The sequence below is a fragment of the Curcuma longa genome, chromosome 1, assembly GCF_044706935.1.
Source record: "Curcuma longa cultivar G26 ecotype Majalengka, Jawa Barat chromosome 1, ITB_CL_G26_1.1, whole genome shotgun sequence".
NCBI lineage: Eukaryota > Viridiplantae > Streptophyta > Magnoliopsida > Zingiberales > Zingiberaceae > Curcuma > Curcuma longa.
The window spans coordinates 19,041,275-19,316,154 of NC_133861.1; the positions used below are offsets into that span (position 1 = coordinate 19,041,275).

The window sequence follows — 274,880 nt, forward strand, 5'->3', positions numbered from 1 at the left end:
CTCTTCCCGGCCGCTCCGCCGCCTTCCCAACTCCTCCAGCTAGCTCTCCCAATCCCCGAACGACCGCTGTCCTCCCCCTCCGGAACATCACCCCTCCGCCCACGGCGGCTGCCCAGCCGCCCGCCGTCCGGAGCAGCGCGCGGTCATAGTCCCGCCGGAGCTCCGGGTCTGAGAGCACCTCGTAGGCTTCCCGCGTCCGCATGAACTTCTCCACGAAGTAACCCCGCCCGCTGTCGGCGCCGTGGCACGCGTCCGGGTGCCACCGCCGCGCCTGCTGCCGGTACGCCGCCTTATCTCCTCCGGCTCCGGCCCAGCCGTCTCCGCAACCGACAGCAGCGTCATATTGGGGGGTCATATAATGAAAACGATATACCATTTGAAAAAAAGCGGACATATATATCAAGGACCACAAGACCTCGGGAAGGAATCAAATCATAATCCGAAAAAAGAGATGGTGCGATGAAAGTAATGGAACAAGGCAATGTCGAGATCATTTCCTGTTGCGGTTCTCCAATCCACCCTTCACTCACCGGCGTCTGCCGGTACGCCGCCTTGATCTCCTCCGGCCCAGCCGTCTCCGCAACCGACAGCAGCTCATACATGTAGCCCCGGCGCTAGATTCGCGACTCGGGAAGGAATCTAAAAGAGGTGGTGCGATAATAATGGAACAAGGCAAAGAGATCATTTCCTTAGGTTTCCTGTTAATCTGTGGTTAACGGATTTATATATCGGAGCTGGAGCAGAGATGAGTCAACTCGGCGAGCCCAAGGCAAAGAGGAAGACTGGACGAGTCGTCCACAGATGCTGGACATCGCGACCTCGGGAAGGAATCCAAAAGAGATGGTGCGATAGTAATGGAACAAGGGTTGAGATTCAAATCCTTTGCGTTCTTCTTTTCTCTGTTAATCTCTGTGGTTAATATGTAGCCGAAAAAAAAGAGAAACAGATGACGGATTTATATATCGGAGCTGGAACAGAGTGAGTCAACTCGGCGAGCCCAAGGCAAAGAGGAAGACTTGACGATTCTGTGTTCAGTTTGTTAAGGGAAGTTCCAGTCTCATAATTTTGTATTCATTTACTTCAAGTATTATTATATTTCTCTGCGAGAAAGATATTTTTTAACCTTTTATTTTGTCCAATATTTTAATAACATAAGTTTGAGTGTTCAAGGGCCCAAATGTAAAATCTTTATGTAATCATTTTGTTCAGGTATAAAAGCAAAGTTTCGTCACATTTTACTAAGCATTTATTGATTTCTTTGGAGATTTTTTTTTTTTTGCGCTAACTCATTTATTTATTTTTAATTATTCCTTTTAAAGGTTTGTTGAGGAAAAGTAAACAAAAAGGATAAATGTATTACTTCTCAATTTGATTTTAAATGGATGAATTTAACTTATTTCCCACAATTTTTTATATAAAAAATAGATTAAATATAAAAGGAGCCGTATAAAATATTTCCAAAATAACTGAACTAAATCAGAAATGAATACATAAACTTCATTAAGTAACTAAATTAAAAACAAAGTATGAATAATAAGATTCTGTGGGCTGCAATTTATTTCTATACACAATGACTTTTTTGAATGAGACCCGAAGTGAGAGTTATCATCTTTCGCTACAATATGCAAGACAGAGCAAAGATCATGCACGTTATGATCAATTGTAACGATTTACCTCCTCACAAATGATCAGGACCGAGACCGCATGACGGCTTTAAAAATGCAGAAGAGCAGAGATCATGCACGACCCGCGAGTTCCTGAAATGGACATCTTGCTGCTTCCTGCGCCCTTAGCAAAAGGCAGGCGGTTGCTTCAGCATAGTTTGAACTTTGAATCAGACTTCTTTCTTTGCAAAAAGAAAATTACAAAAAAAAAACAACATAAAAGAGAAGAGCATCAGATTCCACTTCCACAGGCAAATTATCCACCAGCTTAGAAAAATGTCCAGAAGGAAGGAATAAAGTTCTCTAGCTCAAATCTTGCAGTCGTTTCTTCACCTTTGATTATTCTAAAAGCAAAAGGGAAAAGATAGGAGGAAAAGCATAAAAAGAGCTCTTCCATGCATGGTTTTTAGCCAAGGCCGAGTTCATGCTTACATGCTCTGGAAGCTTTATAGGATCCTTCCTATTTGTTCATTGCTTGTGTAAAATCTCAGATAAACCACAAGGAAATTGATGGCCGATGGCCATTGCTTAACACGATGGGGCACATCATATTCCTTTGTCGATTTCATTCGTCGATAAGAGGAAGAGATATATTATTCTTGTTTATCCTTTTCATGCAAAAGAAGGATTCGATCAACCTTGTCGACCATTTTCGACGTCCTTTTCTCTTGCAAACAATGGGCATATGCTTTACTGACTGTTTTAGAGAACAATGAAGAAAAACAGCATCACTCATAAGCAAACGAAAACAAAGTTCATGAGTTGTTAAGCAAGAAATAACCTATGCTTACCACAAACTATTGTGAAGGACATGGCCAACCCCTATGAATATGATAAAGTCTAGGAGAGATGGAAATCCATTTCATAAGTCTTTGAGATCAAACATATCAACTATGAGTGCACTGTTTACTTTCAGAAAAAAGAAGTGCACCATTTTGTAATTCTTTGTGCTCTTTTTTTGTTTTTTTTTAATGCCAAATCAACAATTGGCTTCATGCAAAAGGATAATCTCTCAATTCCCTATCTCTTTTAATTTGTTGATAACGATGCAAAATATATGCAGCACGGAGACAAAAGGGAAACATGTGCTGGTTCCATATTCCTTTATTATGTACATGAAGGATCTATCAGATTTTGCTGTTGGATTTAACCAGTCAAAGAGAAGTTTCAAGCTTCTCTAACTAAATAACCTGAGATCACCAATTTGAATCAATTACACATCAGACTGCAAGTACCTAAAAATTGCTTCATAGATAATTAAAGACATCTATGATTTCTTTCATCAACCAAATTTTCCTATCAAACTCTGCTCTGCCTCTACTCATGTAGATCCCTAATATTTATCTTCTTACAGTTCAGGGATCTCGAAACTCTGCCGAAACTATGGAAAGATTAGAAACATAGCATCAAGTTTAAAAATTCTCTTCACAAGTATATGCTTCTTTTTTCTTTAGTAGGCCTTTCATGAAAGCAAATGGATATTTATGGATCTATTCTCCTGCACATGCGACAAGTTAAAGTTGTTCCATGAAAAAGTCTCTTCTGCAGAATGAGTGCAAACTTTAACCTCATGAATTGAAAACTAAAGTTCCAGGACATGGCCCATATTGAAAGAAGAAGGGCAAGATCGGATCGACTTAACTGCTTTATTCAAATAATTCCAAATTCTCTTTTGCAGTTGGCTTTTAAAGAGTCTTGTACCACCATCCTTCAGCTGCAAGAGAAGCAGATGAGCCTTTGGGAAAATGATAGATGTGCATGTCCTGGCATTCCAGAAATACGAAGCAGATGAATCTGAAGCGACAAGTTTCAGCTACTCAAAGATCTGATGTGTATAGTACTGCCTCGATCAAAAGCAACAATAGATAAGGTAAGAAAAAGGAAAAGGGAAATCTTTGCTTATATTTGATGACTGATGACCTTACTATTTCTTTACCAAGCAGAAGATGTATCATCAAGGCCACAACAACGTCGTTTCTTCTAAGGCAGCATTTCCTCCAGAGAGGCATTTGTTATTGCAACAAGGAGGAAGCATTCCAGACGAATCGGGACTAGTGTTATCAACTGATGCAAAGCCAAGGTTGAAGTGGACACCTGAACTCCATGATAGATTCATAGAAGCAGTTAATCAACTTGGTGGAGCAGACAGTAAGTATACAAGAAAAATATAGCGCCAAGACAACATACTTTGCATGATAGCAAACTACCTTACATCAGTATCATGCAGAGGCAACACCAAAAGCAGTCATGAGACTCATGGGCATTCCTGGACTGACACTGTATCACCTAAAAAGTCATCTTCAGGTCCTGACTAACTAATTACTTAATTCTTCTTCCTTTTCATTATTCATTTTTATATTTGAAGATTAAGCTTCTCTTGTTGGATTGCAGAAGTACAGGCTCAGCAAAAATCTTCAACCTCAAGCAAACATGGGAAGTACTAAGAGTGGTAAGAGCAAATCCAAATGTATAAAACATAATGAGCTTGCAAACTAATACATGATGCTGCAGTTGTAGGTTGTAAGTTAATAGCAGAAATGACAGATGGAGGTAATAATATATCAGTCGTGACCAATAGAAATATTGTTCCCCAGCCCAAGTAAGAGATCGAACATCAACACTCGTTTAATCTGCTGATTAAAAAATAAATAAATCTACAACTAACAGAACGCCATTTCAGGCCTATTCAGATAAATGAAGCACTTCAAATGCAAATTGAGGTACAAAGACAACTACAAGAACAACTAGAGGTAAATTTTAGTCAACACGTAGTGTTCATCAACTGTTATTTCCTTTCCTTATACGTTAGATTAGTTGCATGATACCTTATTTGAGTTAATAAGAATTTAACAGTTCTTATTTGTATTATATTCTAAAATTTCTGCGTATAGTTACTGAAAAGTACCTACTGACTAGCTGGTTTTGTAGAATGAAAATTGGATCAAGCCCCACTTATAACAATAAATCGTCTTAGTTATTTAGATGAACTTTAGTTAAATGATATAGCCACGGGAAACAGTTCGAGGGAATGGTTAAAACCATAAATCAAGAAAGAGCAAATATGCCCATATCCTCCATGTCAAGATTGAACAGCAACAAGACAGCAGATATGAAACAGTTTAAATGTAGAGTCGCAGACACCCAATGGCCTTAGTATTGTAGAAGAAACATTGGGGGAAAACAAATCGATGCAGCAAACCACCAATTAGATGGACTGAATCTTATTTTCTAACAGAATGAAGATTTTTATAGAAAAGTATGGCGCAACTTCATTAAAGAATGGTACACCTTCAAGATAGCCGTAGCCAAGTCAATTGGATTAAACTTCAGGTTTTCTTCATACTGAGGAAAACAGCATCAGTAAATAGATAACTTTGCTCAAAAAAAAAAACTAAAAGATAAATGAAACACTTCAATTCATTAAGGTGAAAAGCTAAGCAAAATCATCCTGAACTAGAAAAAAATATGGAATAAGCCTTCAAGTCTTTTCTTTTACTTTCATCTCTCCTAGTTTGCTTTATATATTATGATATTGACACGTCATGAAAAATGGATTTGTAAAAGGTTCAGAGGCATTTACAACTCCGAATAGAGGCGCAGGGTAAATACTTGCAGTCTGTGCTGGAGAACGCTCAAGAGACACTTGGGAAGCAGAATTTGGGTTCTCCAGGATCGGAAGCTGCTAAAGTTCAACTCTCTGAACTAATATCCAAAGTCTCAAATGAATGCTTCAGCAATGCCTTTCCAGGTTTGGAAGTTAATACCCGCCTGAATAATAATTTACAAGTGCATCAAGCTGAACTTGCTGACTCTTCAGTGGATAGTTGCCTTACATCATCTGAAGGATCACAAAAGAATCAAGACATAAATAATCTCCACCAAGGCTTAAGAAAGCATAATGGCAGCTTACTGCTTCGTAGACAAAACGTGCATGACTACAAGCCTTTTTCCTCATCCATTTTAGAAGATTACGAAAGGGCATCTGTCTCAGACAGTAAATTTGAGGCGCATCCTTTAACTTCTAAAGCTCAAAGAGGAGGGGCCATTTCAGAGGCATGGCATAAGGAAAGAAGAGCTGAGGCCATATTTCTTGAGCATCCACACAACAAGAAACATGCAGAACAACAGAATAGAGGAAAGGAATCAACTAGTTTGGGTAAGGGGACTAGTTTTGGAATAGCTAGTCATACAGCGCAACTAGACCTCAATGCCGATGATGACAATGAAGATGGAACAGAGAGCAAATTTGACTTGAATGGTTTCAGTTGGGCCTAGTTTGTGACACTGACATTCAAACTAGTTACAAAAAAGAGAAATATTCTAGTGTTTGGGGTCAAATATCATAAGTTGAGACTCCCCCCAGTTGAACTCTTCCGGTTCACCTCCTCCAAAACTAACCGCCGATCCTGAGTCTCTGAGACGTCGGCACTGGCCGCTTGGGGTGTCGGCACCGTCAACGGCCAGGCCACAGTCTCCATGAGCAACCACAGTATCCATTTTTCTTGTTTTTAGAGTTGTATCGATGGTTTAGCCACTATTTGCTCTAAATCTCGATCGATTCTCGACTTAGCTTTCCAAAATATATGATCGGATCGAAAGGTGGCCACGGACACGAGCCCGGAGCAACTCTGCGTCGGCCCCGCACTCGCCATCGTCCACTACCGCCACACCCCTTCCGTCATGTCCCTCGGTGACCTCCACCGCCGCGTGGCGCCTCCGTCGACCGTGGACCCCATCACGGCGGCCCAGGTTCTCCACTTGCTCGACCTCACCGCGTTCAATCAACTCAGTATTTGTCAAACGGCGATGGACGCCTTGTTCCAGCGGCTCTGCGCCGAGTCGGGCCTATTCTGAGCCCCGGAGCGGTTTTAGGCCACGCCGAACCATGCAATGGTGGTAGAACATAATCCATTTGGTATCTTCAATTTTCAGTGCGTCGTCTTCAACAATATATCAATAAAGGTATTTATTTGATCGACAAATATGTAAGAGCTAACTCTGGTGAAAAACGAAATCCTTTGCTAAAGAATAAAACAACACACCCAGCAAAAGTAGCTAAGAAAAAACAAAAGAAGGAATTTTAAGAGGAATAAATAATCTATTTACTGCCATCAGGGTTGCGAGAATCTGCTTATCGACGTGGAGACTCCATTTACATTCCGAAACTTCTCCAACTCTCTAGCAATTTGTATGTCATTAGGCATGAAATGCTGGATCAGTGCCTTCATTACGAAACGGGGAAGCATCCCAGCCGCAAGGACGCCAAGTATGCATAGCCAAAATAATCCAGTCCCCATTACGTTAAAGATAGCCCTGAATGCAAATGCAAGGTGCAATAAAAAATTTCAGACTTTGTCAAACAAGTTTCAGTTCTTAATTAGTTTCAGCCATACAAATATACAATATAATCTTGCGATGAGTTTGTGGAAAAAGACGTACCAGTTACCCGGTAGGAACCACATGGAATCGATGATAATCTCACATATTAGTGTTGCAGCAATGCAGCCCCATATAGATGCATGCGTGATCCAGTTCCATTGAAATACATCCATAGCCAAATGAATGTTAACTAGAACGACCACAACAAAGGTCCATAAGTCTCCTAGACTGGAATCATCGATAGTACTGTGTGCATATGCAACACAGGGAATGAAGAAGATAACCACGCTTTGCCAAACTGTATCAATCATAGTGATGTTGAACAGCTTCAAATTGTATCTTTGATTCATCTGCCCTGATCTATATAGCTGTGGGTACTTTAACAATGTTTTCCTGCTAAGGTCTTTGTCGAAGATTCCGACAACTATGGTTGGTAGAGCTGTGTAAATAATAGAATAGAAAACACTGCTCCACTCAGTTACCGCGGTCGTCAAGCTATAAGCAGCATAAAGCACATACCTATCATCCAAAAACTTCATAGTTAGCACTATTGTCAGAAGATAAGAAGGGAAGGGTAGATTAACATGTTAAAGAGAAAATTAGTGACATAATGCATATCCATTCTTGAAGATAGTCAACAAAGACACATTGCAACATTTGGCAATTTTTCCACAATCTACCCATACTTTTATATTGCACTACAAAGAAAAGATAGAAAGAACAAGAATTTCCACAAAAAATTGCAGTATGTATATGTAATAACAAGCCTCAATGGCAATTGTGAAATCCAATTAAAGTTGTAGAAAAATTGCAAATATCCAGCTAAGAGAACAACCATTAAGAAAGGTAAATTGAAAATTTGCTAATTCCATGCAACATTGTTCTTAAACACATACCAGAATAGGATGAAGACAAAAACGGCATTACGATAAAAGTTGTACAAGATCATGTAGGCCATCCTCTGGTAATTCCAATGCCCGTGAACTAATAAGAGGGGCACCAAGAATCGGAACTGTCCCATAGCAAAATCTGATGCCAGAACAGCTTGCCTTCCCTCTTGGCCACTGAGGCCAATCCCAACATCAGCCATTTGGATCATTGAGACATCATTTGCACCTGGTATTAAAAATATGTTAAAAGAGAACCTACACCAAGGAAATGACTTCATCTGTGGTTTAGTGAATATGCAAATTTGAAGCTTACCATCTCCGATCGCAAGGGTCAAATCATCTGTTCTATCCTTTATAAGAGCAACTATTCCAGCCTTTTGCAATGGAGCAACACGGCAGCACAACACAACATCACATATGGTAGCCACCTTATAAAGCTGCACTTTCAAAGTAAAAGAGTACAATAACATAAATGCTAGGAAAAAAGAAGCCTGAAGAACTCGTTTAACATCTATATTCAAGTCGGCATGTACCTCTTCTTGCAATTCTGTCTCCAACATGTAGACAAGGCTAGAACCATCTACAATCAGAGCCATAGGAACCCTAGAAGATACTGAGGAAGACAATCTACTTTCAGTCGACATCTCCGCAAGATTGCAGGACATGGCAACTGCATCATGTAGACTCTTTTTACAGGTTTCTCTGGAATTGCTGTTTATCACAATCTGAGTCATTTCACTGGTTAGAAGCTTACAAGAATAGCCAATAGAAATAGCAGTTTCTTGCTTATCCCCAGTCAAGACCCAAACCCTGATGCCAGCTTTCCTCATGGATTCTATGGCTTCTGGTACACCCTGTTGTAGCTTATCTTCAATTGCTGAGGCTCCCAATATGTCAAAATTTCTTTCAAAATCAATTGCTACAGCTCGAAGTAATCTACCCCTTCCGATCAAAGCAGTACTAGCATTCTCATAGGCAGAGTGCCATGCTTTGAATTCATTTCTACTCAATTTACGTACACCAATAACCAAAGTCCTCAGACCCAAAGATGAGTAGGCCTGGAGATTTATCTTGGTTGCATCGATAACTTGCAAGTTCATGGATTTCTGTGCAACACTAAACATCGAAGTGTCAGCGCCTTTCACAAATAGCTTTACTGTGTTATCAGGGCACCTGATTATAACTGACATCCTCTTCCGGTCACTATCAAATTCATGAAGACCTAAAACATCAAATCTGCAATTGTATTTTTAGGAGTTAAAAATTGGAGAGGACTGATATTCAAAAGCTTAGTAGCATGAAGCAAAAGTGAAATAGAACTAGTTACAGATTGAATCACTTTGGAACATATTGGTTCGAAATCTTTAGAACTGTCTGATTATTTATGGTTAATGTGCAGATGAATTTACAAAATTAATAGAAATAATATTCAAAAGGCTAATAGCATGAAGAAAACGAGAAAAATTACTTTGGATTTGAATCATTTGGAAATGAGTTGGCCTGTGTTTCTGAATTCAATAATATGATTAATTTGCAGATGAACTCCTAAAATTGGGATAAATATACTTCAGGCACTACATACTTTTATAATACTAGAGTAGAGATCCTAGCACAATAAACAGAAAATTTTCTTTAGTTACGATCCTTTCTCACACACCCATATACAATGTCTATTTGTAGGTCACATCTCCAGCAACGTCTTATTTAGGTCTTATCTCCAACAGCAGTCATTTATACTCTTTCTAGCTTTCTCTTTACATATTCGCCATTCTATTTTCATCTTATTATCAATCAAATTTTTTTCACTCTTTTTTCCCATTACTTAGAACTACTGTGGCTGATTTTATTAGGTGGATCTATTAAGAAGATACCAAAAATTTTAACTCTAAAATTGACTAGCGCAACAGTATTAAAAACACCAACAAAAAATACTGAATGATCATCCACCAGATTTGAAAGCACAAAATTCCATTAAAAACACCAACAAAAAATATTGAATGATCATCCACCAGATTTGAAAGCACAAAATCCCATTCGCTATAGATTGAGCCATAAATGCTACAGATAGTACAGTATAACAGTCTTTAGGCAAATACTTTGTAGAATGATATCAGTGCTCACAAGACTGCTATAACCAACAATTCTGATGAAACCTACAATTCTGATGAAACATTCTTGTCAAGATTCAATATGCATATAATACACACTTCCATTGGTAACATATATTGTCTTAACAGTTCAAAAATTGAAAATTGCAATGATTAATCATGTTGCCTCTATCAATCAAAACCATGATAAAGGAAGAGAGTCAGCGGCTAACTTAATTGAGCAGCAATAAGGTAGGAAAAAAAAGTTAAACCTCACTAAAAATATTATATAACAATAATTACCAACACCTTATGTTTCACAAAAATTACATGTCATGTGGAATTGTGGATCGTATCAATTATATAATCATAGAAAAAACAATTTTATCTTGAAAACAAAAACTGGAAGGTTACCTTTGTTTCTCCCCAAGGACATCGACAATAATGTGGCCTGGTGTGCGCTCCACAAGTACAAAACCATAGGAAGCAGCTGCATAAACGAGTGCCTGCTCATCTGGAGACTCACCCTGATAATCTATCAATCTCTCATTGGGATCTGAAGTCTCAACAACTTGAGGAATCATGGTATTGCAGCATGCCAAAGCAAGGAAAAACTCATGAGCTTGCCTTCCATGTTCGGTATCACTTTCATTTCTCAGTAATTTGACTAGATCAGGGTCTGTTTTAACTGGCGCCTTTGGCTTCCAAATCTGATCATTGCAAACTATCAAAAAATGAACAAAATGTGGCAGCCGTGTTAAGCAAACTACACCTTAAACTACAGGCTACAAGTTGCAGAAAGTTGCAAAGAAGAACATGCTACCTACGGTATAATGTAATTCGTTATTGTCCTCTGAAGAAGCATTTCCACCACTATAGTCTATCCCCCAAATACTTGTACAACGGAACTCCATCTTGTTCTCCGTCAAAGTCCCTGTCTTGTCCGAAAAAACATATTTAATCTGCCCAAGATCCTCGTTTATGTTTAGAGCCCTACATTGAAACCTTGAATTTGAGCTCTCATCGAACAAATTGCTATCCCAAGTCATGAAATAGGACTGCCCAAGCCTGACCATCTCCATCGAGATGTAGAGTGAAATGGGAATCATGATCTGAAACACGATCGCAGACATGAGGAAAGTAAAAAAGACCTGCAGCCCAATCCCGTAGTAGTTAAAGTTCTTGTCGACTCTCCCGGAGTAGTCTCTTTTCCTAAAGAATTGAGCGAGCTCCAAACCGTCAACATGGTTACCCAACCAAATTCCACTACAAATGGACACGACAGAGCAGAGGGCCATCAGAATTGCAGAAAGAAGAAGAGTCTCCCTGTTCATTTGGGTCTCCAAGCGGCTACGCTTTGAGGGAGCATCAGAGCTATTGAGCATGACCTTAGTTTCATTCGCGGTGTACACTGCAACCCCCATAACCCAAGCAGTGTTCTTGAGCTCGCACCCGCGAAGGATGATGTTGGAGGGACCTAGTGAGACCCGCTTCCCATCGACCTCCATGTTAGCTAGGAAGCCGTATATATTGCGGTTGGGTTCTTCGCAGCGGATGACGCATTTATCCGAGGCGAGGCGAGACATCGTCTCCTGCTTGGCATAACGTATCTTGAGGTTGGACTCGCCGTCGAGGTTGATGGTTTGGACGTAGGCGACGCCGGAAGGGTCGCTAGTGGAGAGAATGACCATGTCACAAGGAATGGTCTCATCCTCGGACACCTTAAGGACATCCCCGACGCGAACATCCTTCCAACGTTTGGAGCAGAACTGGGCGGTGCAGGGGTCCTGGACAGACACTGGGCGGTTGTTCTCGATGCGATCAGATCGGTGGCGTCTCCAATCCTCGTAGGCGTCCTTGGCGGCGGTGACGACGAGGACGAAGGCGAGGGGGAGGATGGAGGCGCCGCGGCCGAAGACGGCGAGCTGGGGCAGCTGGTTGAGGACCGCAATCGCAAGGAAGTAAATGTAGGAGACACGGTGGAATTGCTCGAATAGGTTGCGGGGGAGAAAGGTGAGGAGGGAGTACTTGGCGGTGCGGACGGCGTTGCCAGGAAACTCGAGGTGGGGGTCGCTGCCGTCGGTATCGCCGACGATGACATGCCTGCAATCGGAATCGAGCTCGCGCTGCGAGCCGGCGAAGCGCTCCGATTCGGCGTGGGAGCCGTGGCGGAGGAACGGAATTGGAAAGTTGAAGTTGATGCTGTCGAGCGAGAACTGGTAGCGGGAGGAACGGTGGCGGCGGTGGGAGGAGGAGGGGACGGAGGGAGGTTCTTCTTGCTGCGGCAATGTGGGCGACCCTTGGAGGGCCATTGTCGCTTTCTTCCTCTGCCTTGTTTTTCTTGGACGAGGAAGAAGAGACTGGTGGCAAGGGAGCAAGACATCAAATCGATCCTTGAAGTGTTTCAAAAAATAGCGTTGCTGCCATAAATAGGCACCGCCCTAGATTTGGCATATTCCTCGAATTAACGATGGCTTTTGAATTTCAATTTTGAAAATATAAAAACAAAATTAAATTTGATATAAAAATTATCATCGATTTTTAATTCTTCATCAGATTTTTGTAGCATGTTTACTCCCCATTTGCTATTTTTTAATGATCATTTGATTTAAAAAAAGTAAAATATAATAAATAGTTAATTTGTCATAGACAATCAATTAAGAGAATTCAGATACTCATTAATTCGTAGGATTCTGCATAACAATTTATTTGATCATGACTCTGTGAAACTGTAACGATGCATGGGAATTGCAGAGAAAAATGTTCAGTTCTTCACTTTTCCAATCCTGAGGAAAATTGGGTAGCGAACGGCCTTCACCAGCTTCCCATCCCCGCCCCACGCCCTCTCCAACTCCGCCACCGTCTCCTCCGTCAAAAGCTCCACTCCCCTCTCCTTCGCTGTCTGATAAGCCGACCACGACCGGACGTACGTCAGGTACGCCTCCAAATCCATGGACCGCTCCGACGCGAACTCGAACGGGCCGGTGGTCTCCTCCCCCTCCACCGGGTCGTACGGGAACCGAATCGTCCTGTACTCGTCGTCCACCGTCCGCCGCTCCGGGGCCCAGAACGGGTCCGACTGGGCGTAGAGCCGCCAGAGCACGGCGTCCACCGACGGGTCTACTCGGGGCAGGGTGTAGCACCACGCGGCCAGGACGCCGCCGGGTTTGGCGAGGACCGAGTCGACCTGGTCGTAGAACGCAGCGAGGTCGAACCAGTGGAGGGCCTGGGCCACCGTGACGAGATCCACGGTCGACGGAGGCGCCACATGGCGGTGGAGGTCCGCAAGGGACATGGCGCTCGGCGTGTGGCGGTAGTCAACGTTGGCGAGTTTGGGGGCGAAGCAGAGTTGCTCCGGGCTCGTGTCCGTGGCCACCACTCGTTCATACAATTTGGCCAGCTGAGTCGAGAATCGTTCGAGATTTAGAGAAAATGCTGACTAAGCAATTAATTAAATTCCAAACGCAAAATGAATACTGTCGGTGCTCACGGAGACTGCGGCCTGGCCGCTGCCGGTGCCGACGTCCCAGACTCGGGTTCGGTTGGTAGTTTTGGAGGAGATGAATCGGAAGAGTTCGTCGGGGTAACTCGGGCGAGCCACGACGTAAAACTCGGCCTGCTTGTGGAACAGATCAGCCATAGTTGATTTCTTGTCTCTCTTTATGAGAATAATAATAATGCAGGACGCTAGAGTGCCTTTTATTATAGAAGAGTTGCATTCGAATCTGTCTTCCTATGCGACTGTCTTGATTTACGCAGAAGAAACGTGCTTCCCAAGTATTCATTTGATCGCATGAACGACTGACATGTGGAAGTGTTTTCAATTGTTGATTCTGACCAAATTACTTTAAAAGGCGACTCAATCGAAACATGAGCGCAAAAATCTACCTAATTCATATAGATATCGAACGGCAGCCAAGTTATGAAGTCCCAGAAGATTCGCATCTGAGGCAACAGCAAGTACCGGCTTAACTTGGGAGGTGGTGAGTTGATAGCAGTAAGTAGCAAAGTTGCTTTGTTACTAATTCTATTAGGAACTGCAGACTTTTGAGTCCATCATATTCATGCATTTACGATCCACGTAACTGTATTGAGACTATTGAAGACGTGTTCTATTTGCTTGCAGTTCCCGTTCGATCTCTGATAAAGCAAATCTTAGTTTTCATTTCCCTTGTGATGGACCTGGAAGAGGGGGGGCATGTCAAGTATCCGCCTGTGTTTCATAAGTCTGCAAGTTGATCCATGGCTTGAGCAGCGGCCCATATCGCATCCAGAAATAATTTTACAAATGGATCATGCAACTGGACAAGCCATGGCCTGGGACAGCCAACTTGAAGTAGAGGTTTTTGGTCATTGAAGTCTGAGGTTGGGTGCCTACTTTCATCTTGTAATATATCTTTAGCAATTAATTACCATTCATTTGGGCAGATATACGTCTCTAAACTTTCCTCGTTCAAATGACTACTCTTACCATCTCTACATTAGGGCATAACTCGAAAGGTACTTGCAAACACAAAAATTATTATTAGTATATCACAAGTCATAAGAACTAAAATATAATAAATGTAAGCTATCTTTTCTGCCAATATAACATATTTAACTCATTAGTTTCATCATGAAAATCTCTGACTGAATTTCTACTTCGTCGGCTTAAACATGCATTATGTATTAAGGAGCTGTCTTTACTCTGCCAGATCTTCCATGATTTACCGTCTCAACAACCTAAAAATTAGACCATAGGCAAAAGTTCTGTGAACAGAGATTGTGATTCGATTGAAATCACACAAATAATTGGACGCACAAGGTCCCCCACATGAAAATGGCATTGACACCAAGACGGACAAGAACAACAGTTGTTGCCAGCCGAGCCACGTTTCTTTTATGATCTTGTTGGTTAGTAAGAGGAGACGCGGCTAAAATGCCAAGTGCGAGCTCTCACACTTCCCCACTCCATCGCAATCTTATCCAGTCCATGATTGCGTGGTCCTGACTGCTGACTCATGGATAGCAACTGCTCACACTTTTGTGTCGTGCTCACGTTTACCTTCAAAATCCAATCGCCTCCCAGTTGCATCTAACTCACATGAAGAGAGAAGAAGATAAAAGATGGATAAAGATTTTAAGAAAAAAAATGAGATGAAGCCATAAAGATAGATAGCTCACAGATCACAATCCGACAGCAAACTTCAGGAGTTAACAGAGAATGTTATTAACCATAGCCAAATATCTTTAGAACAGATTGAATTCCTCATGCAGGAACCACAACTACTTAGCAGACCCGAACAGGAAAAAAACATGAGCCTGCGTTGCTCTTGCTCAATCTCTATTATAATCATCATAGAGATTAACAAGAGGATAGTGCTTCAAGTAACAGTTCAGAACACTAAATTAGTACAATCACTTCCATTTCTTCATCGCTGAGCAGTTACTAGGCTCTTCTCATCAATGTCCTGAAAGAACCATGGATTTAGATGAAGAGGGAGTATTGGATTTGTAAGAGTTTTCTCAGAAGAAGCATCATGAAGATATGGAACAGGAACTGGTGCTTTGGGAGTAGAATTGAAGGAGAGGTCTCCGTTCGCAGCCAATGCCGTAAGTTCTGACTCCTCCAAGCCTTTTGCAGGACCCAGGCTGCACCTATCGGTATTGTGCTTGGCCAGTGCATCTTTGAATTTCTTAATCTGCATTTTTTTTAAGAAAAAATGTCAAAATCAGAAGTACAAAAAGGCAAAATGCTTAAGGAAAAACAATTCAAGTACTATGATCTAGTATTAATGCTTTATTGTGATGACCAATGGAGCAAAAGAATGGAACGCAGAGAAGGAAAGATGGATAAGGATTATGGATATTACAGTTGCATTTGTGCAGCTGAAGCTGCAGAGGCGGCCTTCTGCTCCTCGATAAAACTTAAAAAAGGGGAGGACATGAACGTTTAAGCTGTAACACATGGACTTATGTTGCTCATGGTTTATTGGTAGAAACAGGACATTAGGGTTCATTTCTGCAAACTGGCAAATCTGCACATGAAAAGATGATCAATTTACTGAAACCCCTAATTAAGATTTACACAGCAAGATCATCACCACTCTATTATACCTTTGGGTGGAGGGCCCGGCAGCCTCCACATCCAGGGGAGAAGAAATCTACAATGACAAGTTTGTCGCCAGCTTCCAATAAAGTGTCGACTAGATCCTGTGCTGAATCGATCACCTTCATGTTGGGATGGAGAAGCCTTTCCCACCATTTCACAGATTTTCTAACAGAAAGAGACATCTACAATCGCATGGAGAAAAAAAAAATCTAATATCTTAATAGGGAAAAGAAGATTCAGAATTAACGTCATAACTAGGGTTTCAGCAAACAAATCGATAAACATATTAGAATCACAAAAGGAAAAAATGTATGTTTTTAAAATTGTACGAAACACTGACTACAAAATGTGAAGCTGTAAATTTTCCAGATCAAGATTAGGTAAGTAAACAGGAAGTAATAATATAGAAAGAAAAAAAAAGAACCATCCCGACTCGAAAGATTTGAACGTTTGCTCGTGGAGAAGAAACATCAGATTTTCGAGCATCTACGGACCTGCGCAGAGATGGAACCGAGGTTTCCGCTCCCTAAGGTCTTGCCTCTCGGCGACCCAACAACCAACCTTCTTCCAAGGAAGCCACTGCAAAACCGCCCAAGCTCAATAGCACTAGAGGAACCACGGCGAAGCTCCGAGGAAGTGTCCCACCTCGTATTGCAGGAAAGACACATGCCCTTGCCCAAAGCTTCCACTGCCATTGACTACAGTCGACAGAGCAGATGAACAGAGATCTGGGAGTCAAATCAAGCGACGACGGGAGGAGACGAACGGAAGAGGGTCGAAGAATAAAAAGGCCGCAGCAAATAGAAACCGGTCATATGCGGCGACAACACTCCTTTTTGATACTTCTTTCTTCCGTTTTATTTTTCTCCTCGTGAATCGTAGCCGTTAATCAAGACCATCGGATCCGCGCTGGGCTAAACGGACGGTGGGTAACAAATACAGTGCGTTAAATACAACCTGATGCAATTGCGGATGAGGCGCCGAATAATACAGATAAAACCGACCCGAGACTTCACCCACCGTGGGGCCCGTGAGCAGTGTCGCGATCCTGAAACCGAGTTGTAACGTCGAGTCGTCATGAATATTTTTGGTAGAACGACGAGCGAACTTTTTGACGTGTGGTTAAAGTGGGAATTGGGACGGCAGTAAGGGGAGAGAGAGAGAGAGATACTTTCCACGGTGAGGCTCCCGACTTGCTAACCTACAAGGATACCCGGGACAAGGCCACGGACGATATTTGGACTAGTCAATTGTGAATTGGGTACGCTTTGGGTCTCGGTTATATGAACGGCATCATTATTTATTCATAATTAGGTTGTCTATTTTTTGGTTGAAACCAGGAAAATGCGTGGACTTTTTCGGAAACGAGGGAGACACCCAAAACAGAAAGAAAAAAAAATGATGCTAGTTAGAGCAGAATCACGTAGAGAAGATAAACAAAGAAATTTCCAACTCTTTAAAAAAAAAAATCGGATGGATTAATTGCATTAATTTAACATAAGCCAACGAGCAAACGGATATTATAGGTATCAATAGCTATATTTTAAGCCGCATTTAAAAATTATTGCCTTTCCCGAAAGAATTCATGGGGCCACATAGGAAGGAGAAAACTGGGCCGAGTCCATTAAGGAAACTGGGCCTCCAACTCTCATTGGAACCACGGCCACGGTGACAAATTGCTAAAAACACCTTCTTTTTTTCATTAATTTTTAATTTCTTGAAAAACCATTGATTTGCTTTAACAACATGAGTCAAAATCTGCCTTGCGCTAAATCAAAATTGTCATCATCATCAATTCATGAGATATTTCCTTCCCCCGAACCCTTTGAAACTTGAAAGGGAGTTCAAGTTCAAAGGCAAACATTGAATTTGTCCATGACATGCCAAATAATTCCAGTCCAAAATCCAACAAGAAGATGAATGGAGACATGACCACTTCCAAGGACACAAAGGCCTGACCTGTTCCTTTCTTGTGCGACGTCAAATTCATATGAAAAGATAAACTATTCCTATCAAATTGAAAAAATATACATGTAATTATCACAGAAAACTACTTCCATTAGCTTCTTCTTTTTCTAAAAGAAAAGGACAAGCAAGTAGCAGTAGTGCTTCAGGTGGATTGGGAGCATCACCACCTGTCGCTTGGACGATGCCCCCCCTCCTACTTATTGGCGTAACTTAGAGTTTCTATAAGTTTTGAGGTGTTAATTGAAAATATTGGTATACTATAATACTAACAGGCTTGTTAATTGTAAGTGAATACATTTTAGAAGCAATTTATTTATTGAGAATTTGCTAATTAAACGCACCTCTATTTTCCCCATATAATAGTTGTATATTAAATTTTTTAACCGAGCTAAATACTATAACTAACAATGTTGTAGAAATGGATACATTTTTTTAAAATATATATATTTAAAAAAAAAAGAAAAGTAAAAAGGAGAGATTGGGTAGGTGGGTCCAAATCTTGTTTAGTCTTTAGGGACTTCATTTTACCAAACCTTATCTTTTTATCTCTTTGGAGTGGGCAAGATATTAGATATACTAGACAACAAAGAATGACGTCATGCCACCATAGTAATCCATGAATGGTCCAATTAATCCCCATTCATCCATCTAATCATTTTGTCCTTTTAAACCTAATTGCACTTGTGATTCGAAGATGATAAGGGAGGTGGGCAACACATCAACCAAGTCTTTAATTAAGACTTTATTAAATTGTCAAAGGTGGGAATTAATTATTAATCAAGTAGAAGAATGACAAACTAAAGTGAAGCATATGATGAGGTTATTTATTTTTAAAATGGGAATCAAGGATATCTCTCTTTTGGACCCATTCCATCCACAACACTTAGTTTAATCCTCGATATATATATAAATGCTTGCCCAATAAAATGAGTTTCCTGTTTTATTTGAGAACGATTTGGTTAGAAGAAAATTTTGATCACTAGAAGATATAGAAAAATGGATTGATTAGTTATTGGATTCTCCACGCATCCGTGATCTACATTGCAATAAGAGATAAGAAGGAAATCAATGGAGTTTTGACAAGAAATTGTGATTGATTCTAACTATACTAAATTTGATGTTTTGTTTTATAAAAATTTCCTTCTTTTTTTTTCCCGGCAAATTACCTAGGAATATATATCCACATGTTTAAATAAATTTCGAGAGAGAATTAAAACTATGTGCCACTGATATTATTCTTTGAAATGTAATATAAATCTAATTGTTCAGTATTATATTGTGAAATATTGTCACTTGTCACTTGAATTTAATCCCTTGTTTGGTGCATGAAATGGTGGTGGAAAGAAGAGGACAACCTCGCTAGGTCCTTGAAATATATGAAGACAAACACTTAGCTTGTAAACCAAAACAATTAATGTATCATTAGAGGAAACACTTAAAATATTGCACTCAATTATTCTTCGTATTTGAATCTATCTATCTCCTCATCTTTAACCAAACTTTAAAACACTTTTTTTTTCAAAATTTAAAATAATGCATCTTCTCACTCGAACCCTTTTGGTGGCTATCAATTCAGTTTTCCTATAAAAATCAACTCCTTCATCATGAAGGGAAAAAACTGATGTTTCATGTTAATTGACAAGATATATAGATCAAGTTATAGTTATTAATTAGCTGTTGACTTCATGCATGATGCTTGTCTGAGTCATATTCAAAAAAATTAAAGAAATAATGAAAATCACTGCGCAAGGCCATTACTTTCATTAATTAAAACAGCAATCACAGCAATTACAAAAGAATAACTAAAACTCCATCAATTAGTCTTCACAGCTTCTGATCAAGTACAGTAATTAGACTTAAATCTGTTTAGAAATCCAAAATGAAAATGAAAAGAGCAATTTATATACACAACTGAGAGTATATAAATCCTATCCAGAATGCATGTATAATACTCATGCACAAGGCCAAGTCTCAGACAAAGACACGAGAGGCTCTGGCAATAAGATCAATGAGGCTACCATACGAATCAAGAACCAAATCTTAAGCTCAACTGTAGAATCCATAGCTCGTCCAGTCGTCGAAATCATCGAAATGCCGCGACACGACAGAGGAGATCTCGGTGGTGTTGTGATCAGTGCTAAGGCCAGTATCCTGCGAAGGGCAGCCCAAGGATTGGTTCGAGCACTGCTCTACCTTGCAGTGCTTCTTAATCATGGCACTGGATGTTGCAGCTTCCTCATCGTAATTACTCCCAGCAGCCAAAGCCCTGAGCATTGCCTCGTCATGGTGAAAGCAGCTCAACTGTTCACGAGGAGGAAGGGGATTTGAGATCGCCATCTGTTGCTGCTGCTGGTTCTGATCAAAACCTTTGAAGTCAAAAAGTGCTGCTGCCTGATCTTGATCGAGGAAGCTTGAGCTAGGCATGCCGATCATGTTGGAGTACTCAAGGTAGTTGGGGAGATCCATTAAGGGAGGCAAAGTGGTAGACTGCACGATCTCATCCGGCGTAGAGTTTTTCTTAAGAACTGCCCCTAAATTCTTGTGGATCACCCTGCACACAACCCACTCATCCTGCAATTAATTAATCACGACATAATTCAGAAACTTTCAAGTTGAGATCAAAGGATATATAGGATTAGGATTATTGATTAATTAATTTACAAGTAGATTATACTGTACCCTTGCAGATTTGGGGAGACTGGGGAGGGAATTCTTGCCTTCAAGCCTGAACTCATGCATGACCCAATCCGTCTTCCCACCCTTGGGAGCTCTTCCTTTGTAGAAAACAAGGGTCTTCTTCATGCCAACGAGGACCCCCTTCCCTCTGTAAATCTCCTTATCCTTTCCTGTGGCTTTCCAGTAGCCAGCTTTGGTAGCCCGGTTGGTTCTCATCCCGGTAGGGTATTTCCTATCCCTGTGACAGAAGAAGTACATCTCCTTCTCCCCCATCTTCGCCTTGCCTGAGTGCACTCATCAAATTAATCAGGATTAAATTAAATAATCAATCGACAAGTTAAACTAAAACTGAAATAAAATTCAGATTTCCCCTTACTCGGAAGATCCCAAGGCTCGCACTTGTTGAGGTCCACCTCTCCCATGGCTCTCGCAGTGAAGCCATGGTCGAGGATCTTTGGTGTGAGGTAGTGGGTGAGGATCTCTTCGTCCGTGGGGTGGAATCTGAAGCCAGGGGGCAAATCCATGCACTCATCCTCCATTGCAGTTGCACCTCAACAAGATTTCAGGAGCTTGGGGGAGCCAAGGAGCTAGAATTAATCAAGGAAAAGGATGTATGGTGTGAATCCAAGGAGGATCGGATTATTAAGAAAGAAGAGAAGAGAGGGAAGAGGAAGAGTTAAATAGAATCAGGAAGCTAGCAGTGACAATACAGATATCCTTGTTGCCCAAGCCACTTGCAAGAGAAGCCTCCATGGAGATGGTGTCCCACAACTAGATAGATAGATAGCCAGCCATTTCTTTAATGTTGCTGTCATCGCCCATAATATTCTTCTTCCTCCACCTTATTTAATAAAAAATCACTGTGCTTAATTTGTTTTCATCCTCCAAAGTTAAATTAAACCCAAACCTCTCGATTAACCTTTCATTTTTGCCTCATCACCATAAACTGGCTTCGAGGAATATGCACTGCTAGTTGACAAGGAGGTCGCCAGAAAAGATGCTGTGGACCATGGCTTCCCAACACCTTTCTTGTGAAGGTAATTCTGTGTACTGTTTCAGAAATTTACTTCTTCGCGATAAGGTGGAAAGAGACTCATGCACGGCTGGTTACATGCAGCTGAACCTAATTAATAGTTGGCCATTCTATTTATTAATGGAAACTGAACAAGTCTTCTGAGGCTTTTGCATGCCGAAACGTTAGGCTTTTCAAATCTGGACATGAATAGTAGAGTTCAAAGCAAAGATGAGGATGAGCTTCTTTGTATTTATTAATACTGTTCTTTTTAATCGATAGAAAGCATAATTTTTTTTCCAAGTAATGAAAAAGAGGGAATAAAAAGGGCCTGGAAATGGGTCCACGCGCTGAGGTAGAGGATATTGTAGGGCTGATATCAGCCTTTTTTCTAAGTTAATTATTTTTTATATATATATATATATATTATAAATAAAAAGCAAGTAGAATTTCGTTGGATCCACCCTATTCTATTCTATGGCTACCAACTAGCCACGTGCCTTTATAAATCATTTTCGAATCAACAATTAATTAACTATTGAGGAAGAGGAGGAGGAAGAGAGTGATTTTACTTAAAAGGCAATGGACCAGGTCTGGCTTCAATCACACCTCTGATTAATCGGCAAGCCGTGTGGGGACCACCTACCGATTCCATTCACTGATTAAATATATAATTAATTAGCTTTAAGATAATTTACTAAAAAGCTCCGTCCAGAATTTGTCAATATAATTAACAAAGCAGGCTCCTACCCGTGACTATGACTATTTATAAATTAATTTATAGTAAAAAATTTATTTTTTGAAAATAAATTTGGAATAATGAATTTATATAGGGTTAAATGTGAGAGGATATTTTGGTTAAATGCTTTTAAATAAATTAATTAGTGGTGAGGTGGAGATGACGAGGATGGAGCTAGACCAAGTTGCCTGACAATACTCATGGCCAACGTTGACTTCGATTTCCATGCTGACTCATCCTGGCGTCATCCGCTCCGCCGTGGGTCCGGTTCACTGCCTTTCCCCACCGACCTTTTTTTTATTTTTTATTTTAAATATATATTTAATATTCAATGTTTCCTCACTTCGAAGAACAAATTTCACTGCAAGTTGTGAGCAAAACCAAACAATTAATTGATTAATTATGGAGCGGGATTGCTTTGCTTGCAATCGAGTGACGCAAATTACAGGAGCAAATGGCGGCGCGACAGTTGCCGTGGCGTCGAGCGCAAGGCGGTGCGGTGCGCGGCGGGACTGTTGTGAGATGCCCGGCACGCGCGCCGCCGTCCTCGCTGGCGACGATGAGCTCGCACATGGCTGGAAGTGAGAGATTAATTCATTTCACTAATCAACCAATTTATAGTTTAATCGAGTGATTTGGGCAATTAATTAGGATTAGAATTGACTCGAAAAAACGTTGGCATTTTAGCAAAAGGCACTTTTCGGAATAACCAAAGGAAACAAAGCAAATATCACACAAAAATCTAAGATTTTAAAATATATATATATAAAATTGCAAGGATCATCAAATAATATTGGCTAAAAATGCTTATGAACAGTTTGTTGTTCGGTGTTTTGATTCAAACAATAGAAAGTAGAAGGGTATTTGATAAATATAAAAAAATATAGGAATTCAGTAATGTTGGGTCCATCATTCTTTAATAAAATGTTGAAAAAACGCTGAAAAAAAAAAGAGAGAAGAGGTTTCGATGAAACTAGGGATCATAGTACGTTTCAATCATGATGCTGCTAATTTCAGACAAGACGATAGTTTAATTAATTACAACGTCAATTCTAAACTAGATTAATTAGTAGGGCGTATTAAATCTTAATTAATTGGTGGGATCAGGGAATGACACGTGGCGACCGTGTGTTGCGGGATTAATTGACAGCTAAACGCTTGTCGGCCAAGTCTGGGGCATGTGTTTGGTGATTTAAGTATAAGTTTTCTGAGGCTTTAAATTAATTAATCAAATGTGTTTTTAATTAATATTTGATTTGATTAAATTATTGGGTGGAGTTGGAACGATTCGCTGAATTCAGGGCCAAGGGAATCTAGCTCACGCGTCGAGAGTATATGCCTAATTGTTTTTTTAATGTTTTCAAAAGAGAGAGGGTTCATTTTACTCCTCAAATTTTATATAATTTTCAGCATGAAATTTATTCTTGTCGAATTTTCCCTAGAGTTTTAGCATACAATTTCTTGTAAATGTGGTTGCTCGATTGCCGATCACATGTATATATATACCTGAATATTATGGCGATCCATGGATGCCGGATCACATGCAAATGTTAAGCAAGTTGGCATGTAATAAGTGTAGGCTGCTGCATCAATGATTGATGTCTGATTCAGGCAGTCTTATCTTCATCAAGTCACCCAGAAACCTGTAACCATTTTCATGGAACACACCATGGATAAGAGTAGCTGCTCGATCACGCATCATTTAAATATGAACATGATGTTGAATATAATTGTTGCCTCCATGCACATTAAATTAAGCTGCATTGCAGTCAGTAATTGTTAGGTTGAGTTAGATCAGTAACTGCTGCACTAGGTTGAATTATATCCTTGAATTGTTCATATATTTATCAGGGACTCCAATTATAGAGAAAAGAAAGTTGGTACCTCTTTAATACACGCATGCAGTGGGATGAGCCGAAAGAAGAAGAAGAATAGTTCAACTGTTCATCTTCAAATCAGGCAGTGCATTGCACTTGGAAACAAGGACCAGCATCGGGCAGGATATACACGTGCTCAAATATTCATGCATGAATGAGAATAATGATCGGATAAATATCAAGGATCCGCGTGATAGACGGAGAGTAAACAAACATGTGATCTGCAAATTCACTGGTATTCACATGAATGATAGTTTGTGTGAAAAAATAGCGTCATCAAAAGTGAAATAAATAGCATGCTACGTTGTCACTAACACAATTAACTTGTAAAAAATATTTTTAAAACAGAATTTTATTTTGCCCTCTAGAATTTGGTCATTTCTTCAATACTGCTGCATTTCAAATTATCACCATTTTATACTGCCCTAGACTCTCCTGTTCATTACATTCCCCAAATGATGGTGGATAGATGCTCCACAAAATCCTTTCAGACAGCATGTAGAGATATCATTGCCTGTAAGTTACAACTAATGAAGTTAGTTAACACATTCTAGGAGATGCCAATTGTTCTGGTTTAGATACCTTTCTTGATCAGAGAGTTTTATTGGGTAGATAAAATTTACAAAAAATAAAGGAAAATAAGTAATAAAAACATTGACACATGGGCTGCATTTAAATCAATATCCTTTTGAGAATTGGAAAATGGCCTCAATGCACATAGAACTTTGGACAACAGTCATGCTTCTGTTGCATTCAATCCTCACACAGCTAGCTAGTGAAAATATGTTACATTCTAGAAAAACAAAAACCTTATGTTGGTGCATTAACTCATACCAGAAAACAGAAAAAATTAATGATGGTCATGCTAAGGATTTCAGTATATATTTAAACTTGAGTCCATGCATGTCGACACACCTCTGTATCAAGTTGAGAGGACTATTTATATAACAATATTAAGTTCAACTTGACCAACTCATGTAGGACTAGACTTTTATATTCTAACACTTGCAGGTGGGCTCCTGATGGGTTTCAACTCAGTCATATTGAAGTTAAAAGACTAGTTTTTTTTTGTCAGGAAACATGATAAATCAAAACTAACATCACACATGAATATGGCCGAACATTGGACAACCAACAAGAAGACGTTTTCAATGAAGTAGAGATGATTAATTTCATTACTATACATCCTAGGGGAAGATTGAAATGTAACACTTGAACCTGGTGAAAGACTCAACTGCATAGGAAGCCTTACGGCATCAAGGGTCAACAATGTGATGCCTCAAGAGACAAGATAGGTAAGGTATCTCTACAAAATACAAATGGAGCAATCACCAACATCCATCAGCAACCTCATTTTACCAACTAGACTATCAGGAGCATACGAGCAGTTTCCTATCTCATATTTGTGTTGTCAATTGCGAAATCACAGGCCAAAGAAAAAAATATTAGAGAAACATAGTAGATAAAGTGACAAGGCAACTATAACAGTGGGAAAAAATCCTTAAAATTGGAGGAAGGTAGACACTAGTTAATAGTGTTATAATCATTTCATGGTATATCCTGCATGAGTACCTAGTGCTAACATGGGTCCAGAACGAGATAGATAAGTACAGAAGAAGCTCTTTTGTTGTATAAACTTCACAATGAAAACAACAAAGATTCAAAGTCTGGCTTCCTGTTCAATTTGTGCCAAAACAAAAAATATCCCAGTGTTAAGTGTGAAAATTCACCCTAATAAGCTCAGTCAAAGATTTATAGAATACAGGCTATGAATACAATGCCATAACAGCTTGTCTTAGACCCTCAATCCACACAATGATTAAGCACTGGACATTTGGCATTGCAAACAATTTTTTTTTTTTTACCTTCCCTGAGTTGAATCATAGTCTCATAGTAAAATAGTCAATTCAACTCAATATATTATAACATTTATGCGATTCACAACCAAAGTAGATCAGACTCAACTGAAGGATAAACCAATCAAAGACATGACAGGTATTAAATTCGCTCAAAGTACCTGCCCACTCAAAACTCAATTAAGATGCTTTAAATCTCACAAGAATATATCTTAAAAATCCAACTAACCTTTATGCCCGGAAAGGCTTCCCATATAGATCAGTTTATGTTCAAAAACTGTAAAGGAACAAAGTTGAGCTGGAAACAACAACACCCCGTGATTTCCCTAATCCGCGCTGTCGAAACAAGGGAACAGAATGCCTGAACGACTGAACAAGCGAATGGTAGCCGACGAAGAGACGAAGTCAAGAACGAAAATGAAGGGACCCATCTCACTGGTGAAACATTTATTGACATTAGGAGGGAGAGCATGAGCTTCCGATCAAACCGGCTTCGAGAGTACGGAGGCAGCAGTGTCACTCGTGGTACTGGCACTGCTGCCGTTGACGACGTAGTCCATCTCGGATTTGTTTATAGTGTAGCCATTCGCCGGTCGCCGTACCGGGAGGCGCTCCCAGAGCCAGGCTCACGTCCGACACCAAGGAGCCGCTGAAGAACTGTCATCGCCGGCGATCTTGCTCCCGATCTTGCTCCGCCGAAGCGTGAGATCCAGACTAGCAGCAGCATAAATGGGCCGGGCCTAGTTAACTGGCTATTGATCGAAGGAGAGTAATGGGCCCATTTTCCGGTAGGCATGATTAACTAATATCCTTGAATTCATTTTCCAATATATTTGCTGGCATTTTAAAATGAAACATATTTAATAAATCATAAATCAATTTAATTAATTAGAAGTATTTAAGTTCAAAACTTTGATAATAAAATAGATATAACAAAAACGAAGCCAAGGCGGTTCCTATGCTCAAGAATGAAAGGTAACAATTTGTCACGTGATGCAATAATGGTCAACATGTTTGACAATTCTCAGTTGAAGCTATTGACCGCATAATTTCTTGATTTTTCTCTATGGAATTCTACCAATTTTTAGAACCGATATTTTGACTACTATCTTCAATTTATTAGATTGGTAGGTAGAGAAACAATTATCATAGACTAAAATGCTACACAACAAAATTAAATTTTATTAAATCTTAAAAATAATTCAACAGAAAATTTAAACGTATATATATATATATAACATAAATTATATTACGATACATAAATCATGAAAATTTCAACCAATGAGAAAATGAAACATGAGAGGAGTAATTTGTGGAATTGAATAGTCAAGTCGGCTTCATGTGATTTAATTAATTATTTACTTAGTCAACTAATTAATTACGGTCTAATTAGTTGGAAATGACTCATGAATATTTTAAACAGAAGTACATGTGGAAGAACATCGTCCACTCTAGAGTACACGTGGAAGTGAGCCGTACGAAACAAAAAAAAGTGAATCCTAGGTTACTATAATCAACTGTAAATAAAACTTGAAATGAAATTTTGGAAAACAGAGAAATTCAGCGGAGACGAATGCTTTGATGAATTCACAGGAAAGCTCGTGGGAAGGCCGGAGTCGGCGGCCGCCCGCCATTCTCCGCCAAAATCTAGTAGGTGCATACCTATCTACTTTCAATTCAGCACGTGCAGAATAGACAATCAAATACCTAGGGAGTGACGTCACCCCGACAGCGACAAACTCTAGCCGTAGCCCGCCACTTTTATATCCGCGGCAGATGCCATTCTCCTCTTCCACCTCCCAGCGTCTGCGTCAAACCTCGTCTGGAAATATTGCCTGCGGAGCCGGAACGAACTGGGAAAGTATCCATGCACGTGTCGCAAGTGCCGGCCACCCACACAGCGACGCCCACCGCCTTAAATCCAGCAGCTTCCACCGATCGGAACCCTGGAGATCAGCTCAAATCGATGAGGAGGAGAAGCGACGACGCCGAGGCCGGGCTGCAGCTGCCGCCGGGGTTCCGCTTCCACCCCACCGACCACGAGCTCGTGGTGCACTACCTCTGCCGGAAGATCGCCGGCCACCGCATCCCTGCACCCATTATCGCCGAGATCGACCTCTACAAGCACGATCCGTGGGACCTTCCAGGTGAGCAATTTCGATCGAACGCCTAAATTGTCATCCTTTTTCCTTCTGTCTTTCTTTCTGCCTAATTTAATTTCTTGATCGTGTTTGTGCGAGCAGAGTTGGCTTTGTATGGGAGCAGAGAGTGGTATTTCTACACGCCGAGGGATCGGAAGTACCCCAACGGTTCCCGACCGAACAGGGCCACCGGTAGAGGGTACTGGAAGGCCACTGGGGCCGATAAACCGGTGTCGGTTCCGGGGAGTGGCGGCCGGATTTTTGGGATAAAGAAAGCTCTGGTCTTCTACGAAGGCAAGGCACCTAAAGGGGTCAAGACTGATTGGATCATGCACGAATACCGCCTGATTGATTCCGATCAATCAGCGAACAAGAACGGCAGCCAAAGAGTATGTCTCCTATTCAATCGTTTCATCTTTATGATCGAATACTTTAGCAAGCCATGAAACCAACAAGAGTTTGCGTTGTGCAGCTGGATGAGTGGGTCTTGTGCCGCTTGTACCATAAGAAGAACAGCTGGGACAAGATGCAGAAAAAGCGAGAGGTTGCAGCAGAAGCAGCAACAGCAGCATCATCCTCTGGAACAGCAATGGAGTTCTCGTTGAACTCTACTGAAGAAGCAAGGTCAGAGAGTCTCTGGACTCCCGAATCTGATGTCGAATTTGGAGATCGAATTCAGCCTGCAAGGATCAACCCATATCACGACGTTTCTAAAGTAATTCATCATCAGGGAAGAGCTGCCGATCCCATGACAAGCAACCTACAAATGGTGGAAAGAATGAAAGAAGAGACGGATTGGTTCACGGACTTGAACCTTGAAGGGTTTCAGGGTTCTATGGCAACACTTGGATCGATATCGGAAGCTGATGTCTCAAATCAGGCTTACTATTCCACCTCAAGCATGCTGCCATTGTGGAATTAGAGAGGGGGCAGATTCATTTGTTGTGTACATTGGCCAGTGATCCGTGCACCCTCATGAAGGAAAACATGCGAATTAGAAGAGTCGGAGAGGGAATTATTTCAGATTCCGACGTCCATTACCATACAATTCATGTGTTTATTTGTATTCTCACTTCACAGACATTGTTGTAAAGCATTTTGTTGGCATACTGAGTATGATTTTATTTTGATGTAATATAATGATAGATGCAAGTACTTCAAAATGTTTCAAGCCTGGAACTAGCACAATTTAACAATTGTGGCAAAGGATTTGTTAGCATTCCAAGTATGATTCTTATTTTTTTATGAATATAACGATAAAAGCAATTGAAAATGTTTGAAGCCTAGAACTAGAGCAATTTAACTACAATCACTGGAAACACGGATGAATATCAAATGTTCGTGCCAATCTCACCTCAGCGTTACACCGATAATAAAATGAGTGGTTAGCATGTTTAAATTCATCTCCCAATGCTGACTAAAGATAAACTAAATCCAAAATAAAGGAAAAAAATTGTGCTTCTTTAAAAATGGCCATTGCATCCTCAGATAAATCTAAATCCTCCCGAAGCAGCAGGAGTGGCAATGAATCAGAGCAAAAACAGACTCGGTCAGTGATCAATATTGAAGCTGAATACCCATCAAGCATATGATAGAATCAATTAGGCAGTTGCGACACAGCATCACATGTGATGCTCCAAGGACTGTTAACTATAGCGTCGACGCGACTTCAATGGCACTACCGAGTGGCCATGCTGCCTCAACAAAGGCATCGCCGTACTTCACCTGTTTTACCAAAGTGATCTTTTGATGCGGATCCAGAGCTGTTGGATCATACAAGAAAATTAGTAATTGCAAGAGTTCATGACTATAGAGATCAGTCTCGGTAGGTTTAACATACCAAACCCATCTACAAGCAACGTGAACTGGTACACTAGATCCATGCACAGATAAGGGAGATTCTCATAGTGGACTCGAGGAAATGTTATTTTTGCATCATTAAAATTCAGCTTGCAAGCATGCTTTGCAGCGTCCTTGAAATGTTTCGGTTTAACTATCGCAGCTAGTACGTGGTGATCAACAAAGCCAGCCTGAGAATGACAAAAAGAGCATTTGATAAAAAGAACAAATTGATAATCTTAAATAGAAAGGATCTGTCAAAGATGATACCTCGATAGCCCTATCAAAGAAAAAGGATGCAACAAATAGATTTTTCTGCCCGTCTCCACCTCCACCATTCCAAACGCCACCAAATGTACACTTCATGTGGAGACATTTTGGTTCATCGATGTTGAGAGCTTTAATAACATCATTCCTGCATTTTGGAAAACTAGCACCAGAAGCTGAAGAAGCTGCTTTGTATTTTTCATTGCCATATTCATATGATCCTTTAAGAAAACAAAACAATGAATTAGAAAACTACCAAAATCCAAAAGCTTGCTTAAATTTTGGCAAACAAAGATTTTAGTCACAAACCATCTATTTTCAAAATATAAGGCTGTTAATGCTGACTAGCCCAGGAGCTTGAGCAACACCCTCATATCTTAGGTTGACATCTAAACAGTATAGATTGAGCAAAGTGGGTAATCATGAACTAAACACTATTCTATAGAAAAGAAGGCAATACGCTCAGTTTCTCAAAACAAGTACATAGTGAACAGAAAATGAACAAGATCTCACTCTAGCCCTCTGAATCATCTATTTTAGGACCCCCAAAGATTCAGATTTGTCACCATAAAAGACAGAACTCAAATTGTAAAACTGAAACCCACCACCAATACCTATTGAATATTAGTTTGTTTTAATATGCAGGAACACAAATAAAAGATGGCACAAACAAAGCAGAGTATCACACTTAATAAAACATATTGTAAGCAATAGACTAGGATATGCACAAAAGTTTCTGATATGAAGGCATGTCTCTAAAGAAAATGTGTGAAGAAATGACTAACAGACAACCCCAAAAACAATGTGAACTTTGGATATAATATGGAAGGTGAAGTGCAGGGTGAGTGACCTCAACTTACCATTATAACCTTCCAAAATGCAGTTACTGTACCCATGACCAGCCTTAAGAATCTCTGCACGAGCAGCCAATAAACCATAGTGCAAGTAACTACAGAGGCAGGAAATCACATCAACTCTAAATTTATAGAATGAAGAAAGTAGTCCAATTATGATTATATTTTAAACTTGTCCAAACAAACTGCTACCATGAAATCTGGAAAATTGATACCAGAAAAAAAAAGAAAGAGCTAAGATGGCTCTTGTAAAACAATACTAAAATGAGAACCATCAAATGACTAGATTTGGTTGTATAAGAAAATCTTAATTTTAAAAATCATTCTCATATATCTTCTGACAAAGATGTCAGACCTGTGAACATAAAGGTAATAAGTCGTTCCCTTCAAGAAGAGTTGTTGCACATACGAATCTTCTCCATTTGAAACTTTTGGAGCAGTTGCAGCATCATTTTCTGAAATAGCATATGCCATTTGAACAGATCCACCTCCTAGATCAATTACTCCAACAGTGTCCTGGTATGAATTTCCTAATTTCCCCAACAGATAATTGACAGTGACCTACATAAATAAACTTTTTCATCATGAAAAGAAGGCATAGTCTATTCAAATAAGAAACACTCCACTAAATTCATATCTCAATAGTTAAATTGCGGGAAACAGTCAAGTGCATAGGGAAAAAAATCTCAGGAAAAAGTTGAACATAAGTCAAGGTCATATGTTAACTGAGGTATTTCTTGTTCAAGATTATAGAACCATCACTAGCTTCATAATGGATAACTTTCCATAATTTGGGATGACCATCACAAGCCCAAATTAGAATACAATCAAATCAATATGAGCAAAACAAAGGAAGTATACTAACTTGAACCACTGTCTCAGCAGTCAGTATGCAAATTATACTTTTAAACTTTTGAAGTATGTCCAAGGGTTCCTTTTCTAATGTTGGATGTCTGATCTATATACTTTTTCTTCACCGGTATTCATAGTTGAATTAGTAAAATTAAACCTCTATTTCCTTGCTCATGGTGGTCTATATCAAACACGTAGGATGATAGTATTGCCAAAGATAAGAATCAGGTCCAACACAAATGCAGCATTGTTGAATCGAATTAAGAGATCTGATAGATCAGCTAAAACTATAGTCAAGGTAGGCCATATTAAAGGATCAAAATTATAAACTAATCCAGTTATATATCAACATTATTCAATCTCATTTCCCTTAGTTATGTTTTATTCTTACACTAATGACCAATGATATATTATCATTTATCAGCCTATAAGGATATTTACACAAAGCAAAACTATAGCATCATATTAACTAGTTGCACAGTTCACGAATAAGTCATAACAAGGTCAAAGTTTAGATATTGGATCATCAAACTTACTTTATTTAAGAAGTTAAACTATTATAAATTCAAGCTTGAGTCAATTGAGATTCTATCAGAAAATTACAGCCAGCTCACCTGCAGCAATATCAGTAAAGATGTATCACTGTGGTTGGTTTAGGAGGTAAAATAACTCAATTTGATCTGATATGATGGTTACCATCTGGCAATCAGTGGGAAATGGTTGTGCCAGATAATGATGGCTGGAAAACACAAAAACCTCTTTTCTTGCTTTACAGGAGATAAAGGAAAAGTTTGGAATCAATCATTGAATAGAGATTTGGAACAGACTACATAATAAAAGAACAGAAGGGAAATTTAAGGGGCCTGGCTTATATAAATTCTTGTTGACAATAAGTCAAGTGTGAACAATCTATCTGCAACATGCAAATGTCCAATTCCTTGAAGAGATCTCTTAAGCAATTTTTTCAAATTTCTACTTTATCCTCAGTGGATCAGCCATTATCAAGAATGCAAGGACCCATTGTGACAAAATTGTTATAACAAAAAAGTCACTTATTGGATAAATTCCAGGAATTAATCTACCTTGACTATGCACGAAGCTCCCGCCATGCGGGGTCCGGAGAAAGGATCCATTGTATATATTTGTATCAGATATCAGTTATATATTTATTTGTTCAGATATCAGATTTGTTGGACTGGATCTACGAATCATTCTACCTTTTATGTTACATATCCATATCAGAAATTATTTAATTTTTAACAGGTTGAATGATCTGTAAATAGGTGATGTACCAATTAGTCAAATTAACAAGTATATCTCCCAATCCAAGTTGAAAAATTATTTATTTGTTGTATTAATTCTAAAAATCGAAGGGGAGTCTTGGTGCAATGATAAAATTACTGCAGTGTGACTTAGTGGTCACGGGTTCAAGATGCGGAAACAACCTCTTGAAATGCAAAGTAAAGCTATGTACAATAGAACCCTTCCCCGGCACCCCGAATTGATGGGAGCTTCGTGCACCGAACTGCCCTTTATTAATTCTAAAAATCAGTATATCTTATATGTAAAAGTAGTGCAAAATAGTCAACATATTTTATAGGTAAAAGAAGTACAATTAAACAAATAGCGAAAAGACAATTGACTTGACAAAGCATATGACATCTCTAGATTGAGAATATATGTTATACGATCATTAAACTAGCAAATACAAATTAGTTCATTAGTTGACAATTTAATCGACTTAGTGAATAATATCACAATTATGGAAACTATACATTGGTGGTTAATGAATAATTTTACATGGATTACATAAAGGACTTATTGGAGTAATTGCCAATAATACACAAGGACTATAAAAAATAGACAACAAGTATCAGTTATCTATGTTAAAGATGGAAAACTGCTCTTCCTTCTTTCAAGAAGTAGATTACCCAACATATAGTTGGGTCTACTTTCAAGAAGGTTCAACAGACTCAGAAAGGTTGCAAGGCACGTCTACTGTTACAATCTATTCTAGTTTATCAGGAACATGATATTATTCATCAACTTCTAAGATTAGGTTTATCTTTGTGGTAAAAAAGTTACTGTGTTATTCGCAATGGCAAAAAGTGCAAGACCTACAACAGTTTTAAACTATGCCTGATATATCATCTACCTCATATATCAACAGGTAGCTAACCCATATAAGAAAAATACAATAGGCTTGCCCTGGTTTTCTAGGAACTTTTGCTGAGAGGATAAACAGAGTTATTCTGATAAAAACAAGATATTAGCATCTATCAAGCAAATAATGAATAAAAGAAAGAAAATATATGTTTTTTTAAGATGGGAGGATTACTCAAAAGCACTCCTCATGAAGCACAATAAAACTGAGGAAGTGCAAATAAAACTTCACAAAAACAATCATAGAAAAAGCAAATCCTCACATCAACTGCTACAACTGCATGTTCCAAGTATTTGGGATCAATATCTATATGAAAGGTTATATAACTGGTCATTTTTATCTCTTTCAATATCATATGGAATTTTATGATATTTCCTTCACCAACTCTAACTGACTTTACTTTTCTAATTATACATTCATCCTTTTAGCATTCCCATAACAACTCTAATCTTTTCCTCATGTTATATTATAAGAAACAGCCTAACTACTAGCAAATACAGAAGGATACAGCTGAAAGATACAAAGTTCTATAGAAATACATAGACAATAAAGTATATTTAAATTATATACCCACTGAAAGGCACCTTCCTGAGTTCCATCTAGAACAGTCACCCAATCTGACTGGAACTTAAGTGAGCTCTTTTGTTGCAGGAGATCTCTGACCTGGATGAGAAGGTTGAGAATGAAACCATACCAAAAAAGTTAAAAAAAAAAAAGGAACAAAAACAAAAATGAAAAGATGAAGCAAGAATCACACGATGTGGCATAAGAAACTCACTGCTTGCAGAATATGTTCTGATGTTACTTCTCCTAATGCTCTCAGACCTGCTGTGGCCTGCATAAGGATCATATGTAGACAGCCATGAACAACAGCAAGTGTGCAGTTCATACTACAATGTTCTTTAAGCTCCAATAGCCTCAATATGGTTTACCCCAACTCTGACAGGTGTTGCTGGTCTCAATTCAACAGGAATAGCGCTTTCGGCTTTCTTTAGCAATGGAGCAAGTGACTTAGCAGCCTCCTGAGGATCCTTAGCATAAAAACTCAAGCCTGGTTTTACCTGCATGTGCAACAAACAGAAAATTCATTTTTTGAAGAAACAAAAGGCAACATGTACTTTCCAGAATGCATAACTAATTCTTTAGATAATGAGAGTAACAAGAAGGCATGTATCTCAACTAGTTGAGTTCGGGCACATTGATCTGTCAATCCCATTAAGCTCTATGTAATATTATCACTTACAATACCACTTTCTAGCCTCACGACGGAAGCGGTTAAACTTAACTGTGTTTTGGAAGTTGACAAGGGCTATTGCAGCAATCCATCAGATGGATATAAGATAGACTACCTTCTTTTGTGTGTGTGTGTGTGTGTGTGTGTGTGTTGTGTGTGTGTGTGTGTGAGCGGTTAATCTAGGCGCATGACAAGTACTCATTGTTCACCAGAACGAGAAAAAAAGGCATCATTTTCATGCATACCTTATCGAAGAGCTCAATTTCGTTGCCAATGTGAAGTAGATCAAGATTCTCGTCGAAGCAGTAAACATGAACCCTACTTCCCGAACTTCCTGCATCGAAGATAACAGCATAACTCTTCGATCCGACGACGCGTACGCCGCCTCCAGGCACTTCTTTCCTCCCGGGGTAGGCAATGGGAGAAGGAACACGGGGCATGAGGTAGAGAACGAAGGAGACGAGAAGAAGGGGAACGGAGAAGGTGAGTATGACGCCACGGAATCGATGGATCCGGTCCCGGAGGGACTCCTGGCGAGCGCGTTTCGCTCTGGAATCATGACCGTCTTGGGAAGGGGAGGGGTGTAGGAGATCCGCCGCCGACGGCGACCGGCACCGTATCTGGCCGTTGGATGGCGCCGGGGGCGGCGGCTTCAGCGATGCCTCCAGCCGCGGCTCCAGCTTTGGCCACCGAAACAATTCACAGAGAAGGAAAACAAAGGATGAGCTCTACCAAAGGAGAAGAATTTTCGATGGCGACGAGGTCGATCGCTCTCCGACTCCACCCTCTCGATGGACACGAAACGGAAGAAGAGAGGTTAGAGTTGGGGTTCAAGGAAAATTGTAATACTAAAAGGGTTTCGATGCAAAGAAAACATACGATCACGCGTGCGGGTGCCCATCTGGTTTAACGTCACGAGAGAGAGTGGTGTGGAACCGTCGGATGGGAACAAAAGTAGAAAAATTGTGATGATTGACGCCGTCGGATCGACCAAATCTGCTAAAGTATACACGAAGTCGAAGGCCTAAGATCGCTTTTTCCAATCACGAGGCAGGTAGAAAGCTGGGCCAAGTTCTTAAATTTCGTCGGTAAATTCGATTTTACAGTTCAAAAGTTATCATTTTCAGGATAAATCCTTTTCTTTTTGTCATTATGAAAAGACCGCGTCAAACATTTTTTTGAAATAAAAGTTCAAACAATGTTCATTTAAAAAAAATAAAGCACTATTTAAAAAAAAGACAAAAAAGTGTGTGTCCTCCTCGTCGGATATGAAATTATTTTATATTCAAATTTAAAAAAGTGAAAAATTTAATTGATACATCTGTACGTATATTTAAAATTATTATAGGTACAATATATAACTTTTTAAAATAAATCATTTGAAATGTTTTACTGATTCGTGACTTGATTAGTTCAACTCCATTCAAACACAATTTAAAACTTTTTGAATTATTTTGATAATTCAGGGGGAGCGAAAAAATCTGTGAGACTGTTTGATCTTTCACTTTTGGAGCTGAAGCATATCCAAAGTATTGTTTTTAGTTTTTTATTAAGATTTTAAATTTAAAAATAAAAATATAGAACAAATTTGACCTCTTTAAACTATCAATAATTTCAACGTGTCCAAAAGGTTATAAAATTTTTAAAAACATATGAATAAATTTGAAAGGTCACGTGTAACAATTTTTAAATGAAATGATTTAATTCGATTTAAATAAGAAAATAATAATTTTTATTTTAATATGGGGGCTTCAATGGACTGAAGTATTTTAGGAAAGAAATAGGATCTTTGGTAATTATTAAAGTATAGTACGTAGAATTTTTTGAAATCTGGATGCTGGCAAATTGCATTTTATTTATTTCATTTTCTTTTGGGCCCTCACACAATCTCCAATTATAAGAGTCCACGTGGAAACCAATTTCACTGCAGCGTCACCCAGCTCCTCCGCCATGAAACGCCCCGCTTTTAATTGCGATTTGTCGGTTTCAGTTTCAGTTTGAGCGAGAAGGAAGCCGGGGAGTGAGCGAGCGCGAGAGAAGGCAACCAAGCAGAGGGGAAGGAGAATCCCTAGCACAAGATTGGAGGCCTGTTTTTTAATCATTCTTCATATTTCGGTATCGTGCGATCGATTTCTCCTCATTTTGTTATACTGGATCTTCTTTTTTTTTTTCTTTTCGAATTTGATTGCATTACAAAAATTTGGCGTGTCTTTGAATTTTCCTATTTCAAAGAGGAACGACACCTCTTGCTGGGGATCGAAGTTCAATGAACTACGAACGTTGGTATTGTGGAACACTTGTCTTCTCATAGTTGGCTCTAGATCATTTCGTTTCGTTGTCATTGATGTGTTAATCTATTCCCGAGTTACAATTTGATCGTTGACTGATGGATCGGATTTATTCTTTAATGCTTTTTTCTATTAGTTCTAAAGAAAATTATTGCTTTGGATTTATTTTCATTTTCCAAGAGGAGTTTTAGATGATGATGTCTGAAACGGGTGAACACATGGCTGATCGGATGAATGAGATGGTTCATGAGTACAAGGGTTCGTCGTCTTCAGATTCAGACAACGAGGATCCTTCTTTTCATGATTCTAGGAAGAAACATTTATTTGGGAGGAAAAAACCACTACATGCCGTCCTTGGAGGAGGAAAATGTATGTTTCAATCTACAATACTAAATTTATTTCCATTTTGTATCAGTCGACGTTGGAATAGAGTCTTCCTTGCCATTTCATGTGCGTGTAAAAGTTAGGTGGTAAAGATCCAAGTAATGGAATCATGAATATTGTATGTAGATGGTGTGGATGTACAATTTCCTTTCTTTGATTGAATGAAGACCGATTGGATTAGGATCAATATTGGTTAAAAAGGAAATTGCAAAATATTTAGTAGTAGTATCTGTGGATAAACACCAATTGAAGTTGAAGATTCGAGGTTAAGAATAAACTTTGAAGATAGTTGGTAACTTTTACCATGATGGAAATGTAAGTTCAGGCTAAATAGCTAATTTTAGGAGCTTGAATTTTTTTTCTCTCTCAGTTTGTAAGTTTCACTTTAGGTGGAAATTTTTTTTTTGTTATGCACAATCAGAGGGTTGTTCCATGTTGTGGAAATTTCTGTTGTTATTTGAGATTTCTTTGCACAGTTGGTATTTTTCCGGTGAGCATTGATTGATACACTTGTTTGATGATTTTTAGAGTTTACCTTTCAACTTTCAAGTAAAAAAAAAAGAAGTTCATCTCGTGTGAAAACTAAATTACTAAAAGGAAGAAAGGAAAGGCGGAGAGATTATTAAATTCCTACTAGGAAATCAACCAATCCCATTGTCAAGTACACAATATTTGTTGCTAAGAAAAATTTGAACTGAAGTCCATACTCCTTGCTGTTTGAATAAAATACCATATTTTACTAAATCCATATGGACAAATTCCATCTGGTTGCATGACCTTGAGCATATTTGAATTTTATATATGGCCATGCTTGAGGGTGTTAACTTGTCATACTGACAGGCCACTTACATTATGTGATGCCATGTTAGAAAAACATGTACAGTAATGCATTGAGCATCCATGAGTCAGATTGCAGGATGGAGAGGCCACAATGGTTTGATCCTCATTTGATGACCTGATGGTAGGCAAGAAGATGCTCCTCTTGGATATGAATAAATCAATCGGCCTCTTTAACCACACCTTGTGACCAATATGAGGTTCTCGTGTATTTTCAAATATTTGGAGAACCTTTATCAACACCGCTTATCTCTCGATTTTATAATATCAAATATCTGTTACAGTAGTTCTGTCCATTGTTGCTAGTTGGGGCCTACGAGATAGGTCTAGTATTCAAATCAAACAAATGTCAAAACAAGTACTTGGTCTATGTTGTCAGGTCACATGTGTCTGATCTCATTAGTGATCTTCAGTATTTGGTACTAATAAAGATGTCGGAGTAGTCATTTCACAATATCACACCATGCTTCATGCCACAAACGCGTTCGTCAAATAATGTCCTGTAAAATGTGATATCATTTTAGTTATTCAATGTAAGCATGTTGATCTATTTTAGACTTTTTTTTTTTGTAGAAACTTTTGGCTTTTCAGACTATATTGACAATTTGTCTTGTCTGCAAACTCAGGTCAAAGTTAGTATTGACTTTTTACTCTGGCTTCTTTTTGTCAGAATGTATTCCCTTCTGTTTAACAAACATCAACCAATTCTATTGTGATCAATGTGATATACTTTTATTATTCACTTATACTACATTAATTAATACATCCTGATTGATAAATTTATTTTGCATTCAGCTGCTGATGTAATACTATGGAGAAACAAACAGTTGTCTGGCAGCATACTCGCTGGAGTTACCATCATATGGCTACTTTTTGAATGGATTGGCTATCATCTATTGACTTTTATTTGCCACTTTCTTATACTATTACTGGCTGTGTGTTTTCTCTGGTCTAAGGCAGCATCTTTTTTCAATAGGTAAGAGCCCCTCTCTTCCTTTCCCTAGTTGAATGAGGATATTTTAACTAAGACAAAATATTGAAAGTAACTTTATATATGTTGGATATGGATTTATAATTGCTCATGCATTTTTCTTGAACTGCCTCGTGATATTTTCCAATTCATGGCTTTCAGGTCTCCAACAAAATTTCCTGAAGTTATTTTACCTGAAGAAATATTCTTAAGCATAGCTCATGTGGTACGACATGAACTAAATGAAGCTTTTGCAACTTTTCATTATGTTGCCTCTGGAAAGGATTTGAGGACCCTTTTGCAGGTATGATTTGTTTATTTTAACTTATTTTACATGATTAACTTCAAAATTTTCACAACCAAATGTGTTTTGCAGGTGATTGGAGGTCTGTGGATCCTTTCAATAGTGGGTGGTTGGTTCAATTTCTTGACACTTCTCTATATGGGTCAGTTTATTCTGTTTTATGTTAAATTATCTAACTAAATTCAAATATTTAGGAGACATGTCTACTATATTTCTTTTCATCTCCAAAATTTTAGGTGAGCATTTTAATAGAATTATACATTTCTGTTTTACCGAATAAAATATCGTGAAAATTGATTTTGCAAAAATACTGACCCATGATTGAAAGGAAGATGCATTATGGTATATGTAGGCATGTAATATGTATTTAGGTGTTGTTCTGTTTCCTTGTTTTCAGACGATTGGCAGAAAGATATACCCACACGGCAAATATCTACTCATTTATGAATTAGGATTTATATTCCTGCTTGTGGGCTGACACCAAATTTAGGTCAAAACCATGTATCATTTACTACAATCGATAAGTGGTTTGATTTTGGACTTTTCAGTTCAAAGATATAAAATGCATTTCACTTTAACTTGATATTACAGGATTCAATTTTTAACTCTAAATATCAATTCCCACATGTAGTGCCTATTTTTTTTCTTTCATTTCCATTACTTAAATGTGCTTATGCTTTGCATATTATGAGCGTGGTTAAGCCCCCTAAATGAGCTGATTGAGGTTGGGATAATAGTATCTACAGGGGGTTAATCGTGGAAGCTTCTTTTCTTTCATAAGAAAAGTTAACTGGGAGTCAATTTAGTTTCTTCAATTACCCTTTTTTTTCTTCTGAGCATTGTATCATCTCCCAATTACATCTCTGTTCATATTTTGGCATCTCTCAGAGGCATTTATTTTTTCAGGCTGATTAACGCAACTAGCTTTCTTTGCAGCTATTATATTTGCGTACACTGCTCCTGTTCTATATGAGAAGTATGAAGACCATGTTGACGCTGCAGCTGAAATGGCAATGATTGAACTTAACAAACACTATGCGGTGCTTGACGCAAAGGTCCTTCAGAAAATTCCAGGGACACCTTTTTCTGTCAAAAAACAGCAGTGATTGAGGTCTAATTATGCTTGAATCTTCATGCCCTACAATTTCCTGCCTATTGCATTTCTGATTAATTCGTAGAGAAGTTATGTTTGAACAACAATTTTGATCCTGTAGATGATAATAATAGATCACTCTACAAACTATTCAGATAACAGAAGTGAGACTGCCAATGAATGCTTGATCTTGAGCATGCATTCTTGCAACTCTCAACCAGTGTTTTGTTTTCCTCACAGCTTAAGACATTATTCAGTACTTTTTCACTTTTGAAGAAAGGCATTGTTCTTTACATATTTACTTTTTCTTCATCATTTCAACATCAACCCAACTACTTCTACCAGAAAAAAATCGCATGGTTGTTTGTCCCGGTAACAAGCAGATGATTTTATTTTAGTTTTCTGCGATCATTGCATGAGAACCCAGAAGATACAATCATAACAGATGAAGATGCAGACGCCAAATGTTTACCAAAAGTTGAGTCCATCACTTTCAGGGTTCTTAAGATACCTTTCCTGATTCTTGACTGCAAGCACAAACCTAGCAGAATTGTTCTGCTTCCAGCTAGAGAAATGAAAACAAAGCTCATGTTGCAGCTAAAGTAACACAATGATCATGTTTCTGAGTCCTCTTCCAAAACTTCCATGAGTTTCGTGGCATGAAATTTTGCAAAGAACAACATTTTGATAACATACATGAAAAGCGCATCAACTCTGCGTTGAAAACTTTATTTTGTTCAAAAGTTCTGTATTGAGTACATGGGAGTTTGAGTATCATAACTAGATCATTAGCAGAAAAATTATTCCATCCGTAACAACCTGCAGCTTAATCGAAATCCCATCGAACATTCATCTTGTTCCCAAAAATTTGCTTTTGCGTTTTCCCATTCAATCGCAGTCAAAGAGTTCGTGAACAAATTAGGGTTCTTCGTATCGACAAAAGAACCCTTTTTGTTTGGAGTGAAAATTTTCACAAAAAGCTCAGAATTTTGTCCTGTACCTACAATTGGAGTTCTCCACTGACCGATTACGAACACCGACGACGAGATCGCACATGGTGTACGATACCATATGATGCTTGAAGATGCCAAGAATTGCCACCGTCCCCGGAATCCTCGTCGTGGTGGAGAAGGGCACCGACCCCAACATCACGTCTGCGTACAGCGCCGAGTCCCCGATGAGCTTCCCGGCCATCACGGACAGCGATACGTTGGTCCTCACCGACCCCTCGGCCGCAACCTTGCCTGGTGGAACGGCCGCCTCACCGACGACGTTCCCCCGATAGTAGAGCATGGCGTCGCCGGCGTCGTAGCGGAAGCTGGCGTGGTTGGGGTTGGTGGCGATGATGTCAAGGATGAGGGTGACGTTGAGGTCGACGGCTAGGTTGGGTACGTCAAGACCGACGGTTAGCCAGCTGAGATGCACGGAGTTTATGTTAGTGACGGCGTGTCGGGGGCGGAAGACGGTGAGGCCGAGGACGAGGAGGAGGAGGGAGACGCCGATGATCGCAGCGACGGTGAAGGCCACGCAGCGGCGAGGCCGCCACCGGTCGCGGCGTTCCTGCTTCGATTCCATTACCTTGAATGAAGCAGAGTGAGCGAGCGACGGGAAGGGACGGGCCGTATAAAAGTTGACGCGGCCGTCGAAGACGAGCTGATCGTTCGCAATCAGATACAAATTGGTTTACCCGACTGCTCTCTGATTAGTGAATACGGAGCGGGTCCCGTGGGGTCCGAGGATATGTCGTTTGGCGTTACGATTTTGCAATGCGGGTAGGATTTTCTATGTTGGCGAGAAAAAACGTTCAGATGTTTATTTGGTTGGTGTTTCTGTTGGGGATTGGGTGAGCTGTCCAGTAACTGCATGGGCAGGTGAAAGTTGAACGCAAATAAAGATGAAAAGGTTAAGATGAACAAGATTTCGTAAATGGGCCGGAATTCAAATTCATTCGGCCCAACAAGATTTCGTAAATAATAATTCATCTTTAATAAAGGATTACATCAAAATTTATTTTTCAAGAAATAAAATCCGGATACTCTACTCTAAAATATAACATGAATATAAATAAAAACAATTGTCGTGCAATTGACGAACAATAATTTGAATAGAAAGATTAAGATGAAGATCAGCCTCAAAAAATGTTGCAGAAACAGTTGGTACAACAAAACAGTAGAGCAGTCGGCCCTCTCCATACAGCTCTTAATCGTTCTTATTTAAGAGGTTCAATTTGCTACCTCTAGAGCGTTATTTTATGCAGTAATTAATTAACAGAGATCGATTCTCACCCCAATTAACGGACACTCTCATCTCTTTAATCCCCATCTTAATTTGGTTAATTTTGATCAAATTAAGACGGATAATTAACCATTACTACTATCTCCGGCCGTACGTTATTAATTGACTGGTTAATTGATGCACCGATCGATTAATTAAACGTAGGGCGGCGGTTTCGGCAGGCCGACGACGTCGCCGCAAAGCAGTGCGTTGTCGGGGATGTTGGACTCGTCCCTCAGCGATCTCGCTGGAGACTGCACTGTGAAGTAGAGCTGCTGCCCCAAGTAGCGCCGCTCCCACAGCTCCGACCGCAGGTTCCACATCCCGGCGTTGTCGAAAGTCATCAGCACCGCCGACCACGATTTCTGGTACACTTGGATTGTGTGCCGGCTCACCGCGTCTAAGTTGTTGTACAGCTTCCTGCTCTCCGGCGTCCACTTCCCGTGCCCCATCCTTTTAAAAAAATGTATATACATATATATTAATGGCGGAGTTCAAGGAATAGAGTATTGGTTAGACCAGAGTACCCGACGGGGAAGAAGGCGTAGCCGTCGATATGGAAGGCCTGCGTGGTCCTCTCCGGGTTCTCGAACACCACCTCGACGAAGTTGCGGAAGGTCATGTTTAGCACGTTGGGCGCGATCTGGATCGGAGTGTTCGTCGGCGGCGGATCGTCGCTGATGACGTCGTATTTGAACACCTTGCCAGCGATGCCGAAGTACTCTACCAGCTTCAGCGGCGTGGCGGTGTCTTGGTGCGACACCGCGTTGAGGGCGTACCGCCGCTTTCCGTTGACCTTCCCGGTGGAGCTGACGAGCTTGACTGTGCGGGTGATGTTGATGCTGCCGTAGTGGTAGGAGCCCTGCGGGTTGGGGCGAGCGGCGCTGGCAGTGAGATTCCACCGGAAGGAGCGCCACTGGTTGAACGACCAGGCCCACCCGACGGGCGCCGGCGGCACGTCTTTGGATGCCGGCGTGTTGGAGCCGTTATAGCGGATGAGGCCGGTGGCGGAGATGGTGTACTTGGTGAACCGCGAGGAGGCCGCGATGTAGTAGTCTCCGGGGGCTTGGTCAGCGGTGACGAGTACGGAGAGGCACTGGCCGACGTGAACGTCGAGGGACTGGTAGTTGTTCTGCATCGTGTGGGATCCGTCCATCTCCACCAGCAGCATCGAGTGTGATTGGAACCGGAAGTTGAGGGTCACCTTCGTGCCCACGTTGCAGATGCGGTACCGGTAGGTCTTGCCGGCTTCCATGAAGAAGAGCGGCGGCTCGTCGTTGCCGTAAGCGTCCTTGCCGGTGTGTCCGTTTATGAGGACGCCGGCAGGGCGGCCGATGTTGTTGCCGGAGTCCAAGGTCTTCTCCAGGACCTTGTGGCTCTTGGTGTACCAGTCGCCGATGAGGACGGTGTAATCGTCGGCAGGATCGTCGAAGGGGACGGGGATGAGCAGGCGGCTGTTGACGCGTAGGCCGCCGAATGCACCGCTGGCCTTTTGCATGCCGAGCGACGGGAAATACATGAAGCTACCAATTTGGTCCTTCACCTGGAAATGGTAGGTGAAATTTTTGCCCGGTTGGATGGGGCAATTGGTGCCGGCGACGCCGTCCTGCCACGACATCTTCCGATGCTGGATCCCATTCCTGAACAGGAAAAAAGAAAAGCAAAGGAACTAAGAAGAAGAAGAATGGGTGGCTCGCCGGAAATTGAAAAAAGAGAAAAAAAAAACAGAGGAATTGACCATGTGAAGAGGAGGGGCTCATCAAGCTGGTTGAAGACGCTGACGATGACGTTGTTGTTGGTGGTGGAGTTGATGTTGGGGCCAGGGAACTCTCCGTTGATGAGAATGACTTGTTGAGGGACCCCGAGGGGGGCGAGGGTGCCGTAGGTGACTTTCCAGGTGAAGTAGATGTAAGGGTCCTCGGCGAGCACACCGCCGACGACTAGCGACAAAAAGATCAGAAACAGCGAGATGCGCGTCATTTCTTATTCTGCAACTCCTCCTCCTCCTCCTTCGATCGATCGATCGCTAGTTACGAAAATTCGAGCGTTTTTGCTATCATCAAAGGGGGAGATAGGTTCAGGACTTGATGACAAGTGTTAAATTCGCGTCTCTTGGAACGAAGGGGGAGGAATTGAGATTATAAAGGGCGAAGGGTGAAATGTGGAACGCGAACAGCGGAGCAAAGCACGCTCTGCTTCGCTTGTTCGCCGGACTTATCGTGGTCGCTGCGATATCTTAATTTGGTCCACTGGAAGAGGAAGACGCGGGCAACTTCAGCGGGAACAGAGAAATTAATTAATTAACAAATGGATTGTTGATTTTAAAACATAATTTATACCCTTTATTAAGAAAATTTCAAGAAATCGATTTTAAAAGCTGAAAAGAAAGATAAAATAAATATTGATTATTAAAAATTACCACTAGTTAATTATTTTGTTTTTGTTTTTAAATTCTGAAAAAATAAAATTAAAATTAAAAATAGATTACTTTCATTTTTAACAAATAATAACGACTGTCTAAATCCCATAAAATAATATTTATTCTACTTATTTTTTTATGATTTATATAAAATATAGATTCCACAAATATCTTGAAATTTATATTGTGTAGAATAAGTTTACTGAAAAACTATCGATACAATTTCTAAAGCATTCCCCATAAAAGAACCAAAAGTACAGATCAACATAATTATGAAAATCCAAGATCGACTAAGTAAACAAATGATACATATATCACAGGACCTTTCCAATCTCCGAAAATATTACACAAGACACAGAATTCTGACGCTTTTAGTTAGGAATCCAAGTCAAGCGGCTAGGTTATATATCAGAAGCCAACATCATCATCATCATCTAACGAGATTTGTCCACTACTTAATGTACCAAGCATACTGTACAAATATAGAAAGAACTTTAGCACCGGCAACTTTCAGGTTATCTTCATCATCTCGCCACAAGTTACATGTCCATGCCGATCAAGAAATCCTCTTCCTCGTCTTCAATCATTTCGTTGACCCCAAAGTCTTCTGGGGTGAGGTTGCTGCACATGAGATGCAAAAGTTCAAAACAGCCGCAAATTGCATTGTATTGTTTCTCTTAATAATCTGCAGTAGACGACCCACCTGACACAACAGCATCGGAAGCTGACAATGCATTTTAGCTTCCTGTTATAGAAAAAGAAGTTGAAGGACCATCTGCATTTGTCAAGAGCTAGTTAGTTATGCTAAATTTCACAATTAATTCAAGGGGTCATAAGGAAATTTACATGGATCCTTTCTCCGAAAAGGGGTTACCGTCGAAGTCAGGGTTGTAGCTGTAGATTTCACACTCATTTAATTTCACAACCTGCAATGAGAAAATGTTAGCCATGGCCGGACTATGAAGTGAATTCCAACAAATGAATCATTTGTCACCTCATCAATGACATTTGTCATGCTATCAAAAAGAGAAGAACCTGCATTTTCAGTAGCCCATTCCTGTGCCCACAAAATCAAGTGGAAACATAATCAGAATAAGCTTTACAACTAAAGAAATGCAATCAATATTACATATTTAACAAAGAAATGTACATCATAAAAAAGTGAATCACAAGATTTTTTGCAAATTTAGATGAACTGATGACCCAACGCTGGCATCTTTACTTCCCTCAAAGTCACGACTAAAATCAAAAGCTCAGATCACAATTTCACAATTTTCAACGGTCACTGTCACAACCAATGACACTACCGCTCCATTCATCTCCACTGCTGTTCTAGCCACCAGCCCACCCATCGACAATTACATCCAATTGTGGCAGCATCTCAAACCCACCATAAATTAATTTGTTGCCTTCACAACCTCCACCACTATCACCACCAGTATTGTTCAAGTACCATCGAGACTTCAGGTGTCACATTATTCTATACCACTGCAATCACCATCATTTTAGTATCATCAACTCAGCAACCACAATTACCATTATGAACACAACCTCATAAATTCAAACACCATATAAAGACTCCTACAAAATTTTATGGGATGTCTCTGAGGAGACAACAACCCCTATAAATTGAAGATCATATTAATCATGGGCAAATGATTGAGAATATAACAAATGATAAGGATATGCAAAAAAGGATTTTTCAAAAAAAAAAATCTCATCCATTATTCTTCCAAAAGAACGATATGCACAAGTTCAGTAAGAAACACTCACTTTTGCCACCACCACAACAATTTAGGAACATACAACCACTGTATCACAAAATTGTACCAAAAGAACAAATTTGAAATTTTCAGCCAGATAACAAAAACATACAGAATGCAGAATGGATCATGAACAAGCTAACTTGGATTCAATTTCTGGATTGTTAATTACTATAAGCTCATATTAATGATTTAGGTTAATGATAATACTGCAGGGGAAAAACATATCATGTTCTAGAAAGGTACCCTCATGCTACCATGGCCTGTAAAATACCATTCAGACAAGGCACGATACTAAGTTACCAAGTTATTCTGGTATTAAGATATGCATGAATGTAGAATTGTCGGGTGTCATATAAGAACAACCTTTAGAAACGAAACATAATTCCCATTAATTGACAAGTGCTGACAAGGAGAGGAACATACTCTAGCAGCTTCAAAGAGATAGTTGTCAAATATTTGCCTGAAACTATCCCAGTCTTCCTCTCTGAAATACAGATGAGATCGCACTGCACTGCTAGGTTGACAAATTTTCACAGAAATGTTAAATTTGATACACTCCCATGAACCCAACATGCATTCGGCAAAATTAGGACCATGAGACTCCAAATGAAAAATAATTGTATGCAACCACAAGTCTAGGGAAATGGAGAGACTTGAACTCTCAGCTCACAGAGCAACGGATTAAACCGTCTGTCAAACCACTTGACAACACTCCCAATTCTGGATAGAAAAGATTCTCAGCGGGTTGCCATGTTGCTTCCACATGGGGCAAGCTGACAGTGACATTACCCAAGATCCTTTCTTCCAGTTATGAAGTTAATGAAGTATGGTATAGAAATAGAAGTACCTGAAGTCATAATCAGGATAGATGTGGCTGAGTGTTAGAACTAGATATATAAGTGTCTTCCGACTGCATTTTCCAGAAAAAAAAAATAAGATTGGCAAACTTCATAAGCTTGCTGGGCAAACTTTCTAACAAATATATTAATACCTTGATCTACTAGTCAAATACTCCACAGACGAAGGTGAATCATTATCCGAAGATTGCTCAAGATAATCAAGAATCTGAACCAGAAAACATAGAGAAGAATTAAATTCTCATATAGGGGACTATAAACATCAATAAGGCACAATAACTATTACCCTATGCAAGACTTAGACAATATAATTTAACAAATTGAAATCAGCCAAAGGAAACATCATAAATATCCCAAGTTAAATAACTAATATTTCTACAATAAATTTTTAGTCAAAGTCTTCTTTAATCACGTAAATATGAATGACATGTGCAAATTATTACTGAGCATGATAGATAAATCGATTCAGAATATCTCTGGCAAAGGAAAATCATTGTATACTTGTACCTCTTGCTCTAAGCTAAAAGAAAGCTTTCTATCTGTCCCAGTTTGTTTACCTGAACAACCAAAAAGAACAAAAGATGTGCAATTAAATTTTAACCATATCATTCCAAAAATCACATAAGTCGCACTAAATCTTACATGAGAAGGCTTCAAGGTGCCCTTTGATGGTACTCTCTCCCAGGTTTAGATGATTTAAGAAAAGATTTATGCTGGGAACGCATCAAAGTTTAATGTGTCATCTGTTAGTGAAGATGCTTATAATCCCTAACACATGCAGCATTTTAAAATCACCTGTCCAAAGGAGTGTATTCCAGAAACTTCATCTTCCTGAACCTTACAAACAGGTCAAATGGCTTGGCCACAGAAACGAGGAAAGGGAGAAAAAATTCAATGTAAATCCTTTCTGCAATGAAGTGAAAGAAAATTACCATTATAACGGTTCCAATTTCAAACGGGAGCAGCACAGAAAATAATAAGAAAGGATAACTACTATGCAGCATGAAACACTGCCTGTTGATATGATCCAATGCACCTCATGAGCCAATGGATCCAAACAGGATGATGTAAGACTTAATTGAAAATCAAGAAATAATTGCCATGTAGCTGTTGCCAAAAAATCAAGGTGAGACACAAGTAGGAGATTAATGAAGACTAGTAGCAAATAAATTACAAGGACAAATTTAACGGGAACAAGTAACCTACATCACATGAAATATCAAGAAAATCACAGACATACAACAAACTACCTCAGCGTAATATTCCTTCAAAGAAATGAGAATTAATCAGCAAAGTATCCTAATTCCTAGTTACTGAAATGGCATTATAATTGTCTACCCTCATGGCTGGGGCCATACTTCACAAGGAAACCAACAAACACAAACGTAACATAAAGTTACATGACGAAAACTATTTCAATCATATGCACTATGGAAATCGTATCCCTCCCTCCACAAGTGTTCAAATATGCAATATCTAAGTTTACAATTACAAGTCGCCAGTCTGTATTTTGTAAAACCTCTAAAACAAATTAAGACGTTCACACTAGCACCTTTTTTCAGTTAATTGCAAAGGTATTCATTTGAATACGAAGTTGCAGTCCAAACAAGTTATTTATCTAATTTTTTTTAAAAAAAAAAGATACACAAATTTCCCAGAAAACAAAAGGCAAAAATGATATCATACCACTTCTTGACATATTCACCTCGTCCAAAATCCTAACACATGCTCTCTTTTGAAAGTAACGAGACATGATAACAGAAGCATCATCAATATTTAAAAAAACCTTTTTTTTCTTACATAGAAAAGGGGGAAAAACGAAGGCAATGATCATACAGGCAATAGTTAAGAAACCGAAAAAGAAGCCCATTTAGAACAGGGATCCGAGAAGATCCCACACCACATCTCCAACAAAAAAACAAACTGCAAGTTTGCAACCCTAGCTCGAGGTATGTTCCTACAGATACCGCAACAATCAAAAGATATCAAATTTAGCACCAAAATAGAACAAAAAGACCCCGAGAAGAGAGAGAGAAGAATCAAGAAATACGAACCTGGCGACAGCAGAAAAGATCGAGAGGAGGTTGCTGCCGACGTGAGAAGATGAAAATGTGGAATTTGAACCGCCTTCATTTCATTCGTGTAGATAAGAATCGACGAAATGGGGTTGGTAAGGAACCTAAGGATCGTCCGTTGTCCCACAAGGAGGCAACAGCACAACTAACGTATGATTTCTCCAACCTTATCCGGCCTCGTCTATATTTGCTCACTCACGAGCCAATCAAGGAAATGCTTATCCTGTTTCGTGTTTTACACCCACGTTGAATCTTCGCTTTCAAACAGCGCCAGAAGGTGGACGGAGTTAGCGTGAAACGGAGGAAAGAACAAACATATCAGCCGTGCAAATAGAGACATCCGCGTGGTTTCATAACCAATGAGAACGCAAGCAGGGAGCAGTTTATTTTTTAAGGCGTAACTATTTGTAGTACTGTATTTTAGGCAAAACAGCTGATACTTACATTCCAGTAACGCCGGTCAACACAATGGCGCACGTTATTTACAGAAAAGCCATCGACTAAATCACTGGTCTATCATTAATTACTCTCTTTATTAAAGCCTATTGCAACATTTTGATTCAAATAAAATCTAATTAATTTAAAAATTTATTTTACACATTATAATTTTTTAAAAATATATATAATATTTTATATTATTTGATATAAATTTGTATTTGTTAGTGTAATTAATTGATCTGAGGATATCCATTTTAATGTGCCTGAGTTTCTTTTTTTATAAGAAGATGTTCGTGAATAAAATAGTTGATTACTTCTTTATTGAAGTCTTATTTATCTTAAACTTTTACCAAGTTCAGACAAATATTAATTGTACTTAAATTTATCTTAAACTTCTTAATTAAAAATATTATTTATCTTAAACTTTCACTAAAATATTATTTAATAAATAGGATTTATATATTCTTCATTTTAAACTTATTAAGAGATAACATAAAATTATAAATTTATAAAATATGCATTGCATTTTTATATAATAAATATAAATTTAAAATCATAATTAAATATTAAGTAAATAAATAAATAATGGCAAACTCCCACTAATGTGAGATCTTAAAGGAAGGATTTCATTAAAAAGTTATTTTCGTAACTAGAACATATGATTATAAGTTAATTTTATTATTGCACAGCTCTCCTTTATCAATTAAACAAATTCATTTATAAATTATTCAAGGTTTGTTATAAACATTAATTAACGATATCTTACAAAGGGCGTATCAACTTTCATTTCTAACAAAATACAATTTGAAATGACCAATAGCATCATTGGCAAAAACCACAAGGGCGAAGTTTACATAGCAGTAATTAAAAACAAAAGCAGCGAAGAAGTAGCAATAGCAAATCCTGACCTTCACAATTCATGGGACCATGAAAATGGACAAAAATAGGACACAATATGAAATGGCACATGATCCCTACAATAAATTATAAACCTTTGTGAAAAGAGAATCATTGTAAAAGCAGAAGGGCGGGCGCAGAAATTTATCATTGTATCTAGTCTGGTTTAAATCAAATCAGATAAGCTCTTGTTTCGAGCTTAGGATAGAAAGGGGTTTTAGGGCTGGCAGCAGGGTTGCGAACGTCCACTCGCCGGGCATAGATTGGAATAGCAGGCGTCGATCGACGGATTGAATAAGTAGTGATTTTGTGGTTCAGCAGTGTATTATTTCAGATCCGCAATGAGCTCGTTTGAAGCGGCCAGGGGAGGGGAGGCAAGCAACGGAGAGGACGATTGATCCGCAGTGACTGCTCTACTGGTAGTGCAATGAGTCAGAAGAACGCAATGGCGATCGCACTCGAGGGAGGGTGAGACGAGTGCAACCGATTGAAGAGAGGAAGGTAAGCGGAAGAACGAAACGATAAGGGAGACCTGGAGAATGGTTTCCGGCTTTGAAAGGAAAATGTTGTCCTCTCATCGAGAAAATTTCGTTTTACCCCGTCTTTTTATTGGTTTTTCAACATGTCACCTATAGTTTCACTATAGTCATTTTACTCCTATTTTTATAACCGCACATGCGCACCAAGATCTATTGAATAGCATTAATTAAACAAATAGCCATGAGGCAAGAGAGCCCTGCTCTCTCAAACATTGTGATTACCCGTCTGACCTCTAATAATTGGGGTACCTGATCAACAACCAACAGCCTCCTAATTAAATTTTTAAGATTACTATGTTTAAAGCATGCAAGTCGGCATTACAGAACTGGATACACTTTGCAGAAGGCTAATTCGTACTACAACATACATCATTCTCACTGTATAAAATATGAATATCTCTCTTATATATATTGAGGCCTCCGGTTCTCTCAATCAGCGGGCGCTAATTTAATTCAAGCAACCTCAGCTTCTAACTGTTTAAGTATCATATCTCTGAACCGCGAGGGAAATTATTTAGAGCCTAGAATTGGCCGCCTTCGAAGGCCTGGCCGAACTGCCAACCCGCCGGCGCGACGTTGTAGCTGGTGAGGGTCCGGCCATCGCTGGTGGTGACCTGGAAGGATAGGCTCTGGCCGTCGAGGAAGGAATTGCTCTGCCAGTTCTGTCCCCAGTTGCGCGACATCACCTGCCACCCGCCCTTGGACCCCTTGATCGACACCGAGTGCACGTCGCCGGCGCCGCCCACGTTGCTGACCAGCACCAGGTTGAAGTAGGAGTGGCCGTTGATGGTGAAGCGGATGCCACCTTTCCTGACGCACGCCACCCTGCGGAAGGAGATGGGGACGATGCCGGCGCGGTACTGCGCGATCTGAAGGAAAGCGGGCTGCGCGAGGTCGAAGTGCTGCCGCGGGGGGTCGCACCAGCCGCCGGGCGGGCAGAAGTTGGTGGCGGTGACGACGATGGAGCCCGGCAGGCACGACCCGCTGTCCGCGCAACGCAACTCGTAGCACGATCCGCAACTCAGCCCGCCATTGAACAGCGCCGTGCTTAGCGCCGCCGTGTTCGTGCCGTATCCCTGGCTGTACAGATTCCCGTACCCACAAGCACCTCCTGTATTTATTTCAGTCATTTCAGTAACGAGCCATCAACGACAATCTCTGCTATACTTAGATAATCACGTACCCATTGTGCCGGAAGCGTCGCCGCCGCCGTAGAAAGTGGCATGGGCGTTCCCCCACCCGGAGGAGGAGTATCCGAAAGCTCCTGAAAGCAAGAAGCTGAAGGAAGGCATAAGCAAAAGCAGAGCATTGCTGAGGGAGAACTTGGTCGCCATTGATGATGTATTAAGAGGGAACAGAGCTATAATGAGGAAACAGAGCAGAGGAAAGGAGATGCTTGAAGAGCGGGGGATGGAGGAGTACTTATAGTAGTAACTCGCGAGCCTATTCCATCTCCATTTCCATTTCCTAAGAAAGTGGCCGGCATTGGTTTTGTCTAATACGTATCTAATTAACTCTTCTCTGAAAAAAGAGAGACAAAGTTGGTTGAGGAAACCGATTTGCATGCATGTCGAGGATCGTCGTCCAAATCAGGAGCACATGGGATTGTTTGTAGTTTGTTCTAACCACACAAACTTTTTTTAATAAACAAATAAATTTTATGATATGAGATGGGATTGTTTGTAGTTTGTACTAACCACACAAACTTTTTTTTTAATAAACAAATAAGATTTATGATATGAGACTTCCACTTTTTCTTTAGTTTATTTTGTTAATTCCGATTAGTGGTCCCTAAATTCGTGGGCTCTTTGTCTACAACTACAAGTTAGGTTTGGAGATGCCTTGTAATTAATCTACTCTGAAAACAGAGGATTAACTTTGTCGAACAAAAACTGTTCCTGACGGTGCCAAACAACAATAGAACTATTCATGGCCACGATAAGGCGCTGTCTGAAACTGTATGCAGTAAATCAAGCGATAGATCTCTTCACTTATTGCGTAACTAAACTAGATTACGACAGACTGAAACTAGAAGAGGGTGCTAGTTACACCTAAAAGGTGGGTGGCCAATCAATTCAGTTAAGAACGTATATCATCACTTTAATATTAATGCTTGTCATTTGCGTCTTTGTATTTATGTTGCAACATCCTTCTAATCATTTTTGTATCCTATGCCCAATGACCTAATTAATCTCTACACCATGTGCATGGTTGCTATGACTTTTTGTTTCTATATGTCTAAAATATATATGAATTAAAATGGTCATTTTTACAAATAATAAATAAATAAAATCCTTGGTGCTTTTCTTTTTTACTGTTTCTTACATGGTTTTTTTTTTTTTAATTTTACCAGTCCACAAGACATGTGCGATTGATCCGTAGGAATTTAATCCGTGGGCATTAGAGATCAAACATAAAAAATTTTTTTGCTGTGGATCGGGAAGACAAAGGACTTTCGGTTGATGTTTTGTGATGAACACATATACAGTAAGGTTGCGGAACATGGACATTGATTAACCATTGAATGGTTAGGGACAAGGATTGTATGGTTTTCTTTCCTCCTTGGGGCACCTCGAATTCGATGAATGGGAAAGGTTTCAATGAGTTTCGGACACGGCAAGTGCTTGGGGACAAGCACATGTGGCTAGATATTGGCTTGGTGTTGCACTAGGAAATTGACTTAAACGAGTCAATGCATGCATGCCCCATGTGGTGGGTGTTCGAAGTGATAATGATGTAGCAAATGATTTGAGAGGGGGCTATCATGGTTGATTTGGCACCTTTTATTTATTTATTTTTATAATTTAAATATTTAATTTTTAGGATCTGATTAATCTTGAAAATAACTGATCCAATCCCATGAAAAATTTTCATTTGTCATCAGAGTAAATCATGAAATTTGAACTTTCATTTTCTAACCGTTCATTCCACCTCTTACTGTTGTACCATAACACTTAGGTTGCACCTTCCTTGTGGCTAGAAGAGCTTGTGCCATTAATATGCTTGAACTTTACCTTTTGATCGTGAATCGTCAGTACTTTGGTTGAGCGAGGACATAAGAGATCGACAATAGTAAGGATAGTTAAACTACTAGAAGTGAACACTTGCAGCTTTGATTGTGGTGCCAGGGAAGCTATACGTTTCCACGTCCCTTAAAGACTTAGAAATTAACCTAGGCTAGAAAGATATAGGTGTCATTAGAATATGCTCCACGCATCCATGTTGCATGAGGCTTGACAAGTATTTTTGCCAAGCACCAACCCTCTGTTGTATCCTCAAAACATGTCATCAGAAGTTTTCCACTTTTTTTGTACATTGGGACTACTGAACAAGTGAATGATGTTTTTGTTGAGACCTAAAAGTATCTTTAGGATTCGAGAAGCCAAAGTTTCCGGCATTATCTCTGTTACTGATTCATGGCCCAAAGTGACATCTAGCTTGGGAAAAATAAGAGTTACCTATCTTGTCGATCGGGTCCAAGGTTAAAAATTTCAAAGGAGTTGTCGTACTGATGAGGAAAGGTACTTAAAAATGTTTGGTGCTGAAGCGTATGGCCTAGGCTTGAAATTTGTTACCAATGCAAACTTGAATAGCGACGTGCCAGCAATCACCGTGCGAATCACATTACTTTGAACAAATTGTGCAGTCGCATTTCATTAGTCTTCTGGCTCACATGTCGCCAGTCTTTTCTTGTTGGTGGTTAAAGACAGGGATTGGATCGTTGAAAAAGGTAGATTTGCAATTCAAGCACGTGGTTAGGATGACCCACACTGCAGTTGGAACTCGTAGCCCAACAAAGCATGTGCCGATGCGCACTTGATTAGGACAATCGCTGCAATCTATTCCAAGAGATTGAAGCAAAAAACCAAGAAATTCAATTGGACAGTTCAACCTCCGCCCTCTCCTCTCCTCTCTACTTCCAAATCACATCCCTGCATTCTCCATCAATCTATCTAAGAGCTAAGCTCGTGAATGACAGTTTCCATTGTGATAATGGGTTGATGGTGTGTGTTTAAGTTATTGACAAATTTAATTGCTAAGAGATCGTTGCATGTGCACGAATGCTCTATGCCCACTTATTAGTTTTTGAAGGTTATGACTATGAGAAGTTTGATTTACAGATGATGACCAAATGAGTAGTGAAATCAGTTTGTGAGAAGTTTATTGTGGATATCATAGATATATTCTAAGTTTTGAGATTATTTATGCTATCAAATTAGAGTCCAAAATTGAAGAGTAGTGCATTAGATATGTGCATTTCAATGTCATATCGAAAATGTATATTATTGTTGTTAGTTTGACTTTTGTATTTAAATTGCTACACAATTAACACGGTTAGAGTGGCTGCTTCGAAGTAAGGTCTACAGCTACAGCTCTAATTCTGTGTTAAGATTGATGGTTTTGAGAGGAAAAAGAAGGAAGGCGTAGAGAGTTTCCTTCGTTTAGTTTCATCAAAATTTTCAAAGAAAAGGAACCAGGCTGAACTTGAATCAATAGAAATGAGTTCCATGCAAAATGGGTGTGGAAGCGACGGACTCAGCAGAGAGATGATAAAATGATTCTTCTGCCTTCCCGAACAAGGTCGGCAGTGCGTGAAGGGGCGGATGAAGCCCCGAGTGCGGCTGGCGGAGCTCTACGAAGCTGCAACAAGGGCCAGATGAGGTTAGAGGTGCTACCAGCTGGTTCGGTGGGTTGCGCGAGCTATGTGAAGAGATGAAAGGACAAGGCTCGAGGTGCGTTGAGCTGGAGCGCTTGAATCAATAGAAATTGAGTTTCATGCAAGAGCTTTAAAATTTTAGGAGTATTTTAAAAATTATGTAATCATTAAAGAAAGATAAACTTTGGGATTGAAATGAAAGTTTCTTTTTCAAATACGGAATTTACAAAAATAAACGCAAGGGACCGTGGACGCTACCCATCCGCGACACTCCCACTCGAAAGTTGGCTTCTGCTGATCGAGAGCCCTCTCCGGACCTAACGCACTATACCGGTGTTCCTAATCTCCTCCCCTCCACCGGCAGCATGGAACAGGTGGCGTCTGACTCGGCCGCGTCTAGAGTAGGGTTTTCGGCCTCATCCGCTGGTGGATCTGTCATAACCTTCCAGTTCTCTCCGTTGAGCGTTCTTAAGATCCAGAAAGGGGATATCACCGAGTGGTCCGTGGACGGGTCGACCGATGCGATCGTGAGTATCGCGAAATCCTCAACCTTCTATTTGAATTCGTTTCTTTTTTTTTTATCGCAGTGATATCAATTGTTCTTGTCCTCTTTTATATGATTTTTTTCCGCTAGGCTAGTCTCGTTAAGGAAGAGTTTTTTTGAGATTCAGACCTGGTAGCGAGAAGTGAGTTGTTTTCAGTATTGACTTCTATATTTGTTTAGTTGCATATGGTTGCATGATACAAGCCCAAAGGTTTAGTGCCCTTCATGGGAAGGCATTGCCATTCCCCGAGTAATAAGATCATGCTTAGGAGGCACGGCTTTCCCCTATGACGTCTGAGATATTGCAACAATGAGACAAACTAGAGATCATATTTGGCAACATAGAACTGTTGATATCAAGTGCAAATCACATTGAAGGAGTAAGAGATTTCTTTCAGTTTGAGCAGTTCAACTTTCCGAGGTTGGCGGTTCCAACCTTTTGCAGCTGATATCACATTGAAGGATTAAGAGAGAATATAAGAAAACAAATATTGATAAATCTTATTCATCTTAAAATACCCATTGTTATATGTGATGGTGTAGACCCATCACTTTGTTTTGTGGAAGATGATGTTTCTAGCACAACCAAAAGCTGCGGCTTTGGTAGTTTGGCATGTGGTTGCTGCACTTGAGATTTTTAGATCTTTGTGCAGTCCAGTCAGGTGATGTTTGCTATCCAAACAGATTCAAGGAAGAAAATGAAGAGATAAAGGAAACATATAAAATAGGAAACCACTAATAAGATTATGAAATATGATTCTTATCATTCTACTTTGAAGCTGACATTTTTCTCCATTGAGTAGCAATAAGCTCTAATTACTCTTTTGTTCTATTTTCTATAGAAATTTGGCCTAATCAACATAATTCATCCATAATCCAACTATATTGCTTTAGTGGCACCTTTCAGTAAATGGCTTAAAGTTGAAAATTTTCTTGTGGACACACCATAGGCATACTCACAACTAAGAGATTGCTTCTCTTCTCATTGTGTCTGTTTTTTTTTTTAATTAAGATAATTATTAACTAGATTATTCACCTTCTCCATCTGAATAACTCCTATAAAAACAATTTTTGGTTGAACAAAATAAATTATCTTGGTTTCAATGAGCCAATTTAAATATTTGTAGGGCTGGAAACAAGGTAAACCAAGGTAAATCAGGGTCAATGTCTTCATTAAAAAGATAAACAAGCTTGAGCCAAACTCAAACTCAACCAAGCCAAAAAAATTGTATTCAAAACTGTTTATTATAATGTTTATCTAGCTCCAGCATTGCTTCTCCTTTTATTGAGCAACAAGCTTAACTGGAGCCAATAACCTTATAATTAAGCGTTGTAAAGATAAAACTTAGCTTCTCTATAAATTTGTTCAACGTCTTGTTAACAATTGTAGCAGATAGACTTGGTTTTTTTAGCTTATTTATTTGTTTGAATTTTATGAACCAATGCTACAACTTTGTGACACGCTTGATCAAAGATTATTTAGAATATTTTGGTTAATATAGTGCATGAGGATAGTATCTATTCAAGTTTGGCATCTGATTCATAAATAAGATTTGAATATGTACTTTATTAATATGATACATTTTAAATTGATAATTAGAAAAAATATTGTGTATGTAAAATAATGATACAATTTTCATATAAAAGTAAAAATATACATGCTAGATTGTATTAAATACTTCATTAAAAAATAACTAAACTTGTAATGATTCTTGTTTGTTAATTTTGTTTATTAACTACTCAAGCAATTTTCACAATAAGCATTGAATACTTTACATGTTTATTCCTTAACTTTAGCATTCCTAGCTTAATCACATTATTTCAGATTGTTTAAACCTAGGCTAACATATGTTCTGTTTGCTCACAAGTGGAAATACTTGTACATGCGGTCAACATAATCTTGAATGTCATTATTTATAGTGTCAAAGATGAACGCGATATGGTGAAGAAATCATATTCATATGAAGCTGAAGTGGACCGCTTTTAATTTATTGGTTTCTCATTTCTTAATGCATACTGATTTCCCTGTCTCTTAGCTATTCCAAGAAACTTGGGCTGTTGACACGGTCAATTATATGAAATATAGTTGAAAATGCAACCCACCTGGTTCTTGTTGGGTCACCTAATGCTCCAGGGAAAACTTATGCCCGTATAATTTTTTTTGAACCATGCTTCACTATCATTAATATTTTTTAATTGGGCTTCTCCGTGGTCAAGTTTATAAAGTATTATCGAAACATTAAAGTGTACCAGCCTGTTTATTGGGAGTTCATCGAACTTTATATAGAATATTTATGCTTGTATGATATTTTTCATCTTTACTTCACTATCATTGAGGTTGTAATTTGTTCTGATTGGAGTAACTTTTTTGCACCATCAAGTGCACACATAGTATGGAGGAGAAAATACTGCCTTGGTCATGGTTTGCTTTGTAGATGCCTTTGCAGATTGTTTTCAAATAGGGGAACTGGTGGCTTCAAGTCATGTTGATGAATTGACTCCTCCACAATTTGTTGTGTTTGGTTAAGATTTGACTTATCGGAAGCCTTTTGTTGTAGATTGCTTGTGTATAGGATAACTAGTGGCCCATCGATGCATTGATTCCATGATATCATGGAGGTTGTTTGATACAATTAGAGAGACAAACTTTTGACTCTATTAGAGTTAAGTCCTAGCTGCTTTTTTGGAAGTAGTTAAATTCTGTTTTTTACTTTTCTGTTGTAGATTTATAACCAACATCTGATGCATTTTTGACAGATTTAATAAGTTTCCTCTAATGCTATAGAAGGTAGCATTAGATATAAGTCTTACCTTTTAGTTTTTACTGTTTGAGTTGCAACTTGCAAATCAGTGATGGGAAAATTTCAGGTAATGCAGCTAACGAACGAATGCTTGGAGGTGGTGGTGTGGATGGAGGTAAGCGTATAAATTCTGTCAAGGATGTTGGTTCATTGTTTCTCCTTTTTTTTTCCTTTAATTGTTTTCCTTTTTTGAAAACTGGATCTTTTTTTATCAGCTATACATAGAGCTGCTGGCCCAGAACTTCTTGATGCATGTCACAAGGTACCAGAGGTCCGCAGTGGAGTACGCTGCCCCACAGGAGAAGCCAGAATCACTCCGTAGGTTTTGTTTCTGTTAAATGCAATAGTTTGTTGCACTAACCCTACCCTATTAATTACCACAAAATGACTTAAATGGTGTACAGAGCTTTCCAGTTGCCAGTTTCGCATGTGATACACACTGTTGGTCCCATCTATGATGAAGATGAGCACCCTGAGGTTTCCCTTAGTAATGCATATAGGTGAAGACAGCTTCCCTCTAGCTATTGATGTCTGTTCTAACTTAAAACATGCTTGTCTATCAGTTTGATGATCACTTTAAAACTCAATTATCTTCATTCTCTATTGCAGAAATAGCTTGAAACTTGCTAAGGAGAATAATATTCAATACATTGCTTTTCCAGCCATATCTTGTGGTGTTTACAGGTATCTATTTTAGCCATTTAGTGTAAGTTTAACTGCTTATGTTTCCTTTTGATTTTTCATTCTCTTGTTGAAGATATCCTTCCAAAGAGGCTTCCAGAATTGCTATATCAGTGTTGAAAGAGTTCCCTGATGCCTTTAAAGAGGTAGATGTGCAGTTACATACTCTTTGAAATGGATTACACTTTCTTTTTTTATAAAAAAAGATATGCTCATTTTGTAAAAGTTGTTTTAGTTCATTAATCATAAGTCTTTTCCAGTTTTGTACTTTGATATTTATTTTCTGGTTTCACTTTGTTCTCTTTAATTATATAGATGCCTTGAAATTGTTAACGATGGGATGGAATCTGAATGTTAGCATTTTGATATTGTACTTAGTGCTAACTGACGATATTGTGCTAATAGCTAGGTAGAATAAATTTGAACCTTGAGTTGTGGACTCTGAAAAGTTAAAACCAAAGGTTTCAAACAAAGCACGACTGACATTGAATGCATTAAATACAACATCACTTTAAAAAAAAATTGAAAAGATATCCAAGTTTTATGGATGGAAATATTTGGAAGTGATGTGGCGGAGGTATCAGGGGACACTTGGCAGGCTCAAGACTTGATCAACATGGATTTGGATCACTCAAGTCCAGTTCGGACCAGCTCTTCCGAGTTCAACTTCAGTTAACTAGGCTTAGGACTTGGTCAACGCACTCGGGTTGAGTCAGCCAACTCATGACTGAACTCGGGTAAAGTCAGCTGACTCAAAGCCGAGCCCAACCTGAGTCATTTAAATTAAGTCCAACAATCCCAGCTCAGGTGCAACATGACAGTTGTTATAGCGCAAAGGGATATGATAGTTACAATAGTGCCTATTATAGAAAGGCCAGACCCTTTAGTGAAAAAGAAAGATGTACAACCTTTGAGAATCTTGACCATCTCTTCGCTCCCTATATAAGGTAATGGTGGCAGTAGCAAAAGGTACAATGTGTAATATTGAGCATTGCTATTTCTTATTTCGTTATCTCCTCCTTCCAACTTTCCTCTAGAATTTGACTTGAGTATCGGAGGGTCTCGTCAAGATTCATCTTGGCCTCCCTTCTAACTTCTTTTTTAGTCCTTTTAGTTGCTCGCCTAGAACCCAGTCATTTCATACACTTGTCAGGAGCCCTCACCAGAGTCCTTGCATAGCTCGGTCTGACAGTAGCCGATCCGATTGAAGCCAACCCGACAAAAGCCGACCTGACATGCATCCAACCTACCGATAGAGCTCAACCGCGGAAACATCAAGGAGCCAACTCATCCCCTGATCTCGAACCGGATCAGCAAGTAGGGGTATTTTACAGCTTGGATTTATTGTCTACTAGGAGATATTTGCAAAAATATTATTGAGAGAATGAAAACAGAATTTGGAGGGGGGGGGGGGGGGGGGGGGGTATGTTTCTTTGATGGTTGTGCACTTAGACTAGAAGATTATTTTATAAGAATATGGCACTATTAAATATACTTTATGGAATATTAAACAATTATAAAATAATATCTATAGTGTTGCTGTAATTAAAATGAAATGCTAAAATGAATGTCTGATATTAGAATAATAATTTTTTTTAAAAAAAATAATATATCCTAAATTTGTTTAATGTAGCTCTCCTAGAATTTTGAATATGAGAAAACATACTAAGATAATATTATTATGTTCAAGATCATCTTATATGTCAATTACAAATTTTATGACTACATAAGCAGAATCAATTAGGATTGAAGGGGTGAAGATAGATGCATGATCAAAGAAATTCTAACTTATTAAAAAATTAAAGGTATACTTAAAAGTTTAAAAAAGGGCAGCCCACAAAGTTCCTGTCAACACAGGATTCCAGAGAAGGATTTATTATATACAGTCTCACTAGTGAGACTGCTTTGAAAGAGGCTTATACTTAAAATTTTAAAGATATACAAAATTTGAGATCATTGATGGGATAAGAACCGTGTATTCTGGATACCTAATAGTTGATATAATTTGTTATTGTTGTGAGCATTTAGATCTTATAAAAATGTCCATCCCTTCTTAAGATATTCATATTCCTTTTTGCACAAATTGTGATTCTTCAACTCCTAAATTGCAAGGTGATGTCAAGGATATTTCATAGAAATTGATCATCTGATCCATTTTGTTGATCTGTGGATGCCATCTACTTGAGCTGAATAACATCCTGATAAAATTTGCTTGCAGATACATTTTGTGTTATTCTCCGATGAGCTCTATGGTGTTTGGCTTGAGAGTGCTAGTAACGACACGGGGTTGCAGTTGCTTGCTTAATGTGGGTATTGAAGTTGATCGTAGTGAGCAGGGTTCACTATAGTTGTGCTGCCCTCTGAAATATATACAGGAAGCTCTGGTTTTCAAAGACATTCCTTTTCTGTGCAGTGGGATTAGATTATGCTATTTGGTTACGATGGCACCAAAATGTTCTGAGTTTTCCTTTCCTTTCCTTTCACTCTAATATAGTCAGAGTACTCACTACTATCTTTTTAATAAACACTATTTAGTTTGGTTGTCTGGTTGGACTAAAAACTACGGAGAAAGAGGCAAGTGTGGTGGCCACAATTTGGTCTGTTACTATACTACGTTTCCACCTGAACACGACTTGAAACTGGATTAGTTATGCTAACGTTGGGTGGGAAAAAAAAATGCAAAAATACTTTTCTAACGTTCTTCACCCTTTGTTTTTCAGAATATAATTTTAGGTTTAAAAAATATCAACTTGCTTTGCAAAATTAAGCAGTCAGTTTCTACACTATTATTTTATGAGTTTCCAATGCCTGATGGTCTTTAAATTGTCCCCTTTAGCATTCCTTAAGAACGAACAATTTTAATTAATTTTTTTTTGCAATTTTTGGTGAATTTGTTTTTAAATACTCTCTAATTTAATTATATAAAAATTAAAAAAATACATTTTCAAAATACTCTCTGACTTGATTGCCTAAAAAACATTATTTAGGATTTACAATATATAATTTTAAAAAATTATATAATCTGTATAATAGTTTGATCAATGACTTTTTAAAATATTATTATAACATTAAAATATTTAATTTATATGCTCAGTGAATAAATAATCGTAAACATTTAATCGTATTTTAACTTTGAATTTCAAATTAAATTTAGTGTTATATTATTTTTTGTATTTAGCATGTAATATTAAAGGTAGATTTAGTATCTTATAACTATTTATCATCTTTTATTGTCAGATTATAATTTTTTGTTTTGTTAAACATTTTGCTGTCCAACAATTAATAGGAGGAATGAGTACAGCAGTTTGTTTTATCTTCGAAGACATTCGGTAAAAGTGAAACTGATACCATTCTCCATGTTCGAGTGCCCTTGGCATATATGTATTTAAGTTACCTTAATCGGTATAACCTACTAGGCTACTACGCTAGCTATGGACTACAGAAACAACCTCCCACTCACCTTTTGCCTTATCAACTAAAACAGACAGAGGAGACAACCCTGCGCTTCACGGCTTCACCATGTAATTGTAGAACGATGAGTTCATCCAATCCACAGTCACGCCTAAAACACTGATTTCCATGAGTCATCGATGCAGGCGATCTTATTGGTTTATGTCAGTTTTTGTTAAATCTCATTAATTTCCAGTCGCAGCCTTTGATGATGATTGAGGCTGCGTTTTCAGTGCCAGTTTCAACTTTCATGAGATGCCCCACTGTGAAATTTTTGTGCTGATTTCAAGGTCTGTTGTAGCCGTGAAAAACTACTGGGAGGGCCTCCTCTTCCAGGTTGCTTTGAACAATAGAGAAAGCTTATTCTGATGAATACAAAGATAAAATAAACTAAATATAATTATCATGTACATCCTGAATAAATGCACCAGCTACAGGCGATTACTGAACTTGAAGAAGGTTGTGTGTATGACAAATTTGTTGGACCATGGCAGGTCTCCAGATTGTCATGAAAAGAACCTGGTCGATGGCAACGATGTTCGGTTTGTTTCTCTTCTTAATGATGATTATGACAACTTACTGGCAACTTTGACACGTGGACGGACACATATCATCTCACGAGGAGAATAGGACACTAATACTTAGAATGGTACCCAATTTTTAGTAAAATTAATAATTATCATATATCTACGTTGTTATTAGAAATTTATTTAGATGCACTAACTAGCTAGGTCTCATCAAAATTACTATGTTAGGTCGTAAATTATATTGGATCATGCAAGTTGCATCTCGCTCGAACTGAAGATGTTGCAAGTGTAATTTATGTTTTTACAGAGCACAGAACGCGACAAAATATGGCAAGTTGATTGATTACAAACAAAAAAAAAACGATGCAAATGCAGGTTTGGAAAATGGATGGAGGATGCATGATCTAAGCGTCACTTAAGGATGATGGTACGTGCTTTGTTATGGAATTTTATTTCAGATGGCCCACTTGATCTTGATGTTGTCTTTACTACGAGAGAGGAGAGGCAAATAATCGAGCAGAAAGATTAATTAATTTTTTGAATTGATTTACTTGGACGAAAGAAACTATATAGAGGGAACCGCCGAACGTACTGGTGCGTGAAGAAAGAAAACAATGAGAATATATACCTTAAACATGACCACGTGACCGTGATCTCAATCATAACCTTGTTAACGAAAAACTCATTTCGACTTTAGTATAGAGGGATCCGGAAAGTTTTGAGAACTTTGAGAATTTGAAGGAAATTGTGGAATGTATGGAACATTTGAAAAAAATTTTGAGGTAGTGCGTGGAAGTGAAAATTTGAGAATATTGAACATAAGCACTATTATATGAATTTTGTGAAGTTGCATTTTCTTCCACATTTTTAAAATTGATTTTTTTGATCCACTGTAATTTTGATCCGTTTCGGTAGAAATTTAGAATTGAGGATGAATTGGACTTAAAAGAAATAAAGATAATAACAAGAAAAAAGGGACTTGGTTGGCCGTAGGATGAATAAAAAAACTTAAAAGAAGATAGATATATATTTATATGCAAAATTATATATATATATATATATAAAATCGAAACTAATTGCTAATTTCTTCCTTAAAAATAATTATTTAAACGGCTATTATCCTCTGGTCACAGGTTTTTGATACGGTTCTCGATAAATAAAAAAAACTTTTGAAAAAAAAAGGACTGTAGATGCCTTAAGAAAGTTTCCTTCCGCTCAAGATTTTAAAAGGTGAATAGAGAAAAGGACTTTGGAAACAGTAGTTCCCTCATCTTTTCACCAACCTCTTTACAATGGAGAGAGGACCTCAATAACTATCCACAACCTCCTTAACAATATCAATCACTTCAATCAATCACAGTCTGTCTATTCACCCTGTTTGCGACCATCTCTGAAGGCAATATAAGTCATTTGAAAAACGATTTCATCTAAAAGTTCTAAAAGATTTTTTTTCTCTCGTGCATCTTTCTTCTGGCATCCATAATTTTCGGCGACGGGGAATTATTATTTTTATCTAACATGAAAAAGTCCACTGAAAACTGGAAACATTAAGGGGGCGTTTGGTTTGGAAAATGTTTTCCATTTTCTATTTTTAATTTTTCATTTTCTGATTTAGTTTTCAGAAAACAGAAAATGCATTTGGTATGATATACTGTTTTCTGTTTTCTAGAAAAGGAAATTGGAAAATACGTTTGGTTCGATAAATTAGAATTAACTGATTTTATTAATTATATTTTTTTATTTTTTAATTAAAAAGGAAATCTATCTCAAAATAAGAATTAATTATTAAATTTTCATTAAATCCTAACTTAAAAAATTAAAAAAAAAACCACGGAGAGAAAAATAAAAAAAACGCACGGAGAGAAGAAAATCGCGAAGTCGCGAGGGCCGTGCGCGGAAGGCTTCGCCGGGCCTGCGCGGCGCCTCCGGTGGCGTCGCCGGGCTTGGGCGGCGCCTCCGGTGGCGTCGCCGGGCCCGGGCGGCGCGTCCGGTGGCGTCGCCGGCCCAGACATCGCCGGATTTGAAGCTGTGCTCGCTGTGCTCGTCACAGATGTATAACCTAAATCACCGCCGCCGACTGATGCCACAGAAGGTCGCCTTCCTCCTCCGCCGTCGCCGACTGATGCCACAGAAGACCGCCGCAGCTCTGCCCCTCCTTTGCTGACCATGCCGCCGCCTTCCTCGCTCAAACGGTATCGCTGACCTTTATTTGCTCGTCGAAGGGAAAACGCCGCGTTTTCCCATTTTCCATTCCCAACGGAGTTTTTAGAAAACGATGATTCAACGTTTTCTGTTTTTCTGAAAAACGAGTTCTCATTTTCCAGAAAATGAAAAAGAAATCACAAACCATTCAGCGTTTTCCATTTTCCTTGGAAAATGGAAAATGGAAAACGCGGAAAACGCTGAAACCAAACGCAGCCTAACAAACGCCAACTTTTTCTTTTATTGTTTGCTCTATCAACAGACATCTTTGACACTAGTCAACAGTAATGCAGTAATGTAGTACCTAGTAATCAATTCACGGGACCTCTAATTGCTGCTTAACACAAATTATATCAGTGAGAACAAAACAAACATGCTCGAAAACCTTGTTGATCTCTTCGTGAAACTCCATGGAATTCAACGACAAGTAGCAAGCTCGCAGCTCTTCCAAATCCTTCCTCTCTCGGATTCTGCACTCCATGATCATCTCCATCATCGACTCCATAAAATCCCCACGTGGATTTGACGACGTCTTGACGACCGCCATGCTTTCACTCAACGCTCTTCTTCCTCGTATTGGGGTTGCAGCATTCCTCCTCGCTATCCTTGGAGAGTTCTGCCGTCGTTGTTTGGTTCGACAACGAATCGATCCAGAAGCCGATCTCCTTTCCTCCCTCTTGTCAATTAGATCCTTCGTGTCATGCACCAGCACTTGTTTCTTCTGTGGCTTGGTCACTATAGGCGGAAGCTTAATTGCTGATGCTGTTTCCAAGTCATCACGAAAGCTTTTACCACCATTAACAGAAACAGAAGATTTTGGTTGGACGCACAGTTCTGAATCCTTTCTTCGCATGTGCGAAGAAGATTTGGCCGTCAGCGGTTGGTCTGCGAGATCAGTGGCGGCGGGATTTCTTTCTTTGCTGGGGATGTAGGAGGAAGATCTGTTGAGGAGGCAGTCTTTCTGTTCTGGGTGTTGCAGTGGAGGTGCAGTTGCCGAATTCGTCTGCATTTTCTTAGCTCTGCCTAAAAATTTAAGCTTGTAGAGCCAAGAATTTGGTATCATACCAGATAGCTTGAACCTATAATTTCCCATCTCTGATAACTAAACGCTCAAAACCATGGTCAGCGACATAAGCATGGATCTCGCTCAGATCAAACTCTCTGTTCTCTCCCTCTCTGTTGGTGTGTTGTTCTGATTGTCATTGTGGAGGTTGATATAGAAGGTGGGCAGAAAGCGTGCAGAGATGACGACGCATGGTAGCCTATAGGGCTAGAATGAGAAATAGACAAAATTTAGGGACAAATAGATGTTGTTTTTTCTGAAAACAACTTCCAGACGAATCAGTTCCTCATCTTTGTATCAGGATTATCATAATTTTTAAATAATGGAAATGGAGATAATTATGAAGTTGATGCAGAAGAAAGAGAGTGGTCCAAAGGGACCATTCTAGGTTTTAGTACTTTTTTTAGAAAATTTTTTCCTTTTCTTTTATCGGAAGGAATGCGTACATAGTACAAATTACTGTAGCACGAACCGTCGCAGTTAGCTCGTGAAGTCTGAGACCAGCACTTTGTTTTCGTCTACAATTCAAATTTTAACTTAGAATTATTGTCCAGTTCCAGTACATTATTTTCCCAAAAAATTTATAAACTATTGTAAATTGAAATCTTTCGTCCGACATTGTTAGAGGGTAAAGAGCGAAATCTTAATCAAATACTCCAATATCCTATTGTGATACCTTAATGGGCTCTACAGCCCAGACACATTGTAGAAATGGGCTGACTGCTGAACCCAATCTGATTTTGTCACCTCTAAATCTTAGTAAACTTAAGCCTATGAAAAGGATTCGAGCTCCACTCTCTTGCTCTTCACTCAATACGTCCTATGCCATTTCCTTCTAGGTCAACTCTTCATCAAACCCCATCCACTTCACCTAACTGACAGACAGGTAAGTAATCACCACTCACCACCATTACATGCATACAGCATACTCAACACTGCAAACACAAAGCTAATCTCACGAGGGATCAAAAGTGGCATTAAAGTATCAATAAAGCGACCATATTCTTCTTCTTCCTTAAGCTGCACTCAACTTCATGGTGTTTCCCTTATACTGCACTCCATGCACGCAAAAAGCCCCCCTCGTATTCCTCATTACCGTAAATAACTGGAGTGGCAGTCTCACAAGCTGGTCCGACATGGCAAAGAGGCAGAAGGCGGACCAACGTTACTGCACGCCATTTCAGTCCTCGTCGGCACGGGAGGTTTGTAAAAAAGGAGCTAAGTTCGACGACGACGGTGGCGAGGAGGCGGCGTGCCGGAGCTTCGAGAAGTATCTAGTGGAGATGATGGTGGAAGAAGGGAGTGTGAGCGATCTGGCGGACGTGGAGGAGATGCTCTCGTGTTGGAGCAACTTGAGGTCTCCTGAGTTCGTGGAGTTGGTGAGCAGGTTCTACAGGGAGCTCTGCAAGGACTTGTTCTCCACCGCCAGCGGTGATGCTGCTGCCGATGATGAAGAGTATGCGAGTGTGTCATATGAATCCGACGTGTGATCAGAGTTACATTTGACCACTGACGGTTGAATTTGCGATTCTTTCTCTAGATGATTCTTTTCCTTTTGTGCATGGTGTGTGTGCTGTGTTCGTTGCTTCACTTATCTTGAGAAAATCTGTGAATGCATAAAATTTTATTGAAATTATTATGATATATATTACTCAGTTGGATCTGTTGGCAAAACTAATCATAATAAATTTATTAATTTTATTCGTCAATTAATAAATATGTAACGTAAATAAATGTAACTACAAAATATATTCGTTTTATTATATTATAATTTGATGTACTATAATAATTATTTATATAAAAACATAATAATTACCATGCAGTTACATTTAAATAGCGTATTTCAAATAAAACAGATGTATTATTATTGGGGTATATTAAAATACTAAAAAAATTTAATTATTTAATTATTTCAAATTAAAAAATATTTTTATGATTTGATTGATATCAATCCATTTGATCTCTGTTTCTGTAGGATTTTTAAATTTTCTGATAGAAGCGGTGAGAAGACTAGTTTTAGACCTATTAAAATTGTAAATAATCGTTTTCAATAAAGAATAAGCACATTGAATTTAATTGTAATTTTTTGGGTAACAAAATTAAAATATTGACAGATTTAAAACGATAGCAAATAGGATAAGGATAAAAGAATTGCTCAAATAGAATATGGATAAAAACACTTATTCTCAAAATTAATCGAAATAATTTCCTTGGCGATGCAAATGGACTGGTCAAGGCCCGGAACATGCGAGATCATCAGGTGTTACATTAGCGTGTCCATTTCAAAGACACTGCTTTTTATCAGCATGATGCGTTTCGTGCACTTAATCCAAATGGGACAAGGGAAAAGAACTCGACGTGAGTCAAAACTGAGCGTCTCCCACCACCAGCACCAGCAACAGCATCCACGTTACTGTCCCAAACGCATGCAAAGCAGTGGCAGTGGCAGTGGCGGGTCACTCTCCAGCTCCCTTCCATCGTGCGCGCGCCTGTCGCGTTGCTACATTTGAACGGCCTCGTGGGGGCACTTCCCAGTCCTCTGAAGAGATGGTAACATTGGCAAAGCAACAAAGGCGCCCCGTCCCACACCAACTCTATCTCCTTGTCCAGAATCCCCATCCTCATATCGCCTCTTCATCTGATCGATCAATAGGCAATCATTAGCAGGGGCAGTCATTAAAAGGTGAAAGGAGGGAGCAAAAGGGATTTCCACAGCTTGCATTCTTCGGTCAAAAGGCAGTCATTATTTCATCTGGAGCTTAAGGTTGCCATCCGATGGAACATGCAATCTCATCTCTGAATTTTTCAAGACTTAAACTCGATGGCCTTTAATCATGATTCAAAGCTCAATTATTGAAGAAGAACACAATCGGCTCTTTGATTGGTGCTTGTGACTGGCCAACAGTAGGCGCGCATGTGGAGAATCCGAATCCTATCTGTTTCACCGAATAGCTAGGAGGCAGTAGCTGTCTCCTTCTCCTACATTTTCTCTGTTTCTGTCAAAGTAGGAGGCAGAAACTGGAAAGAAAAATAAATAAATAAATAAAGCAGGAATAGGATATAAATCTTATTAATGCTTAGAGTTGGAGGTGGACGATTTGATGCAAGCTCCAGTTATAAGCTACATTGTCCAGACTCTACTGTTTGTCTTCATTACCAGTCGGGAGCTGTTCTGCAGCTCAAGAACCCGTGAGATCTGCCCCATCTCCTGAGAACATTTTAAGACTAGCTTGCCATCCTTCGTATGTTTGCAATTGCTGAGAGCCAGATATTGCCCTTAATGATGCAGCTATAAATGTGTCTAGATTTCACAGCTCCTCTTCTCTGCTCTTCTGGGGTTTCTGAGAGCCACTTGTCATCCATGGGGTGGAGAGGGAGTTCTACAGGAGTGATGGCGTTAAAGGTGGCTCTTTTATGCTGTCTTTCGTTTTGTGTCTTCTCTCTTTTCAATCTCACAGAAGGAAACAGCAGAGCTATTTCTGCTTGTTCAGGTGAGCAAACTCCAACTTGCAATCACTGTTTTAAGGTTCGGATGAGTGAAAACTGAGCCAGAGTTCTCTGACCATTTTGAGTTCCTGTTTCCACATTGCAGAGGCCACAAGCTGGAGAAGACATTCCGACTACAAGGTGAGATTTTGATCCTGTGTTTGCCATCATAACCAAGATTCATTACTCGAGAATTGCTATTTGAGTCTCTGTTTTCCTAAACTATGCGTTTAATTAATAAATACTTCACTGTCCTGAGCTTGAAGGCACATGTTAAAGAAATCGTTCCGTTTCGTCCTAAAATGCGCCTGTTCTTCTTTCCCTGTCTGAAGCAAACCTGACCTCTCTCTTCGCTGTCGTGCGCAGGCGGCGGCGGATGTAGCAGGAGGAGGGAGGAAGAAGGATCGTCTGTTGATGGGGCCGGGGTCGCGGCCGCCGCGGTGCACATCCAGGTGCGGCACGTGCACCCCCTGCTACCCGGTGCACGTCTCGGTGCCGCCGAGGCAGCAGCAGAAGGCGGACGCCGCCGAGTACTACCCGGAGGCCTGGCGATGTCGATGCCGCGGCCGCCTCTACGTGCCGTGACTGCTACTGCATCCTCCTACTCTTCGTCGCTTAGATCGGGAGTGTACAAGATTGAGATCGAAGACATCAATCATACTGTATTTTATACTCTGTCGCATTAACGTGTATATACACAGCGTTTAATTTTAAAGGAGGGGAAAAAGAGATTGCATTTGCTGCTTGATGATTATGCTCAAGACTAGGCATAGTCTTTTTGTAGAAGAATTGAGTTAATGTTTACATTTATTTATTATTATTATTTTATTTAATTGGAGTTTTTTTTATCAAATTAAAACAGTCACATGATAAATGAAGCATATGTTATTTTTATTTATAGTTTTTTAATATTAAATAAAAAATTATAATTGAGATTTAAATAAATTTACTCATAAATTATTTATGAGTCTTGTTAATAAATCATGCTTATTTAACATGTTTCATGCTATCAAACTACAGAGTAATTGCTGTATCTAATTTTCTTTTTCCTTTTTTTAAATGTTTTTTAAAGATAAATGATGCTTCGAAGAATCAAAAGAGAGATTCTCCAAACGCACTTCATTTAAATGGGCCATTTAATTAAATCTTTATAGAGTAGTGGCCGAAGCTATCTAAGGTTTAGCCCGCGGAGCCCATTTCATTATTGAAGTTGTAATGAATATAAAAATAATGAACATTATTTTGATGATGCAATATAAATTTCTTGTTCCGTCATCCAAACTTTAATTTAACTAAAAACACTCTATTAATGACCTCAAGTTTCATAGTCAAAAGAGAGATTTTCTAGGGTTCTTGTCCTTATTCGTTTCAGAAAACAGAAAAAAAAAACTATCTAAACTATCAAAACTTTATTGAATGAATGTGAGAAAAAAATATATAATTAAAAAGAATAAATTTATCTCACCTTGAATTTTAATTTCATATTATATATCTTTTCACATTGATTGATGATGTCAAATTGCGTAGGAATAGAATTACTAAGAAGAAATCGAAGAAAAATACCTTCTTTTACTTTGATTTTAAGTCATAAATTAATCGCGTTAATTTTATATTTAATTTGCATAAAGAATACTAAGAATATATAATAATTAATATTACCCTATCGGCTCATCTTTGTGTCTCACTCCCTCAATCAATTTATCTAATGCATCTTACCTAATTTATTCATGTAAAATATTTATTTTTATTTAATTAAAAATGAAGATAATATATAATGGATATTGTTTAGAGTTATCTATTCTATCTCACCTAATTCATTCTATCAATGTTTAGAATGAAGTAAAGAACAAATAAGAATGATGATTGAAAATAGCTTTTAAGAATTTAATTATTTAAAATTATTTTTAAATAAATATAGTAATACTTATTTCATAAAAAATAACCTATTAATTCCTTGGAATCAAATATCATGATTAATCGTCTAAGTTAAATAGCCTTTGGCGAGTACATAGTGAATTTATTATAACAATTCTAAGTTTTTCTTATCCTTTATATTGAATTATATGAATAAGCATATGACGAGATTTTTGGGGTAATTGGTACAACAATTTTTTGATATTTTCCAGAATCATTGTAAAACTCTAATGATAGGTGTGCATTATTATATTATACCTGCCTACCTAATTCCCAATTGAAATGTGATCCGATCGCTGCACTGAAACATTTGTTTTGATTTAGCAATTAACCTACAATTAAGTTTAGCATATCCACTCATATGTAGAACATTTGTACAACCCACGGAAACATTGCATATGTGAGTATGTGGGTTGAATGTTGAAATAGACATTGCACACTATAGTACATTAGATATCAACTATCCAAAGCCCAAGCCAATTAACTACATGATCAAGTGCATCAATGTATAGAGGAAGTGAATGCTAATGTTCAATTTACAAGGCACCAAAGATATAGATCAATGCAAAACAATAGCGACAAGTGACAACTACGCGCTAAATTATGTCCAATTCTTTACGCACTGGTGAGAATGGTTTCTGCAACTTGCTGACTCTTCTTGCATGCATGGATAGAAGTGCAAATATCAGTTTTCTCGAGGAGCTTCTCGGCATTGGCTAAGAGCAGCGGTCCATATTGGAAGACCAGTTTCTTGCACTGCATCAAAATTAATTGATTGTCTTAAAAAAAATCACTCGTGCATCCCAAATCTATACTTTAAATTTGACAGGGCAAAGTTCAGATGCTTTCTGTCCGCCATAGCCCCATGTTATAACCATACCTTTTGGACAAAATTTTCCATCTTATTGCATCCTTTCAGAAGTATCTCGATCACCTCAAGCTGATGAATTCCCACAGGTAAATGTGGTAAGTATTTCACCAGAACCAAGAACAAAAGTTCGTCTTAGAATGCAGTGGATTTACTACTACCTCGGTGTCAGGATCTTGCAGCTTGGAAAGAACCTCCCCGAGGATATCTTGGCAAAGTGTGCAGGCATTGTCATTCTTTGGCAAACTCACTTGGTCACTGCCATTACAGAGGTTCACCTTATCACAGAACTGCTCTGGGCTTATCATCGAAACTTCTGAGAAAAACAGTGGTGCATAGTAATCTACCAGTGTAACACACTGCCCAAAAAATGATGTCAAGGAGCAGGGAATAAGAATTTCAGCACAACTGCAATTTGCAATCAAAGGTTACTTCCCAAGACAAAAAGTAACACACCTGTTGTTCCAAAGAATGTAGCTTGGAACATGCTTTGTAAAGTATACTGATAACTTGAGTCTGTGTCTCATTTTTACCAAGATAATACAAAGCCTGAGACGCAAATTCTTCACATAGAGTGCAAAACTTTTCATTCCTTACAATTTGACTTTCACTTTGAATCTCATTATCAACTTGCACAACTGAAGAACACAAGATGAGTTCAGTAAATGAATGCAGATTCTTCATATTTAAATAATTTTATGATAAAACAAACATTGCCAAAAAGAGATTAAGGAATTTAAAGTAGTGCTTTCTTACCATCTAACATGTTTAAGAAAATTTGATATCAATTGTTATTGTACATTTGTGATTTAAAAACTGAAGGACAATTAAGTGAGCCAGAAAATATTTCCAACAACCTATGTTTCCCTTTCTAATATGTGGATACCATATCAGACATGGCCCATGGAACAACAGTGTACCAAATCAATTAGAGTTCAGAAATATCCTTCCATAACGTATTAAATATGCAGAACAGAATGTCTATATCGAAAGACAAAAAAAGCTCACCGAACACATCCAAGCTAGCTAAACTCCTGCCATTTGCACAGGCAAAGCTGGCAACCAGCATAAGGATTAAAAACTTTAATCTTGAATCCATGGTTACCTGCTACACAAGCAAAACAATGGTTTATTTGTCAGCATCCATCCATATGTGTAGCAACTAGATTGTCATAAAAATTTGCATACTTCTATTGGCATATGTTGAGACCGTTTTTATTAGTTCGCTAACACTAATTAGCATATCTTATCTCCCTAACAATGTAATGTTGGCAGACGTGTATGCTTTCTCAAGTCCCCTTCTAGAATATGTAGCAACAAAATGGTTCTAGTCAGACGGTAAAGGCTTTTCATCGCTGAGAATAACCTTACAATTGCTTGTTCACAATGGCTATAGGGATCTTATATGGCATTAGACTTTATTTTTTCAACATCAATAGCAACACTAGATCATTTAAATCACTTTTAATTGTGTTAAACACGTTTTATATTCCCTGAACTAGAATCTGAATTCAACTAACAAATATCTTTCCCTTGAAAAAATAAAGGTATTTTTCACATGCAACTGTCTAGAAGAGCTCTCAACGGCCCTGCTTGTCTCTCAACTGTAACCAGACTAAACGACCGCTCCTCAAGTTTCCCGATTTCTTCAATCTCTCTATACGACTAGTATTTTCTTGGAAGAAATCTCAAATAAATCTCCAAAAAGAACAGAAGGACACCAGACTAGCAGAAGTATTCAACTTATCGAGTTCCAATTCAGCTAAGTTATCCACAACACCATATCCCGGTTGCACTGTTAGTTGTCGTATCCTATCTTTTCTCCGTGAATTTGAAAGAAGTGTATAGGCCTCTCACCTCCAAGCTCTCTGATTCTTGAGAACTGAAATATAGACATCGTCTAACGACCTCACAATAACTTGTTCAAGCATCGAGTTGCAGACCAACCCTAGCAAAAACTTAATTCCCCAAATCCAAGGTCGATTCCTCCACTAATCCGTCAATTACCAACCTTTACCTTTCTAATCAACGCCGGCCATATCCCCAAAGATAAATCACCATTCTTATTTTTTAGAGGAAAAGAAGTGGAAGGCAAAAACGACTTTTTTTTACAGGAAAAAAAAAACATACTTGAAAGGCACAATTTGGCCGAGCAAAGGTATGGGCTTGCGCTCCTCTCCTGCCAATCCTCGACGAGGACGATTGGAGCTGACTACTTGCTGCTGAGATAGAGTCGATGAGGTTGATTAGGAGGAAGAGAAGACGACGATTAGACGCGGATCGATATTTCTCCACCAATTATTTTCTCCACGGTGTCGTCTTGCAGATAGGAATTCAACGGCGCACAACAAACGCCCCGCTCTATACCTGACGCCATTCATTAAGGATAGCAAATGGTCCCAGGATGGGTCCCAATCCTAAACCAATAATACAAAGGAAAATTACCCCGAGTAGGAATTGAGGTCAATATGTTTTATTAGAAACAAACATATGTGTCCCGTTGAATAATTGAACCAGAAATATCAAGGAGGTGGCGTTTGATGTTTACACCCCAGTAATTAAAGATAATTCAATAAGCATGATAAATTTATTTATTTAATTTTATTTTATAAAAACATTATATACCTATTTTACCTCCTCGATTAAAGATATTTTTTTTTACCAAAGGCATGTGCCTTGGATAAGCATTAATGACGAGGTGATAGATCATTCTGAAAAAAAACATTTGTTTTAGCCTTTTAGGGTTGTAACGCATGTATCATCTTCTACACGATTTTGTTCTCAGAGAAACATTTTGGTTGTATTCCTAGGGGGTTGAGTTTCCACCAAACTCTCTATTCTGACATTGCGGTTTATTATTTAATTAATAACTATTTTGTATATATTTAATTAGCTTAGTAGGGTTCTAATACTTTGTGTAGTTAGATGATGATATTTCGAAATTAATATTCCAACAAATTACGCCCATCTCAAATCGGTGACTTAAGCTGAAGCCTCGTATGCTTGTTTGCTTGTCTTGCCCGATCAAACTGAACCCTCCAATTCCACGAATCTTCTCAGCAGCATTAAAAAACGTGCTCGACTAATATGAAAAATTTGAAAAAGTACATGTGTATTTGAAAATGATGCCTTTGATGTAGTAAATGGACAAATCTGTTTTTAAAGAACAAATGCACTCTGTGAAACTGATGCACTCGAGTTTTGCTCGACCAATCCAAATGATGATGATGATGCATGGAGGCCCCAAGAGTTGCATTTTAGCCATCGGAGAGGTTGCATCCTCAAAGAGTTCGAAGAAGCACTACCTTCAAGATTGAGAAGGTACAGGTACTTTGTCCAAGGAAAGCAGCCCACAAATGGCGAAGGACAATTCAGCGTGGAGGCGAAGAATGTTTAAATTTGATCAAAAGATGTGTCCGTTGGTAGGCAATTTAGAGTAACTCAAACGTTAGATGGCCAATGTGCCATCATTATAACGTTCTTATATCTTGGATTCGCTCCACGCGAGTACCCTACGTTCCACTTTATCAGCTTTAATCAGATCACCCAATTTATCAGACTTGAATGGTACAACGCCTCCTGTGGCTACGCTCCTGCGGCATTGCCCTCGCAGTTGCATGGTGCCATCTTGCTATCGCTTCGCTTGAATGGACAATGGAGGGACCTCCTCATGCTCCCCCGCTGTACCTGCTCTGCCAGGGACGTTGACGAGAGACAAAGGAATCGAAATGAAGGAGAGAGACCACGGCATGCAATTGAAAGCATGATGGACTCTGTCCTTCCAAATCCTTTTTCAAACTCACCGCAATTCTCGCCGCTCCATCACCCTGTCTACGATATCTATCTGTCCCACTGACATCCCTCGATAAGGGTAATAAAGCACCAACATAGTCATCAAGCACATGGCCACCCTCCCCCACTGCGCTGCTTCTTTCTTCTGCCACGCACCCCGTGACCACCCTATAGCCCCCTCCATTGATAGCCAAATTTACTGTGATCACCACTAGATTTACGCTAATCATGCCTTGCATTGGTAAAGAACAGCTTTATGCAAATGCCACGAGTAATAACCATATGAATAAACTACGCCTTTTTCCGGGAGAAAGATCAGAAAAAAGAGGCCCTGTTATCTTATAATAAGTTATAATTATACAGGTACTAGCTAGCGTAGCAGAAGGAGATTAAAAAAAAAAGCCACTTATGTCTAATACTAGTCAAAAACCAGCAGTGAATTGGTAGGTACTTAAATTCAATTAGACTGTTTGCGGACGAAGTATCGGTAGGCCGCCACCTTCCTTCTTCGGGAGCTGGTGTTGTCCAACGACAGCACCATCTTGCCATCCTCCTTGGCCGTGAACACATGGTGGATCGGCTCGTCGGCCGACGCGGGAATCCTCCTCGTCTTCTCCACGACGATTGTGTAACTCCCGTCGTCGCTCGGCACGTACACCGCGCCATAGTCCAAGTCCCACCCGCCCACCGCAATGTCCCACGCTATGGTTGCTCCTCCCTTACAAAATTTTGACCACTGTAATTTATCCTGAGAAAAATGTAGTCGTGGGAATGACTTGTTCGTGTGGTATCTACCTCAATGCCGTCGATTTCGAGGTCTACTTTTTCGCCTCCCTTGATGATGAACTCTGTGGCCGGCTTGGGCGGGCCGTTCTGCAGGTCACCAGGGTGGCTCAGCCCTCCGTACTGCACCGGCACGAACTCCGGCCGGATGAACCTGCGACAAATCAAGAAAATACTCGTGCTTATTTGCGAGAATGATGAAAAATTAATCAAGAAATAGGAGAAGCAGAGAGGTATGAGTCGATCACTTGTAGAGCATCTCTGTCACATTCCCTTCTCTTGCAATCACAAATTTGCTTTTGGTTCTATCAGTTAGGAATGGGCTTATTACAGAATAGAGCAGGCTGAAGTACCATGGCACATTGATGAACACCTGCACAAGTTGAGAAATTTAATGAAAAACAGAGAGAAAAGGGAATGAAGGATTTGAGGCAAGGAAGCGAAATGAACCTTTCGTGCGACCATTTCGGGGTAGTTGTCCTGGAAAAGGGAGAGGATGTGCTTGGAGGCAGCGCGGAGCTCTCTCTTGGGCATGTCCTTGAGGTCGGTGACCTGGATGATGGCGTTGACGCCAGCGGGTCGGAGTTGGAGCAGCCGGACGCCGCGTTCCATCACCTGGACCCGCCACCGGAGGAAGCGCTGCAGCTTGTCGGCGTCGCCAAGCACGCGCTCGTACACGGCCTTGTCCTTGAAGACGCCGTAGGCGTTGTAGCATACGGGGTGGCCGCGCCGGTCCCAGCCGTGCATGTACGCCACAACTCCCTCCAGCTCCTTGAACCCCACCAGCTCCTCCTCCGCCACGCCGTCCGCTCCGAACTCCGCCCGCCATTCCGCGCACCGCAGCAGCATCGCGTGCGCCTGCCCAGCGTCAAAGTCGCGCGCACGAAGGAACTTGAGGAGCACCACGTCCGTACGCCCATCGACCTCCTCGCCGTCGTCGGCAGCGTAAGGAGGTGGAGCGACAGGGACGCCCCAGATGGAGATGGGCTTGGCGGCGGAGGATAGCAGCTGCTTGAGTTCGTCCAGGGCCTTGAGCTCCGACGGCTTGAGTGCGGAGAGCAAGTAAGAGTCCTCGTCGAAGGAGGAGGAGCGGTGGAGGACGGCGGTGGCGGTGGTGGACACGGTCGTGGCCTCCATAAGGGAGCTCAGAAGGCTGCGTTTTGTGGCCGGTTTGGGCGAAGAAATGGGATCAGGGTTAGCTAGACCTGGCTCCATTGGCTGTAGAGCTGCAACTGAGTGGTTGGTTGTGAGATTTATTGGGACAGAGTAGAGGAGGAGGAGAAGGTAGTTCCGGTTGGTGGTGGAGTGTGAAAGGAACCGAAGTGGAAGAGAGGAGACAGGGGAGGAAGAAAGAGGTGGGAAGTTAAATTGAAATGAATTGAACGGAGAGGGGCCGTGACATTATGATGATGGCGTGAGGGAATTCTTTTGCTTTTATTATTCACCCTTTTGGTGCGGCAGAGCACAAGGCATGGACGGCCCGTGATTAATTTTTCTTCCATATGAAACAAAACTATCTTCGACTTCTTTTCTCACTCTCTCTTCTCCCCCTGTCACATACACTGTTGATTGTATTTCAAAAAAAAATTCAAACTGCTGTATAGGTTGTATCAATTTTGGCGTTATGTTTTAACGAACCATATAGGGCTATATGCAGTTGATATATCAATTTGTTTTCAAGGAGTGTTAGCTACGAATAGTCATTACCTCGGAATATGTTTCACCTAGAATACAAAGATGAGATTTACGCATATATATCATATATGGTGATGATTGGACATAACGAGGTACCGTGGCTGAATGGCAAGTGACAGTTTGACCAGCAAGGACTATCTCACACTGTACACTGGGAGGAGACCTAACTAAGCTTCAATGAAATATTTTCATAAGAATATCGAGATGAAATCTTAATAATGATCACATTTGGAAGGGCTCCTTTGTTGTTCCCTACTATGTGATATGTTTTGTCAAGAAATCAACTTCCAGATTTCACATGAGAGTCGATAGTGGCTATGTAATTTCTGACTGTACATGGTAATTATGGAGGACATAAATACTTAGGTGAGGAGGATGGAACCTTATCCAACCTATCCGAGTGTAGCTGGACCAACAACATCATCCATGTTACTTGCATGTCAGACTTCTTGCACTACCTTAAGAATTGCAACAACGTCTAAAAATCGAACTATGTTAGGCACGTGCAGTGCAACTAGACTTCATTTACGATATTAAAGTCTCAAAAGGTTAAAAGTAAAATGTGATTTGAGTTTAACATTTTTGAACAAGTATAAGATAGGAGGGTAAGTAAAGAACGGAAATCCAACATTATTGATCCAGGACAGCTGCAGGGCAGGTGCTGAATCGGACCAAGCGAGGTCGTGACTGGACGACAAGCTGCTGATCGTCAGACAACCGGTGCAGTTAATTGAATTGGTGAGAGGATCGAGAAACAAAGTTGTGTGATGTCAGACGAAGGCTCTTTTGCGGATGCGACAGGAAACACAAAGCGTGGTGCTGCAGTATACGGACAAGGATCCAACCCCTATCGATCCAACCCACCCTTCCTTTACTGTGACCATGAGGCTGCTGCTGGTGGTCCTCGCTGCTGCTGTGGGTGAGAAAGTTACTGGCCGCGAGGAAGGGAAAGAGGAAGCGAGCTCCGCTGCAGCACGTGGAGAGGGTATGCATCGCGCAGCGGCGGTAGCAGCAGCAGAATCTGGTCTTAACCCACCGCTCTCTTTAACGACAGCAAGACGTTAGACGTCGGTACACACCCGCCATGCGCGCACATGGTGCTACACTGTCCTCGCATGCATTTTACTGTCAACTTGCTTCCATACCACGCCGGCCAACAATTGGGGATTGGTGAAAAGAGAACAATAATTTTCAATTTTGCCCCAACAGCAAGACTGCTTAAGTAGGATTTTATTAATTTACTTCGATGCCAAAATGAAAAAATAGAATGTCTGATTAAAAGTTTTCATGTTTACACAATTTGCATTGTAAATGTAAACTAGCTAGTTGTTATAGGAGTTTTAACTATGATACTTGTAAATTTTGGAGGGTAAAATTGATTTAAAAACCTTAATTGTAACTGTAGTACGAAAATTATGACAATATCACCTTCAACACTGAGAGCATCAGTGCGTCGTACAACAAAGCTAGTAGGCTAACGAGTCATTATTTCAAATATGTCAATAAAGCAGAGACACAAATGGAGACCTAATAGATCCTGATCCACAATCTTGTATATAACACTTAATAGCGCTGTAAACAGAAATTGCATAACGATTATAATTAAGGATTGAAATGACATGAAGCACAAGCTGAAAGATATAATATGTTTTCTACCACATCACATGCACACAATGGATCCAAAGTTTCACTTCAGAACAAATGATACACTACAAGACATGGAGTCCACTAAACGAAAACATAGAGACAAGCCATCAAACATAAAATTGATCAGATGCAGAATATGAATTAGAAATTAAAAGACACCATAGAAACGGCAAGAGATATGAATGAAAATAAACAAAGAAAAGAGTGCAAAAACAACTAGAAATAACAGATTCAGTCAACCAGACAAGATATGATCAGATACGTACATTTAAAAATAAAATGATCAATTACAAAATGTAACCCAAGGACTACGCATTGCCATGCTTCTAAAGTCTGGAGAATCATCAAAAATAGCACACTCAAGAACTGACTTTGCTATATATATTATACTTTTTTGGAAAGAACAAGACTGACACCAAAGGCAGATATAATTATTCCAAAGGTATCCAATAACACCAAAGGAAAAATATAAAACAATAATATAGAAAAAACAAGTCAGCACCAGAGGTAAACAAAGACACTTAAATAACAATGGCAACTCCAACATCGCGTCAATATTTGTTGTAGGAATTTGGGACAATTACTTCAAACAGCAGAAGTATATATATTCCAAATGAATTTGTTAATGATGCAAAAATAAGTATAGCGATTCACAACTACTAGGTTTTCTTCTTCGCTTAGTGTTTTAACAGTAAAAAGAAGAGCCTTATCATAAAAGAGGAAAAGGAGAGAGAAAATTTTCCCCATTTTAATGTTATTAGTTCTGGTTTATTTGCCATGGTCATCATAATCAAACTATCCAAATCAAACTATTTGACATCATCTGCCTGAGTTTTATTTTTCCTTTGATCTCTAAACAAGAATGATCTCTGCTAATATTCAAATAATGATAATAGAAAAGATATAGGATGGATAGATGTAAAAAGAATGAAAGATTCTACAGATCAGTTTAAGCTTCTGTTGTGTTGTTTTCATAGAACGAAAGATTCTATGAATGAAATAATGATTAACCACCTTCAAGACATCCTTACTTCTATCTACACACCTGATTAGAGTGGAAACAAAAACTAGCTAAAATTTGGGTATTTACCAGCTTTCCATTCCATTCTTGGCGCTTGTTATACCATTGGAAAACAAGGCGGATGGAAAAGAGTGCCAAGAAAATAATAATTGGACTTCTTTTTTCATTGTTTACCTAGAAGGCAACACTAGTCAAACTCTTATTTAAAATATAAATTAGAGAAATAATTAACAAAATACAAATTTATATTACTAGCAATTTCCCTTTTGATTAGCGAAATTTGAGTTTGAAAGGAGGAGAGATAAACTTCTATCAAGAAAAAAGCCTTTATTAAGAAAGATAAAAAATAATAAGATAATTAATGAGAGAGACAGAAAAATAAAAAAGGATAAAAAAATTCGAAAATTCTTCCCACTCAAACAACCCTAGCCCCAAACAAACTCTAAAATAAATTGTAATCCAAATAAAGTATTTGACATGGTAAATTGTAATCCAAATAAAGTGTTTGGCATGGTATATGTGATGTACTCCTAACTTGTTTACCAAATTGAAAAGTCTCTGTTCAAAAAACCTAATATCTCCAACTTTCATTTGCATAATTTTTGACGTGCTTGGACAAAAAGGGGGCCTAATGATCAGTTTTGATTTGCAATGCAATCTATTCCTGCAAGTTTACATTTTCATTAGTTCTCAACTATCAAGGAAACTAGGTTATACTCTTGTAATTTCAACAGATTCAGCATACAGAAAAATAATATAACAAAAGCTATTTAGCTAATCCAAGTGAAGTATTTCCAAGGAAGCAAAGAAAGATTAATTCATCAGAGGCATATCCATGGATTACCAAGTTGCAAAACAATAAACAGAGATTATATTTCTCTTTAGATGATAGAAAACCATATAAAAAAAAGTCACAGAAACACATCAAACTATCATGTTCAGAAGAAACATAGCACTTGATACTACACAGCATTGATCATTTAAGCAAGGCCATACAGACCCTAGAAAGTGGACCCGTTCCACCCAAAGTCTGAACCCTGAAAAACGTAATGGGAGAAGCCATCAATACTCACGAGTGAGAGTAATATGGTGAGATGTACATCAGTCAAGAAAGACCCTAATCTGACTTGAGATAGGCGAGAAAGGATGAAATCATCCACCTTAGTATCAAAAATTTTGAGGAAGAAGCGGGATTTGGGGACGGACAACTTCGTCTCGAGGATGCCCGCGATGGCGGCGCTCAGCTTCTTGTTGGTGTTGGGATTGAGGCCACCGATGGAAACCAGCTAGCCGTACGCTGCAGGTTGCTCGCTGCCGCCAAAGGAGATGGGCACCGACCCCTTGAGCACCACCATCACATACTACCGATAGAAAAGCAAAGAAAAAATCATTATAATAAGAACGGGGTGAGCATTTCGTTCAACGCTTCGATGGCAAGTAAAACTCGCAAAGTGATCACAGAAAGGAGAACGAACAGCTTCGGGCTTGCCGATGAGCCTAGCAACGGCCTTGGAGGCATCGGAGAGGATGGCGGAAGTCTCAACGCCGTCGAGGGGGACGCTGGTAGGGAGATTGAGGCACAGTATCCTCTCTCTCTCTCTCGTTCGTTCGTTTCCCTCTTTTATGTGCCCCCACGGGCGGAGTCACTGGTCAGGGCGCGGATGCTTGCAGGTGAAGGTGTACGGTTCGAGGGCTCATGATTGCATTCGAGGGCTCAATCTGTGTCATGTTTCCAATTTCCTCGGACTGTAGTCCCATATTCACCGTGATTTATTTCCCCTCATACTTGTGGGGTCAGGGTGGGGGGCCGCGGTTGGCGGTTCCAACCTTTGCAGTTTGCAGTTTCCCTCTTTTATGTGCTTGGGGCGGCCAGTTCCTCCAGGAGAGTAAAAGTGTCAGGTATGGGTATGGGCTCGACGAGGAACGGCCCGGCCCATTGCTACCAAAATTTGTTCATATTTATGCGTGTATTTATTTGCAAGGCATTTTCCTTTGCTTATGCATATATTTATTTGGAATTTGAGTTGGAAAAAGAAAGAGGAAAATAAAACAGCTAATTAAAACTGATACTGAAAAAGGTGAGCAAGAAGGGGAAAAAACAGAAAAGAAAAGCATACTTATACATTTTAAATTTCACTTCTCTACATTTTCACTTAATTTATGAAGAAAATGGGAAATGCAGTAGAAAATGTTTTATTTCTTTCCATTTTGACTTAATTTATGATAAAAACACAACTAAATTAAATTAAATTTGGATTAATAAATAATCCAAAGTTACGACCTGATCGATGATCGATCCCCTTTCATTTTCCTAGAAGAACTACGTGAAAGGACAATTTAAGAAATCAAACCATTTATTCCGAAGTAGGTACTAGGTAGCGATCGAGTACATGCATGAATTAGGCCAAATTATTCAAATGCTAAACTAAATTAAGATCCCAACTAATTAACGAAAGCATCCAGACATCTAATTATAAACGATCGATCGATGCTAATGAGCTAATCCAGGAATAAAAGGCACGGAAGTCAACCACTGATCCCCGTTGATGAAGGATTCCACCGTGAACGCGCTCGCCTCGGTGGAGCTGTTGATAACCCTGTACCCTGGCCACGTCACCCGGCCGGTGGTGTCCGCCCCCGGCCCACTGTTCATGTATTCCCCGTAAAACAGAGTGCTCAGCGCGAAGCTCCCGTCCCACTCCAACCACCCCGCCGGCTCGATCAAGCGGCCCAGGAACGACTGCATGAAGACGGTGCGGGAATACTCCATCCACGGACGGCCGAGGTAGGTGCGGAAGCTGGACTGCACCGGGACGAGGCTGGAGGCCGCCGTGACCTGGCATCTGTGAATCGAGATGCCGGTGTTCTGATTGGGGTCCGCCCGCCCCTGTGCCGTGAAGGTATTCTTCTGGCCGGGCAGGGGGCGGCGGGCGTAGAGTCTGCACTTCTGGAGCACCACGGCGGCGTTGCCGAAGATAAAGTCGACGGTGCCGTAGACATCGCAGTCGTAGAAGAACTGGCGGAGGGTGTGGACGTAGAGGGTGTCCTGGTATCCCACGAAGCTGCACCGGTGGAAGGCGGAGAGGTCGGCGCCCACACGGAGGGCGACCGCCTGGTGCTTGCGCGGCCCGGCCGAGTTCTCCACCGTCACGTCGCGCATCAAAAACCCGTCGCCCACCACCGCTGCTCATTTACTATTAGTGTTAATTACAAATGCACAAAATTCCATTAATTACTTGTCGATTAATCAATTAATAAAATCGGCATAACATGGGTTTACAAACGATACATGCATGTTTGTTTTGGAAGCAATTAACCTAAAATGACTGTCGATTAGTAGTCCACCACAAAAGCTTTGTTTCAATTAGCTAGCCTCTAACGAATTTTAATCAAAAACTTGTTAAAATAAAATAAGGGTACAATAATCAACTTTCAAAATCATTTTAGGCAATCATTGAAAAGAACTGATTATATATATATATATATATATATATATATATATATATATATTTCATTTTACCAAATTGTGGGACACGTTATATATGATTATGCTATTTAGTACCCACTTTTATTAATGGGAATCATACTCGTATAATATATAATATTTATTATACTTCCAAAAATTTTTGAAAAGTACTTACATGCTATTTATTATATAAAATTTATTATAGCACAACACGTGCGGCGAGGCCGTGTTTGAATTTTGAGCCTGACAAGGTCAAATTGAACTTTTTAATAGCCAATATATGGTCAAAGCATGTCGTCTGACACGGTGAGTTCGTATTTTTTTACACGGTCGTGTTAATAAAGAAATCAACGTGTTCCAGTGTGGAACACGCGGCTTAGCCGTGCTCGCACCACCGTGCCAAATTGGCACGATTGTATGGCACCACTATTGCTCAAGTAGGTTAAGTCGTCAAACGGTTTAAATTAATATTTTTAAAACTTATTTTATCAGTTTTATTTTATTTTGAGAGTTTTTAGATTATTTAAATATTTGTTTGGATTGATGTCAAACACTTATTTTTAGTTTAATAAAAATTCTTTTCACTGCTATTTTTTTTAGAAATTCAATAATAATAAAATTATAGTCTTCTGTTGCCCTGTCTTTATTAATGGTCATTGTTTTAGAAAATTTAATTGGTTGTATAGTTAAATAAGATGTTTCATAACAACGAAGATAATAGTCTAAAAATTGATTTTAATTTTTGATGATTTAACATATTTAGATTGCAATACGCAATCATTTGTTATTATTTATATATTTATTATTATCATATTTATTATAATACTATTATTATGTTTATCATTATATTTTTTATATTTTATCTTGGTAATATGTAAAAATAGATTTGTTAGTTTATGAAAATCATTAATAATAACTTTTCAATCATCTTGTCTTTAGTTGTGTCTTTATTATTTCTTTTTTAGGAAATGCAGAGGAGAAGTGGAGAACAGATAAAATTCAAGTTAGAGTTTACTGACCGACAGTGGCCGATCGGAAGGTGGTCCATCCATCCACCACGTTCCTTCTAGCCTTTATCACCGTCTTCCCGATACCGTCGCCCATCAACATCAAGTTCGTCTTGCTCATCGGCACCTCCACGTTCTCCAGATACGTCCCCGCTTTCACGTAGATCACGAACCTCTCCATACTGTTTGTTGGCGCCGCCGCCACTGCCTCGCTTACCGTCGTGAAGTCACCGTTCCCGTCCTTCGCCACCACAAGGTCCACCCTCGTCTCCGTTTGCAGCAGCCTCCGGTCCTTCGGCGACACCCACTCCGGGAACCCGCTGGCGGCGTCCACAGCACCGTACCCCTCCAGGGCCTCCCGACGGCGAGGCACCCTACGCGGTATCTTCCTCACCATGGCCAGGGAGTTGCTGATCATGTGGGACACGTGGTAGATCCGACCCTCGATGACTTGGCGGTAGCCTCCATCGTGGCCGACGTAGGCGAAGCCGTCAAGGCAGGTGTACTGGTTGGTGATGGCGGCGGAGAGCATGGTGCGCACGTCTTCGACTCGGGAGGAGGCGTTGCCGCTGGAGAGGCGGGACCAGGCGGCGACCAGCTGGTTGACGGTCTGTGAGAAGAGGTCGAGGCAGTCGGTGATGGCGTAGCGCTGGCGGCCGTCGAGGGCGTAGCTGTGGTGGCGGAGGTAGATGGAGCAGTTCTCGGCAGCAGCATTGACGGCGGTCTCGGAGGCTTTGATGGTGGCGCAGATGACGTCGGGGAGGGACTTGGTTTGGATGTCCGGGATGGCGGAGAGGGTGGAGACGCAGAGCTCCGGGTAGAGAGTGCCTTCACAGTGGTCGATGCCGGTGGATGCCGCCGGCTCCGGAAAAAGAAAACGGAGGACAATGCAGGAAAGGACGAGCTTGCTGCTAAAGATCGCCATGGAACTGGACTTTGAAGCAATTAAAGTTGATAAGCTAAAGAATTGAGTAGTGCTTTTAATGACTGGTGTTGATGGAGTCTCATCTCATTTCATCACAGCTCATTATTATCATTTCTCTGGACTGGAGATAGGAATGTGTGTGTTTATGATGTGAGAAAACGATATGGCACAGATGGGGCCGCTAGAGTTGAATTTTATTCTTAGGGACAGTTCACGTGACTTAATCGATTTTGATTTTAAATTTGGATAGAGTAAGTAAAAAAAAAAGAGAGTAGAATTTCGATGACTTGGGTTCTTACTGAGCACGGACGTATTCTACAAAACTTTTGGATGAAAAGCAATAAACTATGTACTTCTATAATTCATATCCGACCTCCTGTAAGTCTCCTAGACAAATCTTTTGTTAAACAACTGTCATTTCACTCTATTGCAAATGTAAACACCCTCCTGTATTAAAAGACTAGCAAAGACAGTAAAAGGAAAGAAGATTTAAACTTCATTCCCTTACGATCGAAGAGCGGCACAGCACGGAACTCAGAAACTGGCAAGCATGTCTGCCCTGCGAAGTCATCTTTCCCCGACTAAGGTGCTCGTGCACTTCTATCCTCTCGTCCCATACTAGTGTCCAAATATCCTCTACTACTTTTGTTTTGTTCATTGTGGTGGTGTCAGCTGGCACTACTGCAATCCCTATCTGTTGTGAAGAAATAGGTGCAAATAACTGGCAGCCAAATAATCAGATTAACAGATAAATAAATGTGGGTTTGCTTACTCTTGTATATATGGAAATCTGGAGGTGAATATGAATCAAAATGAGTTTGATTGAAATCCACACTGCAACCATCGCCCATGTATACTTTGACCTGAAGAGCGCCGAGAACCAAAAGAAAGACTTAAACCACAGTAAAGTTGGCTAACTAGAGAGATGAAATTTCAGAAAGGGAAGAAAAGCATATCTTCGCAAGGATTTCTTTACTGGCAATTTAGCTTTAGGATCAAAATCGCCAACATTTGGTCCATTCTTCAGGAGGAAATCAGTTTTGTTTATGTATCCACATCCTCCATTGGCTTTATAGAAGCCATGCATCAGCCATAATGGCCTTCCATATCCCTATCAATAATGTCGAAAATGATATAATGAACATCGCAAACTAAAATTGGAACAAGAATCATGACGAGCTTCCCTGTTGGTTGATAGCTGAATTTCCTTATATTTATAAGTATTTTATATATCCACTAGTTTATTGATCTCCCTCACGTAGCTTGTGTCTGAACATTCAAGTAACTAACATGTTACAAGAAATACACTGTAAGATTAATCATCAATTATTCTCACCACAAATTCACTGAAACATCTGTAACCATCCTTGTTTAGTCTTACATATAGAACTTGGTTATTTCTATAATCCATCTTCCCTCTTAGAAATGAATCTCATTTTTAAAAGAAAATGTGCTCAAATGCATCATGTAATCAGAGTTCAATCTCACAAGAAATACAAACATCAAGGTACTGCGACGCGCCTGATTCAAGAAGCAAAGTAATATTTTTATACTAATTCCAATTAATCGAATACCTAGTGTGAGAGAATTTACGTTTACAGATAACGATCATAGAATACATTGATCCCTAAACAATGTGAATTCCACGGCATAATTTCTCAGACATATTTCTGCCACTGATGCTAGCTAGACTGTTGACTGTTGGGTGAGGAAGAATGAGAAGCATTGCTTCCTAACCGTTCGGAACAACGCCTCCGGAGGCATGCAGATCGATGCGAATCTTTCTGATGCCAACGCGAATCGTATCTCGAACGATTTTTATGATTTACAGGAAGTTTATTATCATGAATTTGAGTGATACAAACACGTTCAAATCTAACCATTCAAAATAACGAGACAATTAAAGATATTTCCATTCTCTATTTCATATGAATCCAATTACAAGCGCAGAATTAAGGAATAGTTACGATAACTATAAATCAATGATAACATTCCTAGCTAAAACATAATTTTTTACGATCAAGATGACCGCGTAGATTCAAAAGTCAAAAGACAACAGCAAGTGTATAACAGAGCCAGAAAGCCAGTAGGCTAACCAAGAATCAGAAAATAATGAGCAGATCAGCGAAAAGCATGTAAACGAGCCAGCAGAGTAGGCTATCAGACCCAACTCCACCAGAAGGGCCGTGCACATTCTCGTAGACCATAGTACGAAAACCTTATCAATCGAGAAGATGACGGCGCCTCCATGGGGCACGAAAAGCGACAAAGATGCTAAAATCACCATGGGCAGCATAAAATACCCAATTAGGCTCAAGCTCAGGTACAGATCCAAATTTTCGTTCCTTCCGGCAAGCATTATTGAAGACCACGTAGAGAAAGAGAGCGGCGGCCGTGACCCAACCTAAGATGATGCCGAAGTGGAACTTTCCGGCGAGAAGCTGGAAGAGGCCGAAGGATACGAAGAAAAGAAAGGGGCAAGAGAGGTCGGCGTCCTCGTGGAGACTAGCGTTCACCCAGCAAGGGTTCAAGATCGAGAGGGTCTTGCGCCAGATCTGGCAGGTGTTGATGCCGAGCTCTTAATTCGAGGAGGGGCGGTTCGTCATCAAAGAAGCCGGATACAGAGAGGGCGACGCCGGAGGGAGCGAAGATAGAGCGGTGAAGGATGAGGCGGCGGGGGCGGATCCGATGTCGAAGGACATGAACGGGATGCTGGGGTTAGCGGCGCCGGAGTTGGAGGGTCGTAGGGGTTGGAAGGGCGATGCCGCTGCCACCGGCGTCAGCGTGCGACGCTGGTGGCGAACGCTGATGCTTCCGACGTAGGGGAAGACCACCACCGGCGGGACCGAGAATTCCTTGGCCATCACGACGGTCTGGAGGAAGTGAGTCGAGACTCTGGAAGTTCGGTTATGATCCAAATTCGGTGATCAGAGCGTTTCGAAGAGTGTTATGAATTAATATAATATAATTCTTAAAAATAACAAAATATTATAATACTGATTAAACTTAAAATAAAACTTATTTTAATCTATCTATAAAATTTCAGCTAATATATGAATAAATTGAATAATCTAGAATAAGTAAAATTCGAATACTTGGTTAATATGATAAATAAATAATCGATCGAGTAGACATTTAATTATATTTTTAAAATTAAAACACCTAATTTGTCCTTCTAAAATATCACTATTGTAACAATGAACTCAAAATATCAAACGCTTTTGATATGAATAACAATAAAAGATATAAGTATTTTAAAATATCTATAAATAAATAAAAGAAAAAATAGTAAGGATAAAATCGATGTTTTTTGCTTAAACTTTATATGAATAAAGGAGGCTGCACTTACTTCCTCGTGGCTATCAGAAACAAGTGTTCCCTTGAAGAAGAGGAGCACGTAGCCTTGCAGATCGACACGCGGCACGCATGCCGTCTCCTCCTCCTTCACAAGCAACGGATTAAACCCCCTTCTCGTTGTCACCAGCAGTAATCAACCTCGAACAAGTTCTATCAGTCTCATCCTCTCTTCCATAATCCTAAAACCGTCCTGTTGAGCCGAGCAGTTCCAGAGCAAGCAGCATCGTCGCTAGATCATATCACACCATATCGCGATGGGTTCTGAGACGTTACTCGAGGTGGTATTGGCCATCTTGTTACCGCCCGTTGGAGTCTTCCTGCGCTACGGCTGCGGCGTCAGTATATTAATTCATTCGTCATCAATCAAAATGCTCTTACATATTAATCTTTTCTGCTCGAATTAGTTTCTTCTTCCTTAAAACTAAATCAATAGAAGCTAAAATTGCAGGTGGAGTTTTGGATCGACCTGTTGTTGACGATATTGGGTTACATACCTGGAATCATTTACGCCATCTATGTCTTGGTGGGATAGTATGTACGTGCTTACGCTCGATCGATCAACTGTGCGTGGTGCAGATCTCACCGATTAACATATGTAGTAGTTAGCTAGAGGGTTCTTGCAATAATTAAGTACGTAGTCGAGGATGATCCGTCACCGTATGCCAATTTCAATTCCAGGTGGTTTGCTTTTCTGTAAGTCGATTGGATTATGGAAGGAATCTTAATTATAGGAATTTGAAGACGAAGATAGTTTGAGAAAAACTTTGGTTGGGTCCTCAGATTATGAAGATAGCTTGATAGTTTGAGAAAATGTTTAGGTCCTCATCAGATTCATAATAGGCTGGCTGGCTGGCAAATAAGTTTGAGAAAATTATATATGTAGTTCAATCCACGTTTTGCAGGGGTATATATATATATATATATATACAGATAATAGAATCTAACACTTATTTTATAACTTTTTAGTACCAATCAATTTAAATAAAATCAGTTTGATCTAACTTGAAAGGTTATCAATTTCAGTTTAAAATTTCCATCTATTTTGTTAGTTTTGATTTAAATTTTCTAGACAAGCCAATACAGGGAACATTATCGACCGCTAACTTCAGACGCTGGCAGTCGGTTATAACTGTTGTTGCACAAAAATATTAAGGCGAAAGGCATTGAGCACAATCCCTTAAGAAGCAACAAACACTGGAGTTGCCTGTCATCTCGTTAGCTTAGCATAAAAGATTAAACACGAAATTTCTCCAATCAAATAAATCCAAGAATTACGATATATATTTAATAAATATCATCTTTTGTCAGAAGATACTCTTCCAAAGGATTTCCAGTGTAGCGTACTAACCATTTTCACTCGACATGTGCAATAGCTAGTCTGCAGCTGCAAGATCACAAGTTAACTTTTATAAGATTATGGTTCAAACTAATCATAGAACTCTCAAATCCTTAAAACGCCTCAAATACTAGTTTACCAAAATACAATGCCCTCTAAAGGAAACAGCAAGTTAACATAACTTGATAAGATGCGATGGGACTTGATAGGCTTAACTAAACAAATGATTCACTAAATGCACATTTAATTTGACAAAACTACACTCACAATCAAAATAACCTTCCCAAAGAATTTTAACGTACCAGGAAAAGGATCAAACTGGAAACTAATTCCAATACCTGCATACAAAAAGGTAAATGTATGCTATCAGTCAATGTTTCTCATGTTGAACTTTAAGGTAAAAGCTGTTTCCAATGTTAGGACATCAAAGACTTTCAAATGGGTGAAAATTGAATTTCTGAATAATAAAGAAATTAAACAAGAACCTAGATGGCAATTTCAGAACTTTAAACACGACATTTCATAAAAGCAAATGTTGACTTAGCATTATTAAGGATGCCGACAGATTACACTGGTTTATAATGGGTAAATGAATGTCCACATCTATCAAAACATATATTTTAAGATTATAGATACTAAGCCATGCAAGTAATTCAACACAATCTTTGAGATTCAAACCAATGCCAATCTTCAGAGTCCACTCTAACTAAAAACCATCTATATCACAGAATGTTGGTGCCAGTAACATGTCCTGACGTTATATTTATAGTAAATATCTTGTGCCAGCCTGGCTACAAAACGTATGCCAACCTTACTACATTAGTCCAGCAGGTTACTATCATGAACAGAGTACATACCAACACTTTGTTGAACCAACTTCTATCTTCCCCTACACTAGATAACCAATATGTAAAAATACAAGTGAGGATCAATATGAAACCAGCTATCCTAGATTTATTGCAGAAGTATATTGGCAATCTTTGGAAATAATACTTCAGTCAATTTAGATATCATGTCAAATTAAAATCATCCAGTTGTGTACACCTTCAACTAAGAAAAACCACTTTCAACTATTAGACACAAGGAAAGAAGTCATATTAAAACCCTGTTAAGTCTTTGGGGTGTAAGATTAACCAGTCAATATTAATTTACTGATCCTATCAGTGCAGTTAAAGCTATATTGTAAAGCAATTACTTGAATACATTTCCACTATCTCAAAAATGAAGAATTTAGGATAGACCTAGAAACCTTAAAGTACCCAAATGTCCTCCATAATTGCAAGGAAGATAACAACTGTCCACAAATTCCTTGTTATCGATCACAATGCAAGAGTGTAGAATTCTTCATCAACAACTTGGTTTAAGTCCCTTAAGCCTTGAGATTCTAGTGATCAAATTGTAGAATTAAACTGAGAGATAATGGTGAGGAAAAGGAGAAAGACTAAAAAACAAAAAAGTAACTGAATCAGCATCACCATTGAGTGCATACAGATGAGCAACACACACTTTAAATTTGACAATAGATCAAGGATCAGGATGCAGTGGAAAAACTAGTACCCTCCAACCTATAACAAGTAGTATAACTGAAGAAACTAAAAAGGAAAGAAAAGAAAAAGAAAAAGAAAAAAGATTAACACATGCAGATAGGAGACAATTTGACCTTTGAAGAATCTATAATTTTGTTACAAATGTTATCTAACATAAACACGTTGATAAAAGTTTAGTATAATCTATTCTTCATAATAAGGTCATATTGAAGACTAATTGGCCCTTCTTGACTAAATGTTCCATCATCAAAATCATCTGTAGAGTTCTCCTGACATACCAATCTTTCTCTCAATGGATCCAACCCTAGACCACCCCAATTATCATGGTCCTTTTTTATAATGGTAGAATCAATAAAAGCATTAGTATTATCTATATTTAGACCAACATCTTCAGAAGAAACTTCAGCTACTCCCCCAGCTCTGATCGGTGATGTGAGAACATTGAAATCATGTTCATCATCCAACCCAACAGAAGAGCCACCAACCAAGGCTGCACCATCCACATCATTAACTGGCCCCATGTCTGATTGATCAAGAGAATCTTTTCTTTGTCTTTTCCATTTTTTAGTGGATGAAGTGCCATCATCCTCAAAATCCTCTTCTTCTCTATCCCTGTGTAAATAAACCCACAATTTTCTTTCACTATCAAATTGCACACAAGGATCACGTTCATAGTGCAACCTATCTAGAGCCCCACTCACAACTTGGTTCACTTGTGCATCAGAGATGTTTTCGACAACGTATTGAGAGTCCCTTAATAGGGTACAAACGTCTGCTCTAGTTCCAATTCTACCAGGAAGTCTGGCTGCTGCATCTCGAACAAGACAAAGAATTGTAACATGTGGTGGTCGATCAGGCTTAAGCATGAAATGATCTCGAGCTTTTGAGGTTGGTTTTCCACCGCCCCTTCTTAGTGGAGCAACAATAGATTTTTTCCCATCAGCAGCTGTATAGGAAAAGGCTCTATCTGGAATAGAATATCGTAACAATTCCTCTCTGTGAAAATATGCTCTTACTTCATCAGAGCTGGGGCTAATAGTGTTCAGACTCTTTTGGGCTCTTAAATCTTTGAACCTTGCTTTCTCATCCATGTTCAAAAGTAATGAAGCAGGAGGAGGTGGGAGACTTCCAATCTGCTGGAGTGTAATTTGACTACTTTTAAGCCAATTAGCAAAAGCATCAACCAGCTTTACCAGCATCTTATGAGGAATTCCCCATGCATCTGCTGAAGTTTCTTCTTCTCCATTATCATTGTGTGAGGTAGAAGCAACAGGACCTGCCCATGACCAACTTTTGTTTGATTTCTCATATGATACGAAGGGTTTCCAACCCTTTGCCCCCAAAGGTGCTGTCTTAGAAGAAAAAATCTTCAGAACTCCTCGAACTAAATCATGAAGTGGTTCCTGTGTTTCAAGAATGTATGGATCTCCTGGGTTTAATCTGACTCGATCAACAATCTCTTGAACTGTGAGAGAAAGAAACCCACTATTCTCTACAGATCCTATGGAATGTTTGCCCATATTCTCAAATGATTGCGAAATATGTATGTCAGTTGCTATTTGATGCACATTGTGCTGACCATCTGTAAAAATTTTAAGTCCATTGTTGTCATGAAGATGGGAGGCTATCAGTGCAGTATCTTCGATAAGAGGAGTAATCATTGCCTTCCTTACAGCTGAAAGAAGATGTACAATAGAGAATGAAAACCCTGTGTGAATAGTTGGGGTGATAAGGGTAAATGGTTTCTTCTGTGACTTAGCCTTACCTTCACCATCTCCTGAAACCTTCCCTGATGTTACCAAATCCGGATTAATGTCATTCAGCATCTCAATTTCAGCATCTATTTTCCTTCTACCCTTCCTGGTAACAATATGGTCATCAACCTGCAGTTTAGGACTGTCCTGTAGGTGGACAGACTCATCTTGCTCACTCAAGAGATGAGCATTAACTTTCAGTTTAGATTTCTTTGATAAAAAATTACAACCTATAAGGGGCATGTCTGATCTCTCTTGAGCAGCATCAATCCTTGGACTATCAGAAACCTCCATCATGTTTACTAACTTGTTGATTAATTTCTTGCTCCCTCGTGACTTGGGCATTCCATGTAAACTCTCCTTATGTTCGTCCATCACCCCACTACCATAATCATCAGCATACAAGGATTGCTCTGGAGAATGATGCGTATCAGCCATTGCTTTATGCCTCTTTTCTGCATTTGTCAGCTTTGCAGTTGGGTGCTGTAATAGTGCCTGTTTCATAGGTTCTCCATTCATCCCTTTCACAGAATTTGATACTGGTGTATGCCCACTTTTATTCACATCAGGGAAGCTAGCATAGGCTTTTTTATCGCCTTTCATGACCTTGTTTGACTTCCTAGTAGCAATCGGGAACCTATCATCCTCAACCTGCTCAGATGAATCAGATTCTGTCTCCTCACTTCCAGATATCATTCTGCTGTCTCTCAAGTATGTCACACCCTTATTCTCATACTGAGTCTCATTTTTTTTCATCCTCCCCTGTGATATCCTGGATCTAGAATCCTTCTGAATATGAGAATTAACCATCTGTACTAAAGAATGATTATAAGATTTATTTTTTAATTCATGACCAGCTCCAGATTTACCAGCCCTGTATTCTTTGCCAATCCTATCTGATTTAGCTGAATAACTCAAGGAAATAGCTTCCTCATGTATCTCATTTAGCTGCATGGAATCGGTTAGCTTGTGCTTTCGGTCACCGCGGGTTGAAGGATATACCCAAACTCTGTCAAAATATTTAGCTTTGGTGTGTTCAGAAGAATCATGAATATAAGCAGTTATTGCTTGGCCTGAGTTGCATTTTCCCCCACAACCCTGGCTAAAATTGTTATCGATTTCAGGATCTTCATCATTGTGAATGTCTGTATCGTATCTTTTTTGTTGTCCTTGTTTCTTTCCTGATATCAGCATATTAGTTCTGGCTACTGCATGGTTATTTCTTGCAGCCCAGTCTCCTTGTGAAGCCACATATTCTTCTTCCCTATCATCATGGTTATTGCTAATATGATCTCTAATTCTTTTGGATGCTTTCACATCATACCCAGCAAATTTATTCTGCTTTGATCCATGCTTCAATGCTGAAGGATATCCATGTGATGATCCAACGCATTCCTGCGCTAAACCTTTAGAAAGGGCAACTTTTAAAACTCCCTTTGAGTACTCTTTTGTATCCTTTACTGACTGGTAAGTCATGCCGATCTCATGAGGCATGATAGCAAATGCAGGCTTCACAAACTGCTGGCCTATCTTAAACCGCTTATTCAAATGCGAGTTATCAGAATCTCCACTCTCTGAATCCATCTCATAACCAACATCATCATTTCCAACATAGCTCAAAGGCCTCTGACTCCTCAGGATATTAAGTAGCCGAAGTCTTTCTTCAATAGCATATCCACTGCACTTCCTCCATGCATCCCTTGTGCGAACAAGAGTTCTTACCATAGAATTATGATATTTACACAAGTGATGGTAGTATTCATGCCGCTGTAATAAACTCAAACCTCGACGATAAAGAACAATCCTTGGATCACAGAGCCCTCCTTTCAACTGAATGAATAGAGTATCAAGCGGACTCCCAAAGTGAAAATTTTCCCTTGAAAACAGCTCTTTGAGAGTGTGTCCAAACGTCTCCTGATCCATATCCGGGAGGAACTCAGCCAACAAAAAACGCTCGTCCTCCGAGAGGCATTCATTCCACGTCTCCAAGGACAACACTGTCCCCAAGCCAGAGAGGTCGTAGAGCTCGAGGGGAACGCTAAAACTCTGGTTCCCCACCTGACACAACTGAGTTCCCGGCTCACCAAGCTCAGCCGGATCAAACTCGTCGGATTCCATGCCGGAGTCCACGTCTGAAAACTCCGAAGCATAAGACCCCACCTTGGCACTCCTCGTACAGGCCTCCTCCTCTGTTTCCTGGATCGAACCGCTCCCTCGGCTCACGGGTGAGGATTTGTTGTCCCTCCTCGAAACCCTAGAGTCATCTTTCAAAATCGCCATTGATCCCCCGCTCAAGATGCAATCTTCAGCCCGCCAGCAACCGAACGGCACCGGAAACTATCAAAAAGTATCAAGAGAACCAAACGGGCAAACGAGATGAATCAAAACCAATGAAAAGGAGGCTAATAAAAAAGCAGAGAGACGGAAAACGAACACGAGGAAAGAGGGAAAGAAGATCAACTCACCGGAGGAGACGAAGCGAGACAAAGCAAAGGATTTGGATTGCGGCGTTGAAAGTGGAGTGAGAGGGGCGGAGAAGAAACCCTAGAGGAAATAGGAGAAGACGGGTAAGAAGAGAGGGGAGAGGAGCGCGAAGCGGTTAGAATAAGGAGAAGGGAGGCGATGGGTGGCTAGAGGAAGGGAAAGAGAGCGAAGTGTGTGCTTGGGAAGGCGACCCGACACGGAGATGGCTTATTGTAGCGTTTCAGTTAACCCGAAACTACGGGACGTTACGATATAGTAGCGTTTGAGATTACCCTTGAATTTTTTTTTAAAAAAAAATTGATCTGTCTTATATATTTATTTATTTTTTAATCGAATGCCAAATTAGTTATACTAATTAACATGCCAATTTCATCAGGGAATTGCTTTAGTTTGCACATCGCTCGTTATTCAAGTATAGAAAAATATTACAGTGTACTAATTTAGGGCGTACAGTGAAAGAGTTTCATATATTTATATATAAGGTGCAACTTATAACAAAAGCGATTAATATTTTATTCAATTGTAGGGCATAATTTTATATTTCAAAATGCATATATTAAATAGACATGCATTATACAAATACGATACAAAATATACATATTGTACTTATTATCCAAAGTGCACCCTTCTACTAAGTTACAAATATACCTTTTTATATAATAGGTAGATAGTCTCTCAATTTATCTATCAGATAAATTCAAAATATAACTTATCCGCACTCAATACACAATGTCATTATTTGCTAAGGTGTAATTGAACCAACTGCTTGAAAGATGACATGGCTCGGGTAAAATTAAAGCGTCCAATGGCACTGTCTAGTTCTTGCTTAGAGAGCATGATATCACATAAATGACAAAGCTCATAGGGGTTAAGAAGAGTACTAATTGCCTAACACTTACATGTTCAAAGAAGTCTCTCCCATCTAATGACATTTGGGACCTTATATATATCCTACCTACAATGGCATATGAATTGTGTAAGGTTGTCTTATAATTAATAAGAGCAATTATTTCATATTTAATACTTAGGTAATGAGGATTGAGGATGGAAAGATATCTATGACTCTATATCCAAGCATGGCTTGGCTGGACCATGTCGACCACCATGTGTTGAGAAGATAAATTTTCTACTCTAAGACAATTGTCTATTTTTCCTACGAATTTTCTCTTGTACCATGTCTGTTCGTTCCTATTTCATTAGATTTTGTGTGACTTAGCATTTATGAATGAATGTGGAAAATATCATATGTTAACTTCATAAACATTAAAAAGACAAAGCTATTCACGTCTAGACGTACTCAGTACCAAAACAAAAAAGTTACACCAATTCATCACGCTAAATCGGTATCTTCTAACCCTCAAATTAAATTGTCATTGATTTATTGTCAGCTAGTCTTGTGCTTTTATTTTTTAAAAAAATCAGGGAAATGTATGAAAAATGTCGTCTTAAACCCTAAACTCTACACAAACTCTCTTCCCATTGTCAAATCCCTGTCATCTCTGTTGTAAAATCTCCAACATATTCTCAAGGTCATCCACCCATCCCCAAGTCACATCATTTCCGTCGTCAAATCATATTGAAATCAAAATGAATATTTTGACAACTATCCACATTTTTTAACTTTTGTTAGTCCAGCAATTGAGTGTTAATAACACTTCTTGAGTGTTAATTTGTGTATTCAATATTTTGAATGCGTTCATGTAGCAGGGATAATACTGACCCACCCAAATGTATTTTTTTTATTTTTTATAAAAAGTTATAACGGATGAGCAATGCGGATGCTCTAAGAGAGATAATACAATCCAACTATAACTAACTAAAAATAAAAGTTTTCTAATCAAGCAACATCTCAAGCTTATTTCAGGCCAGCTTACAACTCCAGGACGAACTAGAACTATATGTTCCTATGCAAAATTCCGCTCAAACAATGCCCACATTTACAGATCCGGATTACTTTAGTTTCACAAATATAAAAAACATTGAGAAAGCTTCTGGGAAGTTCTTTGTTTGGAAAAAATACTACAAAATCTGGAAGCAATATATCCCTTCACAAGATTCACGGTAAATAGGTAATTGACAAATTCTTGCGACTTGTTCTCCCTGTTGCTTTCAGAGCTGACATGTTCACTGGTTGCCCAAATGTAAAACAACGTCTTCCAAAGGAAAGTAAACAATAAGGGTCATCCGTTAATTTTTTTGCCAATGGAGTTAGTTTGTGGTGCCCAAAACCAATGCTTTCAGTTCAGGCATTTTGCTTTCTAATAACTCCTGTTTGGTTAGGATCCTGTCATATGAACAATCGTCTTCCTGCACAGAAGAAACAGGTTACAAAACAAGATTAATTCGCAAATAATTAAAGTAGATGGTCAACTTTTGTTTATGGCAAATAATTAGCAACAATAAGAATATCATTAAGTGGGAAAATGCATAATCATTATAGGTCAAACCAAATGTTCACAAAATAGTTAGGAATCTTAATATTTGGATCGCTATCAATCAGATGATAACAAAGTGTTGCCTGTAGAAGTTCTTTTCAAAGTAAAATGTGCAATTCAGAGCATAAAAAACCTCATCCCCAATCATATATACTTTCTCCGAACTTGTGGTGGATTGTTGGCCTGGTAGGTAAACATGGATCTTTCTATCAGTTTCAATAATTTACCTAGTCAAATTAAAAGCAATAAAAACACTAGTTGCTTCTAGTAAACAATCTTTAAATTAGTAATAGAAAACACAATCTGAAGTCTAGCCTACCTCCCTTCAACGAATTGTTAAAAAAATGTATTGTGAAATATCATCAAAGTAATCTTGAAATAGAATTACTGTGGTTAGGTAAATAATGGAAATTTTAAATAGACAGCCATGATGAGCGTTAGAAATAGGGTGTTGCAAGAAAATAATAGTGAATATTGATAGTGTCACCGTGCCTCCATGTTACAAAAAAATATATCAGAAGAGAGTGCAAACTTTGAAACTCTAATTAAGAAACTCACATCTCCAGTAGCAGCAGATTGCAATGCCAATAAAGTCACTGTTATACTATGATACTCCATCAAGTCCTTGTATGCAGAATCTGGTAACTTCTCCTGCCAAATTTTGGAATACTAATTGAACACCTATACAATATACAACTTAGGTTGTGGTTCATAATGATAAACATGAATGTTCACAAACTCAAACGCTGCTTCCTTGGATTCATTATGATTAAAGGAATGCAGTCAAGACTGAAGAATCATATCTCCATTTCAGTTAAGTGTCTTTTGCTTTTGACAATTTTCAATGCAGCAGTTGGCAGTCTTCTCTGAGCATATTGGCGAAGGATTTAATATGAGAACTAGTATACAATATTTCCCTTTTCAAAATAGACCTTTTTGGATATTGAATTGCTTCATGGTCTAAAGGTTCTTTTGAATGTTTAATGTGTTGAAAGGATGAAATTTTAGTTTGTATTTATAACTTTAGGATGAAAACATATGCCTCTGTTTTCAATAGAATAACCTTGGTTCATAAATTTCTCTGGACATGACTGCTACGGAAATGAAGCAATAAAGTATAGTTTAGATCTTAATTGACAAATGACACAATGAAAAACATGTACTTTAGTTTTTATTTCCAGTTGATGAATATAGTCCACCTTTTCATAAAATCCTTGAGGTTTTCTTACAATAGATGGGTGACTCAATAAAATATGATACATTTGAAAGGGTTGCAAAATTCATAATTGAAATGTTTGCTTGGTTAGAATATGATTGAGTTTGCCTAATTAGGATGCAAATTGTTAGATAAAATAGGAACGCGTAGCCTAGTCCAAGGCATGAAGCTCTCATGCAAAAAATTAACTTATGCCTAGAGGCTATAAATATAGTTGTAATCTTATTAGTGGAAACAATGATTAAGAAGCCAGTTCTTAACTTAAATGTGTCTTTTGACCTCAACTAAAAATGAAACCAATCCAGAGTTCATGAGAAAATAAAAGGATCCATGTAACTGATCCAAAATAGTTGAGGCACATGGGTTACTATTGTATAAATAAAACAAAGGCAATACAAAAGTCTACCTTCAGCCGGGAAATAGCAGCAGATATTGCCCTTCCAGGAGCATGAAGAGCTTTATTATAGACCTAATGGCATTCATATAGATTCAAGTAACACAAACATATAATACTACTAAAAAATTCAAAACATATTTACAACACCACACCTGCATATACAGTAAAGCAACCACCTTAGACAAAAGTTGAACTGGGTCAGTTTCAACAGAGACTTGTGATGTCAAATCCTGATTAGAAATCTCAGTGTCAGAAGCATCATGAATCACACGATTCACACTAGAAACATGATAAGTGGTGAATCTCCCAAGAAATAGAGTATCGATAAGTTCAGCATCCAGTTGTACATGAAGAAAAGGATAATTAAGCTAGTTCATGTATAAAAAAACATGATAAAATCAAACATGGCAAGTGGCCACTTGTTGACGATCATATAGCTGAAATAAAGGATTCAAATATTGATTAAGAAACCATAAAAGCTAGTGTTTACTGGTTTTATCATTAACCAATATGCAACTCCTCCAAAATGTGATGATCTCAGACAAAGCTGAGATGTACTCACGACCAAAGTGGATTATATTCCCATTCTGCAAGTGGATCAAACCAATCAAATAAGCGAGCCAACAAGATACATCTACCTCAGTTAACGGAAGAGATGCGAAATCAAAATAAGTGATGCAGAAAAAGTTGACTAGGGGCGGGTGGAGGGAAAATAAATCAGCTGGGAACAGAGAAAATAACAGCAGAGCCAGAGTTATAACAAGAGAATAGAAAAGAAAAACAAAGAGATGAGAGAATGATAGACATAGACTCATCACCATCTTCTGCTCATGCTAGCAACACCAGATGGTACCAATGCGTAAGCTAGAATTCCCACCCCATGCCCTGTTGCATGTGTCAATGTTTATACTCCTTTAGGTTCCTTGAGCAAAAGATTCAGATTCCAGTTGCCTCTTTCCTATCTCCAACAAGACTTACTTTTTGAATAGTTTCTTTGTTAGATTTGTCGTGGAATATAGATTGGATCCAACCTTAAGTTGAAACCAATGTTGATCAGCAGTTGTATCCTAGCCACAGGCTTGGTGTTAATTAATCAGATTGTAGGTATAATAATTAGTCATCTCAATTTGGGCTTGGGTATAACAAATTTAGCAATTACTCCGCGGTTCACCGAATGCTGAGATGTAGGTTTACATGGTGCACAAGTTATTAGTTATCACTTTGTTTCATGGATAATAAGAACATCAGTTTGTTTTAGCTGAGTTTGCATATTTAGCTTATGGATGTGACCCCCAAACCAGTAGACCAAGTTGAGGTTAGCAATAAAAACTTGTAGAGGGTGCAAAAATGAAGATTTCAGGAGCCCCAGTAACCGGGACTGAAAAGCTACTTAGCCTTCCATTTAATCCCTGCATAGCTGCTCTAATAGTTGGCTCGTCATTTACCCCTTTCAAGTTGACCCTTGGCAAACCCATATCATGTATATATATTTTTTTCTGAAACAGTCATCAGGACACTAGGATCCATGTCTCATAGTTGTACCAAGTCAAGTAACATAAATTGCCCAAGACCACTTCCACTTTTGTTTCTCTTATGCACAATTTATAGGGCGGAATGGACGGTAGAGGGGTGGACCACACCTAGATGAGCAAATCAGTTGCGGAAGGGAAGAGGAAAGAGATCTATTTGTGCTAATTTGTTCTAAGTTTATTGAGTGGAAGGGCGAAAGAAGGGAAGGGTGGTCCTCATTTTTCGGGTGAAGGCATGCAGCAGCGTCTAGATGGGCATGAAGCATAACAAGCGTGCGGTGGGTGGCAGACACATGGGAGAGTAGGCGTGGATGTGTTGCGGACGGCAAGGGGACACATTGTGAGCACAAGCAGGGGGTAGAATGGCGACCGGCTACAAGATACAATGGGTGACAAGAAAAGCCTCACGAAGGAGGGAGGTAGGAGGGCAGGAATGTGATCACACGACAGGTCAAGGGATCAAAAGTGTTTTCCACGACATTTTGGGCAAATCAGATTTTAGCCAAACATGAATATGTGGATGGATTTGTTTTCCATCCTTTGGGTAATTATGCACCTAGAAGACCGTGGAGTGCTTTGATTCTCACTAATCTGCCCCCTCCACCATCCATTCTTTGAAGTAAAGAGAGAATTACTCTCCTATTCATCCTCCCTCTTCTTTTATAATAAAAGCAAAGTGTAACATGTTAGCACCACATTGAGATTGAAATCTTGACGATGCACTTGGGAGATGGAAACCTAAAAACTGTACCAACCCATTTGTGTTATATCTAGATGATCAAAGGTTATATCTAGATGATCAAAGGTCTCATATGACAATGGCAAATTATTGATCTGAAAAAGATGCATGGAATCATATATAAAACTAAAATTATTCATCAGGGAGGTGCTACCTTTGACCTTAGCAGTCATAATTAGTAAGATTCTCAATGATCAAATGCTTTCTACAAGCGACTAACAAAAGTAGGACGTGGATTATTGCACATTAGCATATTCCAAAGTGCCTAAAGTTCTGAGTACAAAAAATAAAAAATAAAATCTGAATGTACCTTACGATAAGAATGCAACAGTGTCCTTTCCAATTTTTTATCAAGCTTCTTTACTAGTAGGCCACTGCATGATGGCATAGCAAATACTCTGATCATCCAGACATAAAGAGTTCAAATTATAATCCAGGATGAAGTAATTATTACCTTTCTTCCACCAAATCTCTTAATGTGGTGATGAATGTATCTAATCTCTGCCAGTGTCAGAAATAAAAGCAATTAATATACCTGCAACTGTGATGCATCATCAAGTAACATTGACTTTGGAATCTAACAATTGGAGTACACAGAGCATATGTAATTGCAAATTTCATACCAAAAGTTAGTTGATCTAACCAAAGTAACACTGACTTAGGAGACCAATTGCGTTAGATGGTGATTTGTTTACAAAATGAGTTACATGAAATTTTACACGCCAGGCAATTTTTTGATTATTCCTAAACAAAACAATAAGCACTTGCCTGTACTAACACTATCAAGGAACAAAAGCTGTGTAAATGTAATACATATTATTGCATTCAATATTATCATGCGTTTTATTGTTTAGAAGTAAGAAAACATCCTTTCTCACATTGATCAGCTCCACTTGTCTACTTAGTTTCAAATCCACTTATGTTTCATAAATAGAAGCTTTTGCCAGTTTGATTCATCAAAACAGAGGGCTAATGCATACTGTTGAATATTGACATAGAAAATTATATATGAATTAAGAGTCAATTCCAGACATCTAACTGAGAATTCTAATTTCAAAGTCAGGAAAAATGCTAATCAACTACCCAACAAAAATAAGCTAAACATTTAGCAATTAAGATAACAAAAGAGCTGCATTGTAAAGATGAATGAGACTCCTGTTATAGTGTACAAGAGATCAAAAGCTACACAGATAAACAAGTACAAGCTGAACATAGGAACTCAAAATTTTCAAACAAAGGACTAACTTTTCCCTCGAGTGCTTCTACTACTGTTTGAGCCTTAACTGCAAAAGAAGCTGGCAACCCTTTTGCCTGCACAAAGAAAACAAAATTGGAGCACTGGGCAAATGATTTCTATTTAATAGATGCAGATAAACCTTATCCAGCCCATGATATTAAGTTAAATAAACTATAGCTTTTCGGGTTATTCCGAACCAGAGAAACACGATCTGCAGAAGTGAGAGATACTGATTCCATATTATCACAATCCTCGATATTAATGCCAGTCTTCAGATTGTTTTCTTTTTCCTGAAAAACAAACAAGGAAAAGTTTTCATATCTGTGAACTAAGCGCCCATCTTATTGTTGGTTCAGTCTTTGAAAAAGTTGTTAATATTTTCTGAACTGAAAATTGGGATATTGATAAGAAAAAGAAATAATCAAGTTTCTGTTTATGAGGAAAAGCAAAACTGAAAGAATCTGTGATTAATTAAAACAATAGCAATGCAATAATAAAGGATCACAGCAGAGGACTCGTTATGACTAGTGATAAATAGCTTTTCTAGTAAGGATGCATTACGACTACTGCTAAATAACTTTTCTTGTATCAAACTGAAAGTAAGTTATAAGATATCCAAGAGAAGTATTCCAAGGTGAATTCCAGCAACTGTTTTCTTGGATACGATGAGAAACACATGGCATAAGATAAACCTTAGTAAGATGTAGATGCAATTGCATTTATGGCTAAACATTTCTTGATACTTCAGGTACACACTTAATGATCTTCTCTATGGCCTGGATATGAACACAGACTCCTCGATTTAAAACTTTCAGAAGAACATTGAGACGATGATTGGAAATAGACAACTACTATCAATACATCATCGTTTACCAAAAATATATAAATGGAAGATTCTCAAATATTTGCTAGAATGTTAACATGTTCATAATAGATGAGATAAGATCCTATACTAACCAGGGTATACAAAAGTTTGTCAACAATGGGAGCAGCCATAGTCTTCAACAAATGCTTGTGTAAGATTACCTAATATCAATGTGAAGATAAACTCGGATCAACCTTTCATTTAAAGAGATAAAAAAAGAAATCTGTTTAGCAGAAGTTACAGAAACTGAAGGGTCGTCCTCAAAAAGCTCTAGTGCTTTCTCATAAAGCTGTAGATCCAAGAAAACCTAAAAATCATGACAAGTATGTGATTGTACAGTCAGAGAGTGGCATGCACACAAAGCAGTAGCTACTGAAAATGGAAGGAAACAGAAACTTAAAAGATAGCTTATCAACTCAATGAAGGAAAGCAAGTAACAAACCTCATCTAGCTGCTTCTGTAGATCATCAAGTAGCTTCCTCCTCTTTTCAGAATTCTCTAAGATAACTGTATCTCTTCTTTTCATCCACGAGTTAACAAGCATCGGCCTTAAATGGGACGACATATGTTTAACCAATGCAAGTGAATCTTCAGGATCTGAAGAATCAATATAGCAGTTAAAATTCTGTGCAAGTGATCATTTATCAATCCATAATAGATCAGATTATTTGATACCTCCTGATTCTCCCAAATCTGGAGCAAGTAACAAGATCTTTTGCATTATCCAATCTTCAGAAGGAACATTCAAACTATCCTCTTTTAGTTTACTCGAACCTTTTTTGGCAACAGATTTCATGTCAAATGCATCCAAAGACCCTGTATCCCTGTTTTTTCGCTGATTTTTCTTGGATTTACCAGGAAGGTTTTCCTGGCTGTCAAGATTGTCTTCAGTTGCCCCAGTTTTTCCTGATGCTGTGGACTTGCCCTTTTTCTTTTTTCCTCCTTTTTCTGGAACATTATATTTGCTGCCACCATCATCTCTCTCTTTTGATTCATTGTTTGGATCTGAACTGACTCCAACCTTCATCGAACTAGCTGAATAAAGATTACTGCCCAACCCTTGACAAAATTCATCCATTTCTTTTTCCACTCGCTCAAAGAGATCCTGTTTAGCAAGTGCTCAAATTACATATAAACAGAAATAATTCGATAAACAAACAAGTTTGAGAAAGAACTTGTTTTCCAACTACAATAACTAAGGTTTAAAATATCGAGTCATGCCGAGGTTTCGGTCCCGGACCGGAACGATACAGTTTCGGTACCGTATCGTACTGTGCCGGTATAGTTTTGGTATTTTTAAAATATAAAATATATTAACTAAAATAAAAAATTTAATTTAAATATTTAAACAAAAAAATAAAATATTTTTAAAAAATAATAAGATAATTTTATGGATTTTAATAAAGCCTATTTAAATTATCCCCAACTATAACTAGGAATTGATTATTAAAATCTCAATTAAACTCTACGTTAAAAAAACTCAAAACCCTAAACCGCGACTGCAGCGCCCCCGTCGCGCGCGGAGGCATCGCCGGACCTACGTGACGCCTCCGGTGGCGTTGCCGGGCCCGAGCGGCGCCTCCGGTGGCGTCGCCGGGCCCGAGCGATGCCTCCAGAGACGTCTCCCGGCCGGAATCGCTGTGCCGGTGCCAGTTCGTCGATGGAACGAAAAATTTCACCCTTATCGCGCGATACGGCTCAAAATTTGAAACCCTGACAATAACTAAGGTCTAAATCTCCTAAAATACAAGGCCTCAACAACTGAACATTAGGTCTGGCTTTCTATGATAATCAACAAAGATCCAAGTTTCAGATGTTTGAAATAATTGTGAAGACCAAAGTTGCTTGTATCCTTCCCACCAACAAGCCAATAACATTGAGTAATGCAATATTGATGCTCAGATGTCAAACCAAATATATGATATCAGTACTGCGAGGTCAAATCGCTTGATAGTGTGTCAGTCAGATCATGTTTACCTTCTTTATATTCACATATAAAACAGCAATGGAAATTGAAAAGCTCACTCTAAACAGAGAGAAAATAGAAGGAAAATGAGACTAACATAGAGCAGAACACTAATTTTATGTCAATATTTTTTTAAAAAAATCATCAATACTCTGACAATGCACCCCATCACAAATAATTGTCTACACTGTATCACAGTATTTTATCTTTGCTAAGTCTTAAAACTTAAAAAAAATGACATTGCACTAGGCCTTTCCCAAAAAGGAAACAAAAAGTAGCTATATCCATCTAATAAAGATGCAAGTTATACAGAGTCTCTTAAGATATAATATCAAAACTGAGGTTAACAATAGTAATCTAGACAACAAGCATAAACTATAATGCACAAGAACAATAGTGTTAATGCAGTATACAAGTAGAAGAAATAAACAAGATGAACTCAGGTCTAGTTTCCCGTGAGGGAAGAAAACTAGGAAAAGAGAGAGGGTAGGAGAAAATTCAAAGTAAAGGACAGAGAAATATTTTCCTTGTTTCGGTTTGCTTGGAAGGAATAAAAGAAATAGAGTTCCACTTCCAACTGTTTTCTTGAAGAAAAAGAAAGAAGGAAATTTAAATTCCAAAAAAATATGGTACAAACATTATATGTATATGGTCGAAGTTGAGCTCCATTGTATGAAAATAACATATTTTCTGCCCAAATCGGGTGGAAGTGAATTTGGGCCAAAACACAGAAAAATTTCGCCAGTTTTTTTATCACTCCCTAACAGAGAGAGGGTCCGAGAAAATATTTTCAATATCTTGTGTCCATCCACATTTCCTTGCCTCTTAAGAATCACGGCCTAAAACCCAAAGTTGTCTAAATTCTGCAAGAATAATTTGGTGCAGTGTCATTTGTAACCTCTTCTTTGCATTTAAAGTTAGAGCTTCCATATCACAATCATTCTGGAGATCTCCTTCAGGAATCTAAGTTTCAATAGTCTTGCTCGAATAAAAGCAATTCGCTGCCTTTTCAACCGAACTTATCAACTGCCAAGATAATTGTCATGGGGAAAATAATAAACATACTTAAAAAGCGTTAGATAGCCCATGCACAAAAGTTGAAGATTTCAGAAGCACAAACCCAGCCACCTATAAAACAAAGGGTAAAAATTTTAAGACGATCAACCAAAAAGTACTCTTAGGCAATCACATCCTCTTCTCTCAAACTTAAGCAGGATCTATCTTTTCTGGTCTCGTAGCCAAAGGCCCTAAGCACGATTCATAATCTGATAAATGATCATGATCCAACAAACGTATGAACTAAAGAACACAGTAATCATCTAGTAAACAGTTTCACATGAATGTCAATGAATTTTCCAGACAGAAATAATTAGTCCATGCAGGTATTCACCTAAACAGAGTTAATGACTGCAAACACAGATCTGAACTTTAGCCAAACAAAAAATTGCAGGCACAACCAAAACAGTAACATGAAATGAGGTAAAAGCAGCTGAATACTTCAAAGTGATACATCCATTTTATTTCCCTGGTTAAAACAAATATTTCAATCCCTTGACAAAATTGTTATCAGATATATCATAAATAACATTATCTGTTGCATCTATGAAAATATAAAGAGACAAACAAGAAAATGGATTTTGACATAAGAATGTAACTACAGTATTCTTCATAACTCACCTTGACAAAGATGCTGCTAAAAACACAAGATTCACCCAGTATAATTGCTTGTGAAGACTGCAGTAGAATACAAAGCTTGTCAAATGTTAACAAATTAGAAAGTAAAACAGAGAATTGGGTATATAACCTTAGTTGCTCTCTGCAAAGATGAACAAAGTGACATAATTTTGAGAACATCCTGCCCACTAACATATGGTGGTAGAACTGAAAGTACATCAATCCTGGATGAAGATGAAAATGTTTCATACCAAAATGTCATCAGTAGTGAAAAAATGATGAAAGAAACTTTAACAGATCAGGCTGTCACATTTTATTTGAAGAACAAGTATGGTTTAGCATTGAGAAGGTGCAATCAATCAATTGCTACTTTTTTTGTTTTTGATTTAGTTATCATTAAAAGCTACATGGTATGCATTTACTTATAATGATACTGAAAGTACTTTATCAGTTGGTTTACAAGACCAATAGAATAATTGTAATATTAAATATACTTGTATTATAATATTACTTGAATTATAAATTTATTGAAATTGAAAGTCAAAGAAATCTTAGATTATCAACATATTTTTTTAAAAATAGCAACAAACATATTTCTTGTAAAATATTTCTCAGCCTACCAGCATGAGGAAACTTTAATGTACTGGGGATGGTCATTTTTTACATAAGTTCAACAAACTTATTGCTGCCTGTAGTAAATATGAAGCAGCATGCAAACTAATCCAAATGTGTCAGGTTAATCTTTTCTTATTTCCCCTCATTTACCTTCTTTGGATAAGTGATACTATTGACCACTTTTTTTTATTTATTTGCAAGGATTGAAATCTCGAGCTGTCTCGCTCGATACCGGTGAAAGTTTTGGTTCCGCTAGCGGACTGGTACCGGCACCGGCCGGGATACCCTTCGGAGGCGTTGCGCAGGTCTGGCGATGCCTTCGAAAGCATCGTGCGGGCTCAATGACGCCTCCAGAGGTGTCGCGCGGGTCACGCATGGCCCAATCGCATGGCCCGCATGTGCACCAGTCGTAGAATTCATTTTTTTTTAAACTTAGGTTTTAATAATCACATGTAAGTTAATAATTTTAACCAACTCCTAGCTATAGTTGGGATAATTTAAATAGGTTTAATTAAAACCTCATAAAATTATCCTATTATTTTTTGATATATATATATATATATATATATATATATATATATATTTAGATTAAATTTTTTATTTTTAGTTAATATATTTTATATTTTAAAAATACCGAAACTATACTGACACGGCACGATACGGTACCGAAACTGTATTGTTCCAGTCCGGGACCGAAACCTCGACACGGCTCGATATTTTAAACCTTACGTATTTGTTAATTGACTTTTTTATCACAATTCATCCAATAACGTAAATAAAATAAAACTAATTGACCTGAGCATTAAAGAACCATCTCACCATCCTTTCATCACCGGCATTCTTCCAATATGCACCAAACTAAGTGATGACTACTTTCTTTGACATTGTGTTTCCATAGACACATAGTGAGATGAAGCTACATATCAAAATTCTAGACCCGGAATCACCTCCACCCTCCTATAGATCCTCCTCTCCCCCTATACATTATCCTCTAGCACCAGAAGTAAGCAGGAGTGTGACTTTTGACAGCAAAAGCTTTCAAGATCAATCAAAGTCCCTTGACATCTCATGGGAAGTGAACTAGAATCATAAATGGGATGACCACAATAGCAAAAGGGAGCTTGACCTCTGGCTCCATGGATCGTGAGTTCATCCCACTCCATAATGGAAGGAGACAATGGCTTGGAGGGAATTTGAACCAGGCATCAGGGTGAAGGCCGAAGGTGATTGATGGCAACCTGGTGAATTCCTCTACTTCCTACCCGAACAGTGGTTCATTTATATGGGACTGGGGAATGTAGGTGAAACAAACTGACAAAGCTGCAGGAGTAAAACTCCCACCGGCACATGAAGAAACTCAGCACCCTCCGACTTCACATTGATACTCATGCAATTTTTTGTGCTTGTGTTCAAAGTAGTGAAGTGGAAGTGACATTTAAAATAAAAGAGTGTGTGCAGGTGGTAGAATGGGTAAAAAACAATCATGTCACCTGGGAGATGAGGACTGTGGCACAGTCCTCGGTCACTCTAAGTGGATAAGCTGACTGTGACAAGAAAACCTTACCAGCCCTGCCTACATAGGCAAGCGTAGGCGAGCCCTTCCTTCCAATCATGTCACTAGAAATGGAACTAACATACTGCAATATGCCTTCTTTTCCGGTGTTGTCATCCTAATTTAGAAGAGAGAGAAAGATGTATAACAAATGAACAAGATGCCCCTTAAGGGAAAAATGCCGTACGCGGTTCCCTATCCAAGTCTGGTCAGTCCTTTCATCAAGAAGCATCCTTAACTTACGATTGGGTTCCTATGCCATGTGTTATACCTTTGGCTTCAGGTGGAAATAGCAGGTTTAGTTGAGAAAGAAAAGTAAAAACCATTGCTAACATACACAAGGCATTATTACTTTATTAAATAACACATTTTTGTTGTAAGTATACAATCACATATTGCTTGGTTAAAGATCATGCAAAAAAGTAATCAATCACTTGATATAATAAATAACTATAAGCATTAAAATTTATGGAATTAGTCTCACACATGATACTACATCATTATGTGTTAAATAGATAAAGAGTGTAACAGTACTCTTTTCATGATAAGACTAATCTGTTTCAATTTGATACCAAAGCAGCTTAAAAATCCTAGAATTATACAGGAGTCCTATAAAGAGTCTTCTTTGTTCCATATAGAGTGGAGGCTACCAACATGAGATAACACATCTGCAGCCTCCCCTCCTGTACCTTCTTCCCCTTTCTATCAGATTGAAGACTAATTTCTCTCTCTGTCTTTCTTCTTGTTTCCCTTTGACAAATAAGAGCAATTTGGATCCTACCAAGGAGGTTTCTGATTCTTACTCTTGGGCAAATACTATGTTGACTTTCTAAGCTAAGGTCCATGTGCACTTCTCCCACTTTTGCATTGTCAGATTCAACCCTAACCTCAGGGTCCTAAATGCTGCCCTCTAAGTGTCACCCTCACCAGCCTGCTCTAATATCTTGGCTCCTTGTCAACATGAATATCATAGCCATTGATCCAATGTTATCTCCTTCATAAATCCCATGAGCCTAATGACTACACTCCCTCACCTTTGTCAACTGCATACTTGAAGTTGTCAAGTCCAATAAATTGACCACTCCCTCCCTCGCCCATGTGTGAGATTGTCTCCCTCCTTATTGTTGTAGGTAATAGATTCACAAAGGTGAAAGAACCTATAATCTTGATGTTGGATGATCTGACAAACAAAACTCACCACAGATCCATGTGACTCATGGCCTTCAATCTCACCTATTGAATGATACCAATGATGCATATTGGCATCAAGTGCTACATACAATCGGTGGGATCCTTCATCTGAACCCACTCTGACTACATGATCACAGGAAGAACACTTACCAACAGGAAGACACCTCTTCTTTGTAGTTTTTGGACATATGTATTATCCTCAACATATGCGTAAGCAACTTTGCAAATGGAGGCAGATATTATCATCACTCAGTTGACATTAAATATTTGATCAATTATAGGCCCAGCACGGAAAAATGCATTAAGATACTAAATACTCTATCTCTAAAAAGGAGCCAATTAGAGAGAGAGAAAAAGAGAGAGAAAGAAGCAAATTAAAACACTAATGAACTGCCTTATACTACTGACTACAAAGAGTAGTTTAGATTTCAACACTTGAATTTTGATTCTAACTCTTACCAGTTTCCATGTTCTACCGCATCTTCAATGGCAGCATCTAACATTTCAACCACTGATTGGTGAACAAAAACTACATCCAGTGGAATACCTTCAGGATATCTGGACTATATTTAATTGTATAGATACGAAAAATAAGTATCAATAAACATTTTAAAGTCTGCCAAAACAAATTAAGAATTAACATGACAAAAGCAACAAGTTAGGCATACAAGATACCTGCAAGTATTGTCTAGGCTGTGGAATAGCAAGCTTATGTAGAACCTCATAGCCAATGTAGGAGTTCTGTGAGGCAATAAATGAGACATCTGAGCAAGGATCAATTATTTCACTTCCTCATTGAATAGGTTTTGCAGTGTGTAATAACAGAGTTATGATAACAATCAATGTAGTCACAATCATAATGGAAACACTTGGGGCATCTTAGTCAACTGCATTTACTTGCAGTCAAATAAGGGCCAAAGTACCATCTGACTAAGGCGCACTACTCATACAAAATATTCAATAAATCCTCTTATATCAAGCATATTGACCATTGCCATTCCAGGGCTAGGTTTAACCATGGGAAACAAAACAAATTGTTAGATTTGTCACCTCAAATGATCCAAATGCCTAATTTCACAAACCATTTTACCCAATAGATCATTCTACTTAACCCCTTTCACACTCAATGTCCACAATTCTCTAAATCAAATACTTAATTATCTCTTATTATCTAGGTCAAACACTTATAAATGCCACTTAAGTCTTTTGAGATTAAGTTCAGGTGATACATCTTTGAATCAGCTTTTGTGAGAAGATATGCATTGAAGAACGATGATTTCTGAGATAAATCTCTTCCAGGTTCAAGTAATCATAATGCAAATGCTAGAATTAGAATCATAATCATAACTAATTTATATTTCAGAAAGCAACAATGGACCTGAATGATTTAGTGAGACACAACATCCCTCTATTCTTCATTTTAAAAAATGAATCTAGATACAATTACTAGTTTGACAAATTATGAAAAGAAAGAATTGTCCAATATGTCATCTGTAATCCAACAAATATTTTTTTATCTTTCTTAACTATAACCAGAGTATCCTCAAATGCACTAATACATCTCCTAGCCAATGCATGGATCTTACAATATCGAGACCAACTCTTTATTTAAAAAAATTGCATAAAACATATATGAAGCAGGAATCTGCAGGGGCACAAGCTCTCTCATATATTTCCTTTTTATTTAAAAAAATACCATAATCTTGATGGATGGTACTAGAAAATAAAAAATTCAATGAAGCTCTAATTAAAAATAAAAAAAACTTAGCTCTTGCTAATTTAAGCAGAGAAAATAAAGAATTTTGTGAAACCTGTGAGAAGAAAGAATCTACACTTTCCCTTTGAGCATGGGCAAATACCTAAAAATGTTAATACAGCAATGTCAGAAATCTCAATGATAAAAGGAATTAGATTTTTCAAATTGAAAACAAAGAGATAGACGATACAGATGGTGTCCATTGAACTCCTGCCCGTAATGATCCTAGAATTACACCTTCCTTCAATAATCCATTGAATAAGGACTGAAAAAATGTGCCATCCATAGAAACACCACTAGCACCATCTGTATCTTGGAGCAGCTGTTGCAAGGAACTCCATACTGTAGATAAATTCGTTGGAATAGTGATACCTCTTGAAGCACCACGGACCATAGCTGTGATGCGTGATACATATGCTGGGGTGTACAACTGTCCACCTTCCAATCTACCTTTTATCTATGCAAAAGGAATTTGATAGGTGTATTTGCTCAAAGTATAATATGGAAATATAAATGTACAGCAAGAAAAATTAAAGCATCGATACAAATATGGAATATAAGGCATAGACATCCATGGAAAACATTAATATACAATGCAGTTTCTGGAATGTAGTTATACTGTAAGCCAAACAATTGTCCTAGAAGACTAACTTATTGTTATTTTTTGAAGGTAAAGAACAATCATCCATGTACAACCTTATCATTTGACAGGATTCACACATTCGGTAAATTATTAGTTTATCCCCACCTTATTTATCATGATCAGTAAGAATTAAATCAAAAATCATTATGCAAACTGATGAGTGTTTGCATGTTAGTTATAATTGAACTGTTTTATGAGGTTTAAGAAAATACTGAACCTCTTATTCTAATCAATCTATCAAATCACTAAAAGTCATTTCCTTATCAATATTGTGCTTTCATTTATCATTTATAGAACTAAATAGTTGAAACTACAACAACTTGGTGTAAAATCGATAAAGTTTTTCTATGAAAGCAAAGTAAATCGTGCAATCTTCCAATTTTAGGGACATACGTACTGCAACTTTTAAAAGCATTGATATTAGATTTTAGTCACTTTTCTACATAAGGGCTGCAACAAATGTAATCTAGTTCAAGCAATATCCAAGAACAAAAACTAATTTCAGTATGAGAATGTTTGAAAAATCAATTTATGAAGGAAAATTGTCTAAGATCAAGCAACAAGTGGATATCATAAGCACTATGCGAAAAAGTGAAGCCTACTTACAAGAGTTCCAAGGCGGGGCTCAATAACAGAAACCGCCAACTCTGAACCTATTTGAAAGTGAGCGGCAATTTCTGCCAATGATATCTGACTAGATTCCTGCAACTTCTCGTTTATTTCTTCGGCCACAGAATCCCAATACGAGAGGGAAATGATCTCTCCATTGACCAGCATAAGGTGCGGATCATCTTTCACAATCTTCTGCGCTAGCGTTTCGATATGGTACAAATCCACACCAATAACATCCGAGAGATCAATGACGGAAACCCGTCCCAACTTTTTTATCTCCATCTCCATCTCAAGCCTCAACTGATCCTGCAACAAGTTCACAAAATCATCGCTCCGGGAACAACATTAATCCGCGTAACATCAAGATCGCAACTTAAACCCAAAACGCAATCGCGATCCCGTACTTCTTCAACAACAACAAATCTTTCAAAAAAGATGATGATATCAAAGGAAAGTTGGATTATATACGAAGAGTAACTGGAACTTACAGAAGTTATGTATTCCTTGCCGGAGACAGTGTGGAGGAGAACGAAGTCGATGATGCCAAGCTCCTGGAGCTTCTGGACTAACTCGACGACGTTCCGCTCCGAGAGGCGGACGCTGGACTTCGCCTGCTGCGCCGACTCAAACTGCCTCTGGAGTTCGAGGAGCTCTGCGTCCATCTCCAATTTCCCGAGGAGGCTACGCTGCTCGAGGGCGAAAGGGAGGTCAAATGGAGGCGAAATCAGAAAGGGCGAAAGGAAACGCTTCGACGTTGTACCGCCCTTGGATTTATATAGGTGGCCTACGGGTGAGGCTTAATATATTTATTTTTCTATTTATTTATTCTTTTTTAATTAGCGCTGCTACACTAATGTGAAAGATTATTTATTCGATCCTATAAAAATTTTTCATCAATTATATTTCACACCAATCATTAGAGTAAAGCGATTAAAAAAATTCATTCATTAGTTTACTTCTATCCTTTAAATTTTGGAAAACTGAGAAATGTTATAACACTGCAGTATTGGATATTGAATATTGATTAATAAGCTGGTGTAAGTGGTAATTAACATTTGATTAATTCCATGTAATTTGGAAGCCGGATATGTTTCATGTTCTTTTCATTCTCAATTTTTCTCCTCTAACTTATACGAAAATTTCGATTTCTCCGAATGTCTGTAAGGCTAATCCACTAAAATAAATAAATTTTCAGATCTTCCAATATTTGACGTACGGGAAAAAAGTATGATTAGCAAAAAAATATTTAATAAATTAATATAAATATGAACAAGAGAAAATAACTTTTTAAATTGAAACAGATATAATTTTCTTTCTTAAGACGATGTCTTCACTCTAAAAATCTCATGTGAGCTCATTGGTAGGTGGAGATCGTTTGGCACGTCAACAAGTTGAAAACTAGTGAAAGATTATTTTGAAACCACAAATTGAAGCAAGGTTAGAAGCACAATCGAAGAAATGTCATATAACAACAAGATTACGTTCAGAATCTATTGAGCTGTTCTTGGTGGTTGGTAGTTCGGTTTCAAGAGATAGGAGAGATACATTACCTTCTTTTATTCTATAATAACTAAGATGATTCATTGGAAACATCATAGCACCATACAACTGCTACATAACTTAATTTCCAATTTACAACATAGGACATGAGAACTAGAAGAGACTTTGCTGCACCGTAGGAGACCATCAAGCCACCCAACAGACAGTGTTTGATTCACTATACACATACAAAAGATACTGAAAAGATGTCGAACGATAGAACCCCCCTTCATGGTTCAAATGGCGTAAACCCTTTCAAAATCAGGATCAGATAACTCAGAAGTGTGATGCCATGAACTTGCACCGCTCTTTGAGGACTGTGCTCGTCTCCTAATTGAACGGGTACGCTTCGACCTTACAACATAGAAAGTCATGGTCCCGAGAACACCAGTCATTGTTACTCCACCAATAAGCAAAACCAGAAAAGCTGCCCATTGGTTATGCCGGCCCACTACAATGTAGGAAGATGCAATAAATGCAACGGTAGTGCACACAGAGGCAAGCCACATCAGTTTGTTAATAACTTCAACAACCCGCCTCTCTGCTTTTGTTTCTCCCCTGACTATTGTTATCTGAACCACCACTACTGCCAAGGAAGTGAAGAGAGCAACAGCATTGAAGATGAAAAAAACTTTGAAACTCGCAGATCCAGTGACCGTAGCTGTCCCAGCAGAGTCAGTCCCACCAGGAACTGTAAAGATCGAGGCAAATGCAACGGTTGCAAAGAGCACAGCAACCACAGTGACAGAGTTTGTAGCATTGTTAATGCCTTCTCTGTGTAGCTTTCTTAGTTCCTTCGCAATGCCATAGACATTTTTGTTTGTCTTCCTAGTCTGCTCCAGTTGTATATGGACATCCTTTTTTATCTCAGTGACAGTCTTTCGGAGCTCATCGCGAGGCTGATTCAATTCCTTTGCCCTTACTGCATCATAACGAGTCAACCATTCTTTAATCTCAGCAGATTCTTCTGAAAGTGGCAGGCCTTCAGCAATATCAAGAGCGGTTTGATGTTCTCTTGTCAGTGCATTCACATTTATATCAGGGAGGTGTAGGAGAGTCACTACTACCTACAAGAAATGGGAATTATCTGACTAAGCGTGATAAAGAAAATAAAACCTTCAATTTCTGCAATAAGAAAAGTGAAATACAGCCAAAGATTTCTATTTCAGATTCCAATTAGACATCTCTAATCGTAGGTGATCATACATCCATCTATACAGTTTTTTAATGTACCCTGTGGCAAAATTTTAAACTAAGCTATTTAATACAGTTTGTTTTGCAATCAGCAAAACTTTTTTGCATGGTCTTAATTAGATATTTTTCCATATGCAAGTTCATAATGAATATCACAATTGAAAAAAGGTATGAAATAATTATTCTCCTTCAAACATATTGCTTGGCACCAAGTTTTAATCATTCATGAGCTCAAACAAACTATTCTGTATGTTCACTGTATACTGCAACTGGAAGTTAAAAAGGAAAAAGGACAAACACACACATTCAGACGAAACAGATCTAATGAAGAACTCCATTTCTTTGAAACCACGAGAATTTGATCCTTGAAAAGGATTTTTAAAAAATGGATCCTTTACTTGTAAAGAATAAGATAAGTTGAGAGAATATGATGAAACTCTATAAAGAGAGAAAATTGGTTGGCAAACTGAAAATAATAACTCAGTATCTAAGAAATGGAACCGCATAAATTTTTTTCAAAAAAGCATGGTGTGAATTACCAAATTCTGTAGCTATTTTTAGAGCTTAAACTAACATAAAGAACAAATGATTATCAATCTAACATCTATGGTTTAAGTAAAATTGTTCAGTGATTTTATATTGAGTAACCATTCACAAGATAAAGTATTGTATGCGCCAAACAGAACTTTACTTCTTTGCTTTAGAGGCTAGTACCATCTAACCTTAATTAAAGATGGTGCAGCCAATGCGGGCATAACCCAAACAACATTATATCAAACCTGGTTAGGATAAAACAAATGGAATTAATAATATTACCTCAGTTCTTTTCTTCTTCGTTGCCACATGTAAAGCAGTGTTGCCTGCTCTATCTGGTAGCATCACTATGGCTGGATCAGCATCCACAAGAGCTTTTACAACATCACAACCTGTTCCTTTAACTGCCATATGGAGAGCAGTTTGCCCTTTTTTATCAGTCCTCCTAGCAAGTTGTGGATCCTTCTCAAGCAAGGCGTTTACAATTTGAAGATGTCCTTGACGAGCAGCGAAATGCAGCGCACTCTTTCCATTGGTTTTTGACATCTCAATTAAGCTCACATCTTGTTCCAGCAACAACTTCACAATTTCAGTGTGACCTCTCATGACAGCAGTTATAAGCGGGGTGACCTTTGATTGGCCAAATGTCTTGATTAGGTCTGGATCGTGATCGAGAAGTACCTGGACAATTTCTGCATATAACATATCAGTGATAGGTCTTCCAAGTGAAATTGTGACAGACTAAGGTGAGAAAAACTACTATCTTATCGAAAAAGAAAATCTCAAGTTATTGCCTCTATTTAAATAAAGAAACTCAAGACTCAAATAAGACGATTGGATTGACATAATGTGCCCTAGAGTAAAACAATTGGTTCAATATCACTCTCCAAATACTCAAATTTCAGTTTGTTGACGAAGCGAAATGTTTAATAATAATCTCGCACCACAAAAAAGTCTTAAGAATTTTGATCAAAGTTCAAAATTTCTGGTTTATCATAGCTACACAATAACCACGGGTCCATAGCTAAAGAAAAGCAGGAATTATTACAATAGCTACCAGTTACGTATAAATAAAATTCAGACTTTAGCAGCTTGTTAATAATTATCGATCAGGTGATTGTAAAAAGGTTTGATATTTGAGTTCATATGGTGATTGGAATGCTATCATACACCTACTCTTATACATAAAAGAGTAGAGAACCGGAACCTACTAACCTTTGTGCCCCTCTCTAGCAGCCACATGTAAAGCATCAAAACCTGATCTATTCTTCTTGGAGAGGCTCTCCCGATCGGAGTACTTCAACAGCTCCACTACAACATCAAGAAACCCCTTCTCCACGGCGATGAACAGCGCCGTCTCGCCCATCTCATTCGCCTCGCTGGCCATAGACGCGCGGATTTCAGCCACCTCGGAGACGAACTCGGCATCGACAGGCGTCCCCGTGACTTGCGTTTCGACCTCGCCTAGAATCTGCTTCAGCGCCGCAAGGTCCCCTCGCAGTGCCGCGAGGTGAAGCTCGGTATCATTAAGCCGTCCTGTCACCTGCTTCACGTACTTCTTACTTCTCCATGACGGGTCGATCCGTTTCCCGGAGTTCGACAAAACCAGAGCCGGAGCTGCAGAGGGAGAAACCGCCACCTGGTCCATCCGCTTCCCGGATTGGTACAGCACAAATTCTGATGGATCGGGATGCGCAGATTCGATACTGTGCTCCCCTGCAAAGACAGAGTGAGCAAAACACCTATCAGAGTGGGATCACAAAATCGAAATTGAGGAAGTAGGGTAGTAAAGCCGCACCGTTGTCGAGACAGAGTGACATAATCTTCCTCCGCCGCCAACTCTGCAGCTAGAATCGAAGTGTGGGCGAGCCGGAGAGGTTTAAAAGCCATGGGAGAACAAGGGTTGGCAATGGAGCGACAAGCCAGAGGAAGCAGAGAGGAAATAGAGAGGTTGCAGCAGCACTGATGATGTTCTGATGTTCTCCAAATTTTCTTTGAACTAAAACATGCAGTACCTCATCACGACCGCTCATTAGATGATGCCGGGCTTGATCTGGTTTGTCGTCGAGAGGGATAACTTGGAGGGGATCGCATGCCCATCCCTCGTGCCATTCAAGGAAGCAAGGAGGAAGAAGCTGAATCGCAAAAAGTTAAGGGATCCTCTCCAATTAAAGCTTCTAGAAATTGTACGATACTGTATCATGGCAGTCCAATGAGAAGGATCCAACGGTTGGGAGTTATTCAGCAATTTGACCCTCACTCGAGAGTCTAGCTCGGGTGCCATTCCACAGACCTGGATTAGAATTGTCCACTCACCTTGATTCGGTCGTAGATTCATCCATCAATTTCATAATACAGATGCAGATCATATCATATTTAACACGTGTAATCGCTAATTTGAAATTTTATGCTCAATTTAGCCTGAAGGACAGACAAGAAAAACAGGATGAATTGCATTTATGAATTGCATAAAAGTTAAAATAGTTTGTTCCGTATATTTAACGGAACCTTAAAAAATATGTTTTACAATCCAGTTGACTGTTCATTTCAGGATTATCCTCACGATTTTTGTGTTTTTTGGTTTTCTATTCTTTTACCAAACAACTTATTCAGTTTAAATCACGTACACGTATCTTTAATATAAACAACTTACAATTGATAATGACAAAAATAATATAACCAAACATCATCTACTCTTTGGATACACACTAAGCCACAAATGTCCAGTGCAATAAGATTAGTAATACAACTCAATCTCACAGGAGCAATTTCATCATTTATCAACTTGACCCATTCGTAATTTCACCGAAGTACATAGCACTTAATCAGTTAATCTCAACATTAAATTGCATAGATCACAACATCAAATAAATGTTATAAATGAATCGTTTGTTACATGAAGTATAGGGTGAATTGTTAATAAGAAAAATCAGTTAATCAATACAACATTGAAAGAGAAGCAAATAAAAGAAGTAAGCTTGCCATCTTCCAAGGCACAAGCAGACTCCATGGAAAAGAATGAATTAAACAAATGAGAAGTCACCGGTTAGTGACGCGACTACCTTGTTTCTTTTGCACAACAATGCTGTTTTCCTGGATCACTGTCTATCGTATACAATCGAAGAAGAACTAATCATCTTTTCCTTATTCTTCCTAAAAAACTTCCGCGTGAAAGAATAGTGGTGAAGAATGACGGCGTCATATGGTGATTGAAGGTCAAAGAGTTTTATCAGCTATGTAACTTTTTTTCCCCCTTTTTTTTTTTTTTTTTTTTTAAATTGTAGAATCTGTTTATCTACATGAATCAAATGGTTTCTACTTCCGCGGGTATGAGAGGAGTAAGAGAGTCTCAGACGCGGGAAGCGATTTCACCTGAAGCTTGGTTTGTTGCTGGGACCAATAGCCATGGGCTAACAGAACCCTATCTAAAAGCTCTTGAGGGACAGGTTCTCCTCTTCTTTGTTGCGGGGAAATCCTAGCTGTGTGTACCAATGTCTTCCATTTATCCTGTGTCAATCAGAGGAGTCAGCAAGGTTAGCATGTCGTATAGATGATGTTTTTTCCCAACAAAATGGATATTACTAACTTATGTTTTCTTGATCATTTATTGTGAAGAAAGATTAGTACTCAAAAGTTAAATGTCATTAGCAGATGAATGCTCTAAAGGTTGACTTGATATCTGAGTAGTCTATGTAAAACATACACTGGTTAATAAACCTAGTTACCTCATCATCTCCCACGTAATGCTAAGAACTAAAATAAGAAGCTGAATGCATCACGATTAGTCTAAATTTTGATCGTAAGAAGAGGCACTGATGTACTAGATAACAAGGAACACAGATTCAGAAATAATAAGTACAAGGTTATCCTTCCTAGAAAGAACACAGTCCGTCTTAAATAATTTGGAAAGTAAGCAATCAAGTTAAGTGCAATTACCTTTAGATCAACGTATGTCCGGTGCTTTTCATTCTCAAAAGCACAAAGTTTGACATCTCTCCACCTAAACATAAATAAATAAATGAAACCAGAGAAGCCCATAAGAGAGCATGCTTGCAGTAAGCAAATATATATAGCATCAGTTTTCACAAGCAAAACGAACCTTCCTGTCCCAAGCTTTTCCACTGCCTGGACCAGGGCTTCCACTTCAGCAACAGTGAATGGCCTTCGAACTCGACGTTGAGCAACTTGACATGATTTGATCTTAGGCTTGTTAGGAAGAGGAACAATGGCCATGGCTTCCTCATTTAGTGGTTGCGGCACTGCAACCAGAGGCAGTGAACTGGCAGTTTGCTTTTCAGGTGATGACGCATTGGTTTGTGACTGAACTGAATCATGACCGCTCTCAGGAGAGGCCTTTGCACATTTTTGAGTAGCTTCAAATCCCAATTGATCTATGGCAGAAGGTACTATAGGTGGAAATCTATCAAAAGCACAAAGAAATAGACAGTGATATACTTTATTAAATATTATAGGCAAAAGAAGAAAAAATCAAACTCATAGGATAGATCATTAATGCCAGTCTTAAAGAAAATTCATGTCAATAAAACATCTGACACGAAACTCCATAACATTACTATCCATCACAAATTTAAAGGAGATTATGTACTTCACTTACCTATCTAATTGATCAGGAGAACGACCAAGACTTAGAAGATGAGGGTCTTTAGAGCATGTCAGTTCTTCTGGAACATGTTTGATATTTGGCTCCAACGTAAAACCCAAATCACTTAACTTGTCGCTATGCAAAATTCCAGCCTGGTGCAAGGTTTGGCTATCATCTGTAACCTTCTTTCCTTGAAGACGAATACCAACATGCAGCCCGCCTCCAAGGATAGTAGTTATAGCCTCCCAAACTTGCCTCTGCATAACATATCAACACGTGGAATGGAGGAATAGTAAAAACATTGAATCTGTTCCTCAACAACTTTGGCATTCACAAAAATAGAATAAATGTAAATACTGTAAATGGGTTAGGGACTAAAATAGACTAATATAATTGCACACATGGATAATGCTGGGTTGAGGTAGAAATAATGGTTTCTAAAATATCAGAAAGCGAGTCTGTGATGCATTGAACCAACAACACTATGCACACATGCTTGGGCAATATGACGATAAAGTAATAATCAAGATGTTCAACTACTAGTTTTAACAAATAAAAAATGGGTTAAACCATAGAATCAAGCAAATTTTAAAGGAAAATATACAGCCAACTTTTGTATAATAAATTGCACGCATATCATGATTATGATCAAACCGTGTGTCTGTTCCAACTATTTGGGATCGATGACAATCTCATGCATACTTCTGAGATGGAAGTATTATAATGGTGTTGAAATAATTGTGTACCTTTAGCGAACCAACAGTAGTTGTTTCAGGAACCTCAACAACAAGTTCTGGCACCTCAAAAGACTTGATCCTCAATTTAACTAAATAAAAGGATAAATAAAATAAAGGACCCATTAGGACTTACTCATATCAGGATTGAAATTAAAAGTACAAAATAAAGAAAAATGAAACAAAAATAATGACACATGGTTTATCCATTCCACTGCTTACCATGGTAGTCTGAAGAACTATTACATGATTTGCTTACTTTCGTTGAAGAGCACTCATCATTTGCTGTAAAAACAAAAATAATATTTCTTAAAACCCAATCCTAAATGGAAGTATTCATGTAGATATTAACCAGCTTAAATTGACAAACCATCAAACGATATGTCATATGGTCATTTTTTCTAAATAGATATCATTCTCTGAACAAAACAAATTGACACACCTTCACAATAAATCCCTCCATCAGAAGCTGATGCAGAATAATGATCAAACAATTTTCTTTTCCTGAAGGCGTTCGTCAATGTTCTTGGACGTGAATAATCCATTTTCTTACCCTGTAAAGAAGTCTTGTTTTCTGTATCTGAAGTGAAAAGAAAAAAAAAATCAATGCTGAAATGCATGATATTTGCATTGTGGAAACAAAAACGTAGAAACACATGTGCATAACAATACAAGAGTATTTGTTTAATAAGTTATGGGATAATTGAGGGGAGTGATTGGAGTACCATAATTAGCGTTCTTTCCATCCTGTGATATTGCTGGAGCTACTTTCCTCAATCTAGATGCTAAAAGCTTTCTTATCCTATGGCTGTCACCTGTGTGCTGAAACCTAGAGTTCTTGGTAGCAACAACATATTGACTGCATTCTGAAGAATTCTCATCATCTTTATCTGCAGCAGGATCCATATGATCTTCCAGCTTGGGAATGAGGAGCTTCCGGCGAATGTTGTTCATGTCCGAGGGCATATCAAAATTGTTGTCGGAGCTAACTAAAGCAGCAAAATTTTCATAATAATTCTTTCGATTGTCAGCACTACTCATGTATAAATCTTTCTCATCCATTTGTTCAGCTCGGAATGTTGCCTTGCTCTTCACTTCTTTTAGGTCATGCAATGCTATGGTACTGGAATCAAGTTTCTTTATGCCACATTTCTGAGAAACGACATAGGAACCATGCACAGTTTTTTCTTTCTTACCAATCAACTTCTGTTCTTGGGCAATAGCATCCTCATTTGATATTTCAGACATTGCGAAGAGAGTAGGCTCTGGTGCTGTGGCTTGTGAGGCCATTGCATGATTGCACACGTCATTTGTCTTCCCTTTTAGGGAATTTTTGTGACAATGCAGATCTTCGTTACAACTTAGCTGATCACAAGCCTCAAACTTTACCAATTTCTGTGCATCAATTTTGTCTAATTTAACTGTACCACGTACTGAAACAGGAGAAGATGTTTGAATATTGTGATTGGGACTCAGCAAATTTTCCCTTTCTGACAACAATTTGCTTGCTAGATTGGCAAGCAAATCGATTGCACACATCTGCTGATCCTCAGACTTCTTTCTTGCTGAACGCTTTCCCTGTCGAAAAACTTGCAAAAGTTAGATCAACAGTATGGATCCAAGCTCACCATATGAAAATTGGATTTGCAAACATACCCTAGCTGATTTGGGAAAATGTGGCACCATAGGGGCTGCATGAGCACTTGATTCGCCTTGCATCCCGTTCTGAACCACCAAACCCGAAAGATTCATCACAAGTAGGGGCAGCAATTTCAAAAAAGAAGCACCATTCTTTCCTAAATCTGTCACAAAAAAAGGAAGCAACAAAATTTCAGGCAGGCTCTATGCACGCTATAATAAATGTGTGAAATTCAATGATCGAATAACTTGGCGGTCCACGAAAACAAATTAAGACTAAAATTTAATAATCCACGTTCAGCTTCCAATGAAATTCGATTGCCGACTTTAAGGTTCAAATGCGTCAAGCAATTCCTTGTAATTACCACAAACCATGACTACATGTAGATTAAAACGAGAAAAATAAATAAATATCCAACCCCAAGGAAATTTAAGAGAGCAAAAAATAAAAAAACTGAGATGAATGTCACAAGGATAGAGAACCGTAAGGCAGAAGGATTTCAGCATCCAGATCCAAAACCACAAGAAACAGAAAAATACTAAATAAAGGTTTAAGTTTATCTTTTTCTGCTCCTCGGGTCTAATTGCGTGAGCAGATAGGAAAGGAAAGCCACCGAATTTTGACGGAAATGGCAAAGCTTTTCGCAGAGAAATTCAGATTGTCTATTAAAAACGACGACATCAGGTCAGGAAAAAAAGAGAAGAGGTAACAAAATCAATTCAAGATGGAACATAAACCTGACACAAAACAACATTTTTGTCATGATCAAAGAAGAACGCAGGAATCCGCACTCGATAAACCATCAGAAAAACCACACTAGAGAGAAACGGATCCAATCACCTGTGCCGACGACGAGGGACGACGCTCTCTGCTTAAGGATCTCCAATTCCGAAGAGATCGCCGAGAAAATATAGCTATTCGCACTAAATTTTGTCCCAACTCAAGCGGAGGCGAGATCGGAGGATCACGAGAGGCCAAACCACGAATTGGCGACCAAATTCCCTTCCTCAACCCCTTGTTCCTCCCAATAAACGCTCGATTCCTCTCTCTCCTCTCTCTCTCTGATGGCTAAAAACCCCCTGTAAACCATCCCATTTTGGCTTAAAATCATTAGAACGTTTTTGACTCCCTCCCACGCCCACCGGCTCATCCGGTGACCGCACACGGATTCACATCCTATAACCGGTTCCCCTTTCCACGTGTCCTACTATCCTGATCCAACAGTGCAAGCCCTTCATACGATTGACGCAATTATTCGCCAGTTATTAATCCTCCATTTTATTTCAAAATTTAATATACAAAAAACGACTCATTTCGATTTCGAGATGGGATAACTGGGTAACGGTCCCGTTTCCTATCCGGTCAAACTTACACGTGTCGATGTTCGACGCGCGGTGGACGATTAATGAAGGCTTCTGTCAAATTAATTTCACTCGCGGCGGCGGTTGGGATTAGTTTAATTAAAAACATTAATTAAAGACGAGCTAACAAGTTAATCAGAGAAGAGGATCACATGGGGATCACGTGACCGGCTAGGCTGCCATGGGAATCTCGTAACGTGTCGAGTTGGACACTGTTGCCTTACGCAACCGAAGCAAGTAAAGAGCTAATGAGGATGAGGATTGGGGGATGCATAAATAGCGTGCATGAGACAGAGTCTTAACATAACTTTAAATGACCATTCTTTTATTATTATGTAATTTTTAAGAACACGTATTAAAGCAAAAGGAAATGTATCGGATATGACAGTTTAGCTGATCAGCTAGTATGGAATTAGGTCGAAAGAGGAGATCGATCATAAAGAAATGAGAGTTGAGTTATCTTGAAGCACAAGAAGTGAGGGACCAGAGGCGTGAAATGGACATGGAGTTAAACATGTTTGTATATAATAAATTGCCAGCTCCCAAAAGGATGAAGGAATTAGCTGGGAAGGGAAGGAAAAGGAAGGTGCATGGTGGTGTGTGTTGATTTGTTCCTTTCTCCTCTTCCACTGTCACATGGTGCATGTTCCGTATGGGATTGGGATCTGTACGTGAGTATATCTAGTCCTGTAGTTTAATATATAATTAAAAGCCGTGGAAGTTTTAAATATACTATTCTTTTACGATGTCGAAGAAGAAATCAAACACATGAAAATTTTGACCGTAGTTTTCTTTTGACTCGAATTGTTCTTTTTTAATTGCAGAATAATCGATGACTATTAATGATTGGCTTAAAAAAGGTTTTTCCAAAGGAAAAAAAATAAAGCCTCCGATCCTTCCTCTTATTTTTTTTTCTAAAAAAAAATTGCAGAATTGGGATGTAAGAAAAAAAAAAAAGAGCTTAATTATTGGGGTTTTGAGCTAGTAGCTTTACCAAAATCTCTTTGGGGTTTAAGTTTGGCAAGATTTAAAAGTTTACTTGGGTTTACAATTGTCCTACGTAAATGTATATATGACTAGGCGTGAGAGTATGACTATGTAATCTTCAAACTAGAAGATTCGATCTAATTTAAAATGTTTAATTTTATAATTAAATAGATATATTATAAGACTCTTCTTATAAAAAAATTGCAAAAATAAATGGAGTATTATATTCTCTTTGTCACTTGTTACTCTCTTTAACGTACCCTTTACGTGTATCGATCGGTATAATCGATAGAGAATGCTTCAAGAGCCAATTTTAATACTAACAAATGCTATATATATTCTCAATCTAGATAACTGATTTCAACTATTATTATCTCCGGAATTCGATGCAAATTAGGTAAAAACCCGGCTCGACCTGACCTATAATGTTAAACTTAACCCCATATACTTATGCTTGCAATCCAATCAAGGACGAGCTGGCGCGATGTGGACCGGCATATGATCCGCCCTCCCACTTGTACCTCCTTCACCGCTCAATATATAGCTAAGATTCTAGTAATCTACGTTGCTTTAATTTTTGACCTTTCTGTTCCACATCGTTTAATCAAGTAATTAATAATTAAATGATCCATACAAAGTTTGGGAAAATACAGAAGAAGGACCAAATTAATTCATCCGACCAAAAGCATGTTCTGTTGTTAGTTATCGTGCAGTTGTTTCTCGCAAATTGATCGGCTGTTAATGCATACCAAGAACACATGACATGCATGGTTTGGAAGCATAGATATTAAATACGTTCATCGATCGATCAATTGGCAAATTCATCAATGCATGCATGGGATAAATTAGAATGTAACTTTTCATAATATACAATAGTGTCTTATGTAAAAAGTGGAATTTACCATTCCAGCGATCCTATACGGTTTTGGAGTAAATCAAGAAACTAATGGATGATCATCTCCGTAGCCAAACTAGCGATCGAGGGGCAGCTGTTTGGACTGGATTGTCTTCGAGCGATGAGTCAGAGAAACAAACAGCTCGCACGCGGGCATGCGATTTGGAAATGCTCCACGTAATGCAACTGGATGGATTCTTTACTTGGTTCGAGAATGAACGCATGCATTCTTAGCAGTGGTGGAACGTATCGATCGAAAATTAATGAAACACCAGCAAATAACAAGTTCTCACGTACGATGCATGTTTAATTTTACAAGTCATGGTGTGCTGGGTGGCAACTGGCACATGGAAAAGTACTAAAATTAATCTCATGAAGGCCAAGTCTTGGGCTCCTTCATGGATTGCACGAACCCTGCTTTTAGCTCAGATGGAGAGTAATTAGTTACAGGGCATGCATCATGGCTGGGATTGCTTTTGTATGGGATAACAGAGCTCTGAAAGTGGTGGTCATTACTAAACTGCTTTGAGGCTTATATATGTATATGATTAGTGCACATGGAATGAACATGGTCAGGTGAACTTGGCGTATAATTTGAGGAAGATCAAGGCATAATGTTAATTCTGAGGTTCAACATGAGCAGCACTAATTGTATATATAAATGTTATAATACAACTGAATTTTGTCTTGCAATTGAAATTATTAATCTGACGGCTGCTTAGATAATTAATATTGTCATGAAGAGGCATATATACAAACCGATCCAATCAAGAACAGTTGGGCAGTAAGTGAATGAAAGGAATAAAATAAAGAAAAGAGAATATGGTCCAACACCAATTGTTAATTGTGGCTATATATCGCTCGTTCGTGGTTGGCATTCTTTTACCATTGCTACACAACAATATGTAGGTTAAGATGTATTAGCTTGACCGTGGAAAAAGCTTTTGCTTCTTGAAATTAAATTAAGAATAAAATAATTATATATACACATTTCTTTGTCCCTTTTTGATTGATTGATTGAGCTAGCTATTCAATTTAATGGACAAAATTATTTTAATTTGACTCACTGAGGAAGATCACTTTAATTCTACTAATAATATCACTTTGGCTCACGTGATAATTAAGACCATTTCAACTTTCTTAACAAAGCTAGTTCAACTAATTAACTTGCTTGGCCCTTTCAATCAATTTTGATGAAAGGAACTAAGTGCTCCAATTGGTTCATGAGTATCTTATTTATTTATATATAGTTTATAGAGAATAGATTAATTATCTCGCAAACTGAATAATTTGGGAAAAGAAATTATGACGTATTTTAATTATTTTTTATGTGAATTTGTATTTTTAAAATTATTATTATTAGTTAAATTTAGAAATTATTTCAGAAAAATTTATAGGCCGCAGTGGATTTAACGAAGTCCCGCCAACAAAATCATATGAAGCAATTGCTACCTTTTCTTTTGTCTCGTGTAAGAAAATGTTTCCACGTTTATTTTTTATTTTTTGTTTTTTTTTTTTTTTGCAAAATTTAAGCAGAGCAAATAACATCTTTATCACGTTGTTGTTACAGAGGGAAGGGAAGGGAAGAGAAGGGAAAAGGAAGGCTGGGAAGAGGAAGAAGTCAAAAAACGTCCTAAATCTGAACTCTCCCAAGTCAAAATTTCTTTATCCATTCCGAATGAGATGTCAGGGAATTCTAATTTCATTATCTTAATTGAATTGTCATGGCATGGCCAAAATAGATTATCATTTCAGAAAGAAATTCCAGTCTATCTGTAAAATCTTAATAATTTGACTCCTACTTTGGCTTTTTCAGAACTAATTATATATTATCACAAACAATCTTTTAGCTTGTACAATAACTAACTGGATTTATTGTCATGTCAAAGAAGCACAGAGGAGCCATAAGTAGCTTCATTCTCAAAGATCATAGTTCCTTCAGAGGTAGCAAAAGAAACAAAAGTATGAGAAGCAGAGAGCTTTTCTTCTTGTAAAGCTCATGCTGTTACGAAGTTCCAATTGTTCATTAGAAAAAAAAAAAAACAAGGATGATCTTCATTAAACTTGTTCAGAGGTTGAAAATGCTATAACATGCAAATTTTGAGCACCATCTCGAAACTAACAGGCACCTCCATGATGAAGTTGGGGAAAATATCCATTTCAGCTTTAATTCATCAAGTCCATAACTAGAGGTGAAAGTGGTTCAGGAGAGTTCCAAACTACAATATAGGATAAAATTTTAATTCCTTAGTTTATTAATTTGTTTCATTTTGCTCAAATTTTGAATAGTAGCTGGTCTGATATTTGTCATGCAAGCTGTTAAAACAATCTGAAAGTTAATTTACACGACAAACTCAAGATACACCTTTGCAACTAAACAACACAAGATTTGAGTGCAGAACATGACTCTCATTACTTTTGTTTAACAAATAGCCATCTCATTCCAAAATCATGGGCAGATTGAGATTCTTAACAATATGATTCTTTATGTATCCTATTCTGTATCTCTGGAATTAAAAGCAATTTGGACAGTTGCATTAGGATTTAACCAGCTGATGTTATCTTCGCTGCCCTTCATGGACGGAGAGGAATCAAGCAGATACTGATGTTTCCAGCCCAACATTTCCTGAGTGATGAATAGCTTCAGATTTCTCATTTTCCTCCAACAGCTCTGGGAATGCTTCCTTGATGTTATGGATACTTTCCAGGGCATGGTCTGCACCTTTGACTCTATGTGAAGTGCCCACCTAAATCCATTCAAAACATCAATATTCGATCGAATCCGTGTCAGAGAACTCTCACGAACGAGAAGAAAATAAACTACCAGCACGGTGTGCAAGCCAACGCGTTTCGCGGACTGAATGTTGCGAACACTGTCGTCGAAGAAAATCTAAAGGAGAGTTTGTTCAGTTAGAGAGAATTTAAGAAGCGAAGTCCACAACCATCAATGTAAGGGAAGGACAAAGCATCTCACAGTGGTTTGAGGATTGATGCCGGCAATTCTGAGAGCATGCTCCATGGCTTCCACAGATGGCTTGCAAAGAATTGGTGTTTTTGGCAACTCAGCTCCAGAATTTGGGTGAGAGAAGTGACCAACGATGTCAAATATGTTATCAGCAACCCTTTCTTGATCGAAATCTGAAGAAGGCAGATTGAGTGTCTCAAAGCATATGATTCCCTGGAAACAGTCCTCCAGACCAAGCCTTTTGAGCGCTTTTGCAGCATGAATCTTATCAGCATTGGTGAAAATCTGTTTTCGAATCATTTTTTGAAGAGAAAAAGATAAAATTCAAATGGGCGTAGTAAACTAATTTCTGTAAATATAAATAAAACAGAGAGAAAATGAGGTTCTAAATTGATACTTACTACTTTGCGGATTGGAAGGCTCTGCAACAGGTGTCTGAGAACAGGGTCAGGCTTTAACTTCTCGTACGGCAGTCGTCCATGAACAAAACTTTTAAATAGAAAGATAAAATTTGGTTAAAAGTTTGCTGTTACAGAATACAAACGAAACTGGCTTATTAGAATGGAACCTGTGATAATCATCGTAGTTGAAATTGTAGCCAATAGCCTGAAACATAGATACATAACAAAAATCACATGGGAACAGAGTGTTCATCCAAGCAAATAAAAGTAAACAAAAACGACACGGTAATTACCCTCAACCCTGCCATTGTTGTGCCATAGTTCTTGTAGAGCAGATTGCACAAGTCTGGAATCTTGCTTCGTTCAATTCCGAGTCTTTCGACCATGAAATCTGAATCACGAACAGAGAAATGAGCAGTAGAATAAAACAGAGCACGAACTAGTGGAAACTTACCTCCGATGTTTTTGAGGCACTCGGTTGAGATGCCAGAGCACAAAGGGTAGAGTGTGTCGTCCAAATCTAGTTCAAGAGCATATAATTACTATTCTGTTCGGCAGAGCATTTAAATCCAACCAAATCAGGAAGCGTACCAAAAAGAAGACACTCATATTTCATCTCGATCAATTGTAATCTCGACATTTTTTAAGAATTAATTCAACAATTCCAATGCCGGAGAAAATGCAGCAAAGATGAACGAAGAGTGCAACTACTGGAGATGGGAGGGAGAGGGGAAGGAGCTCGGTAGGGTTGCCTCCGGTTAAATAGGCAAATTATTTCAGAAAATAAATTGAGTTTAATCATATTAAGAAGAATAATGACCAAAAAGTCGCATGGTTTCTGGTAATTGCCCAGCTGTCGTTATGGTATTGGATGATTTTTTTTTTAAAAAAAAATCTTTGATCAGGATCAGGGCTATAGATTCATGCACTTAGATTTGGACAAAATCTAGTTTGGCTTCGAGTATGGGATTCGATGGTGGAGATCGGACGGCGTGGCATGTCCACTAAGGATCCGATGGAAAAGACTGATCAGTCTGGGCCGTCCACCCGCTGGCCAGTGGCCACTGCTCCAGAAATTCTCGGCCTCGAAAACCAGAAATTGAGAATAAACTCTAGGCCTACAGAATATTATAAAAACAAATGGAGCAAATCGTTTGCAGAAGGAAAAATATAATAAACTCTTTGGGAATTGTATTTTTCATTTTTCAATAATCAGACAGTTTATCTATTGAATAAATTAGAATATTCAAAAGTCTACTTGGGGTTTGAATTTTATTCCTCTTAGTTAATTATTTCTTTTGAGTATATTTTTTAGTAATTATATTTATCACTAAGCATTTGGACCTGGTAAATATCTACGAATACATATTACTAATGATAAATAGATAAAATAAACAATTCTAAGTGGAGACTGTTTGGACTCTATAGCAGAAGCTGGTGACATATCACAATCTAATTCAACGTTATTAAATTGCTCAAACTGGAGATGGAACTGAAAAGGATAAGTTCATGCTATATTTATGACAATTATCGAATAATTATAATAATAAGAAGAAGAATTCTGCCATCGTGTAGTTTTTGAAGTCAGTTTCTGTCTTAAAACAGGGTTGGAAATCCCTCTCTTGTTTACAATCTCTCCACGTAGTAATCATTCCGTGTTTCTCTTACCTCATTTGTATCTTCTTTTTCTGTGGATTTTCTCCGCGTCCGAAAACCATTCGTTGCCCTGCCTGATGCCAGCTCGCTTGACCGACGACGTTGTCCGAATCGGGCCAAAAGGATGTCATTATCTCGTAGTTTGCGCTGTTGAATTAGGTTCAGAAAAGTGGAATCGACTGAACAAACAGATAAACTTTTCTGAACTAAGAAGTTGCTTAATTCAGGTTTCCTATTGGGATTTGGCTACGCATGCAGAGGAATACGATCCACATTGCAATTTGTTGCTTGTACAACACCGCTTGCGATCTCATTTACAAAACGGTGGACGGATGCATCATGCATCTCCAATTTCACTTTCTCTTCCACCGTGTCACGGGCAGTTGTTGCACCTAATAAATAGACCAAATTGTTAGCAAGCCGAAGGAGCCAAGGGGACATGGGGAGGGGTGCAAGCAAAGTAGATTAATTGAACTAGAGACTATTTTGTACAGACAAAAAACTTGAGGAGTGTAATCATCTTTTTATTTATTTATTTTTCCCTCTCTTTGTTTTCACCAATCAAGTTGAAGTAAATAAGTGATTGAATAAATTTAAAATTTTGCATCCAGATTATTCCTCTTGTTTTCATCTCTTTGGAGCAAACCCTAAATAATTGAAGACAGATGGCAACCTAAAGTTTGAGTGATTAAGTTAGGCTGAGTAGATCCAATGTTGCAATCATTGAACTTGAAAGCTTCATTATTGATGGGGATCGGGATGGTGCTTAAAACAGGTCAGAAGAGTATGAGAACACGGAAAGAACACACAAAAAAATAAATAAATGTGATAAGGAGGATTAGATTTTGAGGACAGCTTATGCTGATTCATTTCGAGAAGCACAAATTAAAATTCTCTTTTCATTGTGCTACTACTAAATTTAAAATTCCTTAAAGCTCTCTTTTTATGTGTCATTCAATCCCAATGCATTTTCAGCAGAAAAAGGCAAAAACTTTTAAATCCCACTGTCTCGATGCCATTCAATCAAGCTATTCTTTTTGAAAGAAAAGAAGCTTAGAACACTCCTTGTCACACTTCATTCATAGTACAAAATTTGGGCTAATCGAATAAACAAAGTACAAAATGCAGGAAAACTTGTTCTTTTCCTTTTAATAATTATATGTCAATTCATAGTACTCTCTAACTCTTGTCATTTAACCTAGACGACCAATAATTAGCAATTTTAGTTCTTTTTCTTCCCAATAATATCTGGGAACTAGTAGAAACATGAATAAGGCAAGACATAATTGGAAGAAAAAAAAATCAAAGACTAACATAGCATATGATGCACAATGCAAAGAGTGTAAAACCTTTCACATTTACGAAAATATCTGCAACAATTAGGATAAGCCTAAATATAAATCAACCACTCTATAGTATACAGTACAGCCACTCTGGAACATGCTTAGTAAGACCACCACATTAACATAAACTTGGGAGATCATAATTTAGTAGCAATCGTCAACAAAGAAGAATTGAAACTTAAGGTGTTACTAAAACTCTTTTTCTTTGACAATATCAAGCAGAAAAAAATAGGGGTCATATGAATTTGTTGTTATGAATTTGCAGTTGGCGTGCAAGCACAATTTTTTTTTTTAAGTTTAGAAAGGTTTATCATTTATGGTCGAGGAACTTATTTTGTCGTTAGAAAATTCACAAAGTGGTTCCTTTCTGCCCATTGTGTTTTTCTACCTGATCATCGGATATGCGTTCGCCCCATGGACCAAACTCCAGTATGACGCACAGGAGCCTGAAGAAGAAATATGATAAGGAGGATTATTAGAAAAAGAATCAGACCAGCACACGAGAAATTTGTTTAGATTGTACAATTAATAATTGTTTGGTTGGTAGTAATGACAAACTGCTTACTGGTGTCTTGATTGAGGGGAAAACATTCCAAAATCTGAGTGTTTCATCGCCTGCTCCAGTCACTATCGTCTGCAGGAAAGGTCCAAGATAATTAAATTTTTGAATCAATCTAGTTAACTAATATTATTTAGTCCAAACAGTTATTGATGACAATCTTCACAACCTTCATATTCCACCAGGCAACTTGGAACTATTGGTAGTTCTCTTTTATCATTTTACATTATAGAGATTATTAGCAAAATTTTAGGGGAACGAAAGAGAAAAAAAAAACCGTCAATTATTTGTACCTGCCCATCTGGTGACATGGCAAGATAAAGAACACGAAGCGTGTGGCCTGTTAGAGTAGCTACCTGTTTTGTGATATTTCAGGCAAGTGAGCAATGCAATAAATGAATATCAGTACACTGTAAATCTATTGAAGAAAACGGGGGAATAACCTTAAATAAACTTAAACAACAAAAATTGTGTATGCTTCTCTAAACCAAACCAAACGATAGAAAAAAAAAGAAACTTGGTTATTTCATCATATTTTTTAGAGCCTTTTAGGAATGACATTTTGCCAAAATGTCTAATGGTTTCAAGGGCTTTAAATTTGAAAAAAAAAATATAAATTAAGGGGACAACCAAAAGTGCAACAATGTAATTTGAAACGAATCCGAGGTATTTAAGGTTATCAATGACTTTTTGCCCTAAAGGGCTCAAAAACTTAAAAATAAATGTAGACCGACTCAAAAGGTCATTAAGATCAATGATGTTAATTTGACACGAATTAACACAAGGCCATCAAACACTTTCGCGTATGGACTATCAATATCGAATTGCAATTATTTAGGATCAACTATGTAGATTTTATTCTTACATCAAACTCTATCCAACAATAAGCATGTATAAAAAATAAACTTTGCTAAGGCAATTATTTAACCAACAACAGAGTTTATCATTAAATTAATAGGAAGTTCAAAAAAATCTTTAAATTTATTGGCAATTTGTTCTCCAAATAAACCTTAGCACATCAAAAAAGGATAAGAAGATTTCGATTTACACAAAAAAGGGGAAAATAATTTTTTAATAGTTAGTTTAACTTTGTATCACGTCATTTTAAAGTTTAGCTAAGTTTACATTATCAAGGTTCTCATTTTTCTGATATTTTACTAACTTTGTAGTAGTTCGCATTATTTGATGTGTTGACCTCGGTAAAATGATCTATAGCTATAATTACTAGACAGTGTGGAAGTCAGCTATAATTGTTGTCACCAAAGTAGCGTACCTTGTTCAAAGATGGATACTTCCACACCATGATTTGATTCTGGGAGTAACCATGGGTACTCACTAGTTCATTTACATTCTTACTCCATGCTAGATTACACACCTACGGAAAACAAAATGTATAAACTAGTATTCCAATATTTTCCCCAGCGAAATGTCAACTTGTGACATTACCTGACTGCCGGTGTCCACACAGTTAAGCATGTTCCCATTACTAGTGTTCCAGAAGCGGATGCACCTATCTGCCGTTCCACCTCCTGATGCAACGAGGTTATGCTGGTGGGGTGACCAAGTAATGGCTTTAACTGCAGCTGTATGCTCTGTTAGTTTAAAGATTGGGCTTTGAGACCGCTGGTTCCAAATTAAGAGCTGTTTTCAGAGAATCATACCCCAGGATTTAATCATCATTGATTAAAAAACAATTCTACATGTTTATCCAAAGCTCTATAATCAATCACACGTAAAGAAACGCATACCTGATTGTCATTTCCACCAGATGCAAGTTCGCGATCGTCATGGGACCATTTTAGTCCACAAACCTGACACATACATGGTGATTCTCTTAGAACAGTTGAAAAATATATAAAACAAGCCCAGGAATGAAGATTAATTCAAACAACAAAGATCTTAAATCTCAAATTTCAGCAAATGCTGCGTTTCTGTAATGAACCTTTAGTAGCACAATCGTCAATGATTATTTAGAATGTATATTTCACATAATTGACTGTTAAAGTTTAAGGCAAAAAAGCATTGATGTATTTCTGCATCTATAAAATAAAATTTCTGCAGAGAAACACAAACAAAAACAAAACTTTATTTTTTACTATTTAGTTTTATATCCATTGTATTATTTTTGGGTTTAGAGAATGGTGCCAAACAAGTTGGTCCAGCATGATGATGACCAGTGACCAGTCCAGGAGGCCTGATGATGACTCTCAGGCTCAACTCAACTCTGGATTCAATTGGTTGCATTGAGTCTTGTGCAGCCTAGGTGTTGGACATGACCCAACCCCGTGCCCAATGTATTTTTCCTAATTTCTCAATTATTTTTGCGTAAAATTCCCAAAATGCATAAATGTCCAAATCCAATTTCAGTTCCTCAATTTGTATTTCCTATTTCATCATCTCCATACCTTTTCAACTGATTTTCTCTCTCATATTTTTTCTTCTCAATTCCTTGTATCTTCCTTTTTCTATATATTCCATTATTCAACTGGAGCTAAGTCAATCGATTAGGAAATGGGTCATCTCGCCTAAGATGCAAGGATAAACAAAGGCTTGAGAAGAAAAAAGGAAGAAAAGGATAAAAAAAGGATAAAAAAAGGACTGTGTTATAATCCTCAAAACCAGAGTCTCTTCTTTTAATATACCTGCCTTGGAACTGAACTGGCAATGTCCTATCCATATGGAGCAGATGGTGACTTCATAGAGGCAATATAGCCTCTTGCTCGGAGTATGTACTTGTACCTAGTATTGACTATGTCCAATAGGACGTTGAAGGCTATTACTAGCAACTAGCTTTTCCCCATGATTTTAACCTCAAATCCCCCATAGACCATGGACTTTCATGGCAACAACAATAATTTTGCAACATTGGTTTTGACATGAAGCATTATTATGTGTTTGTATTCATATGTATTTTTCAGAATTATGTAACTTTCAAACATGAAAATCATTAAAATAAAGTTATTACTTTTAAATTTTTTCTAATTATGGGAGCCTGCCCGCACTCTATCTTGGTTAGGCCATGTTGGTCATACCTTTAGGCTTAGAATGTTATTGAATACTTACCTCAGATCTATGACCAACATGTTGGCTAGCAAAATCACTTGGAATTCGAAGGTCATGATTAAGTATATTCTTGTCCCTACTCCCCGAAGATAATATGCATGAGCTCCAAGCCAATACTCCAGTTCTTGTGGAATGTCCACCCATGTTTCGAATCATTTTGCAGCGTGTGCCATCCCAAATCTGCAAAATTCATTGTTAAAGGGGAAAAAAATAGAATTAGGTCAACCATGAAGCATATATTTGATGTTTTTACAATTAGGTTAAAAAAATCTTACTTTCAATGCATATTTGTCAAAGAGATCTAGTTAAATTCATTTTAAAATATTTAAAGCTATTTATATTGTTAATAATCCATTATATATGCATAGAAGATCTATATGAACAATATACAACATAAGCAATCAATTTTAAAATTTTCATATCAATCAGCCTAAACAATTCATTTATACATCACATGCCTAAGCCAGCCTATATATTGCAAGAAGCAACGCATAAGTGTAAACAATAGTAAAAAAATTTAAAAGTTAACAACAAAAAAGGATGGTTTACACACAAGAACAAAAGACAGAGAAATGTCAAATATTGTCATTAAAATTTCATTACTTGTCATCAAACTGCCCATTTCTTTTATTTGAAAATAATTTCTACTCAGTTAGTCTATAATTCTTGAGAGACCAAAACAATTCTAGAGCTTTTCCTGGGTTGAGAGGGCCCATTGTTGAGGTTCCTGTGATCATCAAACTGCTGACACTCTTTTTCTTTGAAATCAGTTTCTATTTCATTAGTCTATAGTTCCTGCGGGAAACAGCTGTGCAGTCCTTGGTTGAGGCTTGAGAGCACTTATTATTGAAGTTTTTGCCATCAAATTCCATGCCAAGAGACACTTCTTCAAAATTTTCAGTACCGTTCCTTATTGAATGATCCTCATTATGTGGTAACATAGTTAAAGCAATAGATTGTCTGAGTAAAAGAGCTAGCATATTATATACACATACAACTTTATTTGCACTCTTCATATTTGGACTTTCATATATACAACTGTATTCACAGTCTTGATATGTCTACTTTAAACATTAGAGTTTTAATCTTGTTCGGTAGGAAAATACAACCTGCATGAAGTAAGGAGTTGGATTGTGGAATTGTAGATGGCACATATTGTATTTATATAATCTGGGCTTGGGTTAGGGTTGAACTGAGTTCTACCCTTGTTGTGCATTATAATCTACATGTTCATTGTCTTGTATGAAACATATGCCAACTCAAGATCTATGCTTGCACAGAGAGTCACATGTCCTATAGTACTCATTAATGAGAGTGTGAGTTTCTTGGCAGCAACATACATGACAAGGTTAGCAAGAGCTTGAACTAGCCTATTGGCAACAATATCATATGCATTAGCTTAATGTTGCTATTGATATTTGATGATCTTACAAGTAATTTGTCCAGCACAAACTTATGAGGATGCAAAAAACAAGGGTGTGAGTGGGTGACCTCAAAATCGTGTTTGAGCTTGTTTCAATCATATTGCACCTCAATTTAATTCTTAGTTGAATCGTCACACCAAATTTGCAAATGCACTTGATGAATCATGCATATATCACTAACTGTACATAAATTGACGCAATCAAACATAAAATCTATGCACATCAATTTACATCCTGAATTATGAAACACAGGTGTACAGCATGCCTCAACGGGACACCTTGACTGATGTGATCGTCTTTGAGCTAATTGCCTCAAATTTGTGAAGGAGGACTAATAAATTGAGACACTGGGTTAAGCTTGGTCGAACTCTAATTTTGGCATAGATTGAGAGCTTGAACATAGCCCATTGCCAACAATATTGTATACATTAAGTTAATATTGAAATTTGACAACTTACAAATGATTTGTCCATCACAAGCTTACATGGATGTGAAAACAAGGGTGTGAGTAGGTGACTTCAAAAATTGTGGTTGAGCATTTTTTTCATTCATATTGCACCTTAATTTGATTCTTAATTGAATTGTCACACCAAATTTGCATATGCACTTGGCGATTATCGCATAGATTATAACTGCATACAAATTGATGCAACCAAACTTAAAATCCATGCATATCAATTTAAATCCTCTTTGTGGAACACAAGTTTTCAACATATCACAACAAGACGACCTTGACTGGTGTGATCATCTTTAACCTAATTACCTTGAATTTGTGAAGACTAATAAAATGCTAAGCAAGGGTGTGAATGGGCGACTGCAAAAATTATTGTATATAAATTGATGCAATCAAATTTAAAATCTATGTTCATCAATTTATATCCTCGGTTGTGGAACACAGACATACAACATATCAGAACAAGTGATCGTGTTCAACCTAATAAAATGAGAAGTTAGGTTAAATTTAATCAAGCTCTAAATTTGACTCGGTCTACATGGTTGAACCATAATTTTGAGTTGATCAACATCTAACCTTGATCCAACATGACAAATGGCCATAATGACAAAAGACAAGTGCATGATAAGTAAACATCGAACATGACCCTCTTGTTTTTGTGTTTCTATAGAGAACCAAATTCTTTCTTTCTATGGGTGGGTCGGGGGGGGGGGGGGGGGGGGGGGGGGGGGGGGGGGGGGGGGGGGGGGGAGGAAGGGGAGTATATAACTATTAATTAAACTACAAAAAAACTTGGATATATGAATATTTATATGCATTGAGACTTCATTTTTGTCTTCTTTTTTAGAGAGCAACTGTGCATTGAATATTTGCACGCATGTAGCCACAAATGCACATGAAGAAGACAACTTCAACCAGCTCACCTGAACCAAATTCTTTTGACTCTATATCTCTACTAATATAATATATGTGAAGAAGACAACTTCAACAACTTTATGAATGGTCTTATAGCAAGAGTGGTAACACCTATTTGTTTCAAGTCTATTAACTTATATGTTGCTTGTAGCTTCAAACATATGAACACAATTTTCAGTCATATTTTTCCGGTAACAGTATTGACTTTCTGAACCAGCATATTTAGGGATTGAGAAAGTCAGAAATATTCACATACCTGAACATCTCCAAGATTTGTTCCAATTGCTAAGTAAGAACCTTCTTTGCTCCACTGGATTGAGCACACACCATCTCTATTGCCCAAATCGCACAATTTTGTCACCTGATATCACAGGACCAAGTTAGTCTATTTCTAACACAAGAAACACATGACTAATCTTGGCAGATTCCACAATATATTACAGAATGCACATTTGATTAATCATTGGAGAACATATATATCTTTTCAGAGTGATGTTGCTATACTGATGCTTAAGACCTTGCTTGTGGTTGCTGACCAAAGATACACACAAGTCCCTAGTCCAACAGCCAAAACATTCTGGGAGGACCAATCGACCAGATTCAGGTAAAAATCATCCTGAAGCGAGGGAGCGTCCAAGACCTACATAACATTTAATTGGAAGAGTGAGCTAACGCTCCCTACCTACTTGCTTAGTCCCTTCAGCCAAAAAACACCTTTTACCTTGTGCGGCGTTTTTGGAATCTTCCTTGGAATTTTGGGTGGGGTGGAGACTTCCATGGCGTTATCGTGCCCGATCCCCATGGAAGCGACAGCAAAGGGAGAGCTTGGAGCGGGGTGATCCGTCTTGAATCGAAATAAATTCTTGTTGGGGCTTATAGGAGAACCCTGGGCGCCTCCAGGGGTGCCTCCAGGAGATGGATCGTGCCCAAAGAGCTCTGCTCGAAGCAGGCGGGAGTACGCGTCATTCCCACCCTCCTTGGACGGCGAGGGTTTCTCCGTCAGCGCGAAGTTCTGTAGCCGGGAGGAGGAGCGACAGGGGATGAATCGGTCCCCATAGGTGGTCTTCTTGGGGGAGGGCGTCTTCGGGATGGCCGGAAAGAAGGAGACGGAGGGGACAGGATCGAGGCGTAGCGACGACTCCATGCCGGCGGGGAGGTTTAATCGACTCTTCCTCGACTCCATCGTCGCAGATCGACCACAACCTGCTCCTCTTCCTCTCTTCGATTTGAGCTACCAAGCCTAGTTTTCGATGACGAAGGAGATGGAGATGGAGAGGAAGAGCGAGAGCGAGAGAAGGAGCGCAAAAGAGCTATTAGCAACGGTAATGGGGAGCGGAGGATTTCTATTTAATGGCAGGTGAAGGGCGAAGTAGCCGTTGGACGCCGACGGGATTTGATGTTTTTAATCAGTCAGGATTTGCATCTAGATCAGCATCACTCCAAGTCGGACCCATCCTTGATTTCGTAGTATAACCAAACACAATCCTGCTTTGGCTTGACAGGTGATCCCCCACAGACACGTGGCGATCGGTCTCCTCTCCCCGGCCAGAAGAAGCAGGTGACGTTTATTCGCGAAAGCCAGTAATGGCCCATCTTGAACCAACCTTGTTCCTCCATTCACTGGGACGGTATGGCAATGGGTGTAGGAAACTAATTATAAGAAAATGTTCGAACATCTACAAATGGCATCCTATATATTTCCTAAATCTTTAAGGGGGACGTCTCATTCAACTTGATGAAAAAGTTCAACCTTATAATATTAACTACTAAATAATAATTTTAGCCCTTTTATGTAATTATTAGGAATATTTTTTAATCTCTAGTATACTAAGTTTTCATAGAATGATAGAACATAAAATCGAACAAAAATTTATCTCATATTTCCTGAATTAAACTATTATTTGTATAGATATAAAATCATATTTAATCGTAAAACATAAATAATATTAAAAGTTCTTTGTTTTTCCTTGGAGATAGTTGTCGGCAGTCAACTTCGAACAACCTTTTGTTTGCTCCGCTCCCGCAACTTCGAAAAGATCTGACATCGAAGAATGGCAGCGGCTGTACAAGGATTTAACAGACCATCAGAATCCGAAATGAATACAGGATGCTACTTGAAGATAAATGCATCAAACACTTTTGACTCTTCAAAGTCGAAGGCAATAATTTTTCATGCTAGATAATGTCATGAATAGTATCATCTGCCTTTAATGAAGCTAGGCAACAGAGTTTTGGAAGGCCAACAACACGACTGCCAAGTTCGATCAGTCTATGTCTGTCAACTTTTAACACTAGAAATTGCTAAGATAATAACATAAAATTCTGCCTTGATGAAGAAGACTCCGGCTATAGTGCAGGCTATCCGCTGCAGAGAAAGTGAGAGTTGAAATTGAATGTGCTTGAACTTCTAATTCAGGGCCTCAATTGAGGAATTTCAATTATGAATTTGGATGTCAAGAACAGCTTATTTTTGAAGTTAAAAGAGATCAATTTATATATTTATATGTTTAATAATACTATGTTAAAAATGAAATGATACTCTGTGCATTTTAGCAATAAGGATATTTGGAACATACCCCCTTTACGAGCTAAAATGTAGACAAGTCGACTCTTTTACGAGCAAAAAAATGTTTGAGATCTTGTACGATGCAGATATAGCACAATGCTTCTGCACACTGGGGAGATAATCCCAATTCTCATAGACAAAATGATAATAGTGATAATAAAGCACAAAATGGATTTCAGAGAAGAAAAGGAGTCTGACAGGCAAAATTTATTATTAACAAGATAATGAAAAATGAATTCTTATCACCGACCAAGCCAACTGCATGATCCTTGATAATGTCTTCCACCTAATTCGCTTGAGAAAGCAAGAAGAACTTGCCTGTTTCTTGCCAATGTATATACCAGAGAACCAGTAGGCAGTTGATAAGCTATTTGGCCAACAACTCAATTTATAAGTCAAGAGAGATGGCCGACTTGTAACTGAAGAAAGTAAGCATGATTATCAACGAGCATGTTTAAGAAGGCCTTGCATGATAAAATTTGGGGAAGGAAACAGAATTTGATAGTAATTGACTCTACAAGGAAGAATATGATTTATCATTGCGTTTCAATAAAAAAAAAACATTACCATCATCATTATTTTTCTGAACAAGCAAATGCTAAGATAATCCATAAAAGAATTCTGTTTATCAGTTGTTGAGATAATGTTTCTTCTTCCACGAAGAAATCAGTAGAACTTTTCTAAGGAATTAATATATGTTTAGGCTCATGCAACTCAGAAATTCCTACAACATTTTTGCATATCAACTATTTACAATGGAACTTATGTTAAAATCACCAAATTTTGCATACCACCATCAAGCTTGCATTGGAATTCTTATCCACATTGGTGCCTCAAGCTTGTAAACGACTCCTGAAAATTGAGCTTCTGTGATGCCCGTCCGCAGATACAGGATTAGTTTCCAACCTTCGCCTTGAAGAAGTAGAAATTATTCGCGAAAGCCTAAAGAATGAGAAGAAGTTAGTAACTGCCCGTAAGATCCCCCAACTCTCCCTTGACCTATTGCTTCTTGAAGTCCATGAGATCCTTCTTGGCGCTCCATCGTTGTTGAATGCACCATCCATCTCAGTGTACACAACAGGAAATTCTCGTTCCGCAGGTCTTGTCCCCCCTGCAAACCTCCCCACTGCAAAACCTCCACCAGGAAGCCTCCATATTGTTAGTCCAACAGTCACCATATCGTTGCTGGCGGTGGCATCGCCAACAGCCTCTGTTGCCTCCCTTGCCGATGCATCCCTTGGCACCTCATGCCGGCAAACGGGGCACGAGTTCCGAAGAGAAAGCCAGCGCAAAATGCAATCTTGATGATAAATGTGCTTGCAGGGCATCTCCCGGGTCTCAACCCCAAGTTCGAACGGCTCCATGCAGATGGTACAATGGCAGTCTTTCTCAATGTGATCGTCAACTATCTCTATGGCAGGCATCGATTCTATTGCGGCCTTTGACGCGGGTGGATGCTCGCATCCCCTCTGATCACCGATACCGTTGATCTCGATCTGCGCGAGATGTTCCAGGAGGCGGTCAAAGCCCGACCCTATTAGGAAATCCGAAATGCTTTCCGGCAAGGGGCGGAGACCCGATCCGGTGCCGTCATCGTAATAAAGCTCGAAGCTGTTAGTGATGGAGGCGGCATCTTCAACGTGACGCCCGTTGGACGGGCTGCGGAGGACGATAACGGGATTGAAAGGGGACCGGTGCCCAGCCGAACCGCGGAGGTTCCTATGGAATCTGACCTCGGAGGGTCGTAGGGGGCGGGAAGCCATCGCAGCACCGCCGCTGCTGAGGTCGACGTGTGCAGTGGCGGAGGGGATCCGGCGGCGGCGGTATTCAGCAGCGTTAAGGAAGCGATGAGGAGGGGGAGCGCCCACTTCCTCAAGAAACCCGCCGTCGCAGTCGGGGCAAACGACTGCGCCCTCTTGCCGCACCCGAACGAATTGCAGCTACACTGGTAGCGCCAATACGATGACGTTGAAGAAGACGTCGAATCGGGAAGAACAACGACAAAGATCCAATCTTTATCTCCAAATCGAACACAAAAAAGAATAGCACCACCAAAATCTTCGATCTTTCAAACGAATCTCAAAAGAAATGAATCTAAAACGACAGTTTCCAGCTGAACAAACTCGAAATTTTCACGAGAAGAAAAGAAATATACCAAATTTGTAGCTCAATAAGTGATCGGACATTTCCGAGGAGATGGGAGCTCAGAAATAACCCGAGGCATGAGGAATGGATTGTGCGATTAACACAGCATCATTGGCGGAGCAGCGTCTCAGTGATGGTAAATATGAACAATGCCCCTAGCGACCGTTATCTTGCCAAGATTCACACACATGTCGGAAGAAACCACTAACGCCGTCAAGATTAGAAACGTTGACCAAGGGCCCCATAGCAGCGTTAGCGTACCCTTCACGGTATCCAATGCCAAGAGAGGTAAAAAAGTAAGGGATTTTAATTTAGAAATGTATTTGTCGAATGACTAAATGCATAAAATATATTTAATAATTTGTTAACCCATTTTGAATCGTTTATGTCATTTCAGAAATGTAAACGAAATTACAAACAAAATGTAGAATTAAAATGAGTTTTGGAACGTGGTTCGATTAATTACCCTTCGTTTACAGAATTGCAAGTATTATCTCAAAAACTTGTACAACTTTTTTCCATTATTTGAGGGGGAAAAAAAAGAGAGATGAAGTTGATTCCAATCCAAGACTGTCTGATGTATTCACCATCAAAAAAACAAAGGGAAAAAAAAGCCGTTTCTATCTTGTTCTAGCTTTCTGATACGACTTCTTCCTTTTACTTCAGGATTCAGACAAATCATGGCTGACTGCACACATGAGCCCGTTGCCGATGCAGGCAGATTCTCCCTCTTCTTCCATACTCTGCATCCACTGCATTCCTCGCTTAATTGAAGAGTACATCGTCACTTTATTAATTGATGTTCCATAATGATTCTCTGCCGCTTGGGATGGACCACTAACAACCACTTTTAAGATCATCAATTAGATGTAATTTTCTTTTTTTTGAAGTGTGAGTTTGTCCTCTTCCACATCATCCATTTGTCATCACTGAAAGAAAGCAGATTGAAATGGGTAAAGCATGGGCTAACACATGCGTGATAAACTTCTTTGATATCAAGAATTGGTATCTTTTGTCCTCTCTCTTCAGCTTCTGCCACTTTGTGGACCTTTTGAACATGGTTTAAAAGGTCAAGGCCGTTAGGTGTCCTAACACTACAGGATAAATCTTATTGAGAAATGCAATCCATCATTCTGAGCATGAGCTATGGAAGTTGTCGTGTTTTAAGAGAAATGAATAGAAAATTCATTAAAGTTTTGCGGTGGATGATCATATATAGTGAGTCTTGCTAACGATCACTGCGTGGACATAAATAGAAATAGCTGGTGCCACACAATGACTGGCTTAAAAAATTAGGACTACTAAATGATGAGGTCAGACAAGCCATGGCCTTCGAAATCTGGAGTAATCATCAACTAATGCTGCTTTTGTGTTATTTCTATACACCACCTTCTTCTTTCCTCTCTCTTTTTTTTTTTAAATTATTTTGTTCTTTTATTTTTATAATGTATTTTGATTAGTTGATAGCTAAAACCAGAGGCTCAGATGCGCAGAAGTCGATTCTTTAAGTTAAATAATTGTAGAGATCTTTACGAATTACGATATTATAACTTCCAAGCCTCTTGGTTGGAGCAAGAAAACACTTTGCAACGGCCACCAATCAAGACCATGAAACTATGGCAGTAAAAAGGCTGCATATAGATCTTGGATGTCCATCTGTCAAGCTAGAAGAAAATAGTGGCGCATTTTAAGGATGCTTGATGGTACCAAGAACGAAGTCGTCTCAGGCATTGATAATGGTTTTCCAAGTGAATGATCAATGATACTTTAGATCTAAAATAGAATGATTGATGTACTGTTCCTTGACTATCTCAACCTAAGAACGTCGTTTGAAGTGATCAAATGCCACAGCCAAGATCAAAGCTGTTCCACGTTCGAACCCTCAAATCTTCACCTTTAATAGGTATGAAATTGTCCACTTTAAACTTAAAATCTTATAATTTTTATTTTTAAATTTTTATACTAATAAAGGTATTTTATAACTTATAATTTCATGATCTTTTTTATTTATTTTCAATATAAAACATTGAAAATAAATCAGGAAGCAGAAAACTCATCCCACCTTTTTCTTGTAGCACAGTAGCACTATAGCCCGGGGGCGTTTGAGGAGCCATTCTGGTTCCCAGAGACAGTTGAGCGGAAACTGCCATCGGATCATTGTCTCCTGGTTGACCATTCTACTAACTTTCGGCTAGCAAACAAAACTCGACAGGAATTTAGCACCAAAAGTCAAGAAAAGTCGCTTTTCTTCCAACACGGAAAATCGAGACAGCGACGTTTGCCGCAGCGATGCAATCACAATGACAGGACAATTTTCTATTTTTTATTTAATTTTCTCAATCTATTCTTGTAAACGGCCAGAAGCAGCATTCAACGTGTCCAAAGAAACCGCGAACATTTATAGCGATATGGAACACCATCTCCATCCTTAATTCTCAAATCAAAGCAATTTTGTAAAAAGAAAAACAGACATAAACAAATGATTTTTGGGGAAAAATTCGATTTCCTTCATTTGTTCTTTAATCGAGTATCAAGTATGTATTAGTGAATTCTAACCTAAAGTTTGATCGATCACTCCTCGTACCACGACATGCAGCTCAACCCCACGAGCACCTCGACGATGGCCGCCTCCGTCTTCTCGACGTCGGCGAAGTGCAGCGTTTGCAGCAGCAGCGCCCGCGGCCGGGTGTAGAATCGTCTCTCTCTCTCCATGGTGCGCTCCTCCTGCCACCGCAACGTGTCGCGCGCAACCGGCCCCAGCCAAGCCAGGATCGCCGCTACAGCCTCCTTCCACCCCTCCGCCATCGTGGCGTCTGCCGACGACTTCCCGCCCTCCCTCCGCCAGCACTCCCTCAGCTTCATCGTCACCGCCGTCCGCATCCCCGACGGCATCATCTGGAACAACTCCTCTCTCGCCGCCGCCGCTGCATCCTTTTCCTCCTCTTCCTCCTCCTGAGGACCCGTTTGTTGTCGTTCTCGATGCAACTCCTGCGCCGACAAGATCAAGTTGGCGTACCGCGACGCGAGCCCCGATCCGCCGACGGTGCTCGACGGGGCTTCTTTCAGCAATTTTCTCAAACGCTCGAATGGCGTCGGTTCGAGCGCATCATTGGCCGCCACACTCAATATCGGAGCTGAATTCCTCAAGGATTGCACGTGCTGCGGTACCACGCGGCGATCCAACGGCCCAGAGGAATGCTTGCCGGGGTGACTCGGGTTAAATTGGTGGATTTGGTGGCGGCTGGGAGGCAAACCGAGGACGCAGGGGCCAAAGACGTCGCAAATCCTGGCGAAGACGGTGACGACTGCTCGGACCATGAGCTCCACCGTCTTGTCGTAGGTCTTGTTCCACAATGATTCCTCCTTGAGACCGCGGACCCTGTGGCGCTGCGCACGGAGCTCCAAATGGATCGGATTCAGTGCCGGAGGCACGCCTGGCGGCTTCGGCACAGGAATTGGACCACTACGCTTCTGCCACTGCTGCTGCTGCTGCAGTTCAATCCGCTTCTCCGACGCCTCCATCTGATTGAGCACCTCCATCTCCGCATAGAGATTTGACGTCATCGCCACGTACCTCTCCATCTTCTCCATCCGCTTCTCCACCCGCTTTGCAGTGGAGCCGAGGCCGAGGCGGTCGAGGTCGGCTGCGGCGCGGACCTCGCGAAGGGACAAGGGGCTGCCTCCGGCGCCGGCCTTGAGGTCGGAGTAGAGCCGGTCAAAGCCACGAAGCAAGGGGTCGCAGCACTTGTGTCCGAGGAAGGAGACGGTGACCGCGGCCTTGTCGAGCTCGGCGAGAAGCTCTGCGCAGGCGAGACGAAGTAGAAAGGCCTGGTCATTGGAGGTCAGGTAGGCGACGCCTGGGGACCTCATGTCGACTCGCAGGCGGCGGACCTCATGGTCGGCAAGGGAGTGGTGGAGCGAGACAAGGCGCGACATGGCGGCGGCGGCTTCGAAGGCGAGGATTCCGACGACGGGCCGCTGCGGAAGATCGAAACTGGAGGCTCGGCGAGGCCGGAGGTCGGCGAGAAACTTAGAGACGCCCATGATCACTGATCGCAAAACCTCTGTTGGTACTCTGTTCTTGGGATTAATTAATGGTGGATTAAATTTTATGGAATTTAGTGGGTGGAGCGAGGGAAGCGGAGGGGGCTATGATATAAGAGGTGGGTGAGTGAGATGGGCATGGCCATTTCCGGGAGCTTTCACGACGCGGTTGCGAGATTTCCGACGGATTCAAGGGAGGAAGAAGATAAGGTCGTTGGTGTTCGACCGGTTGACAATGCGGGAGGCAGTGACTTATTTACGGTTCACTCATTTGACCTTAATTAAGTAACGATTATATTTATTTTTTCCATTCATTAATTAATTCGTTTGCAAAGAGTCGGCAACTTATTCTACACAGTGCTGAATTATGTAAGGATATTAGATTAATATTTTTTTATTAAGTATATTTTTTATTAATCAAATTGATAGATATCAATACAACGCCATCTGTTGTGTAATGTGTTCATTTGATTTATTTATTAAAAATTCATCAAATTCAAGTAAAACTTAAATTTTTATTGAGCTTAAATGGCAATTTAGCAATATATTCTTTCTAGATCAGTCGATTGCAAGTTAAAAATATCTCTGAATGCTCCATAAGGATCATTTGCTAAAATCCAAAACTTTTTTGGATGTCTCTCTTTCGCTATTAAATTGTGTTGTTTGGACATTTTGAAGCCAGATGTGGCCTTGGGGCATAGATGGGAACTCGGTTTGTCAACGCACACTGAGCTAGCTAGGCGCCAGCTGCAAACGTCGATTATGGTCAAACCGGCCGGTTGAACCGTGTTGATGCGTACATGCTCACGTTCCTGGTCAGTGCTGACTACGGCTGGCTGCATGTGTGTAATTTACGGGCAAAGCGATGTAGACTTCTTTCACGATAATACGATATAGAGATGTGAATGTGTGTATTATATACAGACAGCTATGTACTAATGTGCCTGTGTAGTGTAGACGCGTTTTCGATTTTCAAATGCGATCCCGTCCTACACGTAACTTCTGTTCAGATACAACGTTACGGTAGCTGAATAAAATCTTAGAAGGTATTTTAAAAAACTTATCGACATTTTGATAATGTTTTAATAATTTTTTATAGAAACAAAAGACTGGACAAACTAAACAACCTGAAAGCAAACTCAAAACGAGTTATACGTAGATTAAGGTTTGGTTGACCATCCAAAATAGCAACCTCAGACCAAAAAATAGAAATAAGAATAAAATGCTTCAGAAAAAAAAAGTCTTTTGGTAGTTTGATTCAGTTGTTTGAGGATAGAGAAGTTCATCCTTTGCAGGTTGCACAAAACTAGAGGGATAGGCAGTCTCATCTGTGTTGCACGCTTGTTGCATATATTTGCTTTCTCTATTTCGATTCAATAATTTTCTCTTTCAAAAAATATCAAAGCACAATCAAACAAACATGAAAATTATTCACGATGGCAAACAAAATCATATTTAATTCAGTTGACTGAAGCGTTTTAAGGAGTAGGATTATAACTGCCACGACACTCTTCTTTCTGAAAAAAAACGTGATCGTATTTCTGGATAAATGTTCCCACTCAGTCTTACGTCAAACTTAATGCTGTCCATGCACCGATCTTCATTTAGAGCACTACTGAAGAAATCTTGGACCAGCTGAGACATATACAGAGTTAACGACATCATATTTGAAATTAAGGAATAAAACGTGTACCAAAAGAAGCCAGATTGTAATGATCGAGAAGCATGACAAAACTCTCGAAATATAGATCAGTTGATTATGATACAGCAGACTTGTAGAATAGGACAAGGGTTCGAATTCTAGCAAAATCAGATAATACCCTCCTGCAGTTGTATCAACTGCAACTTCTTGATTTACTTCCTCACAAATAATCGTGAGGCAGTTAAGTGACCGTAAGATGGCAGATTCCATCTTTTCAGGGGAGAAGCATGACAAAAGTTTGGTATTAGTGGTTAATTCACAAAGAAACGACTAAACTTTCTCAACCTGAAAACCCTAGTTACGGATCGTCTTATCTTCCAAAAAGAAAGACAATTTTCCAGATATATTCAAGACACCCACAGGCATGATTTAAGCAAATTCGTGGAAACAACAAGAAGTTGCTGCCCAATTCAAAATGCAAAGCTGTAAAATAAATCGGAAGGAAGGCGGGAGCTGACCGCAGATCTTTACGGGGGCTTCAAGCTCCAGAAGATTAGGCTGAGCGAGGAAGATGCCGCGGGCAACGACGCAGAGCAGGTGGATCTCCGACTCTGCAAGCTGGACCAGCGTCCCCGGTTTCGCTTTCCGCACCTCCAGTAACCGGCTAATGATATCGTCGAGCACATCCGCATCCATTGCGATCGGCGAAACAAAGCCAAAAAAAAGCAGAGCTGCGCTGTGGGCGGGCGACCTATACAACCAAAGATAGATAGAGTCCGGAGAGGAGAAACAGAAGAGACAGGATATCGGACACCGACAAGGAATAGCAGAGAGGGCAGCGGGGTTCCAAGGCATCGACGATGCAGTGGAGGCGGGCGGCGCTAAGCGCCGGAAGGCGAAAAGTGCAATTGTTTATCGATTCGGATTCGGACTTTGACATGTAGGAGATTTGATATTCTGCTTTGCCTCCGCCCTTGCCGCGCTGTCCGCCCACCGCCGGCGGCCGGCCCGGGCACGATCGACGCGTTGCTCGTCGCGCTTCGGCCGGCATCGGATTCCGATTGGATTGTGGCCGAAATTCGGTGCAATTTGACCGAAACGCGGTAGGCAATGGCGCGCGCTAGTTTCTGGCTAAATTGCGATTGAATTCCGGCCAAATCGCAGCCGGAGACCGACGGAGGCGCACGCCGATCCTTCCTCGGCCGATCTCCGATCGCGATTTGATCAGAATCCGACTACGATTTGATCAGAAACGACGCGTGTCACTATCGGCGGCAGCGTGCCACTCTCACGGGCACGCATGAGGAAGTCGCGCAGAATATCAAATCTGTGACATATAGAACAAAACAAACAAAACCAAACTGAATTAGTGTTAACTGTACCCTTTAAAAAATGGTCCAATCCGCTTGTGTGATTCATGGAAGCAATCTCCATCGCTTTAAAAATCTCCAAACAAGAAAATAATCTCGATTCACTGTCTCTATACAACCTAGTCTTGTCGCCCTAAATTATAATGTACAAAAAGGGACTAATTATTTGTCCAATAAGCCAATCACTCGCATCGGCTTGCAAGCTTTTCCAACACAATAACCGCCTCTGAATGCCTTCAACTGCAAGTGTTTTCAGGCGACCCGAATAGCCATCTGGCAAACGACTGGATCGGCCCAATGATATGGGATTCGTTCTTCTTCCAGAACCAGATTGCTGCATTATAATTCTCATTGCGAATGACCCTTGTAGCTGCTCCCCAATCATGCTTTTCCATTTCCTCGCGTGCTGCTTTAGCCATGGCTTCTCTGAAATCATTGCGCGAGAGTAGCTGCTGGACCTTGTGCACGCAATCATCTAGATCACCTGGCGTGAAGAGGAAGCTGGTTTTTCCTTCATGGTCCTCCGGTATGATGTCGGGAATCCCTCCTGCACGAGCTGCGACGACGGGGGTGCCTGATGACATGGACTCCAGCACAACTTGGCCAAGGGTCTCAGACTCTGAAGGCATCACGAATACATCCCCGCTGGCATACGCCTGAGATAGCTCCTCACCTTGAAGCATGCCCGTGAACACAGCAGGCATACCTGATAACAACTTCTCTAGTTCAGCCCTGTTTAAATGAGCAAACTGTATAAGAAGTCACAGACGCATGTTAAAATTAAATCACGTCTCCAGTTCTACATGTGTGCGAAGAGATAATGTTTACAAATCACTGCTATAGTCAAAGAGATCATTGTCAAAAGAGTACTTGTTTACGCTCAGAAATTATGAGGAAATGTAACTTGGGAAGGAAATGTTGTAGTGTTTTACCTGTATGGTCCATCTCCTATAATTGCAATTCTTACTCCCGGTAGCCTGTCCATAACCCTGATCAATCGAACTTTAAAAATGAGTTACTTGTGGAAGTCGACTAATGAGGGTAAACATGATGTCCAGAAGAAACAAATAGATTGACTTTCTAGTTCATAAGCTCATGTTTCAACTTTGAGGTCATAATTGAATAGAAAAAATACAGTAAGAATTCGCTTAAAGGTAAAAGTAGCATAAAATGTTACCTTTTGAGAAAATCCAAATTTTTTTCTCTTCCTATACGTCCAACATGGATTAATAGTGGTTTTTCTGGTTGCCCGTTGCTGATCGATGAGAACAATGAGTTTAAAACATATCACATTTATAATGTTCATGCTGATGTATATATACTATGTGCTCCAGCTAATAGCTACCTGAGCCTTGCACGCATTTCACTGCTACAGTATTGAGGATGGAAGCTTTTGGAATCAATACCCTTATTCCAAAGTCGTATTTTATGAGCTATAGGAAAAGGAACAAACAGAAAAGAATGTAGAATAAGTACAGGACCTGATTAAAATGTCTAGTGAAGCTTCTAGTGGAAGAAGTCTGACCTTCTGTGACATTATTAGCTACGAGGTCTTTAATAGTGGCAGCCGAAGGTACCAAAGTAAGATCAGCAGCTCTATGAAGGAACCCTTAGGAGGGAGAAATAGGGTGAGATGTAAGATAATAAGAGACTAGGATCTTTTCAAAATAATTAAAATAAAGTGAGAAACTTACTTATTACCATCCACATGGGCTGAACAAACCAACCCCATGTATATCTGGGTATATATCTACCATGACAGGAGAGAATGTGTATTTTAAGTAGGGACACAATAATAGCAACGAACATCACAATAAAGATAATGCCGTATATATTGTTGCTCCACAAGTTTCAAAATTTTCAGCAATCAGCCATACATCATATAGAGATGGCAAGAAGCACAGTACAGAAGGATGTTTATCAATTCGTTTCATTTAGGATTCCAACAATCTAAAATACGAATTGCAGAAAAAGATGTATACCAATTCCTTTGCCCTAAGATCTGAGAAGTAATATCATGTAAATTTTGATTAACGACAAATAAACTGGAAGATTAGGATAATTGAAGTGCATTTTTTTCTCCAAGGAAAATAATTCAAGTGCTGCGAGAGATTGGTTTTCTATCAACATATCAAGTTATAGGCCTAAGCTTCACAGATGTGGACATATCAACATGGGGTCAAAATGGCTGTATTGATTTCCATACCCGTTGGTTATTGGTGTCTATCATGTTCCTTTTGCATAACTGCAAGAACAATTAGGCAAAAAGTGAAACAGGAGTTCCTTAATAAGTTAATTAAGGCACATTGGGAGCACAAATTTGGGAGTGAAAAAATAGGAATTAGGATACAAGTCTCAAGGAAGATATGAAGTGCTTTAAAAATAATAAAAGCAAGCTAGAAATTCATGTTAACTGAGGTATGCAGTTTATTCTACCAAGTTTTAGAAATAAAGCCACATACAATATTTCAGAGGAAAAGTACTTTGTATTAGAAATTCAAGCAATCTATTGTTTAAAAAAAAGAATTAGACATCTAACATTTATATTGATGAGTAACGCTCAATTTTCTATGCAGCAAAAGAAAATTGCCTAATAGTAATGGATGAAAGGTCAATTAGTAATGCCCTTGTTATTGCAGTGAATGAACTTCAAACTATTATACTAATTCTAACAAACTAAGCAGAATTCATAATGGATATGTGGCAATCACTCTCTGAAGAAGCTTGCTTACTTTGGAATATGAGTGTGGTATGACATTACTATAGGAATGGAGAGCATCTTGGCAATTGCCAGAGCACCAAATACCTGAGATGTTAAACTAAATTTTAGAAGAAAATCATGTAAAAGTTTCAAAGTCTTCATTCATAGAATATCTTAGGAGTAAAATTAACCATGATTCCTGGTGAAGATGTGTGGATAATATCAGGCTTGAACTTTGCAATTTCTGAAATGATTCTTGGGCTGAGGGCCAATGAAAGAGGAACATTGTTGTACATTGGGCATGGAAAGCTGGCACAAAATTTCAGAACCATAAGAACAAAGCGAATGAATAAAATACTACAGACAATGGAATCTAAGAGAAGTAAACAACGCAAAGAGATGTAGACAATGGAATGGAAGAGATGTAATCTTAATTCTAGCTAGATGTAGGAAGGTTGCTATGTAAATAGTATCATTCACATACATAAATTGGAAGTTCATTCTTACAACAAGTACCCACCCAAGTTATAGGATGCATCCATATAATAGGGTCTGAAGTAGCATGGGTGATTATATTCATATATAGAAAACTTAAAGATGCAAAAGATACTCACTAAAAGGTCGATATGAGATAGAAATGATGTACATATACCAGATTCAGGTTCTTTTACTTCGGACCAGACTAACCACATCAACCAAGCAACACTAACTTCAAGTTGTTGGCCAGTGGAGTGTTAGACCAACTAAGAACATTTTTTTTGATGTAACAACTATAAGCCTATATCCTATAGATATGGCGTAGGGCTGGGAAATATTATCATTAGCTAGATACCTCAGTATATCTGCAATGTCTCAAAAAACATATTCTCAGAAGCAATACAATCCCATTTTATCAGGACCCATCGGAATTAGGTGGTCTACAGTGACAATCCAAATTGATAATCAGGTCTAATGTATCCCTCTTATCAGTTCCATACTGAAACATATGGTAGTCATGTCCCGAGACAACTATATTATTTATCAGTTCCATCTGCAATGTATGATAGACATGTTCAGAGACATCTATACTATTTACTATGCCTCTGGAATATTGCCTACTGGATTATTTATCATATATGTCAGACTAGAAGTTCAATTTCAGCAATACATGTAGAAACTGGATTAGGTTAGGCCATGGTTGATCACTCCATATTGTGGTTATATGATAGGTAGAGTTGATTAAGGCTATGAGTATTTTTACGAATGGAAACTCAAGATTTCTGTGCGAAGTAGGTAATCGAGCGACCAAAAAAAATCCAAGTGTATATTCTAAACGTGGAATATAAAACAACATAGTAGAAATATATTCTAAACAAGAAATATTCCACAGCAGAAAGTAGTAAAATATCATATTCTAAACAAGATATCAAGAACAAATCGACTTCAACTGACATAAATCATTCATTTTTATGCAACATTCTATATGCATCAAGCAAGGGATTCCTTAGTTAGGTTACCTTCTAGAACCAATAATTTTTGCACCATGGAATTCTTGAGGCGCACCTTCATGGGTTGTTATAACAATAACCTAAACCAAACATGATGAAGGTAATCATTAGATTTTGGTATTATAGTGAAAATGTTCTCTTTGTTGCTCATTGAACATATTCATGTTGAATTAGTTGCGTGGACAAAATAAACCAATTTTTAACATATTTCCACTTTGATTTAAGACGAGATATGCATGTAATACATCTATGTAATATAACAGTAGAACAAATAATTTCAATATAGATTGGGACAAGGAACTACTCACCTCATCCCCCATTTCACGCAAGTTTTTGATAAAATTCTGAAAGCGATTCTTGTATCCAGAGATATAACTGTCAAACATAAAGAGACACATTTACAAGCCAGCATAGTACCAATAGCTAATATGTTAGCCAAGTTATAAAATAAAAGAAAATACATAATTTTGCTAGAAAAATGACAAAATAGCAAAGTAAGGCTGAACATATAACCCAGGAAATACATAATTTTGGTAGAAAATTGACAAAATAACAAAGCAAGACTGAATAATATAACCAAGGCTAACTGCAACAATGCATTTCGATTATAGATATAGAATTAGGTATGTTTTGCTGAAATCTACCCCAAGTAACAAGATACTTTGTCTAGTTAAAACTCCCAATTTTCTTTATTTTAGGGGAAATATTTGACCTAAGTAGCAGAGACCACTCTTTAAACTGACATTAAAATTGAGATGAAATAAATTCAGGAAAGAAAATTTCTCAATTTAAAACAATGCGCAGAGGCAAATAAGATTCCTCATCCAGGAAATATTCACCTCTAAATCACCGAAGCATCTAGAATAAAATTTCTTGGTTTAGACATGCAAAGTCAAAAAGACAAAAATGAGTGGACCAAAACCACAGAGGCAACTCACTTAAGTAAGAATAATCACCCCAGCCAAGGGAAACCACTTCGAAGATTCAAGCCTATTTAATCTCTTAACTTAATCTGGCAATAACTCAGCAACTAATGTGCTACATCAAGCAGAAGGAAAGTTAACTATGCAGCAAAGACATCTAAATCACAAAACCGCCTCACAATTCGATTTTTTTTTTTTTTTTTTTTGCTAGTTAGCAAGGAAAAGAAAGAAAGAAAACACAAATTTTGCTGGGATCGGCGCATCTAACCTTGACGCAACTCATCCAAACAAGAACCGTATCCAACATCCGTTAGAATGGTACACAACCCCTAATTGTTCTTCTAAGAAAATTAAATAAATTTGTTTTCTGAAGAAGAAAAAAAAAAGAAATTTGGCCAAACAAACAATCATAAACTATAAAGAAATTCATCCAAGCAACAAGGAACGATAGGCTTCATGATCCGAACTCATCGTCAATCAACAAAAAGAATAAAAAAAAAGGAAAAAACTGAAATAAACACGATTCGGTGTACTGAAGCAGCATGTGTGTTTTACTTACGCGAAGGGAGAGGGCTCAACGAAGAGAGCAATGCGGCGAGACTTGGCGTCGGTCTCCGGGTCTTCCAGCAGCGGAGTTATCTCCTCGTCCCCATCAGCGGCTCCTTGATCTCCTCGATGGTCATGGATCTGCACCTAGCAGACCAGAAAACTCCAGTCCACACCCTTTCAAGGCGCAGCAAGAGCCAGGTCAAGCACTCCACCAACAAAAAATGAAGCAAGCAAGATCGGGATCGAGAAGAGCAGATTTGCAAAAACAAAACAAAACTAATTAGAGGCGAAGGAATCCATCAAGCGTAGAGAGCTTGTGATATTAATTTGACTAGAGCATATTCTTGTTGACGAACGAATCGCGACACGAGCATATGCCGTGCGCTCTCTCTCCTCGAATCAATTTGACTGATAGTAACCCTTTTTTTACTATCCTGGCGTCACGAATCAGCACATGCCAACTGTCGGCTCAATAATAGAATTTTATAATATCTTTTGTTCGTATCCTAATTCCTGACTTAAGTCACGTGTCGTTTGCGACGATTACCTTAGTACCACGAGTTAATCGCTGTGACTAATGAAATACGACGCTGGAGTTCAAGCGCCGCGCAAAAAAAAATCCTTCTAGGACAAGCGTTGCAACACGACTCTTACTACGACGGAGACTGTGGAGCGGAGGAAAGCGGAGGGCGAATATTCTTCCAAAAAAGGTTGAAATTATTTATTCTTTATTTGGAGAGATTTAAGAGCTTTTGAGAATAATAATTCCATTACGTGCACGATTTTGAATTAAATTTAATGTCGATACATGATACTTAAACGTTTTCATCAATTTATTGCCATACATCACATTTTTCTTTCTTTTAGTACTAGGCTTCTTATCAAATTGTTTACAAAATGTCGCCTTGTTTAATATATGTGTTTTTGTTTTTTTGAAAAGATAAAGCAATATCCACAAAACAGCGCTAACAACAGCATGAAGTTTAGAAAAATATATATTCGAGCCGCAGGATTAAAAATATTTCAACAATGTTGAGAAATTAAAGATGCTCAGACAGGCAAATACGTATAATCATGAGTGATCAGAATTTCACAAGAATTCTTATAGCGAACACTCACTATGCCAAAAATGACTAACAACGCTAAATTATATTCATCTTTTATAAAAAGGTGGAATCCGTCATCTTAGCGATCCCACACAGTCGATTTCACAATCATCTATGAAGAAGTAAATTAAGAAACTGCAATTGATCACGACGACATAGTCAAGCATATCACCCTTTGTTAAACAAACCTGAATTTCAACATTATAAAGTAGAACCATATCAGCTAAATGATGGCTCAAGGTATCGACTGGTACTTGATCCCGACAGACAATATGTTGATGTTAGAGAACCTCAATTCGAACAGCCTTTTTCATGCCATCCATGAGTAATTAAACATACATTCAACAGACCATGAACAATTAATCTGATGATGGTACTCCTTTATTTTTCTGATTCTCCTAAGTTAAATAGCAGAAAGCAAGCATTATAGAATTAAGCCAATTTAGTTCTATAATAACCAAAAGCTATAAGCAAGGTCACCAACAATCTCCACAAGAACAAAACCCATCCCTGAAATGATGGAAACGGGTTGAATCCCTCAAAACGATCCGGCGCCTAACAACTTTCGATATTAGTTTAATAGCCGAGTGGCAATCACCACACACCCTGAGATTTTTTATGATTCTTATTGTGCTACCTTCCACAGTAGTAATTAGACCAAAGGCCAGTGCAAGTTTCTCACTGTGATAAGCTAGCACAGCCTCCTTTTGCTCATCGTCGACATCATGCAAAGCGAATCTTGTATCATAAATGTAACCAAGTTCCTTCAGTTTACCTACCAGCCAATCAAGCTTCTTGTATACCTCTGTGGCCATAGGGTGAGACCGGTCTCCACAAACAAACTCATGCCTCGTCCCTTTCAGTGTAATCCAACTTGCACCTGGTACCTTTGTGATGCCTCTACTTCTCATCATTAGTCTAGTTTGTGATACATCATTCCACTGTCCAGCTGAAGCATATATGTTTGACAGCAAAACATAAGCTGCACTGCTCTCAGGATCGATATCAAACACCTTCTTTGAAGTTCTACGAGCAACTTCGATGTTAGCATGAATTCTACAAGCACTGAGTAAAGCTAACCAAATTGTGACATTTGGTTCCATCGGCATGTTTCTAATGAGTTCTTCTGCTTCTTCAAACATTGCACAACGGCCTAAAATGTCTACCATACAAGAATAGTGCTCAAGCTTAACCTCAACTGAAGGATCGCGTTCCAACATATGGAAAATGTTCCTTCCCTTCTCGAGCATTCTGGAATGGCTACAAGCAGTCAGAAGACCTGTGTATGTTATCTCATCTGGTTGCACATTGAGCTTTCTCATGTCATCAAATAGCTTTATAGCGAATGAGCCATATCCATTCTGAGCACATCCCATTATGATAGAATTCCAGGATACAAGATTCCTCCTATCCATACAATTAAACAGCATCAAACTATCATCTATATCTCCACATTTGGAATACAAAACGATCACTGAGTTTTTCACAAACATATCAAGATCCAGACCCAGTTTAACAGTAGTTGCATGGATCTTTTTCCCCCTTTCAAGAGCTTGTAGCCCACAACAGGAGTGCAATGCACTGGTGAATGTGGACTGGTTCGGCCGAACTGGAGATGCTGTCATCTTATCAAATTCTTTGAGTGCATCCTCATGTCTATCATTCAGTCCATAACCAGTGATAAGAGCTGTCCAAGAAACGACATCCTTCTCCTGCTTCTCATTGAATAGTTTACTTGAATCCTCAATCTGCTTGCACTTAGCATAAAGGTTGACCAGTGAACTAGAAACAAATGAATCCAATGAATAGCCTGTTCTTACAAGATGGGCATGAAGCTGGGTGCCTAGTCGTAATTCTGATGCATTGGCACACACTGTTAAGACACAGGCATAAGTTCTTGGCGACAGCTTCATGCCGGACAGACACAGTTCACTAAAAAGGCACAGTGCTTTATCACTCTCTCCGTTCTGGTCATGACCTCCAATCATGGCGGTCCAAGAAATCACATTTGGTCGAGGCATTTTATCAAACATCGAACGGGCATCGTTCACTCTCCCATTGTCACAATATGCTGAGATCATGGCATTCCATGCGGCAGTATCCCGCAGTGGCATACTCAAGAACAGCTCCTCTGCTGCATCAACCCGACCAAACTGCGATAGGCCATTTATCATCGTGGTCCAGGAAATGACATTTCGGTCCGGCATTTCGTCGAACAGCTTGCGTCCGAGATCCAACTCCCCGCAATCTAAGGCTGCCTTGATCATGGAATTCCATGCAGCGGCGTCTCTCGCCGGCATCCGCTCGAACAGTCTGAAGGCCTGATCGAGGCGGTTGATTCGACAGTAGCCGTTGATCATCATGGTGTAGAGTTGGACGCCGGGAGAAGGAATTCTGGCGAAGAAGCGGGCGGCTTCGTCGATTTCGTGGTTCTGAATGAGGCGGAAGAGTGTGGACTTCGAGCGAGAGCCGCTTTCTTTCCATGGTTGGGTCGCAGCGGGGATGGGACGGAAGGATTGGAGAGGAAAGGAAGCAACTTTTGGATTTGCAGTAATCGCACGAAACCTTTTCATGATTTCATTCTCCGTGCCCGTTGTATTGCTAGATTTTTCTTCCGCGTTATCAAACTTCCCCGAAATACTCAAAATAATACGCTATACTTCAATATTTATCATCAAAGGCTGCATTCAGGAGATAGAATCATCACACAAGTGTTCAGAAGATATTTTGTATATATATATATATATATATATAGAATACTTCATATCACACATTGCTCAGAACCGATATTACAAATGTTGCTTAGAAATGACAGATTGCCTTGTCATATCCATATTTCCTCAATAATCCTGATGGGTGCAGTTGGCCATTTATTGTTACATGGATAAATTGTATTGCAGTCTGATCCCCTACTGTTGGATTAAATTAAAAGAGCGTCTATATTGCGCTTGCCTTCTGGACCTTTGCTGTACCATGAAGAGACATAATCGCCGTATAGAACCTCCCGGTACTTGGGTGGAGAATTCTCTGTCACAAGCGGTGGAGCAGGATATATTTTCCTAGTCTTCGATGGATCGTAAAATGCAGCAATGGATAGCCGGGGACGATGATCATTGACGATGGCTCGATGGACAGCACTCTTGTATAGGCCGTTAGTTATCACCTGCAGAAAAATCAAAATCAGAATAAACTCTGATAGTTTACACGTTGAAGTAAAGAGAACAACGGAGTTCGATTCTAGTGCACATAGTGAGAAAAGTCATCTGAAAAACATAAGAACGAGAATAGTAAAAAGTTGCAAGGAAAAACCTCATCCCATTGTACTGTGTAAAGAAAGCAATTGGTGAAAATGTGGGACTGAAAAATATATGTTTCCACAAGGAATTAAAATATCTTGGGTGGTGTTTTAATAAATGTATCCTAACCTTTCAAGTTTAACAAATTTATCTTCTACATCAACTTACCAAATGTCTTGATAACTTTTCGAACCACTTCTAAATGGATGACATGAAATATGACATTCCAGACAATATAAAAAGTTCAAATAACATAGCATTTTATCATTTTTAAAGATAGACTAAAAATATTCTAAATATTAAAGTTTTGTGCTTTCTTCTCTTCCTCTCGTTATCATTTAAAGATAAATAATGTTAATACTCAGCCTCCCAGACTACCTTAGAACTAAGGTTGTTGATATAATTTTAGCAAGCTCGTTACAAGAATTGGAACCAATTAAAATCATATTCCCGCAGTGAGAGGTAATATTGCTAGAAAAATGTTGTTAGCTTATGTTCCAAATGATCTTACCACTAAAAGTTCCTCTAGGACATTTTTTTGGAGGCACCTGAGTTACTGTCACCACTCACAATAACAGCTAAGCATGGACTGTTATCTGGCATAAACCAAGAACTGAAATTTGGTGCCAAGCATCAACCATCATTAATGTACAAAGAAAACAACAATTATAACCTAGCAATTGTTAAATTTGTTGGTGTAAAACCAAGGCCTTCCAAAGCAAGTTAGATAAAGAAAAAATTATGCCAACTAACTCTAAAATTGCCTGGCGACCTCCTAGGTCTTCTATTCTTCATCCTGAAGATAAATCAAAGCATTATCACAGTTTCATTTCGTAGTCATAGCATAGTTACAATCACATCCCTAACATTTTTTCTTGAATCAAATGTCCCTTCATTCAAGAAAGTTTCTAGCAACTAGGCACAGTCAGCATTATAAATCTTCTTTTGATATCTAAGGAAGCGTGTTCCCTCCTATACCAATAAAATAATATTCTCTTCCTCACCACCTTAGAACTGATTACTTGGCATTAACTTTATTTCCAAATCATAATTTTAATTATAATTTGAGGAGATATTTGTATTTGATAATTTGAATAGTACTAAAATATTTGTTAAAATAAAATTTATATATAGCCAAGGCGCCCACTTTATGCTTACATGTCCAATTCATATTGATATGCTTTTAGGTTTCAAGCTGACATAGTTTCATCATGTTGATGAGTAGCAAGAGATATTTTATTTCATTGACATATCTATTTCGTTCTGTGACCTTAAAGCAAGATTTTAGTACTAACATGACTAATATTCAGGGGAGGTACGGGCAATTCTGAAACCAAGATGGGATCCTCTTGTATTTAAATCTACCTACTGGTTGCTGGTTGGGGTTGTACAATCAACCCTATCCAAGGTAAACTAGAACTTGCTAACAAAACCTCAAGTAATAGATGATTTTAGAACAAGTGCCAAGACTAATGGTTTACAGTTGGAAGTTATCAGAAAAATTCAATTCATTACCAGGTAAAGAATTAAGAGAAAATATCAAAACAGATTATAGTAGATAAACAAACTTCAATTTTCCAGTCAAGATATATCCACCAATTCAACTAGACAGAACAAAAAATACCAAATACTATAGTTATGGACAAATGATACTTTGACACCAAAGGTGAGGGTGAGAGGCAATACCTCAGTTTGGTCAGACAAAATGACAACAATAGCGCCAGATAGAGGATGCACGGCTACCCATTCATCATCTTTAAGTACCTCAAGTCCTGGCACATCATCTTGTATCAGAAGTGTTATGGCACCCATATCAGAATGGGATTGCAAACCAAGTGCAAGTTCTGGCTGAGGACAAGGAGGGTAGTAGCTGACAGTTATATTCTGATATACTTCTCCAACTGCATCTTCAATATATGAAGGCGGTAAACCAACACTTTGGGAGATCATATGTAACAACGTTTGAGCAAGTTTCTTCATGCCATCACTATATTCTAGTATAGTATCCCTGTAAACGTTAGCCAGTATAGTTTAAATATTTGCAGAGACCTATTGCAATTAGAAGTGAGTTTGAAAAGATGTTTGCTGACTTAATACTGCAAATTCAATTGATAGAAAAATATAGCAATGCATGTGCATGGAATACAAGGTATCTTCTATTTCTTAACACTGATATATAGCATCACAGAGACAAACTAGAAAACTAATAAAAGCCCAAAACTTTTTATCTCCTGTAATAAACCTAAATATGAAATTCACATTTAAGATGATAGAATAATACTAAATTTATTTATTAATTAATGAAGAATTCTCAAGCTCTTAATTATAAAGTTCTTCTACAGACTTACTGTGTGTAATATAATTTTGTCCTTCAAAATGAAAAGACAGAAAAACTTGTGTTATGTTGAATTTTCCATTAAAGAGAAGCTCCATATTGAGAACAAGAAAACTAGGAGATTTATCTTTTCCAAGTAATGTTAGATACAGTTCAAACTTCCAAACTGAAAGTTGATTAAAAAACTAAAACCAAACTGCTAAAGCTTTGCTTTCTAACATGGACTGCTAAGATTGAACCAAATAGCATTGAGTATCTAGCAGTTTAATTTGCTTATAATCTTACCATTAGCATTAAAGGCTTCACCCAAAATAAGCACTTGCTCGACATCTTCAGATATTGTTAATGGTACATCAACACAAAGCGTATAGGTAAAGGATATTAACTCTTAAACTATCTGGATTAGTGAAACTACAACACCAGAATGAAACAACTTAATTGGTCATTTTTGTATTACTAAATTCCAGATATAATAAGAACCTAAACAACTGAAAAATCAAATAAGTTAAGAGCTGATTTCTGAGCAACCATGAGCAACAAATTAACTGCCACCAAAACCAGCTTCATAGTGGCTTCAAATAACTTCAAAGAAAGTAGGTGGCAATACAAAATTCCAGAAAAGGAATTCTATATTAACAACTAGGTCTAAACCCAGTACATATAAATTTGAATCTGATGTCATAAATTGACACATGAAAACCCTGCTAATGAAGAGGAACAATTCTTGGCACATTAGCCCTCAAAAAAACCTTCAACTAACCATGAAGTGTTATAAGTATACAGTATACTACAGAAGTTGAAAATAAACAGTCAATTTCATCTTAGCATGATCTACAAGAACGCCTAAAAAAACTCACTAAAAAAAGACATCAAACATATAATATCATTAATAAGCATCAATTGATCTTTAACCAATTCTTCCATACCAACCTAAAATCCCTAAAACCAGATGCCCCTTCGTTGTAATTAGTAAATTCATATTTTATCCAAACTAAACTCATTGTAAACAAAAGGATGTTCTTGGCTGCATTTTGTGCCCTACAAGTTATTTGAGTATACTTAAAAAAATAAAAAAAATTAAAGTAACCTGAGTGGAAGAACAATCTCATCAGAACCTGTAATTAGTTGGGAAATCCGGCCACTGGCTAGGGTTCCGCCGAGACACCGGTAGCGTGTGATGATCAAAATAATCCCTCCAATCAAGTACTCCATCATCGTTCGAGAGCATGCGGCTTCCATACCCCTGAGAAGCTGGAGACCGGGGGTCGCACGTAAACCGGAGCTTGGCCTCCATGGGGGAGGAAAAGAAAGACGACCCGACAGACTTCATTTCCTCCAGGAGCCGTGAGGAGACGCCGTGGTTCACCACCTGGAAGGCGCCCCAATCCCTGGAAGCGCAGGCGATGGCTGGAACGAGGTCGCCTGCGGAGAGGCTGAGGTCGATAACGGGAATGCCACCGACGTCGATTCCGCAGCGGCGGGGGTCGGGCCGGAGCTCAGGAGGCTGGATGTATCGAGAAGGAAGCTGCGATATGCCCGCATCCACGAGGGTTTGAACGCGCCGAGGTTCCGCAACCGCTTCCATCGCCGATCGTTGTTAGACTGTCAGAGGTCATAAGAGAATCGTAGCCATTTTACCATTGTGGGATCCAATTTAGATATCTTTTAACACTATAGCTTCCATTTTAAGTAAGTATTTCCTTTTTTGTTTACATTAAAATGCAAAAAATGAATTTTCTTTTATTTTGGTCCAACAAAAATGAATTTTTCTATCACCAGTTTTTTCCACTCGAAAAAATGGTGATTTCTAGGCAATAAAACAGTTGCAAATAAAATGAAATAATATATATTTTTTCATTGGGCTGATAAAAATAAATAGTAAGAATAAAATACGCGCTTCATCATCATCCTCTCCCATGCTCGCTATTCCAATCTTCAATCCCTAATTTTAGTAATTAGTCTCGATGAAACAAATCCCTTTTGTGATTTTCTCTCTTCTACGCTTTCCTCTCCCAACCCCACAAATACGATCAACCTCCCCTATCCAGTAGGTGACTGTTAATTACTTCTTACCGCCCAAACAATCCGTCGTTGCATGCAGCTCGATCGTTCTGCTGTCCAAAAATTAATTGTGCTTCGGAATCGATGAGATCAACAGGTTGACTCTTTGATGATAATACGTAGATTCTCAACATTCTTCTTCTCTTGATTGTTGATCTTCTTTTTTGCTTGAAGCTGGCATGAAAACGAATGCTACATCACAAGAACCTAATTCATTTGACGACAAACCAATTGATCCAAGAAACGACTCCGCGACTGGAAATCGCGGCGGTGCTTCAAAACCATCACGTAACAAGAAAAAACCGGAGTCAATCTTCAAGTCCGGCACCGGCACTGCCGACGCTGCCTCCAAGGCGCCATGTCCGAGCCCAAAACAGCAGCACGCAAATAATGGTTCCAGGCCACCCATGATTTCCGAGAGCGCCTCCACCTCTACCTGCGCTAATTCGACGACGACCTCCACGACAACTACAATGACCACCGGCGCCGCCAAGAGCAGCGACGCGAAGCTGAGCGACTCCATCAGCCGCGACAGCAACAACAACAACCGAAGCGACAGCATCGACAGCGTCGCTTCCGCCCCCATCAGACGCCATACCGGCGGCGACTGCCGGTGGCAGGCCATTCAGTTTGCCAACGCAAAGGAGTCCCCAATCGGCATCGGCCATTTCGTACTGCTGAAACGCCTCGGCTACGGCGACATCGGCAGCGTGTATCTCGTCGAGCTCAGAGGAATTGGTACCTTCTTCGCCATGAAAGTGATGGACAAGGCGTCGATTGCTAGCAGGAACAAGCTCCTCCGAGCTCAAACCGAGAGGGAAATCCTTAGCATGCTCGATCACCCCTTCTTGCCGACTCTGTATTCTCACTTCGAGACGGAGAAGTTCTATTGCTTGGTGATGGAGTACTGCAGCGGTGGCAATCTCCATTCGCTCCGGCAGAAGCAGCCTAACAAGCATTTTACCGAGAAAGCCGCAAGGTTTCATTTTTTTAATCATCATTCGTATGGCGGATCAACAAAAATCCAACTTTGAAGCAAGCATGCATTTGTGGTCTTTCTGAATCAGATTCTATGCTTCGGAGGTGCTGCTGGCGCTGGAGTACTTGCATATGTTGGGGATTGTGTACAGGGACTTGAAGCCGGAAAACGTGCTGGTGAGGGAGGAAGGGCACATCATGCTCTCCGATTTCGACCTCTCCCTGCGCTGCTCAGTCGACCCCACGCTCGTCAAATCCTCGTCGCGCTCGAGCAGCAGCGAGGTCGTCAACGCCGGGATGATCGACGGCGACCAGACCGTGCAGAGCTGCATCCATCCGTCCTCCTTCTTCCCCCGCATCCTCCCCAAGAAAAACCGCAAGTCCAAGTCCGATTTCGGGATCGGAAGCAGCAGCAGCGGCAGCAACAACAACAACAACAACAACCACGGGATCGCCGAATTGGAGTTCATGGCGGAGCCGACGAACGCGCGGTCGATGTCGTTCGTGGGGACGCACGAGTACCTGGCGCCGGAGATCATCCGCGGCGAGGGGCATGGCAGCGCGGTGGACTGGTGGACCTTCGGCATCTTCCTGTACGAACTGTTGCATGGGACGACGCCGTTCAAGGGCTCCGGCAACAGGGCCACGCTTCAAAACGTGGTCGGCCAGCCGCTGAGGTTCCCGGAGACGCCACTGGCGAGCCTGGTGGCGAGGGATCTGATACAGGGGCTGCTCGTGAAGGATCCACAGAGGAGGATCGCGTACCATAGAGGGGCGACGGAGATCAAGCAGCATCCGTTCTTTGAGGGGATCAATTGGGCTCTGGTGAGGAGCATAGCGCCTCCACATGTTCCTGATCCGGTCAACTTTAGTCAATTTGGGAGCAAGGAGAAGAAGAGCGCTGAGGGTGGACTTTCAGGAGGGAACGGCGGGAACAAAGCCCATTCCAGCGATTCTTCGAATCTTGATTTTGAGTATTTTTAGGACGACAATTGTTTAATCTAGTTCTTTTGTGAGATAATGGTTGGGAATCTTTTTGTAAATAAAAGGATCGAACATTATTTGTATGCCAGTCGAATGCATCACATTTGATTGTTCAATAGGAAAAAAAAGATGTGCCGTCCGTCAGGATCATACGTGCTTTTAAGATTTATTTTATTGGTCGATAGAAAATTTTCTTAGAGCGGAATCAATTGTTTGAATCATTAAACCAATCCAATTCTAAAAATAAGCTATAAATTTTTATTATTATTTTTTTTTCTAAATTTAAATAGAATTTATTCTTGATGGTGGAAGATATGGAGTTTCATATGTTTTATAGGGAGGAGTCAACTCACTATAGGAACAGCAATTCAAACATGGTGAATTCATTGTTGTTTAAGATCTTTCAAATAGTTTATTTTATAGCCATAGATTTAACATTTTTCCGGGAGGCGTTCGAGACTAACCTTACTGATATGAGATGAAGTGATCTTCAGAACCTGATGATGATCCTTTGGAAAATTTACTTTCATTCTGTTAGCTTTTGATGCCCTTCCACTCAGACCCTGGTTTGAAAAATAATGCCTGCTTCTAGTTTTCGATTTCTCCTCTACAAATAATCACTCTATGTGAAATTGTTGATAACTGGAGCGCTTACAGAGTTTAAGAGACAAGTTAATAAAAAAAAGACAGGATGAGCCACACAAAAAGAAATAAATCTGAGCGGAAATAATTCAGTACGAGAATGAAGTTTTAAAAAATTAATAAATACACAAAAACAACAGCACTACAAAGGCAAAAAAATATCAAAATAAATCTTAAAATGGCTCTCTTTGATTTTACATTCTCCATAACCTATTAGCAGTAGATTCACTTTGCTTTGTTTTTTGCCATACTAAGAAGGTCGCCAAAAAGTTTATCCTCTGGCTTCGGTGTCTTGTTCATTGGCTGCGAGTAAGAGGGCACTGAATTTGGATAGGACGAAGTCCCATTCACAAACATGTGATTATCTTGCATAGAAAGCCCATGCGTCATCTGCGAAAGTCCATGTGAACTAGAATAGCCATATGCAGCACCCCCTGACGGAGAGAACTGAGCCACTGGCTGTGTCAAATACCCACCATAGCCAGTCAGCTGATTGCCGTAGAGAGCTTGCTGACTAATGGTAGGCATATGACTACCATATAGCTGCTGTGAATAGAAAGCAGTCATCTGGTCATTCTTAATTGGTGCATACATGTTGACATACTGATTGTTGTTGTGGGCAAGCTGAGGCTGAAGACCTCCGTGTTGTGGGCCTACCATAACTTGCTGGTGCGTTACCCCCATAAAGCCGCCAGGCATCGGCTGGGCAATTTGTGGGGGAAGCTTCCAGGTTGGCCAGTTGCAGCAATTTGTCGTGGGAAGCTTCCAGGATGGCCAGTTGGCCCAGATAAGGAAGTGTTACCTACAAATTGACCATGTTGCAGCAGTTGAGGCTGCAAATTAGGGAAGTCACTCGATGGAGCAGATTGAGCTTCCCAAGGTGCTCGAGGAAGAACTAGGCCTTGATCATTTACACCATAACTTTGTGCTGGCTGCTGTGATGAAAAGCCCGTAGGGACTTGATTGTTCATGACAGGATTTGTTTGGTTGAATTGTGCAGGTTGTTGTAATTGGAGAGGATTCACCGTGAGTGGTGTTGCAGAAGTGTAAGCCGGTAGGGATGACAATGTCAATTGGGAATCAGATGGCCTTGGAGGGTTGCTATTATTCACTTCTGTTTTAGCATTGGAAAACATGTCTGCAAGAGCTAAGATGTTTTGGTCAGAAGCAGAGTTAATGAGTGGTTCGTTGACAGGCACCAGAGCTCGATTCTCATTTTTGGGTTCACTGTAATCTTCACCACTGAGAAGATCGATTCTTGGATCAATTATAGCTAAAGAAGTTGCTGAACCATTGTGGTTTGGAGGTGCAGGCAATGATAATTGCTGAAGAGGAGGTTTGTCGCCAGTTATGGTGCTTGTGTTTGACCTACATATAATATGTATCAAAAGCATCATGTCAAACATCGAATCATAAGCAGTTCTTTTTAAAGGCACTAGGAGGTTCCTAAGCACAAGTTGGACTGAGCATCCAAAGTATAAATTTAAAAAATCAAATAGAGCAAGAGCCAAATTGCAAAATTCAATTATTGCCTTAACAGTATACAAATTTGGTTTTAATTCCAAAAAAAAAAAAACATTTCCCTAAAGTATGGGAGAGTGGTCAGCCGTTGAAACCAAACCATACCAATAAATATATAGAATATTATATGTATGCTAGATATAACCGAAATAATAGGACTAGTCTCATGACTGATTATTTGATAAAATCGAAATAGTATACATGAGTTGTAATCCCCTTTTGGATATAAAAATAAGAACAGAAAGCTAGATTTTCTACTTGCTATTAGAGTCAAATCCTATTCCAACTCCATAGTCATCACCACTGATCCTTTGTTGTTCTTCTACTCCCTATTTAATTACGCAGACAAATGTAGCAATTGGTGGCAATCATGAAATGATTGACTCTCTTATAGTGCTCCTACTATCACACAATCTCTTATTAATGGCTGTATTATCTTGTTCATCTGTCTGTGTTTAAAATAAATAAGCTTGCCAAGTTTACATCCTAAGTGAAGTTCCAGTGTGAAACATATGAACTTGATAAAGAACACCATGCACCTTTTCCTTCTAATACTGATTAGCATACTTCAACCATTGGTCGAGTTCACTCAACTATTTTTAGGGGTCTATCCTATCTATAGTAATGATGGCTTTCATGTTTTTTTTAACCTTTATTATTCTCAAACCTAAACAATTTAAAAGAGATACAGTTTCACCTATTTTTATCTTATTTATTGCTTTCCTCGATCACACAATCCCCTGCCTTCATATCAATTCACCACTAACTCAATCCAACCCTCAATTAGATATCAATTACTCCACTATGAGTTCACAGTTCATCAACAGGAACTCCAACATCAATACCGCTTCCGTCCCATTTTGACTTGCTTTTGCTCTTAAGAAAGGCAAGCGTACTCCTCTGTACATTCTATTGTCAAACTTGTTTTCTTTGATAATTTCAGCCACCTCTTAAATTTCCTTATGTTTTCATTATTCATATAGGTTTCTAGGTTGCACTGGGAACCAAGAAGCCCTTAGAGATCCCCATTGGAAACAAGTGCTGATTCTAGGGCCAAGGTGCACCTTTTAACAACACTGATCACAATTCACAACTAGTAAATCTTGCTGGAAACTAACACAGACAGGCATGGCTAAAAATAATAGATTAACTACTGAAAACCCCCATACTTTTGAGATGAATCTGTTAAGAGAAATGGGAAGGAAAAAATCATTTACCTTTGGTCTGTCTGTTTGGTTGCTACAGAATCATCAAGATCTACAAGTGCCTGAAGCGATTTGGGCTTCACCACCTGGACAGATTTTCCTGCGGCAATAGAATCATGTTTCACAAGTACATGCTCCAAGTCATCATTGAGAGCAAGTGCTTGACCAAGCAACTCCTCGTCTCTATTCAAAATAGCAAAAGAGATAAATTATGCAAAATGCAATCACAATATTTCCAAACAGGTATGAGAAAAAAAAACTGAACAAATTTTGATAAGTTTCTTCTATTACGGAGAACAAGTTCTGCCATGGGGTTCAAACAAATTCTTCTATAAGTAGACGGGATGAACTGTATTGAGCAGAGGACATGGCAACGGCAAAGTCACCAATGGCTCTTGCATCAGCACAGCTGAACAATGATGTGTGGACCTAATTTGCAAAGATCCAGACACATTCGTGCTCCCCTAATAACCTGTGTCGTGGACCTTTGAGCTTCTATCTTACTCAGACTCGAAAGTATCAGACATGAATATTTGTCAAGGTGGAAGACATCCTTTTTTAATTAAAAAAAAAAGGAACTTTATACCTGGTCAATGGGAGTGTCTTTTCAGAGCATTGGGTGCCTGACATGGTTATGATGAAGGATAGAAAGTGTCAAAGTGACGTAGCTAAACTCCACCACCATAGTCATTAGACCTTTTTCACTATAAACCTTCAGCTTATACTCCTCGCATCTCATTATAATGCAAACGCACCTTCTTGAGAATCCTTGCTGAATTCTACCTCTACCTTCAATCAACTCTTATCAGCCATTTTTGACAACGATTCAGAAATCCTTTGATGTCAAGTAATATCCGGATCAACTATGATCGATCCTAAAATCAATCTATTTAAAATGATTCCCTAAACTATGGATCAAAGGCCTTTATTGAACATCTCAAGGAGGACCAGACCGCAAGTTATACGGTCTAAATTCCAATAGCTACCCTTTTTCACAAAGAAAATAAAATACCAAAGCAGAAGAAATTGCAGATACAACATACGAGGTATTGTTGATGAGCTGCACCACTCTCTGCTTGTAAGTGCGGCACTGATCTACGAGGTCAACAATTACTTCCTGCCTGAGCCCCTAATATAAGAATTAGAATAGATGCGGTTAACTTTCTGCCAAGACATCATGTCAAATATCCAGGTAAAATAAGAAATAAATCTCAACCTAGAAAAATATCACAAGTAATTCAGCATAGTAGTTGTAATAGCATAACCTTATCGGTCATAATGGTCTATGATCCATAACAAAGAAAAGAATGCTCCATGTTGTTAGAGCAACAAAAAGTTTTATTGTAAATTCCAGCGTCAAATTGTGGATACCTCTGTGTTCCCAGGATCTATAGCATTCAGCATTTCAGAAAGAACATCCATGATGCCACGAGCATTTTGAATTTCAGCTATGCTGCAGATTTCAAAGTGCAATTAGACTCTTGCAGTAGTTTTGACACACCACATAACAGTATTTGACCAACAAATTGAAGTAAACACATACAAGGAGAAAAGATTCTTAATTAAACTTATTAATGAAGAATTGTTGATGAGATTTTATGATGATAGCGAAGAATGTAAAGGCGGTTTGCAGGTAGACAGGTTGGAGAAATGTATCGCTGACTAGCCTCACATTTGTTTACCACCATTGAAATGGGAGAGGCACATGTCACTCTTCATCTATGCTTAGAGATAATTAAATTTTAACTAAGTTTAAGACATTGTAATAAATAACAAAATTATCATCATAGAGTTTGATTTGGATGTTGATTGATTAAGTATACTTCATGCCACATATATAAGCCTAGCATGAAGTAGACTAAAATCAGATGAATAAAAAAAAAAAGATGATTAGAAGAATAAACAGTGAAAATAAAGAAAGAGATAGGTGTCTCACACTTTGGCTACGATAACATAAAGATCTTGGACATTTAATTAGGAGATCTAAATGTAAAAAATGTCAAAACCATACAGATGCTTCTTCTCCTGCTAGCACAATCTTGTATTGAAACACAATAAAGAAAATATGAATTAGTCAAACACCTCAAAGCAGGCAAATCAGATCCAGACGAAGTATCAGGAACTTCTTCATAGAACTCAGTACTCTGTCCAGGCGGAGGATACAAGCTCAAGGAGTCTTTTTGTGAATTAAAAGTAGGAGCAGACCTCCCACCTCTCTGAGGAAATACAGCTCCAGCTTGCTGATGTACAAACACAAAAAGGAGAAACTAAGACAGCAAAAACTAAAATATGTTGAGAGAAGATTTAAGATGAGAGAGATCACTCTGATGACACGAAACTATCAATTTAGCAACTCTTTTGGGAGTCAAATATGCAGGTGAAATTGATGGGCAAGATAATGATTCCGTTGATGAGTAAAGATCTGGCATGCAACCTAGCAGTTGTGTGGAACACGAGCAGATCAGGGAATGCCTTGTTGACGCATTACTTGTTTACAGTCTAACCAAAAAAACATTCTATCACCTTTTTCCATTTCCATCTAGTATAGTCTTTGGCAACAGTTGCAGTTTCCATCCAGTGTAGTTTGTGGTTAAATTCATCATCATTATGAAGCATGTTTGTTACAACTAAGTTGAATTTGGCTACATCAATTGTATTCCGCTACTAAACTCTGGTGAAGGTTATACCACTAATAATTTTCAGATCTCTTCAATTATTTTTTACTTTGTTAGTTTGTTTCATTGGTCTTTCTTTACCACTTACACCAACTCCACTTGACTATAGAATACATTAATTGCTTTGAACATAACCATATCATCTTAACATTTTATTTCACATTTTGTTATCCATTGAGGTTATGCCTTCCTAGATAGTATTATTTTAATCTCACACATTGATTTCAGCATTCTGATCTTTCCTAATATTAATGTTTTGTACATGTTGCTTTCAAACTCCCCAACACTGATGCAAAACTATGGTACATTGTGTTAGAATGTTATTTGATTTTCTTTTATGACTAAGAAGCATGATGATCATATAACACTTCAAAGGCTCTTCTCCACTTCAATCTTCCATCCTTTATCAGGTTAATCATATATTTGTCAGTATTTCCTTATCGAAAAAAAATTCCATTCCAAGATATTTAAAACTTTTCTAGCAATTTCATATTCATCTATCTCAACCATTCCCTTATTTCTTCTCTTATTATTAAATTACCTTCTCAATTTTCATTCCACTTAATTCAAAATGTTTAGTTTCTGAAGTCTCTCACCACCAAAGCTTTCAGTTTAATTTCTTCACAATCATCAATTAAAACAATATCATTTATAAAATATACAACCAAATAAATAGCATATGCTAAATTAGCTTCTCAATTTTCATTCTACTTAATTCAAAACGTTTAGTTTCTGAAGTCTCTCGCTACCAAAGCTTTCAGTTTAATTTCTTCACAATCATCAATTAAAAAGAACAGTTAGCACACATGTATTTGGCCAACATTTAAGACTTCTTGGAAATGGGAAGTAGATGATGTCCTATGCATCCTAAACCTTTTTTTATTGTTTCCAACATATGCAGAGAAGTAATAGAAATAAGATGACTAAAGCATCCTAAAAGACAAGAAACATTGTGTCAAGTTTATTTGCAACTAGATAAATGAATATGTAAAGTTACCAACAATTCTTGATATGCAGCGTAGTATTGAGGATACGTTGCACGTGGGCCACCAAGTGCCTCTTGCCATGTGTCAATTAGAACTAATATCTTTTCTTTTACTTGTGGATCTGACTGTAAATTGGAAAATGTCAATAAGAAGAAATGTTTTGCAAACTTAAAAATATACATTACATCAACTTTTAACCTTCTTCTTTACAATTTTGACCATCTTACGTAGAACATCTTTCTCAGCAACATACATATGGACAATGTCACCACAATTTTTTATCACTGTTTCCAGCAGCTGCAAGATCATGCCAAAATAAAGGCTTGATTATTAAAACTAGCATGCAGAAATGGATAAAATGGAAATTAACCTGGAGATGAAGTGTACAGTTCATGTTGCTCATCCTTAAACAAACATAAACCATATAAGAGAAATCCATTTGCACAGGCTTGAAATTTTGCAACTCATTACATGAGTATCGAAGTGCAAAATCATGTTATTTAACCAGCATAGAGATCCTCAATACAGGCATGAACGAATGGCTTCCTTTGCAAATTCCTTCAAGGTTCGGCTTTATTTGTGGCTTCCTCCATTCTGAAACGAAACCTAACTTCCTAGTCAGCTTCGAAACCACGACCTCCAGCACAACTTCCTCCATGTCGAAATGGAACCTAGCTTCCTCTTTTGTACCAAAACTGAAACTCTAACTCTAGCATTAGCTCCACTCAATGTACAGTTCCTAGTTTCCTGCTTCTTTTCCTCCCCTTCCTCCAAGTTCTTCCTCCTATCCTTCTTCTTTCTCTAACATTGGCACACCCTTCTCCTTCGACACACTTCTAGCACTAATCTAACACTCCTCTTCTTCCTCTTTCGACTAGTGCCCCCTTCTCCTCCTTCAGCATGCCTCTAACATAGATATTGGCATTGGTGGCAATGCCCCAAGATGGTCGACGATTGAGACCCCGACTAAGGTTGAAATTTCAATCACTATGTTTAGATAAAATTAAATTGAACCAAATAAAGCCAAAAGTTCCAAAAATATTATTGAATTCAGTTTGTAAAAGAGGTTTAATATAGATTAATAAGAATTTGAGCAAATGGACTTTTAAGAATTCCTTAAAGACCATTTTTAAAAGTATTATACAATATTTTAGCATAGATGAAAAGATACAATTATGCCTAAGACATATGGTTTTGCAATTAGGAATGTGAGAAGTATCTACAAAATGATTTAGTTATAATTTAAGAAAAAAAAAGAAAAATTACTTAAAGAAAAAGGATGTAAAAACCACCACCCGTGCAGAAACTTAAATATCCCTGAAGAGCAATTTCAGAATTAAGGAAATATATGGTATTTTTATGCTTACTGTAAGTGCAAGTAGCTGAACTCTGGAACTTTTATGACCAATGCGCCTTTTGAGTCCTCTGATAACATCCTTTGCCTGCCTGATAATTTTAGGAAAAAAGTTAAGTTAGTGTTAGATAAGTTACAACTATAGCAGACAAATCTAAACATTCAACAAAGGTAACAAAGAAAGTCTAACAAGCCATATTAGAAAAATTGTGCTGCAATTTGAATTCTAGTCAACTCTAGCTTTGATAACCAATCTATCAGTATTATGTTCTTAATATGTCGTAGTTCATAATCTACTTTAGGTTTTGATTATCACAGAAATACACACCCCCCCCCCCCCCCCTAAAAATGAGAATAATTGAAGTCAAAAAGATGTTTTCCTACTAAATCCGCTAAGTTCGTTGACATCAATAATTCACAACAGTTCATAAATAGTAACTGCATCATTAATGAAATCTACTGAACAAGGCCAAATTATTTGGTAAAAAAGAAAACTAGTTTCACACTTATGTAATTTATCATTGTTTTTTTTCCTTTTTGTAATGAGATGTTGTTGTAGACAAATAAATAAAAATTATACAACTTTCAAGAGGTTCTTGATACAAACTATGCTGGATAAAAGTTAATATTGCTTAAAAGTGGATTCAATATAAAAACAAAATCTTAAGTTATGCAATTAAAAATCAAAGGGTGCAATGGAGCAGTCACATAATATGGTATAGTTGAAGAAAAATAATATTTCAATGTAGATAAAGTTAACACATATTGCCTTGCATAGAGCTCAATGAACAGATAAGACGATGGCAAAGTCAACAAACATACAGCCAAGGTCACAAACAAATACTATGAAAGTATTCAGTTGTTTTCAATTACCTTGGTTATTATCTTTTGAGGCTAACAACCATAAAAACTGTTATCAACCAAACTCATTGTAGTGCAAGTAGTGGAACTGGAAGCAGATTCAAAATAATACACGGTGCTGCTACATATTTAGCCATTAGTCCAATCATGTACTGAAATCAACATAATATGACAAAACAAATTGTTTCATTTTTTAGGCTAAATTTTGAGTAGTCAAGTAATGTGAAACTATGCTAAACAATATTGCATAATGTTGGCCAAGAAAATAATACAAAATTTCAAGCTGATTTGTTAATGCTTGCTTAAATGCAAAATCACTCAACTACAGGGGAGATATCTAAAGTAATTTTAGTAAAGGGAGTTAAAAAATGGATTTTCTTTCAAATGAAGACCAGAATGTAACAATTCATATCTTGATTTTGATGAGTCCATGAAATAAATAGAAAAATCAAATATAACAGGACAAAGAAAAAGAAGTGTCTAACTATAAAACATGATATCCTTCCAATGCAATATTCCAATCTAAAGCTTTTATCTTTCACTGAACCTGTTTTAAATTTTAAGGTATAAACATGAACTCTTACTGCCTTCTCTAAACCTCATTCAGGTTATCATACCATGTGTAAACACAACATGAAGACAAGCGACTATCCTAACAACAAAATATGACTTGCACCATGAAGCTAAAATTTAAAGAGTTTTTTTTTTATCTTGTCACAAATAATTAGAACATCATGAAGCAAGATGTTCAGATCTAAGCATATTCTCTTTCCAAGGACTCGAGTATCAGGCCCCAGTAGAATTGGATTCTATAGAGGAACTTAAAGTACATATCCATAAACCTGATTGAGTGCACACTTACTGAAGAGGAAGTATTACTTGCTTTCTAGAGTTTCATAGTTCAAATACAGGTAATACGGTATCTCTCTGTGATACACAAATAAAGGTTGTAAGCGTCTCTCTTCCATGTTCATTATCTTAGAACTGCCACGACCTATAAAGCACATAGTATCTATGCTTGAGAAGTTCTTATTCGATGGAACACTGGCTAACAGTCATAAGCTCCTAGAAATACCACCATAATACTCGGAAAATTCAATCCTTTTCGCCAAGGATAAACGATGACTGAAATGCATAGAAAACTACAAAGTTACAAGTTTTGCAATTAGCAAGAATAAGTTCCTGAAAAAGGATTTACAGAAAAACGCAAACTAATTAAACTATCTCATTGATCCGAAAATGAATATAACAGTGGACAGCATCTAACTGCCGCATACCCAGGTTCGCGATTGAGGATATCGCAGATCTGAACGTTCATCGCCCAGTCGGGACCGATCAGCATATCGCTCGTAGCGCGATCCACCAGCGCGGCCGCCATCTCTCCTTTCCAACTTCGTAACCCGATCGACAAATATCGCGGCGACCACCTAACGAGATCCAAGCAGGTTAGGGCGAATCCACCAGAACCGGATGCGGCTCGCCAGGGATCGGAACCCGAAACGGAGAAGGGACGGGAAGCGAGGAATCCCTCCCTCGAGGAGCAGATGCGTGCAGTGGATCTAGTCTTTTCCCCCCTTTCCTTCCGTGGGCGTCCGTCAGTGCATCATTAACCACTTCGCTACGTCGAGCGAGAAACCGTTTCGATATTTCGGGATTTTTAATTTATTGAAAAAAAATGCCGTAACGGGAAAAAAACAAAATAACAGCTTCGCTCATTCCGTCGAGTGATGGATTGACGTTCAAACAGCTGGAGCCCTATGAGAGCGATCCACGTGTCGATGCAAGGGCCGAGGAGGTGATGTGGTACTCCTTCTGGGGAAGTCAAAGGTTTGTTGGAATTTTTTATCAAAAAAATGCGCAAAATAAGGGTATTTTATTTCACCCCAGAATTTGCTTGATTTTTTCAAAATGCCTTCTCAAAATGTTTTTGAGAAATTTATTTTATTTAATGGAATAATAGTGTGACTGGAATTATTTAAGGTTATGTTAGAAACCAAAGCATGTATGCGGAACTCTGCCTATGTCACGCATCCTCCTGCCTCTCCTTCGTCTTTCGTTCATCGAAATCTAGCCCCTTTTTTTTCTGCAATTCTTGCTATGTCAACACGATATTCTTGTGCCGATCCTAAACGTCTGAGTTGTAAATCTTTCTGCATGTTTCACATCGAACACTTTGAGACTAATCTCGTGTTGATAATTCTTGTACTTCAGATCAAACGCGGACATCATTTTTTCATGCCTTCAATATGTCCGAGTCATTTGTAAATTGTTGTCGATGTTCAATCCCTCTGACTTTTGTGAATTGCCATTGATTTAATTGAAATAATATCGTCATTTGGTCAATCTCACAACACGAATAAAATTCCTGTATGCAGGCATGTAGGTCTCTGTAGATTAGCAAATCCCCTTGGGAAAAGAATTACTTCACACTGAATGTTGGCAGAAGATTTCTGTCATTTCTGGCAAATCCCCTTGTGAAGAATTACTTCACACTGAATCTTAAGATCTCCAACATTTCTGTCATAAGAACCCATTATGGTTCAATAAATCTCATTTACTTGTTTTGTTTGTTTAGATAGACATATAAACTCAAAGCGAGATTTCACTATTGTGATAAATTTTGATTCTCTGTGTTATAAGGAAAAGGAGGGAACATCTTACCACACGGCTGTTGCCACCATCAATATCAATCTTGTTGCCCAAGACTATGAAAGGGAAGTTCTCAGGGTCTGATGGACTAGCCTGAAAATGAGAAAACCACATAGATGCAACGTAACAAAATGTTCAGTGCAGTCCCCTTTTATCTCATTGCAAATCGAACAACAAGAAGGGTCAAGCATCATTCACCTGAACAAGAAATTCCTCGCGCCAATTATTCAAGTTATCAAATGATTTAATTACATTAACATCATAGACAAGAACACAACAATCAGCTCCACGATAGAAAGCCACGCCGAGGCTCTGAAACCTTTCCTGTCCTGCTGTGTCCCATATCTGAAGAATTAAAAACAGCTAGTGAGCTCATAGAAACTACTTTTAGTCCATAGCTTATAGAAATTACTTGAATATGAACAATCAACAATTAAGAAAAAACTCCTCATGAATTCTACACATTTGCCACTAACAACAACATTGCTTTTTCGATACACATATGATACTCCCTCAACTAGTGCGCATGCACACACAAACAACAAAAAGAAGGCAAAAAAGAAAAGAATATATAAGCTCAAACTTTCAATGTTTTCACATGTTATAATACAATAATGAGGCTTTATAAAATTCTAATATTTACTTTTCCAGGTTGTGCTTAGAATGTGCTCTCTTGAATCATAAATATTGAACCAAAAGCAAGAACATTCTCCTGCTAATCGAGTTCCTGTGGGTTACAATTCTCTGTAATATAGTTACAGAACCATTGCCCCCACGGGCGGGGTCAGCTGGTCAGGACATGGGTGCTTGCAGCATGAGGTGGGCGGTTCGAGGGCTCATGGTTGCATTTGCGATAACATCAATCTGTGCCATGTTTCCAAATCCCTCGGCCACCATGCCCTGGTCAGTCCCGCATTCACCGTGATTTACCTCTCCACAGATGGTCGGGGGGCCGATCGTGTGGGGCCGCTAGGTTGGCGGATTCCAACCTCTTGCAGCATAGTTACAGAACCATTGCCTTCACATATGTTTCCTATGTCAGAAACTGCAATAGATTAGGAAAATTATCAAACCATATCAATATATCCAATGTGACACCATAAAGTCAGAAACACTTTTTAACCAAGTTTGATGTAATTTGTAATGGAACTAGCACTGGTTATCCTCTATTGTAAGGAATGTAAGGCATTCTAGGTATGTTGCCTAAACTACTATTTCTCTTCTAGATTTCATTCATCAATAAAAAGTTTTGAGCAGAGTGTCCCTATTTGCCCAAAGAGAATAAATATTCAAAATTTCATTCAACACAAGTTACGTAACAATAAAAAAAAACCCCATCATTTACTATAGGAAAATAGGCGGCAAGGTTCAAGGATCTTGCAAAGAAATCACTAATACATTGTAAAATTGATCAGAAATCAGCATAATATGCTGCCATAGAGTTTATATATAATCAAATAAACCAGTAGCATATCCAGACAGTCCAAAATACTTGAAACTTATGGTTTGACATAAGTTATAACATGCCACTATTCCCACAGTTCCTAATTATTTGATCTCATTGATATGGAGCATTCCAATCATAAGTAGAGAAAAAGGTAATAAACAGAAGCTCATTTTCATGTTTGCTCATCTAAAATTTGGAGGAAAATCATGAATAGACGCAGAGTTTAGGTAAGTAACTAAATAACTTGGAAGATATAGATTATGACTAAAAACCACAGCATCAACCGCCGGATAAACACACAACTAATCAAGTAAATGATGACCTTTCCTTTTTTTATCTTTTTTATACAGACATGACATCAAAAGAAGTCACAATCAAAATAAATTTCACAGAAACGTATTTGTCATGATAGTACATTTGTATTATTCATAGGAGAGAAACAATATAAAAGAATAAAAAAAGACACATTGTAAGATTGTTAACCTGTAAGGTGAACAATCTGTCATCGATCTGGACTTCCTTGGTCAAAAAATCGGCTCCAATGGTGGCTTTATACTGATTTCTGAACTTCTGGTTCGCATATCTAACAATTACCAACCAAAACCAAGCTTCGAATCAGAAATAGATAATTCCATGCACCAAAAAATAAACCTTTGATCAAAAATTAAGATAAAAAAAAACGCTAAAGCGATAAGCGGAACGCTTTGAGCGTGCTGATTCATCAGAGATGTCTTCCCAACCCTAACAAGACAATTAAAGATCAAAAAGCATTCTACGCAATGACAGGACACAAAAATAATGAATCTTTTTCCTCGTAAGAAGTGGATGCACAGCTCACCCGCTGTCGCCTAGGATGATAACTTTGAGAAGCATACGCCGCCGGGAAGCCATGGACCGGAGGTCGGAGAAGTCGAGAATGAGGAGAAATCTTCTGGCTGTCACGAGATCAAACCCTATGATATTGCGGAAATCAACAGCGAATGGGCCGGATAACTAATTGGCAAATGTCTAAAGGTACTTATAAAGCACAAGCCAAATGTTCACCCATGTAATAACTGGGGTTCGTTCATCTACTGTTACCCAAAATTCTACCATCATTGCCATTTGAGAATAAAGATTTTACCACAGTCTTACACACTACCCCGTGGATCCCACTTATTTCGTGCAATTAGAGGGCAGGTAACCTGACATCAGTTCGTTTTCGTTCCAGTTCTACGCTGTTCGTTGCATATTTCAAATTTACGGTAGTTAACTAGCCACAAATTGATAATTGATTCGAACTGTATTTTTCTAATTTTAAGAAGTATTGTGGGCAAATTATAACCACAGTAACAACCAAGTTCGCTATTTTAGTGCACTAAAGCAAAAATAAATGACGTTGACATTATTTAATTCATTTTTTTTTGGTAATGATATTTTAAAATTAGTTATAAAGGAGAAGAAACCACTCCAGGCAAGGCAAGAGAAGTTGAAGTAATTAGTGGAGCTCCATCATGCCATTAGAGTTTCCTCGTTCCCTCTTTTTGATTTCTCTTTGCTTTATGCAGCAACAGCAAGCATAGAGACTGACAATGACCAATCACTTTGCAGTGTTCCTCTCTGGCAGTGGCAGCAGCAGCAGCAGCAGCCCTTTAGTGAGCAACGCTTCTCAGCAGCAGCAGACCCTTGTCAGCAATCGGCTTCTTCCTGTGCGAGCTGCGCCAAGTGTACATGTTTTCTCCTGCGAGCAACACCCTTGCTTCCATACGGCATCAGGAAGCTTCAATTTGTCTAGTGTTACTTTTACAACTAAATCACTCAAATTGTTGAACCAAGCATCAGATGCCAGTTCGATCTAAACTACTTAGTATTATACAATCACTGTATCTTCTCATAGTTATCAAGCTCAGATATATTGGTGGATGAAAACCAAATCACAACACTATGGGAATACAAAGTGTAACAATCTCGAGTAGAGTAAGCTAAGAAACAAGAATTCAGAAAAGTTCCAAAATTGCATTAAAACTACAACAACTCGAGCATAATTAAATAAAGATCAAAATGGAAAACAGAAGCATTTCAACCTTTTTCAGATTCGTACCAGAAAAGCTTGTAGGAAGAGGAGGCATCCAAGGAGTGGATGAGATAGGTAATAAGCTATTCCTTGATCAATTGATACTCCTGCACAAGTTTATCAGAGAAGTATATAAGAGAAAAACAGTGGTCGTTTGCAATATTTTAGGCTTTCGGAAGTCAATTTTGATTTAGGAGAGTGATAAAAATAACAACAGGGGTTTATGTGGACAATTAAACAAGAGATCAGAAGTTTTTACTTTTCTCACAGAAAAGTACTACTAGTGGAGAAAAAAGATTGATTTTCTCAAAAACAGAGTTTAATTTTGATGTTTAAGGCAACAATTCTAAATAATTTGATGCATTCTTCGAAAAATTAGATTTTTGAGTGAACATAACAATATTTTCTACGAAACGGAAAACACCATCATCAGCTGCAGAATGATTAAAAACGTGAATTCCAGAAAATTTCCCTTGAAAATCTTTTACTTCTCGGAGAACTTGCACCATCTTCCACGCGAGGCGTCGCAATGATCATTAATTATACAGGAAAAATAGAACTTTGTGCATAAAACAATGAAGCACATCGGTTCAAAAACACGAAACCTAAACCAACAAGCATTTAATTCACTCGATCAAGATCTCAAGTCAAGAGGAAAAGACAGTCACTAAGGGGGGAAGAGACGAGATATACGGAAGCAAGACTCGCCATCGCTGGTGGGGCGGGCGGCGCAACCTGGGCCCGACAACATGATGGCCAAACGGACGCCGTCAGACCGAGAGGAAACCGAGCCATCATCTCCTTCCTATTTATCTCTCCGATTCAACACCTCCACCACCACAGCACGAAACCCTAACGCGGTGGAAGGCGGCCGATCGCGTACTCTTTCCATCGCTTCTTTTTTTCGGTTCGCCGCGACTGCGAGTCGGAAGAATTGCACGGAGACATTTTTTAATATATTAATATATTAAAAAATATATTAATATATAGAGAAGCCACGAGAGAATGTTGGTAAATATTAACAACAAAAAAAAAAAACTGTTTGTCACTATGCATCAATTTGTGACGGAAATCTGCACGTTTAATTTTAAAATTAAGATTAAATTCAAATCATATATTGAATAGGTGATTATAATGACTTAAATTTAATCTTTTATTTTTCGAACAGTCCAAATTCCCATTCGATCCCAACTGAAATATTAATATATTCCATCAAATTAACGACTCTATTATATTAAGATTCAAGAGGCTTCTATGCTGTCTGATGAGGGAATAACCTAATCATGCATATTTTCTCTCAAGTCAACATATTTTCTCTCAAGTCAACTTTAATCTGCTTCTTTCTCACTTTCATGGGCCAACAAACTGTTGCTGAATAATACTGCAGAGCCATGAACTACTGCTGGTTGATGCCATTGTCGCTGCTTCCATGGATGTATTTTGTAAGCCATGTCGTGCTGAAGACACATGAAATACCATTTGCTTCTTTTTGGAAATTATTTTAATGAGCGGTAGGTCTTGGAAATATATTTTTTTGGTTGGAAAAATGGTGATCTTCGATGTCCATCTCGTGAAAAGGCAAGAAAAAAAAGAATCTCCTTTTGCAGTTGATCTCGACGTGAGAGCAATGTTGCTGGAACTCAAAGCAACTCGATTGGGTTATCCTGGTCATATTCATTTTCTTGATAAGATTATGCAACTCGGATAAGGTCGTTCCATCTTCTCTTGCAAATTAAATACCAATGCTCTGGTAGAATCGTCAGATCCTAGTTAAAGACAGAAGAGAAAGAGTAAGAACAGCAGCAACTGAATACGAGAGAGCAAGATAAGAGGGAGAAGAGAGAATGTCGTGGCAAACATACGTCGGCGCCCATCTTCTGTGCGACATCAATGGCCAGCAACTCAAGGTCGCCGCCATCCTCGGCCACGACGGCAGCGTCTGGGCCCAGAGCGCCCGCCTTCCCCGAGGTTTCGTCTCATCCCCTGCATCTTTTTTTTTTTTTTCCTTTCTAGTTTTCATCGATCTCATGGACGGAAGGGCATGTAGAGGATCAGATCCCTGCTTCCTTTGTTGCGGTCTGTTTTACAAATGTGTATGTTTGGTTATAAGGATTGTTTTAAGCTTAACTTCCTTGTTTGATGCAAGAGGTCTCAACAGTTTGCTGCTAAGGCTGGAACTTTGGTTCCGTTGGCGATTTCGCTTATTTGAGAGAGCCTGTTGGTGTTGCATATTGGAAGTTAGAGCTATGAGGTTTTGAGATGTATTTGTTAGTCACTTTCGGGGGGAATGGATCGTTAAATTTGCTAATTGTGGGACCAGATAAGTCCGCTAAAACTTCATTGCTTTTCGGGGGGAAGGGCGCTGGTGAAGAAGGCTAAGCCAGTTTGTGAGAGAGACCAGGAGAAGACTTGCCGCTTGCATGATCTGAGAGCGAGATACTGCAGGGGTGAGTGGGAGTTGCAGTAACGGTGCACCATCAGGCTGAGGTCGTCAATTGATGGTGAAGCTGCTGATGGCACTGGAGAACAGGCATGAGTTACAGGATAAACACAACAAATTAACAAGTGAAGAAGCATGAGATGAACCGAGTGAAGCAGTCACGGAATGAGAGTGAGTCATAGAAAACTACACTACTGAGATCGCATAGGGGAGAAGATGAGGAACCGGAGGTTATTTGTTTGCCAATGGTGAAAGAGACTTGACGAGGTGAGATTAGATGAGCTTCTCTTCACTCTTCACTCTTCACTCTTCGCTGCCACTAGTTGCTGCTTCCAACAAATTGATTGTTTATGCCTTTTTTCTCACTATTCTTAATTAGGAAAGTTGTGCATCAAGGAATAAGTGAGATTCGTTTAGCTGGTCCTTTCCCCCTTTGTTTTTCAGTCTATCAGTTCTGTATAAATCATACACTAACTCACGAAACATATGTTCAACTTGCAGAGCATTTCTCTGATCCTTTTTCTCTTTGCCTCTTAAAACAGTTCAAACCTGAAGAGATTTCTGCAATCATGGCTGACTTTGATGAGCCTGGATTTCTTGCACCAACTGAATTATGTCTTGGTGGGGCAAAGTACATGGTCATCCATAGCGAGTCAGGTGCTGTCATTCGAGGGAAAAAGGTTAGTGGTGAAAGCACATATACGATAAATGAGCAACCTATGTCTGTGATTCACAGACTTAATTAGGTTTATGCTTACTCTTATTGGCTGTATATATACAATTGGAAAAGCATGATGCATCATTCAGTTGTCAAGTTTGCTTGCTTTATGAGACCTTCAAGTTAATTGTTAGTAGCGGTGAATCAATAACTAGTGATTGTTCAGTTCAAGGAGTCCTGGTTCTGTTGGTGTTATAATCTGGAAACTCAGCTTTGATTTGTGAGTGCATTTTCAGGGTACTGGTGCCATCACAATTAAGACAAGCGTTCTTGCTCTAATCATTGGCATATATGATGAGCCGATGACGGGTGGCCAGTGCGACATGGTGGTCGAAAGGCTTGGTGATTATCTTTATGATCAGGGTTTTTGAATGGGGCCGGGTATTGATGCGTCAGGACTTACCTTGGCATATATTTGCTTTGATTGGTGTGATGGGTTTGCAATATTCTTCCTTGCATTGCCTTTGATGCAATGAACAACCAGCTTCAAGTCATGTTGCTCATTCCTTGATAGTCTTCTTGGATTCCATCTGTTCGACGGATCTTATCATTAGACTTTCATCAGCTTCAATCTCCATCTGTATTATATATATGCAATGATAAGTGCGTCATCTGCATATAATTATGCATGACATTCATTTATTTATACTTATCTCATTTAAATTGCATGTCTATTATATCTATATATTTTTTATTCTGGCCTCAAGACTTAGTTGCATTTCTAGAGCTGATTACTTAAAAGCTGTGTTGTGCCGATGAAAATATGTACAAGTAATGCTAGTTAATTCAGTTGCCAACTAACCAGCCTTTGCTAATCAAGCTTCCTATTCTTGGATAAGAGACCTCCATAGTTTGTAAATTGTGTAGCTTAATTATTATGCTTCTGAGATCTATAGATCCATATATGTGCTTGTTCATTAAAAAAAATAATAATCGTAGTTGATGTGCTATGGAATAGCAATAATCATAAGTTTCAAACTTTTGGAATCAATTTGTTTTGCCTTTTAATTATCTGCAGTGTTTGTGTCTGTAATCGAGCCAACCTCCACTCACACATAAAAATAGGAGTATTTTAATATATATATTATTTTAACCTTCTGGCCTTTCGCTCCTTTTCCTTGTGTGTCTTTTCCAGTTTGTGGAGGGTCACCAATCAAACATGCTAATTAGGTTAGATTCTGTATGACGTGATTTACTTTTGATATCAGACATAATCAGATTCGATTAAGTCACGGACAACTCGACTTATTTCAAACCCCCTACATTCAACTTATTTCAACTACCACCCAAAGATTTTAATCCTTTTTCTTTTTCTTTTTTTTTAAAGGTACTTTTGTGCATTTTAAAATTTACGGATCCAATTTTGACAAAAATATTTAAATATCCGTTACCCGCGCCGAGCGACCTAGCTTAGATCCGCGCCCGATGCCCGGCCCATATGCGTCTAAGTCGCACTGGGCGAGACTGGTGGATGCGTTCGGAGGAAGCTTCGGTAGCACGAGTGGAAGTTTGACTGGCGGATTAGTGTACCATTAGATGCGCGTACACGTGTATGGCGGCGGAGTTGCCGACAGTCGCCATCATATCTACATTCCCCGACAGCAATAACTTTGCATCCGACAACAACGGCTCCATGAGGTCACTACCTCCTCCATGCGCGCCCATTCCCCTGCTTTCTGAAAGAGCCACGCCACTCACTGCCATCCAACTCTTAATCCTCTTCCAATGAAAATCCAACCATAAAATTAAATTGCATCGGATCCAAACAACTTGCAATTTTGTATGTCACTTTTTGCAATTTTCGTGTTTGAAAATGGCGCAGCATCGGTCAACTTAATTGATGGAACAGACCATCTATCACTAGATTGAGGGAATTGACCGTTTCTACGGTCTTAATAAAATTAAAAGCTTTTATTCAAATAAATTATATTAAGTTTTTGATTAATTGTTAAATTTTAGCACATATTTTATAGGTTTTAATGAAATTCATTATTTTTTATTTTTAACAAATTTATTATGTACTTTTAAAAATAATAAATTTATCATATAGTAAAAGCGTAATAAATCAGTTATCCAGATAAATTTATATTAATAATTCATTAATTATGATATGCTAATTAAGGCATGACATGATCAATGACGTTAATAAAAAGATGATTAGACATATAGATGCTTTATGAGTTAATTAATTTTTAATACTTGTTTTGGTAGATTGTTTTTATATTCTTATATAGTATGTAGATATATTAATTATTTTAAAAATGTGATAAACTTATTAAAGTTGCAGTGATAAATTAATGATTTTAAAAGTATCGGATATATAGATTGTATACGATAAATTTAACAAATAATAAATAAGCTGGTTATTTAAATAACTTCTCAAATAATCATGGATAATAAAATATATTTAAATTATAAATTACAAAACTAAAATATAAGTTAGAAAAAAATACATAAGAGGTTTAAAACTATCTATATCAAATAATAAAGTTATGAATGCGATTTTTATTAAATCATATTTTTTTAATTAACATGAGTTTCAACAGTTTGTTGGATTAAAAAAAAATGTCAAGTTCATTCTTTTCCAGAGCCCATTTTTTAATATTATATTTAAATCAACGACAGTGGTCGAATCATTCGTGCAAAATCTCTAGGATATCTTTAGAGGGACCCATTTCTCCCTCTCAATTGATTTGGAATATTTAGTGGATATTAATGGCTCCGATTAAAGGCCGTTAGGAGAGACTTAATTTCTAACCTACAGGTCATGCTTACAACTCAACAGCACTAATTATTGTCAGCGGTCCTCAACACTATAGTTTGCTTGTTCTATAAAAAAAATAGTATATTTTCTCATCTCGTGGATTAGAACAGATCTAATTCTCAATATATAAATCATTATATGAATTTTTTTTGTTATAAATGAATTACTGACACTACTATCTCTGCCATTGTTTACTCCCATAAGTACTTTTGAGTCATGTGGATTGTATTTTTTTCTTTCTTTTTGACAGTATAAATTACAGAAGAACAAACAAAAAATTCATTAAACATCAATTACACATATATCATTAGTGGGGTAAATTAATTTCAAAATTATAATTATATGTTGTAAAGATCAACAATCCTCTCCACATACTGATAATTAACTCCTCGCTTTTTTTGTCTTCTAAATTTTGTAAGTTTGATTATGAGTAGGTGCATTTTGTAATAGATTTATAAAACCCATAATAGTCTAGTGACGTGGATGAATAGCGTAATCTGTATTATTTCCCGTAATCGGTTCAATCTGAAAATCATTATATTATTGAACATCAGGTCGTTTTGATAAGTACGTAGATCCTTTTCATATTATCACCCTTGAATACAGAACATCCTTTCGCTATTCATTTATTATATTTCTCTCACCGAATTGATATGAACTTGTTTTTATTCTTTGAGAAAGGAACTAATTATGAAAATTGAAAAGACTATTTATTTTGATTTTTTTTCCTCCTGTTCACCAACAATCTTTGACGTATCAATTTCCACAACACGTGGCAAAAATAAAACACATATTTATATTTGAATACATGTTGTATACGGCAAGTTGCACATGTTTCTATCACATTTCTCTATCCATTTGTATATTTATTGCTCGGTATGCAAACGAGAGCCGGCATTTTGTGGGATCCAAATGACTATAATTTGTAAGCTCGTATAAGTGAACCCCAAATAAATCAATATTTACAATTTTTTACTAATAAAGATAAAATATTATAATGAGCATTTCGTTTTTTATAAATTTTTAAATATAGATTAGTGGAGAAGGATCTCTTTGCGTAGAAATATTCCAATGAATGAATTAATTTCTACATAAATCTTAAACACTAAATCATCTATGTACTATCAAATTTTATTATAGATATTATAAAATACTATATTAAACGTTTTTTAATAAAAAATACATATTTTAAAAATAAAAACATTCTTTCACATGAGACATGGGAAAAAAAAATGCCAGCCGCAATAGTCGCTAATTATAGGCTAAAAAGAGAATTCTTTTATATTAGAATAGTCCGTTTGGTTACTGTTGGACCATCTTGGTGGTGGGTGAGATGGAATTAATTTTAGCACCAACATGAAAACAAAAAATGAAATAAAAAAAACTCAAGAAATTTTTTTCTTTTTTTATCACTGTGTCGACTTCTTTTTCCTTTTTTTTAAAATAATAATTAATTATTTGCCACTGAGGCTGGGCAATCGCCAGTGAGTCATCGCTGTTCTGATGGCAATTTTTTGATTATATTATGGCCATTGAAAAGGACGCCATTGTTTTAATTCGTACAATCACAATGTTTAAAATAATTTAACTTTATTGTTTGTGATTCAAATAGAAGATTTTCTTCACATTTATAAAAATATATATATAATTTACTGGATAATATTTTAATCTTACCAAAAAAAGTGTTTTTTAATTCTTATTATACATTCTCCATTTGTGTTGTCATGTATTTACATTTTTCAACGGGTTTGTCGTAATATTTTTGTTTGATTTTTTTTATGAATAAAATTATTTTGGTCTAAATTACATAATTATTTACCTTTCTATTTTAGTAATATTTAAATAACTTGTGATGATCAAAAATGATTTTATACTCGACTAATGTGTTTCAATGGGGAAAAAATCTGAAGTATATAGATACAATGACGAGAGTTGTGTTTTGATAAATTAAAAGAAAAACATTTTCTTTTTTTTCCAATTTTCGACGGATAAAACAAAAAGGAAAAAAAGGTTCTTCGTTTAGATTTTTTATAGTAATTAGAAATTTAAAAAATGTTAACTTCACAATTTCCTTGGGGAAACAATCTGAAGAAAAGGAGTTCTTCAGATTTATACAAAAAAAAAAAAGAGTCCTTAGTTTAATTCTTCAATAAATTTCTATAGTACTTAAATTCTTCTCCACAACTTCCCCAAAATATATATTGTCACCTGATTTTGTTGCAAAGAAATTATTTTAAAAAGTAATTGGGACTAGAAAGAAGAAAAAACAAAAATTTATCTACATAGAAGAAACGAAAATAAAATTAAAAGCAAAGAAAAAGGAGCCCAAATGGAAAATTTTGAAAGGCGTAAGGAGGAAGAAGAGTCGATGATGATAAATATTTATTTCCATGGAAGAGCTTCGAAGCTGGTCGGAGGAAAAGTATCGGCCGGGGTCCACGAAAGATCCGCGGTCTCCGTCCACGGGAGCCACCACCCCCACGAGTCGAAGAGGAATTCGCTGCCGGAATCGGCCGAGTCGAGGATGCGGAACCCTTCGCCCAGCGGTGGCAGCTCGACGATCTGGCCCAGGTCGTCGCAGTCTGCCGGTAACTCCACTCCGGCGCTGGCGCCGGCGCCGGGATCCATCGCAGCGGCCTTGGCGGCCGCGGCCTGGACGTCGCGAGGGGAGAGCGTGGCGGGGCGGGGGAGCAAGCCGGCGAGCTCCGGGAAGTTGAGCACCGCGGCGGCGCCCTTGACGCTCAGGGCGGCCGCGTCGTGAGCCCGCGCCGCCATCTCCGGAGTTGGGAACGTGCCCAGCCAGATTCGCGACTTCTTGCGCGGCTCACGGATCTCCGACACCCACTTCCCCCAGTTCCGCATCCGGACGCCGCGGTACACCGGGTGGTCGCTCTGGCGGCGCCGCCGTTTCGTGGCGGGCCTGGCGGCGCCGGCACCTTCGCCACCGCCCTTGCTCGACAGAGGCGGGGAGGAAGAGGAGGACGCAGGGGAGTGGGAAGACATGGAATTGGCGCTCCTTTCCGCCTCCGTAGAGTTTGGAGGCTCCACCATTAATGCCAAAAGGCTCTCTTTTTGGTTATCCATCTCACTGTCTCCTTCTGGCGCTATTGAAGCCAAAAAAAAGCTATCTTTTTGATGAAATTTCTAAGCTCCTCTCCATGCGAATTGGACACAAAACACTGAATCAGGGAAGGTAATAACACAGAGACTCTTCATCAAGCATGGCAAACAGCTGATCACCAGCCTCGTCAAGCAGCATAAATCATTGTAAAAAGAAAGAAAGAAGAAGAAGAGAACAATTTCAGAAGCTTCAAGGCGAACCGAACGATAGAAGCATCAAACTGCTATAAAGTTGCAAGATTTACCAGCGATAACATACGACAGCACGATTTTGAGTTCGTGAAAACAGAGACATCGAAAGGGAGATTGAGCTGGAGGAGATGGAATGGAGTAGAGAGGAAGATAAGATATAAAGGCTACAAAGCGACCTTCTGCTACGATTTCAAATGACAATGGCCCACGTCTGTCTCTGATTAAACAATAATTACGAGCTCTTTCACTTGTGGTTCTCCCCCCTTCACCCTCCTTTAATATCTCTTCTCTCTGTTGCTGCCTTTGCACTGAGATAGATGAATTCTATCGCCATGGTTGTCGTTTATATATATGGGAAGGAGACGGACCATTTAGCCAGGTCAGACAGGTTGAGCTCCTTTCCTTTTGTGCATCTAGTTAGTAATTTGGATGTGGGCCCGGTAGCCGATATGATGCTGATTTGCATGGTCATTTCGATTCTCGTGACTTGTTTGCGCTTTGACGTTCCCAAAATTGTAATTGCGCGCGCCCCTTTTTGACTGTGCTCTCCTTCAACGACAATAAATGCATTCTCCAATACAAAATAATCTTGTAATGATGCTCTATCTCTTATTTTGTTTTATTATTATTCCTCTGTCGAATATGTCAATTCCCTAGGTCCAACTCCAGCTGCACTGCAAACAAAAATATTAATATTGAGATTTTTTTTTAATCTTTTATTAAAATAAAGGATGAATTCAACCCAAAAAATTACGTAATCATTTGAATGTTAACAAAGAATGACTTATTTAATTTTGTACAAAAGTCAGCTTAATTTGTTTTGAATTGTTTATTTTCTTTTAATATTTTAGTTTTGAACTAAATGCAGTATTGAGTTTGTAAGTTAAAAAATATATTGATGAAAAAAATTACATTGTATCATTTTTATTATGTTCTGTAAATATAAAGTCAACAGAGAGCCTTGACTCAACTCAACGGTAAAGTTGTACGACCACTTTGTGGTCACTCACTCTGAGTCGCTGCTTAATTCATTTAAATTTTAAATATGTTGTAAATATAAAAAACATGAAAACAGCTCTATTAATGGCATTTTTTAGGATACGTTTATACTTTACTTGGTGATGTTATTAAAAAAAATCAACTCAATTGTTAGAGATAATTGGATATTTGGAGGATTAAATCAACTCAATTCCTGCAGCTCATTGCTGACTGCAAGCCACTGTTCATCTTCAGCTAGCACTCAGCATGTCTACTATAGGCTCTCACCCATGGTCAAGGCACTCTTCTCAAAGTGGCATGCATGAGTTGGACGACAATTAAAGTCATTTTGGTTGATAATTTATATAAGAATAAGCAGATAGATCGATCGGTATCATGGAGGAATTAATACGACGATTATAAATGCTTCTTCCCAGCATGCAATTCGCCATGCCTGGAGTCTATTTTACTGCGTATTCATTTCTTTTCCAAGATCCTTGAGCGTTTGAATTTGGCAGAGATTGTTCCAATAATTAAGACAACTTAAAGCAAAGACAGGTACAGATATATTACTTTATGACCTGAAATTTTCCTTCAGAAAAAACATATGACAGAGCAAATGAGATTTGATTTTGTTTTTCCAGCATAAAACGATACCATATTGCAGCATGATGCACTAAATTAGTCTTAATTGTGTAGGACAGTATAAATAACAGTAACAGGAGTTATTCAACACACGTACGACAAAAGTTGGAAAGGCTTATCCTTAGAAACGTGTTTTCCTTCAGCGTGATCAGAAATCCATCTTTTATCATCTCATCTGCAAGCCCAGAATAAAGTCGATGAATAATTTGATCAAACTGAATTTTGTAAGCAAAACCATTAATGCGTTTGTCATGAAAAAGCAAACCAGTTCTTGAAAGATTTAATTTGGCGATCGAGCTTAATTTGTTGCTCACCCCAGCTGAAGGGCTGTCCTTTGTTGCTGACTGTAATGTTGGTTCTGCTGCATTAAGTTCACCTCGAGGAAGTTCCTTGAATCAAATGGAGGCAATTGAGGCATCATCTCGTATTCAGCCGTTGCCGCCGTCGGCAGCAAATTCATCTGTAGGTGAACCCTCTCATTCTCAGCTATCTGTACACAGTCAATTCTTCATGAGCTTGTTGGAATCATAATCTACTGTTAAGTATGCAACAATTAATAACATTAATCATATAAGAGGAAATATTTAACATATTACTGAGTGGATGAAATAGGGCAAAGAATGCAATGCTATCTAGAACTATTTCACAAGTTGTCAAGTACTCATGCAAAAATATAAAAGAGGAGCTTAGTGGGAGTACCTTGTTCCTTAAAAACATATTGTCATTCTGCAGTTCAATCTCCTAAGTAATAAAGAGAAAGAAAAAACATAAAAATAAGAGAAGTAATAGGTAAGAAGAAATTTCACAGTCGATGTTAGGATACGCTATCCTTACTCTTCTCTGCATGTACTCAATTTCAGCAAACAGCAAGTCATTCTGAAACATGGAATCAAAGTAAGTAGAATGAACAGTGAAGTTGAAAAAGAGCTATATATTATGTACACCTTTTTAGATCTTATTTTGGTTATTCCTTTCTCCAACCTACTCTCGAGCTGCTTAAGGTCCCTTATGTTCATGGAATCAAGGGACTCGCCCATCAGATTCCTGAAAAATTAGGATTTCCTTTTAAGAAGAGCCTACTGCATGTTAACGAGGGATGTAATTTTTTTGCTTGTGATTGCAGTGATACCTGTTTGTGCTCTGTATGCTGTTGATTTGTTGTCGTAGTTTCGACGCTTCTTGCTGGTAATACTGAAAGCAGACGATGTATCAATCATTAAATGGCTAATTAACAAAAGCAAATATATATGTATGCATGTATTCCACGAAACGTTAGGTCAAGAATTGTATTATTTACTTTGCGTGTGTTTATTTTCAGATGGGTCGTTGCAACATAAGCATTTGTTTTTATTGTTCTATCTGATATAAAGATATATAGCTAGGAGAACTTTCAAATCTTTACTTGCTATATAGAAAAAGTGACCCTTGGATTTTATGGCTTTATGACACTAAAGTGTTGGGAAAATGAATGAAAATGGATTTTAAAACAAGATTCTAATGTATTTGGAAGTTTAATCACAAATTGAAAATTTTATGATATGAAAGTTGATTTATATTAAATCATAATCTTTGATATTGTAAACATACATGAATGAGAAGTTCTCTCTCACGCATACACCGTAGAGGTATAGATTCAAGATTCGGATTGCACTAAACTCAATTGATTCGTCTGTGATGTGGCTTTATGACACTAATTGAAAAAATGAATGAAAATATATTTTAAAAAAGATTCTAATGTGTTTGGGAGTTTAATCCCAAATTAAAAATTTTATGATAGGAAAGCAGATTTATATTAAATCATAATCTTTGATATTGTGAACATATATGGACAAGAAGTTCTCTCATGCATGCACTTGTAGGGGTGTAGATTCAGAACCCGGATTGCACGAAACTCAATTAATTCATTTGTGAACACTGCATATGTCGAATGTTGGAATACTGATCAGGATAAAAATTATCCAAACAGATCTCCTAACATTTTGCACTCCGATTAATTTTTCTACATGCTCAAGTATATAACGTGTACATTAATGATCAAGTCTGAAATGAATAGACATTAATAGTCGACTTGTAACCGCCTAGACCGTAACGACTAACCATTGATGGCCTGATGTTGGTATTTCAATCCGAGTGAGCAAAGGCAATGAACGACCCTTACTCGACTATTAATTGACAGATTTAATGTTACCGAGGTATCGAGCATATATAACGAGGCTCCAACCTCAAGCATAAAGTAGTGAATATCAAGTAGACCTACATGAAACTTTTTGCTTTCCCGGTGATAACATCTAGGTACAATTTTCATTTGTCACTACAACTTATGCTTAATTGTAAATGTGGTTGAGTTTTTATATTTTGGGAAACAGACATCCAACAAAACCTTCAAGCATCCTTGGATGTAACAAATCTATTTTATAGAAATTGTATTTAATACAAGTCCTGACAATGCTCTGCACACCTCTATCGATCGACTTGTTCGCGGCACTCGACATCTCAGACACTTGATCAACTCGGCCCACTTGACAACTCAGTTACTCAATCAGCTCAGCCCACTTGACACCCAACAACTTAATCACTCAATTAACTTGGTCTACTCGACACTTGATGACTCGACAGCTCGACTTACTCAACACTCAGAGGCTTGGGCACTTAGTAGACTCAGGTACTCAACAACTCAACCTTCCTAAATAGCTTAGCTTTCTTAGCTTGACAACCTTAAATTAGCACGTCAAAGTCATCTTGATAAATTAAATAAATTAAATTTTAAAAATTAATAATTTAAATTTTATAATTTTATTATTTCCCATAAATCTCTCCTACTAAAGTTCTTGTTAAAAATTCTTTTGAAAACTCATTACTTTTAAAGACTTCAACTTGTTCAACATGAAAATAATAATAATAATAAGTTGAACATATTTATGTTTGAGAAAGTAAATAAACTAGTTTGACCACTAAAAAGTTTAACTTAGTAATATCTATAAATGAAGCTCTTGAGTAAATGATGAGTAAACTTGTTTGGTATATCTATAAACTTATTATTTTAGCACATTGTGCACATACACAGATATTATTGTGCAGATTTATAAATTAAATATATGTGCAGATATATTATTGTTTGGTAGATTATTGCTTATGAAGAAATATATGTGCAGATATTATTGTCATCTTAATTTATTTTTTAATTATTATCTATTGAAACTATGATTAGTACTAGAGGTGTTCTGTCTACCCTAACTTAAAAAAAAAAATTATGGTGAAGGATCATATTAGAGTTTCCTTGCTCATTATCAAGCTCAATTATATTAGATCTAGTCACAAGTATTCATACATGAGCTCGAAATTACACCATGAATTTTATGTAGTTAGTTCATAATTTATGGAGCTATTATATAACTAATTGTAGCCAAACAAATAATGATTTAATTACAAATTTAACTAACATGTATTAATGCAACAAAACTCAATCAATTTTGTACTTTATGTATATAATTAGTCATGAAAACTAAATCTATTCTACTTATGTATAGATACTTGAAACTTAAGTTGCTAATAATGCCTAAAGCTCAAATCCTATAGAAATACTATAAATTATATATCAAATGTGTAAACAAGCTAGCAACTTCAATCGAACTGGAAGAAATACAAATTTTATAAGACCGAATTGAAAAAGATATTACTTTGTAAGCAACGCTATATATATATAGTGAACAAATGTTAGGGTTGTTATTAAAAATTCTTTGAGGTTATGTAGAAATTATTTATAAATTTAATTCATAAATAACAACCATTATCTACTCATAACATTATTTGAGATTCTTATCAAGTTGAGCTCACTTAGTTTTTATGCAATCAAATTAAATAACAGTGTGGGAATTATTAAGTTATTAGAGTTATTAGTCATATATATCATGGATTTAATTCTATTTTAGATATTTTAGTTATAGGATATTAATTATGTTAAGTTAGTTCATCACATGAATGAGTTATTACCTAAATATTATAGAATACAAACCCAGATCATTTTCATACAATGACACTATAAGTAGTAAATCCATATTCAAAAAATGTGTGAAATTATGTTAGCTGTGTAAGGTATTTTCAAATGCTGCTTGATCTTGGTCTTTAAGTATTGTTGTAAGTCATCAACCTATAATGACTTTGATGTATTAGACTATAATTAACCCCCTAAACATGGAGCTCAAAAAAGAAAAAACATAATGCCACTTGTGAATTACATAGATAAAAATTCATTTCACTCTCCTTAATACTCTCTTTTTTTTAAACAAAATCTTAGTGTTATTAAACTCATCATTTTATCCCTAAATCATTTACATCGTTAGACATGTGGTATCATTGTATTAGATTTGAAGATCTCTATCATATCATTATTGGATTGAATAAATTAGCATTCTCATATTGTCAGGGTCAAATGACATTATCAATATTAAAACTTTAGAGGGATACTTTGATATCTATAAACTTTATGAGCATTTTAAAAATGAAAGTGAACTTTGGGAAGTGAAATAAAATTTCTCTTGATCTGTATTGTTCTCGACAATTAATCCCTCCAAGTTAGTGGGGCTATTATGAAGAATGTTGTAACAAATCGTTTGACACCGTGAATAGAGGCTTACAAAGTCTCTTTTGATTATTTGGCCTTAACCTATGACATTTTGCCTGAGAACGTGAAAATAAAATTCTGTTTGCTTGATATATCTTGATTCAATTCTAGAGACAAGGTGTTTTAATTCCTAGGATATATATTTGAGTTTGTTAATCAATTGACTTCTGTTGTTGTTTGTTGATGAAGCTAACTTCATAGATGTATTGAAAATTCATAACGCGATCAATTAGGAGATTATAAAAGAGAATTTTTTTTGTCTATACATGGAAGTGATGGTTAGGGTTTAAGCTAGTCCTAAAGGTTTTTACAAGCCAACATAGAACTTCAACCCTATAATTAAAACCTTGTGTTAACAATAAGAAGACTAGATCAATCCATTCTATCTACTCTAGTTAAATTTACTCTGTCCACAGACTCTTTTATATTGTTTTGTTAGTACTTTGGAATTATTAAATTGGTTTAGTTGCTCCATCTCCCTTCCGTATCATGCTCCTTTATTGTTTACATTGTTCTAAAAGTAGATTTAGCTTCTTCTCATTCAATGCAAGTTCTTCAATTAGCCAATCTGATATCTTTCAAAATTTTCACTTCAACAACGCATTGTGATCATTATCAATAAACTGGTTGAATAAAATAATACAGAAAGTAATACTGGGATGAGAAATCTCCCATGTGTAAGCTTGTTGACAAACAGGTTACAAAATACATAGTTCCTTTTGTGTTACAGTTTCAATCTCCGAATAAAATGGTATAGTTATGATTTTGCAACATTTAGATTATGACACACTGAAAATGTGCTGATATTACTTCAGAAAATTTTACTCACTTAATACTTTTTACTTAATTTAGATTATTAATATTAGATAATATATTGAATTAAAATTTTATTAGCTATATACTATAGTGAGATTTAATCGTTTAAATGTTTTAAGGTGTATTCACATGAATTTAAATAAAATTTATTCATTTTTTTTAACTTTTATTGAAATTATATTAATTAGATAGCTGAATTAAAAACCATATTTACTATTTTTTATTTCAATGTACATAAGAAGCGCTTATGCAAGTTTTACTTCCATCATCTTATTTAACTTAATTTATTAAAAATAAGATCACTACATGTTCAATTAATTTTTTTTAAAAATAAATTTTATTTTAAATTTTTTGATATGGGTTAGTTCAGTATAATATTCATTGGCACAATTGACATGCATTACACAGGTGAAATTAGTGGTGTCATGCCGATCAATTCAATATTGAATTTCATTTACTTGGATTATGATCTATGGTACTTTGGATTATGGTTTTTATCGGATAAAATAAATTAAGAAGATAAACTAGTAAATTTCATTTGTCTTAGTTGTGAAACTTCTACTGAAACATATATGACAACCAGATATAATTATCTCTATTATATGAATATCATATTGTTATCTTAATGTATATAAATTGTTGGAATCACATATATGATACCTTTTCTTACTGTCATTAGACTGTATCAAATTTGTGCATCAACTTCAAATATGAATATATCAAGCAAAGCATATCAATGAATATGCTTCATTTTGTTCTAAAAATTCCATATAGATTTTTTGATTATGGGCATTTTAGATTTTTTGTTAGCGAGAACACTGATGCAAGTTTATTAAGTAACGCGGCCGGACAAAGAAATAGATTACCTGAGCATTAGCTTCTGAAACAAATCCATTGTTGGTGGTCTCATTACATGCTTTCTTGTACCTCTCGATAGTTGCTTTGACACTGCAATAGAACAAAGTTTTATGCTTACATAAATAAATATTTAAGTTGCAAGTTATTTTGGGTGAGCAATTTAAGATTTTAAGGTAGTTTAGCTTAATCATTATCATAAACAATGAAAATTTTATAGCTTTCTAAAATCAAAATGTCAACAACGAAAATCTAATAAAAAAAGTAAATAGTTTCTCATGAAAAAAATTAAACTCTACTCATAATTAATCCCATTTCCCAAAATCATCTCTTAAAAAGATATCAATGATTCTGTATCCAAATGAGATAAAATTATGATATTGTAGAGAAACCACTAACTGCAGCTAGCGAATAATTTCAGATGCAATATATGGAGCTCAATTCTATGAACCATCTAAAAATCTGAGTAATATAATTTGAGTATTAGTGCTGAATGTAAACCCTAAAAAATCATAATTTCAAACATGTAAATCAATAGCCAACGTAGGTTAGTGTATGACACTTTGATGGCAAAAAGAAACAAACTGGAGTCAGCCATTCCTTCAACACAGTGGATTCATGATCATAAATCATACTAATGATCAAGAAAATCACACTAAGTAGCCATCATTAACGATATAAATGTATTCTGAGCGCAGTGATTATGAGGCATGCAAACTTGTAACTTGCAGTGTGATAAAATATGTTAACACAGCAGATGGAAGTACTCCACATCCTTGAACTTCTATATAGAAAATCTAAGCAAGCTATCAAGAGTTGAAAGGTATACATGCAATGGCAAGATCTCCAGCTATCTGTATACAGTTTAATATCTCATGTGCAACAAGCTGAACAACAATAAAAAGCCACAAAGTGGAGACGAGAGACAACAAGGATGTCAAATCTGGATTTTCAGATATCTTTTCAAGTAAGGGCACAAAGTTGTAAGGCTCTGAATAAAGCCACAAGGCTGAATGTCTCATGGGCAACAGAGCTGTGCAATCCACAAGATTCTCTAACACAGTCACGAGGCCGGGCATCAATCTCCAAAATGTCTTGTCGTATTAAATACGAAAATAATTAAGTAATACTATGTAAAATTTCAACTCATGGACTATCTTTTTTATCATAAAGTGACAAAACAGAGTTTCGATCGCGCCAAATGCAGAGGCAGGAAAGGAGGGAAGGTTAGTTCCAAGTGTTAATTGATAAAGCAGGAGCAGACGACTGTGGTGCGCCTATTTCCGAGGCCTCTTATTGTCTCCTGTCCTCACGCTGATCTTTGCTCCAACCTTAGTTTCCTCGAGGATGCCATTGGTCCTCTCTGCCACGGTGGCACTCGATCCCACGCATGATTGGCCATCTTCCCTCTGCCGAGCTGCCATGGCTACCGTCCCTTTACCCCTGGTGCAATTACCCCGATGCCTTCTTTTACCCGCACACTCTCTCTGCGGGGTTCTTGCGGTCGCTGCTCCTCGCCCTTCCTTCTGCTGATGCTTCTTCCAACCTTGGCTCGCTTTTTATACTCCCTATGCAAAGCCAACGCGCAGTACGTTCACCCCATTGGCTCCTCAGTCTTCTGCGCCAATTCCGTACTGCACTACTCTCTGCTTGCCCAGTTGCATAATTAAGTAGTATTGATTTATTATAGAAAACAATTAGAAGAGGAACCATAGGTCACTCGTGAGGATTAACAGTTGTAATGTAAACAGAGCGAGTTCTGACGTCTGTGAGAGCTCCCTGGTCCTTCTCTTCTAAGGAACGAACTAATGAGAGCGTGACAGCTCTCGGCGTCCACCTTTTCTTTGCTCATGGAGTTAGGAGGAGGAGGAGCAGCAAGCAACAACAGGAATAAAGAAGGAGAAAGAGAGGAAATGGCAAAGTTTGCATGATCAAGCAAAAAAGGTGGGTGGAACGGAGGAGGCGATACTATTACTAATACAAAACACAAGTCACTCATCCAATAACAAAGACTCGACCTTTCTACTGTTCCTACTCTACCTGATCAAAGTTAACTGTTGTAGCTTCTCCTCCCTCCGGGCTCCGTGGATCCATTCTTCCGCCCATCAAAGCATTCGAAGGGGAAGCAAGAGACAAAACTTTCATGTAGAGAAAGATCACCAAATTTGGAGCGATCTATATAAACATGGCCTTCATCCTGCAAGATCTAACACTAACCAGTGCAGATCTCAGCTCCAGAAACCAAAACCAGAAAAAGAACTAAAGTTCCAACCAAGTAAAAAAGATGCTTTAATTGAACCTACGGCCGGATATAGGGGGTGAGAAATATCTAAATGCTGCGCAAGTTTGTTGTCTAACTATTTGTCGAATTGCTTGAGAGAATTAAAACTAAACCAGTGAAAGGGGATCCGTCACCTGTTGGTGGCGTATTCGTAGAGGCGGCCTCGGCTGGAGAAGACGACGAGGGCAACCTCAGCGTCACACAGGACTGACAATTCATAGGCCTTCTTGAGCAGGCCGTTTCGCCGTTTGCAGAAGGTGACCTGCCTGTTGGTCGTGTTCTCAATCCGCTTTATCTCGATCTTCCCACGGCCCATCTTCGCCGCTGCCGCCGTTGCCGGTGGTGGCTCCAGGTTGCCGACCTCTAGCAAATTACAAAGAACAAAAACCAATAAAAAAGAAAAAAAAACGCAAGCATGTATTAGATTGGAGAGAACAAATTTGATATATGATGCCAAAATTTGTTCTTTTTCTTACGGGAGAAGCCCTGGAGGAGGAGGAAAGTCGTGGGCGACAGAAATAAGAAATCTTGAGGAGAAAAGATAAACGGAAACTGCAACAAGAAGTTTTCCAGATATCCTTAATCTTCTTGGCCTGAAGAATAAAGGAAATGAATTTACAGGGCTTGCAAAACTTGTTAACCTTCTCCACTTTTTCTCACCTCACTGATCTCTTTTTTCTCAATCGATGGTCCAACGCAAACACTTAGAGTGCCCAGGCCAGCAAATGAATGAGGATTGGCAATGCAATTAAGTGCGGCATCCATTGCCATCAGCATCAGCTTTCATGGGCAGCATCATGAGAGAGAAAGAGGAAAGGGACATGGAAAGAAAGAGTAGTCCAATTAATGGAGGGGAAGTGCTGTGACTGAGACTTTGGCATGGGTTGCACTCAAAAAATATGGTGTAGATGAAGGAGAGCAAGCCATAGAGGGGGGACTCCATTGTCCTTTTCCTTCTTTCTTAGTCACTTGGTTTAAATCTTTCTTTGTTTTTTCCTTTCAATATTCCTCTGACCTCATCTCGCTATCATGCACCCAAGATTGTAACGTCTCATCTTTGGCTGGGAGAAAATTAACCTTCAAGAACTCTACATATACTGAGCCTCTTCCTTAATCCTCTTCCATGATCTTCTTCCCTACTTCATCTACTTTCCTACGATTAGTGAAGAAGTCGAATTTGCTTCACTTAATTATAGTGAAAAATATGGTAACTTGAGGATTAATGCAAGGGTAGATGGATGGATGGATGAATGAATGAATGAAGTGAGTAGAGACTAAGTTTGGAAGACGCAATGTGGTTTGTTCATATTAGAGAAATTTGATGGTGTCATTGTCATGATTTAAAGGTGTCCCTTGTGAATGCCATTTATATCATTCCATGTGCCTGCAATGCCTTCAAAACCTATCCCACTTCCAACAATTGTACAAACATAGGAAGTCATAATTCTAGTTATTGTGGCCGTCATATGCATATGTTGTTGTTGCTTGGCCTTCCATTTAATGTCTAGATCGTTTTAATCTAATTAATGCAGTAGTGATGCATTATTGGTGCCTGACTTAATTTTGTTTTATTTCTAAATTGTTTTTTGAGATGCCTTTGAGATTGATGGAACTACTGAACTTTGTTCTTTATAAAAGAAACAAATGAGCCCAACTTTCTTCATCTTTTTTGAAAAGATCGAGAAAATATATATGCACATGTAACTTGCTACCGAGGAAGGGACTTGGTGAAGAATTGTTTTTCTAGAAAAATTAATTGACAGATATATTTATATTTGGTAGACAAATTTACTTTAATTAATGAAGAAATTTCAGTTACAGTTAGGGAAATTTTATTTTGAAATTATGAAACATCCCCATTTTGCTTAATAAATAAAGATGATTTTTACGTATTTGATTTAAATAGAAGTAATATAAAACTATTGTTAACCATGAAATACTTTGAAAAAATATGGAGTAACAAAATTATGTGAAAAATATAGATATATATACAATTGCATATTGTGACCTAGCTAGGTTCACCAATCATATGCCCATATACTTGGACTATAATAGTAGGAAATGTATAGACTTAAAAAATATGTATATAATTAAAGAAAATACATTACTAAATGTTTATTCATAGGTTTATGCTTTGGCATATGTTTCATATGACTGATCAGTCAGAGTTCTATGAATTTTTTGCTTAGGGTGTAAATTTTGATAATTAATTAGTTATTACTTTAGCAGTTGGAATTGGGTTTGTCATCTCAATATAACCGTGCAGACAAACTAGTAATAGCACATTGAGCGTAATAGGTTTAGTTATGTCAAATAAACCCTGTGTGTGTGTGTGGTAAAATATACAATACTTATTTAAACAATTTTCAATATGATTCTATATGATGATAATTAAAGTTGCGATGAATTTCTCATAGATGAAATGATTTAAAATCTAGGTGATGCATGCCTTGTGGAACATTGTAGGGACCGTGAAAGTCTAAGAAGCTTGTATTGAAGAGGATTTGGCTTCTCTGAATAATTTTAATCTCTAAGAAGCATATGGCGTTAAGGGTTTTATTTTACTACTCTTCTTTAGTACTGTATTAAAAACAAGTCTACGGAGAATTGAGAAATTTTTTTATCCTATGGAAGTAGATGAAAAGATTTCGTGTTATGTGACGTTATGGTGGTGATTATTCCACATTCTAGATGCATCATTTTAGATTACAATTGTGTGATTTAAGTTGATATATTCTAATAAATAGTGTTAATATGATCTTTTCAAGGAGCATTAGACGACCATAGGATTCTAACATTGTTTACTCTAAAGCATGCAAGAAAAAGGGAAGGGGTGAATGAAAGAGAGAAAAAAAGCTGAGAAGAGAAGGGGAAGTAGTTGTTTACTTCACTAATGGAGTACGGAAAAAGGGAAAGGAGAGGGTAGAAAGAGATTTAGTAGGGTTGACCCATGCAACACCTGATGAAAATCTCCCACCTAAATGGTAGAATTTACTTTAATAAGTCAACAGAGTTTGATATAAACACATTTTTCAGAACTACGTTGGATATGAACCTAACTGTGCTGCAGTGCTGGTGCCTTGTTTTCTCATCTAACACCTAATTTTTTTGTTAAAGCAATGCGAGGCCAGAAAGGAGTATATACAAACGACTAATGTTCTTCAAGTTAGGTGTTGATGGAGGAAGGTGCAAGTGCAACAAGAGAATGAGAGGTTGACATATCTCGCAACAAGTCATTGCATATGCATAAATATTGGTCTAAGTTGCTGCATGCTTGATTGTGATCAACTACTTTAATTGATCCAAGTCATGCCGCTCTCGTCTCTCAATAATCTCTTCACGGTATCTTGTTGCCTGGTTCTTCTTCTCGGACATGCAACCATTTGTCAGGGATCGCCATCGCCGCGGGTCTTTCGTGGACGGCGGAGATACATTTCATGGGCTGATTTGAACGTGAGAAACCACTCGAGGTACTATTCGGATGCCAAATATCGGATCTCCGGCAGAGTCATTTGGGTCTCCAAGGACGGCTCAGGCGATTCAAAGACCGTGCAAGGGGCAGTCGACATGGTCCCAGACGGTAACAATAACAGAGTTAGGATTCTCGTAAGTCCGGGCGTTTACAGGTGATTCAATATCTAGCTAGTCTGATTAACTTTCTTGGCATTTTAAGGATAACTATGTTCATAATTTCACAGGGAGAAGGTAGTAGTTCCTGAGACAAAGCCTTACATTTCATTCATAGGGAAGGGTAGCTCAGAAACAGTAGTGATCACCTATCATTTAAGAGCAGCGGATCGGTATTCCGACGGCCAAGCTGTCGGAACCTACGACTCTGCTTCAGTCGCCATAGAATCGGACTTCTTCTGTGCAAATGGAATTACTTTTCAGGTAATAAAGTTAATCACACATAATTCGTTCATCCTTGCGCTATTCCATTGATTGCTCGAACGCGATGGGATAATAGAACACAGCTCCAGCTGCGAAACCAGGGGAAGAGGGAGGGCAAGCAGTGGCACTGAGACTGACAGGAGACAGAGCCATGTTATACCGTTGCAGGATATTGGGATCTCAGGACACCCTCTTCGACCACCTCGGCCGGCATTATTTCTTCCAGTGCTTCATCCAAGGTTCCATCGACATCATCTTTGGCAGTGCCAGATCCTTGTATCAGGTAAAGAAACAAAGCAGATCTCCATGGTGAGGGATTAAGCAGAGGATATCTTAAAAGTTGTTTTGCAGCAGAGTTGCAGCCTTCGCTCGATTGCAGAAAGCTATGGAGCAGTGGCGGCATCGCAGAGGAACTCCCCATCCGATAATTACGGCTTCTCCTTCGTCGACTGCAAGCTGAGTGGGACAGGGAAGGTGTATCTGGGAAGAGCATGGGGGAGATACGCGACGGTGGTGTACTCCAATTGCCAATTGGAGGGCATCGTGCTGCCTGAAGCGTGGAGCGACTGGGGAGACGCATCACGAAGAAGGTATGCATGCATGGATTGATTTATTGTGAATCCAGTAATCAGAACTATTATATTCTTTTTTATTTCAACTTAAATGGGTAATAATTTCACATATAATATGAGTAATATACCAGTGGAGACTCGATGAATCAATGAGTAGTGTAATCGCTTTGTTGTTTGATTAATCATTGCAGGACAGTGTTCTTCGGGCAATTCAACTGCAAGGGAGAAGGTGCTGAGTTGGGAGAGAAGGTGGGCTGGGCAAGATCACTCAGCTACGTGGAAGCGAAGTCGTTTCTTGACAGGGGATACATCGATGGGGAGCAATGGCTGGATCTTTAATCGTCCATGAGCCTCTATATGCTTGTTTAATTTATTATCTAAAATTTATTTATGATCTTAAGAATTATATGAGCAGAGCCTTTATTTCTTGGTTTTTGTACTCTTAATGGAGATATGGAAAACCTTTTATAGACCCTCCAAATTTAAATAATTAGATACCCATTACAAAACAAGATCGTTAGATCCTCGTACCCACAGCTAAGCGTAACTAACACCTACTGCTACATTTGAACATGGTTGTTGAGGGAGGGCTTTCCATGTCTTTCACCTGATGGCATTATGAACATGGATCCGCAGGTGAGAGGAAGACCTTGCATTGAATCAGCATCGAGCACACCTTGAACCCAGGAACTACAGTGAACCCAACCATGGTGGGTCTACGACCGTCATTGTCGTCCACTACGCTCTCCATGTACACCTCGGAGAACCGGTTGCCTCGCTGAACTTGGAAGATGTGGCGGTCGGAGTCTTGCTTGAACGAGAAGAACAAGCAGTGGAGGAGCCACACTCGCCTTGCCATCTCGACAAAATGTGAGAAGAATACTGAGTTTGGGAAGCCCTGCCCGGAGCTCAGCACTGCCCTGTGATCAAGATTGCCAAAGAACGATTCTTCCATCTTGGGATGCACAAGTTCCAGATACTTAGCCTTGAAGAAGCTTGCGATTGCTGAGTGTTGACTGAGAGTCTTGATTTGTTCGACATACCTCAGCTGGTTGAATTCTTGGAAGAACTCGTGTGAACTCCACTGTAGCCTGTCTTCCGAGGCATCAAGATTGAAATTTTTGGTGTGGAAGTTGGAGAACATCTTACTACACACATACGACTCATACGCAAATATCCTATGACCAGGCTTCCTCCACCCAAACACATCAGGTTGGATTGTAATTGCAGCAGCATTAAGATCCCAACCAACTGACTCCATTTCATTCTCCATCAATTTGACAAAAGTTCTAATGGATTTAAAGGCGCACCGAAGAATGGTGAGGAAATGGGTGGGGTTTAAGCCAGAGGGATGCAGATCATCCAAGGCTGAAATTGAGCGACCAGGATGGAGCTTCAAGTCCAAAGCTCGATTATTTTTCTCTACCTCAAGGAGCTCAGCCTGTAGTGAGAACCTCTCAGAATCCTTGAGCTTGAGGTCAGCCTTCAACTTGTCTATTGTGATCCGATAGGTCTTGATTAGATTGTGCTTCTCTTTGATTTGAGCAGCAACGGCTATGTTAGGGTCACAAGCAAGATGCGGGATGACCAAGCGGTTCTTGCAGTAAGCCTGCTTGAGCTCTGAGACTCGTTTAAATTCAGCAACAATTGCTAAATCCGAAGACTGTATCATGTCAGGATTATATGGAGACTCTGATAATTGGAGCTGGGCATAGAAAGCTTTGACCACAGAAATGCTCGCGAAAAGGTTTGCTAGGAGGGACTCCATGGAGTCTTTCTCCTTCAAAAAGAGACTTTCATGCTGCTTCTCATGTTTGTCTTTGCAGAAACCATTAGCTTGTGCAAGGATGGACTTACCACTGAAGTTCTGAGACAGCTTAATCTTGTGGATTGAATAAGCATCCTCATCAGGAGTAGAGCAAGCACAACCAGCAGAACTTGCAGAAGGGCGGCGGAGATGGAGGATCTTGCTGAAGGTCCAAGGCTCCGGTCTATAGGATTCCATGCCTATTCCTGTTGCAGATTGGAAAGAAATTCCACTAGAATTAGACTCAAAGATGGCCAGCAAGAAAACAAAGTGTACTACTTTAGGTAGAGCTTTTCTCCAACTTTAAAGAGAATATACACACAAAACAGGAGGAAAGCCAAGTAAATGGCTAAAAGAAAGAGAAAGAAAGAACAATGACATCTTCGAATCATAAAAAGGCAAAAAGATCAGAGAGTTTCTTTGGTACATTGGATTCCTCTATTTGATTTGGAACAATAACACTTAGCATGTCTCCCCCACTGTGGGTAGCCGAATCTTTAAAGGGCAGCATAGCTTTGGCTTACGCTTAATTAGGTGGAAGAAAATAGAAAAGTAGAAGATAAGTTAAAAATCGAAGGCGACACTCATATGTCTGGATGATTAAACCCAGACCACGGTTCCCAGAAATGACATATTCTTATTCCAAGAGTATACAGTGAGCTCATGGATCAGCGGAATTGTTCTTCTTAATTTCAACCATCAAGATAGATGTGATCCTAAAAGCCCTCTTAAAATATATGATAGAAGAGACACAAGAATAAAAAGGCAAAGCCCCACAAGTTTGCCTTTTTATGAAGATCAAAAAACACTCAAGAATAGGCCATCAGTCCAATTCAGCGGATAATGACAGAATCAAAACAAAGTTAGAATTATAACAAAACCAACCAATTTATGTGTCAAAGATTAGACAAAATTTAGTGGAGACAAATCATCATGCTTTTTGAAGAAAGAAGACAATTTACGTGATCGAAAACATTGATGGCAAAGCAGCTCCACTTTCAAAGCAAAAAAGTTGCAAACTTTGTAGTTTACTGAAAACCTAAATTCTGCACCTTAGTCGATTTTCCCCCCAGAGAATCAACTTGCGCTTACTGTTTATGAGATGCCATTCCATGCGAAAGCACAGAAGAAGCATTCCCACTAAGAATCTAAGATCCCACCCACTGCAACACTATATAGGTAAAACCAGAAGTTACATCTCTTTGTTTCCCCATTGAACAAATGAACAAATATACTTAAAATTATCACCATTAAACGGAAGCAGATGATCGATTTAATAATTGCATATCCACTTCCCCTCTCTCTTTCTTGAGCTCATAATACTTCCGTAAAGAAACAAACGACCACAACATAAATGCAATGCAGAGAAGTCGGCAGGAGCGCGTATGTATTAATGAACAGTTTAGAGCATAAGGGGGTTCATATATGGCAGCAAGAAGATGCAACATCTCTTCTTTTTTCAAACGTTAAAATAGAGTAAAGAGGGGAGTTCAGTTGAATCTTTACCGATTCCTGTCCAAGAGCGAGCTTCTCTTGGGATCAAGGAGAAATCGAGTTAAAAGGGTTTATCCGAAGTCAATACATAGAAGAGGCACCACGATGAGCTGTATTTTCCTCCATCGTGTCCATCCATCGAGCGATCATCGGAAAGGCGGGACCTTGTGCACATACCCGTGCATTCGCCGGCCACCCACTGGCGAGGGCGGAAATAGCGACCGCGGAGACCCCAAGCTGGAATATTTCGAGGAGATTCCACCTTCCTCTTTGTGTCTCCGATGGAATCCGTACTCGCTTGACCTCGGAAAGAGGATAAAGATATCGATTAGAGAGACGAAGGAAAGGAAGAGGAAGGCGGGAAGTGAAGTGAACGGAGTTGGCAGAGCAAGCAAGCGATTGCGCATTGGGAGACGATAAAAAAGGTCTTGGGTTTTGGTCTAAACTACCCAAAATACCCCGGACTGTGTATCAATGTATGGGTTTATGGTGAGGGTAGAAAAGGAATATGCTCGGTACAAGGCTGAAGGAGCACAGTATCTTCCAGCTACATCTCAGGTGGGATTTTTTGTCGTCTGGGATTTAATTTAGAGTAGCGAGGTTTTCTCTTTAAATATTTGTTGATGATTAAAAGGATGTTATTTCTCGTGGAGGAATAATTGGGAGATATTTGATTTTGTTTACTTACTGCAGGGATTTTTTGGATGCACGACAAGCGTACAAACTTGACTCAGACCACGCGTTCCATTTTTACAAAAAAAACGCACCTCTATTTCGGGTTTTATTGTGTAAAAACGCATTATTTTTTGTTTTCTCAAATCATTCATCTTCTTCCACAGTTTATTTTCTAATTATTTTAAGGTTAAAACTTTATATATTGTGAAAAAATGTACTAGTCAGTAAGAGAGAGGTATATTTCGAATTTTTTTACTTAAAATAGACAGAGTATCATAGATAAATTGACTAAGCATCTATCTAACCACCACAATGTCCGATTTAAAATAAAAGGAAGAAAAGTCTAATCTGGCATAGATTCTCAGGTAGATTTTGTTTGAACACGTAAGCATTACTCTTTTCGTGGCTACCATGTAGGCTTTTGTGTGTGTTTGCAACAGTATCTCTTTGTGTGCCTTTTAAGTGACAAAGAAGGCAAGCCAATAATTAATTTCTTGCGAGGGAAACCAAAGTCGTATTGCAAGTGGAAATGAATTCACACTTGAAAGATTTCAATTAAATGGACCAGAATCCGCTCACGATGGAAGAAAAAGTAGGTAAATTGCCTAAAGCCTAGTTAGATTGGCTTCTACCGGTTCCATTAATGTTTGCTCGCACGCGCTCTGTCACGTGCCTCCCCGACCTCTCCAATCTCCATGGGGTCCAGTCTCCACCGACGTCACAATCTCGGTGGGCCCCGTGCCAAAAAAAAAATGCAGATCTAAGAAATGCTCCACGTCAGACTATGGCCACTACTCAACGCTAGGTCCCGTAGACTGCGGCAACGCGAGCAAAATGAACACAAAAAATACACAAGTGTGAAGTAAAGAGGCTGCAATCAGCAACTTTAAGTCTTTTGCAGTAGAATTATCATGCCTTGAATAACATCAACAAAGTCTTTTCCATTGGAATTAGAACCCAAAAAATACACCACTTTCTTTATTTTTGTCAACGAACTTACCGTGCAAACCATGTGACAACTGACAAGTGAATTCAATTAATCAGAGGCTTCCGTAGTACAACCACCCCCAGAATCAACCAGTTCCAGCGTTATGGAGATACAGATGGCAAGTAGCACTACCTGGCACTAAGTATATACACTGAGAAATCAGAGATAGTGCCATACAATACAAATAACTTCGTTTACACAGACTAAAAGTTCAATGCACTGATAAAGAGGACTTGGATCGTATTCATTGCTGATACTCGGGGTTGAATGCAAGGGCCTCACGGTAGATGAGCTCTTTCATCTGTTCTTCAGAAAGCGCATGCTGCTCAAAGTCGAAACTGAAGGGCATCATGCACACTGGTTCATCGCTGCTGTCGTGCAAAGATGCTAGGTAAGGGTGTGATAGAGCTTCTTCAACTGCCAATAGTAAATAAAAGTCAACAATCAACTTTCAATGTTCAAACAATAGATTGCGAAATTTCTCTGAGTGAGGTGTAGCCAACATATGTTCAAACAACATTCTGTATTAAACTTCCAATGCATTCCCTTGGATTTCTTTTAGTTTCACGCATACAAACTAACACGAGTTCCCATTCAGAGTTGTAAAGAGATAAATCTGAATATTTGTTAGGGTCCTCATTAAACGAAGCATTGTTTTAACAATAGAAAGTGTCAAAACACAAAACTCATCCTAAATGGATAAGTTTTGAAATCATGCACAACTAAACTAAATATTTTTAAGTGAAAGAAAACAAGTAAAAGATAAAAGGTACCGGTTATTCTCTTCCTAGGATCAAATGTTAGCATCTTTTCAACGAGATCAATAGCTGTACGATTAACATGTGGAAATTTTTCAGGCAACGACTGTTTTGGATGACGAGGAAGTTGACTTATGTATCTTCTTGCATTCTCATTCAGGAAATCCAATTCGATCTCATCTGGAGTGCCAATAAGCTGCATCATGTGAGGGAATTCAAAACAAAGATCAAATGTAGATGTAAACCAGCAAACAGCATGCAATACAGCATATATTCCTCCAAAATGAAGGTAATAAACATTACAGTGATCATAAATTTTAGGATTGTCAAGGGGTGGGTCTGGCTTTGGGAAATCAATCCTAAATCCCAAAGGCCATAATTTTTTAATCCAAACCTAAAATCCAATCAAAGCTTAGGAAAAGGATCTAATTTGAGTAGGATTTTATTGGATTAAGTTTCATGCCAACAAAACCATGCTAATGATGCAAACGTAGCAAGACATATCAGATCAAAATAACTCAAAAAGTTCTTTTACAGTCATTGAACTTGGTTATATCTGATTTCATTAAAACCCTACGTATAACAAATGATAAAAAGATGAGACCAAAAAGATGGTAAGAGAAAGAAAAAGCCATAGAAACTGAAAAAACTCAAAATTTCATGTAGAGTAGGTTTGGCTTTCTAGACACTTGCATGCTGTAAATGACTGGGCTTCCATACATAGAAAGATTGAGACATTGCCAACACTAGAATACTAGTAAATCCAATTGAAGCTTTGGAGAGATTTTGCAGCAATCAAAGATGTAAAAAATTTGGAAAACAGATAACTAACTGAAGCTGAAATGGCAAGTTTAGGCAAGTGCTTAATAGAGTATAGTGAACAATAACTAATTTTCCAGATGTCAAGTGCTTGATATAGTTCATGTAAGAGTGACTTCAGTTCAAAGAACTGGAGACCTGGGTTATCAAAAATAAAAATAAAAATAAATGTAAGAGTGACTTCAAGAAACTGAGGGAAAAATAGGCACCGTTCTTCTTGTCCTATAGCTTCTATTAGCTTTTGATAATGATCAAACAGATGATTTAGTAAGATAAATACCCATCGGGTTCCATCAAAAAGCTACCAAAATCATGAGTCAATATCAATTGCGGGAGAAATTAAAAAAACTAAAAGCCTAAAATTTTCAATTTCAAGTATTGGCCACTGACACACATACATATACAAAAAAATAAAATAAACAAAATGAAAAAACCATTATTTCAAACTGTTAAGGGCCAGCAAACTACTTGAGTCCAGCTAGGAGGCTATAACAATCTTATCACACCACTGAACTCTGTGTAAGGCTGAATCGTTAATATGACAAATATAGAATGCAATGTTACTCTTTTCAATGTAAGCAAGCATGAGTTAGCTACAAAGGCTAGAAATGATTTAGAAGGTGGATCACAAACATATTTTAGGTTCAAAGATTATACCTCCATCAATAACCTTAGCTGATGCACATGATCCCTTCCAGGAAATAGAGGCTTCCGATCCATCAGTTCCATGAAGATACAACCAACAGACCAGACATCAATTGCTGCAGTATATTCTGAAGAATTCAACAACAGTTCTGGAGCTCGATACCATCTTGTAACAACATATTCTGTCATAAAATCAGTTTCCGAGGTAGTCCGAGCAAGCCCAAAGTCACAAATTTTCAGATCACAGTTGGCATTTAAGAGGAGATTGCTTGGTTTCAAATCTCTGTGAAGAACATTTGCTGAATGTATGTACTTTAGCCCCCGAAGAATCTGATAAAGGAAATACTGTAGGGAAAGAAAACAGAACAAACCATTGGACAATTTAAGCAGTCAACAATCAGTACTGTATCTGAGTTTTAATATTGATAAAACAGGTAGGTTCTTAGATAATTAGTTTTACAAATTATGGACAGTAAATATGCATATTCCAATTACATAATTAGAAACCAGAACCTGGCAATGCTCCTCAGAAAGAGCCTGATTTGAGCGAATAATTTGATGCAGATCTGTGTCCATCAACTCATAAGCAATATAGACATCATTGAATGTGTTTCGTGCAGGAGGTGGTATTATATCTCTGATTGCAACAATCTGTAATTTACATAAAAATATTACCCTGATGAAAAGATCAACTTTTTGTGAACTAATTGCTAATTCTTATTGGAGCTGATGCAACATGTCATTTAAAAAATAAAATAACATATAGGATTCTAAATAAAAGAGCCATCAGATTTTTCTGGATGCAGTTGTATGATTTTTCTGTTGTCTAACAAAACAAAGTGATTTCCTGAGCACATATATTTACTTCCCAAAGCTAATACTATTAGCAATACAGGGAAAAATCATCCCGTTCAATTTGACAGACTTAAAGCAGTTGGTTGTAAAGCATTGACATAGCATTTGAAGTTGGTAACATATTATACTACAAAGATGACACATTAATCTGTAGAAACAAGAATGAATGGCCAGGTAATGAAAATAAGATCTTCTGAAAATTTGCAAATATCAAACTTTCACTGACCAATATAGCTACAGTTATCATAAAAATATTTTGAAAATTTTCTGTTAAAAAATTAGTACAAACCAATCTTACCTAAAACATTATTGCATAGTTTGTTATCACAATTATTTGAATTTCTTCATAACATTCATCAATACTTTCTTTTTCTTATGTAAATATCATATATTCTCACAGAATTTCTAACTTATCATTCCACTCAGAAAGTCTGATTTACCAATCTGAACCATGTACTGATTCCAATTCTGTTAGTAGTCCTCTTCCGTGCATTACTTATCAACATCGAATGCCGATAAAAGGATCATTATATAGCCTGTCTAAGTGGATTTTCAAACTAAGCGTACCTTAGCTAAAATCACAGTCATTTAAGAAACTACTTCAGATTAATTTTCTAATTTTTCTTTTGTTTTAACATGTAATACACCAGCAAACAAGAGCAAAAACAGTACTTCTGTACATCAACCATGACACCTAATTATGACCTATATTTAACATTTAAAAGAAAACATAATTAAATAAATCTATTAGCTTTCGTAAGAAATAGAACTGGCATTTCACTAATTGAAATTGAAAGTTTAGATAAGAAAGAGAACAATAGGATAGATGGAGAAGGAAGAAAACAGCTTAGTTAAAATCCCATATTCCACGCTAAATTATCTTATCAAATATTAATATAAACAAATTAAAAAAGATAACTAATCAAGTAACAGATTCACTCAGGTTATTCTCTTTATTATAATACTACCCCTAAATATGGTGTAGCAGAAGACAAAATGAGGCAACTTGCAACTTCTCCATTTTCACCCTAGAGTATCTACTCAGATTAATATAAAACAAAACAAAAAAGTGTCCTTAATAAATAAAAAATTTCACTCAACTTATTTTCATTACAGTAGTGCCCCTCTTCTGCAAGTTGGTGCAAAAATGTCTTTCAAACACATCTTTCAAACAATTGAAGTAAAATATTACTGATTAATACCTTAGTACAAAATGCCAGCTCATTGTTCAGAGGTTCAGATTGTACAATCCTAAACTCAGGATAGACTCTAGAAAAGAGATGGAGGAACAGGATAGAGGCTAACCTCTTTACAATATTGAAAAGTTACTAGAAAAGGAACTCCTTCAAATATCTCCTAGCTATTAATTCTTGAGTCTGAATATTCTACACCATCTATTATGTGTTTGACCAAAATTCCCCTACCATCTATTACTTAATAATCGAACATAGTGATATCAACTGGAATTGCATTTTTTTTAAAACATACACATTGAGTGCGTCCTTTTTTGTCCAGCCAGAACAGTAAAGGGGTTGATAGGCATGGTAGGCTAGGCTGTTCATACGTGGTCAAAAGTTCACAAATCTTACTTTACAAGAACAGTTGCTTTTTCATTCTGTCAATCTGCTGATTCCTTTATCAAGCAAATCAAAAAGGGAAAAAAAATGTAAATCGGTGAACCCTTAAACACAGGCAGAGTCATCATAACTAATGGCATCGTGGTTCTGCTTGAACTTGTCCATCTTAAATCATTCAGTTATTATTTAACTAACAACTTGTACTAACGCCGCCAAGGAAAGAAACCAATAGCTAGATTTTCTTGCATAGATTTTTAGCATGTACGAGTATTCTCATTAATTTGTTAATCCTACTCGCTCAACGACAACTAAATTAAGTACTAAACTAATAATGAAAACCAAAAGTGACCAGAAATATGGGCATCTTGCATCAAACTGGCCATTTTCCAATTTATCAATTAATCTCCGAAGTTTACAAATGGAAGTTCCCAAAATATGAAAGAAACAGCATATTGGTGAAGGAAAATACGAAGGAAGCATAGCAAAGAAACTAACATTTTCATGATCCATGTGCCTGAGAAGCTTTATCTCCCGCAGAGTCCTCTTCCCGTCGATCTTGTTGTCGAACGCGTTTGCTATCTTCTTTATCGCAACCTGCTCGCCCGTCTCCGAATTCAAAGCCGAGCTATAACCCAAAAAAAAGGCAACAGGATTCAGACAGGCAAACCATGTAAAAGAGAAAAAAAAATATCTTTCCCGAAAAGCAGAATCAAGATCACCCTCACGCAGACCAATTCCGATGTATCGCCATCTCGAAGGGGAAACCCCAAAGGAGAGGGACGCAACTCACCATACGATCCCGTAGGCTCCCTTGCCGATGGGCATGATTGGGGGTTTGTACTTGGAGGTAACCTCGAAGATGTTTCCAAATATGTTGTACTGGATGAACCGGCCGCCGTGGCTGAGCGTCTCCTGGATGTTCTCAAGACCACCCTGCCCGGCGGCAGCGGCGGCCGGCTGAGGCGGAGGTTGCGCTCCCGCCTCCATCATCTCGGTGTCCGTCGGCTGAGCTCCGTCCTCCATCGCGCTCCTTCGCTAGCCCTAGAGATCGTTCTCCTTCCGATCTCCCCTTTCCCCTCGCCTGCTTTCGCTCTCCAAGCCACGATCTTTTTTTTTAGCTTTTTAATCCGCGCTTCGATTTCCTCGCTCCGATAGATTTATTTACGCACAATTATTATATAACTAATTAATAACAGCATCCGGTCAAAACATTAATAGATCAAAATTTGATAATATTTTCATTAAAATATAAACAAAAAAGAATAATCTTTCTTATTCGACAATTTATGCTCTGTTCTCAGCTGTAGAAGAAGAAACCATACAAGAGACAGAGAACCAAGAATCGAATATTCACAATTTGTTTCAGCAATGCTGGACTTGACTGAGGTCAAAAAAAATGCCCACCACAACTGGAGACTGAGTAAACAAGTGCACTACTGCCAACGACCCTACTTGTATTGGACCAGTTTGCAAGTTGACTCATTATTTTCTTTGATTATTCGTGAATGCACTTAGCTTTTTCTATATGTTATTTTGTAGACTTCTTTTTTATTTGAAGGAGAAAAGAAAGAAAGAACCATTTGCAGTGTATGAGCTGGACGTCACTGCAACAGTCTGCACTTTGCAGGCATATGATTAATAGTGCTAAAGGAAGATTTTGTTTTGTGGCGTTGGTTGGCAATGGCGAGATGGAATGCATGAGAATCGAGTAGCTAGCTCTGCAGAAATCACTCCATGCCATTAAAAAAGCAAAAGCTGACCAGGCTCGTAAGTTAAAGCCTAACCAAATAACAGCTGGAGCCTGTAAGGAATCAAAGCATCAAATGACCTGTGCTGCATCAGCATTCGGCTCGTGAAGAGAGAGTGTGTTCATAAAGCCCTGTTACCCACGGCCCATAGCCCACTGACGACGGCCCAATACAAATTAATATAAAGCCTCGTTCGCTATTTAAATTTTTGGTTTGGCAAAAAATAATTATTTTTTAAAAAGTGGATTGGACGGTATTAATTATTTAATAAATATAAATATAAAGTTGCTGTCGACCCAAATGATTTTATGAGAATTAAATAAATCGAGGGAACAACTTAAGATCCCACCATAGGTCAATCATCAATCTGTCAACTTAATGTATCGTTCCCGATTATACCACGTGATGAAAATCTCAAGTTGAATTTTTTATTACGAGCACATAAATATGTAAAGGGAATTTCGGATTTCACCACCTGAACTTACAGAAACTGAATACGACTGATTCGTACCTAACAAACACAAAATAGACATGCAACCTAACATTCATTATTTTATATGTACACACATCTCATAATCTCGTCATCACTAACAACAAATTTCACATAACTGAACTACGTTAATAGTAAAGAAAAACAGCCTCAATAGAGAAAGAGGTAGAATCTTAAATATTTCTATGTTTGGTTAATCCTAAAGCACGGCCATATCGATCGATCGATCGCATATTCGTATGCATGGCTTTCTTCTCACCTCTCAAATTGCTCTAGCCGATTGTCTGACAGCCTGCTCCTGTAGGCACACCTCTTGTACTCACACCATGTGAACTCCCTGTACCTACTCTGCTCTCCCTCGCCCATCAGCAGAGGCAGAGGAGCCAACCTCTCCCTGGAAGGGGGCCCCCCGAAGTAGACCATGGACACTCTGGACTTGTATCCATTGGCCACCACTCTGTGCCTCACACTCCTGAATCTCCCATTTGTCAGAACCTGCATGGCAGAATTATTTTGATCCATCTGGCATCCAATGAATGAACACAATCTCAAAGGCCAACTTAAGGAAATCCATGCAAAACCTTACTTCCTGTCTCATCATCTTGTACAGTAGGGTACTATAACTGACATGTGGTTATTACCTGCAAGGAATCACCAACATTGATGAAGAAGGATTCTGTATCAGGGAGGACGGAGACCCAGGTGCCATCTCTCAAGGAGATTTCCAGCCCCGAGGTGTTGTTTGACCACAGCAGTGAGATGAGCTGTGGGTCGGTGTGCTCTCCGAACCCTGTCATGGTGCCATTGAGCCCTTGCAGCGGTGGACATGGAGGGTAATGGTTCAGCCTCAGCACTGAATCACTCTCCTCGTCCATGACCACTTTGCTGAAGATGTTCCTTGGCTCAATCATCAAGCCTTGAGCCATCAACTCCAGAACCTCACTTGCCAGCCTCCTCATTGCCTGTATGTACTCATTCAAAACAGAGCTGCATAATAACCGATCACATATCGGATTTCATCATCCGTCGTACAGATCGAAAACTAGAAAAGAAAAGAATTTGATAATATACCAAAAAGATCTCGCACAGGTTTCGTTGAGGAAGGCAAGGGAAGCATGTGAAATGGACTTGGAGGTGACCTCCAAGAGGAGATACTCCAGCCAACCCACATCACCATTCCCACCAATTTTCCTGTTGCCATAACCAAAAGGATTTGCGGGGCCGGAACTCTCCTTCTCCATCTGAGGCAAGCTGAAGAATTTGACAGCTTCATCTTCTAGCCTGGCAACGAGCTCCATGGGAACTCCATGATTGGTGACCTTGAAGAGCCCAAACTCCTCGCAGGCCTTCACAAGAAGGGCCTCCGCGCCCGGCTCCAGCATGTCGATGACCGGAATGCCGGAGAAGCAGCTCCTTGGTTTGTGCGGCGTTGGGAGGGAGACTTGCTCCAGAGATGGCTTTGTCAAGACCACCATGGCCGATGGTAAACAGAGCAAGTTTTTGTTTCAGGGGATGAGAATAGAGCAACGTTTTGCAAGCGCCCTTGCTTTACTACTTATATAGAAGTCGAATCATCATTAACTATGACACTTGTGATGCTGAAATGCCATGGTCAGCATATGGAAAGTTAATTTCATGACCGCCATGGCCCCGCATCCATGAGTGAAACATGAGTTAGAGTTACAAGTTCAACTTTACACCTTACCGGACAAGAAGTGATATTAGTAAGAATAATAGGTCAGGTATGCTCCTATATGCAATCTTAGAAAAGTGAACCTAGACCATGTAAAATATTGGAGAATAGAGGTAAATATAGTAGGTCAGGTATACTTATGAGATTAGGCTAAGTTGCTGATTTATTTTTGTATGCATTTCTTACAATAACTTGAGTCTGAAAGTAAGACTAAAGAAGTAGATAGACACAAATTAAACTCAACCAAACGAAGTCCGAGATGAATCTGACTTAACTCAAGTCAAACTGGATACAACAAGGATTGATAGACCAATCAAGTTTCGATTTACCGGGTTCGGGTTCAGACTCAAATCGATGATGTGACATCTAGTTCAAGATGAATCGGTAGATGGTCAATCTCAAAGATTGATAGACCGATAAACTTCATAAAAATGAGATTGTGAAGCATAGTCCAAATCGTGAAGAGCTCGATCTTTGGATCAAATTTTATCCAAGATTGATATACCGATAAGATTTATCGATAGATTGAAAAAGTCTTATAGAAGAAGGCCTTGGGAACAAAGTTGATTAACAATTCTTTACTGTTCAATACTTCATTTCCATGTTTGAATCAATGTTCAAAGCTCTACGATTAGAAAAATTCTAAGAGGGGTACTTCGCGCTCGAGACTTATAGATCAACTCGGCAAGAAATTTATTTATTTTATTATTACAAGTTGTGCTTTATCTTATATTCTTTGTATTTGTATTCAAATTCGTAAGAGATTTTTTGTCTTAGGACAAGTTCTGAAAAGGAAAATATTAATAGACGTATATTGCATTGATCTTGAACTAGTAACTCTATGATGAAAGTGAAAGAACGATCGATATTTAGCTCTCTATCGATCCTATGTTATTCTAGACACTTGTAAGCATCCTGGTTTTCTGCCTAATTTAAGGAATCTTTACGAATTGAACAATTAATCAATGAGATACTTGCCAGGAATGGGAACAAGCATTTCAGAGTGAAAGACGCACCACTTTATGTCCAAATCAGGCATCAGAAATACAACCTCAGTCTCTATTGGAGTGATATCACTTACTTATGCCACCAGTAACTTTACGTCGGGAGAAACTGAAGTGACCGACAGCAGCGTGCTCTTCTTGTTGCGCCACTCCTGGTTCCACCATGGCATCGGAACGTGTCGCGCTCTCATGCACGGAAGCAACTACAGCCCAAAGCTTAGTGGAGTTAGAATCTACCGAGTCAAGCCGAACCTTACGGTAAAAAACAGTGTCACTTGGGCGAGCAGCATGAGACGCTCACTGACCAATTGTGCAGACTCTGTTTATTCCAAATTGTGGAACGAGAAAGAAAAACTACGATCTCACTCTCGCACGCGGCAAAGCCGCATGAGGCTACCATGTAGGGCCGTGTGACATTACTTTAATTACTAGTGGTCACATAGGGCCGTTCGCATAGGGGTCATCGAGCGATAGTGGTACAAGGCCGCACGAGAGATGCACACATGAAAAAAAATTATAAGAGATTTGGACGGATAAAAAATATTCAATAAAATATTAAAAATTAATTTCGTCTTGTATTATTTTATAATAAGTAATATAATATAAATAATCTATTTTTTTACCAAATAAATTATTTTTCTTTTCATCCTTTTAAATAAATAGGAGGTCGACATCTTGAGGTGAGTATGGACGGCCGACGTGGGCAGATAGATGCCCTCCACGGCTGTGTGGGATTATGATTGGAGGACGATACAAGTGTCAGTGTGTGGTACCATTCTGTGTCCCGATAAGGATAGATGAATGCCCTTATTCAAGTTGGCCAATTATTTGGAGCCTTCAAGGGTGGAAAATGGGATGGGATTGGGAACCCTTGATCATTGAAGATACCTGCTGCTCCCACAGGACCATCCTTTTGATTCGAGGTGATGCGATATGTTTCACACCCACTCAGCTTATCCATTGCATTCGTTGTTCTCGTCGCCAGTCACAGCCGAAGCTTTCAATCTCTTACTGAGCTTTCTGACCTTCTTGTTTTTCAAAGAAAACTACTCGTTGGGAAATGAGCAGTGCAGTGTACTTTGGAATAGTTCAGAAACGGAAGAAGCGACCTGTTTTCTTTATGAAATGTGACTTAGATCTACTATTTTTCAAGTCTGTGAGATAGGGATTGATGCGAGCAAGACGGATGGCTGATAGATTTAATTTCAGGAGATATTAACGAATATAATGCATACAAACTAAATTTCAAGAATCAATGATTGCTTTAATTTGTCGTCGTTGGTAAAGCTTGGTGCTATTGGGTATGATGAGGTTCAGGATCGGAATCATCAATGGAGGCGAGTGAATGAATGATTTGGAGACACTGGAACCTCAATGTGTCGTGGATAAGATGCATGGGCCACAGCTGTAGGAAATGTATTATAAATGCGATCTGTGCTTCTAATTGCGCTCATTATCAAACAAGAAGAATCGAAGATGTGGAAGCATCCGTGCCACTAAAAGTACGGCGTGGGTGGGAATTGATTTCCTCCGCTAACTGTCAACCGCCTGGCGCCAAACTCGCATCCATGAACAAAAATGCCTCAAGTTCAATAAGCAAAATGTTTTCGATCGACGAGACGAGGCCCAGGAGACCCCACGGGGTTCTCTTCTTCATGGATGTTGCAGGTTCTCGTTGTTGTTTTAGCCTCGCAGCTATAATCTCTGTATGCAGTATTTGGCGAGGAACGCGATATTATTCACTTAAGCTTTGCATGCAATTAAACTAAAATTATACAATGGTGAGATAAACCTATATTTAAGTTTTATTGTTGCATGTATTATCAAACAGAGTTGTCAGTTGAGTCGGTATCCTATCAATTTCCTACCCTTTTTTGTTGGGCTTGGGCTTGGGCTCGCGCAGCCCAGCACCAAGGGGCGGGCTGTTGCCGCAATTACTAGCCCACCAATTTTTTTAAAGGGGAGGGCTGTTGCCGCAATAGCTGTCGATTCATTTACTCCACGGAAGTTTTTTTTTTTCGGAAAGTGCACGCAGCAGCCAATCCAGACGCCCAATTTTTGCGCTCCCTATTCAAGAAAATTCCTGTAAATATGTCGAGAGAATCATAAATAGAGTGATAAAGTCACTGTCTTGTAATCGAGCAATAATGAAATAACATGAGTAGGTTATAATTAAATTATTATTGAAAGATGATGTGAATCAACTAGCATTTTTTTTTATTGTGCAGGAAGTTGAAAATGAATAATCCGGCAAAAAAAAAAAAACAAGTTGTGAGATACGATTCCATTTTTAAAAAAAATATGTAAAAAAAACTAAAGTACGCTCATCATAAAATTAACCAAATCAGTATCTTAAAACATAATATAAATGTATGAGATCCCCATTGGTCAATTTAAGGCCTCTGAAACATAATATAAGTGTCAATATCTCCTCTATCATTCTTAAAAATTTTCCAAATTGAAATGTAAAATGATGTTCAATTTATAATATCTCTAGTTCTTTATGTAAAAAGGTGGAATATATTATCACAGCGGTCTCACACGGTCGATCTTACAATCATATTTGAAAAGGTAAATTAATCGAGAAATTATAGTTGATCATGACGGAGAACGGTATTACCTCGGCTTTGCCGAAATACCTCAAATCATGGTCTAGAGCACAAAAAAATTAAATATTCACAAATTAATGAATGAGATATAAACTAGATAAAGTTAAGGCTCTAATTCCCTTAATTAGAGTCTTGGCGGATTACTTGAACACTGCAATTCCTTACTACCCTATTCAGTACATCAACTTCTATTTAATTAATGGAGGAAAGAACATAAAAAAAAAAAACAAGAAAAGTGTAGCAACTAATGTGATGTCCATCGAGATTGAAATTACAAAAGAGGCACACGTAGCTCTAGAGGGCAACAGGGGAAAAAAAAAGGGTAAGACCGATCCAGTCAAAATTTAAATTTCTGATATGACCAATTAATTAATTAATTAATTTGACATGCTTTCCCACCTAATACTTCTTTTATAAAGGTGGAATCTACTATTTTAGTGGATTTAAACTCTTACCCTCTTATACAACTCTGCTATATCGTAACTAATTCAACTATATCTCAAAGATATAATACTTCATAAATACCATCACATGGTCCATTATTAACACGAATTTTGCCTAGTCCCACCATCATTTTTTAATAATAAAATTAATCAAAGCTTTAATTATTTCGCCTTTTTTTTTGGTTTTAATCCCAAGCTAATCTAGCCGCCAAGCGATTTGAGCTCCTTTTTAGCCATTCAATTAGGACAGATTTGATCTGAACCGTTGGCAACAAAACAGCCATCAATGCTCCGAACAAATCTTTTTCCAGCCATTTCGTGAGTTGCACTTCACCGCCGAAGTGGTCCTCTCTCAACAAAAAAAAAAAAAATGATAAAATCTCAGTCAATTTTATAGCCAATTTCTGGAGGTGATCTTCGGTCCCATGAAAATTTCCATCGATCATCAGAGTAAATCGGGAAGCACATACGGCAATCAACAGATGGCATCCTTTGATTGCGTTATCCATTTAAAAAAAATTCTTATAAATACATCATAACTGGGGATCGAACTACTGATCCCTAGGTCACAATCCGAATATCTTACATTGCACCGTTGCCCGGGTGGTCCTCTTTCCAGATTCCATCGCCAGACGGTGGCGACAGGTTTGTGTCGGACTTTAATTTGCAAACGTAACATAATTTGGTGCCATGTGCATATTCTTGGTCTTTAAGCTGTTCGAGTTCACCGTTGGTTTTCCAGAAAAAGAACGACGGCATTTGTAATAACGGCGCAGGGAACGTCTGTCCGATCTGTCTCTCTGTTAAGAAGCTCAATCTCAGTGTGCGAATTTGACGTTGAGATTGAGGTGACCCGGCTCTGCAACTGCAAGCAGCTCCTGCTTCAACATGACCTCCCCTTCGTCGATTACCCTTCACCGTATCTCCACCTCCACCATCAAACCACCACCTTCTCCCCTTGATTCCAGACGCGTCTCCTACCTCACCCCACACGATCTCTTCACCCTCTCCATGCATTACATCCAGAACGGCCTACTCTTCTGCCGCCCCGCTACTCTCGACCTCATTGCCGGACTCAAAACCACCCTCTCCCTCGCCCTCCACCATTTCCGCCCCCTCGCTGGACGCTTCGTCTCCGAGCCAACCCGCGACGCTGCCGGAGGAGGCATCCACGTCTACGTCGACTGGAACGACCAAGGCGCTGAGTTCATCCATGCCGCGGCACCGTACGTCTCCGCCGCCGACGTGGCATCCCCTGACGTCCCCTGTTTTCTCCACAATTCATTCTTTCCCCTTAATGGAGCCGTCAACTATGACGGGCATTCGCTGCCGCTCCTCTCCGCGCAGCTCACCGAGCTGGCTGATGGCTTCTTTCTTGCTTGTTCCTTTAATCACGCTATCGGCGACGGCGCTGCCTACTGGCATTTCTTTAATGTGTGGGCGGAAATAACAAGAAATGGCGGCGGAGACGGAAGCCGCATCTCGCAGCCTCCGGTGCTCGATCGTTGGTCCTTCGAGGGTGGTAGTGGCCGTCATCTGGAGCTTCCTTTCACCCACCCCAACCAATTCATCGAAAGGTACGTGACGCATCAGTTTCATCGATGTCATACTGTTCGATTTGAGGAAAAATTGATTTTTTTTCCCCATGATTTTCTCTCTATCGGCTCAATTCGACCCGTAAGGTTTGCGCCGCCAGTGCCGCTGCGCGAGCGGGTCTTCCACTTCTCTTCCGAATCCATTGCGCGCCTGAAAGCCAAAGCCAACCAAGAATCCAACTCCACCGCCACCATCTCCTCCTTCCAATCCGTCGCCGCCCTCGTGTGGCGGTCGGTCACGCGCGCCCGTGGCCTGTCGGCAGAGCGAACAACAGGCTGCGCCGCGGCCATCGACGACCGCGCACGGCTCCAGCCCCCGCTGCCGACCGAGTACTTCGGTGGCGCGGTGTGGGTAGTCCGGGCCACGGCGGAGGTGGGGGAGCTGCTGGAACGCGGGCTCGGGTGTGGCGCCATGCTAGTTCATGAGGCCGTGACGGGGCGCACGGACGGCGCAGTGAGGCGATCAGTGAAAGAGTGGGCGGAGGAACCGTGCATGTATCCGCTGAGCTTGTACGACCGATACGGCGTGAAGATGGGAAGCTCCGCGAGGTTCAACGTGTACGGGTGCGACTTCGGGTGGGGGCAGCCGGTAGCGGTGAGGAGCGGCGCGGCGAACAAGCACGACGGGAAGGTGACGTTCCACCCGGGGAGGGAGGGCGGAGGTAGCATGGATTTGGAGATGTGCTTGGAGCCGGAAACCATGGAGGCATTGCTGCATGACGAAGAGTTCATGAGTGCTGTAAATTTCCCAGCTTGATCACAATCCCTGCAGATTTTCAAACTATTGTTCAAATATTCGACTATCAACATCATGCTAAAAAATCAGATAATATCACAACTACCACAGCACGAGGCTTCTACGGTACAACCGATTAAAGGCCTGCGAATTGTACGTGGAGGAATTCGAGGGCCGGAACAAATTTGGATCTATTTTTATCCTAAAATATTTATAGAATTCTAATGATAATTTCATGTCCGTAATTAATAACTTGCGTCTGCAATCTGAAATGAAGACCTGCGTTTAGACCAAGTCTAGTAAGGTAGGCAAAAAAAAAAAAACATGGGACGACTAACTCTAACACTTCAAAATCAAAGGACTAAGCAAACCTACTTAACTTGGATTGTTTCGCATCTTCACAAAAATTAGGGTGCAGCTGTGCTTACGACAAGCTGGTCTTCGCTTTTTTCCGCCATGAAAACGATGCGAGTCACATCATCAAGTTGATACATTCAACCTTCTTCCATGGCTCCATGTGCTCTCCTTGTTGACTGAGAAACATCAGGATTTTTTTCCCTATCAACAACCTCTATGTTTAATTCTATATAAACGAGTGCATCTCCTTGATTCGGCTTCACCACCTTCTCTCTGTGCTTCTTCCTCTCCTCTACCACCATTATCAGGAAGCTCTTTGGCTGCTTGGCTAATCGACAGGAAGATCAATCCAAGCCAGCAGCCATGGCTTCTCCAAGGAGGGCAAGCTCCATGCGTCTGCTCCTTGGCTCATGGAGCAAGTCCAAGAAGCAGGTGGCACAAGTGGAGCAGATGGTGGAAGATGGTCCAAAGAAGATTAAGGGGGCCATAAGAGTGAAGCTGGTGCTGTCCAAGAAGGAGGCGGCTCAGTTGCTGTCTATGTATGTTAGAGGACAAGAGGAGATGGCGGATAAGCTTGTAGGTGTGTTAGAGAGCAAGAACAACAGCAGAAGAGGTGGATCAGGCTCTGGTTCATGGAGACCAATGCTTGAGAGCATACCTGAAAGTTAATTAACTAAGCAACAAAGCAAATAGGCAGGTGGCAAGGGGAGCATTATCGCACGGATATCGTTCTCGATCAAGTTCTTGTACTTCTAATTCAGATTAGTCTTTTTGCCTCTGTGTCTGTTCAGTTTATGAAACATAGATGCTCAGCTATAGATTTAAACTCGAAGACAGTAATGTCATGTTTTCACCCCTTTCTCTTGATAATAAGGATATGCACAAACTCTTCTGCATCAGTTGTTTGCTTATTAAACTTTCTTTGAAATGAATAAAGCAGACAACAAGGACAAGAACAGTTAATTTGCATGTTGAATTCTGGCAAGTTGCTATTCCAAAAATTAATTTCTCAACTCCTTTTCTGTCTCTATCTCCAGCCATGACATGTTCCTTCCATCTTCCTCCAGTTGACGCTGTGAGTAGTAATAATTGACCGTCTTACTCGCTACTAGTCAAAATATAATTGAAGGAATGAGGTCACACTTTTTTTTTTTAGGCACGTGTTGTTAAAATGTGTCGGTAGGAGAATAATTGGTTCATTATGTTAATAGGGTGGAGGTCCCTTCACTTAAGACCTGCAAAAGATTATTATTTGTATGATCGATGTATCATGTTAGAACAGTTGAGATTCATATATATTTCCATAACGATATAATTTTATTCATTTTAGATCCAAACCCTTATATTTTATTTTTAAATTTTATCTAAAATACCTCATATCAATAGAGATATCGTCTATCTTATATGATAATCATAAGATTTTTTAAATATATTTTTAATGTAAAACTTTGATTGTATCTCAACAAACTACCCCTTAAATAAAGGATCATTAAGAACCTCTGCTAAGAATCCTAACAGATCCTTTACTAAGAGCCTCCAATCATTCTTTTATTTTTTCTGAGTATCCCATAACGGGCCGGGTCCAGCCCGGACCCGGCCCGGACCCGGACCGGGTCAAACCCGGACCCGACCCGTTGACCCGGTTAGCCGGGCCGAACCGTAACCGGCCCGGCAGCCTGCCGGGCCGGTTAAGGTTCAAGGCCCATTGAACCGGCGGTTCAGCCGGTTAACCGGCGGTTTGAACCGCCGGTTCAAGTGTTTGAATATTTTTTTTTTGGGTTTAGCCGTTGGAACCGGCGGTTCCAACGGCTCTGAACCGCCGGTTAACCGGTTAACCGGCCGGTTCAGAGCCGTTGGAGGCTTTTTAGTTTTTTTTTTTTGATTTTTTTTTTCAACGGATGAGATCATTTGACCGTTTTTTGATCAATGGCTAGGATTTAGTGTCCGTTATGATCCAAATTCTATAAATAGGGAGCTCATTTCATCATTTTTCACACACTTCTCTACTCTCTAACTCTCATTCTCAATTTCGTAAGTTCGCGTTCATTCGTTTCCGAGCTCCGACTCCGTCTTTCGCCTACAATGGAAGGAGGCCGTGGTGGAAGTTCTCGATCTCGGAGGGGAAAAGAAATAGCGCACGAGGATCCCAACATCCAATCCACCGACGATGAGATCGAGGCCGCCCAACACCTTCCAACGCCCGAAACACAAGGAAGTACTGATGCAATTACTTCTAAGGTTCGGGAAAATCCTCCTCTTAAATCTACTATTTTTACAAAACATTTTGAAAAAGTCACTCTTCCGTCGGGAGAAATGCGTGCAAAATGCAAGCATTGTAATGCTTCCTACAAATTCCAAGCCGGCGGCGGCTATGGGTCGTTAAAACGACATGTAGAAACGAAGCACCCGACAGAATATGGACTTGACTTAAATCAAACACAATTATCTAGATTTTCTACCGGTAGTAGTACTGATTCTGGTTTATTTTTATATTCTGATAATAAATTAAGAGAATCATTAGCTAAATTTGTTTCTGTAGAACATTTATCTTTTAGTTTTGGATCTAAATGTACTTTTGAAGATTTTTGTAAAGAATCCCTTAATCCTAGTGCTAAACGTGTTCCTAGGACTACTCTTACCCGTACAATTAAAAAATTAGTAAAACAAGGAAAAAAGAATTTAATTGATGAATTTAGTAAATTAAATAATAAAGTTTCTTTATGTGCCGATATTTGGAGCGATCATTGGCAAACTCATTCCTATATGGGTGTGACTTGCCATTGGATTGATAGCTCTTGGATCCTCCAAAAACGGTTAATAGCTTATAGAGTTTTTGATGAATCACATTCTGCTCATAATATTGCACAGTTATTATGTTTAATTTTAGAAGAATATGGATTAACTCAAAAAATATTTTCAATATCATTAGATAATGCTAGTTCTAATACCGCTTCTATAGACGAATTAAAATTTATTTGTCAACCTGTTATTGGTGGTTTATTTTTTCATATTCGTTGTGTTTGCCATGTTTTAAATTTATGTGTTCAAGATGGATTAAGGCTTTTAGAAAATTATATTAAACCAATTAGAATAGCAATTTCTTATTTATGGTCTCATCCATCTATGATGAAACAATGGGGTAGATTTTGTAGAGCTAATGGAATGAGACCTAAAAAATTTCCACGTGATGTACCAACACGTTGGAATTCTACATATCAATTATTACAAGATTCATTTCAATATAAAGATTTATTATGTTTATTTTTTGCAGAAAATAGTAATACTAATATATATTTATTTTCACAACAATGGAATATTTGTAGTAGTATTTGTGAAATTTTAAAAGTTTTTAATGATGCAACCGAACAACTTTCCGGTGTTTATTATCCTACTGCTCATTTAATTTTAGTGAATTTTTGTAGTATAGTATTAATTTTAAATGAACATATTAATAATGAAGCTTTAACTTCTTGTATAGTAGCTATGAAAACAAAATGGGAAAAATATTTTTATTTAATTCCTGAACTTTATTTAGTTGCATTTGCTTTAGATCCTAGATTTAAATTAAAAGTTTTACAAGAAATGCTTACTTTATATTATGACGCTTTAATTCCTGTTAAAGATTCTTCTTCTCCTAATCCTGCTAATATTATATATATTATTAGAAATTATTTATCTGATATTTATAATCAATATTATGTTAAATATGGAACACAAACTAATATTTCTGAAACACAACAACAAACTACTAATGTTAATTTAAAACTTACAAAAGCACAACTTTTATTAAAAGAACGGACGAAACGTCCACGAGGATCCTCAAGTTCCACACAGGAACTTGAGAATTATTTTACCACTTCTTTTGATTTTAATGAAGCAGACAGCGAAGATTTCGATATTTTGAAGTGGTAGTCACAGAAGGCTTCAAGTTTTCCCGTTCTCTCGGTAATTGCCAAAGAAATTTTAGCATGTCCAGTGTCAACTGTTGCTGTGGAGCAGACATTCAGTGCCGGCGGCAACATATTAGATGAACGGCGATCAACTATGTCTCCCGACTCATTGGAAGCCCAAGCACTACTCGACGATTGGACCAGAGCCGAGAAGAGAATCCAATGAATGCAACTTTCAGAAGACGAAGCCGAAGAATTTGATACGGAAGGAACAAATACGACGGGAGGAACGGGAGGAAATGGAAGTGAGTGAATGAGTGATGTAAAAGGGTAAAAATGTAAAAGAACTACGTGGGCTTTGATTCCCCTATACCCTAAGGGGATACGTAGACAACTTAATAAGTGCAAGCCCTTTTTTCAATAAATATTAAGTTTTAAATTTAATAAATTTTAATTTTTAATTTTTTTAATATAATAATATCGAACCGTCACGAACCGTGGTGAACCGTGAACCGAATCATGAACCGGCGGTTCCGAACCGTGAACCGTAACCGTCTTGGGCGGTTAAGGTTAAGGGTCGACCTCCCACGAACCGTCGAACCGGCGGTTCCGAATCGTCGAATCGGCGGTTCCGAACCGTGGTCGGGTCTAAGTATAATAGTGTTCATTTGGGCTTAAACTTTTATAATTTTTTTTTTTTTAACTTTACTCAGATCTCATATCTTCCATCTTATCTTTTTCATATATTTTTAATACATATCACGCAATTTTTATTAATCGATATCAGTTTTAATCAGTCAACCAACACATGAGCGACGATCAATTCCACGAGCTATTATATTGGTTTCCATGAATAACAGTAAAAAAATGTGGAAATTGGCTAAATCTCTCTCTTCTTACTTTTCTTCCTTCTTCTTGGTGTCTTTGGCATTACGGAAGGCAAAATAATGACTTCAAACGATATTCAAATTACTTATCTTCAACAAATTGCTTGCTGTTCTCTCTAGCAGAAATGCAATTACACAAGGCAACTTCAGATAACTATTGCAACATTAAACAGTACTTGAATAAAAATGCAAATATATTGACATTAAATGAATTTTTATTGTTTCAAATATTTCTTGAAATAGCTTAATTAATTTCATCATGATGTCGTCAACATGTTATCAGAATTATCAAAAAATAGTGAACATATGTGGCTCATTTAGCCTGTCACTTCTCTCGCATACGGACAATACATGAGCTTGAAAAGAAGCCATGCATATAAAGTATGCGGCCCCTGCAAGTGTTAGGGAAAGATTTTGTCCTTTTGTTTGAGACTCATATATAACAAACACTTGTGGTTGTGGACTCTTTTTTTTCTTTTTTATTCCTTTTAATTACTTTTTTGAAAATAATAATATTATAATAATAAGCCCATCAACTAAGACTGCGTCTTATTAATAATAATAATAATAATAATAATAATAATAATAATAACAACAAGTCAAGAAATAACGAGCTGAAAAGTCATGAAAATCAGTTTTAAATTCAAGGCTTTATAGTTATGTTCCAACTCCTACCGACCGCAAGAAGAATATGGGTTTTAATTAATTTGAGGCGTAAGCAAATTCCTCTGAAGTTAGAGCATTTTATGTTTTTAAAATTTTCCAATTTCCTATTTTTAAAACTAAAGTGGATATGGAAGTATTTAAACACCCAATCGTGCATATGGTTACCCAATTTACCATTTATTAATTTGTTTTTCACGCCGTTAAATGAACATAATGATCAAAATTCTAATGGACTATATATAATAATTACAGTTTACAAACGTAAACGTTTGCAGCTTCATTACGCAAAGAAATTAAAAACCGATTGCAGCTTCCTCGATCGTCGCTGCTTGGGGATCGGGAAGACGTCGCAGCGAAACTTATTGCCCTCGCATAAGAATTAATCTTGTGATATTGATCAGGTCAAGAATTAAACATGCATGATCCTAACTTTTCATCTCATGCATTTGTCGTTTTGCACCAAACAATTAAACCAAAAGGAAAACGACAACTACTTCTGAAATATTTTGCTTTGACCAAACTCTCGAGTAGTTGGCGAAAGATATCGTCCAACTAAATTAATGTCGAGGAGATCCAGTTCGATCGGGACTTAACTTTGGGAGGTTTACGTACGTAGTGGATGATGTAGAGGAAAAAATTGGCTGTTTTATCCAACAATTTGGGACTAAGATTAGAAAAAATTATTATTATTATTTTCCTGAGAGATAAATAAAAAAATTAAATGAGTTTTTTTTTCTTTTTTCTTTAATTATTTCAGCCAATCCAACTGTTTGATTTTACTAAATATACAGCTTGATTCTTATTTCAAGAAATAAGATGTTTGATAAAACTGTTTTACTAAATAGACGATCACTTTTCAGCTTGCTCCTGCATTTGTTCGGTACGTAGGTCGGAGATGCAGCCAAAGTCGACGCCGGCGAACTCTTGGACGATGCTCTTGAACAGAGACGGATGCTGGCTGTCTGAACTATATATAATCCAGCCTCTTTTTATTATCTATATACATTTTTATTAAATATTAAATTTTTAATAAAATAAATAAAAATTTCATATACAGTCAGAGAGATCCTAACACAGTCCGGTGACGATATTACATTTTAGGCTTTATCCTAACACAGTCAGAGATCCCGAACCACTTCCTCTCTGTTCAATATACAGTTGCAGACATCTTTCCAGAAAGAAGAAAGGCAAGTTAGGGTTTCCACTTTCCAAGGTTGGATTCTCCGTTTAGACGCAGACGAAGAGTGGGAGAAGCGTAGCAGCGTGACAAGACTGAGAGCGAAGCCGCTATTTCGCTACTTAGGATAGTCACATTGCTGGGACTTACTTGGGGATATATATTATGCGGACTTGTTCGCAAAGCGACACCGTGTATCATTGTCACCTTTGAAAATAATCCGGGTGAGTTGTCGACGATTCGCCGAACCGAACCAATTGAGTTTGAGGACCGAGGGGAATAAGATCAAACCGGAAGCGGACGGATTGTATTTGCAAATTGCATATCCTTTTTCAATGTTTTTTTTTAATCCTTTTTACCCTTCTTGCCTATCGCCTTATATTTCTCTCTGAAACTTAGGAACCAAAGCAAAGCCTCGACGGCCGAAATCGCCATCAACTATGAAGGCCCAATGGGCCTCTTCGTGGAACTACTCCATGGACAGTTAGATGGTAGCAAATGCTATAAATTTGAATTTGCAGATGAACAAATTTAGTCTCAAGGTTTTCGGCCTCTTCTCCCAATTCCTGACAGCCTTCTCGTTCTTTTGTTACTATGTTGTTAGAGACAAATTTTCTTTTATCTGTCCCAGTTTTTAGGACAATGTATAAATGATTTAGTGATGGTTCTGTACATTGGATGTATATCATTGGTTAAGTTTTTCTCATCTATATTTATTTGTCGTGTCCCTCATCTGTGCACGAATTAACTAAGAAGAATATATATGTTTATCTGAAATAATATTTATGGAAGCTGCATTTTATAGTTTAGTTCGTCATTCTTCAACATCAATTTTCTTTCGTTCTTATAGTGGATGGTTATTAATTAATCTTCTATTTGTCCGAAAGCTATCTTTAGATCCACTTTTACGGGGCAAGATTTCTGCTAGACAAAGTCACCCTTTTCATTATGCAGGGCACTACGTTTGCTTGGACCCTGTAGAGTTTTACTCACGGCAATACCTTTAACATGATGGAGTTTGACCTGACAGATTCTCATATCGAGCGTCCTCCATTTTGGTATCCTATCCCTACACTGACTGCATTTCCACATCCCAGGGAAGTACTACACTGATTTGTTTCATCTCCATGATCATTCAAGACGATTAGGCAGGTGGTATGAATTATTATGTGTATTCTTATGGCAGTTCTTTCTTCTCAAATTGATTTACTCTAACCATTTTTTACCTCGTCCATGTCTCTAACTAGCTCCCAAGTCTTTTGGTTTGAAGTAATAAAGCTGTAAATAATGTACATTGGAGAATTATGGAGCATTTGCATGCGTTGATGACATTAATATCTGGACACGTGAGTGATGCTCAACGAGTAGCATGCTTTCTTCAATCTTGAGCCTCACCTTATACTTTTTTGTCTTAATTGCTTCAGATTGCCCCCCCCTGAAAAATAATAGGTTTGAGGTTTGGCTTTTACCAAGGCCCACAAACTTGTTTAGCTCTTAGCTTCTAGTGGCGTCTGATAGGATCACAGTCTGATCTGATAGGTAAGATGTAGACATGCTTGTAGACACCCCCACACATGCTTATCTCTTAGCTCCTTGTGCTTTCTGATGAGTTACAGTCCTATTTCTCCACAGTTGTTTCCTGTAGTTGCATTTAGAACGATTGGGTATCCAGTGCAGCAGGATTTGCTTCCCACTGTCTTGGCATTGACTGTTCATCTGATGATTTTTATTATTCTTCGTTTTTAGTTTTTCCAGATTATGGAACATTTACTATTTTAATCTGATCCAATCACTTTCACTGGTGAGGAACTTCTACAGAACAATGCACTATATACAAAACCTGGAGTTACCTGTGAGATTCTGTCATCACATCAATTGTGTCTCCGTTTCTGAAACACAATAGAACAGTAAGCTATATATGGACCTGCTTCTCCTCCAGGTTAGTGGTTCTTCAATGAAATGCATTCAGATTAGCAGAGTGGGGGGAAAAAAATAATAAATCTTTTTAGACAGATAGCAGTGGAGATTCGTACAATTCTTCTTCCAAGTTCCAATGCCATCTACTGATTGCTAATGGATGACTGTTCAGATATTTTTTTCATTGAGGTAGCAAGTGGATGTTGAACTTGACTCTGGTTGACAGATTTATGTGTCAAGTCTAAATGTAGCCTTCTTCATTGATGATTGTATATATTTGTCATAATCCCTAAACCTCTACTTGCAACCCTTTAATTTAGAACCACTTTAGAATTATACTTTCATTTTAGCTTTATTATATATTCCCATTTGGAAAAAACTAACCTATTCTTGTAGAAGCATAATGACAAAGGAGTGCAAGTAATCAGCAAATGTACGAAATTCTAATTCATCCATTGTTGCAAAATAGATATTTTTGACATGTTAAACATTGAATGATGAATAGATCATACTATCTCGAAATTACAAATAGAGAAATACATAATTCAAATAATAGATTTATTTGATCATCAATCAAGATCTAGTGGAGTTCCTGAGAACATGGTCTCGGACTGGAGAGCTCCGGGCTAGCTCGACACATTAATGATCACGGCCGGCCGGGGATTAAGTGGCTCTAGTTATAGACTTGCTGCCTCTATTTATAGGCTTATGGAGCTCCCAAGTCGAGGTAGCTAGCTAGGTTGCTAGTTTTGGAGCTTGAATAAGAGTACGTGTTTGCTTTTGATGCTTGATGTAACCTTTGGGATGCATGAGTGGGGTAGCCATTTGGACATATCGATATTTACTTGATTGGTTGAACGGTTTTGGTTGGCTTATTACTTTATGCCATTCATTTCATTGCAAATGCCAAGCTTTGATTATAGAGTATTTGACATATATTATTCATTAGTGTACCATCAACCAACCGAACATCATGCAAGTTTCATTGCCTACGCGTGCAAGTGGCCAAGCACATAAGAACGCAAGTTTAATTAAATGTGAGGCGAGGCTGAGCACATGACACAAGTGCCTTAGTTCTTCCATGCATATTGCAGAACTTGAACGCATTCATGCATTCTAAGTCAACACTAGACCATCACATGCATATATTATGATATATATTAGGTTGTGTAATTAGTATTTAAATGCCTGTGTTTAGAGTTCAAACGATCTTGCATTCCATTCTCCCCTTTATCTAAAAAGATGACTTGATCGCATATATTTAATTAGCAGTTCTACAATATGACTTTACCTTTTCCGCTCGATCGACCTTTTGAACTTCCAACGTCAAGTCATGAGTTGATAGCACGTACACTAATATAATATTATAGCTAGATAGATCTGACACATTACTACAATTAATATTAGCGTTCTTGCACCATTTGCAATAATCTCTCTTCAAGTCAAGCAATCTCTTGGTTCTTCTCCACCACTCTCACCTCCTTAGCGGATCTAAGAATGGCTGCCTGCAGTAACCTTTATATTGATGATAACAGACACCAAAAATTTACTGAGCGCTAATAATATATCACTAGATATATTAATTAAGTACCTGCTGCTTAGTGATCTCCACTGAGAAGCCATCAACAATGGCCAAAGAGGACTTCTTCCTATAGGAGTTCCGAGGGAGAAGCTTTGCCAGTAACTGGTCATGCTTGTTGCTCAAATAGTTGTCAAGCTCCTCCATTCCCTCCTTTGATCTACAACAATGCATGGCAGAAAGCAGCTGAGATGTATATATGTATACTCGGATGAAAACTAAACTAGCGAAGAGAGTTGCAGCTTCTGATCTACCGATCGTGACGAAGGCGCTCATACTGTTCGTCGAAGTTCATGAACACGAAGTAAAGCTCTTTGTCGTTCTGATCTCCCATTGTTACTTATGCATGCAGTACCTTTCTGCTCAGGCCGCTGCTTGCTTCGCACTGCATTGCATTGCTGCACTGCGGTATATTTATAGTGGAACGGTATTATTGATTTTGTTGGAAATATAATAGTGTTATGGCATTTTCTAAGGGTAATCAATCAGAGGTTTGACCACATATAACCTTGAGAAAAGAGTTTTGGAGTGGAAAGGGCCCAGATGAGTTGGGGTTGGCAGGATGTGAATATTTGGCATGACGACTTTGCACGGATTGTGGGTCTATTTTTGTGTGGATGCACGGATGGAAATAGGCCCCAATGGAATCAGATCTGATGGGTCACATGCTTGCATAGGGATGATGGGAGGAAAGAAAGAAGAAAGGAGAGGGGATGGATTGGGGGGCCTGCCTTTGTTTTCCTTTTGAGATCGAGCACACAAATTGATGCATTGATAGTTTAGTGTCCGGATTGCGAAGTTTTGCAGTCGGTTCCTCATGCATCTGCCTCTGTGGGGCTGTGGATATCTTCTGTAATCTTGTCTCTGCACCAGTTGCTGCGATCACTTACATGATATGCTGTTCTATAACATAAAGATGTTCTCTGTTTTTTTTTCCATGTGCATTTTTTCCATTGTAGACGAATGAACCTGCAAAGGTAAGTTCTGCTCTATCTTTGTTTCAATTCCTTGAATTTTGTTTTCTTTCATGCCATCGATACTTGTGTTCAGTTATCCCCTTGAAAAGTAGTATTGCAAACTATCTAATCCAATAATAAATAAGCTTCTCAACCTAAATAAGGTCTTAAATCCCTGTAAGAGTATGATGGAGTTTGTTTTCAGTAATCAAATACTGAGTCGAACGGGGGACTTAAAGTAGGACAAGCACATTGAATTTGGAGATGGAGTGAATATTACACATGCCCATGCAGTCTCAACAGACTCAGGCCTGATATGAGAGACCATGGAGGAGAGGGAAAGGTTGTTGATTGGTAAAAGGGAACAATCATAAGCTCCATAATTGGTTCAACTGCAAGGTGAAGCCAAATAATGGAGGCTCCACCGCCTGATAATACTGCCAAAAGAACATCATTTTCCTTGTGAATCGAAGATTGTGGAGGTGGAAACTGGGAAATTGTAAATGCATTAGAAAGTTGCAGACCGTGCCTTGTGAATAGGAGAAACATGGATCCTCTTGTACCTTCCTCCGACATAACTTGACTTTTGGAAGGATGGCCATATTATTGCGCACTGTGATGATTTACTACTTTGAGTTGTATATTTACCTGGAAAAAAATGGTATTACGCTGTACCTTATTTGGGCCATAGAGATGGGCTTAGGCCTAGTCGGTCCTGATTGAGTTCTCCTATATCTAATGGTAAAAAAAAAAAAAAAAAAATCATTTACCTTGACCACCTTAAATGATGAAGCCATTTAGGTCGATTAACTATAAAATTACTAAAATATTTTTTAAACTTTTCTTATAAATACCCTGTGATCTTCTCTTTTTCCCAAACACATTTCGGATATGACTATTTTCTCCCTATAAATTTGTGCAATAGATGGTATGTGAAGAAGCTACCAATTGCTACCTCTTTTGTCTTCTTTCATGTCTCAAAATTTTCATATTTATCTTTAATTTGATATGACATCATCCGTTATTTCTTATTTATTTTTGAATAATCCCCTTCAGCTCTTATACTGTTGAGCATGAGCTATGGAAATAAAAAAAAGTATTTTGAACAATGAAAATCACAGTTAAAATATCATTAAAATAGTAATTATTTTAAAAAAACAAGTAAATTTTATTATTTTTTAAAAGATTTTTTTTAAAAATTTTTTGTTTTTTAATTTTGAATTAATGTATTAAAATAAAAATAAAAAACGACCATCCACATATATAAACAACCATAATTCTATGTGGTAAAAGATGGAGATATTCACCTCAAACACCCTTTAATATTGGTTTCACAGCAATTTAAAAGGAATAAATCAAGATGATTGAGCTAGCTATTCAGGTGGGAGAGATTTTATTCCCAAGGGATTATTTCCCTTGAGATTCGATTCCTATTTTTATATGACAATCTACCATTTGAGTATCAACTTTTGAGCCATGCCTGTGGGACTAAACGTTCATAATTATTGTGGCAAAAGGTGAAATCGTTACTTTGGTGGCTCCTCCAGATACCCCACATACTCTGGAAGAGAGTAAATCACAGAAGACTTTTGCCAGCAATTCTTTTACATGGGGAGGTCAAGCACCCAACGAGGCATTTTGCACCCGTTGAAAATTGATCTTAAGATTCACTGTGACAAATATCTAGGCAGGTACCAACTGTGCCAATTTGTGGGAGCATAAACGTCCAAAATTACGATTAACTGAAGGATGGGCCGGATGGTTCAAATTTCCTAGTATTAGCAAGATTAATTGAAATCTGATACCCACTTGCAATCTTGGATGTCTCAATTAAAATTAAAAGCCGATCGTGTAGAACCGTTAAAGTGACATATTTCACCTTTTGTTGAAATGAAAAAGGCTTGTGGCATGCAGAACTATGGTTTTTCACTTACATTTGAAGATATGTTGTTCTATGCAAGATGGAGGATAAACAACAAAAAGAAGCATGACCTATGGAACTAGTAATTCATGATTGCAAAATGATGAGGACATTCAACTACACAAATGCTTCCGATGTAAATCTTTTCTTTGACATGCATCAACACTGACAAAGAATTTTTGGAAATAACATCGTTTATGAAAAGAATTGCTACAGAATCAGAACAGTTTGGCACCCAACTGATGCTTTAGGTCGGGTATCAGACCATGAAAACACATTACTACTGTGAATGCTCTGAAATATCAGTTACCTAGATCCAAAATCATCGTGCATACAGACATACAGAAACTTTTGGAAGAAAAGATTCATAAGAGAAGGCATGAAATAACTGATGACCATGATCCCCGCAAGATTGTGTGCATGTATACATAGATGATAGAATTTTGTGCTCAGGAACCAAACTTTACAAGGTAAATATCATCACAATTATCACATTGATCACAATACTAATCGTCTACAGTTGAATAGGATGTTGCAGCAGTAATTTGAGAATCCTGCCATGCTTTGCAGCAATTCAATCCCAACAACAGAGTAAGAACCCGATAGTAAAATGCTTGCTGAAAGTGAAGATTCCAATGAGATTTACTCGTCCATTACGAGCTTTATCATCAGATCGTTCCAAGCATCGATCGCTCCAGGCAAGCACCAATGCAGACAGTCATACTGAACTTTCACAGTCTTTCCGTGCTCAAACGGATGGAATGTCCTGTAAGGACCTGGGTGAGCATCAGGCCTGAGCACTGCGAGTTGAAAAGTGTCCAAGAGTTTCAAGCGCACCCCGCTCCATGTTCCTTCAGCGGCTACTGCCCTAGCGAACGCATTCAACTCTATTGTTCTCATGAAGTTGTCAACGTCTCCGCCACCAAATTCAACTGCCTTGTATGGTTCAGTCCTGTTACATAACCCACCACTAAACCACTCACCGTGTTCAAAGTGTTGTGGTGTCCATGTCCTATATATGACAATTGGTTTGTGCTCGGAAGTTTTGATGAAACGGTAGAGAGAATCAAGGACTCTGTTATAAGCGTACTCAAGACTAATTTCTGATAAATTTAGCTTAGGGCAATAGTGGCAGCCGACTACTGTGTTATTCTCCACGTAAATTGCACCTTTTAGAAACCACTGCCCACCAGAGATGACGACATAGTCAAAGCTGTTATACTGACTTGTCCACTTGTGATCGAGAGTATCAATATGAAGTTTATTTTCAGACTTCGATTCCCCTTCATCGTTCTCAAAAATTTCTGCTTTGATAAGGAACGGGCTCCAGATGAGTGAGAGATTGAAGTTGTGAGAGTGGAAGTGCCATCTTCTTGATTTGTATTGTTCATCATGGTCGACCTCAACAGGTTCTTCAACCTGAGGAAATGAAGAGTAGTTATGAAACATTGTAGTGTTGAGCTGATTATTGGTTTGAAGAAGAGAATTAAACACTGCTCAATGAAATGAGAGATGATAATGGAAAGAAAAGATGTCTCATTTTGGGAATGTTACAATTTGCAAGAATATGAATGGTTTGTGTTTCCAAATAATATACTCTTTCAAAACTAGGGTTGGACTCAACAAATAATCAATTCTGCTCCAACCAGATCATCAAGTCTTTAAATTTAAATATCTGAAATTTAAAGTTCACCTTTGAAAGAAGACAAATCAATGACTGCACTTGGTTGCGAAGAATCGAATCGCCTACGAGTGCCCAATTTTTGTTCTTCATGGTATCTAAAAACTTCTTTGCATCAAATGGAGAGACATCACAATCATTTGGTTTCCATCTCCAAAATATGTACTCTGTGTCAGGGCGCCCATTCTTCATACAGTTTTGAGGAGGCTCTATAAAACGGCAGCTTTCATTGGTGTATGTAGGGCCTGAAGGATTTGGGATCCATTGCCCAGTAAAAAGATCGCACCTCTCTGCATTGTATGCAATGCCCCAATTAAAATCATTGCAAATGCTAAGTTATGAAAAATAAAATAAAAGAACAGAAATGTAGTTGTCAATGAACACTGCATTACATAAAAATAAGGCTATTTTTTTTATACACAATTCAAGTTTCAAATTCCATACTCAGCCCTAGCCACCATCACAATGTCAATACTTCCCAAATGTATTGTTCAACAAGGAGAAAGTAATACGGGTATTAAGAATCATAAGTATTTAGTTCGGTGAACAAGTCCAAATTCACTAGCACTTCTATGAAACTCAACACCAAATGGAGCAATTTCTATCCAAAGTTACGGTACATAATCAACAGCATATTTGTTCCCTTCCATTCATATATGAAATTAGATTTCTACAAATATACCTTGTTTAGAAACAACTTGTTCTTCGTTGATCGCAGAGCTGGAGTTTGTAGATGATGCTCCTATGAATGAGGGTCATTGTTAGTTGATGTCGAGAGATTAAGGCAACTGAATTTACATAAAGTTTACAGTTATACGAGCAAATCATGCTGTTTAAAACCCTAGATCTCACTACAAACACAATCAACCAGTATCAGATTCGTGTGATCTAGCCTTGGCTGTGTGTAAGGTCATTCTGATTGGCATTACCAAGGTCATTAATTTTCAAAAGAAATACAATTTCCACTAACTAGTCTCGGACAGGAGTCAGTCTGTATAGATCCCTTTTCCTTCAGATTAATCCTCACCAATTCTTCAACATAACTGAGGCAACAGGAATCTACTGTCACTATCAAAATCAAGTTTTCAAGTAGCAAATTTCTCAGAATCTGAAACCCACACAGATAATTCAAAGAGAGGAGAACAAATTCGGGAGTAGTTGAGGAAGAAACAACAAGAAAAGATAAGGTTTCTCCGTTTTAAAACTATGGATCTTAACACTGAGATGCCAATTTCAGTTTAGGGTTCCAGAAACCACGGAGATCGTTTCATTGACCTTTATCAAAAAGTAAGAACTGCAAATGCTCAGCAAACTGTCATTTGCCTCAATTATTTGATCGGTCCATTGGCATTGCCCGTTCGCCGGAACCAAACCCCCGACAGAAACAGATCTTTGGAATGTGGTTGGGAAAGAAAAAGGTTCCTCACTTCCATTATCGTCTCCAAGGCCGAGGACATCGGCCACCATGGATTCCGCCGACGCTTCTCTCGCGGCCACGTCGGCGGGGGACACCGGCACGGGATGGAACTCGTCGAAGAGGGAGAAGAGGAGGCGGAAGGAGAGGACGGCGAAGATTGCGAGGAAGAGTAGCTTGACGACGACGTGATTGCTCTTGCGCTGGAGCGCCTGCCACGGCTCCCAGTCCATCGTCATACCCTCCTTCACGATGACCAAGAAACGAGCACCAGCGAGGTGCGGCGATGTGAACTAGAAAAGCGTCGTCGCGGAGAGACAAAAAGGAACAAGCAGTGAAGTAACACAGAAACAGCAGCAGCGAGAACAGAGCCGATGGTCATAGAAAAAAGGTTCCATTTTTATTCTGGTTCTTCTTTAACAAATGACGGCGCCAAATGGTTGAAATCTTGTAGTAGAACATAAACAGAACAAAGTAGAAGAGCTCGAAACGAAACTAAGGCACAAGAGGAGTTAACCGTCATCGTCAGGTCAACGGACTAGATCTGCTCAATTATAAACTTTTATCCTGAACAAAGATTATGCTGTCGAATATGAGATCTCTTAGTGACGATGGTAAAAAGATTAAGTATTTTGGTTATATAAATTTTAATTTTATGTATTGCCCTTTGCATTTTATTTTAAATTTAGACAAAATATAGACATGCCATGTGATCTGTCTTTTTCTTTCTTCAATTTAATTGTAGTGGACCATTGAAATTTATATCACTATTTCAAACAATAACTAATTTAAAATTTCTGTTTTTAATACACTAATGGTGCATTTATTTTCACAAAATAAAATTGAGAGAGAAAAACTATTCACAGACAGCCAAATAAACAAAATAATTCATAACGAGTATCATATAAAATGTATCACATATGAAATATTTAGTAGTTATATAACTGCCTGTCTACAATAAAGATATGTGGTTTGATGATCAAATAGGCTTTTAGATTCGACTGATTTATTAGACTCACTTGGTATGTCCAACTCCAATAACTTGAGTGAATCGTCTATTCAATTTAGCTATGCTCAGTTAAGCATTTAGCCTAATTAATATCGATCCATCTAACCGAGTTGTTTGACTCAATTAGCTTATTTGATGTTACCAACTTGATGATCCATTTAACTTGAGCGAGTTGATCAATGTATTTATTACTTAGCCCTATTTTAATAATTATCCCATTCAATTTATTGTGGTTTGATTAGTTCATTTCATCCAATTTGTTCGACAAGTCCATATGACCATTGCTATCATCAAAATAATGGGTAGATCAATAAGGTCTAACTCGACCGGTTCATTAGCTCATTTGACCTAATTGACAAAATTTTTTACTTATCATCTGACAAATAAAAGCCCATTGAATTTATTTAGTTTCAAATGGGATTTGAGTCACAGTTCTGAAAAAGCCCAATTATAATCTGGGTCAAGGCCCAATTAATACAGTGGACCGGGCCTATTTTTTACCGATGGAAACTCGACTGGATCTCGATCGCTATAAAAAATGAGGTCGTCTAGGGTTTCTCTCATAGCCGCCGATTGCTCTGGTTCTTCGTCTCTTCTCCCCTCCTTCTCTTTTTCCTCTTCTCTAGAGGTTAAAGCGACAGGGCTTACCTGACCCCGTCTGCCTTGGCGTTGCTCCGGCTGCGTCTTGGCCCTCGAAAGGTTATCACTTTTTTGTTTTTACAGTTTTTTCTTACTCGATTTGGTTCGGAGGCTGTAGAACAAGCAAAACAAGATGGTGGTGAAGCTGTCCAAGTCGGAGAAGAAGGTTCTGTACGACAAGAAGCTTTGCTCACTTCTGGATGAGTACAGTAGGGTGCTCATTGCGGTCGCTGACAACGTCGGCTCCAATCAGTTGCAGAACATCCGCAAGGGTCTGCGTGGTGACACCATCATTCTGATGGGCAAGAATACTCTCATTCGCCGCTGCATCAAGATCCACGCAGAGAAAACCGGCAACAAGGATTATCTGAACATCCTACCTCTGCTTGTTGTAGGTTTCCTTTGCTTTAGATTCAGCTATTTGTGCCGCTAGTTATGCTTTGTGTTATAGTTCGTCCAGAAGAAAAAGCCATAGCTTTAAAGTTTAAGGTCTATTGAATTTCAGTTTTAAAAAAAATGATATTGTACTTCTCGTGACTGACGATTATTTCGTGCTTGATTTACGTTTGGTTCAGGGAAATGTTGGCCTGATATTTACAAAAGGGGATCTTAAGGAAGTCAGTGAAGAGGTTGCCAAGTACAAGGTATTCGCAAACTATTTAGACATCTCTTTTTGTTCATGCACTAAAGTTGCCTCTCTTATCTTAGAAAAATAAATTTTTTTTGTTGTTCCTAGTTTCCTGGATTCTTAAAACCGAAGATATATTAGTCCGAGGAATATTTGCAATCAATAGCATTTTTTTTTTGTTTCATATTGAAACGTTTTCAACTTTGCAGCCAGACAACATGCTTTGCTGAATCTTGGCAGTGCTTGATTATTTCATTTTTGCTTGCTTTTAGATACTTTTTGAAAATTTCGAGCTAGTAGGATATGATGTTTTCAGTACGCTGGCTCCAATCCTTACTGTGATGCTGCAAAAGGGGCTCTTTATATGCGTCCTCGAACTTCACATGAGAAAAAAGGATGGTATCATTCCTTTGAAAGTAGTCAACTAGGGAATAAGACGGATTGTTTCATTAATTATATAGCTTGGTGGTTGTCAATTGGTTTTGCAATCTTCTAGTTTTTTTTTTGATTTTTTTTGCATAGTCAATGCTACTTCAAATGCTAGAAATAAAATTAGCCTTATGTCTTGAATTAACATAGTATTATATAACTTGTTTAATTATTTTTATCTGCGTCGACATATCCTTTTGTAAAAAGGCCACTTTTATCCACAGTACGTATGAATTATCTTTTTTTTTTAAATTTTTTAAAGTGCAAGTTGATAAATTTAATTAGGAATTGGTTGCATTGTGGAAGTCTTTGGAATATTGAACTGTGTAGCCATTTCACAATCCATGTGACTAATCATAAGATTTTTAGATAGAGCGTCTTATTAATGTTTGGGTCTGAATGTTCTTATATATCTCCTGTCTCGATGCTCTCAGGATTGCTCTGCTGTTTGGATATGCTGAATATATGCATAAGTGCTACTCTTGTTACCAAATGGACCAGCATTCCTTGTTCCATGTTTCTAATTTTACATGTATTATTCAGGTTGGAGCTCCTGCTCGTGTGGGCCTTGTTGCACCAATTGATGTTATTGTGCCACCTGGAAACACTGGACTGGATCCTTCCCAGACATCTTTCTTTCAGGTTAATATAAGTTGCATGCCGTCTGTTATATGTTCCTATTGTTGGCAATACCATCTATAAATACTCTCTTGCTTTCTTTAGGTGCTCAATATTCCTACCAAGATTAACAAGGGTACTGTGGAAATCATCACCCCTGTTGAGCTGATTAAGAAGGGAGACAAAGTAGGCTCTTCTGAGGCTGCTCTCCTTGCAAAGCTGGGGATTAGGCCATTTTCTTACGGTCTTGTTATTCTGTCTGTGTATGAAGATGGCTCTGTGTTCAGTCCTGAAGTTCTTGATCTGACAGAGGATGACCTTATTGAGAAGTTTGCAGTTGGTATCTCCATGGTTACTTCACTGTCTTTAGCCATATCCTACCCAACTCTTGCAGCTGCACCCCACATGTTCATCAATGCCTACAAAAATGTTCTTGCTGTAGCAATTGCAACTGAGTACACCTTTCCACAGGCTGAGAAAGTCAAGGAATTCCTCAAGGTATACTTCATCTTCTCTACTTATATCATGTCATGGCCTTGGAATAACTTTACGATTCTGAATCTTATAATTGCCTCAGGATCCAAGCAAGTTTGCTGTTGCTTCTGCGCCTGTAGCTGTGGCTGAGACTGCAGCACCGCCAGCCTCTGCACCTGCAGAAGAGAAGAAAGAGGAGCCAGCGGAGGAATCTGACGACGACATGGGCTTTAGCTTGTTTGATTAGGATCTCTCAGAGTCTTCTATCGTATGCAACATTTCCAAGTTATCTTTTAGTAATTTTGTTGGCTTGGTTCAATTTTTGTTACTCGAAGGGTCATATTGAACTATTTATTTCTTTTGAACTACCGTTTGTTTCCTTTTTGGTTAATGCAATCTATTAGAGAATATCATTTATGTTTTGATTCTACCGATAACATGATCATGCAGTTACCTACTTTCATTCAAATCCTTCTTGGTGATGGTGCAAATCTAGGTGCCACATCGAATAACCAATCTAACTTTACTTTGTACCAGTGCGCTTAGATTGTTCAAGCAATCCAAGAAACCAGATTTCAGATCAAGGTAAGATGGACGGAACATGAGAATGGAAAGTAAAAGTCTTCTACTGGTTTTGTTTAACCAGATCACATCCCAAGTAACATCCAGCCACTTTGCATGGTAGATTGGTCGACGACTCTTGCATCACTTCTTCTGTATGAGCTGAGAATTCTAGTCATTTCTTCGTGAGGTGAAAATTTTTGATGGCTACTTTTGTGGTCCAAGTCAATTCATGCTTAATTTACACCCTTTGATCGCGGAAAATGCATCACATACATAAAAACATTGAATGTTGCAAATGGATGAGTTAAGAATGAACTCGAGAGTACAAATGATGTCAAAGAGATGTCATCATTCGTCATAAACTATATGATTGCAGCTTTCGGTGCTAGCAAATCAGCAATAAAACCTCATAGAGAGGATCATGGATTAAGCAACCCACCAAAGGATTACCATTAGCCAATCTCATAGAGATTATTTCGAGGGGAAAAAATTATACTAGAAGGTTATAAGATTAGATTAATCTACAATTTTTTTTATCAGAATTCAGCAACCCATCAAAGTTGATTGCCATTAACCAATCTCGTAGAGATTATTTGAGGAAAAAAATTATACTAGAGGGTTAAGATTAGGTTAGCCTAAAGTCTAACTTTCAACAATAGTAAGAATGCAGATATCATTTTTTGGTATAGAATTAATGTGGATATTCGACTATCACGCAGGAATTCATTCCGTTTAGCATCAATGCATCACAGCCAATTCCAAGTATCCAAAACCTGTGAACTACCAAAAAGAGATATTTTGTTTATTTGTTTTTGTTAGTAATGTAAATATATATATCATTTTTTTCTAACAATACAAGTTTTTAATATAATCGATTAGCTAGGAGTTAGAAAAATTTAATTAAGTCACGTCAAAGTCAAGCACCCCGTCCATATATGAATAACAACATCCCAATCGACTTTAAGAGTTTATATACATTTTTCTTCTCCAGTTTGTCTGTATATACATTAGTCCTTCACTCCTTCCCTCTTACGTCGATTAACTAATCAACTTTAACAGTTTGTATACATTTTTTCCCTCCAGTTTGTCGAAATGTCGTCGAGTGAAAGACCTATTGTGTTGGACTTTTCTAGTCATCTACTTGTCGCGATGGTTAATAATTCTTTGTATAGAAATTTACGTCTCGATCACTAATGTGAAAGGAAGACTAATATTGTTTGTCCCTCTGAAATTTCTCCATGACAGTCGAGAACATTTGAAAATGTCAAACAAATACCCTAACGTGAACGTAATGGCAAATATATTTGGCATTTCAGTTACTGACTTGGGAAACGGCTTGCAGATGTGTACCTACGGTTTTCAATACTTTTTTTTTGTGTGCATTCGACAGGCCTAAACAAGCTATAAATATTACTAAGATCGTTGCCAAAGAAAGCACTAAATAACTCCATTGGTGTTGATGAGCATGAGCGGAAACATGAAAACTTCCCTCTTGCTTCTCTTGTTGTTGTTCACTCTGGGCTTCCTTACCAAAACCACAAGCTCGTGCCTTGCTGCCGAGAGAGATGCTCTACTTGCATTCCGAGCTGGGATGAACGGTACGCTTAAAAGAATGCCTTCTTGGGAAGAAGAAGACTGCTGCAACTGGGAGGGAGTTGTCTGCCGCCCCAGAACCCGTCATGTGGTGCAGCTCAAGCTCAGCGAATGCATTCAAGATTCCAGGGGCCAGGTTCATGAGATCAACTCATCATTGCTTGCTTTAACTGAGCTGAACCACTTGGACCTCAGCTACAACCATTTCTACAATGTGTCTTTCCCAAAATTTATAGGTTCTTTCAAGAAATTGAAATATCTCAACCTCTCCAACTCATTCTTCACTGGAAGTATTCCTCTGGAGTTCAGGAACCTCACCCATCTACGTTCCCTGGATTTAGATAATGCTCTAGATCCGGAACAACAACATGTTGGCGATCTTGACTGGCTCACCCATCTTTCTTCTCTTAAACACTTAGACATCAGTGGGTTGCTACTCACTAATTTACCTGATTGGCTCTTGCCATCCAACTTACAGGGGTCTCTCACTGCGTTGATAACTCGGGGCTGCAACCTTAATTCCATCCCAGTGTCTCCATCCAATGTTAACTTCACGTCTCTTGAGATCCTTGATATCTCTGACAATCATTTCAATACCACCTTGCCTCACTGGGTCTGGAATATCACTAGCCTTACACATCTTGATCTTGGTTATTCCGAATTCTATGGCACAATTCCTGAAGCCATCGGAGCATTGACCTCTCTTACTTACCTTGATTTATCAAACAATTATATTGAGGGAACTATACCCACATCGATAAAACATCTACTGCGATTGGAATCACTAAGGTTGCACGGCAATCAACTGAGTGGAAGTTTGAACAGTTGGATCGAGCATTTGACTAGTCTCACATTTGTTAATTTGTGCCACAATATTCTTAATGGCTCAGTACCTACAGGGATTGGAAAGCTTTCTAATCTCACCTCTTTGTATCTCTGTTATAATCGACTCCAAGGCAATGTATCAGAGGTCCACATGGAGAACCTAACACGGCTAGAAGTTCTGGACTTGTCTTATAACTACCTAAAGGTATCTGTTGATCCCAACTGGGTTGCTGTTTTTCAACTTGTTTCTGTTCAACTGATAGGTTGCGAAATAGGGCCTCAAATTCCAAGATGGTTGCAGTCACAAACAAGAATAGAAACCTTGGATTTGTCCAACAATAAAATTGCAGAAACATTGCCGAGTTGGTTGGTGAATGTTTCATCTTCCACTCTTACAACTTTACACCTCTCTGGAAACCAAATTAAAGGTAAGCTCCCAACATTTTCAGATGTTTCGAGATTGATCAACTTAAGGCTCGACACCAACCAATTTGAAGGCCAACTGGATGATCTTTTTTCATACAATTATTCCTCCACCGAAGTACAGTTACCCTCATGGTCCAATATTGTTGAGTTGTCACTCTCAAATAATAAGCTGGAAGGTGCCATACCTTTGTCCGTTTGCAATTGGACAGGTCTAAATTTTCTTCACTTATCAAACAACAGTTTGACTGGCGAAATTCCTCATTGCTTAGGGGAATCATTAAAAGGTCTTTTTACACTGGATTTGGCCAACAATAATTTGTTTGGAAAAATTCCAACAACATTTGGTTCTATGTCGCTGCTTGCACAATTAGTATTGAATAATAATGGTTTTTCTGGTCAGCTACCTTCATCGTTGCAAAATTGTACATATTTATCTTATCTTGATCTGGCTCATAATGCATTCTCTGGCAGCATACCGCCGTGGATGGGAGAAAGTCTCCAAGGGTTACAAGTACTTCATCTTGGTTATAATATTTTCTCAGGGGGCATTCCTCAGCAACTTACACTACTTGAAGAACTTAAAATACTGGATCTTTCAAACAACAACTTCTCGGGATCCTTGCCTTATTACCTCGGTAATTTTACGGCCATGGCATCTATTTCACGTGATTCCTATGAATTCACAGAATATGTTGATTTAGTTATACCAACAAAGGGAGGAAACCTTCATTATCCTTATGAGTCAGATTTAACCACAAGTTTAGACTTTTCTGGAAATAATCTAACAGGGGAAATCTCTCCAGAAATTGGACGTCTTATAGGACTGCATAATTTAAACCTCTCCAGAAATCATTTGAGTGGTAAAATTCCTCAAGAAATAGGAGAGATCGCGTTACTAGAATCTCTTGACCTATCATTTAATGAGCTCTCCGGTACTATTCCAAGTAGTTTGGCAGACTTGAACTTTCTGAGCTACATAAATCTGTCTTACAACAATTTGATGGGGAGGATACCGTCTGGTCCTCAACTTCAAACTCTGAATGACACTTCTAGGTATATGGGCAATCCTGGGCTCTGTGGGCCGCCAGTTTCCAGTGGTTGCTTGGTGGTTGAAGCAGTTGACAAAGTTCAGAACATGAGCAATTTTGAATGGATCTGGCTTTGTATTGCTATGGTGCTTGGATTTCTGATGGGGTTTTGGACCTTCTGTGGCTTCCTCTTCTTCAAAAGAGAATGGAGATATGCATACTTCCGAGGGATTGATAGCTGCTATGATCGAATTTCATTGCGACTGCACTTCTGCCTTGCTCGGTTAAGTGGACAAGACTAAGCTGATTACTGAAAAGCAGCAAAATAAAACACAGTAATGAATCACGAGAATTTCTTGTGTGCTGCATCTCCATCGGACTGAATAATAGAATAGATATCTTTATGTAATGTTTTCCTTTCTGGAAGTTGTGTAATGTTCGTGTATCAACGTTTAGTACATGAACTCTGGTAATGCTTTATAGTAGTGAACATCACCAACATTCTCCTGTGCCGTCTGTGTTCCTTAGATGAGCATCTAAGATCGAATCATGTGAAATTGCTGAGATGACAAATTCTATTTTTTATTGACATAGTATCTTATAAATCCAAATTACACATCTTTACGTGCAGATAAGATAAATGATACAACCTGCTCTTAATCCTTTCATAGATAATATTTTTGTAACTTAAACTTAATTATCATCCAAAGAATTAAAAATCGAGATAATTACATTAACTCCCCAACTCTGTCTTGTTCTTCAAATCTCCTTCACTGGTTATTACTTCAACAGTTCGGAGACCCAATCAACGTCCGGCGTAGCCTCCGCCTTCTCAGAACCTACTCCATCTTTGCTCAGCCTCTCCAACATCTTCGCTCTCAACGCCCTACCGGATTCCACCCTCTCCGCTGCCGCTTCATCCTTCGACGTCCACGCAGTCGCGTCAGCAGCCGGAGTGGAAGGCAAGCTGTTAAAGCCAGCGTTACCGAAGCAGGAAAGATCGTTCGCCCGTGGCGAGGCAAACCCACCGTGAAAACTACAAGATCTGTCTGTCGACTTCGTCCCACCGAGCTGCAACTGCCTCATCGACGCCACGATCTCGTTCACCGGCGCGCTTGACTGCCACCACATCCTATGCAACTCCTCTTTGTTCGGCGAAATTGGCGGCGACTCCCTCGGCGGGGACATCGGCGGATAAGCCAGAATAGACGTCGGTGACGACTTTGAAAAAGACGGCAAGCTTCTCTGCTTCGGTGACGGAGGCACGCGGAGCTGCTCCGGCGTGTGGGCGAAGAAGCATACGCGGCGGCGGCAAGCGGGGCCGTCCTTGCAGGGTTGGGTCCGATAACGATCCGGGTGCAGCCAGCACTCAAACACCCCGTGGGCGAACTCGCAGGCGTCGCCTCGCTCACACCCGCCGGCACCCTTACGGAATGCCGGGCACGCGGCGCCGGAGTAGCGGTGCGTCCGGGGGTCGCGGCGGCGCGCCTTCTCCCCCGGGTGAGCGAAGGGGCACTCGGTCCAGTCGTGGTTGCGCCCGCGGCCGCACCGCCGCACCTTGAACTCGTACATCCGAAAATCGTCCGACGCGTAGATCACGTCCCCCGAAGACAGCATCGCTACCGCGTCTCCCTCCTCCTCCTCCTCCTCCGCCTCCCTTCGCAACGCAGCGACCGCGGTCTCATCGAAGATCCCATCGCCGCCGGGAACGGTGGCCGTAGGATCGTCGAAGGGGAACCAAGCAGGGATTTGAACCGTCGGACTGTGAGGAAGGATGCCATGTCTCCTCATCGCCGTCGATCGTCCTGTATTCTGCTCAGCTCCGTCTTTCGCGTGCATTCTGCTCCATCTCCAGCAGTCCGGAGTAAATATAAATGAGTACGCTGAACCGGGTTCGGTTTGGTTGAGAAAACCAAACATGTGGCAAATGGCTAGCATACCACGGTCGAGCCAGAAATATCTAGACCCGAAAGAAACGGTGACGTAGTGAATAAAACGCAAATCATATATCGTTTTGACATCGTAGCAGGTATCATTGAGTACAGATGGATAGGAAGAGAGCGAGATGTCAAGAAGCAGTCGTCCCCAGAGGACACGTTTTTATTCACGATAGTGACAAAGCCAATTCTTATAGTCGACTCCACTCGACTATACCCGTTTCATGGTGGGTTATCCTTTGATGACTGGCAGTTTCTGGTGTTGGGTGGGAGCGGCAGTTGATTCCACATCCAAATCGCGTTGTTTTTTCCCATTCAGATTAGTGAGAGACACTCGTACGATCGAGATCCTACGGCCACGAGCGACGACAAGGAAGCTGTCGTGGGACGCAGCCACTGATGTATTATTATTGAATTATTATTGTTGTTATATCATGGCCGAGTTCATTAACATTGAGATAGAGAAAGAGGGAGAATAGGTGGGTCCAATCTAATCTTATTTGCACTGCGTCACGGTGGAAGGTTTTCCAACTATGTGGATTAGATGAGTGAGCCAGAGCGAGATGAAGGATTACGCGCCACGTGGAGATGTGGTCACGTGATGGATCAAGTATCCGACAACTTTAGCACATGGGATCCCGTCACGCGAAATGCAGACGTTGTTTGCCGCTGCATGCCACAAAAAATTGAAGTTGTCATTGATGAATAAATTCAACGGCCGACTTGCAATGCCTTCTTTTGTACGGATATGTAATTTACTTGATTCATTAAATTAGTCAAAATTTACATGATTCATGATTCAACGACCGACTCGCACGTCATGCTGTGATTCTTTTAAACCAAAGAAAAAGAAAACATTTTAATTTTTTCTCCATTTGACCATTTCCATTAATATTTTTATTTCATTCAATAACAATATGGATATCGTTTCCCTCAATTTTATCGTTTCCCCCATTTTTTTTAAGTTTATTGACACTTGTATCCAGATTCTACTTGGAATTCCATATTTGCCCATATAACTCACTTGTCTACTATTCTCCCAATTAACTTGTTCAAGCATCGTAATTACCTAAACTTGAAATTTCCAAGGGACTCACAAGATGACACGACGCCAACGTGTCTAGAATCTCAGCTGTCAAAATCCGAATTGATCAATCCGACGATCCAAATAAACCGCGCGCGTGTGGCAGAAACGCGTGAAGCGTGCGAGGCGGCTTATGGCCACGTGCCAAGAGGCGGAATTTCAGTCTATTAAGACACGGCGTTGACACGTCACCTTTAACCAATTAAAACCTAACAGCTGGGCAGCGTCGTTTTCCATATATAAATAACCGCAAACGAAGCTTGACCTAATCCCACGGCGTCTATCGACTTCTCCTCCGGCGATCCGACTCGAATCGAAGCCCGACCGATGGAGATCTCCGGCGCCGTGCTCCGTGGAACCTCGGCCGTCCCCGGCGTTCTTCCGATTCACGATTCCCTGGCCGGATCCGTCCCCACTGCTGCCTCCTGCACGGCGGGCTTTGCTAAGAGGGTTAGGGCTTCGGGTCGAATTATGGGGCTGTCAGCGTCGTTCTCCGACGCGGGACACCTCAAGTACTACGCCCCTCCGGTTCGATGCGGTGGGGGAAAGTGCAAGGAGGAGAAGAAGAAGGCAAAGCTGGTGAAGGGGCTGTCGAAGGATCTCGCCGCGCTATGCTCGATGGGCATCGGGGTCGGCACGAGCCAAGGGCTCGCCGGGGAAGTGAAGGGGAAGATGATCACGGTGATTCTTAGATTATTTCTGAAAAAAAACATTTTTATTTTCTTAAAAGTTCGATCTAACTTCTCTTTTATGTTCCGAAGATTTGAATTTTTTTTGTCTGACGTGGTGTTGCTTGATCAAAATCAGGAAGCAGCAGAAATTTTGATGGAAGAACTGAAGCAGCTGAGATCACAAGAGAAAGAGATGAAAAGAAAGAAAAAGGAAAAGAAGGCAGCCATGAAGGCTGCGATGAAGAAAGACTGCAATGAATCATCCACAAGCTCTTCTTCCTCTGAATCCAGCGACAGCGAGTGCGACGGTGAGGTTGTCAGTATGAACAGCCTCAAAAATTCTGCTGTTGTTCACGAAACCGAGACCGGAAGCCTATCGATTGCCCCTTCTGTGCCGCCTAAATCAGCGGAAGAAACAGAGCATGACAACCCTCAAAAGTCGCTTCAGGAGATCAGCAACTGCAGCTTTGTTGCATCAATTGGCTGTTGCAATAGCTCGAAGAGTATCGCGACTGAGATGCCCGTGAACAAGATCGAAGTTTGCATGGGGGGCAAGTGCAAGAGATCCGGGGCTTTGGAGCTAATGGAGGAATTCAACAAGAAGATTGGGAGCGAGGGCGCAGTTGTGGGGTGCAAATGCATGGGCAAGTGCAAGGAAGGGCCAAATGTGCGAGTCTCGAACCATTCTGATGAAGCCACTGCTCCGAAGAGGAATTCTCTCTGCATTGGTGTTGGATTGGAAGATGTTGGCACGATCGTTGCCAATTTCTTCGAGGAGAAGGGCGCAAGTCTGGTTGCAGCTTAGGAGTTTGGAATGCTATCATTGTAGATAACAGAGATCTCTTTAATTAGTATGATACAAGCCACTTCTTTTTTATCTTTCTTTTCTCGTAATTTGAATGTTTAGCTCTCACAATGGCGCTTGGCAGACAAAGTACAAGATTAAGTTTTAGAAAAAGATGACATTGAGACTCATTAGATATTGTCATATTTGTGGATCCCTTTATAAATTGAGATTTAAGGCAATCTCTCAAGTTGTATATTTTACTACACGACTTTCCTTGACTTGCCTGTGTTGTGCTTGTGTAATACAAGATATGCATGTCACTGCAAACTGAAAGATCAGGGGAAAATGATTGATGATGCGAGTAAAATACATACATAAGCATGACCCGAAAACGTATGAAGCTTGAAAGAAGCATGCATGAGATTTCCATAGCTTGATGTATGTTTATTGAGAAATACAAATATATGTTTTTGATTCCATAGTTGATATTACTGGCTTATTGCCATTACAGAGTATATATGCCAGTCAGATCCTCCATATGTTAATTCTCGGGTTGCCATTTTTGAATTCCATAGATTTGTTCGTAAATCTTTGGCATTCGCATAATTTTTAACAGAGAAACATTGAGTGGGGACTCAGGAAGCAAATTGAAGTATAAGGAATGGAAAACGTAGTGATGGAAATTCTCGAGAGTCTGAAAGACATCGCATAAACAGATAAATTAGTTGTGGCAAAAATAAGAACAGATAAATTGCAAGAACAACACAAAACTTTACACTTCTTCCAGGACTAGTGTTAAAACAAGCAGGTCATGAGACAATTTGACAAAATTGAACTGGAAACTCAAGTAGAATTCACTCGCCGATGCCAAATATAAGCGAGAACATGCCCTGAAGATTGACACAAACTTATCGGAAGAAGAGGATTTATTTATGTACATAACCACAACTTCAATGTGGTTGCCCCTCTTCTCTTCTACAAATTGTGTCCAACGAGTATATATTTGGTGTTCTGTACATGTGTGTCACTTCCAATCTATATCTTTGTCAATCGAATCTATATCCCTAGTAATGTTGTTTCTCCCTGTGCGGTCCATGGAGCCATTACCGTGCCAGTCCAACAATCATTACAACTCAAATGGCTAACTTCATCGATTGAAGCTTCTGTCAAATGGAACTCGATCTGCAACCTCTGGTGGAGGGCTGTGTTGGTCTCGATCCCTTTCTTTTCCAGCTCCAGCTCCTCCTGCAATGGTATAGCAGCTAAGAATCTATTTATGTACTCTTTGCAACAGTCTTTCCCTCTACAGATTATCTCTTCATCGTCTTCAGTCCCCTTGTTTTCTTCACAGCACCGATACATCTCTGTGGTATCGTCGAATCTTAAAATATAAGCTTGCTGACATCCTTCATGTAGTCTCTCTCCCAGTGTGTCCATGATGTAGTATGCATCTGTTTCCAACTTGAGGATGAAGAAGTGATCGTTCCAACTCACAATGTAGACCTTACTATCTCTTCCGATGTCATTTACTATCTCAGCCCAAACGTCATTGAATGACATTAAGCCATGCAATGATTTGAAACTCTCTGGTTGAAAGAATCCTATGAAAGATTTGTCATGCACAATGGATATCGGCCTAGTTTTTGCTTCCAATATGGTTTCAAGATCGAAGTGCTTGTCCGGAAATTGTTCAATGTACGACTTGTTGTTGCATAAATTTTGCCACTCCAATGAACCTTCTCTAATAAGTGCATCAAATTCTGATCTTGTTGGAGTATTCAGTTTGTTTTTGTGGAGGGCATTTGCAATCACTGCGACGATTGCTGTGCAAGCACTCTCTCCTCCAGCAGTTGGATCTCGCTGATCGATGGAAGCAAAGAATGTCTGAGCTTTGAGTTTTGTTTGCTTGTCCCTGCTCATAAATTCTTCACTTGTCCATCTACCAATGGGATCGATATCTTCTTGACTAGATACCTTCGACGATGCTTCCTGTTCACAATGAAGTACAATTATATTAACGATCAAAGCCTAGGACAAGACAAGAAGATTTGTGAATTAGGATTTAGAAAAAGTTTTCTCACTTTGATGTCATCAGAGAAAAAGAGTTCCTGAGATAAGGAAGTCCTTTTGTTTTCTCCCTCAAGGTCCCTACATGAAACACTACTTTTACTCTTCTTACGCCAGCTGAACCATCTCTTTGAAGTTGATTCTGACTCTTGACTGGATCTTCCGCTGCTGCTAGCAGTGTGATTCCGATTACTCTCGACTGCCAATATATCATCATCATCTGTATTTCCTCGATCAGAGCTTCCTGAGTTGGATCGCTCGATTTGTGTCTCCATTCGTTCAATTTTTGTGTTTTCTGCATTGACTGATGCGCTCCGTGTTACTCTGCCAGGACTCATCTCAATGAAACTGACAGTAACCTGCAACACTGACAATCAGCTCAAAAAAATTCACAATACAGGCAAATCCTAATAGAAATTCTTCAGGTATTTGATTCAAAGATCGAATATATACTAATGCTCGAACATTGCAGATGCTAATTTGCAGTGTGAGAGACGTCAGAAAGATAGAGACGCAATGTTAGCTCATATTTAAGTATTCATACATAAGAACCAAGAAGTCCTAGTCGACATCAGAGATGGAGCATAAAGGACAATGTTAGAATCATGGTCGCAACCATAGAAGTAAAACTAAAATCTAGTTGTTTTAAGGATCGAACTATTGAAGCCAAAGTAGAATGTTACAGTTCCCCTAGTGGCACGCTAAAGTGAAGACAGAATTTACTTCCTCCAAACTATTTTGGTGTTGAAGCTAAGAAAACAATATAGTTAGTCTCCATCTGAATACATAAAGGTAGGGAAAGAATCTCACATAAAGCATCCCATAGCTTGACAAGCTGTCCGTTTTTAAGATGATGGGAAGTTGCTTCTTCAGTTGCTTCTTCCCTTCTGCCCTTTCACCTGTTTTATGGGATAGGGATTCCCTAACCCATTCTACTAGGTTTGCCGTGGCTGTCCCGATTCTTTCAAGTTCCTTCGCCTTAACTCCATCATCACTATTTCCCTGAAGAAGCAAACTTAGACATTGAGAAACATACTGATAGGAACATGACAAACAGAACTGATTGGCATTTAACAAAGAAAATACTTCAACCAAAGGAATATATTGACAATTCAACGAATTTCTGCAAGAATGTTTTACTTGTAGTTATTAGGAAAACAAAAAACTAGGAACTATGTCAAGCAAAGTGAGGGCCTCAAAATCAGACAAACAGCTTCAAGATATTGGCGAACTCTCAAGTTCCTTGTTTTCGCTAAAATTTAAAACAGCGATTGCCCGATGGTGGTGCTGTCAATCTTCAAATTATTCATCAATTGCCACAAGAATGCCATAGAAAATGAACACATTTCTCTCCCTAACTAATTCATAAGTTTCACATTGGAACGAAATGCGAGATTGACTCTGATGAGAAAATTGATAACTATAGAAAACGAATTAGATGCGAACTAAATGAAAGCAATGGTCAAAGATAACCACTGACTTTCCTGGTTCCAGACAAACACGTAAATGCTGCAAATTTATAGACTCACGATTATCAAAATCATGTTTAATTGCACAGAAATTCGAATTAATGATGATAATAATAACTCACATATAGGACGGAAAAGGAGACATTCCACGCTCTACCAGAATCGAACCCGTCGATCGGCCCGACCACCAGATCGGATTCACGAAACCGGCACACTTTCTCGAACCGGCTCGCCTCGTCATCGTCGCCCCAACGAGCGGCAGCGAACTCTGATCCCGCCTTCACCATCCTTCTCGACGTGATCCCTCTCTCCGCCCTCTTCCTTCCCACGAGGAAGGAGAGCGCGCCGGCGACCACGGGCAGCCGCCGCCTCCACTCGAACTCAATCGCCGCTTCCGCACCTGCCACAGGGAGCGCCGGGGGCAAGCCCTCGACGGCCTCCACGCTCACGGCAACCTTGAACTTCCTCCGCCTCCGCATCTTTTCCTGCGACGGCGAGGAGAATCTCATCATCGTCTTCACCGCCATACCGCGATCAAATCAATCCAATTGCCTCGACCAATCCCGCTGCTAGTTCGTCCTCAAATTGCTCTATCCCGATCCGGTGGAGCCAGCGAACGAGAGCAAATAGTAAATTGCTGCAGTTCCATTAATAGAATCGACAGCCTGGAGGAGGCGGAGGCCTTTTCCTTCCGCAGTGGGAGATGCCACGTCACACGACGTGGGCCGTTTCCTCCCACGTGAGCTGCTCATGCGCGACGCGTTTGCGTGCGCCTCTTCCGTAGTACGCTACTCGCCTTTTGATTGGTCGCCAAAGTGCCAACGCACGCGAACTAAATCGAATACGCTCTAAAAAATATTCCTGAAGATCGCCAATTTGTTATCTTAAAAAACAAATGGTGTATATTTCAACCAAATTGGACCAAATAATATTGACACGGTTTGACTCGGGCCCATCGCGGACCGGGTTGGGCCGAGTCAATTGGCGGGGGTCGCTACGTAGCAGCTGTGTCGCCTCATGCACGACAAAGCCACGAGAGAGGGAGCAGTAGTGGCGCGGTCCAGGCGCTGACTCGGTAAGTTGGTCAAAACAGTGGACGCAAAATAATGGCATAATTTTTAGAATGAGAACAAGGAAAATAAAATTTGTGCTACTTCAACGCCAAGTATCGTGAATGAAAGACGCAATTTCAAACCATACAATTGCCGTCACGACTCCACAACCAGTTTTACCTTCTTCCTACGGTATCTAAAATTCGGCAAAAGGTAATTTTTGGCGATGAATGAAAAAATAGCTTAACTTCAATTTTTTATTACAATTGGATTAAATAACCTTGGGTTTTAAAAATATATTAAGTACTTTATAGCCGACTTTTTTAAGGGGGACAAAAAAGAAACATTGTAGAAGAAGATGCCCTTAAGGGTTGACTTTATTTTGAACTTTTGCTGTGTTACCCCGGAGATTTAAGTACTTTATAGCCCACAATGCAAGGGGAATAAAAAAGAAACATCGTAGAAGAAGATGCCTTTAAGGCCTTCGGTCCGCTTCATCAAAATGAATTCACCTGAAATTAAAAGGAAAGAGAACACTTAAGCATTGCCCTCTTTGCAAGACTAAGCCATGAACAAGAACTTCCTCGTTTTTTCGGAGAAATGACAACAAAATGAAGGCCTCATGTCGCCATTCTCGCTTAATAATCTTCGTAGTTGACTAATTTTTTATGCTAACAGCTGTTGACCAGCCGCCATAACACAGTGTCGACATAAGTCAAACACCCAACGCAATGGTCATGCTGCCACGTAGTCTCCTGTCACAGTCGAAGAACACGTGGACGATGCTATGATCCCGTAGCCAAGACGCGAACCTGTGTGACACTTCTCATTTTTACCGGATGACAACATTCACGTTTTATTGAAAGAGGATGGCAAGTTGTTCTTCGCCTGGTGCTGCCTCTCTGCGGTTCTTCATATATCCATCGGTTTCTCGTCGCCAGACTCAAAATTTGTAGATAAAGTATTCCGATTCGATAAAGATTCGTGATGTTTTTCTTCGAGGTATGCATATCGTGTGCAAAAATTCTCGCTTTCTTTGGGAAAATCGGAAAATTAAATTAGGGTTTATTGCAGGAATCCGATTCTTTGGGCCACCTCACACGATTCCGCCAGCGGTTGCAATTTTATTGGGGTAAAAAGCATTTCCTTTTTTCAATTTGTTTCATAAAGTTGAGATCTTGATCAGTGCTGAAGTGGCTGATTCATTGTGGTGAAGATGGGATGTCCGCGTCGATGGCGACGACTAACTGCGCCGCCGCTGAGGAGGCAGATGAATGCAGGGACGATTACGCGGCGCTACGGCTGAAGATGGTGGCTTTCATGGCGATTCTTCTTGCCGGTGCAGTGGGCGTGGCAATCCCCCTGGTCGGCCGTCGGGTGCGCACCGACGGCGGCGTCTTCGTCTTCCTGAAGGCGTTCGCCGCCGGCGTCATCCTCGCGACCGGGTTCGTGCACATGCTCCACGCCGCTGAGTCGTCCTTCTCGAACCCCTGCCTCGAGCACTCCGCCTGGCAAGCCTTCCCCTTCGTCGGATTCGTCGCCATGGTGGCGGCGCTGGCCACCCTCGTCGTGGATTTCGTGAGCACCCAGTATTACGAGCGGAAGCACCGGGCGGAGTCGTCGCCAACCACTGCAGGGATCGCTGTTGTCCCAGCAGCGCCAGAAGTAGAGCCGACGACGGGGAATGAGAAAGACCCAATGCACATCGTCGGGTTGCACGCCCACGCGGCGGAGCACCGCCACAGCCACGCGCGTGCTAACGGCAACGCGTTACCCACCCACCACCATGGAGGCGACGACGACGCCGACGAGGAGAAGCAGAGCGGCTCCTCCCACGTACGGCACGTGGTGGTATCCCAGGTATGCTTTTATAACTTTCTGAAACTCCATGAACAAAGCTTGCAATGGACTTAACAATAAAGTCTGGCACTGTTGATGTGTAGATACTGGAGCTGGGGATCGTGTCGCACTCGGTAATCATTGGACTCTCTCTGGGCGTGTCGCAGAACCCCTGCACCATCCGGCCGCTGGTGGTGGCTCTCTCTTTCCACCAGTTCTTCGAGGGATTCGCACTGGGCGGATGCATTTCCCAGGCTCAGTTCAAGAACGCGGCGGCGGCAGTGATGGCTGGGTTCTTCGCGGCGACGACGCCGCTGGGGATCGCCGTGGGGGCGGGCGTGGCGTCGTCGTACAACGCCAACAGCCCGGCTGCGCTAGTGGTGGAGGGCTTGCTGGACTCGATGTCGGCGGGGATTCTGATCTACATGGCACTGGTGGATCTGATAGCCGCCGATTTCTTGAGCCAGACTGCAAGCTGCAACATGCGGCATCAGGTGATGTCGTACCTCGCGCTCTTCGTTGGCGCCGCCGCCATGTCGGGCCTCGCAATCTGGGCTTGAAGGATGCTATCTACATATTACTTGCTATTGTTCCTACGTGCATGCCTCTCGATTCTGCTAAAGTTTTTTTTTAATCCAGATAAACTTGTTGCTTGCTCTCATGGTTAGTGTGCTTAGTGTGTTTAAAATTTATAACTCTGTCGCATATGGACGAAGCTCTTTTGCTTTACTGATAGGAGGATTTATAAAATTCTATACTCTTAGCGGTCAGCGCCATAAATAAATTTCGGATTCGAAGTTTCATTCCATGATCTGTTAATCTGTTCGGTAGATCACTTTTATAATCCTGAAAAGAGAAATTTTTAAAAAATATTCTTTCATAAAATAAAGGAGACTTTAATTAAACATCAAAATGTAGGAGAATAAAATGTCAGCCAACACCGATTTAAAAAAAAAACAAAGATAAACAAATCGTGGAATCTTAGTCTTTGCCTAAAGGTTCCACTTCCAAAATGCTGAGCTTCACCTTGCAATCCCCGCCCATCGACGCAGCCGCTACTGAAAAAAGCGGCGTTGATCAAGTCGCAATGCCTTGATTCCCATCTTCTTAGCCTTCAGCTTCCCGATCTTGACCCCGACCTTGGTGCGCATCTCCACGTTCACCCCTAAACTGCTGCTCTTCTTCAGATCCGTTGTTGCCGTCGCATCTAACCGTCGCCTGCTGCTCGCCGCGGCGGTGGAGAGAGTTTAGGAGGAGCTCCCTATTTATACGTGTAATGAGTGCGTGACAGAGTGAATTGGGAAGAAGGCGAAGAAAAGAACTACTCAACCGATGGGGAGCAAGTAAGTAGGACTTAAAACACACTGGAGAGCTTTACGTCACTACCCTCGGGTCACTGAAAATGATTGGCTACCCGATTCCATAATCCACTCCTGTTTAATTTCTTAAAATCTAAGTCAAAGCCCATTTGCTAATTGTTAGGACTTAGGATTCTTACTTAATTTAGTTGTATGTGCAGCCAATCAATTGGGCCATCCATTTAAACATACTAAATTTGGAAGAACAATTTAATACAGAGGGAAATAAAGATTCCGAAAATCAATACAGGAGCCTGATAAGCCTTTTGTGTGCGGCGAATCAAAGATTCTTAAAGATAAATATAACGAATTCTCGAAGTACCTGAAGGAACCGCTCCAGCATCGCATCCTCCTCCGGAGAAGCTATTTAGAATTTAGGGCTGGTATGGGCCCGCAAATACTTCCTCCCCTTCCTCTTCCTTCGTATTCTGTGTGGGATTTTATCGAACGGCTTTGCTGCATCTCCTGATATGGGGATTTGCAGAGGGCGGATGTGGCCTCCTCTCTTCTTAGTTATCTTCCTCCTGATCTTCTTCGTCCCTCTCCTTCTTTCAGGTACTTCTTTACACTTCCATTCATCCTTTTGTATGATTGCCTCAAAGACAATGTCCGACAACACTACAGTTATGCAATTCTCCGAGTTGTGTTAATGGATGAAACGGTTGAATCAAAATTAACAAATTGTAAAGTATTTATATATATTAAATGTAAAGAAATAAAAAGATTATAATTAAGATTTAAATAAATTAATAAATTACCAAGCAGTAGAACTTAGTTTTGTTATGAACGTCTTGTTTTTCTGCACTTTGTCTTTTATCTCCACTGTGCACCCGAATACCCGATGCTCGGTGAAGTTGTATGTGATTTGGCATCGAGATAAACTCTGAACGCGATATTCATCTTGATGATGATCGTCCTAATACTGGGCGAGTTAGTTAGTGATCTGATCTCGATTGGATGGTCAAGTCAATCGTACGGTTAATACTTAAATAACAATAAATTCCCTCCTCGCACGTCGTCTGCATATTAATTAGTTCTCGATCGCCCGCACCTCGTCGTCCCTCTCCCTCCCTCAAACGATAACAGCAACAACAAACCATCATTCTCCTCCGTCGTAATTCCTGTCCAGATGAGGAAGACGGCGGGAGCGGCGGCGACCAACGCGGTAGCGGTCATCACGGCGCTCCTGATGGTGACCGTCGCGTTGGATTGCCTCGTGACATCAGCGTTTCTCGGCGCCGCCGGCAGGTCGTCACTGCATGTCGTCCCTCTCACTCGCAACGCCGCGGCGAATCATCCGGTGGCCGTGCTGGGATTGCCCTGCTTCGTGCTCGCCGTCGCTTGCTTCCTCAAGGAATTGTGATATATAATCGGGGCGTCGATTTAAATGAAATTATTCCAGAACGAATGAAGTGACAATATATGAAAGCATAATTAAAGGAGAGGCGAATGAATGCATGTGATTCTGCAAGTATTTTCGGAAGTAATTGAATGGTGCAATCAATTTTTTTTTTCCTTTTTGTGAATTTTATTCGTGTTGCCCACCTAAATTAGTCCTTTTTTTTTTTTTTTGAAGAGGTGACTGGTGAGGATTTTATATAGTTGCAGATATAGATGAGGATTTTATATGTACATATGTTAACATTATACGATTTTTTTAGAAAATAATAAGGTATGTATTTCTTGGTGAATACAAGTTAGTCTGACTCTAGCTAGAGATCGAGCTATCTCTCTTTTTTGTGAAACCTTTAATTCATCCGGCCTTATCAGTTCAACCATCCATCTTCCTCAGTTTGGCTATTCGACTTTTTTAACTTGGTCACTCGACTTCCTCAGCTTGACTACCCGACTCCTTCAACTTGGTCACCCGACTTTCTCAACTTGGCCACCAGACTCCCTCAATTTGGTCACCCGACTTTCTCAACTCAATTACCCGACTTCTTCAGCTCGGTCATCCGACTTTCTTATCTCCACCACCCGACTCCTCTCAATCATTCGACTTCCTCAGCTCGGCCACTCGATTTCCTCTACTGGCTACCTAACTCCTTCAGTTCAATCGTCCTTTAGACGAACAACTACGATGAATATTCCAAGACACGCGGCATCGTGGGGGTGGTGAAACAGTTATGCTGTTGTCAAATTTGATCCTCTAGATATTATCCATCAAACACGTGATATTCAGTGAATGGAAACATCACCAATTGTTATCGGATCTGGTTCTCCACTGGCTCATACGAGGTTGATGAAGTGTCCGACGTGGAGATATTCTTTTGAAGTTATATAAACGTCAAAGAAGATATAACTAAAGATTGATCTCTTTATAAGAGAATTTAACTAAACTCTCTTTCTCCCTTCTTCTTTTTGACTATTTTTGATACCCGAAGGAAATCCTGACCGAGTGAGGGGATTATTATTTTGTATCTAAACTATGTAAATTAGTATTTTATATCTAAACCATATAAATTACAATTTAACACATTGTATGTTATTGTCAGTTGGTGTTGGTCTTCGAAAATCAATACCATTGTTTAATGATAGTTTAAAATTGTTTCGAGGAATGCTAACAGGACCTTAAATCAGCCAACAAGGGTATATTCAAACTCATGTTCACCTAATAAACATAAAAGAATTGGAATGGACCCGATCAGAGCCCTATAAGACCATCAATAGATTTTGACTGGACTTAGAGGGCATGGATTTTAGAAAATTTGAAATAGGATGCATGGGAAATAATATTATGTAGAAAGTATACATGGTGTTTAATTCTCTTACTGAGACACATAGATAAAGTTATGGCCGTGTGTAAATTGATACAGACTGTAGTGTTGATTTTTGAATATTAGCACCATATTGGTGCTGATATATGAAAACCAGCAGCATCACAGCCTGATGAAAGTTTAAAATCATTTTGAGAATGTTGGGCAGGCCTTGAATTAATCAATAAGGATATATTCAGACTTATGTTCACCTAATTGGTGTTGGTCTTTGGAAATCAATATCACTATTTTTTGAAAGTTTTAAATCATTTTAATCATTGTTGGGAATGCCTTAATATAGTAAAGGAGAACTTATTTGAACTCAAGTTCATCTAATAAATTCATAAGAGTTGCAATGTGTATGATCAAAGTTCTCTAAGTTTAGCAGTTGGGTTGGCGAATTCTATCTTTGCAGAATAGTTCTCTAAGTTTATCAATAGATTTTGAACGAAACTTATTAATGAATCTAGGAGATTTGGATTTCTAAAAAAATTTACATATGATGGAAGAGATGAGTGTGTAAAAGATATTTATAGTGTCCATGTTTGATTCTGACATCTCATAAAATTAATTTAGATACGTTATGTATATGTGTCAATTATCTTGAATGATAAAATGTTAAAACTTTTAGAAACCTGGGTACATATAGATTATAGACCGATCCTAGGCACTTCATTAACCTGTATCATTTGGAATGAGTCTGATCAAAGCTTTCTAGGTCTATCAATATTTTTTTATCTAGGATATTTGAATTTTTTAAATTTTATTATGAAATTTTGTCAATATGAAATGACTAAGTCCATCAATGTATTTTGGTATTTAACGAAAAAGATGAATATATATAGATATGGTGTACAAGCCTAGTCTTGAACATCATAAACGAAATTATGATTTCGTGTAAATTGACACAAAATTAATATGATACTGAATTTAAATCATCAATATCACAATAGAAAATTCAATACCAAAGGGTTTTGAAATTTAAAAAGTTCAAAAACGATGATGCTGGAATATAATGTTCAACACCAAATTGTAAAAAACACTACTAATAAGTTATAGAAACTTAAACCACTAAACATATAATATATATTTTTTGTTTGCTAACCATTTAATATCTCATATGTGAAAAATAACCACATTATAATTGGATGATTATATTTAATTTATAAAATCTTGACTACATAGCAATGGAGGAGAAAAAAAATTCTAAAATGAGCTTTTCTATTGCAATTAGTATAAAAAATAAATAAATCAGAAACATTAATGAGAATATTCTTAAAAGAATCCATAAAAAGATATCGAGTGAGTTGCTACGTTGAAATCTTCTTCGGAGAAAAATAAGTCTTTAAAATTTAAGTGCCGTCAAAATTTAGATTACTTTTTAGGGTTTACTTGATTACTCTTCTCACTAGTATTTTTACTTTGTTGAAATTCAGTCGGTGTTTTGTGATGGTATAGGTTGCATGTAAAATAGGAATAGGTAAGGTAAGCATGAGGCTCAAATGTTATCATTAATCGAACCAACGAATGAATTTTTAATTAAAATGTGACTCGCATTGAAAAATCGTGAATGAAATAAACGGTTGAGCGAAAGGTAAAACTACAATCAAACGTGTCTTTTGAGAATTCTTAAATTTAAGTATGTTTTTTTTTTTTGACAAAATCAAACGTACGTAGAGTGCCGGTTTGAGAATTTACCGATAAAAGAAAGATACAAGAAAGAATTGTTTCCTTCCCTGCATGGACGTTCATTGCAGCAAAGAATATACGTTAATTATTACTAAGCGTCACGCCAAATTAATGCTCCTTCACTGCAAGACAAGGGCCAACCATCCCCCATCGCGGAAGCAAACTTAATCAACGCTCGTTAATTGAGATCGAAACGACAATCGAGAATGCATCTCCGCCCGTGCTCGGGGTTTCGGAAGACGGCAGCCGACGTGGTGGCGGCCGCGACGTCGCTGCTGATGCTCGTCGTCGCGTTGGACTGCCTCGTCACTGCGGCTTATCTTGACGTGGGCGTCTCTCTGCATGTCATCCCTTTCAGCCACAACGACATCGCGAGCAATCCGATCCTTGTGCTTGGAGTCCCGTGCGCGGTGCTCGCCGTGGCTTGCTTCGTCAGGAAACAGGGAGAAGGAACGTGGTGGCTGATGAGAGCTCAGGGATATTTTAGAAGGTAATTGAAAGGCAAATTAAAATCTGAGTAAGGCCAGATGTGTTTTGCTAATAGCAGATAAAGCGGTTTAAAACTCACACATTTTTTTATTTTTCTTTTAATATATTTTTATTTTTCTTTTAATATGCACACGGCCTCCGTTATCAACACACGTCGCGGACGGCTGTATACTTGGACATGAGCGTTTGAACGTGCAATGTGAATCGTGATATATATCGCGGAAACCCTGCAATCCACGACTAAATGGGCCGTAGGAAGGCCTAACAACCAGACGACTTTGACCAGTTCTCGATCCGATTAAAAAAAATTGATTAGGGATCAGTTCACAAGTCAAAAATATAAAATATATAGTGATATGAATGCGACTTTAGACTAATAAATGATTCTTGAGTTGGCGTCCACTCTTTCCTGCTACTGCGTCGTTCTTTTCTGCTATTGCGTCCTTACGTTAACTTTATTAGGTGTCACGAAACTTCCGCGAAACTTCCTCCGCTTGTTGTCTGTCGATGGCCTGTCGGGTTACGTCAGCGTCATTAGGTGGGGCAATTATTTTGTCACGAAATTTCCGCGAAACTTCCTCCGCTTGATTCTGGCCGCCTCCCTTGACAATTCTGAAGGTCCGTCGGTAGGAATAATGATAATTTCCTTCCGTTCCGGAGGATTCGATATCATGGAAGAGGATAAATATTATATTAAATAATTAAAAAAATTAAATTATATATATTATTTTTTATTTCATCGACGATAATAGAATACAAAAATCTAATCATCTGTTTCTCATTTTTTTCTTTCATAATTTATAAATATTTATTATATTTTTTGAATTATATTTTTTAAATATGATATTAATTTTAATATATATTTTTAATGATAATAATTAGATGGAATAAAAAAATTATTAATATAAAAATATAAAATTCGTCTCCGATCCAGTGTCATCTCTATCCGTCGGGTTCATCTGCGCGTACGCCTATATATAGGAGAGTTGGATGAGAACCGCTGGCAGAGAATGACGGCGGAAATGGGCAATCGTCGCCTCATTTCGTGAATGCCGTTGTTTCATGAAGATGTCGACCTTTGCATTCCGCATATATGGGGCATAGCAAGGGAAGAGCGTGCGATTTCCACATACCTCTTCGTAACAATAATCACTGAGCAATTGT

The 274,880-nt window shown here is 38.8% G+C and overlaps 46 protein-coding genes and 5 pseudogenes across 54 annotated transcripts; 14 read left to right on the forward strand and 37 right to left on the reverse strand.

The window, feature by feature from the left end:
- Positions 1-3,398: 3,398 nt before the first annotated feature.
- Positions 3,399-5,989, forward strand: LOC141822318 (myb-related protein 2-like). 4 transcript variants are annotated; one of them, XM_074709776.1, is made up of 8 exons: positions 3,399-3,534; positions 3,605-3,812; positions 3,892-3,968; positions 4,056-4,113; positions 4,176-4,263; positions 4,345-4,414; positions 5,229-5,412; positions 5,482-5,989. In XM_074709776.1, exons 1-8 carry the CDS (start codon positions 3,493-3,495, stop codon positions 5,937-5,939), a joined length of 1,185 nt encoding a protein of 394 aa, XP_074565877.1. In that variant the 5' UTR covers positions 3,399-3,492; the 3' UTR covers positions 5,940-5,989. The 4 variants fall into 4 exon arrangements, with proteins under 4 accessions (XP_074565877.1, XP_074565883.1, XP_074565862.1 ...); XM_074709782.1 differs by having other exon boundaries at positions 3,608-3,812; XM_074709761.1 differs by having other exon boundaries at positions 5,229-5,989.
- Positions 5,990-6,775: 786 nt separating this feature from the next.
- On the reverse strand, positions 6,776-12,332 carry LOC141825491 (phospholipid-transporting ATPase 1-like). The gene is made up of 7 exons (XM_074712877.1): positions 10,844-12,332; positions 10,435-10,744; positions 8,467-9,169; positions 8,247-8,370; positions 7,940-8,159; positions 7,104-7,562; positions 6,776-6,977 (listed from the first exon to the last, which is right to left on the reverse strand). Exons 1-7 carry the CDS (start codon positions 12,330-12,332, stop codon positions 6,776-6,778), a joined length of 3,507 nt encoding a protein of 1,168 aa, XP_074568978.1.
- A 345-nt stretch (positions 12,333-12,677) lies between these two features.
- On the reverse strand, positions 12,678-13,697 carry LOC141841534 (uncharacterized). Its single transcript, XM_074729707.1, has 2 exons — positions 13,511-13,697; positions 12,678-13,420 (listed from the first exon to the last, which is right to left on the reverse strand). Exons 1-2 carry the CDS (start codon positions 13,658-13,660, stop codon positions 12,785-12,787), a joined length of 786 nt encoding a protein of 261 aa, XP_074585808.1. The 5' UTR covers positions 13,661-13,697; the 3' UTR covers positions 12,678-12,784.
- A 1,508-nt stretch (positions 13,698-15,205) lies between these two features.
- Positions 15,206-16,893, reverse strand: LOC141837076 (thioredoxin-like 1-2, chloroplastic). Of its 2 annotated transcripts, XM_074724554.1 has the most exons (5): positions 16,757-16,893; positions 16,606-16,690; positions 16,117-16,293; positions 15,873-16,037; positions 15,206-15,701 (listed from the first exon to the last, which is right to left on the reverse strand). In XM_074724554.1, exons 1-5 carry the CDS (start codon positions 16,804-16,806, stop codon positions 15,432-15,434), a joined length of 747 nt encoding a protein of 248 aa, XP_074580655.1. In that variant the 5' UTR covers positions 16,807-16,893; the 3' UTR covers positions 15,206-15,431. The 2 variants fall into 2 exon arrangements, with proteins under 2 accessions (XP_074580655.1, XP_074580648.1); XM_074724547.1 differs by having other exon boundaries at positions 16,606-16,893.
- Positions 16,894-19,808: 2,915 nt separating this feature from the next.
- LOC141843985 (NAC domain-containing protein 87-like) lies at positions 19,809-21,463 on the reverse strand. The gene is made up of 3 exons (XM_074731986.1): positions 21,132-21,463; positions 20,759-21,039; positions 19,809-20,650 (listed from the first exon to the last, which is right to left on the reverse strand). Exons 1-3 carry the CDS (start codon positions 21,292-21,294, stop codon positions 20,126-20,128), a joined length of 969 nt encoding a protein of 322 aa, XP_074588087.1. The 5' UTR covers positions 21,295-21,463; the 3' UTR covers positions 19,809-20,125.
- A 6,591-nt stretch (positions 21,464-28,054) lies between these two features.
- LOC141843966 (NAC domain-containing protein 67-like) lies at positions 28,055-29,581 on the forward strand. The gene is made up of 3 exons (XM_074731975.1): positions 28,055-28,386; positions 28,483-28,769; positions 28,853-29,581. The coding sequence occupies exons 1-3, from the start codon at positions 28,107-28,109 to the stop codon at positions 29,300-29,302; spliced, it is 1,017 nt and encodes a 338-aa protein (XP_074588076.1). The 5' UTR covers positions 28,055-28,106; the 3' UTR covers positions 29,303-29,581.
- A 110-nt stretch (positions 29,582-29,691) lies between these two features.
- Positions 29,692-36,318, reverse strand: LOC141843977 (putative apyrase 1). The gene is made up of 9 exons (XM_074731982.1): positions 35,836-36,318; positions 35,289-35,417; positions 35,135-35,191; positions 34,927-35,019; positions 31,696-31,901; positions 31,347-31,435; positions 30,490-30,707; positions 30,221-30,410; positions 29,692-30,143 (listed from the first exon to the last, which is right to left on the reverse strand). Exons 1-9 carry the CDS (start codon positions 36,028-36,030, stop codon positions 30,031-30,033), a joined length of 1,290 nt encoding a protein of 429 aa, XP_074588083.1. The 5' UTR covers positions 36,031-36,318; the 3' UTR covers positions 29,692-30,030.
- Positions 36,319-38,069: 1,751 nt separating this feature from the next.
- On the forward strand, positions 38,070-41,479 carry LOC141825501 (reticulon-like protein B5). The gene is made up of 5 exons (XM_074712888.1): positions 38,070-38,247; positions 39,895-40,075; positions 40,232-40,373; positions 40,446-40,515; positions 41,310-41,479. The coding sequence occupies exons 1-5, from the start codon at positions 38,070-38,072 to the stop codon at positions 41,477-41,479; spliced, it is 741 nt and encodes a 246-aa protein (XP_074568989.1).
- An 841-nt stretch (positions 41,480-42,320) lies between these two features.
- Positions 42,321-43,041, reverse strand: LOC141823483 (uncharacterized). The gene has a single exon (XM_074710805.1). It carries the CDS (start codon positions 43,039-43,041, stop codon positions 42,448-42,450), a length of 594 nt encoding a protein of 197 aa, XP_074566906.1. The 3' UTR covers positions 42,321-42,447.
- An 854-nt stretch (positions 43,042-43,895) lies between these two features.
- On the reverse strand, positions 43,896-45,720 carry LOC141836198 (L-ascorbate oxidase homolog). Its single transcript, XM_074723636.1, has 3 exons — positions 45,479-45,720; positions 44,268-45,380; positions 43,896-44,193 (listed from the first exon to the last, which is right to left on the reverse strand). Exons 1-3 carry the CDS (start codon positions 45,718-45,720, stop codon positions 43,896-43,898), a joined length of 1,653 nt encoding a protein of 550 aa, XP_074579737.1.
- A 706-nt stretch (positions 45,721-46,426) lies between these two features.
- Positions 46,427-50,931, reverse strand: LOC141833301 (uncharacterized). 3 transcript variants are annotated; one of them, XM_074720725.1, is made up of 12 exons: positions 50,837-50,888; positions 50,619-50,739; positions 49,578-49,689; positions 49,425-49,495; positions 49,290-49,339; positions 48,917-48,990; positions 48,773-48,835; positions 48,349-48,439; positions 47,154-47,216; positions 47,006-47,085; positions 46,863-46,934; positions 46,427-46,780 (listed from the first exon to the last, which is right to left on the reverse strand). In XM_074720725.1, exons 3-12 carry the CDS (start codon positions 49,607-49,609, stop codon positions 46,699-46,701), a joined length of 678 nt encoding a protein of 225 aa, XP_074576826.1. In that variant the 5' UTR covers positions 49,610-49,689; positions 50,619-50,739; positions 50,837-50,888; the 3' UTR covers positions 46,427-46,698. The 3 variants fall into 3 exon arrangements, with proteins under 3 accessions (XP_074576826.1, XP_074576817.1, XP_074576810.1); XM_074720716.1 differs by lacking the exon at positions 50,619-50,739 and having other exon boundaries at positions 48,349-48,436; positions 50,837-50,931; XM_074720709.1 differs by lacking the exon at positions 50,619-50,739 and having other exon boundaries at positions 50,837-50,931.
- A 2,035-nt stretch (positions 50,932-52,966) lies between these two features.
- Positions 52,967-54,170, reverse strand: LOC141815213 (expansin-A4-like). The gene is made up of 2 exons (XM_074703473.1): positions 53,915-54,170; positions 52,967-53,842 (listed from the first exon to the last, which is right to left on the reverse strand). The coding sequence occupies exons 1-2, from the start codon at positions 54,063-54,065 to the stop codon at positions 53,253-53,255; spliced, it is 741 nt and encodes a 246-aa protein (XP_074559574.1). The 5' UTR covers positions 54,066-54,170; the 3' UTR covers positions 52,967-53,252.
- Positions 54,171-57,646: 3,476 nt separating this feature from the next.
- On the forward strand, positions 57,647-63,974 carry LOC141816185 (uncharacterized; annotated as a pseudogene).
- Positions 63,975-67,909: 3,935 nt separating this feature from the next.
- On the reverse strand, positions 67,910-68,686 carry LOC141825512 (transcription repressor OFP3-like). The gene has a single exon (XM_074712897.1). It carries the CDS (start codon positions 68,684-68,686, stop codon positions 67,910-67,912), a length of 777 nt encoding a protein of 258 aa, XP_074568998.1.
- Positions 68,687-69,792: 1,106 nt separating this feature from the next.
- On the forward strand, positions 69,793-70,146 carry LOC141816935 (transcription repressor OFP17-like). The gene has a single exon (XM_074704684.1). The coding sequence runs from the start codon at positions 69,793-69,795 to the stop codon at positions 70,144-70,146; it is 354 nt and encodes a 117-aa protein (XP_074560785.1).
- A 1,671-nt stretch (positions 70,147-71,817) lies between these two features.
- Positions 71,818-72,878, forward strand: LOC141813907 (uncharacterized). Its single transcript, XM_074701911.1, has 4 exons — positions 71,818-71,845; positions 71,946-72,147; positions 72,249-72,283; positions 72,509-72,878. Exons 2-4 carry the CDS (start codon positions 71,952-71,954, stop codon positions 72,725-72,727), a joined length of 450 nt encoding a protein of 149 aa, XP_074558012.1. The 5' UTR covers positions 71,818-71,845; positions 71,946-71,951; the 3' UTR covers positions 72,728-72,878.
- Positions 72,879-74,476: 1,598 nt separating this feature from the next.
- On the reverse strand, positions 74,477-77,172 carry LOC141834878 (uncharacterized). 2 transcript variants are annotated; one of them, XM_074722278.1, is made up of 6 exons: positions 77,055-77,172; positions 75,933-76,032; positions 75,381-75,562; positions 75,086-75,283; positions 74,937-74,996; positions 74,477-74,812 (listed from the first exon to the last, which is right to left on the reverse strand). In XM_074722278.1, exons 2-6 carry the CDS (start codon positions 76,021-76,023, stop codon positions 74,672-74,674), a joined length of 672 nt encoding a protein of 223 aa, XP_074578379.1. In that variant the 5' UTR covers positions 76,024-76,032; positions 77,055-77,172; the 3' UTR covers positions 74,477-74,671. The 2 variants fall into 2 exon arrangements, with proteins under 2 accessions (XP_074578379.1, XP_074578371.1); XM_074722270.1 differs by having other exon boundaries at positions 75,933-76,029; positions 77,055-77,134.
- Positions 77,173-79,033: 1,861 nt separating this feature from the next.
- Positions 79,034-80,788, reverse strand: LOC141846197 (patellin-6-like). Its single transcript, XM_074734198.1, has 4 exons — positions 79,950-80,788; positions 79,748-79,872; positions 79,512-79,653; positions 79,034-79,434 (listed from the first exon to the last, which is right to left on the reverse strand). Exons 1-4 carry the CDS (start codon positions 80,712-80,714, stop codon positions 79,174-79,176), a joined length of 1,293 nt encoding a protein of 430 aa, XP_074590299.1. The 5' UTR covers positions 80,715-80,788; the 3' UTR covers positions 79,034-79,173.
- Positions 80,789-84,781: 3,993 nt separating this feature from the next.
- On the reverse strand, positions 84,782-85,620 carry LOC141825522 (uncharacterized; annotated as a pseudogene).
- Positions 85,621-86,198: 578 nt separating this feature from the next.
- LOC141821468 (pectinesterase-like) lies at positions 86,199-89,260 on the reverse strand. Its single transcript, XM_074708893.1, has 2 exons — positions 88,348-89,260; positions 86,199-87,045 (listed from the first exon to the last, which is right to left on the reverse strand). Exons 1-2 carry the CDS (start codon positions 89,258-89,260, stop codon positions 86,354-86,356), a joined length of 1,605 nt encoding a protein of 534 aa, XP_074564994.1. The 3' UTR covers positions 86,199-86,353.
- A 2,102-nt stretch (positions 89,261-91,362) lies between these two features.
- Positions 91,363-92,124, reverse strand: LOC141821479 (uncharacterized; annotated as a pseudogene).
- Positions 92,125-92,871: 747 nt separating this feature from the next.
- On the forward strand, positions 92,872-93,149 carry LOC141847765 (salt stress-induced hydrophobic peptide ESI3-like). Its single transcript, XM_074735853.1, has 2 exons — positions 92,872-92,952; positions 93,066-93,149. The coding sequence occupies exons 1-2, from the start codon at positions 92,872-92,874 to the stop codon at positions 93,147-93,149; spliced, it is 165 nt and encodes a 54-aa protein (XP_074591954.1).
- A 2,485-nt stretch (positions 93,150-95,634) lies between these two features.
- Positions 95,635-99,555, reverse strand: LOC141837285 (uncharacterized). The gene has a single exon (XM_074724717.1). The coding sequence runs from the start codon at positions 99,532-99,534 to the stop codon at positions 95,674-95,676; it is 3,861 nt and encodes a 1,286-aa protein (XP_074580818.1). The 5' UTR covers positions 99,535-99,555; the 3' UTR covers positions 95,635-95,673.
- A 1,971-nt stretch (positions 99,556-101,526) lies between these two features.
- LOC141847835 (E3 UFM1-protein ligase 1 homolog) lies at positions 101,527-118,889 on the reverse strand. Its single transcript, XM_074735925.1, has 20 exons — positions 118,654-118,889; positions 118,160-118,471; positions 117,101-117,367; positions 116,966-117,013; positions 115,830-115,895; positions 115,614-115,717; positions 111,927-112,020; positions 111,800-111,856; positions 108,832-109,261; positions 108,599-108,753; positions 108,398-108,463; positions 108,249-108,317; positions 107,489-107,581; positions 107,300-107,365; positions 106,509-106,555; positions 106,365-106,428; positions 103,939-104,016; positions 103,796-103,858; positions 102,732-102,824; positions 101,527-102,045 (listed from the first exon to the last, which is right to left on the reverse strand). The coding sequence occupies exons 1-20, from the start codon at positions 118,825-118,827 to the stop codon at positions 101,947-101,949; spliced, it is 2,445 nt and encodes an 814-aa protein (XP_074592026.1). The 5' UTR covers positions 118,828-118,889; the 3' UTR covers positions 101,527-101,946.
- An 809-nt stretch (positions 118,890-119,698) lies between these two features.
- LOC141828185 (ankyrin repeat-containing protein ITN1-like) lies at positions 119,699-123,317 on the reverse strand. The gene is made up of 4 exons (XM_074715565.1): positions 123,231-123,317; positions 122,648-123,148; positions 121,715-122,124; positions 119,699-120,771 (listed from the first exon to the last, which is right to left on the reverse strand). The coding sequence occupies exons 1-4, from the start codon at positions 123,250-123,252 to the stop codon at positions 119,941-119,943; spliced, it is 1,764 nt and encodes a 587-aa protein (XP_074571666.1). The 5' UTR covers positions 123,253-123,317; the 3' UTR covers positions 119,699-119,940.
- A 966-nt stretch (positions 123,318-124,283) lies between these two features.
- Positions 124,284-129,463, reverse strand: LOC141828178 (telomere repeat-binding protein 2-like). Its single transcript, XM_074715553.1, has 10 exons — positions 129,249-129,463; positions 128,426-128,571; positions 127,495-128,347; positions 127,212-127,349; positions 126,992-127,054; positions 126,782-126,861; positions 126,048-126,292; positions 125,532-125,852; positions 125,369-125,432; positions 124,284-124,939 (listed from the first exon to the last, which is right to left on the reverse strand). The coding sequence occupies exons 2-10, from the start codon at positions 128,519-128,521 to the stop codon at positions 124,748-124,750; spliced, it is 2,052 nt and encodes a 683-aa protein (XP_074571654.1). The 5' UTR covers positions 128,522-128,571; positions 129,249-129,463; the 3' UTR covers positions 124,284-124,747.
- Positions 129,464-134,039: 4,576 nt separating this feature from the next.
- LOC141829603 (uncharacterized protein C24B11.05-like) lies at positions 134,040-135,734 on the reverse strand. Of its 2 annotated transcripts, XM_074717122.1 has the most exons (8): positions 135,609-135,734; positions 135,472-135,537; positions 135,311-135,408; positions 135,185-135,222; positions 135,018-135,105; positions 134,626-134,901; positions 134,476-134,541; positions 134,040-134,398 (listed from the first exon to the last, which is right to left on the reverse strand). In XM_074717122.1, the coding sequence occupies exons 1-8, from the start codon at positions 135,655-135,657 to the stop codon at positions 134,243-134,245; spliced, it is 837 nt and encodes a 278-aa protein (XP_074573223.1). In that variant the 5' UTR covers positions 135,658-135,734; the 3' UTR covers positions 134,040-134,242. The 2 variants fall into 2 exon arrangements, with proteins under 2 accessions (XP_074573223.1, XP_074573216.1); XM_074717115.1 differs by having other exon boundaries at positions 135,311-135,537.
- Positions 135,735-138,286: 2,552 nt separating this feature from the next.
- On the reverse strand, positions 138,287-145,614 carry LOC141837481 (B-type cell cycle switch protein ccs52B). The gene is made up of 10 exons (XM_074724872.1): positions 145,153-145,614; positions 144,949-145,071; positions 144,688-144,792; positions 141,639-141,818; positions 140,324-140,386; positions 140,022-140,216; positions 139,849-139,950; positions 138,869-138,931; positions 138,582-138,650; positions 138,287-138,462 (listed from the first exon to the last, which is right to left on the reverse strand). The coding sequence occupies exons 1-10, from the start codon at positions 145,612-145,614 to the stop codon at positions 138,409-138,411; spliced, it is 1,416 nt and encodes a 471-aa protein (XP_074580973.1). The 3' UTR covers positions 138,287-138,408.
- Positions 145,615-146,417: 803 nt separating this feature from the next.
- Positions 146,418-149,236, reverse strand: LOC141840912 (E3 ubiquitin-protein ligase RDUF2-like). The gene is made up of 2 exons (XM_074729017.1): positions 147,789-149,236; positions 146,418-146,492 (listed from the first exon to the last, which is right to left on the reverse strand). The coding sequence occupies exon 1, from the start codon at positions 148,758-148,760 to the stop codon at positions 147,831-147,833; it is 930 nt and encodes a 309-aa protein (XP_074585118.1). The 5' UTR covers positions 148,761-149,236; the 3' UTR covers positions 146,418-146,492; positions 147,789-147,830.
- A 2,334-nt stretch (positions 149,237-151,570) lies between these two features.
- LOC141840986 (protein PSK SIMULATOR 1-like) lies at positions 151,571-153,401 on the reverse strand. Its single transcript, XM_074729105.1, has one exon. It carries the CDS (start codon positions 153,184-153,186, stop codon positions 151,714-151,716), a length of 1,473 nt encoding a protein of 490 aa, XP_074585206.1. The 5' UTR covers positions 153,187-153,401; the 3' UTR covers positions 151,571-151,713.
- Positions 153,402-156,207: 2,806 nt separating this feature from the next.
- Positions 156,208-162,187, reverse strand: LOC141841686 (sulfoquinovosyl transferase SQD2-like; annotated as a pseudogene).
- Positions 162,188-163,406: 1,219 nt separating this feature from the next.
- Positions 163,407-165,597, reverse strand: LOC141846414 (pentatricopeptide repeat-containing protein At5g46460, mitochondrial). Its single transcript, XM_074734457.1, has one exon. It carries the CDS (start codon positions 165,535-165,537, stop codon positions 163,441-163,443), a length of 2,097 nt encoding a protein of 698 aa, XP_074590558.1. The 5' UTR covers positions 165,538-165,597; the 3' UTR covers positions 163,407-163,440.
- Positions 165,598-165,728: 131 nt separating this feature from the next.
- Positions 165,729-170,207, reverse strand: LOC141842887 (jasmonate-induced oxygenase 4). Its single transcript, XM_074730872.1, has 3 exons — positions 169,711-170,207; positions 167,947-168,268; positions 165,729-166,127 (listed from the first exon to the last, which is right to left on the reverse strand). Exons 1-3 carry the CDS (start codon positions 170,178-170,180, stop codon positions 165,885-165,887), a joined length of 1,035 nt encoding a protein of 344 aa, XP_074586973.1. The 5' UTR covers positions 170,181-170,207; the 3' UTR covers positions 165,729-165,884.
- A 796-nt stretch (positions 170,208-171,003) lies between these two features.
- On the forward strand, positions 171,004-172,618 carry LOC141821667 (serine/threonine-protein kinase AGC1-7-like). Its single transcript, XM_074709366.1, has 2 exons — positions 171,004-171,635; positions 171,724-172,618. Exons 1-2 carry the CDS (start codon positions 171,064-171,066, stop codon positions 172,616-172,618), a joined length of 1,467 nt encoding a protein of 488 aa, XP_074565467.1. The 5' UTR covers positions 171,004-171,063.
- A 743-nt stretch (positions 172,619-173,361) lies between these two features.
- LOC141817756 (TOM1-like protein 9) lies at positions 173,362-183,621 on the reverse strand (annotated as a pseudogene).
- A 610-nt stretch (positions 183,622-184,231) lies between these two features.
- On the reverse strand, positions 184,232-186,895 carry LOC141834738 (ras-related protein Rab7-like). Its single transcript, XM_074722084.1, has 5 exons — positions 186,797-186,895; positions 186,442-186,541; positions 184,710-184,856; positions 184,524-184,604; positions 184,232-184,379 (listed from the first exon to the last, which is right to left on the reverse strand). The coding sequence occupies exons 1-5, from the start codon at positions 186,847-186,849 to the stop codon at positions 184,362-184,364; spliced, it is 399 nt and encodes a 132-aa protein (XP_074578185.1). The 5' UTR covers positions 186,850-186,895; the 3' UTR covers positions 184,232-184,361.
- A 9,163-nt stretch (positions 186,896-196,058) lies between these two features.
- On the reverse strand, positions 196,059-197,541 carry LOC141830769 (dehydration-responsive element-binding protein 3-like). Its single transcript, XM_074718198.1, has one exon. The coding sequence runs from the start codon at positions 197,015-197,017 to the stop codon at positions 196,316-196,318; it is 702 nt and encodes a 233-aa protein (XP_074574299.1). The 5' UTR covers positions 197,018-197,541; the 3' UTR covers positions 196,059-196,315.
- Positions 197,542-198,895: 1,354 nt separating this feature from the next.
- LOC141821644 (agamous-like MADS-box protein MADS1) lies at positions 198,896-208,151 on the reverse strand. The gene is given in 10 exon segments (XM_074709012.1): positions 198,896-199,043; positions 199,183-199,358; positions 199,568-199,609; positions 199,703-199,758; positions 199,761-199,912; positions 199,998-200,059; positions 205,172-205,253; positions 207,576-207,804; positions 207,918-207,993; positions 208,102-208,151. Coding segments are annotated over 8 exon segments (756 nt in total). The 5' UTR covers positions 207,758-207,804; positions 207,918-207,993; positions 208,102-208,151; the 3' UTR covers positions 198,896-199,039.
- Positions 208,152-210,750: 2,599 nt separating this feature from the next.
- LOC141828553 (pectinesterase QRT1-like) lies at positions 210,751-212,243 on the forward strand. The gene is made up of 5 exons (XM_074716036.1): positions 210,751-211,067; positions 211,140-211,332; positions 211,409-211,615; positions 211,687-211,922; positions 212,096-212,243. The coding sequence occupies exons 1-5, from the start codon at positions 210,751-210,753 to the stop codon at positions 212,241-212,243; spliced, it is 1,101 nt and encodes a 366-aa protein (XP_074572137.1).
- Positions 212,244-212,379: 136 nt separating this feature from the next.
- LOC141847234 (protein GRAVITROPIC IN THE LIGHT 1-like) lies at positions 212,380-215,333 on the reverse strand. Its single transcript, XM_074735228.1, has 2 exons — positions 215,218-215,333; positions 212,380-213,917 (listed from the first exon to the last, which is right to left on the reverse strand). Exon 2 carries the CDS (start codon positions 213,907-213,909, stop codon positions 212,521-212,523), a length of 1,389 nt encoding a protein of 462 aa, XP_074591329.1. The 5' UTR covers positions 213,910-213,917; positions 215,218-215,333; the 3' UTR covers positions 212,380-212,520.
- A 1,560-nt stretch (positions 215,334-216,893) lies between these two features.
- Positions 216,894-222,663, reverse strand: LOC141814732 (mitogen-activated protein kinase 1). Its single transcript, XM_074702711.1, has 6 exons — positions 222,313-222,663; positions 222,018-222,147; positions 219,604-219,741; positions 219,103-219,435; positions 217,642-217,822; positions 216,894-217,285 (listed from the first exon to the last, which is right to left on the reverse strand). The coding sequence occupies exons 1-6, from the start codon at positions 222,543-222,545 to the stop codon at positions 217,113-217,115; spliced, it is 1,188 nt and encodes a 395-aa protein (XP_074558812.1). The 5' UTR covers positions 222,546-222,663; the 3' UTR covers positions 216,894-217,112.
- Positions 222,664-224,015: 1,352 nt separating this feature from the next.
- LOC141842925 (gibberellin 2-beta-dioxygenase-like) lies at positions 224,016-225,235 on the reverse strand. The gene is made up of 3 exons (XM_074730915.1): positions 224,832-225,235; positions 224,402-224,747; positions 224,016-224,255 (listed from the first exon to the last, which is right to left on the reverse strand). The coding sequence occupies exons 1-3, from the start codon at positions 225,233-225,235 to the stop codon at positions 224,016-224,018; spliced, it is 990 nt and encodes a 329-aa protein (XP_074587016.1).
- A 5,120-nt stretch (positions 225,236-230,355) lies between these two features.
- LOC141814636 (putative acetyltransferase At3g50280) lies at positions 230,356-232,092 on the forward strand. The gene is made up of 2 exons (XM_074702607.1): positions 230,356-231,086; positions 231,192-232,092. The coding sequence occupies exons 1-2, from the start codon at positions 230,398-230,400 to the stop codon at positions 231,859-231,861; spliced, it is 1,359 nt and encodes a 452-aa protein (XP_074558708.1). The 5' UTR covers positions 230,356-230,397; the 3' UTR covers positions 231,862-232,092.
- Positions 232,093-242,176: 10,084 nt separating this feature from the next.
- LOC141838650 (uncharacterized) lies at positions 242,177-242,647 on the reverse strand. The gene is made up of 3 exons (XM_074726225.1): positions 242,568-242,647; positions 242,326-242,473; positions 242,177-242,239 (listed from the first exon to the last, which is right to left on the reverse strand). Exons 1-3 carry the CDS (start codon positions 242,645-242,647, stop codon positions 242,177-242,179), a joined length of 291 nt encoding a protein of 96 aa, XP_074582326.1.
- Positions 242,648-245,574: 2,927 nt separating this feature from the next.
- LOC141847776 (protein trichome birefringence-like 23) lies at positions 245,575-248,533 on the reverse strand. The gene is made up of 4 exons (XM_074735864.1): positions 248,299-248,533; positions 247,554-247,613; positions 246,884-247,161; positions 245,575-246,609 (listed from the first exon to the last, which is right to left on the reverse strand). Exons 1-4 carry the CDS (start codon positions 248,522-248,524, stop codon positions 245,833-245,835), a joined length of 1,341 nt encoding a protein of 446 aa, XP_074591965.1. The 5' UTR covers positions 248,525-248,533; the 3' UTR covers positions 245,575-245,832.
- A 1,329-nt stretch (positions 248,534-249,862) lies between these two features.
- On the forward strand, positions 249,863-252,499 carry LOC141836653 (large ribosomal subunit protein uL10-like). Its single transcript, XM_074724164.1, has 5 exons — positions 249,863-250,324; positions 250,509-250,577; positions 251,534-251,632; positions 251,714-252,106; positions 252,186-252,499. Exons 1-5 carry the CDS (start codon positions 250,067-250,069, stop codon positions 252,327-252,329), a joined length of 963 nt encoding a protein of 320 aa, XP_074580265.1. The 5' UTR covers positions 249,863-250,066; the 3' UTR covers positions 252,330-252,499.
- Positions 252,500-254,152: 1,653 nt separating this feature from the next.
- On the forward strand, positions 254,153-256,983 carry LOC141836152 (receptor-like protein EIX2). Its single transcript, XM_074723610.1, has 2 exons — positions 254,153-254,542; positions 254,615-256,983. The coding sequence occupies exons 1-2, from the start codon at positions 254,238-254,240 to the stop codon at positions 256,818-256,820; spliced, it is 2,511 nt and encodes an 836-aa protein (XP_074579711.1). The 5' UTR covers positions 254,153-254,237; the 3' UTR covers positions 256,821-256,983.
- Positions 256,984-257,159: 176 nt separating this feature from the next.
- On the reverse strand, positions 257,160-258,378 carry LOC141836719 (zinc finger CCCH domain-containing protein 23-like). Its single transcript, XM_074724237.1, has one exon. It carries the CDS (start codon positions 258,355-258,357, stop codon positions 257,299-257,301), a length of 1,059 nt encoding a protein of 352 aa, XP_074580338.1. The 5' UTR covers positions 258,358-258,378; the 3' UTR covers positions 257,160-257,298.
- A 1,438-nt stretch (positions 258,379-259,816) lies between these two features.
- Positions 259,817-261,236, forward strand: LOC141843270 (diacylglycerol O-acyltransferase 3-like). Its single transcript, XM_074731331.1, has 2 exons — positions 259,817-260,220; positions 260,347-261,236. Exons 1-2 carry the CDS (start codon positions 259,867-259,869, stop codon positions 261,013-261,015), a joined length of 1,023 nt encoding a protein of 340 aa, XP_074587432.1. The 5' UTR covers positions 259,817-259,866; the 3' UTR covers positions 261,016-261,236.
- Positions 261,237-261,756: 520 nt separating this feature from the next.
- Positions 261,757-265,133, reverse strand: LOC141843108 (uncharacterized). Its single transcript, XM_074731140.1, has 4 exons — positions 264,656-265,133; positions 263,875-264,066; positions 263,079-263,423; positions 261,757-262,986 (listed from the first exon to the last, which is right to left on the reverse strand). Exons 1-4 carry the CDS (start codon positions 265,058-265,060, stop codon positions 262,054-262,056), a joined length of 1,875 nt encoding a protein of 624 aa, XP_074587241.1. The 5' UTR covers positions 265,061-265,133; the 3' UTR covers positions 261,757-262,053.
- Positions 265,134-266,462: 1,329 nt separating this feature from the next.
- LOC141830997 (zinc transporter 4, chloroplastic-like) lies at positions 266,463-268,085 on the forward strand. The gene is made up of 4 exons (XM_074718450.1): positions 266,463-266,587; positions 266,660-266,717; positions 266,802-267,445; positions 267,529-268,085. Exons 1-4 carry the CDS (start codon positions 266,573-266,575, stop codon positions 267,982-267,984), a joined length of 1,173 nt encoding a protein of 390 aa, XP_074574551.1. The 5' UTR covers positions 266,463-266,572; the 3' UTR covers positions 267,985-268,085.
- Positions 268,086-274,880: the final 6,795 nt, after the last annotated feature.

Bases quoted from the DNA above. Each gene is read 5' to 3' on its own strand.
- LOC141822318 (XM_074709761.1), top strand. From the start codon at position 3,493: ATGTGTATAGTACTGCCTCGATCAAAAGCAACAATAGATAAG. The intron at 4,264-4,344 runs GTAAGAGATCGA...ACGCCATTTCAG, and splicing joins AATATTGTTCCCCAGCCCAA to GCCTATTCAGATAAATGAAG. The intron at 4,415-5,228 runs GTAAATTTTAGT...GATTTGTAAAAG, and splicing joins AACTACAAGAACAACTAGAG to GTTCAGAGGCATTTACAACT.
- LOC141825491 (XM_074712877.1), bottom strand. From the start codon at position 12,332: ATGGCCCTCCAAGGGTCGCCCACATTGCCGCAGCAAGAAGAACCTCCC. The intron at 10,745-10,843 runs GTAGCATGTTCT...ATTTTTTGATAG, and splicing joins CGAATTACATTATACCGTAG to TTTGCAATGATCAGATTTGG. The intron at 9,170-10,434 runs GTAACCTTCCAG...ATACAATTGCAG, and splicing joins GTCCTTGGGGAGAAACAAAG to ATTTGATGTTTTAGGTCTTC.
- LOC141841534 (XM_074729707.1), bottom strand. From the start codon at position 13,660: ATGGCTGATCTGTTCCACAAGCAGGCCGAGTTTTACGTCGTGGCTCGC. The intron at 13,421-13,510 runs GTGAGCACCGAC...TTCTCGACTCAG, and splicing joins GCGGCCAGGCCGCAGTCTCC to CTGGCCAAATTGTATGAACG.
- LOC141837076 (XM_074724547.1), bottom strand. From the start codon at position 16,806: ATGGCAGTGGAAGCTTTGGGCAAGGGCATGTGTCTTTCCTGCAATACG. The intron at 16,038-16,116 runs GTATAATAGAGT...TTTCATGTGCAG, and splicing joins GCCGGGCCCTCCACCCAAAG to ATTTGCCAGTTTGCAGAAAT. The intron at 15,702-15,872 runs GTAATATCCATA...AAAAAAATGCAG, and splicing joins TCAGCTGCACAAATGCAACT to ATTAAGAAATTCAAAGATGC.
- LOC141843985 (XM_074731986.1), bottom strand. From the start codon at position 21,294: ATGGAGGATGAGTGCATGGATTTGCCCCCTGGCTTCAGATTCCACCCC. The intron at 21,040-21,131 runs GTAAGGGGAAAT...GAGTGCACTCAG, and splicing joins CGAGCCTTGGGATCTTCCGA to GCAAGGCGAAGATGGGGGAG. The intron at 20,651-20,758 runs GTACAGTATAAT...AATTAATTGCAG, and splicing joins GTCTCCCCAAATCTGCAAGG to GATGAGTGGGTTGTGTGCAG.
- LOC141843966 (XM_074731975.1), top strand. From the start codon at position 28,107: ATGCACGTGTCGCAAGTGCCGGCCACCCACACAGCGACGCCCACCGCC. The intron at 28,387-28,482 runs GTGAGCAATTTC...TTGTGCGAGCAG, and splicing joins CGATCCGTGGGACCTTCCAG to AGTTGGCTTTGTATGGGAGC. The intron at 28,770-28,852 runs GTATGTCTCCTA...TGCGTTGTGCAG, and splicing joins ACAAGAACGGCAGCCAAAGA to CTGGATGAGTGGGTCTTGTG.
- LOC141843977 (XM_074731982.1), bottom strand. From the start codon at position 36,030: ATGCCCCGTGTTCCTTCTCCCATTGCCTACCCCGGGAGGAAAGAAGTG. The intron at 31,436-31,695 runs GTCTGACATCTT...CTGCCTCTGTAG, and splicing joins TATTACCTTTATGTTCACAG to TTACTTGCACTATGGTTTAT. The intron at 30,708-31,346 runs GTAAGTTGAGGT...GTTTTCTTAAAG, and splicing joins CATTTTGGAAGGTTATAATG to GATCATATGAATATGGCAAT.
- LOC141825501 (XM_074712888.1), top strand. From the start codon at position 38,070: ATGATGATGTCTGAAACGGGTGAACACATGGCTGATCGGATGAATGAG. The intron at 40,076-40,231 runs GTAAGAGCCCCT...CATGGCTTTCAG, and splicing joins GCAGCATCTTTTTTCAATAG to GTCTCCAACAAAATTTCCTG. The intron at 40,374-40,445 runs GTATGATTTGTT...TGTGTTTTGCAG, and splicing joins ATTTGAGGACCCTTTTGCAG to GTGATTGGAGGTCTGTGGAT.
- LOC141823483 (XM_074710805.1), bottom strand. From the start codon at position 43,041: ATGGAATCGAAGCAGGAACGCCGCGACCGGTGGCGGCCTCGCCGCTGC.
- LOC141836198 (XM_074723636.1), bottom strand. From the start codon at position 45,720: ATGACGCGCATCTCGCTGTTTCTGATCTTTTTGTCGCTAGTCGTCGGC. The intron at 45,381-45,478 runs GTCAATTCCTCT...TTTCCTGTTCAG, and splicing joins GAGCCCCTCCTCTTCACATG to GAATGGGATCCAGCATCGGA. The intron at 44,194-44,267 runs GTACTCTGGTCT...TTTTTTTAAAAG, and splicing joins TACGCCTTCTTCCCCGTCGG to GATGGGGCACGGGAAGTGGA.
- LOC141833301 (XM_074720709.1), bottom strand. From the start codon at position 50,915: ATGAAGGCGGTTCAAATTCCACATTTTCATCTTCTCACGTCGGCAGCA. The intron at 49,690-50,836 runs GTTCGTATTTCT...ACTTCATTGCAG, and splicing joins ATCTTTTCTGCTGTCGCCAG to AAAGGATTTACATTGAATTT. The intron at 47,086-47,153 runs GTGACAAATGAT...TTCTCATTGCAG, and splicing joins TGACAAATGTCATTGATGAG to GTTGTGAAATTAAATGAGTG.
- LOC141815213 (XM_074703473.1), bottom strand. From the start codon at position 54,065: ATGGCGACCAAGTTCTCCCTCAGCAATGCTCTGCTTTTGCTTATGCCT. The intron at 53,843-53,914 runs GTACGTGATTAT...AAATAAATACAG, and splicing joins CGACGCTTCCGGCACAATGG to GAGGTGCTTGTGGGTACGGG.
- LOC141825512 (XM_074712897.1), bottom strand. From the start codon at position 68,686: ATGGGAAATTATAGGTTCAAGCTATCTGGTATGATACCAAATTCTTGG.
- LOC141816935 (XM_074704684.1), top strand. From the start codon at position 69,793: ATGGCAAAGAGGCAGAAGGCGGACCAACGTTACTGCACGCCATTTCAG.
- LOC141813907 (XM_074701911.1), top strand. From the start codon at position 71,952: ATGTGTCTAGATTTCACAGCTCCTCTTCTCTGCTCTTCTGGGGTTTCT. The intron at 72,148-72,248 runs GTGAGCAAACTC...TCCACATTGCAG, and splicing joins AGCTATTTCTGCTTGTTCAG to AGGCCACAAGCTGGAGAAGA. The intron at 72,284-72,508 runs GTGAGATTTTGA...TGTCGTGCGCAG, and splicing joins GAAGACATTCCGACTACAAG to GCGGCGGCGGATGTAGCAGG.
- LOC141834878 (XM_074722278.1), bottom strand. From the start codon at position 76,023: ATGGATTCAAGATTAAAGTTTTTAATCCTTATGCTGGTTGCCAGCTTT. The intron at 75,563-75,932 runs GTGAGCTTTTTT...TGTGTTCTTCAG, and splicing joins AGCTAGCTTGGATGTGTTCG to TTGTGCAAGTTGATAATGAG. The intron at 74,997-75,085 runs GTAGTAGTAAAT...GGAATTCATCAG, and splicing joins TGCAAGATCCTGACACCGAG to CTTGAGGTGATCGAGATACT.
- LOC141846197 (XM_074734198.1), bottom strand. From the start codon at position 80,714: ATGGAGCCAGGTCTAGCTAACCCTGATCCCATTTCTTCGCCCAAACCG. The intron at 79,654-79,747 runs GTGATCGACTCA...GATTTGTCGCAG, and splicing joins GTGACAGAGATGCTCTACAA to GTTCATCCGGCCGGAGTTCG. The intron at 79,435-79,511 runs GTAGATACCACA...AAATTTTGTAAG, and splicing joins TCGAAATCGACGGCATTGAG to GGAGGAGCAACCATAGCGTG.
- LOC141821468 (XM_074708893.1), bottom strand. From the start codon at position 89,260: ATGGCGATCTTTAGCAGCAAGCTCGTCCTTTCCTGCATTGTCCTCCGT. The intron at 87,046-88,347 runs GTCAGTAAACTC...GTAAATGAGCAG, and splicing joins CTTCCGATCGGCCACTGTCG to CGGTGGTGGGCGACGGGTTT.
- LOC141847765 (XM_074735853.1), top strand. From the start codon at position 92,872: ATGGGTTCTGAGACGTTACTCGAGGTGGTATTGGCCATCTTGTTACCG. The intron at 92,953-93,065 runs GTCAGTATATTA...CTAAAATTGCAG, and splicing joins TCCTGCGCTACGGCTGCGGC to GTGGAGTTTTGGATCGACCT.
- LOC141837285 (XM_074724717.1), bottom strand. From the start codon at position 99,534: ATGGCGATTTTGAAAGATGACTCTAGGGTTTCGAGGAGGGACAACAAA.
- LOC141847835 (XM_074735925.1), bottom strand. From the start codon at position 118,827: ATGGACGCAGAGCTCCTCGAACTCCAGAGGCAGTTTGAGTCGGCGCAG. The intron at 107,582-108,248 runs GTTAGTATAGGA...TTTGTTTTTCAG, and splicing joins ACAAACTTTTGTATACCCTG to GAAAAAGAAAACAATCTGAA. The intron at 106,556-107,299 runs GTTAGTCCTTTG...TGACACTGGCAG, and splicing joins TAGAAGCACTCGAGGGAAAA to AGATTAGATACATTCATCAC.
- LOC141828185 (XM_074715565.1), bottom strand. From the start codon at position 123,252: ATGTCACTCTGTCTCGACAACG. The intron at 123,149-123,230 runs GTGCGGCTTTAC...CTGTCTTTGCAG, and splicing joins GTCACTCTGTCTCGACAACG to GGGAGCACAGTATCGAATCT. The intron at 120,772-121,714 runs GTAATATTATTA...CATTTCTTGTAG, and splicing joins CGAAGAAGAAAAGAACTGAG to GTAGTAGTGACTCTCCTACA.
- LOC141828178 (XM_074715553.1), bottom strand. From the start codon at position 128,521: ATGAATCTTTCGGGTTTGGTGGTTCAGAACGGGATGCAAGGCGAATCA. The intron at 125,433-125,531 runs GTTCGTTTTGCT...ATTTATGTTTAG, and splicing joins GAAAAGCTTGGGACAGGAAG to GTGGAGAGATGTCAAACTTT. The intron at 124,940-125,368 runs GTAATTGCACTT...TGATTGACACAG, and splicing joins GGACATACGTTGATCTAAAG to GATAAATGGAAGACATTGGT.
- LOC141829603 (XM_074717115.1), bottom strand. From the start codon at position 135,657: ATGTCGAGATTACAATTGATCGAGATGAAATATGAGTGTCTTCTTTTT. The intron at 134,542-134,625 runs GTGAGATGCTTT...ACTCTCCTTTAG, and splicing joins GCATCAATCCTCAAACCACT to ATTTTCTTCGACGACAGTGT. The intron at 134,399-134,475 runs GTAGTTTATTTT...GAATGGATTTAG, and splicing joins TTGGCTTGCACACCGTGCTG to GTGGGCACTTCACATAGAGT.
- LOC141837481 (XM_074724872.1), bottom strand. From the start codon at position 145,614: ATGGAGTCGAGGAAGAGTCGATTAAACCTCCCCGCCGGCATGGAGTCG. The intron at 140,387-141,638 runs GTAAGTATTCAA...TGTATGTGTCAG, and splicing joins ATGTTGGTCATAGATCTGAG to GTTTGTGGACTAAAATGGTC. The intron at 138,932-139,848 runs GTACGCTACTTT...ATCACAAAACAG, and splicing joins AGTATCCATCTTTGAACAAG to GTAGCTACTCTAACAGGCCA.
- LOC141840912 (XM_074729017.1), bottom strand. From the start codon at position 148,760: ATGGCTTCCCGCCCCCTACGACCCTCCGAGGTCAGATTCCATAGGAAC.
- LOC141840986 (XM_074729105.1), bottom strand. From the start codon at position 153,186: ATGGGCGTCTCTAAGTTTCTCGCCGACCTCCGGCCTCGCCGAGCCTCC.
- LOC141846414 (XM_074734457.1), bottom strand. From the start codon at position 165,537: ATGAAAAGGTTTCGTGCGATTACTGCAAATCCAAAAGTTGCTTCCTTT.
- LOC141842887 (XM_074730872.1), bottom strand. From the start codon at position 170,180: ATGGAAGCGGTTGCGGAACCTCGGCGCGTTCAAACCCTCGTGGATGCG. The intron at 168,269-169,710 runs GTTCTGATGAGA...TAACGTTTACAG, and splicing joins GATTTCCCAACTAATTACAG to GGATACTATACTAGAATATA. The intron at 166,128-167,946 runs GTATTGCCTCTC...ATTTTTCTGCAG, and splicing joins TTTTGTCTGACCAAACTGAG to GTGATAACTAACGGCCTATA.
- LOC141821667 (XM_074709366.1), top strand. From the start codon at position 171,064: ATGATTTCCGAGAGCGCCTCCACCTCTACCTGCGCTAATTCGACGACG. The intron at 171,636-171,723 runs GTTTCATTTTTT...TTTCTGAATCAG, and splicing joins TTTACCGAGAAAGCCGCAAG to ATTCTATGCTTCGGAGGTGC.
- LOC141834738 (XM_074722084.1), bottom strand. From the start codon at position 186,849: ATGGCTTCCCGGCGGCGTATGCTTCTCAAAGTTATCATCCTAGGCGAC. The intron at 186,542-186,796 runs GTGAGCTGTGCA...GGTAATTGTTAG, and splicing joins ATCATCCTAGGCGACAGCGG to ATATGCGAACCAGAAGTTCA. The intron at 184,605-184,709 runs GTGAATGATGCT...TCTCATTTTCAG, and splicing joins GCGAGGAATTTCTTGTTCAG to GCTAGTCCATCAGACCCTGA.
- LOC141830769 (XM_074718198.1), bottom strand. From the start codon at position 197,017: ATGGATAACCAAAAAGAGAGCCTTTTGGCATTAATGGTGGAGCCTCCA.
- LOC141828553 (XM_074716036.1), top strand. From the start codon at position 210,751: ATGCCGCTCTCGTCTCTCAATAATCTCTTCACGGTATCTTGTTGCCTG. The intron at 211,333-211,408 runs GTAATAAAGTTA...ATGGGATAATAG, and splicing joins CAAATGGAATTACTTTTCAG to AACACAGCTCCAGCTGCGAA. The intron at 211,923-212,095 runs GTATGCATGCAT...TAATCATTGCAG, and splicing joins GGAGACGCATCACGAAGAAG to GACAGTGTTCTTCGGGCAAT.
- LOC141847234 (XM_074735228.1), bottom strand. From the start codon at position 213,909: ATGGAATCCTATAGACCGGAGCCTTGGACCTTCAGCAAGATCCTCCAT.
- LOC141814732 (XM_074702711.1), bottom strand. From the start codon at position 222,545: ATGGAGGACGGAGCTCAGCCGACGGACACCGAGATGATGGAGGCGGGA. The intron at 222,148-222,312 runs GTGAGTTGCGTC...TTTGGGTTATAG, and splicing joins GGAGCCTACGGGATCGTATG to CTCGGCTTTGAATTCGGAGA. The intron at 217,823-219,102 runs GTATAATCTTTG...CACATGATGCAG, and splicing joins AGCTAAGGTTATTGATGGAG to CTTATTGGCACTCCAGATGA.
- LOC141842925 (XM_074730915.1), bottom strand. From the start codon at position 225,235: ATGGTGGTCTTGACAAAGCCATCTCTGGAGCAAGTCTCCCTCCCAACG. The intron at 224,748-224,831 runs GTATATTATCAA...GTTATTATGCAG, and splicing joins ACCTGTGCGAGATCTTTTTG to CTCTGTTTTGAATGAGTACA. The intron at 224,256-224,401 runs GTAATAACCACA...TCTGCCATGCAG, and splicing joins ATGTTGGTGATTCCTTGCAG to GTTCTGACAAATGGGAGATT.
- LOC141814636 (XM_074702607.1), top strand. From the start codon at position 230,398: ATGACCTCCCCTTCGTCGATTACCCTTCACCGTATCTCCACCTCCACC. The intron at 231,087-231,191 runs GTACGTGACGCA...TCGACCCGTAAG, and splicing joins CCCAACCAATTCATCGAAAG to GTTTGCGCCGCCAGTGCCGC.
- LOC141838650 (XM_074726225.1), bottom strand. From the start codon at position 242,647: ATGGGAGATCAGAACGACAAAGAGCTTTACTTCGTGTTCATGAACTTC. The intron at 242,474-242,567 runs GTAGATCAGAAG...GCATTGTTGTAG, and splicing joins GAGCGCCTTCGTCACGATCG to ATCAAAGGAGGGAATGGAGG. The intron at 242,240-242,325 runs GTACTTAATTAA...AGGTTACTGCAG, and splicing joins TGGAGATCACTAAGCAGCAG to GCAGCCATTCTTAGATCCGC.
- LOC141847776 (XM_074735864.1), bottom strand. From the start codon at position 248,524: ATGACGATGGACTGGGAGCCGTGGCAGGCGCTCCAGCGCAAGAGCAAT. The intron at 247,614-248,298 runs GTGAGGAACCTT...CCTCATTCATAG, and splicing joins CCTTGGAGACGATAATGGAA to GAGCATCATCTACAAACTCC. The intron at 247,162-247,553 runs GTATATTTGTAG...CATACAATGCAG, and splicing joins ACAAGTTGTTTCTAAACAAG to AGAGGTGCGATCTTTTTACT.
- LOC141836653 (XM_074724164.1), top strand. From the start codon at position 250,067: ATGGTGGTGAAGCTGTCCAAGTCGGAGAAGAAGGTTCTGTACGACAAG. The intron at 251,633-251,713 runs GTTAATATAAGT...TGCTTTCTTTAG, and splicing joins CCCAGACATCTTTCTTTCAG to GTGCTCAATATTCCTACCAA. The intron at 252,107-252,185 runs GTATACTTCATC...TAATTGCCTCAG, and splicing joins AAGTCAAGGAATTCCTCAAG to GATCCAAGCAAGTTTGCTGT.
- LOC141836152 (XM_074723610.1), top strand. From the start codon at position 254,238: ATGAACGGTACGCTTAAAAGAATGCCTTCTTGGGAAGAAGAAGACTGC. The intron at 254,543-254,614 runs GTTCAGGAACCT...ACAACATGTTGG, and splicing joins ACTGGAAGTATTCCTCTGGA to CGATCTTGACTGGCTCACCC.
- LOC141836719 (XM_074724237.1), bottom strand. From the start codon at position 258,357: ATGCACGCGAAAGACGGAGCTGAGCAGAATACAGGACGATCGACGGCG.
- LOC141843270 (XM_074731331.1), top strand. From the start codon at position 259,867: ATGGAGATCTCCGGCGCCGTGCTCCGTGGAACCTCGGCCGTCCCCGGC. The intron at 260,221-260,346 runs GTGATTCTTAGA...GATCAAAATCAG, and splicing joins TGAAGGGGAAGATGATCACG to GAAGCAGCAGAAATTTTGAT.
- LOC141843108 (XM_074731140.1), bottom strand. From the start codon at position 265,060: ATGGCGGTGAAGACGATGATGAGATTCTCCTCGCCGTCGCAGGAAAAG. The intron at 264,067-264,655 runs GTGAGTTATTAT...TTGCTTCTTCAG, and splicing joins TCTCCTTTTCCGTCCTATAT to GGAAATAGTGATGATGGAGT. The intron at 263,424-263,874 runs GTGAGATTCTTT...TCAGTGTTGCAG, and splicing joins CAAGCTATGGGATGCTTTAT to GTTACTGTCAGTTTCATTGA.
- LOC141830997 (XM_074718450.1), top strand. The intron at 266,718-266,801 runs GTAAAAAGCATT...ATTGTGGTGAAG, and splicing joins GCGGTTGCAATTTTATTGGG to ATGGGATGTCCGCGTCGATG. The intron at 267,446-267,528 runs GTATGCTTTTAT...GTTGATGTGTAG, and splicing joins GGCACGTGGTGGTATCCCAG to ATACTGGAGCTGGGGATCGT.